The sequence below is a fragment of the Periophthalmus magnuspinnatus genome, chromosome 14 (genome assembly GCF_009829125.3).
Source record: "Periophthalmus magnuspinnatus isolate fPerMag1 chromosome 14, fPerMag1.2.pri, whole genome shotgun sequence".
NCBI classification, from domain to species: Eukaryota; Metazoa; Chordata; class Actinopteri; order Gobiiformes; family Gobiidae; genus Periophthalmus; species Periophthalmus magnuspinnatus.
In genome coordinates, this window is record NC_047139.1 from 6,994,732 (window position 1) to 7,283,089 (window position 288,358).

General features: G+C 39.6%; 2 protein-coding genes across 2 annotated transcripts; one reads left to right on the forward strand and one right to left on the reverse strand.

Annotated features, from left to right (window-relative positions):
* Window positions 1-22,309: 22,309 nt before the first annotated feature.
* Window positions 22,310-29,345, reverse strand: yipf5 (Yip1 domain family, member 5). The gene is made up of 6 exons (XM_033978848.2): window positions 29,269-29,345; window positions 28,232-28,370; window positions 26,660-26,832; window positions 25,841-25,986; window positions 24,869-25,050; window positions 22,310-23,989 (listed from the first exon to the last, which is right to left on the reverse strand). The coding sequence occupies exons 2-6, from the start codon at window positions 28,336-28,338 to the stop codon at window positions 23,827-23,829; spliced, it is 771 nt and encodes a 256-aa protein (XP_033834739.1). The 5' UTR covers window positions 28,339-28,370; window positions 29,269-29,345; the 3' UTR covers window positions 22,310-23,826.
* Window positions 29,346-65,160: 35,815 nt separating this feature from the next.
* On the forward strand, window positions 65,161-209,679 carry kctd16b (potassium channel tetramerization domain containing 16b). Its single transcript, XM_033978474.2, has 2 exons — window positions 65,161-65,974; window positions 209,234-209,679. Exons 1-2 carry the CDS (start codon window positions 65,161-65,163, stop codon window positions 209,677-209,679), a joined length of 1,260 nt encoding a protein of 419 aa, XP_033834365.1.
* The last annotated feature ends 78,679 nt before the right edge of the window (window positions 209,680-288,358 follow it).

The following is a 288,358-nucleotide window of genomic DNA, read 5'->3' on the forward strand; positions in this document are numbered from 1 at the left end:
CCCTGTGTAGACCTATGAGTTCCATCTACTGTTCCTCCTCCTGCTGCCCCGGGACTGTATGCCGGCGGGAGCGCTGCTTCTACCTCCTCGTCATCTGTTACCGGTTCACTAGCATAGCCTCTACTCTCTCCCACTACTGAAAACTCGTCACCCTCGTCCGGGGGCTTTGACGTTACTTTTACTGCCACTGACATGTTGTTCACCTCCAGCACCCAACCCCGTATAAAAACCCCTGTTATCTATAATGAAAATTTCGGTCGTCGCTCCTATCGCACCCGGTTCGCTAAACCGTGTACCTGTATAAGTGAATCCCCCTACTCCTCGGGGACCACGTTCCTGACCTATCAAACTGTTACCCTAACAAAAGTTCGGTCGTCGCACGTAGCGCCCCTTGTGGACGCGGCTCTCCTAACCGTGTGCCTATAATTAGTGAATCCCTCGCTCTTCGGGGACCACGTTCCTGACCTTTAAAAAGGGACTAGGTGGTGGCTGAACCACCACGATGGCGTACCCCCGTCAGTGGTTTGTGTGGGCTGCGACCCTTCTGACGCTAGTCCTACCCGCTCGTGTCCGTAGCAAGGCAAATATAAACCCCCTTGTTGTCCAGAGGTGAGTGGAGCTCGCCTATTTTCGCAGCTAAGCGACCTCACGCACTGGTGCCTGTAGAGTAGCAAATCAGAGGGTGGCCAGTCCTCCTCTTCACTACCCTCGAGTTTTAACGGTTAGCTAGGGTCAGTAAGGTGTCTCACCCGGATTTATATCTACGACCTAAGCAATTAACGTTAGCGATTAATTAATTACTCAGGTCCCTGTTCGGGCGCCATGTCGAATCACCGCAGTGGTAGAGCAACTTTAACAACTTTTACCTGAGGGAGAGACACCCCATGACCCATATTGATAACCCCTTTAAAACCCTTTTACCTCCCAAGGTTGGACCAGGACCAGCCCAGAAAAGTGTAAGAAAGTGTGAAAAACCCTACCTTACGAAGATCTGGTCTCCTGCGTGTAGAATTATAAACTACTAAACTTTTAGTCTAGCTAAAAGAAGAGGAGATCAAGTGTGGAGACAAAAATGAGGTGTAGTCAGTAAATGTCTTTTTTGTGTGTTTATTGCCAAGCGAACTTCAACTGAGGGTTCTAAGTCAGGTATGTTCAATGTGACCTGGAACAGTGAGAGATTTTGGCTACTGTCTCAATGGTAGACAGGCGGGTCCCACATCTAATCCAGACTTGTCAGGTATCGAACTACCTACACCCATTCAGCCGGTGGGTACAAATGAGGCACGATTCGATATGGTCCTGGATCTGGTGAGAGACTCTGGCAACTGTCTCAATGGTAGACAGGCGGGTCCCACCTAAACTCCTAGGCTTCCAAGAATCGAAAGGCTCTCACCCAAATCGGTGGCAAGCACTTGAGGTGACTAATTGGGTGCGAGACTGCCCAGTCTCCACGTCAAAAAGACCTCGGGGAAATGCGTCAATGAGTGTGAAACACAAAGTCTCCACGTCAAAGAGATCTCCGTTTGCTTGCAGAATGAGTACAGCTTATATACAGTTTACAAGGGGCTTTCCAAATCTCAAGAACCAATCAGTGTTTGACAGCAAGTGTGGCCTGCCCACTAGGTACTTCCCCTCTATTACAGATATGGTCTGTTCCTGTGCACTCAGTGAACCGGAAAGTTTCCAAATATGGTCACTTCCTGTGCACTCAGTGAACTGGAAAGTTTCCAAATATGGTCACTTCCTGTGCACCCAGCGAACTGTAGAGTTGCACCTGCGCAGCTGTGTCTTGAACTTGTCTTAAACTCACTGAACTTTTGAACTTTGTCTTAACTTCAATTTAGAGCAAATTTAAGCTTTTAATTCAATGTCAGTTATAGCCAGCCCAGTTCATACTGTCAAACATTGATCTTACAATTATTACCTTGTTATTACAAGCATAAGAAAACATTTTAATAAGTATAAAAGTATAAAAAGTATAAAAGTATAAAAGTAAAAATAAAACAAAAGGCACTTTGGTTATATTATAATGTACCATTCAATCATTTAGCATCAGATTGTTACTTAAATGCATCATAAAATCAAAACAAGCTATAAATGCAGTCCTAAAATATAACAAGCAACTAGCATAAACTAGCAACATTAGCACATCCATAAGGTCCTTTTAGCTAAAACATTCTTTTAACCAATTGAGCAACTTAGGCACCTTTAATAATCATAATATCATAAGCGTATCAAATAACAGAATAAAGCTAATCGAATACCCATTTAATAGATGAGTCTAAATTTAGCAAGTTGATATAGATAAGTCGGTAAATCAGTAAATCAATCATATTTACTTCATAACTTCAGCATAACATTTTAACTACCTTAAGCATTATTAAAGCAGTGTGACGTCACGTTCACGCACCCTCTGGCGACCCCTGCTGGGATCCTTCAACACATATATATAAGTCGCATTTGTGGGGAAATAAATTTTACAAAATCCAAGACCAAGAACAGATTTAGCGATAAAAACTCTTGTAAATTAATGAATAAAAGATGTGTTTAATGCCATAGTTTAAACAAAGCAGTTAAATCAATGGAGAGAAGCAGGTGGCGGACCTCCCAGTACAAAGACGTACATATAGTGCATGTTTATTTAAGCTGCATTGAACTTAAAGAGGAGGTATTACGCTAAATCACTTTTCTTTTTTTTTTTAGGTTTCTACCGTGTTATAATGCCGTTCCCATCAAAAACACGCCTTAAGTGGTTTTCGATATTATTTGTGCACGTTTCAGTAATTTAGCGATTACTCCGGGACCCTATTCGAACCCTCCTTACGACTATAACATTCTGTACGACGCTCCGCCCACAAGCCTACGTCACCCACGGCCCAACGCGACGATTTTCCCGTTAATATACCAAAAAACATGACACAAAACTGTACGCAACAACTTCAGCTTGATTGTGTTGTGCTAGCGCTCTGAAGGTGAGTGACTTAGCGTGGAGAGCAAAAGGGAAACGGGAAGAGGGGGGGCGTGTTAATACAACATTTCCAGCTAATTTTCCAAACAATAAGATAAAATCGTGATCTAAATAGCGTTATGTGAAGTAGAAGTTAAACACGACGTCTTTAATAATGTATCGGGTCGTATCTTGCGCGCTTAGCTAACCCAGGAGTTGCGCTAATTCCAATTTGTTAGCTCACCTCCGCAGCTCTGTGTACGCTGTGGTCCATTATGTGAGCCTTTACTAAACCGTGTCTTCTATACACCGCACTTAGCACCTGATAGCTTGACCCCAAAAGGTCGCAACACGGCAGGTATCCATGGCGACAGCTTTGCCTGCAGAAAAATAAGCCGGCCGCGGCGTAAAGGGACTAAATATGATGTGCATAAATAAACGCGTCTTTGCGAGGAAAGGCACACGGATTTACAAAACAGTTTTATAATAAAGCACTTTCTATTCAATTATTCATTCAATTCCCACATTACGAGGTCTATACTTTGAGCAGGTACTGATACTTTCGACTACTTTTTAAAGAACTAATTTCCATGTAAAGGCACAGTATGTAACTTTCCGGAGTTGGTACGTCACCTGCACGATTCCACAACAGACAACAGAAAGTCGGAACATTCTCCATAGAAATAGATACATTTTATGCCGTACTGTGGAATATTATAACCAAAGGAACAACTTCCATAGAAACAAGTAGAAGGAGGTCCTTTTTAGCACAAATACAAGTCAGGTTTGTGGAGATGCAAGCCCGCTCGCAGTAAGGACACGTGTTTTTCTTAGTTTTTCAGTTGAATATGACAAGAATAAGAACAACAATATAATAATAAACAGTCTAGAACCTTTTTTTTGAAGTAGAAACACTGACCGAAGAACTAGTAGCCGATGTGTGCGTCAAAAATGCTGTTTGGGGTGAACTTTCAAGTAAATTATAAGACGGTAAACATTTTCTGAATTCAAACAGGAAAAAACGCACAAATGTTTCCGTAACGTTCTAAAAAAAACGTTGAATTTGATTTTGATTTTGTTGAACTATTGTGTTGTCCATTTTGATCTAAACGTTGCACTGTGTAACTTTTCTGCCTGCTTGTCTACAGTACGGCAATTTATGTAACTTATCTGTCACCATGGCGACTAGTGTGACATCATCAGGCCGAGTTCAAGTCAGTTCTGTGGAGAGGGAAACCTGCTCACAGTAAGAATGCATGTTTTCAAGGTCCTATATTACACGAAATTGACTTTTGTGCGTTTTCAGCAACGTTAAAAGGTTGTTACCTCATTTTTATTATTATTTTTATTATTTATTTATTCGGTCATTACATTCAAATCATTATTATTCAACTTGTATAAGGTTGTACGTAACATTTCTATCATGACCGAAAGGGTTTTTTAGGCTAAAGTAAAAAAAAACAAAAAAAAACTTATAATGCCTCACCCATTTTAATAATAACACACAAGATTTTAAAGAAAAGCAGCATCAGTTCTACAACATATGACTCAAAATGTAAACAAACGAAAAACTACAAGCCACGACAGTTCACGTAAATCATTCATGAGTCCCGTAATTTTCAAAAAGTAATATTTTATACTGTACGTCTTTTTAAATGTTTCTATTGTGTAGGAGCTTTTTAATTTATCATCGAGGTTGTTCCACACACTAACGCCTCATTGAAAACGTACCTGGAGTTGTGTTTTGTTTCATTCGCTCAATCTCTTATTATTAGTCCGTCAAAATGCTCTGTTCCACCTTGTGATGTCATGAAGAGGTCGTTTTCAAGTTAACAGCTGCTTTTTACCTTTTGCTCAGTAGAGATTCATAAATCCAGGGCTGAAATCATTTAATTATTCTCATGAAGGTGTAGTTTTTGGAGCAGGGGTGTCAAACTCAAATTCACAGACGGTTAAAAAGTTAAAAACTAACAAACAAACTAAATATTCATTGAAAAATTTGCATGATTTTCAGAAGGCGTGGATTAAATTTGACAGGTAACAGACACTAATAAGCGTCAACAGAAGTGGTGGAGGCCGACGCTAACACATTTGCAAAGCATTCTGGGAGTCGTAGTATTAGAGGTGCATGCGCTATGTGTATTTGGTATGATCTCGCGGCCAAATATAATTATATCAAGGGCCAAATTCAGCTCGCGGGCCTGAGTTTGACATGTCTGCTTTGGAGTTTAAAAACACAGCACTTCCTGAATGAATTACCACGTGACATCACAAGGTGGAACGGAGTGTTTTCTGTGTGTGTGTGTGTGTGTGTGCGATTTGTGTGTTAAACATGTGTGAATGAAAGAAAACACAACTCCAGGTGTGTTTTTGATGAGGAAATATCGTAAAATGGGCGCTTTAAGGTAATTTTAGTGACATTTGTTTGTGCCTAGGCGAGATCATTTATGCCATACTGTGTAGAGTGTACCGTTAACTTGAAGTAATCCCTGAAGTTTACTTGAATAACCGTATTAAAATGAGTCCAATTGCACAGAGTTTGTTTTACTCGGGGTCTAATGTAGCAGAGTGCATTAAAAGCCAAGCACAATGAGAAGCAATTAGCGGCAATTACCAGTCGCCGTGGGATGTGCTCGAACAGAGAAGGCTGCAGTTCAAACGGAGAAAGGGAACAAAAGGTAAAATCATCTTTGTTTTTACGCTTCATTAATTTATATTCACAACAAACATGTTTTGATTGTGAAGTGGCCGAATGTATAAGCCACAAGCACATTTTTGTCGTCCGAAAACTGCATTTTTCACCAGGGTCGAGACAGAGGTAACGCAATTTTGTTACGTAAGTGAAAATACAGATACCGGAGCGAAAAATACTCACGCGAAAGTAAAAGTATCACATGAAAAAAAACCCAAAAAAACCAAAAAAACGATTTAAGTGAAAGTATTAAAGTACACGTTTAAAAATGTGCTTAAGGAGTAAAAAGTAAAAGTATTTCGCGCAGACTTTGAGACCTTAAGGCGTCAAACGTAGTGATTTTGATAAAGATTTGTGCTGAACTAAAATCGTTGTTTTGTCCAAGCTGTTTTTCTTTGTATATTTTTGTCACTCAAATCACGAACGTGTGAACAAAATACTTTTACTGTTCAGTCGAGTTCAAAAATGTATTGGAGTAGAAAGTACAGATACTGTGCTCAAATGTAGTGAAGTAAAAGCAAAACATATCCACTTTAAAATATATTATTACTTATACTTTGTTACGTTCCACCACTGCAGTTAACCAAGCGCAGTGGTTTTGGGTCAATATTTACGTCACATTTACGCCTCTTCTGCATAAATGGGACCAGTTTGTTAATAAAATGCATAAAAAAGTGATACTCCAAACACTATACCATCACCAGATACTTCTTCTTTCACCGTTTGTTTGTTTTTTACAGTGAGGAAGTGTATTTTTGGTTCGTTTCACGCACTTGTCTCTATGGGCAACTGAAGAACTGCAGTGTGTGTTGCCCAGGTAGAAACTTGTGAAAACGAAGATCTATATCGGTGGTTGAAGAGACAAAATACGTGTTGGAAAATGCGCTCAACCTCGTCAAACCTTTAGATTTTGGGATTGCGCTAAAATAATACGGGTGCAACTATTTTTTAAAGAACCAATTTCCACGTAAAAGGCACAGAATGGAGTTTCTGGAGTCCAAGGAAACCAAAAATCGGAATATTCTCCATAAAAATAGATACGTTTTAGGTCATACTGTGGAATATTATAACCAAAGGAACAACACTTCCATAGAAACAAGTAGAAGAAGGTCCTCTTTAGCCCAAATAAAAGCCAGGTTTGTGGAGACGCAAGCCCGCTCGCAGTAAGGACACATGTTTTTCTTTGTTTTTCAGCTGAATATAACAAGAATAAGAATAAAAAGTCTCGTCCAGCTCCTCACATGGGTTTTCATCTGTTTATTTTTTTGCTTAAATTTGTCCCGTATCCCGGTTCATTTGTGACAGCCATCCAAAAACAAGGCTTTGTTACCTGGCTCATTATCGCTCTAATGAGGAGCTTGTTTATCCAAAGGGCTCTATTAGCAGGGTCTATTAGCCTCACTTAGAGCGGGTGCATCTTAATCTGCCATTAGGATTCAGGGCCAGACAATGTTCCCGAGCCTACTCCTGGACATACATGCCGTTATGAAGGAAGTCTTTAACAGCTTTAACACACGAGGGTACTATATAGGCCTGCAGCGGGGGAGAGCCAGAACAGATAATAACAATCACGCAGCAGGGAAAACCAAGCGAGAGATGTAAACGTGTGTAAAGTCTAAACGGAGTAATACTCGGTTCTCAAACGGTGGTGCGGGTCCTTCTGGTGGTATGCACGCATTCCTCCATGTATTCCAGTTTTTGATTAATTTTAATGTGCTTTTTTCACCACTTTAGGTTAGCGTTTAGCTTTATAATTACTGCAGCATTAGCTCTAGCGCAGGGCTGTCAATGTCATTTTTATTGAAGGCCACATCAGCGAAATGGTCGTCATCGAGGGCCAGATGTGACTGAGGCAGTATAAATGTCATGTAAAATAAAAAGGTAACTACTTTATGACTTGTTAAATAACCGTTTCTGTATTACGTGTTCAAGTTGCAAATATTACGTGTCTGTGTAGCTGCGTATCTCCTGATAAACTGACATTTTTCTCTGCTCACAGACCTTCACACTGCGTCAAAAACACACACTCTGAAAAAGACACAATAGAGCTGGTTTCACTGACGCATGTTTTTTGGTTGTAGCTTTTGTGAACCTATTCTGCTGTGATTAAAGCCTTTCAATTCTTGGACAATTTGTTGTTTTTCTTGAAGGCTGACTTTTGAAATCCAAGCTCCGTGTTTGGTCTTTCACAACAGACCCTGCGTCATAACACAAAAAACATACAGGTTTTTCTCCTTGAAGCACAAACTTGTATTCCCCTTCACACCTTTCTTAAAACTGACCTCCATGTCAACAATTTTCCTCGTTCTGAACATTTTGGGATCATTATTTGCAAATATTTCTCAGTTCTACTTGTTGGGAAAAATCTCATTAGTTTACGGTCAATGCACACGTTAAAATGACAGTTATACCTTTTAATTTACCTTCTCGCGGGCCACATAAAACAACATGGCGGACCACATTTAGCCCCTGGGCCTTGAGTTAGACACACATGTTCTAGAGAATCTTAGCCAAGGAGAAAAGGTGTAACAATTCCTGCGTAACTGTATCCAATTTCTTTCATGTATTTGAGCTAAATAGCGCACTTGATTGTCCCATAATCAGGAAGTTAGCGTTAGCATGCTAGGTGCTGTTAGCTTAACCGTCATGGCGAAGCTCCCCACTGGTCTGGTCTGGCTGGGAAAAGTGATTGTAAACTCAAGGGGGGTAATTGGAACGTTCGGATTGCATAAGGTAAGTTCACAGGGTAGTAACTTTGGAATACTGCAAACTATTTAAAATGAAGTTGTTCTGTTTTTCACATTTTTTAACCAACCACCAACACAGAACCACAAACAAAGTAATGTGGTCTTCTCCATTTAGTGCAGTGAAGACTAAACGGCCTCTCCATAACGCAGACATTTAAGCCGCAAAAGGCGAAACACATTCACTCTTAAATAACTTTTGCCCCCGTTATCGCAATTCACTTTTATTCAAAACTACAACTCTTGTACCTCCGATCTGTGCCTCGGAGGTACAGCTAGAATGCATATACCGGTCAACTTGGCATTGGATTAAATTTAAGAACATTTATTCCAATGCATTTGCCTGCGATCCAGAACACACACCTCTTCAATACTTCGCAAATATGTGAGTGCGTATCAAAACAATCATGGCTACTCAAAGAAAAATGAAAAAAAAATATCAGAAGTGAAAAAAGTGTGGATTTCTGCAAAATTTGTCAATCTGAGGTGAGAGAAATGTACGTTTTACTCAAAATGATGGGTGACCAATGAGCTCGTGCCTTCGTTTCACATGAATCACTGAAATAAACAAATCTGACTGCACGACTATGTTTATTGCTTATAAACGGGGATATCAGTGTCGAGAAGCAGAACTAAAACAAACTACCCGTCCTTCACATATGCTCCAACTTCTCCCATCCTCTCTCACTTCCTCTCTTCATTTCACTCTCTTCACTCCATTGTATCATCTCACAGCTACACGTGCGTCCCATGTTTCATCCATAATTCACGGCGCGAGGTCAGGTCAGGCCGTCTCCGTGCTCCCCGTCTCCTGCCTGAGGTCTTCAGATCCTTCTCCGCCGTCATCGTCCGTCCAATTACTTCTGGTTCTTGGAGGTTTGAGAGACAAGCTGGGAGCGAAGTGTCCCAGAGCATGTGCTACTTTTAACTGCCACGCTGATGAAATAATGATGATTTTAGCCATACCTCACTGAGCACTGTATGCGCAGAGCTGAGGATGGAGGAAGAAACGGAAGAGACGAGGAATGAAGATGTGGAACGGCAAGTCCAGAATGATTTTTTTTTCTCCGTTTTAAACCAAGGGGCATCAGTCTGGTCAGCTCTTCCTCTGCTGCACCTCGAGCATGATTCTGCAAAACTCCACAACGCTTTTCCCTTTCTTTTCTTTCTCATTAGCAGCCATTTTTGTTTTAATATGGACACACCATACCCTTCTCTGATTGGTTAATCCACCTGTCAGTCACACCCATCTGAACTTGGGGAAGATTCATCAGTGACCAAACTCAAATCTTCGTAAAGTTTTGGAGAAGTTCGTGTTCTGGATACAAAACTATATGCATCAGTAGTATAAAGTCAACTGCAAAAAGTTAAAATTAAGTTCAAATCTAGGTATAATACTGAACAGGGTGCACAGTAATGCCAGATGCCCTTCCCGTTCCCTTCACCGCCGTCTTCGTATATTGTAACTGCAGTGTGGGAGAACAGCCTTGGATGGATGGGTTAGGAATGAACGAGCGACGCTTCAGACAAAGACGAACGTGAAACAGGTTTTATAAAGTAGGTCTGCATTGACACGTGTCCTGGAAATTATCCTGCTTCGATGCCGGTTTATTCCTGATTTGACTCTATTTCGGTTTTCTTCATAAACATATACACAGGTTAGAAGCAAAAAAGAAGTTGATGTAGTGTTTAGATCCACTTTAAAGTCGTCGAAAACGTTTGTATTCTTAGCCTAGTAGTGAAAGATGTGACGGGGGTTCGTGGGTAAAAACAGTTCTATGGTTGAAACGAAAAATAACTGATCCACACTGCAGTTTTTTATTATTTTAAAAACACCACAATGTGACAGGAAATATCATGAAAACAAATTATTTCAATACAAATCATTTATTTTCATCATCTTTTCTGTCACGTGTCTGGTCAGGTGACTCTCTGGGCTCGTATACTTGTAACGATTGGGAAGGGAGGGATCAAAGAGACAGGACTTGGCGAAAAGTTTAGCAATGTTTAGTAACAGTTTAACATTAAATGTGTAAACGAAGGTAGATTGATCAGGATGTTTGCCGTGGTCCAGGGGTAGAGCGTGAGCAGTGGGGTCTGAGATGAGGTGAGATGTGCCGGTCGTGGAGAGCTGGGTCGGAGACAGAGGAGCTGAGCGGGTCCAGGGGGAGGTGTGTAAAAAAAACTATCCATTGAGCCCATTTACTCCTGTTATATTACTGGTTTAGATCAGTTACTTCTTGTTGTCCCTTGTTGCACCACTAGAGCGGCGCGAGTGCACAACAAACTATTATTTTACACGGTCGCAAAATGTTCCGTGCATCCGCTCTGTCTCGGACTGACTTAATCTCTGAATTATAGTGTGCAACCCTTAGATGTAAGTATTCTGTGGTATTATGTTCAGAACTTCTACTTATAATTTGACCGTGTGTAGCTTTAGAGTTTTTGATTATAACTTTCACATTTATATACGCTCGCCTCGTGACTAGACGGGCCTCATATCGGTCATTTTGTTAACGTCTTTGTATTCACATTATGTAAACAACCACGCGGCCACTTGTGTAACCATTTTTATTTGTAATTAACGTATTCTTTATATTTATTTATTCTTTCTCTTGTAGATAACCACACACACACACATATATATATATACAAACCCACTCTTTCTCAAACATATACACCCACGGCCCAAGTAAGGACAATAAAGAAACGTCCTACCCATACCTGATTGTGGACTCCCTCCTTCTTCAGTCTCACCTGAACAAACGTCATCGCTGTCCTGACCCGACACCCTGCAGTGATTGCTCGCCAGCGTTCGAGCTACTGCATATTACAGTCCTCATTACAAGCGGAGTCTGACAAGGAGCAAAAAAAACATCCAACTTAGAATGAGTCACAAAGACCAAAAACATGAAACTGAGCCAAGCTGAGTTGTACCACTGTGGATCCGCGGACGATCTGGCGCTGAGTGTCAGGTCTGGGGGCCCCTTTGTCCTCCCCGGGTGCAGCTTGATTGCTGATTAGTTGCAGGTGTGCACAGGAGGAGCCTGAATCTCCGCCCAGCTCCAGGCTCAGGTACAGAAGGGAGGGGTTAAACGGTGCAGAAAGGACAGACTGGGATCATTACAATACAACAGGTGTGAAACTGAATCCTTCACGTCTGATGAAGAGCTGGACCCTGAAACGCCACATTGTTGCGCTGTTGAAATAATAAGCAGTAAAAGCAGTTCTGTGTCACGTCAAATATTGTCCATGTGTTTGTATATTTTACGCTGCAGCTTCACGTTTTGTACATTTCTAGTCGTTCTGATTCTTTTAGAGCTGTATCAATACCGGAGGTGTCGAAAATATCACTACTTAAAACGGATTCGCACATAGTTTCTCGATTAGACTCGGAAAAAGCGAAGAATTCTTTTTGTTCCACTGTAAATTGTGTACGGAAAAAGCCCGGCAGCCAAATCGCAGGCATCTATTCCCATTATTTACCCTGCGCTATCCTGTTTGGACATGTAGTGTCTGCTGATGAAAGCCTGAGCTGTGCACTGCACCTTCATCCGTGCATCTTTGCGTCTTCACCAGGAGATTTCAGACCTACCCGCTGTACGTACTCCCCGTCTGAGTAATGGAAAACGTACATAAGCACTGACCGGTGAGCACGGGGTAATTACCGACGGATCTCATATGTGCGGCAGTGTTTACAAAGTATAATGTAAAACGCCATAACCATTATATAGTGTGTGCGTTTGGTGTAGAGCTACTTGTGTTCTGGGAAAGGCTGGACACACATAATATGAGCATTTTTCAAGTTACAATTTCCTGTGTACGGCTCATAAACAGGCTTATGTAAACTGAATGGGCGGTGCATAAACACAAATGGATCCACAATGCGTTGGGGAAGGGTCAGAGGTCACGGTCTATACAGCGATGTAATGTCCAAAGGGAACGCATTTAATAAACATATATTTTTCTTCCGTTATGTAAGGAATCGGATTTGGACATTATTCTTTCTCATAGGAAAAGGGCACTGTGCAGACACTGATAACATCTGAGGATCAAACCCGCAACTTTCTTCATAATTTGAATCATTTAGTACTATATTAAAGTCCAAAAGGAATGTGGTCTGATGCATTTTGCACTGATTCGGTTACAGATGTTTTATTGCTAATAATAAATCAACCGGAAATGTTACGTAGTGGAGCGTTAAATTAGTTAATAAAAAGTTTTCACCCAAAAATTGAAAAGTTGGCAGTGTGGTCCCCGTTTCTGACTAAAATATATTGTGTAATTGTGTCTTTGGGCAAAACATATCCCCCATAGACAGTGGTGGAAGGTACCGAAGTACAAGTAGTAGTACTGTACTTAAGTAGCGTTTTTAGGTATCTGTACTTTACTTTAGTACATTTTACAGTGGATACTTTTTACTTTTACTTCACTACATTTAAAAACAGGTATTTGTACTTTCTACTCCACTACATTTTTGAACAGGACTGAAAAGTAAAAAGTACTTTTCAGATGATTTGAGGGGTTATTTTGACCATTTTTGTGGTAACATCCCGACTAAAGTTTTTGAGCTTGATCTTTGGCTTTGAGCAAACAAAAATAAATATAAAAATAAATAATAAATAAAAATAAAAATATATAAATAAAATAAATAAATACAAAATATAAAATAAATATAATAAAATAAATAAATAAATAAATAAACATTAAAAAAATACATTCATAAGAAAAAAATCATGACTGGATTTGTATTGCTACTGTTGAAAAAAAAAAAAAAAAGTCTTATTTTTAATCACTATGCCTACATTTAACACAAATTCCCAACACTTGTGTGAAATACTTTTACTTTTTACTCTTAAAGTACATTTTTAAACAGGTACTTAAATATTTTTACTTAAGCAGATTTCCTCATGTACTTCATTTACTTCTGCTTTTACTTGAGTAACTTTTTACCTCTGTATCTGTAACTAAACTGAGTACTTCATCCCCACTGCTGCCCATAGAGTCGTGCTGTGTGGGTCTGCGTGTGGCGATGTATGGATGTATGGGTATCTCCGCGGGGGCCATATAAATCCATAGATCATCATTATTATTTCATTTCCAGGGCGCGTAGCAGCGTCTCCTGAGCCGGTCCGTGTCCAAAGTGCTGTGCGTGTTTGTATTAGATCATTGAGTTCTGAATTAGGCGTCGGTGAAGTCCACAGTGAAACACACAATTAGCTTAATGAAGAGCATCCACATATCACACTCTGAGACGCCGGTGGAACAGTCGGCCGTGAATATTCATGTGCTTTGGCCTGGGCCGATGCATTTGTGCCTTTGTGAATACCAATCGTTACATTTGCTCCTCTGCCTGCACTCGCCTGCGCCGCCGTGCAGATAACAGCCTAATTAGCCTAATCTACAGCAGGTTTTTGGAGACGCTTCGGCCAGGGCCACATCTGTTAAACGTCCGCTTCACCTTTACCCAGAATATATTCACACTGTAATTAGGTTAGTCTCTGCTTACACAAGAGCTGCTGTTTACCATAATGGGGAATGAAATGTTGGGATGACATTTTTAGTGCTTATGTGATGTCATAACTTTGTAATGAATAAATGGAGGAGGTGAAATAAATAAATAAGTCAATAAAATCGTTACGGAAGAAATGCCATAGTCAGAGTGAGGTTTGTGTAATGCCTCAGTCGTCCAGGTATGATAAAAAAAAAAGGTCATACACTCTAATATTTGGTTGGACCGTCTTTAGCTTTGATTATGGCATTGTTTCGACGGAGATGTACAGCAGATTGTGGTCCTGAGCTGCTCTTGCGACAGTATTGGTACATTCTCAAGATTTATTTCCATCCAGTGTTGCGTTAATTTCTCACCAAGATGTTGCATTGATGATGGTCGAGTCTGACGCTGCTCAAAGCTTCTCCAGCTCATCCCAAAGATTCTCAATGGGGTTAAGGTCTGGACTCTGTGGTGGACAATCCATGTGTGAAAATGATGTCTCTGTCACAATTTGATCCTGTTGAATCCTGGCATTATCATCTTGGAATCTGTCCGTATCATCAGGGAAGAACAAATCCACTGATGTAATAACCTGGTCATTCAGTATATTCAGGTGTCAGCTGACCTCATTCTGCTGAACCTCGACCGGACCAACTGCAGCAACACCAACATATTTGCTTAGTTAAATCCAGGTGGAGACTTTTTTTTTTGGCCCAGCAGTGTCATATTTTGTTATATTTTGCATAACGGTTCAGGCCCTAATAGATGCTCGTTTTCCTTGTTTAGATTCAAACATTTAAATAGTAGATAAATGACGTCTCAGGCCCTCATTCCTGCTCAAAAACTGCCTCTTTAACTCCCCTCTCAACTCGTTTCTTTTCTTTGGCTAAGATCTGTACCTCATTATCTTCAAACAAGTGGTTCTGACATAGAGATGAACCGCAGATTGGCGTCCCGAGCTGCTCTTGCGACGATATTTTTACATTCTCACTGCAGTTTTCACTACACTGAATGGAGTAAACCACATTTCTTTGTAACCCAAGCACCTCGTACACATCATTTGACAGGCTTGGCTCCTGCAGACTCCAGCCACTGTATGAAAATAAGACAATACAAATATGTAAAGACAGTAATTCAGCTTGATTAGACACATAGAGCATTTGTGATATCATTTTTAAATGCTTTTTCAGTTGTTCGGGGTAATTGCAGCATGCTCGCTCCCAGACTTTGCCAAGACGTTGCCATTTTTGGTACGAACAAAACTTTCTGTATTCCTTTGTTCCGCGCGGCCCACTCACTAATAATAAGCTGTTCAAAAGCTTATGCAAAAGACGGCGAGCTTTGAAAAACATTTTAAGCTACGTGACAGCATTAATGGCCCGGAACCGAGGAGATACTTTGTTCTTTTCAAACTTTGCATAAATGTTTCAACTCATAACACAAAGTAAACGGCATCAACATCCGATTATAAACTTGAAAATCATTTATGATGCAGGTGACGATATCGCAAAGCTGGTACTGACTTCTGAGTTTAATCAAACTGGACACTCTGTTCCAACTTGTGATGTCATGAAGTGATACAGGAAGTGCTCCACTGTGTTTTTAAACTCCACACACCTTCACTAGAATCATTTGGATCATTTCAGCCCTGGAATTGCCAATTGCTACTGAAATAACGGTAAAATGTAGCTGTTAAACTTGAAAACTACCACTTCATAACCTCACAAAGTAAAACAGAGCATTTTGCGTTTTGTAGATATAAACAGATTAATAATAAAGAGTTACTCAAACATGTGCGAATGAAACAAAACGCAACTCCAGGTCTGTTTTTGAGCGTTATAACCAGGCTTAACGCTCACAAGAGTCACGTTTGCGTAATATAAGACTTTTAAAACAATATTTCCATCGTAAAGCGTTGACATCGCTCATATTTAGCGTGTGCGATGGTTTTAGCAGATGGTGGGACGGGCTTTAGCTCAAGCCTCCTCAGTGACAGATGGACATGAGATTATCTGCTATTAGATAACATAACAGAGGGGGGGCTGACTGCACACAAACAACAATTAGTTTGACCAATTCAAGATGAAGGTTAAAGCCTTTAACACGAGCCCTGTATTAATAAATGTCATACGTTTTATTTTATTTATTTGACAGTGGTATCATATCCTGCAATATCATGTGTAGTCCTGTAGTATTGTCTCTTTATTGGCAAAGTATATTGTAAAAAATCCATCTGTGCAGTTTGATAATCTACTAGTGTCAACTGAAATATTTTTATCATGGTTTTTATCAATTTCATCTTTTTGCGGACTCAAGTGCAGGAGTTCAAATATTTCGAGGTTTTGTTCACGAGTGAGGGAAGGATGGAGCGTGAGATTGACAGTTGGATCAGTGCGGCGTCTGCGGTGATGCGGTCGCTGTATCGGTCTGTCGTGGTGAAGAAGGAGCTGAGTCAAAAGGCAAAGCTCTCGATTTACCGGTCAATCTACTTTCCTACTCTCACCTATGGTCATGAGCTCTGGGTAATGACCGAAAGGACAAGATCGCAGATACAAGCGGACGACATGAGTTTCCTTCCTTAAAAATAGGCTGAGAAGCTCCGTCACACTGGAGGAGCTCAGAGTAGAGTCGCTGCTCCTACATGTCGAGAGGAGCAGCTGAGGCGGCTCGGACAGCTGCTCAGAATGCCTCTTTTACTCCTCTCTAGGAAGGTTTTCCGGGCATGTCCCACCGGGAAAGACCCAGGACACACTGGAGGGACTATGTCTCTTGGCCGGCCTGGTAACACTGGAGGAGCTGGAGGACATGTCTGGGGTGAGGGAGTCCCTGCTTAGAGTGCTGCCCCCACAACCCGGTTCCAGATAAGTGAAAGAAAATTGATGGATGGATGATGGTCAGTTTTGTGTAATATAGGACCTTTAACGCAATATTTTCCGTTATAATTTACATAGGTCTACTTTTTCATTGACTAAAACTATGATAGAAGTAGAAAGCATTTTGTCGATATTGATATTTCTGCCAAATAGTAAAAAAAATAACCACAAATGAATGAAAAGAACGAGTTTAAGTAAAAAAATAAATGAGATAAACATGTCTGTATAGATGTAGAGCCATATGTGAAGTAAAAGAAAAACCTGGCAACAGCTTTGGGTACATAAAAAATAAAAGCGGCAGTATCCTACAATCTAGACAGTAGCAAAGGTAAACACGTTATGAAATGAGTCCAGAGCTGGTGCCAAACGCCCGGCACGCACAGAGCAGCGCACGAGAAGGAACCTTAAAGTCTGTGATCACACACTAAAGGACGGAGAGGCGGTGCAGAGGCTCGTGCTCAGGGTAAACTTAAGGACACGAGCCAATGAGAGCAGCCAAAATAAACACGAGGATTTGTGACTCAACACCGCCACCTGGAGGCCGAGCGGGGGGAGTGCAGCGCGCGGTGACGTCACATGAAACAGCCCTGTAGGTTGTTGGAGTGAAATGTAGGGCAGATATTTGTCGTAAGCCTATATTGACTGCATTTGTTTCATAAGCGCATTCAAATATAGACTGCCAGGCTGTTACATAAGTCTACATGTTTACTGTGATATTAAAAAGAGCTGAAGGGTGCGGCTGTCTGTCTCTGCTTGCTATGATAAAAAATATATTAAAAAAAATAAATCAATAGATAAAAATAAATAAATAATAAAATAAACTAAAATAAAAATAGAATAAAGTAAAATTAAATAAAGTAAAATTAAATAAAGTAAAATAAAATAAAGTCAAATTAAATAAAGTCAAATTAAATAAAGTAAAATAAAATAAAGTCAAATAAAATAAAATCAAATAAAATAAAGTCAAATTAAATAAAGTCAAATTAAATAAAGTCAAATTAAATAAAGTAAAATAAAATAAAGTAAAATAAAATAAAGTAAAATTAAATAAAGTAAAATTAAATAAAATTCAATAAAATAAAATAAAGTAAAATAAAGTGAAATAAAATAAAAATGGATCAGGTTAAATGCCTTTTACTCTATAACTACGCAGCCTGTTGTGTAACTAGAGTGACCACCAGCTCATGTAAACAATGATCCACTTTAGTGTCAGTTGAATTTAGAAAGAAGTGACATTTACACAGAACTAAAGGATTTTCTCTCAGATGGATCCACCTTTTTTGAGTTGTGGGTTGTTTTACGTTGGGATTTATACCGTTCAAATCCCTCTGAACTGTAGATCACATGGTGTTATTGCAGTTTAATCTATTATATTATTATTTACCCCGCCACAAAATGTTAATTGCATTTCCAAAGCTATTTCAAAATGATCTTAAATTAAAAATACTTCATAAACTTTTTAAAAAACATTCAATTTGTCTCACATTGACTTACTTCCAAGTAGTTAGTGCTCGAACATAAAGTAAAAGTAGTTAAGTACTGCACTGAGTTGTCTGTACTTTATTTAAGTGATTTTTTTTACTTTTACTTCACTACATTTGAGAGAAGTATCTGTACTTTCTACTCCACTACATTTTTGAACAAGACTGAAAAGTAAAAGTACTTTTTTAATTATAGTTTAAGATCGGCTGAAAGGCAGAGAGGTTTATTTTTAACACAAAAAAATATACAAATAAAAACAGGTAGGGGGAAAAAAGTAATTAAATTGTTTCTGTTGCACAAAACTTTATCAAAATCACTACATTTGAAGCTTTATGCGATCTCAAACTGCATATATTTACTTGTTACTCTTTAAGTATACTTTTAAGCAGGCACTATACAGTTTTTCATGTGATACTTTTACTTTTACTTGAGTATTTTTCTGCTCCAGTGTCTGTACTTTTACTCAAGTAACAAAAATGAGTACTTCTTCCATCACTGCAGGCAACACAGTATTATTTCATTCGATTGTGCTAAATATTTCCATGTTGCCATAGCGATTTAAGTGAGAATTAATAAGATAAACACGTCAAAGTGATTCTGATTGAATTTGCTCGGAGGCAAGAGTCAACGTCAACATCTACTTTGTTTATGTCGGTCTCGTTAGCGGTTTGAAATGAGTACGCCGAGTTAATACTTTGTGCACATGACGTGGTGCGTGACACGACGATGTTTTATTCATAAGAGGAAATGTTTTATAACTTTAAAAATCCAAATAAGACTCCCATACTTGTTCTGCGGACCACCCTGTGAGACCAACCCGCTCTGGAGATGGAAGCTTGAAAAATGCTAATGCTGTTTCGATGTTTTGGTTTGTCAGATTAAAATAAAGCTTAATTTTCATGTTTGAATTATTCATTCCTCACGAGTGGTTCATGCTTCATTTGAAAAGGCCCTTTGTGTTCAGGGTTTGAATAAATTATTGAGAATAACATGTGGAAGAGAGAAAAAAAGACGTGATTACTACATTATAAAGTGTAGGATTTTGTAGTGATGCTTGAGGACCGCGGTTTGTGGAGTTTTTGTGGAGTTTTTGTAGAGTTTTTGTGGAGTTTTTGTAGAGTTTTTGTAGAGTTTTTGTAGAGTTTTTGTAGAGTTTTTGTAGAGTTTTTGTAGAGTTTTTGTAGCGTTTTTGTGGAGTTTTTAAGGAGTTTTTATGGAGTTTTTATGGAGTTTTTGTAGCGTTTTTGTAGCGTTTTTGTGGAGTTTTTGTAGCGTTTTTGTAGCGTTTTTGTGGAGTTTTTAAGGAGTTTTTATGGAGTTTTTGTAGCATTTTTGTAGCGTTTTTGTAGCGTTTTTGTAGAGTTTTTGTAGAGTTTTTGTGGAGTTTTTGTAGCGTTTTTGTGGAGTTTTTGTAGAGTTTTTGTGGAGTTTTTGTGGAGTTTTTGTGGAGTTTTTGTGGAGTTTTTGTAGAGTTTTTGTAGAGTTTTTGTAGCGTTTTTGTAGCGTTTTTGTAGCGTTTTTGTGGAGATTTTGTAGAGTTTTTGTAGCGTTTTTGTAGCGTTTTTGTAGCGTTTTTGTGGAGATTTTGTAGAGTTTTTGTAGCGTTTTTGTGGAGTTTTTGTAGCGTTTTTGTAGCGTTTTTGTAGCGTTTTTGTAGAGTTTTTGTAGCGTTTTTGTAGAGTTTTTCTAGCGTTTTTGTAGAGTTTTTGTGGAGTTTTTGTAGCGTTTTTGTAGCGTTTTTGTAGAGTTTTTGTAGAGTTTTTGTAGAGTTTTTGTGGAGTTTTTGTAGAGTTTTTGTAGAGTTTTTGTGGAGTTTTTGTAGCGTTTTTGTAGCGTTTTTGTAGCGTTTTTGTAGAGTTTTTGTAGACTTTTTGTCCACTGAGCTGAAGGTTGGTAGTTCGAATCTCGCTCTCAACGTAAACGTCACTGTAGAACGGACAGATGCACAGGTTGGTGGTGTGATTCCAGCTCCCACAGATGAATACGATATCATTGCGTGTAGGGATGTGCAAAAATATGGAAACATTGGCATATCATATTGTTTAATTTAATGATACAGTACTGATATCGTGGGCTGCTGTAGCGATATATTTTTTTGCATGTTTTACCAAATTATTCTGTCACAGCACTACAGTTGTGTGGCTTGTTTGGAAAGAAACTTGTTTATGCAGAACATTTGCCATTTGATTCACTGTTTTGATGATTAAAATAAGTATTTCATGTGTGATTTACCAAAAACGTTTAGTGTCAGAGTTGTTTTAGTCGATATGTTGCGATACTTTAAAGCAGGGGTGTCAAACTCAAACTCCCAATGGGCCAAAATTAAAAACAGACAAATTCATGGGCCAAACTTGATATTTATTGAAAAATTGACTGCACCTGATTAACCTTTTCACAACCCTAACTCAAGCTTGATATTACAAAGAGAAAAAATAAATTACGAATCAGTTTTATTAATTTCTTATTGAAATTGGTAAAATAAATTATGTTTTTTAGTAATTAATTTGGCCGAGGTGTCTAGTAGCTTGTTTGCTAATGAGTATCAACAGAAAAGGAGGGGCGTGTGCCGGTCTAAACTGCGTGCCAGCGTACTAGCAAAGCATTCTGGGATTTGTAGTATTAGTGGCGCATGAGCTATATATACAGCACATTTGATATGATCGCACGGACCAAATATAATTACACTGTGGGCCAGATTTGGCTCCTGGGCCTGAGTTTGACACATGTGCTTTAGAGTCGATAAACTGCTCGTGTCCCTGTTACACATAAATGTGGAGCTCATATAAACTGTGGATGATTAATACTGACCAATGAAACAGTTTGATGTGTTCTTCTGGTTTGTCACATGATCGACACAAAATGCACTTGGTTATGTTCATTCATCTTGCGTAAACGGAAGATAATTGCACCATTAATGTTTATTTTTGTGAAAATGGGTCATGAAAGCCTGTATTTTTCACTGAATCCTATTGAACAGATATGAAATACAGTGGTTCCTCATTTATCGCGGGGGTTACGTTCTAAAAATAACCCGTAATAGAAGAAATACGCGAAGTATTAGCTTTATATATATAAGTATTCTATATGTTTTTTGCTGTAAAACCCCTCACCACACACTTTATACACTTTTCTCACACAGGCGTTAACATTTTCTCACATTTCTCTCTTGTTTAAACTCTCTCAAAGTTCAAACCTTCGTATATAATATCCCTCTTCCTCGATCTTCACTTTAAATGTGTTGTTCACGTCCGTCTCTGCTCCAGTAGTATCCACAGAGGCGCATCTCCGTGCACAGAAACACTTTTGAGTCCAAAGCGTTTCTGAAATTTGTCAGTGCAGAACGTTTCATCGACATTGTGGGTTTTGTCGGGGGAAAAAAAACCTTGCAAACTGCGATATAGCAAGGGACCACTGTATATATGGTATCGTATTGTATCAAATTGAAAAAGTACTGTATTGTATCAGCAAAATCTTAATGATAGCAGCCTTAGTTGTGCCCTTGAGCAAGACACTTAAACCACCTTGCCCCCAGTGTCTGCATCTTCGCAGATCTGTCCTAAAACTGCCCCCTGCTCCATTAAGAAAAGTAAGAGTGAGAAGTAGAAAGCCATACTACGGGATATTCCAGGAAAAGCAATCTCCACGGAGTCAAGCAGGTGACAGACTCTCCACCAGAAAATTAAATAGTCCATTTTTAGTGTTTTTATACAACACAAAAAGCTGTTTATGCTACGAGCTTCCATCAGGTGCTAAGTGGCTAATGCCGACACCTGTAATTGTAAAAAAGGTGTTATTTGTGAGATGTTTGTCAAAATTACTACGATTATGAAGATTGATACAAAGTAATTACTATTTCAAGATCTCTGAAAGTGTTTGAGGTGTGGAGGACTGAAATGCTAAGTGGATTGATGTGGCATTTGCTGATTTTGTGGTGTGGTTGGATGCGTTTTTAATTAAAATGTTCCTCTCGGATTTGGCGTGGTTGAAAATGAGTATTTGTGTTTTATTTTGTTGGTCAGTGCTAAGTGCTGCTCGTCATAATAACCTCAAAAATAACAGTTCTATAAACTCTGGAATGGCAGAAGACGGAGCGGGTTCAACGTTAGCTTTAATGTTCACACCTTTGCATGAGACTGATGATAAATAAGGCTTATAAAAAGTGAGTCATGTCTAAATAAGAGCTACAAAAACGACTAAAACTCCAAATCTACTGTGAATCATGGCAACGGCTAAAAACAATATCGACCTTATTGTGCAAACTAATCTTTTTCAAACGTCTTAAAAAGGAAACTCAAAATAATCAATATAATAAACTAAAATAAACCTGATTTAACGGTCGACTATGTAACATTTGTGGTGGAGGGTTCACAGAAATGTTATTGTAAAGTAAAAAAAAACCCTGCTATTTAACTTTGCGGCGATAAACAGGTGACACTGACAGTTACAGGTCAGATCTGTGAAGAGGCGAGTCACAGAGAGAACGCACAGTTTTCAAGGTAATTATTAAACTCATATGTACTTAAATATCTGCGATAGGAAAGTTTAACGCCAAACTTTTAAACGTTTCAAAGCAACAGCATCTTTTACGGAGACAAACAGGTGGAAAAACCCTCACCAGAAAAGTTACACAGTGTGGATTTAATAGCTAGTAGTCGTGTTTTGTTCTAGGATTTAGAATATTCACCTGAAAATGTACTTTGTTTACGCTTTACTGTCTATCAGAATGTACGAACAGCGCAAAACTACAACTGACGCAACAAATCTGGAAAATTAAATGCAGTGAGTTTAAATTTCATACACCCAAATGTTGATAACCACAGACCACCACGATACAAAGTGTTACTGCACAAATATTTTTACCACTTTATGAAAATTAACAGCTCTTCCTTCAACTGTAAGCAAGAATTACATAAGCCAAAAAAAGAAATCTTACAGAATTTATTTTACATGTATTTAAAACTGCTGGAGGAGTGTTTTTTTGCGATGATATAAACCGTTATAGCTCTTATCTCGTCTAAAAAGCAGAATCATGACATATTTCCTGAAGTATCTTTGTTTGTTTGTGTGTTTTCCATTTTCATTTTACCTCCAGTGTTTCGGGACTTGAGGTTGAACGAGATGTAGACGTCTTAAAAAAAACATGGCGTTTCCCACTAGTTTAAATTATTGTCGCGAATACATTTTTTTAAAGTCCATTTTTGAAAACCTTTCTAACGGCTCCTCCTTTTCCCACTGTGCGATCTCATAGTTCCTCTTGCGCTTTCCTTCTCTTGTCATAGAACCGTCTTGGTCCGTTTTTCTACAAAATAAGTTCTTTAAAACCTGGTTGGTGGACAGTCTTCTCTCTATCGCAGTGTATGAAACGTGAAGAAAAGATGTAATTTGGATGCGCCCGTTTGCAGGTGTATGTAGGGAGAGGCGAAGGCTTGAACCCAAACAGAAAAAAAAATCCTCGGTGCCGTTTCTGGACTCTGCTCCCAGCTTTCCGTCTGTAATAGCTGTGTAATTATGCTATAGCTATGATAATTATACAGCAGCAAATTGCACAGAAATTACAGAAATCAGAGAAAGGTTATTTTGAATTTCATGACTCTTTAAAACACTGAGATGAGGGCGAAGACTCCGTACAAGAGAGCACAGGGGTAGGCCACTAATAGCTGCTGTCCATCCATAGCCAGAGCGGAGATGAAAATCTTTGAAGCCGAGAGACTGCACCAACCAATTATGCCAGCTGTTAAAATGACTCCCAGCATTCCCCTGGAGAAGAGGACAAAAATATGCAAGAAATCAACCCGAATACATTAATACTTGATGATGTCATATTCTCAGATGAGGCGCAACACGACGTTTTTCCTATTGGTAATGTGGTATTCTCATAATGATTAAATATTTAAAAGAAACACGTGCAAACCAGATCATTTTTATAAGTGATTGGACACAATAATGTTCGTTATTACCACAGAAAGCGGCATTTAATAATATTCATCTTAGTTACAGTTCTGTCAGGAGGAATGGGACAAAATTCCCGCTAATTATTGTGAGAAGCTTGTGGAAAATTATATCCAAAATGTTTGACCCAAGTCATACAGTACCACAGGCAATGGGACTAATACTAATGAAATACTAATACCTGTCTGATTTCAGGAAAGTAATGAAAAATTGTCCAAAAGAATCTATCTCTTATTATTCTGGCATTTAGCAAATAGAAATAATTTTGGTAATCCTAACAGACCTAAAACAGAAAAGTTTTTAGTCTGACTTCATGTAAAAAAAAAAAAAAAAAGGAAAAAAAGGAAAAAGGGGGAAAAAAAGCATATGTGTTTTTATATAGTGTATGTAACCTTCTGGTTTCAGCTGTATTGTGAGTACTAATAGTAAACACAAAAACACATGACTTTGGAGTGAAACAAAAGTGTATTGTAACAACAAATACTGCATAGTAAGCAGCACCATGTTCCTAGTATCCAGAATAACCCTGCAAACAACCCCAAAGCCACCACTACAAACACATGGTATTTCATTACTGCGTTTGGAGTGTTGTTTTTTTTTTGTAATTTCTGATCTTTATGTATTCATGTCTATGGATTATAAACGCTGGCTTATGTTAGAACAAAATTCCCACAAATTTGTACTTACTGTAGTGAAAAGAGGACTCCGAAGCTGGAGAGGAGGATCATGGGGAGGAGGCAGTACCCCAAAACACTGGCCACGCAGCCGAAGGACACTCCCGTCATGCTCATCAGGTTCAGCAGACAGTACATGCCCAGACAGCCGATCGCACTGATGCCGTACACGTACCCGAACTGGATCTTACCCGACTGGGACAAGACAGACGGGAGTTTAATCCAGGGCATTTAAAAGGTGCACAATGTAACTTTTCCAGTGGAGGGTCCTTTACTGTCTTGTCTCAATGGAAATTTGCCTGGAGTGTTCCACAGTATGACATTAAAACTATCCGTCTTGAATTTATTATTTCAATACAGGTTGTTTTTATTGCTCAAAAACACCTCCAAAACATGCATTCTTACTGAAAATGGGCTCACCTCTCGACTTACCTGGTCAGCCAGTCACAAAATGTTAAAAAGATGTCAGTCTGGAATCATATCCTGTGTCTGCAATTTCAGATAGATATGACTGACAGGTGAATGAACCAATCAGAGAGACACACGGTCCATTTGTGTCAAAACAAATATGGCAACCAACACATAAAAAAGCGGAAAACATAACAGAGGACAAAAAACACTGAGAATTTCTGCAGAATCAACAAGCAAAGCATTCAAATGTTATTTATGTCAGGTGAAAGAAGTAATATATCCTGTTCTGCGTGTTATGAGAAATTTCAAGAGAAGAGAGAGTCTTCCACATTTGAGAGACACATGATACAGATTAGCAGCTGCGATTAGACCATCACAAGTTAAGATGATGGTTTGTCCTGGACTGGCTAGACAGGAAACCTCTCCACAGATCTGACCTGTCTCCATGAAGACAGATACATTTAATGTCATACTGTGTTTCATAATGTATAACCCAATACCGTCACCATGAAAACGAGCAAGTAGTGGACCCTGGACCAGAGAAGTTAGCAGTAATAGTAGTACGTTATTTTACCAGGAGAAGAGTGGCTCCAAACGCCAAACAGAAAACCATGGGCCCGGCCAGGTCTGTCTCATTCATGATGCTGCCGTCTGCTGCCTTCAGCGGGTGTAACACTGTCAGCGTCTTCTGCCAGATGTGGTCAAAGTTTATGCCTAATTCTACAAAATAACAAAAGTATTTTATTGTGAGTTCTAGATACCCAGCCCTTTACATGCATCAGACTGATATTGGGGTTAAATTCTTTATGACTATCCCCATGCCAACAATCGATATTATAGGTATTCATCCAAAAAAACTTAAAAAAACGCCTTGCAACTTTTAGACAACAGCGATTTAAAACAAAAAAAAAAACAATCTACTCAATATAACACCAAATACACCAAAAGAACAATGCAGGTATTATAAAGTTTCAACTAGGGCTGCACTATTAAACATAATCAAGTTGAGATCGCAATTTTAATGGATGTATTAACAAATCGCAAGGGATGCAGTTTTTCCTAGTCCCATAATTTCCTTCACAAACAACAAAATACCTTGTCTTACTCTGCATAAAAACTGCCAACCCTGTAGTTTAGATCAGTACAAATATGTTCTGGATGGTGATTCTTGTATTTTGTCAGTTCATACTTTTTTTTGTTGGTAAATTCTTCTGGACGTGTTTAAAATATGAACTTTGAACAGAATCCTAATATTAAAACATCAATCATAAATCTAACTGTAATCACAATGCTTGTTAGAAAAATTGCAATTAGGCATTTTCCCCAAATTGTTCAGCCATAGTTTCAGTATCTCCTATCCCTAATTATTATTGTACAGCGTTTTTTCTGGTACCTTCTAGCAGTGGGGGTTCATCGTCGAAGGAGCTGTGGTACATGGACTGTGAGGCTGAGGGCGTGTAGGTTTGTGTGGGCTGAAAGATCTGTCCTGTGTACGGCTGCTGTGGCGGCACCATCCCCGGGTTGGAGTACGTCATGGGCTGGGAGTAGTCATACTGATTGTACTGTCTGCAAACACAACAAATACAACAGTAATGGATCATTATTCTCCTGGGAAAATCAAAGAAAGAGAAAAAATAATCTAAAAGCAAGGTGTAACAATGTAACAAATGGATTAATAAGAGCATACAAGACTACTCATTATTTTTGTATTTTCTGTATACATAATTGTGTGAAATAGAGGCGGCTGCCATTTTTAGTCACACCTTTGTTTAATAAACTTGCCCCAACAAGTTGTTGTTGTTGAGATATTCTGACAAACAAGACCTATTCCTAGCAGACCTATTGTGCAAAATGGACTTTTCAGAGTTTTTAACCATCTTATGTTGTTTCCCTTCACCATTTCCTCACCTGAAGTTGCATTTGGAGTGATTTGTGCATGTTTGAGCAATCGAGCCATATTGCAGATCAATTCCCTTTTTCACCAGCACCGGCATATGCCCACTGCTCTGTACTTGTAGCCATTTTGGCACAAATGGATAAAAAATATATATATACTTATAAAAAATTATAAGTATATAGCAAACACAAGCACAATAGGTCTTCTTTAATGATATTAATTTTGCTCTATGAAAAAGTGGGTTGGCCATCACTGTCTGTTAGAAGAGAACAGCACTGCATTAAGTTTATCTATAAGGGATTACTTCAAAAACTGCCAGAATACCTCACCTGCTTGTTAATTATTGATAGCGGAACATTTAACACCAGATCACATGATGCATAAGGCTAAGAACGAGCCACACCAGAACTGAGATGGGAAAGAGGCTTTTAGCTGTTTTGCTTCACAAAAATGGAATATGCTCCAAGGAAAAGCAAAACTGGACACGTTGGTGACACAATTGCAATTTAATAATCTAATAACAAACTTTTATACACACCTGCACTTGTTATTGATGTTTTTTATGGACTTATTTGTTTTGATTGTTTTTTCGGTTTGTGTTGTATTTTAAACAGGGCACCCATGAAAAAGAGAGCCCAAGTGCTCTCATTGGGTCCCCCTGTATAAATAAAGATAAATAAAATAAATTAAATACATTTCCTTTACTCAGTAAGTTCTAGGACTGAGCGAAATGACAAATTATGAACTCAAATTAAATTTGGTTTAATTTTGTCTCAATAAAAACTAATAAACATGTTTTTGGGTATTAATTTCTTGAACATAATAAATAACCAAAAGTCTTCCACCAAATTATGAACTCAGTTCCAAACCACATGCTTTTACTGACAGGACTGGCTGTAGAGCTCTAAATTAAAAAGACCCAAACTGAAGCCCACAATCTTGCTCTCAATTAAATTCATCCAGTTGCACAACTGTTTTGTCCAAAACAAGTTTATCTGTTTATTCATACCAGGCTGCTACAATAGTTACAAATGTTATTACATTTCCCAAACCTAATCCTTTTCTTACTTGCTGTAAGGGTCGTTGTTGCTGTATCCATAGCCCTGCTGGCTCTGGTCGTCCACGCTGTAGCTGGACTGGTAAAAGTCTGTGTTGAAATTGTCAAATCCTGACATCTCTCACCCCGATCTCTCACACCGTCAAAAACCTGGAAAATAAGCGACACATTTAGCCTTTGGACATAATGGTAATATTAAATATTAAAACACATGACACTGAGGATGTCAAAATGAACTGTTAATTGATCATTGTTAGTGTCTAAATCACAATAACTGTGCAAGCAAAAATAATAAGAGCACATTTTAAAAGAAAAAGCAAAGTTAACATGACATAAAGTTTAAAAAGCTGGTCACAGGTGGAGAGGTGACCTGGGATTACTGTTTTTGTTCGTTTGTGTAGTCAGTAGTTGTAAAAATCATAAAATAGTTAGAAGTGTTTCTTCGTAATGATAAAATTTAAAATTCACTGAAACTTCACTGAAGTGCTATCTGGCACAATACAAATACATCATACTATGCAAAAAAACTAACAACAAGTAGCAAGTTAGCTTGGTGCATGAGCTAAACTCATAAACGGATCATTATTGTAATATTCTTCAAACGACCTTTACTATAATTAAATTTTATTGCAGTTGAATCACTGAATCTTCACCCCTGGATAAATTTCTCTGCCTGAGGCTACTAATAATCTAAGAATAGCTGAAGCTAACAGAGGCTTAACAATCAGGACGGACGTCTGTTCAAAAGTGGATAATGTTAATTTCACTGAATGAGATTTAATCCAAAAGGTTAACACATAATGTCATAAATGCTAAATACTAATTACCTTCAAATATAAATCCTACCTACCTTATCCTACCTTAGCAGGGTGGCTAAAGTTTCCCGTTAAGTACACAGGGCTATTATGTGAAGCTAATGCTACTTAGAGACAAATAACACAGAGTTTAAGACGCATCGATCTGTCCCGTGTGAACAAACTGATGTATTTTCACTGACTTTGTTCGGTCATGTTTTTATCTTCATCATAAACACATCCTGAAGTCTTACCAGAGGCGTTTAATGCTCCAGCGCTGTGCCAGCTCGGTGCTACGTGTCAGGAGCGTCAGACAACTTCCGGTGAAAACAGGAAGTAATGGAAATGAGCAGTCTGCGACCTCTACAGGAGAAAGGAGAAACTGCAGCCTCTTTAATGCCACGTAGGTGCAAGTTTTGTTTTTTTTCCCCTTAAATTGTATTACATCTTATGATTAAATGTTATCTTTTTATTGTATGTATTTATGTATTTTTTAATTTTGATTTTAATCTAATGTTAGTCTAACTTTTAAACCCTAAAAGCTCTGTGGTGTTTTTAGGTCCAGGTCCATGTGTTGTCATTTCCATGTGTTGACCATACTCTTATGTATTTTTATTTATTTATTTACATTTTTATTTATTTGTTTTTATATTTATTTATATATATTTTTAACGTATGTATTTATTTATTTATTTTTTGCCATTCTTATTTAAAAATGAAAGAAAATAGCTACTAAAAAATAAAATACCAGCATATATTTGCATAAAAGAGACTAGGCTATTAGGCTACACAATCTAGAAGTTTTATCGCCATTATCAGTGAACAAAATTCACAAATTGTAGGCACTTGATTCAACGTTATGGTGCAACATAAAGCAAAGGATAATAATAGTAAATATTATAAACCATGATAAAAGTCCACGATCATCTCCACTGTCTTCTGGGCTTTGAGGCTCCAGGTCGTTGCCCCTGCACCAGGTCACCAGCCTGTATGAACCCGATAAGGGCGGTGTCATCTGCAAACCTGGCCGTATAACATAGGTCTATGCGCTGAAATTGCTGCTTTAGGGATAAATATGGTTATAATCACTGATAGGGTATTTAAGTGTTTTTACTGTTAAGGATATACATTACCTAGACTCTACCTTTGGTCTCCATGGAGATAGGTAAATTTAATACAGTGGAACAATAACACTTGACCATCTACCTTGTGCATTTTAACCTTACATCACGTCTGCAGAATTCAACCATGTTTTGTCTGGTTCAACTGTGGTAAAGTTGCTTAAATTTGAATGATCCTTTCGCCACCCATTTTCAATAGACCAAACATAGCACATTTTTCTGTTCTTAAACGTTCAATTAATCATATAGATCTTTAAACATTATATTTTTGTGGTAAAAGTGCAGAATAATCACATAGAAGTAACCTTTTCAACAGCCTTTAATTTGCTGGCCTTATTTACCCCTGCACTTTAAAACTATGAAATTGAAAATAGAACTATTAAGAAGGAATTGCTTCTCCTGGCACATAATAATAAAAGTTGAGAAAAACAAAATGTCATTACCAAATCGGTGGCTGCCTGACACGGATCATTTCTCCGCCTCATAAAACAAAATCAATTTAAAACACAACACAAATTCTGGCACAAACAGCCGTGACTAATCATGAAGCAAAACAACTGTTCCTCTCATCCTCCCGGAGACTTTTAATTCTTTTCAAACTTTGAGGACATGCTTTTCTTCCTAATCCACAAGGGGAAATTGAAAAGTGTCACACGGGCTCAGTGAAGGCCAATGCACTGTCACAGTTGGCTTAATGCATTTTTCCCCGAGTGACTGACTGTGGACAAGTTATAGAGTTGTTGATTTTGTGTTATTTTCAAGGCAATAGTAGCAACATGTGCTCCTTAACGGCAACTGGGCCTGAGGTCAACAGCTGTCAAACACTGAGGACGTATCATAGTGAGTTTATTACAAGTTCTTTTTGGTCATAGGATCTGGTAACCCATGAGAAGCTCATTCTGCTTTGTGACTGGATTAAGATAAACGGCCTGTACCTGATTTTGAAACATAAGTGAAGAATATGTTTCAGAATAAACGTAGTAAATCTTTTCACACTGATGTTGAACCAAGGCAAGGCAAGTTTATTTGTATAGTACACAAAGTCATTCAAAGTGCTTTACAGAATAAAAAAATACATTAAAATCACAATACAACAAATCAAAACGTAAATAATCTGCATAAAATTAACTTTAAAAGAGAAAAGTGCAGAATAAAACTCTTTCAGTCGTATGCACAGTTCAACAACCGTTTTGAGCCTGGATTTAAACATTGTCAAAGTAGAAACCTGTCTCACATCTTCAGAAAGACTGTTCTGTTTGATTTTTGCAATGTTTTTTAAATGGTAAAAAGGTCCAAATGTTATTGATTGGATGTGGCTGTTGAAGTTCAAGTCTGAGTCCATTATTACCTCTAGATTTCTAGCCTGATTTAAAGGTTTTAAAGAGAGAGACTGGAGGTGACTGCTGACACTTTCTCTATGTTTCTGTGGACCAAACACTATGACTTCAGTGTGTGGATGCAAAACAACTTTCTCCAGCTAAACTCAGACAAGACTGATCTGTTGGATGCAGTGAGTGAATCCACTGGTCCATATTCACCTGCTGCAGTGAGACATAGATCTGAGTGTCATCTGCAGAGTTGTGGTACGACACATTATTGCTGCGTATTAACATGTAGAGATTGAACAACAGGGGTCCTAGGATTGACCCCTGGGGCACCCCACAGGTCAGAGACACATTTTCCAATTTTAACCAAGTAATCCCTGTTTTTTTAGATAGGACAAACCAGTTTAGTGCAGTATCAAAGATGCCCACCCAGTCCTCTAGTCTCTGTAAGAGGATCCCCCACTGTCAAAAGCAGACAGAGAAACAAGCTTGTCTCTGACTGGCTAAATGTGTCTGTCCCTGGAAGGTTCCTATGGTTATGGGTCATAGCAAAAGAAAAATGAAATTCTGTCAACTGGACGAAAAGTTTCAGAGTGAAGACGTTTTGTGGCTAGTCCCAGTGGCTTCTTCAGTTCTGGTCAAATTGCTTTTGGACACTGCCTTATATCTGTCTGAAAGGAGGAGCTAAAATTTATAACTCTGTCCTTAGACCTAAATCAAAACAAGGAAAACAGGAAAATAGGCTTTTTGTGAGGTTGTGGTGGAAAAATGCACTGTTTCAGAGAAAATATGGAGCTACGATTTAAAGGTCTTATATATTACACAAAATTACTTCTTGAGGGTCATGTTATAATGCTGTTACCTCATCAAAAACATATCTGGAGTTATTTTGCTTCATTCACATATTTAATCCTGGTTTATTAGTGGTTAAATATGCAGGATTTTTGAGTTAAACATGTGTAAATGAAACAAAAACACAACTCCAGGTCTATTTGTGATGCGGAAACAACATTATATCATCAAAACATAGCGGAAAATGGGCACTTTAATGCACAAAAATGTAAAAATCCATCACTTTTAAAATGCAGCTCCGCTTTAATACATTCTAACAGAACCCAGACACCTCTCATTAAACAGGAGATGAGCTCAGGCATATTTCCACTAAACATTCTCGTGATTGCATTTATAGGTCATATGATCAAATTAGCGCTCACATTACAGGAGATGATCAGGCTTCTGGAGCTGGTAAATGTCCACACGGGGGAACGCCATGTCCAGTGGATCCGCTTCAAATCATTTTACCCTGCCTGCTTACACCTGGAGGAATTACAATAGAAATTTAAGAGTTAAGAATGATTTATGAAAGCAGAACTAAGTAACATTTTTGCCTTGTTAAACGTCTACGTAGAGTAAGTCCCTGCGATGGTTAAACGTGTATTTTTGGGGTGTTTGAAGTGTTGTCTCCACTCAAAAAATCAGCCTTACACAACTCAAAAACAGTTCTTTTATATCAGCAAGATTGTTTGATTTTTATGTGATCATATGGCATTATTTCAGTAAAAAAGAAGAGAGAAGAAAGAAAAAAATAAACACTTTTGAGTCTATTCCCTGCTGACAGTGTATTCTCATAAGGGACCTGCAGGGGGAGCTCTACCCCTGAAAGCTACTTATTTCTGCTTTAATTTAACTGCACAACAATGTCTGCACATGTAGCTCATTACACGGGTTTATCCTTGAATCTGACAGAAAAAAGGACAATACACAAAGAAGTTTAAATGTTTTATTGATTAAAGTGTTTCTGTATCAGCTAATTTTCTTATAATGGAATTGTTTGGAGTTTTAACTTACCCATGTTGTCTGCCATCTTAGGTGTTTCGGTTAAATGAGTCCCCAGGGAGCAGGAGCATCTTAAGAAGGTTCCGGGGCAGACAACTGTGTGCTAAAAAGGAGGGGTGTCCAAATATTTTAGCTTTTTGTGCATCTAATTGTGTTCATGGTTAAAACTGATAAATTTAATGTAGAGCTCTAAATTTAACAACATATTTGACTGAATAAATATTACACTGTTTTGTTAGAGCTAATTTTTAACAAGATTATGGGATGTGTGTAGATTTACTTGTGCTGCAGGGTGGGCTCAACCGATTAGGGAGGTGCTCTATAAAAGGAGAAAACCTCAGTCTGCTAAGGTGAGGCTGATTTATTTATGTATTTATTTATTATTATTATTATTATTATTATTATTATTATTATTTTTATTTTTTTTTTTTTTTTTTATTTTTTTTTTTTTTTTAAGTTTCCTATGGTTGTACTTCTTTTTGGTGTCAGAAAATAAAAATACAGGGTGCCCCTAAAGTCACTGACAGTTGAAAAAAAAATTTGTTTCTAAATATTTTTCTTTTATTTTTTCAATCTGAGTAAATACAGCACCAAGGAACGAACCCTCATTGTACAGTGGAACTTTGAGTCACATGGGTCAAATTCACAAACCCAGTGGTGTTTTACAGTCGACATTTTAATCCCAGAGATGCCCCGAGCGTAAACGCCATTAAAGGAAAAATAAGTGTTTTTCAAAGACAGGGGGCAGTGTGTGATCTCCACAGACCTGACTAGTCCCGATTTCTTCCTCAGACAATAAACGATTTCCAACGTAATATCGAGGATCAAATAAGACCCATAAGCCCGGAAATACTTTTAAATGTTGTGCAAAGTGTATTGGATCGGGCTGTTCAGGGCGAAAATGAAAATGGTGGACACTTAAAAAACATTATTCCTAACTCCTAGTTTAAGTAGTGATAAGTTCGAGTGGAAGTGAACAATTATAACCGTATATATTGCCAGAAATCTCGGAAGGTTCAGTTTATCTACTGCTAAAATTTGGTGAGTTTAACTTAAGAATTATAGGAGCTACTGAAGATTTAAAAGTGTCAGTGACTTTTGGGCCACTTTGTAAATGCACTTGGGTCTGTGCTCTGTTCCTCATTAAACCGATAAAGTTTCTATCCGGGCGATAACAATGACATGCAGTATATAAGTGTATAAGTGTATTTAAGTGCATTATGTGACTTGTCTGGTTGGGCCCTGCTGCCTCCTTGTCCCCGTGTAATTATAGTCCATAGGATGTTCCACAGTATGGCATTAAACACCTATTTTCCATGTTATGTTAGGCCTGTACTGGTCAGATCTGTGGATAAGAAAGAAAGGCGACTTACAGTAAGAACGCATTAAGTATTTTGAAGACAGTTTATTGCCAGATTTTGAAACATTTCGGTCAAAAAAATAAGTGGCGGACCGCACATTAGAAAGCTTATTTAGCGTCTTTAAATAAAAATATAAAAAGTACACATGCGCAGGTTTGTTTCGTAGGTCAGCGAAACATTCTCGTCAGTTAAACCATCATCAAAGCGACGCCGCCTTTTCAAACTCATCCATCTTTCACCAGGTTTCTTTTTATCTCCGCCGCAGATGAGATGATGTCCTGCCTCCCGCGGCTTGGCACGGTGGCCAGAGGGGGACCACCCATGGGCGCTGGAGCCGTCAGGGCAGATTTACAGCGGGCTAAAATAAGGCCCGCTGTTGTTAAGTGTAGCGCGGCCCGGTTTGCCCTTCAGCTTTTATCTTGGCGTCCCCTGATACCGGAGCTTCATTAGGCATTCTGATCAGGCCTCTTACACTGCGCTTCATATGTCAACACGGGACGCAAACAAGTCCACTCTCGCGCCGCGTTAAAGGCAATGACTGTCTTTATTTGAATTTACTCAACTGCGTCCTATTTACATTAGTGCGACACAAGTAGTACAAATAACCGCTTTTGATTTCTCACCAAACTCGAAGCAGAATTGTACATATTGTAACGCAAAATAACTAAAAAATATGTGTGTTTCTCTGGTGTTTTTCTTATGGGACGGTCCGTAACAACTTGTCTCCATAGAGATGATTTTGCTTTGTCTAGAATTACACAGTGGGGTATTAAAAGTACATTTCTTAGAGGCAAATTATAGGTCCGATCTGTGGAGAGGCAGCCCGATTCAGCACAGCAACATTGGTAAACAGTAACATTTTTATATAGTGTGTTTCCACCTTCGAGACACTTTACATTAAGGAACACACACACACAAGGTGGGTTAAGGGTCTTGCACAAGGACACAACAACAAAGTTATTGTCACCCCTCAGTTTTACATCAAAATGTTCTTATACTGGGGTAAAGATTAGCAGTCAAGTACAGGGCCTTTATCAACATAAAAAACATTACAATCCCATTAACACACACAAAAAATGTCTTATTGTTAACACCATAAGAGATAGAACTCATAGCATTTGTAAAATATGCTCAAATCAATAACATTTGCAGCTTTTTACCGTCTAAAAGTCAAAGGTGAACTGTCAAAACAAGACTTAGAGAGACTTATCCTGCATTTGTCTCCAGTAGATTAGACGACTGTAACGTCCTGATCACTGGCCTCTCCAAACGAGCCTCAAGACAGAACAGAACATCCAGAACACTGACTAGAACCAGGAAGTACTTCACACATGTGTCCTGTGGCTCAGGTCTCTGGCTCCTGTGGCTCAGAGACTTTAAAGCAGCTCAGTGTGAACAAGTCTCTCCATGGACCAGCACCAAAGAACATCTCCCACATGAGCCACAAGAACCATCTCACATGAGGAGGACTAAACCAGGACTAAACCGGGACTAAACCGGGACTAAACCGGGACTAAACCGGGACTAAACCGGGACTAAACCGGGACTAAACCAGGACTAAACCAGGACTAAACCAGGACCAAACCAGGACTAAACCAGGACTGAACCAGGGCTAAACCAGAACTGAACCAGGACTAAACCAGGACTAAACCAGGACTAAACCAGGACTGAACCAGGGCTAAACCAGAACTGAACCAGGACTGAACCAGGACTGAACCAGGACTAAACCAGGACTGAACCAGGACTAAACCAGAACTAAAGCAGGACTAAACCAGGACTGAACCGGGACTAAACCAGGTCTGAACTAGGGCTAAACCGGGACTAAACCGGGACTAAACCGGGACTAAACCGGGACTAAACCGGGACTAAACCGGGACTAAACCGGGACTAAACCGGGACTAAACCGGGACTAAACCGGGACAATGTTTAAATCCAGGCTCAGTTTATCTGTGCATGTGACTGAAAGGCTTTTATTCTGCACTTTTCTCTTCTTAAGTTAATTTTATGATGATGATTTATGGTTTGATTTGTTGTATTGTGATTTCAGTGTCTTTCTTATTCTGTAAAACACTTTGAATTACCTTGTGTACGAACTGTGCTGTTCAAATAAACTTTAAAGCCTTCACATTTTAGTCACCTTGCAGTCATTCGCTTGTTCTTGACGCTAGATTAACCGTTGTGCTCCACTTCACTTGACACATGGAACGAGCCCTTAAGCAGCTCTCATCACAGCAGTTTAGCACAACTGACTTATGTGTTATCGCTGCGGTGAAGAAAATCAATATTTGTTCCGACAGTTCTATAGAGATCTGTGGTTACATGATGTGTCTTCCTGTCAGAGCTGGCGATGAAGTTGATGATTAGGTCATATATGGGGTCGATATGTGATGATACTGAGCGCTGGTTTGTGGATTTCTGAATTAGCAGTTGCGTGTTTGGTTTTGTTCAGCTGCAGATATGGTCTATGGGATTCAATTCAATTCAATTCAGTTGTCTCGAAGGGCGTTCATGTTTTGGTTGATGGGGGAAACCGGAGTACCCGGAGGAAACCCATCCAGACACGGGGAGAAACATGCAAAACTCCACACAGAAAGGCCTGGGCGACCCGGGGATCGAACCAAACCTTGTTGCTGTGAGGCATGAGTGTTGCCACTCAGCCACCGAGATATACACACAAAAACAAACAGGAAAATCAGACAAAACAAGAAAAATCGGCCAGGCGAGGAGGAGGAAGAGAGCCAGGCGAGGAGGAGAGGGAGGCGGGTGGAGGAGGGCCAGGAGGGCCAGGCCGGGAGGAGGAGAGGGTCCAGCTGTCATCGGGGCATCTGAGTTACACTCCACAGGGGGAGTGGGACAGGGGACAACATGTGAATAGCATTGCTGATGAGAAAATAGGAGGAAGCAGAGGATAGTGCTCAGGTTGCCATACTTCCCCCAGCTAGTTATCTCCTACTGCAGCCTGTCTTATGCCGGGTTTTAATGTCACTCCCTAACTCCCTCACTAAGTAACCTGGTCATAAGCTATACCGAAGAGGAAGGTTTTACGCCTGGTCTTAAATACAGAGACTGTGGGGGCCTGTTTAACATCAGCAGGGACAGTCATTTCTCGACAGTAACCCGCAGTTGTATTTTGAATGGCTATTTTTTGTATTCTGCCTAAAATTCACAATATTTAGAGTAGGTAACGGCCCCGTTTCAAGAAGCAGGTTTAATCCAAACTCAGACTTTGTTGTGTGAACCTAACCTGGTCCAGAGCAGGTTTTTTTCCTCTAACCCTGAGTTTAACCAGAGTCTGAAGGAGAGCTCTGATTGGACAGTTCACTTCCTCATTCACAAATACAGAGAGTATAATGATGCATATTTAACTTTATTTATTTTATGTACTTAAGTAAATTTATTTTCCACATTTGTTTTCATTTTCTACTTTTAATAGGCTACAGCTTACTTCATTTTACAAAGTTCTGCTATGATCACTTTTTAAATGAGTAAAAGCTGAGGTTAAATCTGTCAAATATATCAAACAAATAGTTCAGTTAATTGAATTGTGACCTGACTTGTTGCCATACTTTAATACTTGTACTTACTGTCACGTTAAGAACAGTTGATGTTACTACACTCCAAATGCTCAAATATTTATCTAACCTTTAAGACAAGGCTCATTTATTTGTATAGCACAGTTCATACACAAAGTAATTCAAAGTGCTTTACAGAATAAGAGAAGAGAGAAGTGCTACATGTGCAAAATGATGCTGTGTAAAACGACTTTAAAGTTGTAAAATAGTACTTAATGAGCTACAAAAGTACAAGTGTAAAAGTATAATGTGTTTTAATGCATCATACTATATTTAATATCAAACTTGAATTTACCCTGTTCACAGTCACATGACTTCGTCTGGTTTACTGTTGCCATGGTGAATCCTCTCAAAGTGAACAGACTCTGAGTGGTACGACTCTGCTTCAAACCTATTTTCTGAAACACAAAACTCTGAGTCAGCCTTGGTTCAACCTGCTTTGTGAAACAGAGCCAATATTAGACTTTATTGATCCACAAGGGAAATGATTTGATATGAAACAATTTGTACGGACAAGGACAAAACAAAAAAGTACCTTTTTTACCACCAACATGTCCATCAATTTTCTTCCGCTTATCCGGGGTCGGGTCACAGGGGCTGCAGTCTAAGCAGGGACTCCCAGACTTCCCTCACCCCAGACACATCCTCCAGCTCCTCGAGTGGGACCCCAAGGTGTTCCCAGGCCAGCCGAGAGACAATGGTCCCTCCAGCGTGTCCTGGGTCCCTCCTCCCAGTGGGACATGTCCGGAACACCTCACTAAGGACCAACATGTGTTTTTGAGAAATTAAAACCCGTGCAATTGCATAAATCCACGGTAAATAAAATGAATTCCATATTGTGTTTAACATTCCATGTAAAAGCTCCAAGATATCCATGGAAAAGTTAGTTAATGGACCTTTAAACATTCAGCAAACAAAACAAGATTCTGTCCAATGCTCCGCCCACAATCCTACATCACCATGTGTAAATATACAAAATCATGAAACAAAACTGTACACAGCAACTAGATGTGATAATGCTCTGAAGGGGGAGTGACGTAGCGCTGAAATCCGCAAAACAGGTTAATAATGTTATGTTTTTTCTGTGAATATAGCATTTTCAAAACAATAAAATGTAACAGGTGATCTGAATACATTATTTTAATTAATTTATTTATGTATTTGGTTGGGGCAATGCATGTTAATGAACAGACATGATTCAACATGAACGTAAACGCACCAGATTATTGCTAAAGGTTCATTTCCATCCATTGTCCCAAGGGCTGGGGTCACAGAACGGTCAAAATAAAAATTGCACAGTTACCATAGTTGCACATTCCACTCATTGCACATTCCATACATTGCACATCCCACACATTGCACATTCTACACATTGCACATTCTACACATTGCACATTCCACATATTGCACATTCCACTCACTGCACATCCCACACATTGCACATTAAACATATTGCACATTACACTCATTGCACATTAAACATATTGCACGTTCCACTCACTGCACATCCCACACATTGCACATTAAACATATTGCACATTACACTCATTGCACATTAAACATATTGCACATTACACTCATTGCATAGTTCCCATTATTGCACCATACAAAATATTGCACATTCTATTCATTGCGCAGACCCCATTATTTACATTTTATACCCACCCCCTTCATACTTTCCCCAAACATGCAAAATATGTCTCTATAAACACGTCAAAATCACATTTCCACTATAGACGACTCATGTTTGGTTTTGACCATAACCAGTTTTTCATTCGAGCTTTAAATAAACTGTACGTGGGACATTCTCTCGGGGTTAGAGACTATTCCACAGGTTTCCCCCTTGGACAGATAATGTGTTAGCAGTTAATATCCTCTTTAACATAGCTGTATAAGTAGTTCATTTAACCCATACTTTCTGCTGTCAGCGTGCCCTTTCTCTCCGACGCCCTTCCAATTGAAACATTTGCTCTCATTGACCTTATTTGAGGAGCCGTTCTTGAGTAAAGCGACAAAGGTATTACTAACTCAAGTGTAAAATTGAATACTACATCCTTAAAGTGGAATCTCAGTTCAAAGGGCCTTGGGACGATTTGGCGAGATTTGGAGATTTGTCGCCCACTGAAACGTGTGAGGAGCAAGTGCACCTTAATCCTAGACTTAGCGAAGATAGAAGTGAGGAGTACTAAACCATCCGCCACCTCTGAACGGTCCCAAATGACTTTTTAAAAAGGGAGCCCAGCGCTTAGCAACCCCTCATGGGAGCGAGTCATCATACCAACAGCATCCCATCGGACTGAGAAAACTCCTCTGCTCTGAAACGCTGCCAAGGACGAGCCTGAAGAGTTCAAAACAATAACACAAGGTACAAGAGGATCAGATCTGCACATCGGGGTCAAAGACGTCAGAGCTGCCATGTTTTTATAACCGGAAGAGGGTTTGTTTTTTTTTTAAGTACAGTACCATAGAATGTATAAAGAAGTGGATTAAGTGAGTGTGACGTCACCCACAGCGTTCAGCTCCAGTCAAATGAAGCTCGAGTCGATGGAGCTGATGTCCATTTATATACATTCATCCCTCGTTTATCGCGGGGGTTACGTTCTAAAAATAACCTGCAAAGTAGTCAGCTTTATTTTTTTACAATTATTCTATATGTTTTTTGCTGTAAATCCCCTCACCACACACTTTATACACTTTTCTCACACAGGCGTTCACATTTTCTCACATTTCTCTCTCGTTTAAACTCTCTCAAAGTTCAAACCTTCGTAGGCGTCTTTGTCGGTGCGGAACGTTTCATCGACGTTGTGGGTTTTGTCGGGGAGAAAACAAATTGCAAATGTACAGCACTTCAGAGTCACACCGCGATCCAACGTTTATGTAAATTTGTCTGAACACATTCTGTACTGTACAGGAGACACGGCACGGAGGAGACTGATGGACAATGGTCTACAGTCCAACAGCCAATCAGGACGCAGGACACAGTGCACGTTCATACACTGGAAAAAAAAAGTTAAACAGCGAGGCCGCGAAATGAGGGACAACTGTATACAGTCTATGTAAAAGTACACACACGAAAATAAATAATGTCACCATATCCACCTAATTATCGAATCAATCTACTTTAAAAGATTTAGATTTTAAATTTCATACACTTGACTTGAAAACCTTATAAGGACATTGATAATTATTCTATTTACATCACACGTACTGCTATAAACAAATCATTTACCACCTAAAATGGTATAAAATACAAATAATGGCAGAACATGAGCACTAGATGAAGTACAAATACTGTATTAAGTATTAAAGGGAACATTCAATTGGAAAAAAAAAAGTCCAGTTTTCTGTTCAATCGACTTCTCGAGTATAATTCTACACTTGCAGCGCGTCAACTGGAAATGGACATTCTTTACAATAGGTTACCATGGTGACGATCTCTCTAGTCCCTTATTACGACGCTCCTGCACCCACGGGACGAAATTTGATAGTAACACTGTATTGGCAGGTGCGAAGAAGCAGCGTTAATGAATAGCTGGGACTTGTTTTGTCTTTAAATGAAGTCGTAGACAATGATTTATCTCAAAACGAATCAGATTGAACGTTGATGACTATTACCTGGAGATTATTCTTTATTTATTATGAAACGTGGTACCTATGTTTACTGATATCGACAGTTTAAATGATGTGAAATTGATGAAATAGCCTTGTGCGCTAACTAATGCAGCTATAGATGTAAAAAATACATTCAAACCTTAATGTAATAGCTGCAGAAATCCACTACTAGCGTCAGTCTGGGGCTTTGTAAATCCGGTAAAACGCCTTTCTACGCTTCATAATGTGTACATCCTGGTGCACAACAATAATCCACAATCTCTGAAAGTCCCATAGCTACTTAATTACGGCTGAGGTGGTTAGTTTCTATGGGAATTCTCCATCGTTATCCCTGTCAGCGTGGGGTTTGGATTGGGGTAAACTGGGATTGTGTGATGACGTCCGCAGCTCTTTAGTTCATTAACTGAGACGCTCTGTTTTCTGTTTCCCGTTAATCAACCGGAGCAAAAAGCCAAAACATCATGAAACGTATGTCTGTTTCACTTTGTTTTATTTCAGGTTGGTATAGTCCCCCAATTCCAGCTGAAAAGAAATCAATTTTTAAAGCCCGGTGAGTTTTGAAATCCCAAAAAAAGGTTTATTCTTTGTTACAGGAGATACAGACACGGCCGGGTCCAGACTCGCAGGTTTTTGGCGTCACGAGTCTCTTCTACTCCGTCCCCCCGAGCATCTGAGCTCTGAGTATTTACACCAGAATGACAAAGCTACATACATTTCAAAGCAGAGTGACTTTTGTTTCACACCCGTGAGATAATGAACTTTTACACTTAGACAGGCAGAACAACGAGTTTCCTGTGGGATGGAGACACAAGGTCGTCATAATAACAGATTGTTTTGATAAAAATGCTGAATGCTGTGGTGAATTTGTTAACAGATCAGTTCACGTTCGATGAATAAATAGATTAATGTCTGGTCTGGGTTTGACAGACTGACACGGATCAATCGAATACATTTAAAGACAAAAGATAAGACAACGTGAAGATACACTGTCTGACCAAAAAAAAAAAGGTCACACGCATGCATTCGCTGTGACATTGTTTCGATTTCACTTCTGCAACGTCACAACATTTATTTCCATCCAGTGTTGCTTTAATTTCTCACCCAGATGTCACATTGATGATGGTCGAGTCTGACGCTGCTCAAAGCTTCTCCAGCTCATCCCAAAGATTCTCAATGGGGTTAAGGTCTGGACTCTGTGGTGGACAATCCATGTGTGAAAATGATGTCTCTGTCTCTCTCTTTCTGCTTCTCCCTCTCTCTGCTTCTCTTTCTCTCTCTGCTGCCCTCTCTCTCCCTCTCTGCTTCTTATTCTCTCTCTCTGTCTCCCTCTCTCTCTCTTCCTCTCTCTGTGTGCATCTCTCTCTTTGTCTCTCTCCCTGCTTCTCCCTCTCTTTGCTTCTATTTCTCTCTCTCTGTCTCCCTCTCTTTCTTCCTCTCTTTGTGTGCATCTCTCTCTTTGTCTCTCTCTCGCTCTCTCTGCTTCTCCCTCTCTGCTTCTCTTTCTTGCTCTGCGTCCCTCTCTGCTTCTGTTTCTCTCTCTCCCTCCCTCTCCCTCTTTCTCTCTCTCTCTGAGCATCTCTCTCTCTCTGCCTCTGTTTCTCCCTCTCTCTCTGTTTCTCTCTGTCTTTCTCTGTTTCTCCCTCTCTCTGCTTTCTCTCTCTCCCTCACCCTCTCCATCTCTCTCCGTCTCTCTCTCTGTGCGTCTCCCTCTCTCTGCCTCTGTTTCTCCCTCTCTCTGCTTTCTCTGTCTCTTTCTCTCTTTCCCTGCCCCCTCTCTCTGCTTCTCTTTCTCTCTCCCCTCTCCCTCTCAGCCTCCCTTTCTCTCTCTTCTTCTCCCTCTCTCTCTCTGTCTCATGCTCCTGTCTCTCTCTTTCACACTTTGATCCCGTTGAATCCTGTCATTCTCATCTTTGAATCTGCCCGTGTCATCAGGGAAGAACAAATCCACTGATGTAATAACCTGGTCATTCAGTATATTCAGGTGTCAGCTGACCTCATTCTGCTGAACCTCGACCGGACCAACTGCAGCAACACCAACATATTTGCTTCGTTAAATCAAGGTGGCGACTTTTTTTTGGTCAGGCCGTGTACTTAAATTTCCATCACAGTCAGAACATTCTAAAACACATGTTGACACAGACACTGAGGAAGACGTGGATTAAGTGTCTTGCCCGAGGACACAACAACACCATTCATCTGTGAGAGCTGGAATCGCACCGCCAACCTGTGACCGATGACGTTTAACACTTCACCCACCGAGCTACCGTCTGAGTCGCTCAATATTGTGTAACGTGTAAAAAAAGTTTGATATGAAACAGCTACTAAATACAAAAAAGTGGAGTCATTGTCAAACTATCCTCCGAGATTAGACTCATTTATTTTTGGATTAACACCAAATTTAAAGAAAAGGAACATCGTTAATTCATCGTGAAGGGTTTTATTAACCAAGGACAATACAAAGAGCTGCTACTGTGTCATTGTGATAAAAAATAAAGATGATAAATGTGATGTAACACGTAGAGAAATACTGTCTAATGTGAAATTTCAGTGGCCAATCCTTCCCCTCGCAAATACTTTAAAACGGCTCGTGGCAGTTGATTCTTACATGGGTGAATCTTTCGTTTATTATTCATTTATAGTTTCTGCCATTGCGTTTGTTCGTTGTCATGGTTGCAGGCGCGTAAGGTCAAACAGACGTGAAATAAACAGTTGTGAAGTGAACAAACGCCTACAACAAAGTGCGTTTTGCGTGGCGGCTCCGTGCTCTGACACTGGTTCACCTTGCTGCTGGTGCTCAGGGTAAAGTTAATATGCAAAAATAAAGGGGAAGAGGTGACGCGTAGAGCAGAACTACAATGTCAAGCCTCATAAAGTGCAAGTTTAATGTTCGAACTGTAAGACTTTTATACGGCCTGGACTGCTACGGTCAAAAGTCGACACGAGGGTTTGGTAACGCTCTGTAATAACGACATCTCATTAACTTTAAAGCATCAACAAAGACTTTTTTATTTACGTAACTCAGGCCAGTAAAGACACAAAGGCTGTCGTAATAATAGATTCTTTTGATAAATGCTGCGGTTAATTTGTCATGTTCCATAAAAAATGAAATAAAATAAAAATAAATTAATTAATTAAAGTAAAATAAATTAAAAATAAAAATATTAAATAAATAAATACATAAATAAACCCAACACACAAACAAGGCAACTTTATTTGTACAGCACGATTAGTACACAAAGTAATTCAAAGTACTTTACAGAATAAGAAAGACGTTAAAATCAAAATACAACAAATCAAAACATAAATGATGCTCATAAAATTAACATTAAAAGAGAAGAGGCAGAATAAAACTCTTTCAGTCGTATGCACAGATAAACAGAACCGTTTTGAGCCTGGATTTAAACATTGTCAAAGTAGAGGTCTGTCTCACATCTTCAGGAAGACTGTTCCAAGTTTTAGCTGCAGAAAACTGAAACATTGATTCTCCATGTTTAGTCCTGACTCTGGACCAGCAGGAGCTCGGTCCCTGAAGTCCTCCTCATGTGAGATGGTTCATGTGGCTCATGTGGGAGATGTTCTTTGGTGCTGGTCCATGGAGAGACTTGTTCACACTGAGCTGCTTTAAAGTCTCTGAGCCACAGGAGCCAGAGACCTGAGCCACAGGACACATGTGTGAAGTACTTCCTGGTTCTAGTCAGTGCTCTGGATGTTCTGTTCTGTCTTGAGGCTCGTTTGGAGAGGCCAGTGATCAGGACGTGACAGTCGTCTAATCTACTGGAGACAAATGCACAGATAAGTCTCTCTACGTCTGTTTTTTTTTAAATTTTTCCATTGTGTTTTAGTTGGTAAAAAGCTGCAGATGTTATTGATTGGATGTGGCTCTTAAAGTTCAAGTCCATTATTACCCCTAGATTTCTATCCTGATTTGAAGGTTTTAGAGAGAGAAACTGGAGGCGACTGCTGACACTTTCTCTTTGTGTCCGTGGGCCAAAGACGATGACTTCAGTCTCTCATCTGAAACACGTGTGCATGTATTTATGTATTATGTATGTATTCTGCATTATGGACGCTGCCCCTTTTGCATTATTACATTTCTTGTCACACGCCGCTGTGACCATCTTTATTAAACCAAAAAAAAACTGTCGCATATGTATAAAGCTCTACCAGTGAGCCGTTCATATAGCGTTTCTTTCTGCTCGTCTGCTTGTGATGTAATCCATTATACACTTGTCACGCTGGTTTATGTCAATGGATATGGTTTGTCCTTCACTCATTTTGAAAGATTTTTTTTTTTTCTTTTGCTTTTTGCTTTGGCGCTGTCAGATCGTCCGCCCCCTTCTGTACTTCACTACGCCCACCAGCCGGCCCGGGCCAAACGCTACCGCTGCCACATGGAAACTGGCTGAATCAAAGACACTCTCTCTCTCTCTCTTTCGTTCTTTTTCTCTGTCTCTTTCTCTCTCTTTCACTACATGCAACGCTTCCTCCTTCAGAACATGAGAGAACAAGTGGGACTTATCTGAACCGTGTATTTTCATAAAGGCAAAAGGAAGACGCCGGGAGACACAGCTACACTGGGTTTCATGGAAGAAATGTGAATCATCGTGTGGAATAGTGCTACGGTCGGTTTACACAATAGAAACACGTTGATTTTATGCTTCTGGTCTGGTTTTAAATTGCAAATCGTATAGTTTACATTAAAGAAGACGTACTGAACTGATTCCCGCCTGCTGTTTGACGCTGGTGTGAAGTACGGGGCAGAACGATGCAAAAATGAGGGCTGTTGTCATGGAAATTAACATTATAAAACAAAATATTATAAGTTCTGATTGGGGAAAAGTCCTCAAAATGCCACATATAACAGGAAGCTGAAACTTATATATATGGAGAAGGTGAGAACGGAAACTTTCAGAGCAAACGCAGGACAATATTATAACGCAAATATTACATGAATGACCCAAAATAGAGCTTATAATTAGTTGGTTATTAATTAAAACGTGGGTAAAAGTTGTTAAAAGTTGATTTTGCATGTTTTCTACATTCGTCACATGGTACGTAAGACTAACTTGGGTATTTTTGTCTGTAACTTTAGTTGACACGGACTTTTGAAGCACTCGTTGTTTCCGAAGGCACAAATAAAATAAAATGTATTTTTTTCCCCTCAGCAGGTACATAATCCTCTGTACCCCTGTGTCTTGGTGTCACTGATAAAACAACATATCATTGTACACACACTGGCCTTTTCCAGCATGAATAATTAGTGAGTACAGTATATACAGCTGCTCCGAGCTCTTTAAATAGTCATGCATCATGGTTTGTACCTCTCTCGTGAATTGTTTCCATTGTTTTCATCTTCCTTATGGCCAATTTGTACAATTTTTAGAAATCCAAACCACTTTTTAAACCCACAGGGGATTTAATACTTTTGTGATAAATGGAGAAACTCATTAAAATCTTGATGAGTTTTGACATTATTATATTATTAGTCAAAAAACACAAATTTCATGTAACACCCAACCAACTGAATCACTGAAAAAATGTTAAATTAAAGCCATACATATAATGATAACAAACCGGACGCCTTCTTTCCACGAGGTTGATCCCGTTAGCGTTAGCAGCAGGTTTGATTGACAGCGTTGCTAAATGCCTGCTCCGTGCTAAACCAGCCTTGTGGGTGGGAACAGCGCGCCTCGCTCTGGATTGGCTCTTTGGTTGCTATGATACTCGCAGTCGGAATTCCAAATATGAAACTCGGCTCCATACTCACCGCTGTAACTGCTCTCGCCTCGATGAGCTTCGTTTGATTGGAGCAGAACACTGTGGGTGACATCACACTTCCTTCGTCCACTTCTTTTTACAGTCTATGCTCCCATCACCTCGAGGTCGCGTAAAAGACTCTAGAACCATTTTGTGCGGACCTTGTACAATATTGTTATGAGAATTTATTTTTCACTGAGCTGGTTGACTCTGCTTTGCCTGATTGCCATTCACTTTGAATGTGTGGTTTGGATGGCCCTAGAGCCAAAACTGTAATTAAAGACGCGAGCAACGGCCCTCGCCACTGTGCACAGGTCCCTCCCACGCACCCGCCACGGACTCACGACCGCCTCTTAATTGCAACCGCTCCTGAATCGTGACGCCTCTGTATGTGACGGCATTTCCATAGTGAAATGTGCCAATTGACTTATACTGTGTGGACCAGGGCATTGAACCTGCAACCATGAGCATAATACACAAGGTTCCATGGTGTATCTGACTGTGCTGAGTGGAGTGAGTCCTGACCAAGCCAAGCTCTAGATCTGTAGATGGATGAACACTGTCCTGCAGTAGCTCACTGCTCCTGACAGGGGGCCCCTGTGGCACTGGTTGAAGGATGGGTCAAATGCAGAGACTGAATTTCCCTCATGAGGGGTCAATAAAGCATACCTAACTTTACCTTAACCAGTCGTTTTGTGTTTCAGTCAGGTTTCCTCTGAGTCTACAGCTGCACAGGAAATTCTTGTTTCAGTCAAATTATTTAATGCATATTTTGGAGTAAATATGTCACTATTTTTAACATGCTCTTTTGGCACTATATTGGTGGTTGTCTAACATCCTGATGTTTCCAGCAGTCTCCCATCCAAATACATCAGAAATATCTGACATATTTAATTGCTGCAATATTTCATTGGAATTGAACTTTACAATTTTGCCTCATGGTTAAAATTATATAGATATGTCTTTGAGATGGGGTTTTAAATGTCTTCAAACTTATATGAAGGCATTTTTTTCCATATGAAACAGCTTTAGAACTTTCTGGATCCTGAATAAATCAAAATTCCAATTAACAGGAAAGTCAAAACATCATATTGACTTCATATCTGGCAAATCTTTCTTTTTTCTTTTATTAGTTTATTTGGCAGGGACAATGTGCAAAAACATTAAAGATGCTTTACACCAGATTATAGCTGAAGCTCGTTTCCATCTGTAGTCCCTAATATGTGATGTTTATGAAATATTGTAAAACAGTCCTAAATGAAAAAAATCCTCACTACAGGCAAGAAAAAAACAATAGTCTGGACATAAAGAGTTCTCAGTTTTATTTGAACTGTGGCAGTTCAACATTGTGATGTATGTGTGCCATTACGAGTGAGTGAGAAAGTAAATATAACTCAATTATAATAAGCTAAAAATAAACCTCTGAACTCCGCTGGGTTCACCCCGGAAAAATAAATAAATTAAACAAACTAAACTAAAGCATAAAGCACACAGGTTCACTCGCTGACAGAGGCAAGTGAGCTCCAGTTTAAACAGTGACATTTATTTTAAATTACAAGGCTTGAGTTAGGACTTCTGACTGTTTTACTTTCATCCACTATAAAAGCACCAATATAACTTCATCCACTTGAACACTTTGCTTCTTTATGTTCACAGGTTACAATTACTTTCCTGCCATTCAGTTTCAAGATGTACATTTTATATTTCAGTTTCACATCAGGGCAGAAAGGAACAAAAAGGTGAAGGCAAGTCAGATCCCAGAACTGCTTCAAATCTCTCAGCCAGGCTCATGAGCTCGGCCACAAGGATCACCACAGACGGGAGCAGGCCATTCCCCACAGTCGAGGGGCTACAGAGGGTTATGAGGGCTGCACAGCTCCACCTCTGGACCTGCATCATGGAGAACAGAGCAGACAACGCACCAAGAGGAAGTGAACAAGTCAGAGGAAGACCAAAGAACGCTGGGGAACCTTTATAGTTTTTGCTCCACTGTCACGTGCTGGTTGCTCCACAAAGTCAACCCTACTACATTCTACCCCCCTGAGAAGTTTATCAGCGTCCCAACGATTGAAAGTCTCATCCACCCTACACATTAAAGGTATTGGCTCTTGCTCCAAAACATCAAAAATACACCAGCATCCATGAGTAGATGCAGTATCTACCAACAGGACGGGGTAAAAGCTTAGAGACATTTAAAAATCAGCTATTACATCAGTCACACTTGGAACGAATGGTCCTGAAGGGTGAAGTTCAGGACAAGGTCTACAAACGGTTGTCCGCAATGTCAAGAACCCCTAACTGGATTAAATGAGGCGGTAATAACGGCTCTTCACTCTGACAACGTTGGTGTGTTTCTGTTAATGTTTATCGCGCGAGTCGCTGTGCATTGATGTCTATGACCCTAGAAAACTGTAAACATTAGGTCATGGGTATCAATGACCTTTAAGATCAGGGGCGAGTCAGTGAATTTTCTTCAAAGTTTCACTAATTCGTCTCACCTCGTTGTAAATTTTGTGCAGTCCTATAGGTGGCGCACTAACACTGATCGTTGTGTTTGATAAATCAGTCTAATCAGGGACATCCGGTGTTTTAAATTTCCACAACGTCGGACTGAGCATGTGCATGTAAGATTTTTTTTAAATGCGCCATGTCCTTCTTGTCACACACAGAATTTACTCACCGAATTTTGTACAAATCTGACAACGCTGGCTTTTGAGTCTATGGTAGGGGGCGCTATAGCGTTCCATTTAGATTTGATAGTCCATCACGTTCAAACCAGGATCAGGCTGTTGTGATTTGACTTCGAGCTCAATTGGCCAATGCTCCTGGTCATGGAAAAGTCACGGAAAAAACAGAAAATAAAGGTGTTTTTCGTTGGCGTGCTTCAACAAAAAAGGAGTATCCCCCCCAAAAAAATAGATGATTTTTGAATTGCCAAACCCTCTTGATATGACATGTTGAATCTGAGCTCATCAAACCTACGACTAGACACATTTTATAAACGAATAGACGAATTTTTAACCCAATATGAACGACTTCCTGTTTGCTTCAGTTCATTTTTAGGCTTGTCTCAGTGAGCGCTATCACTTTTCCTGACCCTATACCAAAATTTCCCAGCTTCTCTCCCATAACGATCCACGTCTAGGCGGCGCTGTTGAGTCAGTGAGCATCAGACATTCTCACGATGCCGATTTTAGAATTTTATTTTTGTCAAAACCCATTCATTTTTATACCCCAATGTGAGATTTTTCATCGATGTTTAGGGGATCAAAAATGCAATAATTTTGTCCAAAAAACACCCAAAAAACAATACCGTCGCCAATTACACTTTGTTACGGGCGAAGTTTTGTAACAGGCGAGGCCCAATTACTTAAAAATACTGCGTATCTAATTAATTCTGTCGCAGATGATTAACTAGACGTGCACGATAAAATCAGAAGAACCTCTTGAAAGAACTTTTTTTTATCCACACTCGACGCATACCCCTGAGTCTACCTGATTTCTACGTTGCCCTGTGCTTCCATTGTAGGGAGTATTATACCTCTGATGACGCAGGCCAAGATAACAAGGCCTGAACAGCACAGAAACGCAACTGCTCTATCAAGACCAAAACAAATCAGATCATTCCCGTGTTCACAAAGGCAGCTACGAGTTTGAATGTTGGCAGTGGGATGAGCTGAGACTATCAGCTCTGTCCCTGTGGTGTGCTGCAGGCCTGTTCTTATCCCGCTCCTTGCTGCTTCTGCGCCGCCAAACTCCCAAACGCTCAGTCCTCTCTCCGTTAAAGAGTCTATCCCCGCACACGGCTCCACTGTTGGTTAAGGGGAGGCGCAGGATCGGTGGCAGCGCTGCTTTGTAACACCGCAGAGAGAAAAGCACATTTCGGAGGTGCTGAAATAAGCAGGAATCATGATACAGTAATTTGGGTTCCCAGGCAAAACATATTACCGTGAGCGCCCGCAGGAGAGTGAAAATGCGATTGTGGGGGTGAGGACTTTCATAGCTTTATATTGCATCTATCTGGATATTATTTTCAATGCAAAAGACACCACAGGGTAAAATGAGTATAGTCCATATGTTTGTGTTCTCAGCAGCCTGTACAGTTTGTTTTATTTAGTCATGTTTTTGTCCTCCTTTGGGTTAGTTTCTATTTAAACTTGTTTAGGTATAATTTAGGCCTGTTATATACATTCAGGGTTTAGGTCTGTGATATTCAGGAAGCCAAATAGTTGGGCAAGGTGGAGGTGAAATGTTTTGTTAATGGACGTATCGCAGAAGCTGGGATCAAACTGCCAAACTTCATGAGAAAACAACTATGTCATGTTTCTCTGCAGCTGCCAGTTAAGCCACATTTTGATTTGTTTGTATTGTGATTGAACGTGTTTCTTAGTATAAAAAGCACTTTGTTCACGAGTGAGGGAAGGATGGAGCGTGAGATTGACAGGCGGATCGGTGCAGCGTCTGCGGTGATGCGGTCGCTGTATCGGTCCGTCGTGATAAAGAAGGAGCTGAGTCAAAAGGCAAAGCTCTCGATTCACCGCTCAATCTACGTTCCTGCCCTCACCTACGCTCATGAGCTCTGGGTAATGACCGAAAGGACAAGATCGCGGATACAAGCGGCTGAACTGGGCTTCCTCCGCAGAGATGAGGAGCTCGGTCACATGGGAGGAGCTCGGAGGAACTATATCTCTCGACTGGCCTGGAAACGCCTTGGGGTCCCACTGGAGGAGCTGGAGGATGTGTCTGGGGTGAGGGAAGTCTGGGAGTTCCCGGCTTGGACTGCTGCCCCCGCGACCCGGCCCCAGATAAGCGAAGAAAATGGATGGATGGATGAAAAGCAATTTTACAGAAGGCTTTTGTCTGTTATGATCCTAGTTCTTGAAACAGGTGACAGCTTAAATTTAAACTTGCAAAGAACCTCACAATGAAAAAAACTTGAATTTCATTACACATTCAAAAAGCTGCTGACGTTTTAACATTGATAATTTCATTTAGTGTAATAGTTGGATCACAGAAAGTTAACGAGCTTTACACCCCGCTCTCCGAAACTGCTTTTAATGCCTCAATCGCTGTCATCGTCAACTAAAAATATCTTGTTTTTGATACTAAATCTGGAGCGTGGGGACCTCATTCCCACAAGGGGGCGTCACACAGTTTATATCTGAAGATCAATATGAGGCAGACGACACGCTGCTAACGACTGGAGTCCATCACACGTCGCTATATTTGGCTAAATGCCTCTTTGGGACGACTTTGAAGACAGAGTTTATTAGTCGCCTGAAGCTGAGGGCGCTGTGAGTTCTCCGCAGACCTGCTGAGAACCATGATGGACAATACAACTCGCACAACTACCAAGCTCCAACTCTCTGGAGGTCATTTGACGTGTGGTTATCGTTCCCTCCATCGTGTCTCGAGCCAGAATCAAACATATTCGTGCGATCCGAAACAAAAAAGCTCATTGGCCACTCATCTTTTTGAACATAATGACATCTCTCTGTGTACTCACTCTTCGCTCAGTGATTCTGCAGAAATCTGTGATATTTTTTCTCTTTCTTTTTGCCTCAGAAGCAGCCATTTTGTTTTGATACAGATGGACCATGCACGTCCCTGATTGGCTAACCCACCTGTCAATCACGCCCATCTGAACTCAGGAAGATGCACCAGAGACGAGACACATTTGAAACTAAAAAGCTCGATCGACTGAAGAAATTAAAAGTTTACCATGCAACGTTTCTGGTTAAGGATCCGTCGATTGTTTGTCTTCGTGGAGATGTTTGCGCTTTGCCGAAAATGTTGTACAGTACGGCATTTAACATATGTATTTCCACGGAGCCAAAAAGCAGGTCTATGCGCCGATGAATTTGCACATTCTGCTTATTCCATGAAACAGAACGCAGGTTTTAGACGTGACATAATCGTTTTGGTTATGCGCCTATCCACTACGATCAAACACTCAATGGAAAACAGAACTGACGTGGTCGGCTTAACAAACACTGGGTCTTATGTAAACAACCAATATTAGCATAGCGCATTTTTCGCTATGAATTATGCAACACATTTAGCCAAACCTGGGGACATTTTCTGTACCAGTGGTTTGTGCGTCATGGCAGTTTCTCATTTCCCTTCCAATCTCACATATGTGCGATCTTAGCTCTTCAAAGACAATCAAGATCTAGTCTAAAAGTACATGAGTTTTAATCGTTGTCAATGGGAACGACTTCGATAAACGGATCAGAAATTAACAACAGAGTGATGTTTCTCCCTTGCGAAAAAGCTGTCGTAAGTTTGGAGATGTTTTTTAAGCCAAACCCAGTTTTCCACTTCGATTTAAGAAGATACTGGGACAACAATCCTCCCGTGTAACAGATCTTTCTCCAGGCTGATTCATAGCACATATGCTCCTTAAACCTTTTAACACCCACCTCTTTTTGGCATGTGCACAATAGTTTCACAAACCCAAATGTCATAAATTATTAAAAGAAGAACTTACAGCCCACATGCTTTTGTAATGAAACTGTTTAATTAGAATATCTCTTGTACGTAGCGATGGTTTTTCATGTTTTTTTAATCCTTTTGTGGCTTGTCACGATACCAAAATCTCAAAAACAAGCTCACGGGAAAGGCCTGATACACAATTCCAATTTTGATACGGCAAAAATACCTCAAAAATAATCAAATATGTAAGATTAGTTGGTGTACTAATATAAACTCAACACATTTTCTTTTAGCATCCACGTCAAATGAATTGTTTTTCTACTTTTATGTAAAATGAGTGCGGTGGTGTGTTAAATTTGCCTTTGGGAGATTGTTGCTGTTTTTTCCTTGTCCTCGAGATCAACCTGTCGATGCTCTGAAGATGGAAATGAGCCATTATGTGTAAACGTCCGTTCATATGTGCTGTTCCTTCACAAAGGACTAAAATAAGAAAAAAATATGTTTAAACTGCAGAAGGTTAATTTTTAGCCCAAAATTAGAGCTGTTTCTTCAATATTGTTGTTTTTTTTTTTTCTGATGCCTCATGTGAAAGCTCAGAACCTCCAGAATTCTCTCAGTGAGCTGCAAAGGCTGCACTAGCTCTGATTAAAGATTGTTTTTTAGGTAGAAGGTGATTAGGTTTTGTCCTGATCTGATAAAACGTGAAGAACACTGCAGCAAGAGTTTCTTCTACTGCAACTTCTACTGCTGCTTATCCAGAACCGGGTAGGAGAGGCAGCTTCCCTCACCCCAGACATGTCCTCCAGCTCCTCCAAGGTGTTCCCAGGCCAGCAGCTCTACCCTGAGCTCCTCACCCTATCTCTAAGGGAGCACCCAGCCACCCTGCAGAGGAAACACAGACCTTACCCAGACCTCATGACCATAGGTGAGGGTCAGAACGTAGATCGACCGGTAAATCAAGAGCTTCGCCTTTCGACTCATCCCCTTCTTTACCACAACAGCCCAAACTTCTACTTGGGTTTATTTTTGGGTTCTGCTTGGGTCTATTTTTAAGAGCTTCGTAAAAGTTTCATATTTCATCAGAATCTGTCTTGTCCCAGTGCAGACAAATTGCATAAGCAGCTCTTGAGGTTAAAATAAGTTTGCCGTGTACGATCTCCATCTAATTATGAAGCTTTTTATTGACCGACAGTCAAGAAATGCAATATTAGCGTTAGTGTGATGTGCAAAACTCCACTCTGGCTTCTGAAAGTCGTGAAAAACTCGCATAAACTCATGACGGTGATTAATATGGATGCTCGAAATGGATAAGGTGAGTGAGGAATAACGTTGAACCGCTGCAAATGGCTTAAAAAACACGAGTTCTATTCATTTTTAAGACAGTACAAATCAGGTACAGCTCTTTCTTGTCAGAGTTTGCATCTTCTCCTCGTGGCTGTGTCGGTTTTCTTTGATTAAAAAAGTAAATAAAGACGTTCTTCCTGTGTCGTATACGCACTGTCCTCGTCGTGGTTTAGCTCGGCTCGGCGCGCTCCCCACATGGGTCCAGTCTCTAATAAAAGTCTGGCTCCTTCTTCAGTCTAACCACACTGTACTGACGGCTCCCCGGTGGCTCCGCTGATGACTTCAATATAAAGAGCACAAAGCCATCAGCAATTTTCTGCTCAGACTTCCACCATCATTTCCCAAAGCTGTTCGCAAACCCTCCACATCCTCTTTCTCTCTCTCTCTCTGCCTCTTTCCTTGTCTCGTCCATCAATTCTGTCAGTTTTTAAAAAGTTTGGAACGAGTGGAAATTTGGAAAGATGACTGACAAGTTTTAAATGTTGAACATTATATACTGTACTACGCAGTTTTCAACAAGTTCCCTCAGTTACGAAGTGTTTGGCACGTTGTTAAAGCTCATTTTATATGTTCAGAATTGAATAAATACAGAAATGTGGAACAAAACCATTAGAAAAGAAGCTAAAGTGCACATTTTAAACTTCATAAACGTGACTGTGTTCGCAGATATGAGGTAAATGTTCAAATCAAACGTGGCTTTTAGCAATTTTAAATCTGATTTAGTCTTGATTACAAAAAACATTGCACATGGCCATTTGGTTTATGTTATAATTAGATTTTTTTTTAGCTCTCAAGACATTTATCCAATCAAAAAACAGCATGAACCTCTCTCATTTGGATCGCCAGTTTCAGAGTTGAAATCCAGTGATCTGAATGGTCACTGCCTAAACACCAGCACCTCCAGCCTGTCTGTATTGACCTTATTCCGACCCCCCGCCCACTTTTTGCAACCAACAAATCAACGCTGCGATCTCTGGGAGGCTTTAAAACAGCTTCGTAGTCCTTGTCAAGATCGGCAGCCCCATGCAAAAGAACACAACCCGCAGAGAAATGACCAGACCAGACCAGACCGTCCGGAATAAGGTGAGTATTGAGAATGAGGAAAACTTGTGTGTGTGTCCTTTTTCTGCAGGTTTAGGCACTGTTTACTTTGTAGTACCTGTGTAGCCTGTGTATGTCTGTGTAGTTCCTCAGTCGTCCAGGTCTGATCCATTGCAAAAGACGAAGTTTAAATCTGTCAACTGGACAAATCGTTGTAGGAGCGAAGACGTTTCTGCTCATCCTGGTCAGATCACTGCTGGACACCGCCTTGTACAGTATTTATCTGAAGGGAGGAGCTAACCACACTGAAACTATAAACAGCTATTGTCCCCAGTTTCATCTTAAACGACCGTATTCAACCTTTAACGACCCCGCAACTGTTCTTTTTGTTTTGGGTCTGAGGATGTCACGATCCCTGTCTGTCCCGCCTCGTTTGTTGTCCTTTCCCCCTCCCTCACGAGTCCCGAGTCTGGAGCTGGGCGGACATCTTAGCTCCTCCCGTGCGCACCTGGAAGCAATCACAATCAGCTGCACCTGCGGTCGATAAGAGGAGCCAGGACCCTCATGTTTTCCCCTGCTTTTTACATTACTAACCATATACTTTTTGCTCCTCACCAGATCCCGCTCCTTGGACCAGCTCAGCTCTCTCGTCTTCGACCCTGCTGTTCTCCCCCGTCTCTGACTCAGCTACTCACGCTTTTCCCTTGGACCACGGCTAACTCCTCGCTCCCTGCTCACCGTCTGATCTACCGTCATTTGCCTTTTTGCACTTTTGTAAATAAACACTGTTAAACTGTTCCCCGAGTTCTGTCTTTTTGGTCCCTCGTGCCTAACGTTACGACAGAGGATGGAGTTATAGACGGGGGAGAGTTGATGTTTAAGGCCCCCATTCCTGTTTATTAAGGAAGGATTGTCTTTCCAAACACAAATAGCTTCTTTAACTCCCCTCTTTAACCATAACTTTTTCTGATCAGAACTGAAGAAGCGGCTTGGATGATTTCTCCAGTTGATAGATTTAATTTCGTCTTTTGCCATGGGTACTACAACGCAAACAGTTCCTTTAAAGAGCTCAAAACCAACACAATCAAAGCCGTTTACCAGCTGATCTCCTCTTTCTGAGCAGTACTGATTCCTTTCCTGCGCGCACACTTTACTTGCAGATTTCCTATGTGAGGCCTGGCAGCACCAGACTGGCAGTAATGAGAGACGGAGGTGGGATATGTGCTGTTTATTTCCACCATCTGTGACTGGCCCCAGATCCTCTAATAGTTTCGTGATTCGCTCTCACACACACGACGAAGGCACTGCCACTTCATGCGAGTACGATCTCTTTAAACGTGAACTGGAAGCTCTGTTTTATGATTCTCGGAAAGGCGGTGAATTATTGATATTGTTCGGGTGTTGCAGTAAATATTTCATCTCTGGTGTTGTAATGTATGACATCATTTGGAGATGATAATGTGGGATTTGAATATGTTTTAGTTGATATTTGTATTTGTTTTTGTGGTTTTACAGTGACTGGCCTGTTCAGCACTTTGGTCAGCTTTAAAACTGCGGTATACAACTAAAGTTTTGACTTATTTTGAGTTTTACAAGTGGATTTATCTTGAGAATTTGGCTTTTCACTGAAGAGTTATTTTACAGGCGACAGTAGTTCAATCGGTAGAGTGTTCGTCCTCTGATCCAACGGTTTAAATCTCGCCCTCGGCACAAAAACGCCATCGGTAGAGCGGTCAAATCCACTGATCCACAGGTTGACGGTGTGATTCCAGCTCCCACAGATGAATAGTACTAGAGAAGTTGCCGATACGATACGGTACCTCGATACAGTGCACTTTCGATTTGATGCAAGACGATACAATATACTTCAAATCGATACGAATCAGTGAAAAATAAAGGCTTTCGGGACACTTAATGATCAACCCCATTATCACTAAAAATAAATATTAATTTTATATATTTTTTTAAATTTAGCTTTAATTTATTGAAGATAAATAAAGATACCAGTGCATTTTGTGTTGTGTATTTTACCGACTCATCAGACTCTTACACTGGTCAATATTACACAGTTTATACGAGCTCCACATTTACACGTTACACAGGGACACGTGCAGTTTAACGACTCTAAACGGTCACAACATATCGACTAAATCACAACTGTGGCACTGAAAGTCTTTGTTAAACCAAAGTTAGTATGAAATAAACCGATTTTAATCATCGAAACAGTGAATCAAATGTCAAATGTTCTGCATAAACATGTTTTTTTTCCTCTAAACGAGTCACACAAATGTAGCGCTGTGATAGAAAACTTTAGTAAAATATACAAAAAAAAATACTCTTGGTGATATATCGATACAGCAGCCCATGATATCAATACTGTATCGTTAAATTAGATGATACGATACATCAATATTTCGATATTTTTGCACACTACCGTTGCGTTCTTCGGCAAGACACTTCACCCACCTCAGCCCTCGTGTCTGCGTACACTGCCGTATGTATATGTGAGCGAGTTTGTGAGTATTTCCTTGATGTAAAGCGCGGCGAGTGCCTTGAAAGTAGAAAAGCGCTGTATAAAAATGCGACCTCGTACCATTTAGATGCAAATTAAGTCCAGATCTAGTCCTTATGAGGTGGACCCTTGCAGCAAATTACTCATATAGAAACCAGAATTAAAACGGTCCCTTCCCCCAAAAGATAATCAGTTTTTCAGAATTGTAAAAGGTGTTTGTTCAGGTCTACTTCAAAACGCGTGTGTAGACCTAAATGGCTTAACAAATACTAATATAAACATGTTAAAATACACATACAGTACACCTTTTTCATGCATACTGGTGAGCTGGAGGATGCTACGAGAATTGTCTCAGTCCAAACATTTAACTCTTTACAGGTGTTAAGTCTCTGTACGTCTCTATAAATAACCCCGAGCAGTGGAGAGTACTGCATGTGGAGAGTACTGCATGTGGAGAGTACTGCATGTGGAGAGTACTGCATGTGGAGAGTACTGCATGTATTTATGATGAAGCTGACAGCATGGCCTACTTTAAACATACTGGACACATACGTTTAATGTGTTAGCGTAGTTGTTCTTTTAAAAAGCCTGTACCTGCTTCTTTTTAACGTGTATTTGAGCAAAAATGTCTTGCCCAAGTACAAATATATTGCAGACTGTAGACCATTGTCCATCAGTCTCCTCCGTGCCGTGTCTCCTGTACAGTACAGAATGTGTTCAGACAAATTTACATAAACGTTGGATCGCGGTGTGACTCTGAAGTGCTGTACGTTTGCGATTTGTTTTCTCCCCGACAAAACCCACAATGTTGATGAAACGTTCTGCACCGACGAAGATTTGGACTTTGAGAGAGTTTAAACGAGAGAGAAATGTGAGAAAATGTTAATGCCTGTGTGAAAAAAGTGTATAAAGTGTGTGGTGAGGGGTTTTACAGCCAAAAACATATAGAAATGTAAAAAATAAAGCTGATACTTCACAGATTTCGCCTGTTTTTAGAACGTAACCCCCGCGATAAACGAGGGACCACTGTATAAGCAGCTGTTGAGGTCAAAATAAATCAGCTGTGTACTGTTTGTATCTAATTATAAAGCGTTTCATTGTCCGAGCATCAGGAAATGCGTGGTTAGAATGCTAGCTGTCGTTAGTATTACAGTGAAAGCAAAACTAAGCAAAACTAAGCTCTGGCTCTGGTGCTTAAAAACTCATCCCTGTGAATAAATGTGATGCGATGCTGGGACTGAATACGTTGAAACTCTGCAAAACGTTTAAAAAAAACTTGTTTTTTCACGTTTTTAACAGAGTAAAAATGAGGAAGGGCAGCGGTTTTAACGAGAGTACAGTAAAATGTTATACCGCTGTTAGCTCTAATATAAAATAAACCTTTAACACCACAGGACAGAGTCGATTCTAGAGGATCGACCAGTGGGTGAATCGATATTAGTGGTAAGAGCAGAGTCGTTACATGAGGAGGTTTTTCATTGATTTCTGTAAATCACTGTAGCAACATAAATCTGTGCACCGCCTTCAGAGCGTGTACGAATATCAGAGCCATTTCACATTTCACACAAGTTCTGTTTTCTGAAGATAACCAGCACTTGCAAGTTTGCGCATAATAATCCGCAATTGTAGAGTGAAAAGCAGGTTTGGACAAATAAAATTAAGTAAAACAAATAAACACGTGCCAAAATAAGGTTAAAGTAGCACCACAAACGCTCAGTGCAAAAAGGATTAAGTTTGTTTCTGTTATCTCATCAAAAACACACCTGGAGTTGTGTTTTGTTTCATTCACACATGTTTGAGTAACTCTTTATTATTAGTCTGTCTGCATCTCTGAACCTCAAAACGCTCTGTTCCACCTTGTGATGTCATGAAGTGGTAGTTTTCATGTTGACAGCTGCTATTTTACCTTTAGTTCTGTAAAGATTGTCGTTTCCAGAGCTGAAACGATCCAAATGATTCTAGAAATGAAGGTGCGTGGAGTTTAAAAACGCAGCGGAGCACTTCCTGTATCACCACTTGATGACATCACAAGGTGGAACGGAGTGTTTTCAGTTTGAGAGAAGAGCTCAGCCTGTGTTAAACATGTGTGAATGAAACAAAACACAACTCCGGCTATGTTTTTGATGAGGAAAGAACAAATAGAAAATAAATATGTATAAAATATATATGTATGTGTATGTAAATATACTTTTCTTTATCTTTTCCTTGCTGTATTTGTGTTACTATTGGTTGGTTTGTATGTATTTATTTTGTTGTTGTGAAAACCATGAAAATAAATAGTTAAAAAAAAATATATATATAGAAAATGGTGTAACATGAGAGCTTTAATTTCAATCAAAACAACATTACAATGCTAGTTCTGATTCAACGTAAAGCCACATGAGGTAACTTTTCTCCTTGTCTATGGAAATGTTACTGCACTGCCTGGAATTTAATGTGTTTTTCTCGCCAGAACATGCATTCTTACTGTAAACGTGGTCACCTCTCCGTAGATATGACCTGTAACATGACTAAGTGGCGCCACCTGTATGTTTTTATGTCATTTTTTTTGTTTTTTTTAACTTATGTTTATTAAAATTTTTCATTTCCATTTAACAACATCAACAAAGAACAAACAAGGCACATGGACATAATGATGATAAATTGGTATGAATCAAAAAAGGTGTATTAGTCGTTAAAATAATGATGATAATAGTAAAATATAAATAAAAAACAAAGAGGAAGAGAAGGCCAGACCAAAAAATAATTAAATATAAATAAATAAATAACACAAAATAGTTAAACAGCATCGTTTACCCGGCCTGATGTGTTGTTATTCACGAGAAAATTGTAGAATATCGTCCATATTTACCAAAACTTGTCACGTTTTTTTTTTCCAACGCCAGATAAAAAGTCTTTCCTTTCATCCTTTGAGAAGCAGAACAAGGAATTTCTGATTTCCACGATGTCGCTGTACCACGTTTGGCTTCCAGAAAACAAATATTCAGCCAAGATATGATACTTTTAGTCAAATCTACTGACTGCACATTTTAGGATTAAGATTAAAAGGGACATCGTTACCCACAATTCCACTAACGATGTTCAAAACTTTACCACAAAATGACAAGATGAGGGACAGTCCCACAAACGATGAAACGGGAATTTTGTCGGTTAAACTGGGATTAAATCAATTTAGTTTAGTTTATGTACCATCTACTTTTAATTTATATTGCAGCAGCTTTGAGTTAGTATTTATGAACTGCATTAGCTTTTAATTTAGCAAAATAACAACGATAAACCAGAAAGTTGCGAAACGGTGAATACAAAGTGAAATGACATCTCTCTATGAACATTTTTAAAGGGACAAGACACAACTTTTCTGGTTTCTTTTCGTATATCCAAGGGGTTTTTAATAAGAAAAGCACAGTTATAGCGTCGAATCTATACAATCCACACGCACGACTGCAATTACCCGAGAACAGCAGCGAGAGGAGCCCAAGTTTGAAAGTGAATTCATTTAACTTTCCCGTAAGGTAATTGGTCTGACAGCGTTCTGGGGTTATGGAGTTGTACAATGTAGGATTTCTTGGCTGGTTAAATGAACAGAAAGCCAAAGGCAGCAGATTGCAACAGAGGAAGAGACGCTTTATGACTTTCATCTATTTCTTTGCAATAAGCCAGGGCTCATTTCTGTACGACGAGACTTTTCATAATGCGACGGAAGCAGGTGGCACGTATATGAGACAAAACACAGCGCAGTGATCACGCATTTGCGATAAAACATCCTCGTTATGAAGAAATTGAATGGAAATACTTACATTATCAGTGGTTTTGTAATGATAATGTTCTGAACGTGGAGTGAAAATGTGTCTTTTGCACTTTTATAATCCAGACGTGAAAGAAACTCTGCCCACACCCACGGGTCGTCTTTCTATACATAGGTACAGTAGGTGGATTTGGCTTTGGCGTGGCATGAACAGCAGGGGGCAGTGTTGCAAATGTCACTGTAGGAGTCTATGGGAAATGTTATACAGTAGTTCTATGTCAATAAAAACTCTTTTTATAACTAAAATGTGAGTAGAAAAAATGTTGAAACTTGTTTTTAACAGAAATTAGTCACAAATTGTTAAGTATTTTACAGAATAATGTTAGTTTGTAGTATATGTTGTTGCTGGAAAGGTTTTAAAGTTGGTTATGTGATAGAAGGTTTGGTTTAAAAAAAAAAACTAAAAAAAAACTAAACTAAAAAATAAATAAATAAACAGATTTAAAAAAAATAAATAAATCAACAAAAAAAAAAACTAAACTAAAAAATAAATAAACTGACCTAATAAAAAAAACTAAATTAAAATATAAATAAATAAACATATTTAAAAATAAATAAACTGGCTTAAAATAAATAAATAAACTGATAAAAAAAACTAAACTAAAAAATAAATAAATAAAATAAACTGACTTAAAAAAAATAAACAAAAAATAAATAAATAAACTGACTTAAAAAAGAATAAATAATACAATAAAAAATAAAGAAACTGACTTAAAAAAAACAAAAACAAAAACCAACTAAAAAATAAAATGAAACTGACTTAAAAAACAAAAACAAAAAACGTATGAGTGATTTTTAAATGACTCTCTCTGATCTGAATCTCCACTACCTAAACTCCAGCGAGTGAGTAAATTCTTGAGGTTCTGAGCTTTCACATGAGGCCTGTCCATAAACTGAGGAAGAGAAAAACTTACATGTGTCTCTATCTGCAGGTTAAGGCTCTGGAAACTCAGGCTCAGTTGTGCTTGAGCAGACGCTGCACAGTTCCTTAACAGACCTGGAGTTGTGTTTTTTTTTTTCATTCACACATGTTTAACACAGGCTGAGCTCTTCTCTCAAACAGAAAACACACTGTTCCACCTTGTGATGTCATCATGTGGCAGTACAGGAAGTGTGTTTAAACCCCCACACCTTCACTAAAATCATTTGGATGATTTCAGTCTTAGAATTCCCTCTCTACTGATGTAAAGGTAAAATGCAGCTGTTAACATGAAAACTACCACTTCATGACATCACAAGGTGGAACAGAGCATTTTGAGCTTTGGAAATCTAGACATAATAATAAACCAGAGTTACTCAAACATGTGTGAATGAAACAAAACACAACTCTGGGTATGTTTTTGTGGCAGTAACAGCATGTGTAATATCAGACCTTTAAAATAATGAAGTTTAGGCTTATTATCTGCTTTATTGATTTTAACAGCACGGGGAACACATTATTTCCATATGATTTGTTTTATATTAGTCTAATATTATGCATTTAATAATAAGTATTAAATCTGGCATTGATCCAACCCATAGAAGTGAAATCTCGTGTACGTTTTGGTACGCTGTGTCAACTAGATTTGCAAAGAGACAGATGATTTCCCCTGATAACCCGAGGGTGTTGCACTTATGAAATGCATTTACACTATGGCTCGCCCTGACCTTTCCAAAGACGCGGCGCTACACAAGTCTTAAGATTCAACATTAGAACAATTAACTGTACAATCTCTGTCAAATTGACTCATTTTGAATGTGAGATGTGGTGCGTAAAACTGGAGAGGTTGGAGACACCACCCTGCTCCGTGGTGTAGAGGGGAGGGAGAGGAGGAGGAAGAGGAGGAAGGAGGGAGGAGGGAGGAGGGGGGGGCGGTGCGAGAGGAGGGAGAGAGGCTCAGCTTCAGCACCGCGGACAGCTCCCGGTGAAGCAGCAGCAGCAGCACGGAAACGCTGCGCTTACCCATAAACTCACGCTTTGGATTTTTACGCACGGACAGGACTATCATTTTACCACGTTTTTGTTTGCTTTTGGTGCGGGACTTTTAAGTTTTTGCTCTCCGGACTGCGCTGGAGAATAGATAATCACTGGACCACGCGCCAGAACAAGTTAGGGTTGTGTTTTACAGCTGAAATTCTTCTTTGGGTAACATCGTGAAAGCAGGAAAACTAGTTGTTTCACATGCGTGCTGCAGCCTCTCCACTGTAGACTGTAGTGTGAGCCTGTGCGATGCTCTGTGTGTTCCCCCGGGGGCAATGGGAGTCCTGCCGCCTCTGATGCAACCTCCACAACACTGACTACTCACTATTGCATGGAGGATAGAGCTTATGCCTGGGTTGGCGGGTTCTTGAGTGTTACAGAAGAGATAATGTTGCTGTATGCGCATATAACTTTTGAATGATATAAACATTGTGTAGACAGGACGCGCGGATTGTCAAATTGATCATGGCGAGTGTGAATTGCAGGGCTACCCCAAAAGAACTGGCCCAGAATAGTTTCCCAGATGTGGTGGAGCTAAACGTAGGGGGTCAGGTTTACTATACGCGCCACTCCACGCTCGTAGGGACCCCTAACTCGTTATTAGGCAAGTTATTCTCAACCAAAAAGGACGCCACGAATGATTTAGCCAGAGATCCAAAGGGACGCTATTTCATCGACAGAGATGGCTTCTTGTTCCGCTACGTGTTGGACTTTTTACGGGACAAACAGGTCGTGCTCCCGGATCACTTCCCAGAGAAAGGCCGGCTGAGGAAAGAGGCGGAGTATTTCCAGCTGCCCGACCTGGTGAAGCTGCTCTCTCCTGAAGATTTAAAGCAGAGTCCGGATGACTTCTTCCACAGCGACTACGAGGACTCCCAGGGCAGCGACCCGCGCCACTGCCCGCCCCCGTCTCTGGTGCCAGCGGATCGGAAGAGCGGATTCATCACGGTGGGGTACAGGGGCTCGTGCACGATGGGGCGCGAGAGCCAGAGCGACGCGAAGTTCAGACGCGTGCCGAGGATACTGGTGTGCGGACGGGTGGCGCTGGCGAAGGAAGTTTTTGGGGAGACCCTGAACGAGAGCAGAGATCCGGATAGGACCCCGGATCGATACACGTCCCGGTTTTACCTCAAGTTCAAGCATCTGGAGAGGGCCTTCGACATGCTGTCCGAGTGCGGATTCCAGATGGTGGCTTGCAACTCCTCAGTGACTGCGTCGTTCGTGAACCAGCACACTGAGGACAAGGTCTGGTCCAGCTACACGGAGTACGTCTTCTACCGTGAGTAAAGACATGTGTTTTCTTGTTTATTTACTTTTTGGAAACCGCCGTGCCAAAGTTTTACGCATGCGTAAAAGCGCGCCGTTTGTTGTCACCACTAGACGGCGCGCTTGGATTCAGTTTGGAAAGTGGCTCATCAATGTCATTCGTTTTGTTTAGTGACAAATATTTGACAGTTTTTTTGTTTGTTTGTTTGTTTGTTTTGCTTTTGGCACAAAGTAAATGAAGTAAAAATGGATACTTGTGCATTTACGCATCGCTTTGTTCAAGTTGCACCGTGACACTTTTCTAGTTGAGGGTCCTCCACCTTCTTATCTCCGCGGTGACGTCGTTGCCTTGCCTGGAATCTTTCACACTACAGCTTTAAACTTGTAAATCACCATCACCAGGCAAGTTATAGCTCAGGTTTGTGGAGAGGCGAACCAGCTCACAATAAAAATGAATGTCTCTCCAAGTAGTAACCGGAAGAAAATCTCCTTCACCGTAGTTCTCCTCGAGGTTTCTCTTTTTCCCACTGTTTTTTTTTTAGTTTTACCATGTCGAGAAGGAACGTCTAAGCACAGGGGGCGCTCTGCTCTGGGACAGTTCTCCATTTGCTTGTTTTGCTCGTTGATTAATTTGCTCATCTGTTTCTGTTTCATTGTTGATTTTCTAACTTTCTGTTGGTTAAATCAATTCTCATTTTTCAGCTGCTGTTGTGATTTTGGGCTTTACAAAAAAAAAATTAAACTGAATTGAAATCGAGTGGTAACATCTCCATGACGACAAGCAGGTGGCGCACCCTCAACCGGAGAACTTCACGCACCTTTAAATCCAAACATTACCAGCCTGTATCAGAAGGATTTTGATGTATGTTTGGTTTTAGATCCATAGTTTATCTCCGCTGTTTCCGGGGAAGTTTTATTATTATTATTATTAACGCACAGACTCAAGTCGAATTAATTACTGTACGAAATTTTGCTTGAGCCAAGTGGAACAAAACCAATTAATCATGGATATAATTGGGACTGAGACGCGATGCTGATTTGGAAACACTGGTACCTTGAGAGCAAACGCATACGCAACTCAGCATTTTATATATTACCGCATTCAGGGAGGTAAAAAAACAAATAAATCTCATTTCATTTTACCATTGTGAAGCGTCTGCAGAGAAATGGTTCTTGCGATGCTTGTCATTTTGGGTGGGATGTAGTTTTTTGGTTCTTTTCTCTTCAGTCTAACTTATCGGTTTGGTTTTTTGCCCTGTGTTAACATCCATCACGGTTTTGTGGCTTGATGCCGTTAAAACTCTTCGCCGGCGTACGGTTGAGAGAAAGCAGCAGTACCGTGCGAGATATCATGACACTTTTAAAGCCAAGTCGTAAAGTTTTATGAAGCAACAACCCGATCCATATACCGAGAGGTGACAGCCATTATGTGGGTCCCTGTAGATACCGCCAAATAAGCTATATAACCTCTTAAAACATTTTTGATTCTTTAACTCTTTGGGGTGTTCCATCAGCAAAGGAAATCATGCAGTTTTGATAAGAAATTGTGTTTGGTTTGATGGTCCAACAATCCAGAAGATGCAAAAATGAAATAAAGATGATACAAAAACTGAACTGCTTTGTCTGGAATGCACCATAGTAAGACTTTATACCATCTAAGGATCTCCACCATATATATAAATGGACATAGCTAACCTAGTAGCCACGTTCCAAACAGGAAATGAGTGTCAACTTCTGGCTCCAATTCACTTTCTATGGAAAAACTGTTGCCCCTTCTCTCCATAACTGCTGCTGCCAAACTCGTTATTTTGGTCTTAAAATGTTCGTATTAACCCGCTCTACATGATCCCGGTGTTTTTATTTCACTATTGTGTCTTTAAATCGAAGTATGAACATTAATAACAGACAAATTAGGAATCAGAATCAGACGACTTTTATTGCCATTGTTAGTGAACACAACTTCACAAACTAGGGACTTTCTTCGGTGATAAAGTCCAACATAAAACACTGGAAAAAAATATATAAATTAATAAAAAAAATAAAAAAAAATTAATAAATAAATAATAATAATAATAATATAAAAAGAAGAAATATAGCTTTTATAAAGACAAATAAGGGCATTCATAAAGTTAAAAAAATATAAGCTTATAAATAAAATTGACCCAACGTCGCTCCCGTGGATGACGTCACACTCACTTAGTCCACTTCTTTATACAGTCTCCACGCAGACGTCACCAGGCTACCAAGTTATAAGTCAGATCTGTGCAGAAGCGAGCTCATTCTGTGTAAAAATGCAAGTTTTTTCAAGGTATTACGCAATAGAAAAACATGTAATTGGATAAGTGGCTTAGATAAGTCCAGTGCTCTCCAACATCTCCATTCACCCTGCACCAGAAAAGCTACACAATGCATCTTTAAACATGTATTTCCAACAATCAACTTGCTTTATCAGTATTCATAAATGCCTGCAGACAATGTACTTGCTTAAATTTAGACCCATGGCTACTGTACTTGGATGTGAGAATGAGCGTGGGATTTTTGTGAAGGAAGCCAAAATATTACATAACCTCTTCTTACATAAAAACAAAGCAGAGATGCAGCTTAGGGGCTGGTGAGAATTGGCTGTGGAGAAAGCGCAAAAAGCACAGAAGGTTCAGTGTGTCAAGCCAGCGTTAGTAAAACTCACAGTGCCATGGAAAGATACAGGAGTAAAAGGATGTTTAAGGAAGAACTGACCTAAAAATCCTGTAACCCCATGCGCAGACTGGTTTTGGTTCTCGTTTGATTTCGGTTGAACTGCCAAAACGAGCGCAGTTTTCTGTGTTTGAAATGTATTTGCTTTAAGTCAGCGTGTTAATAAGACATTTTGTAATATCTGGATACTTCTTGCGCACTAGAATTCGACAGCACATTCAATTTCAGTTTTCCTTGTACTATTTTTTCTGCTTTTCTGGGATTGAGAGAGGAAGTTTGTCACGAAGGTTTTGTACTCAGTTGTCTACTCAAATAATATGTAGATTATATGTAGATCAAATATATAGATATCGTTATATGTTTAAGAAAACCTATTGCGCTGTGTCTGCTATATAGTTAGAATCTATTACTATCTATTTCTGATTTACACGTTTTAAATCGCAATATTCATCTAAAACGACACAACAAAAGAAGCAAGTTCGTTAACGTTCGCGTTCGAAAACTGCAACGCCAAATGAGAGCAGACGCCACTGTAAATCATCACAAACCATTAAGTTGTCGGCCTCTTCTATGGATAGCCACAGGTCATGTAACAGATAAATTAAAAAAAACAAGAAGAACCAAAATTGGACCCTCCTATAGATATATGCAGATCACACAGTGGATTATATAAAAAAAAAAACTGAACTAAATGACACAAAGCTGCAGAATCCTACGCATTTCGCCAATTAAGAAAACTAAATCGGAGAACAAATAAGTCCATCACAGTGGGAGTATGCCGGTGGCGGTGAAAACGGGCATTGATTGACACTACGGCGTTGAAAATAAGTGATTAAACTTTGCTAAAACCTGCACGAATCGGTCCAAAAACAACTTCCAGAGGGTAAATGAGAAGAGGAAACAGCTATAACATGGTTCAAAGCTCTAAAAAACAAAACGATTTCTGCTTTAAATAATGCACTTAGACGTAGTTTTGTAGTGTCTTGCTAAGTGGAGTGGAGCATTTATTCAATTGCAGGTACTTTTATGACTAATTAATGCATTTTTCCCGTGAGGAGGCTCATCTAAAAGGATCTGACATGTAACTTGACCTGGCAGTGCCTCTTGTCTCCGTGGAGAAATAGAGTTTATTTATTTGAGGTTAGCCCCTTGAGATAAACCATTGAACCATGGATTTTTCAAAGGAGTGCTACACGTTTAATACCATACTGCGGAACATTCCAGGCAAAGCAACAATATTTCCATAGACACAAGCACCAAACTGTTGTTACTCTCTAAATTTATGTTAATGTATTATTTAATCTGTGCTGGTGTTTTGGTCAGGACTCATTTGAAAAAGAGATTTGTAATTTCGTTGGGACATTCCTGGTTAAATAAAGGCTTAAAAATGTTACACAATACACATTTACTTTCATATTTTTCAAACTGGGCGCACTACCGTCTATATTTCGACTTTTATGTCCCATGTTTTTGCAACTGCGTGTTCATTTGACAGTGAATTCGACATTAAACATGCACGTTTTTCTTTTTTTTTTTTTTGTGATCAAATTTTTATTGTTTACATAATAACAACAAAAACACAATACCCCCCCCCAAAAAAAGTAATAATAATAATAATAACATAAAAATTAAAAATAATAATAATAATAACATAAAAATTAAAAATGATAATAATAATAATAATAATAACATAAAAATTAAAAAAGAATAATAATAATAACATAACAATTAAAATGATAATAATAATAATAATAACATAAAAAAAATAAAAATAATAATAACATAAAAATTAAAAATGATAATAATAATAATAACATTAAAAAAATAAAAAAAATAATAATAACATAAAAATTAAAAATGATAATAATAATAATAATAATAAAAACATGCACGTTTTTATTTCCTGTCCGACCATAACTAAACCTTTATTCCTCCTCACTATTTAATATTGAACCAGATGCCCCTCCTGAGGAATAACACCGGTCCTTTACATAAACACCGCTCACTGCACCTGTGTATAATGTATGGCAGGAGACCAGGCCTTTTGGTTCCACCGCTGTCCCCCGGTGTCTGCGCCCAGTCATCCAGATGTTTGGCAAATCCCTTCAGTTCTGGGGCAGCGGTCCAGCTACAGCTCTCGGGCCCGTGTTACACCAGCTGTAAAATGATTCCCGAGCTAAAAATATTCCCCCATTCCCCCAGCCAATATAGATCCATTCATCTTCATCTGCTTATTCCCATGGGAGAGTGTAACTAATGGAGTCTATGTCAGAAAACTATGGGCCTTAGGTCAGATACAGTGGCTGGTTAGTCAGGATGAATCGATATTATCCATGAACCGTGACTGTAGATATCACGGGATGAGGATAATTGTAGGAGTTTAGAGCAACATCTGAAGAAACTAAAGAAAGATGAATGTCAGATTTTACTTTGTGCTTTTAATATCTGATTTAACTGTAGTAGCCACTCCAAAACTATAAATTGAACTTTAAACGTAACATTCTTTTACTTGACGTCTCACAGCATGGCATTAGACTTATCTATCCCCAAGGAGACAACCATATATCAAGTTTTTAGCTTTGGAATTAATAGTTTTATAGTGCTGCTCAATCAAATGCAGGGCCGGCTCAGCGTATTAGCAGAATAAGCAGCTGCTAAGGGTCCCAAGGCCACCAGGGGGCCCCCAAGAGTCCATGCATTTGTATTGAAAATGATATAATATGTAAAGTTATACGAGAAACAGTGCTCGGTTGTGTTTACAGCGGCCTAAATATCCCTCTATAAAGATGACATTTGTTTGTTTTTTAATATATATCTGCTGCCTACATTTGTTTTATCTATGTTTTTACACCCCCGAGATGCGCTGAGGTACTTTTGAATGGTTGTTTTACAAGTTAGACTAAAACATTTCAGTGTTTTTGTCATATAAACAGAAAAACAATTGGTCAAAGTGATGAGAGCAGAGTGTGAATAAAATGACGCTTATATTTTATCATTAATAAACTGTATGCGTATATGGTATGTACATAACCAACATGATGGGATGAAAACAATAAGCCCGTGTAACAGAAATGAAACAGAGGAAATGTTTGTGTGGAAAGATACAGAGTGCTGTTGTTTAAAATTCTGGATTGAGTCATGTCTTAATGATGTCTTAAATAGGTGTCATGTGTTAAAGAAATGTATGTCATGTGTCATCAGTCCAAATAAAAGATCGCTGTGAAAAGAGGAAAGTCGGAGAAAGGCACTTAAGAAGTAAAGATGCAAAGCTCTTCATTTGTGCGCTTTCTTCCCTCTGATCAGAGCAGAGAAAAGTCTAATACTTGTCTTGAGTGTTTTTGGTAAACAGCGCGTTGAGAACGGGGTTTTCTTGACACAGAGTCATAATGTCATCAAATGCGAGTCACCAATCGCCGAGCCGAGGTACATCCACTGTGGAGGGGCCCAGAGACACATTCTGCTTTGGGCCCCCTGAAAGCTACGGCCGGCCCCGCTCAAATTGACTCCAAAATAACCAGTAACCAGTCGGCTCTAAGTGGAAAATCCGATCACTGACGACTGCACAGCTCAAACAGTATCCAGATAAGCCACTATCTTGGATCTCTTAGTAACCAACCCGACACACTGGACGCTGATTCATTTCGAAATGAGTTGCTAGCATTAGCGGCCTGCATGTAGCCGCTAACAGAACTGGATGGCTGTTGGCTGCAGTCACCACCACAAGTGTCTGTAACAAGCCAAATGGAGTGGAGCATGAACAAAAGCCTGCTGCTGCAATATGGGGCTGTGATGATGTGGGTTAGCCTCTCCAGACCCCTCTTTCCTCGCTGATAAACTACCGTCGCTGTGTGCCGGGCTTTGTGGAGCTGGTTTAGAGGGCATCCATTTAAAAGAGAGGGTGCAGAGAGACAGGTGTGCTGGTGTAATTGTAAAAAAAGCGGATTATAAACAAGGAAACAATGCGATTACGGGTCACCGCTGGGGCTGGAAATCACAGGGGCATTTGTGCTGTACTTTCATATTGATATACTGTATTCCAAAAGCGTTTGAGGAGATATTGATAGAGCAGGGCGTGATATTAATACTGTAAAACGAAATTATAACTATAAATCAGTGTTACGACATTTGTGACGAGCCTTTCCACTATTTTAGCTTCTTTATATAGCGATAAAAGCTGAAAATAGGTGTGTCTGAAGCGCTATCTAGAACATATTTACCAAATTTAAGACTGATTTTTTTGTTCTTAAAAATGTGAAAAACAGAACAACTTCATTTGAAATTGTTTCCGGTGGTCCAAAGTTATCACTACTAATTATTTACAACTTTCACAGGCCAAAGTGGAGTTTTGCTAACAACAGCTAGCATGCTAACTGCACACTTCCTGATCGTCTGTTCCAAAGAATACTGGGGAAATGTCTATACGCCCTCTGCTTTGTTCTCCAAGCCATTCTTTCGTTTTTCTTATCTCCTCTCTCCTAGCCCCTTTCTCCTCTATCCTATTTTCCACTTCCCTAGCTCCTCTTCTCTTTTCCTACATCTTGTCTCCTCTTTCCTAGCTCCTATCACCTCTCTCCCATACCCTTGCTCTTTCACTCTATCTCCTCCCTATCCTCTCTGTTCTTGTATTTTGTCTCCTCTAGTTGCTCTCTCCTAGCCCCTTCCTATCTCCTCTCTCCTAGTTCCTCCATCCATCCTTTTATATCCAACCTCCTAGCTCCTCCTTTCTAGTCTCTTCTTTCCTAGTTCCTGCTTCCCATCTCTTCTCTCGTAGTTCCACCATCCATTCTTCTCCATCCAACCTCCTCATTTCTCTTTTCTTCTTGCCTCCTCTCTCCTAGTTCCTAGTCTCTCCTCTCTCCTAGTTCCACCACGCATTCTTTTCTATCCAACCTTCTCGTTTATCCTTTCTTCTTACCTCCTAGTCCCTCTTCTCTCCCAGATCTTTTCTCCTCTCTCCTAGTTCCTCCATCCATCCTTTAATGTCCAACCTCTTAGCTCCTCCTTTCTTCTCTCCTCTCGCATCCTCTCTCCTAATTCCTCCATCTATCCTTTTATGTCCAGCCTCCTAGCTCCCCCTTTCTCATCTCTTCCTGTCTCCTCTCTCCTAGCTCCTCCATCCATTCTTCTCTATCCAACCTCCTCATTTCTCTTTTCTTCTTACCTCTTATCTCCTAGTTCCTAGTCTCTCCTCTCTGCTAGTTCCTACCTCCTCTCCCCTAATTCCTCCATCCAGTCTTTTCTATCCAACCAACCTCCTAACTCCTCCTTTCTTCTCTCCTCTTGCATCCTCTCTCCTAGTTCCTCCATCCATTCTTCTCTACGCAATCTCCTCATTTCTCTTTCCTTTCCATTTCCTCTCTCCTAGTTCCTCCATCCATTCTTCTCTACGCAATCTCCTCATTTCTCTTTCCTTTCCATTTCCTCTCTCCTGGTTCCTCCATCGATTCTTTTCTATCCAACCTCCTAGCCCCCCCTTTCTCATCTCTTCTTGCCTCCCCTCTCATAGTTCCTCCATCCATCCTTCTCCATCCGACCTCCTAACTCCTCATCTCCCCTTTCTCCTTGCCTCCTCTCCCCATTTAACTCCTCTCTTCTTGCATTTTGTCTCCTCTTTCCTATCCCCTTCTCGATCCATTCTTCTCCATCCAACCTCCTCATTTCTCTTTTCTTCTTGCCTCCTCTCTCCTAGTTCCTAGTCTCTCCTCTCTCCTAGTTCCACCACGCATTCTTTTCTATCCAACCTTCTCGTTTATCCTTTCTTCTTACCTCCTAGTCCCTCTTCTCCTCTCTCCTAGTTCCTCCATCCATCCTTTAATGTCCAACCTCTTAGGTCCTCCTTTCTTCTCTCCTCTCGCATCCTCTCTCCTAATTCCTCCATCTATCCTTTTATGTCCAACCTCCTAGCCCCCTCCTTTCTCATCTCTTCTTACCTCCCCTCTCATAGTTCCTCCATCCATCCTTCTCCATCCCACCTCCTAACTCTTCATCTCCCCTTTCTCCTTGCCTCCTCTCCTCATTTAACTCCTCTCTTCTTGCATTTTGTCTCCTCTGTCCTATCCGCTTCTCGATCCATTCTTCTCCATCCAACCTCCTCATTTTTTCCCTTTTCTTCTTGCCTCGTCTCTCCCAGCTCGTGCCTCCTCACTCTTCTCTCCACTCTTTCATGTCATCTCACTTTGCTTCAGTCAATCACTCGCCCGGTCTCGGTTGTCTCCTCCGCACATTCACTTGGCTGTGTGTCCCGGGGCTGTAGCAGCAGCAGCCACAGTTACACGCTTCACTACGCCGTCACGCCTCCTGTCGGCTCCTCGTTCATATCTGCTGTCTGTTCTCCAGTCTGTCCTCGTCGCTGTTTGTTTAGCTTCATCAAAATGGCCATCGTGCAGTAGATTAGTTTGTGTTGTCTGGACTAGAAAGTGCACGTTCTCTTTAGTATGTTTAGGAATTACACGGTTAAGTTAATGACTGAGTGAGTTATCTGCTGCATTTAATCCTTCCTAGTCAGTTTTTCTGCGTCTTTTTGCATGATCACGCTACTTTTTTTGTGAATAATTCGACTTAATGGTTTGGTTTCAGTATTATCGTTTATCGTCTATATTGACTTCAGTAATATATCGCGTTTCAAAGTTTGTTATCGTGCATTTTGAGATTCGTAATCATTTTGAGAGCTTTTGCCACGCCCACTTTTTAGTCGACTAATCCATCTGCAGGACGCGTCTTTAGCCGACCGAGAAGTTCTTTAGTCGACTTCAGCCCTAATGTTCTCAAACTAGAATCGAGTTTGTTTCATTTTTATTTATTTATTTCCGTAAATCGTTCTGTCTGTCCCAAAATTGCAACTTTTCTGACAAACACTGAGATTACGATTAGATTTGAGCATTGAAAAAAAGACTGAATTAGCCCTATGAATAGACTCACTAGAACAGACATGGGCAAACTACGGCCCCGGGGCCACACATGGCCCGTTAGGCTTACTAATCCGGCCCGACGAACATGACCAAATATTTAACTGAAGTTTAAGAAATGAATTATGAATTTAATGAATGCATTTGAAAAACAGTTTTTACAATGAGCCTTGCATATTCATGTCAAAAAGTTTGCCCATCTTTGAACTAGAAGAATCACATGTTTGTCCACTGATCCACAGGTTGACGGTGCAATTCTAGCTCTCACAGATGAATGTTGTTTTTGTGTCCTTGGGCAACACACTTAACACACCTCGCCCCTGATGTCTGCGTACCCTGGTGTATGAAAGCGCTGTACAAAACTGTGACCATTTCAGAACATGTTTGTCTAGATCTAAACTACAGGACAAGACTAAATAGATAGTTATTTGTGGAGGATATTATGTTTAAAAACTGAAACCTTTGCGATTTGCTAATTGTGTTTTATTAAACCTTGCAGCTCTAAGTTTGCAATATTGTACGTTGAGTAGAAATAGGTCGAACAGCAAATAAAAATCAGCCATGCTTGTACCGTAAGACAACGTTTTCCACACAAAACTGACAAATCTAAACAAAAATCAACCCCAATATGTAATAAAAAGTCAAGTTGCCTTCATATAAAAGAAACTGCTCAAGTCAATCACCAATGCACAGTAAATAAATGATAAATAAATACAATTAAAACTGCACTAATGTCACTAGTATTGCTGCTGCTACTACTTGCATTAATCCTACAAATCAAACACTATTACTACTACTACAAAAAAGTACAATCAGTTCACCCCATCAGCTAGAAACAAACAGAACAGCCTTAATATATATAATCTACTGCTGTCCCCTAAAGGCACAGAAATCCTCTTCATTCTCCATAGACAAGTTTCAGTCCTGGACCTATAGGACCGTGTTGTTTCTCCCCCGAAACTCAAACCTGCTCGATCTGTTTCAGAGCACTCAGCTTTTGATCGATCCCCGCGGTGCCTCCCCTCTTTATATTGAACCTGTCAATCTAGAACTGCGTCGTAATCATTTGCAGCTGCCCTCAAGTTTATACACTAAACCCCCGAAGCTCTGTGTCCGTGACTGTTTCATTCTGTATTCGCTTTAATGAAAATATTCTCAAATACAAATTATTGACTGGATTCGGCTGCTGTCCAGAACTGTCTGAAATAAAGAAGATAAAAGAGGCAACCGAGCCCTGGATCCTGACCTTAACGATACGAAATCACTCCAAGTACTATTTTAATATTGATCTTATTCTGCCCCGCCCACTTTTACCTCTAAATGCTACTAAACCGATTTTTATTGTGGTATAACTTTGAGTAAGGGAATCCCATTCATTTCCATGGAGAATTTGAGAAAAAAAACAAGATATACAGTGGTCCCTCGTTTATCACAGGGGTTATGTTCTAAAAATCACCCACAACAAGCAAAATCCACAATTATTTTTATATGTTTTTGGCTGTAAAACCCCTCACCACACACTTTATACACTTTTCTCACACAGGCGTTAACATTTTCTCTCTTGTTTAAACTCTCTCAAAGTTCAAAAAACCCTCGTAGGCGTCTTTGTCGGTGCAGAACGTTTCATCGACATCGTGGGTTTTGTCGGGGAGAAAACAAATTGCAAACGTACAGCACTTCAGAGTCACACTGAGATCCAACGTTTATGTAAATTTGTCTGAACACATTCTGTACTGTACAGGAGACACGGCACGGAGGAGACTGATGGACAATGGTCTACAGTCCAACAGCCAATCAGGACAAAGAACACGACGCACGTTCAGACGATGTAGAAAAGTGTGTGAAATTGCACACAAAAAAAATCCGTGAAACAGCGAGACCGCGAAAGGTGAACTGCGATTTAGCGAGGGACAACTGTAAAATAAGGTGATTTGAGTAAAATGTTTGAATGTTCATGTGACCAACCAGTCTCTATTTGCACCTATTTTGTGGGAGGCTTTAAAACAGCTTTATAGTCTGTACTAAAAAATGATTTGCTGATTGGCGTCCCATGCAAAAACAAATGACAATAGCAGCGCTCACAGCAACTTCCGAAATAAAGTAACTAGCGTAGTTTAGTTTCCGATACAGCTGCTCACCTTTGTAGTTGTCCTGCGGTCTGGAGTGGGATGTGTTCAGGAATCGACCCAAAACACAAATGCTCTGATAGTGTAATCCTGTCTATTACAGAGTATACGCTAATTGCTATTATGCTAATTACAGACAGAAGGTCCGGGCGATCTCTGAGCCAACGCGAGATCCCCCGAAAACAAAGGAATTTTATCACGTATTTATAGTATCTCTAGGTCGCCTCCTTCGTCAACCTGACTCCCATCCTATGTCCGAAGACTTCAACTGTTCCAGATGTTCTACTCTGAACCCAAACGACTTTATGTATTAAGATCTTAAAGGGGTTGCAAGGTGGACAGGCCAGATCCCGCACTAGTATACTTTATTTCCTGTACTCTCTGCATTTGACCCATCCTTCATTTCCGCTGGAGGCAGGGACGTGCGGTCAGGGGAGGCAGGGGAGGCAGAGCCTCACCTGTCATCATGACAAGTAAAAAAAATAAATAATTATAACATCAAATTTATATTAATATTTGTCCACTGATTTTTATGTACAACTCATTTCGAACATTTTTTATTGTCAAAATCGCCGAATTTCCCTATTACCTGTTTAAATACAGGGATGAAACGAGAGGTGCGGCAGCAACGAGTCAAGCCTCACCTCTGAATGCGCCATCCATTACAAACTGGGTTGATACATGCAATTGGCCCGTGCTGCTTGCCATATATCTGCATGTTTCCAATATAATGTTTGCAGATACGTTTATTTGACCTGATTTTCCACTCTGGCTAATGTCTTTATTAACCATTAAAGTTTAATGTTTGTTAGTGACATATTTGGTTTTGCTGATGGAAAATAAAACCGCGGTGAAAAGGCGCAGGGTGAGGCAGATAGTTCTCTGCCGCACTGAAGAGGGCGTACGTGAGCCAACGGGTACGTGTGCTGTTCTTCTACGCAGAGGCACCAGGCCCAGGCGAGTCAAGTGCGATCCGTTTTATATTTTGCTAGCTACGCCGGACTGCCAAAATGGAAGAGGATTATATATCGAAGCTTAAAATTTTCTCAAAACTGGACTTTCAGTCAAAAGTGGACGTGATTAACACGGGTAGACCAACACCGGAGCTAAAAGGTTTGCTTCAAACTTCGGGACAGAAGATAACGCGCTCTTTTCAAACGGAGTGGTACACCCGAAAAGAGTGGCTGTGTGGCTGTCCTTCGAAAAAACGTCTTTACTGCTTCCCCTGCCTTCTGTTCTCAACTTGTGACAATGTCTGGACTAACACGGGATATTGTGACATGAAAGATTTACCACGAAGCCTCAGCAAACATGAGAGATCGACCACTCACATCCAAAGCCAAATTGCTTTAAAAACTTTTGGAAACTCAAGGATCGATTTGGCTTTAAACGAACAGCGGAGGCTCAACGTTAGCATCCACAATGCCAAGGTAAAGGAAAACCGGCAGATTTTATGTTGAAATTCTCAATTCTCATTTGATCTCGGTTCAGGTTGGGGCTGATCAGTTTTTTTCCCACGAAATGCAGGTTGAAATAATGCTGCTTATTATGAATATTATTTCTGTGCATCGTGTCGAGGCGGGTTCGAAAAATAGAGGCAGCCGCACGGGGCGGGTAATATTTTGCCGTACATGCGGGGCCCCGCGGGTTGAAAATATCCTGACCCGAGCATCACTACAACACATGGAGGGTGTAGAGCAAATGCACGTTTTTTTTACCTTTACATATCTGTAATATGTACCGTGTGTGTGCGTGCGTGTTTTGTGAAGAATGCTGATGAGATATGACATACCCAGCAGCCAATTCAATAAGCGACCCTTTTTGGTTTATATATTTGTAAATCTGACACTAAAGGAGTCAGTGCCTCACCAACCATGAACCTCACCGCACGTCACTGGCTGGAGGGCACCTGTCAGGAGCTGCGATCTGCCTCCACACAGCACTTAAGGAGCCATCTTTAGATCTTCAGCTAAGGTTGGTCTGGACTATCTTCGCTGGCGGGTGGATATTACTTATTGTGCATGTTTTAGGTTGAAAGAGGAAGAAACCCACCAAGACGAAAGTGCGAAATGCAAACTCCACACATAAAGACACCAGTGACCTTCTTGCTGTGAGGCGCGAATTCCAGCCACTCACTTTAGACAAGAAATCATGACCACAAAATCTTTAGAATATTGAAAAGAAGCCAGAAGCTTTTGTGTTGTTCTTCGCGCGCAAGTTAAGGCGATGTTTGTCAGATGTTTCCTGAGCCCCATGCCCTTTAAAAGTACAAAAACATATGCGTCTTCTGTATTTTTATTGGCGTTCAGTTCATAGCAAAACCAACCACAGACTTGTTTTGGTTTTTTTTAGCGCTCTGTTCGGTCCCGCTGTTGCCGAATCCAGCCATACTTTTCCAAAAGCACATGATTACAATGAGCTATTTTTATCTGCCAACGTGAAGTGGTGTGTGAAGCAGCGAGCCATTAGCTGGTTATTCACAGATGACTTACCGCTAACATAGCAAATGTGTTTTGGCAGGTAGGAGGGATGGGGTTATGCTAATGCTAACGACATGTGTTTTTATGCATGACCCATATTGGACTTCCCGGGGCATTTGGACACCCGTCGAGCTGCGAGCCGACCGCACCTGCACTCCCCCCCCTCCTCCCCCCAGTCGAACCAGTGCGATACGTGGGCCCGGCTAACGACATCTCCGCGCCAGATAGCCGTGATCCGGGACATTAGCGAGATTAGCGGGGACGCCCTACGCGCTCGAGGCCTGTAGGAAGTGATTAGCCTCTGAGCGGACAGGTTGTGACAGCGCCGGGGAGGGACAGCTGCTGCCCCCGGTCCAAAATCCACAGGGAGACCAAACGGAGAATCAGGCTAATTTGCAGTAAACAATATTGAAGCTTTGCAAAAATTGATAAAAACGAGCTAGCGTACGTCTTCTGAGGGATTGATCGTAGTGATGGTGAAGAGCGGGGAGATGAAGAGGATGAGGAGGAGGCTGTTTCTGGAATACAGGATAAAGGAGGAAGGGAGCGCGTTTGAGCGACTGAAGGTGATTGGCTGTAGATTGGTCGTGGAGATGCAGTGAGCCGTGATTGACAGAGGGAAACAGGCAGAAAACATTAGCGAACATCGGTACGAGTAACGCTCCGGTTGAACTAATTAGGATTTTAATAAACATTTATAGACACCAAATTTTAAAAAGTAGCATTTTTAATTTACTTCTACACAGGAATTAAACTGCAACCTCCATGAAAAACACGATTCACGATACGCTGTAGTATATTTAGACATGAGTGTCTTGCTAAATGGTGGCTAAAGTGGTGGCAATGTGGGCGAAGTGTCCTGCCCAGCGACACAACAACCCGTCATGGTTACACTAACAATGACAACAGTAATCATTTCTGCCTCACAAGCTGTTCATACTGGGGAAAAAAACACAACAACATTTGCCGTCACGGTTACGCTAACAAAAACTAGCATGTTAATAGTGGACTTCCTGATTCTTGGAGGTTAAAATGTTTCCCAGTCGACTTATTTCTACCTCACAAGCTGCTTATACACTAAATCTGTACTTGGGTAAAAAGACAACAATCTTTGCTGTCACGGTTATTCTAACAACAATTAGCATGTTAATAGCACACTTCCTGATCCACGAAGGGCAAAATGTTTCCCAGTGGGCTAATTTCTACCTAACAAGCTGCTTATACACTAAATCTGTACTTAGTTAAAAATATAACAACAACATTTGCCGTCACGGTTACGCTAACAACAACTAGCATGTTAATAGTGCACTTCCTGGTTCTTGGAGGATTCAAAGTTTCACAGTGGACTCATTTCTACCTCACAAGCTGTTTATACACTATATCTGTACAGGGGTAAAAAGACAACAACAATAATATTTGCTGTCACAGTTATGCTAACAACAACTAACATGTTAATAGCGCACTTCCTGATCCTCGAAGGGCAAAATGTTTCACAGTTGGCAAATTTCCACCTCACAACCTGTTTATACATTATATCTATACTGGGGTAAAAACACAACAATATTTGCTGTCAGGGTTATGCTAACAATAACTAGCATGTGAATAGCGCACTTCCTGCTTCTCAGAGGATAAAACATTTCACAGTCAGCTAATTTCTACCTCACAAGCTGCTTATATAATATATCTGTACTGGGGTAAAAAGACAACAACAACAACAATATTTGCCGTCATGGTTATGCTAACAACAACTAGCATGTTAATAGTGCACTTCCTGATCCTCGAAGGGTAAAAGGTTTCATAGTGGGCTCATTTCTACCTCACAATATATCTGTACTGGGGTAAAAAAAAAACATTTTTCTCAACTACACCGACAAAAACCGGGGCAGCCACTTTAACTAAAACAAAAATGACAGTTCAGGCGTAGAGTAAAAGCAGCTCGTCTTTGCGCCGCTTTTCTTACAGCTGATGAATCACAATTTCTGTTTTGACAAAGGAAGTTGAAGGAATCGCCAGACTGAGAGTGAATAGGTTCTGCATGAAACGACTGCATCCCTGAGTGCTTCGCTAGCCACCGCGCTAACCATGGCTCAAAACGCTCCGTATCCATTTTTCAAAACAGAATTACCCACAGTGTCTGGCGTTTATAAGAGCGACTATGAACTGGAGCTATCAATCTTACAGCGAGAAGCTTCCAACGCACTGAAACCTGTTTGTCTGCGTGTAAGTGCTACTCAAGAGGACGTTTTCTATAGGTAAAGTATACATTTCCATAAAGGTAAAGAGGAGGAGGATTAAACACAGGTCACGTAGGTTGTATGGAGATAGACTTCCTCTGTCGTCTGGCCTCCCCTTGACCCCCCTTTCCTTTTCGCTGTAATCTTAGAACGGCTACGTAGCATAGATTCCCATAATCCTCACAGCCCTGGGAGGATACGGAGAGCGAAGAGGAATCACAGCGAACAGACTCGATAACAAGCTCCTCCCACAGCTGTCAGTCAACGCAGAGCTAAGGTGGACTATGCCGGGTAGTTTAATTAAGATGATGGCGATAATCGGTAACGGACGAAAGGAAAAACGATTATTCCGTGAGGTCTCGCAGGCGATTTCCTTTACGCCGGATAGTCTTTATGAATTTAGTATTAATATAGTCACCACTTGGATTTAACTAAGCAAATATGTTGGTGTTGCTGCAGTTGGTCCGGTCGAGGATCAGCAGAATGAGGTCAGCTGACACCTGAATATACTGAATGACCAGGTTATTCCTTCAGTGGATTTTTTCTTCCATGACCCCTCACCACACACTTTATACACTTTTCTCACACAGGCGTTAACATTTTCTCACATTTCTCTCTCGTTTAAACTCTCTCAAAGTTCAAAAAACCTTCATAGACGTCTTTGTCGGTGCAGAACGTTTCATCGACATCGTGGGTTTTGTCGGGGAGAAAACAAATTGCAAACGTACAGCACTTCAGAGTCACACTGCGATCCAACGTTTATGTAAATTTGTCTGAACACATTCTGTACTGGACAGGAGACACGGCACGGAGGAGACTGATGGACAAAGGTCTACAGTCCAACAGCCAATCAGGACGCAGAAGACAATGCACGTTCATACGATGTAAAAAAAAACAAACATGCAAAATTGCGCAAAAAATTGGAGTGGATTCTTACAATATTTGAGTTGCACGTTAGCGAAAGTAGCTCAATTGGTGCAGCGTTTGTCCATTGATCCAACTGTTGGTAGTTCGAATCCCACTTTCGACCTAAAACGTCATTGGGCGAGCGGGTAGGACTGTTCATCCACAGGTAATCAGGGCAGTTTTGAGTGATGTCACCAAGTACTCGCAATGGCTACGGATACAGATTTCCCTAGTTTGCCCTCCCAATAGTCAAAGCAGGACAAGGAACATGAGATTAGTGTTTAGTTTCAGTTTAAAATCACCTATATGCAAAAAAATAAAAAATAAAAAATGCAAGAAATGGGTCATGTGATCAAGAAAACCATCCATTCGTTGACACCTCGTTCTCTCTCTCTTTCGCTCTCACTCTGCCTATAGTTTACATGTTGCGGTTTTCCTGCTGGAGTAAGTGCTCCGTGGTGGAGAGCAGACCGTAATGATGCAGCCGAGAGCCTCTTCAGCCCAAACTCAGGGCTCAGCTGCAGTGCATCAGTGCATCAGTGCATCAGTGCTTTAATGGGCCCGCAGAGGACACACTGTTAAAGGATATGCAGATCTGCTCACACCACTGTAAACCTAATGGACACGATCACACTGTGGGAGTTTAGGAGACTGTGGGAAATGTTATAGGAAGCCGACATAGATTCTACTCATAAAGGTGCACTATGGAACTTTTCTGCTTGTATCCATAGAGACACCATGTTAAAGGATATGCAGATCTGCTCACTCTGTTGTGGCTTAATGGAGTAAATCACACTACAGGAATTTAAAAGAATATGGGAAATGTTATAGGAAGCCAACATAGATGCTACTTGTAAAGGTGCACCATGGAACTTTTCTGCCTGTATCCATAGCGACGCCATGTTAAAGTATATGCAGATCTGTTCACTCTATTGTGGCCTAATGGAGTCAATCACACTGCAGGAATTTAAAAGAATATGGGAAATGTTATAGGAAGCCGACATAGATTCTACTTGTAAAGGTGCACCATGGAACTTTTCTGCCTGTATCCATAGCAACGACATGTCAAAGGATATTCAGATCTTTTAGGTCTAGGTCTTTTAGGTTTACCACGGTGACCTAAAAGAGTCAATCACATTGCAGGATTTTAAAAGAATATGGGAAATGTTATAGGAAGCCAACATAGATGCTACTTGTAAAGGTGCACTATGGAACTTTTCTGCTTGTATCCATGGAGACGCCATGTTAAAGTATATGCAGATCTGCTCAAACCACTGCAGACCTACAAAAGAGTGAATCGCACTGTAGGATTTTAAAAGAATATTGGAAATGTTATAGAAAGCCAACATAGATTCTACTTGTAAAGGTGCATTATGGAACTTTTCTGCTTGTATCCATAGAGACGACATGTTAAAGGATATGCAGATCTTTTAGGTCTACCACTGTGACCTAAAAGACTCAATCACACTGCATTATTTTAGAAGAATATGGGAAATGTTATAGAAAGCCAACATAGATGCTACTTGTAAAGGTGCATTATGAAACATTTCTGCTTGTATCCATAGAGACGACATGTTAAAGGATATCATAGCACATCTGTTCACTCTGTTGTGGCTTAATGGAGTCAATCACACTGCAGGAATTTAAAAGAATATGGGAAATGTCATAGAAAGCTGACATAGATTCTACTTGTAAAGGTGCACCATGGAACTTTTCTGCCTGTATCCATAGCAACGACATGTTAAAGGATATTCAGATCTTTTAGGTCTAGGTCTTTTAGGTCTACTACTGTGACCTAAAAGACTCAATCACACTACAGGAGTTTAGAAGAATATGGGAAATGTTATAGGAAGCCAACATAGATTGTACTTGTAAAGGTGCACTATGGAACTTTTCTGCTTGTATCCATAGAGACGACATGTTAAAGGATATCGTGGCACATCTGTTCACTCTGTTGTGGCTTAATGGAGTCAATCACACTGCAGGAATTTAGAAGATTATGGGAAATGTTATAAGAAGCCAAACTTGTAAAGGGGCACTGTTTGTTTCTGTGGCTGTTACTGCTTTGTCTGGAATGTTCCACAGTATCACATTAAAATCATCTCTCTTGCATTTACTCCAGTACATTTTTTTCACTGCTGAAGAACATGGACAGTCCACAGTATGGATATTAGCTGTGTGGTCAGGATGCTACGCTTAAAGCTACAGCTACAAGTAGAGCACATGTCAGATTGAATTTATCTATCGCCATGGAGACAATTATGACCATCACGGAAGGAAATAGGTCAGATAAAGGTCGGGAAGAAAGCGTTTTTTGTTTTTTTTAAAGCTATTTTTATCAACAAAACATACCGCTAATTGAATAAACGCAATCTAGTGGTGGTTTTCAGTGCTTTAATACCAAACTTTAATAAGACTTTTGTAGGTTTTTAACTGAACACTAATGCGTCTTTTATGTTATGGTATTTATTTGACGATGGATGTTCTTAAATTGCTGATAATCTTTGGCAGAACTTCACAAAGTGCACGTCGTCCCGAGTGACGCCTTCAAGCCTCTTCAGTGTTAGTCATGTGTTTGGTAGAACATAGAGTACACGTGTCATCTCCTCTTTAGGCTCTAAATATATCCCCTCGTACCACGTAAAGCAGGGTGTAAAATAAACCTAACTCCTTTTTTTTACTTTTTAATTAACTGTTTCTGTATTTATTACTTATTAAACTTACAAATATTGCTTATTCATTTGCATAGATGTAAAATATACCAGTGTAACGGTGTATCTCTTGCTAAAATAACATGTTAAGACCGTCATACCTTTTCATTTATTCTGTCGAGGGTCAAATTTGACCCCGTGGGCTTTGAGTTTGACACATGTGATGTAAAGGGATGAAAGATCGGGAGGAAGCACGAACACTCGAGAATGCAAATATATTTCAAAATGGCCGCGCATATGGAAAGTATAACCCAGCTTTTCTACCTTAGCGAGAGAGTTTTGGATTTGATCGTTGGGTTTGTTGTTTGAACGGATCTAAAAATGTTATTATCCAACTTTAGTCCTGCAAATACAAGTGTGTACATTTAGTTTCCGTCCACCTCACAGCTCATTGTAAAAGCCGCACTACTTCCTGTAACGTATGAAGTGAAACATTTCTCCTCTTGACCTTGACTTTATCATTTGAAGGTTCGTTTCTAAACCAAACACAAAATGGAGTTGCGGTAATAACGGTGTTTCTTTTCAGGGGTAAATGACCACGATGACCCTGGCTCCTGTGATGAGTACAGTGAACGTGGCGTATTCCCAAATTGCCCGTGCGCTCGGTAATTGTTTAATGTTTTTTTAAAAGCCAGCGTGTGTAGCCCCAGCAGCTATCTTTAAAAGGAAACCATTTTAATTAAAAACAGGTTTTACTATAATTTTTATTGCTTTAATCATCGTCACAAATCGCACACGCTGCAAAATTGGAGGTGAATTTTTTTTTTTTAGCAGCGAACCTGAACTAAACATTAGGCTTGAACTTTTAAAACTTTTCCTGCTGAGTCGATGTAGAAAAGTGGCGCTAATGGAGAAAGTTGTTTTTGCTTTCCAAAAAGTAATCCTGCCATTTCAAGCAACTTTTTTGCTAGTTCCCTGCATTTTTTTCTCTTTCTTTTAAACTAATACTTGCTATAATGGCAGTATTTTTAAAGCGTACTATTCACTACTTTAAATGTGAAGTATTTAAATATTAAGTGCTGATAATTGCGTTCATTCTTTAACCCTGCAGTATTTGACAGAAGTAGAAATAACCCTCTCACCCTATAATCTTCAGAACAGTATATTTCTTTTTCTTTGTTCTTTAAGTGTCCCTAAAGTTATCTGACTCATATTTTTAAACTTTATTTCAGAGTTATAGGAAAGTAATGCTCCACTTTCAAATTTTAGCAAAGTTCTAGAAAGACACACTTGTCTCTGCACAAATTTATCCACAGAAAAGTGTGTGTGTTTGTGAATAAAATGGGCCTAACTGACTGTGTGACTTCAATGGTTCTATGATACACAAAGATAGACAACTGTTTTATGGAGAGACAACAGTGAGCATCAAGGACCACACACACACACATATATACACACACACACGCACAGATACACACACACACTCAGAGACACACATAGACACACATACGCGCATACACACAGACACATGCATAGACACAGACACACACACATACACGCACACATACACATACATACAGACACACACGCATACACACAGACAGACACACGCAAACACAAATAGACACAGACACACGCATACACACACATATGCACACACACACATGGACACATACATACACACATGCACACAGACACACACATACATACACATGCGCATACACACAGACACACACACCCCCACCCCTACACATGCACACACACAGACACACATTCATGCACACACCCACACAGACACACCCCCACACACACACCCACACATTCATGCACACACACACACACATGCACACACACATAGACACACACACATGCACACCCCTACATGCACACACACATATACACACACTCTCTTCCAAATGAGTTACCAGCTACAGCTCAGACTTGAATTTAGAAAAGAAACTCCATTAATGATTTTCTTGACGATGGGCACCATTTTGAGTACTTTTCACCATTCCAACTATTTTACATTTGAATTATCAATCACCACGGCAACTCTGACACCCGTGGGCACTTTATTGACATCTTTTACGAGCTGCACAAGGACATTCAGAGTGTGTATCCGGGCTACGGAGCGTGCAATGTCATTTTTACATAAATAAGCTCGGAATTAGCGAAATGGGGCAAAGACAATTATATCCATCCATCACCTCCAGAGCTCATTTAGTCCATTACAGCCGTGGACAGCATTTAGGGGAGGGGCTTACACTTTTAAGGCGGAGCTTTGAGCGGCGTGCACAGGCCTGAGGAGGGGTCTGGGTTATACTGAGATAATGTAGTTGTCTCATAATCTAATGATATGTCTTCAGCGCAGTGAAAATCCCATTTATCTTGATTAGCACGGAGGAGTGTGTGGGGGTGTGTGTGTGTGTGTGTGTGTGTGAGGGCGTGTGTGTGTGTGTGTGTGTGTGTGTGTGAGGGCGTGTGTGTGTCGAGCTGCCACCGTGTGTGAGAGGTTGAATAAAGGACGGAGAGATTTTGTAGATTCAATTTCAGGAGTGTTATCTGCACTTTAGACTTACACAACTCTATTTTCCACGGCGTGTTTCCTGTGCCAGTGTCTGTTGTGCGTCTTTAGGTCTTTGTGTGTGAATGTCAGCTGTTATTGATCAGGGGTGGGCTGATATTTTGGAGAGAATGTGATATCTGGACTTTGTCGTACTGATTTTATCCTATGTTAAAATAAACATAAATAATTGTAAGGCCCACAAATGTATGGTATGAAATGGCAAAGTTCAAACAGTAACTTTTAACTTTTTAACAACAATAATAATAATAATAATAATAATAATAATAATAATAATAATAATAATAATAATAATAATAATAATAATAAATGTATTTATCTGGGGTATAAAATAATGCTCCATAAACATATACATATAGATAAATAAATAGTTAGATAGACGGACAGACAGACAGATAGATAGATAGATGGATAGAAATTTATGAAGGTACAATTGTTCCAAAAAGTTTGAACGTGTAAATGTTGATTTGTACACTGGCAATTAATTATTATATTTTTTTTTTATACTTACAAATATCGTTTTACACTTACAACTTTCTAATTTTACATGTACAAATCTGAAAATTACACTCTCACAAGTTTTGAGACATTCGTTGCACCGAGTTGCGTCTCAAAAAGATTTGTGAGTGCAGCGACTGATGACAGCAGGGGGCGGGGCTAGAGGGGGCCGGGGTTGCCGTGGCAACGGCTAAACTGGTTGATGTACAGTAAAGACTCAGCTAACCCGAATTCAGACATCGACATTTACATGTTCAAACTTTTTGGAACAATTGTACCTTGATAGAAATGTGTTTGTTTGATGTCATGACACTTTAAATTACTATTTTAGTCATTTTTTTTCAAATTTCTCTTCTATTTACACATTTTTTTCTTTAGTTTGTTCAAAAAAACTAATGTGTTGCACTGAGGACAAACTGGGAGTGACACACAGGCACACACAGACTGGAACTGTGCCAAATATCCCCACTGAACCGATATATCGACCATCCCTGTTATTAATAGTACGTATATTTCTATGCCACCTTCATTTAATTTCTTTAGTTGAGGCTTGTATCTTCCAGGTTTCTCCTCGTCCCTGGTTGTCGTTCTTCTCCCATGGTTTCTCCTTATGGGACCGTTGCCTGAGGTATCCTGTGCTCATTTAGCCGACCCCAGCAAAACATGAGCTCCCCAGCCTGATGTTTAGCGCCGTGCCCCTGTGGATCTGCTCCTGTCTGTATCCTGTGGTTGTCATTTTCAATCTTCACTTATCCCAGTAAACGCCATGATTCCCATCGTCACGTTTCAAAGTGTTTAACTCGAACCACATTAAACATTCTGACATTAGAAGTGCTGTTCCCACATTTTAAAATGAAATAACATTTGTTTTACGTCAGTACAGAATAAATATATTGAAAATGCATCTAATTATACAGCACTTTTATCAAACTAGAACCAGGAAGTAATGCTGGTGCGCTGTTAGCATGCTAGTTATTGTTAGCAACGGGGTGCTCCGGCCTCTGAAAGTTGTGAAGTGCATTTACAAACTCATTGCAGTGAATAATATGGGCACTACACTGGTCTTCACAAAATTATTAGAAATTATAGATTAGATTAAATTATTGAACTATTTTCCGGACTATGCGTCGCTCTGGAGTATAAGTCGCACCAGCCACAAAATGGATAATAATGAAAAAAAACATATATAAGTCGCTCTGGAGTATAAGTCGCATTTTTGGGGGAAATTTATTTTACAAAATCTGAGACCAAGAACAGACATTTTATCTTTAAATTCAAGTTACCGTAAATTTCGGATTATAAGCCGCTACTTTTTTTCCACGCTTTGAACCCTGCGGCTTTTACAGCAGTGCGGCTTATATATGGAATTTTACTGGATAACGGCCCCTGGGGGGCGCTCTCTAGCTGTAAACGTAAAAGTGAGACAGACGTGGGGAAAGATTCTGCTCTGAAGAATTCACTAGTTTTGATTTTGAACGATCATTTTGCGCATCATGAAATGGATATGATGCAGTTTTTAAGATAAAGAAACAGAAAGGAAACAGAGCAGGGGTCGGCCTTTAACACGCAAAGAGCCATTTGGACCCACTTTCCACATAAAATAAAACACTGGGAGCCGCAAATACTTTTTGACATCTAAAATGAAGATAACACTGTATAATAACAATAATGTAACAGAATAATGTAGGTTTTACTTTCACGGACAAGCCTTCTACACGTGGCAGATAAATATGGCAAAAACAACTTAAGTGCATTAAAAAAATACAACTCACCAAACCGCTGCATCATGCATCGCGCTGATTATGTGATTATGTCTACTCTACTCCGCAGTTTCTTTAAAAAAACAACAACAAAAAAACTCGTAGCGTATCGTTTAATCCCAGGTGCTTATTCTCCATGTGCCAAAGCAGTTTTGAAGGTTTCATTGCCTTATTTGCTTTTCCCGTATGTTACGCAGAGCGGACTCTGTGCGTATGTCACCTGTAGCGACAAACCCAGATTTTAAGTAGGCATTGTCTGTTAAATTTATCTTTCTTTTTCTTGGAGGTCGTAGTCTCTTCTTCTGGCTCCTCAGTTGTCCTTTTCCCCTTTGTTAAAAAGATCTCCAAAGACTTTTGTTTTGGCTCATTTTCACTCGCTTGTGGCTCTACTTTAATGCGTCGTGTCTGATGTGTTAAACGTGATACGTCACCGCGGAGACAAGAGCAGATAATATACTTGCTACTACATCAAATAGATTTCTGTGGCGATTTCCAGCAGGATTTTCATGATACATCTACGGACGAGCTTATTAGTGTGTCATTAGGGACGGGCCAAAGTTGCTCCTGACCCCTGTGCACACAACGTCTCAAAATCAGGGCTCTTTACGCAGGACTGAGCTGTGTCTGTGTTAGTTCCCAAGCCACGCAGAGCCGCAGTATGAGGCGGAAAGAGGCGCATGCGGCTCCGGAGCCGCGAGTTGCCGACCCCTGAAATAGAGCCACTGCACGTAAGCTCGACATCAATGAATCCAACTTGGTCAATGTAAAAAGACGACAAAAGTTTTCAGAGGAAATAAAAGCAGATTTTCCGTGTTGGTGCAGCTTTATTTTCTAAACCTGCAGATGTGTTCATCCCGTGTTGTTGTCGTGTTGGTGCCAATTTTCAGGCACAGTTTAAAAAAAAAGCGTGTCGGTGCACCGTCTTTCTGTGTAAATATCTCATGTTACAATATGAAAACCTGCGGCTTTTATTCAGGTGCGGCTTATATATGTACAAAATTGATTTTCTCTTCAAATTTAGCTGGTGCGGCTTATATCAAGGTGCGCTCTGTAGTCCGAAATTTACGGTATAATAATAATAAAATAAAGAACAACAGGCTGAATATCAGTACATCACACTAACGTAACACATTTATATTTATTCAGCGACATGAAGCACAGACAGAACTGAACACGTGTCTGGTTTGTTAACGTAAGATATTAACAGTTAATCAGAAAAAATAAAGAATAAAAAAAATCAAGCAACGAGTTTACTCTGGATCTCACTACAAATTAATAAATCCACTGAATTCTTCATTGTCGGTGTCACTTCTGAACAACTCCACCAACTCCAGAAGATTTTTTAGGGGGCGTTTTTGTCTTTCTCTGATGTTTTTTTTAAATTACCGTAATGTTGAAATGTTAAATTTTCAGTGGTACAGGAGTAGTAGACACAGGTACACGAGCCTAGAATGCCCTCACACAGTTGTTGGTTTGACAATAACAAAGATGTGAAATGATATATTTTAATAATTTCATATATATCTGAGTATAAGTCGCACCCCCAGACAAACTATGAAAAAAAATTGGGTTTATAGTCCAGAAAATATGGTAAATTTGATCCGAAAAAAAAAAAAGCTTTAAAATTACCTAGTTATGTTTTTTATGTTTTTAAGACAGATAAAAAAAATAGCAAAAAAAACCCCAAAAATAAAAAAAAATAAAAAAAACAAAAAAAAAAAAAAAAAAAAAAACAACAAAAAAACAAAACAAAACAAAAAAAACAAAACAAAAAAAAACAGGAAGGTCTATTGCACCTTTATCCATCACATTTTTTTCAAATAATCCTATCAATCCATGCAAGACTGTAACATATAATTGTGAACTTTAACAAACCAATGAATTGAACTATTCCCCAGAACAAAACCAGGACGTCATGAGATTCAATCCAGGGCTAAACCAGGATCATATGAACACAAATGAAGACAAATTATAATCTAGAATCTCATTTAGAGCTAATCTAGATCTGACCTGTAGCAGCGCTCGTCCCACATCCTGCAACACACGATGGCTCTGTAAGCAAAGCAGTAAAAAAGAATCGTTTTTGGCTTTTGTAGCTAGCTATAAAATATAAATGCTTGGACTGCACCGACCACACATTTCAGCGTCTGGGGCAGTAACACAAACCTCCACAGGTCAGTTAAAAGGGATGAATGGGTCCAGGAACAATTTGTACGTTTGGGAGGGCATCTTGTTAGCAGTGTTTTGGTTCTCCAAGGACGTGCCATAGCGTTTGATTGTGAATGGGGGAAAAAAAGGCAATTTCAAGTGTTTTAGAAAGCTATTAGCAACACAAGTCATTCATTTAACTGTAAAAATGACTTTGTCTATAAGTGTGGAAGACGTTGTGGAGATTAGCTTTAGCCTTGTAATCCATCAGAATCCTGTACATGCACTGCCTAAAACTCATTTTTACTGTTTTTGATTATTATCTGTAATTGAGAAGGAAGTGATCGCAGACCAGGTAGAGCAAACACATTTTCACCGAGGGCCACATCAGTAAAATGGTGGCCCTCAAAAGACCAGATGTAAAATAAATACTACTTTTTTAACCTTTTTATTCATTGTTTCTGTATTTATTACTTATTCAAGTTACAAATATTGCACATGCATTTGCCTAGATGTAAAAATATGTCTGTGTAACTGTGTATCTCCTGCTAAAATGACATTTTAAGACCATCATACCTTTTAATTTAGCCTGTCGAGGGCCACATAAAATGATGTGGAGGGCTGCATTTGGCCCGCGGGCCTTGAGTTTGACATATGTGAAGTAGAAAGTTAAAAGTTTTATACGATATCAGAAGAGGTAGTACAGACTGCAGGCACATGCATTACATTACTGTACTTATACTCAGAGAAAAGTACTATCTATAGAAGGCTGGTCCTATAAAGATTTAAACTAATTTTACTTTCTGCCTGTACAAGATCATAAATGGGTCGACCGTTAACTGTTGCCAGAAGGTAGAATACGTCACTGAAAAGACTGCTTGCATTCACTGAAAAGATGGATTGCAAAACCTCTTGCCACAGAAGTAACAGTTGTCAGAGAGGACATCTTAAAATAAGTATGTGTAGTGTTCTTACTGAGAAACAAGTTCACCTCAATATTTGACACACACAGTATTCAACAAGAGATTTAAAAGTAGAGAAATAAAACAAAAATCATGCTTTCACTATCCGATTGCAGGGGTGGTTCCAGTGGGGGCTCCAGTGGGGGCTCCAGTGGGGGCTCCAGTGAGGGCTCCAGGGGCGGTTCCAGTGAGGGCTCCAGTGGGGGCTCCAGGGGCGGTTCCAGTGGGGGCTCGAGGGGGCACTAGTCTCCCCTAGAATGTGCCCCCAGAGCCCCCCCAAAGATTTTTGCAACACTTATTACATGCAATACACCCAGTTTTGACTAAAATTTCAAAATGAGACAACAATAAAATATCAGAAAATAATTCCAAAAAGTACTACAGGGGCTGGACACATTTAAACTTATTTAAAACAGTGAAACCAACATAATGGGGGTGAGGGGTGCGCTCTATTGTTAAAAGATTCTATATTAACATGTTAAGCGAGCACATTAGCCCCTCCCCCCTTAGCTTCTCCACCCAAAAAAGTCTGACGCCGCCCCTGCAACTGTATTCACATTGTCATATGAATAATTAAATGATAAAACAAATGCACGTCAGGCCAAGTTGTTTAATGCATTTCTATTTTAAAACAGATTGAGTTCATTTTAAAGTTTGCAGTGATCCAAAGTTATTCCTCATTTACTTTATGCATCTTGAGCTTCGTAATGTTATCCTACTATTCACCATGATGAGTTTTTAAGTGCGTTTCCCAACTTCCGGAGACCAGAGCGGAGTTGTGCCGTCGTGATAATACAACCGCAACAACCACTATCATGCCAAGCGAGCACCTCCTGATTCTCGGACAGTAAAGACCTTCATAATTAGATGCAGATGGCACACGGCGGCTTGTTCAGGTGTCGGCCCGAGTTTCTGTCAAATCATTCAGTGTAAGAAGTCCCATAGTATTTCATTCACGTATACTGTATTTGAATGGGTGCCCTTGTCCTGCCCTGCGCTCCCAAAGGTGCTGCAGTTCAGATGGGACGTAATCCTGCAGTGAATCCTTAAGCTCTGCGATCGGAGAGACGTGACCCGACTCTGCCCACCAGGAGAACCACTACTGATCTTTGGTATTGAGTATTTGGGCTCCGCTTTTGGTCACGCCGGAATATCCACTAAGCAATTCACGGTCCAGATTAACCTCCTGAGACCTGGTGTCCTCGTCTGGGGACAACACCTTTTGGGTTGTTTAGGCCACAGTGCAAATTTTTAGAAGAACAGCAACAAGAACATTTTGAACAATTTTGAATATTTCTAGGAGTTTAGAATATTTATTTTTATTTTTTATTTATTTTTATTTGATTTGATTTTTTTTAATTATTATTATTTATTTGATTCGATTTTTTTGTTTTTTAATTACATTTTTTATTTTATTTTATTTTATTTTATTTTAATTTATTTATTTTATTTTATTCATTTTTATTAGATTTTATATTTTTGTGTTTTTATTTGTTTTATTATTTTTCATTTTATTTTTTTTTATTATATTTAAATTAATTTATCTTATTGTATTTATTTATTTTTATTTGATTTTATATTTTTGTATTTTTATTTGTTTTATTATTATTATTATTATTATTATTATTTATTTTTTTTCATTGTTATTGTCATTTTGCTTTTTACAATATATGTGTTCAACCACTTAATAGTTTTTGCAAATGTCCTGCAAGAGCTCGGGTCTCAGGAGGTTAAGACTGCCCCCTATTGATGGAATAAACACGGTGAAAATATATAATTGATTCAATACATGACATATAAACTTAAAGGTAAATCGCAGCTTCTTTTGGTTTTATTTTGGGTAGTTGGGGTGAATATCTTGTTGTTAATCACATGTTTGTCACAGAATCTACATATAAAAGCCACAAATAAAAAGAATATAAACAAAACATTCAGTATCGCAAAAAAACAAACCAAAAAAACAGGAAGTAGGGTAACGGTTGCGTGCCGTTAGCGTAGCATGACCAGATTTGGTGAGTATCGTACTGGTCAAAAATAGCACAGCTGAGACGTTTCTTGTACAAAACTGGTACAAATCAATGGTTTTGGATAAATCTGTTGGGACAGTGGACACAGGGCTCAAAACTGGGACTGTCCCGGGTAAATAGGGACGTCTGGACGCGCTACGTTAGCATGCTAGGTGTTGTTAGCAGTTGCAAATGTTGCGAAACTCATCGTGGTCAGTAATTAAGACGCCGAGGATGTGTTAAGAATAAGTTTGGACAGCTGCAAATTGTTTAAAACGAACTAAATGTGTTTTTCATGTTTTAAAACTGTAAAAAATCGGCGCCACTGATCTGAAGGTTGCCGGTTCAAATCCCACTCTTGACATAAACACCATTGCTAGAGATGTTGGATCCACTGACCCACAGGTTTGGTTTGTTCCTTGATATAAACCGCTCTGAGTGCCTTAAAGGTGGGAAAACGCTACATAAAACTGTGACCATTTAACTTTTTACCATTTAAACCACTCAGACAATTTTTTACTAAGACCAGACGAGGAATAATTACTCTAGACTCCCCGTTCAGTTCAGTTTATTACCCAAATCCTATTAAGTCATCGCACTGTTAAAGAGGTACAGTACACAGTCTGATATTCAACACGCTCTAGACTCTAGTTTCTATGTAAAGTCTTCCCTAACTTGTTTAGTCCATTGACACATAATTTACCCACCCGTTTCTGTTTACGCTGCAGAAACTAGTCGCACTTCTCTCTCTGTGTCCATTTTGTATTATTGCGCCGCACTGAAACAACTAATCTATTTCTTACCTGCGTTTTATGTGTGGCATCAAACCCTGAATGGCTCTGGGGCGACGATCTAGGAACACTACGATCTAAACTCATTCCTCTATAGACGCACGACCTCGGGCCTGAAACGAAAGTGTGAAACCTACACGTATATAAGCCACATGCGGATCTGCTTTAAAAGTGTAAGCTAAAGTTGCAATATGTAACTTTTTCACCTGCTTGTTGTCTCCATGGAGATGTAAATGCTTAGGCAGTGAAATGAAGTTGCATTCAGGTGCGGGCGTTTTAGCTAAAAAGAAAAACATGCGATCTTACTCGTCTTGCGTGCTGCCGCTTCAAAGATCTGACTTGTAACGTGTGCTGGCGGTGAGATAGACAAGTGTAATGCCATACTGTGGAATATTTTACACAAAAGTCATAACATCGCAATAGAAATAAGTATTAAAAGGCAGTGTCCAGAACTGAAGAAGCGGCTTGGATGAGCAGCCAAAACGACTTCACTCCTACACAAAGAAAAGAAACAAAAGGCAACAATAGTAGGGTCATTAAAGGTTGGGTAGGGCCATTAAGGCTGAAACTGGAGGCAATAGCTTCAGTGTGGTTAGCTCCTCCCTTCAGATAAATAAAAAGAAGTGTTCACCAGTAATCTGACCAGAACTGAAGAAGCGAAACGTCTTCACTCCTGCACAAACAAAAGAAAAGAGAACAATAGTAGGGCCATTAAAGGTTGCATAGGGTCATTAAGGCTGAAACTGCGGGCAATAGCTGTTTTCAGTTCCAGTGTGGTTAGCTCCTCCATTTAGATAGATATAAGACAGTATCCATGAGTAATCCGACTAGAAATGAAGAAGCGACTTGGATGAGCAGCAAAACGTCTTCACTCCTACAACGATTTGTCCGTTTGACAGATTTAAACTTCGGCTTTTGCTGTGGATCAGATCTGGACGACTGAGGGATTAAACAGACAGAAACAAGTCACTAGCCACTCCTCTGAAGATAGTGACGTAAAGATGTTAGCCAAAGAAAAGAAAAATGAGAGTTAAAGAGGCAATTTTTGTTAGAACAGACCATCCGTCTTTCAACAGAAACATCATTTATCTTCTGTTTATAACTCCATCCTCAGACCGAAATCAAAACAAAGAAAAGAACAGGGCTAGCCAGGACGCTAACAGATGTGAGCGCAACCATTAAGAGCTCGAACGGTTATGCAAAATATGACTCAGGCACAGTTCACACTTAAGCGCAATAAACCTAGCTAACAAGTCTTCACTCCTACACAAACAAGGGAAACAAAAGAGAACAATAATAGGGCCATTAAAGGTTGAATAGGGTCGTTAAGGCTGAAACTGGAGACAATAGATGTTTACAGTTTTATTGTAGTTAGCTCCTCCCTTCAGATAGATATAAGGCAGTGTCCACTAGGGATGGGACGCTAAACAATAATATCGTTTATCGTGGCACTTTTTATATAATCGTGATAATCGCCAACAAAGATAATCGCCAGAATGTGCGGAAAAAAAATTTTTCCTCTGGATCTCTGTTGATTTCGCTCACAAAAGTAGTTTAAATATGGAACTTATTCATAATATTCAAATTGTAATTCATATCCAGCACATTTTTAAACTGTTAGCAACAATAATTAGCGTGATATAATCGTTAATCGCAATTATTTTGGCACCAAATTTTAATATCGTCCCATGTCTAGTGTCCAGCAGTAATCTGACAGACTAAAGAACTAAAGCAGAACTAAAGGATGAGCAGCGAAAAGTGGAAAAAACTTTTGTCCAGTTGAAAGAATTGAATTTTTCCTTCGCTAAACAAGCAGCTGGTGTCGTCTCTGTCACAAAAGTTGCATAGTGCAGCTTTGATATGCAAATTATAGTTCACCAGAGGCCAGGTTTTTGTTTTTTTGTTTTTTAGGGGAAATGAAATCGCTCCAGTTTTGCCGTCATAAAAAATTTGCAGAAAGACAAAGATAAAAAAAAGGTGTTTTGTGCAGATTTCCATACAGGTGGCGTCGTTTGCTCTTTAGGGGACATTATATGGAATTGCAATCGCTTCAGTTTGGCCTTTAGTCATTTACATTTTGATTTAAATCCATTTCCTGGAAACGTTTGGGCCTCACGCTCAGATGAGACACAGATAACAAAAATGGAGTCCGGTCCCAACTCTAATGAAGGTAAAGAAATTAGAAACATGTCCAGCGGTGCCTGTCTCGTGGTTACGGTAATGTTAATGCACGACCATGCATTATTGATGAAGAGAGGACAGAGAGAGAGAGAAAAGGATGAAAGAGATGAGGAGAAAGAGGGAGAGAGGGCGGAGGAGAGGGGATTCGTCACATTGTGGGGTAAATCTTTTATTATTGGATAAAGACGCGGGTTTAAGTTAAAAATGGAGTGTTTCAGGTTAAGGTTTGGGTTTAGGGTAAAAGAAAAAGGGATAGAGATAGAGAGAGATAGAGAGAAAGTGATGGAGAAGGAAGAGGGGGGGTAAATGAGGGAGAGAGAGAGACAGAGGAAAAAAGACAGGGATGAGTTTGTGACAAAGAGAGAGAGAAGAGAGAGAAAGGGGAGGGATTGAAAGTAAGAGACAGAAAGATGGAAGTGACGGATAGATAGAGAGGGAAGAATGGGAGAGCGAAGGGGGATGTGTCAAAGAGAGATGGAAGAGAAAGAGAGAAAGAGGGAGAGATGGAAGAGAGAAGATGGGTGAGAGAGAGGAGAAGATCGTGAGAGGGATATAGAGAAATAGATAGAGAAGGAAGAGGGGGAGGGTGCGTGAAAGAGAGAGGAGAGAAAGAAAGAAAAGAGTGCGTGGTAGAGAGAGAGAGAGAAGGGGGATGGGTCAAGAGAGATGGAAGAGAGAGAGAAAGAGAGACGGAAGAAAGAGGATGGGGTGAGAGAGAAGGGATGATAGTGAGGGAGAGAAATAGATAGAGAAGCAAGAGGGGGAGGGTGCGTGAAGGAGAGAGAAAGAAAGAGAGAAAGAAAGAGATGAGTGTGTCGGAGAGAGAGCGAAAGGGGAGACTGAAAGTAAGAGACAGAAAGAAATGGAAGAGCAACAGATAGAGAGGGAAGACTGAGAAAGACGGGGGATGTGTCAAAGAGAAGGAAAGAGGGAGAGATGGAAGAGGGAGAGATGGAAGAGAGAGGGGAAGACAGAGTGCGACAAAAAGTGATTGAGGATTAAGGAAGAGGGGGAGGGTGCGTGACGGAGAGAGAGAGAAAGAAAGGAAGAAAGAGATGAGTGTGCAGCAGAGAAAGAGATGGAAGAGTGACAGAGATAGATAGAGAGGGAAAAGTGGGCGAGAGAAGAGGGATGTGTCAAAGAGAGAAAAAAGAGACAGAGAAAGAGGGAGCGATAGAAGAGAGAGGGGAAGATAGAGTGGGACAAAAAGTAATGGAGGATTAAGGAAGAGGGGGAGGGTGTGTGAAGGAGAGAGAGAAAGAAAGAAAGAAAGAAAGAGATGAGTCTGTGGCAGAGAAAGAGATGGAAGAGTGACAAATAGACAGAGAGGGAAGAGTGGGAGAGAGAGAAGGGGGATGTGTCAAAGAGAGAAGAGAGAGATGGAGAAAGAGCGAGAGAGAAAGAGGGAGAGATAGAAGAGAGAGGGGAAGATAGAGTGGGACAAAAAGTGATGGAGGATTAAGGAAGAGGGGGAGGGTGTGTGAAGGAAAGAGAGAAAGAAAGAAAGAAAGAGATGAGTCTGTGGCAGAGAAAGAGATGGAAGAGTGACAAATAGAGAGGGAAGAGTGGGAGAGAGAGAAGGGGGATGTGTCAAAGAGAGAAGAGAGAGATGAGTGTGACAAATAGAGGGATATATAGAGAGAGAGACAAAGAGAGAGAGAGAGGGGGAGCGGTGCGGGAGGAGTGGAGGATGATGATGTCTCTGGTTGCAGATAAAAGACGGTGACTGTGTGGGTCAGACTTGTTCTGCTGCAGTTACATAATCGTGAACGGACGTCTACGCTCAAATACAAACAGATCACACTTAAAAGATGGAAAAACTCAAATCGATTCCACCCGAACTGCAGACATGTTCCTCCTTTTTTCCCTTAAATCGTCTTGCGTTAGCGGCGCAGGTGTGTTAGCGGCGCAGCTCTTAATTAGCCGCGGTAATCAAAGCCAAAGAGCTCTTAATTACGGCCAAAAAACTATATTTAATGTTCGGTGCTGTCTGCTTGTTTTCATTATTTTGTCATTTCAGGCAATCAAAGGTAATATCCAGCAGACGCCGCATTAACATTCACCTCGCCGACAGCTGCTTTGTGTATAGATTTGATGAATGTTTTTTATGCCAGATGCCCCGACAGTGTCATGACAGCGCGCGGTTAATTGATTTCATCTGTGGAATACATTTGGGCTCGGAATTTTTTAGCAATATTACACTTCTCGAATAGTTTTTGTGGTTTAAATCTGTGTCAGCGGCGTAAATTAGCTTCAATATTATCGTTTATCGTCCATATCACTCACTTCGGCGATATATCGGACTTCAAAATTTGGTGTCGTGACAGGTCTAGACGCCGCTTTTGTGCGAAATTTGAAACCATCTGAAAAACTATGCCGTCTGAGGACATCTTGAAATAGAAATAACTGTTCATTGCTTTGCGTTGAAAGTTCCACAGTATGGCATTAAGCTTATCTCCATGGAAAAGCGGGTAGCGCCATCAGGTCAGAATACAGGTCGAATTTTCGGACAGGTGACCTTACGCGTGTGCAAATAATGTTTTTCAAGGTATCTATGAGCAACAAAACACATATAATTGAAAACATGTGAAATAGATGAGTTTAATGCCATACTGTGGAACTTGCAAGCAAATTTTATGTCAATTTTATGTTTCGATTTGTTGTATCTGTAAAGCATTTTGAATTACTTTTTGTACGAATTGTGCTATAGATGGAGATATAGAAAAGTTACGTACCATATTTTCCGTCCTTGTCCAGGGTGCGACTTATACTCAGATGCGACTTAAATGTGAAATTATTAAAATACATAATTTCACATCTTCGTTTTTGTCACACTGACGACCACATGAGGGCGCTCTAGACGTGTACCAGTATCTACTACATAGCGCAGCGCTTCATCTTCCTCTGGAGTTGGCGAAGTTGTTTAGAAGCGACACCGAGGATGAAGAATTCAATAGATTTAGTGATTTGGAGTGAGATCCAGAGTAAACTTGTTAGCTTGTTTTTTTATGCTAATATCTTACGTTAACAAACCAGACACGTGTTCAGTTCTGTCTGTGCTTCATGTCGCTGAATAAATATAAATGTGTTACGTTAGCGTGATGTACTGATATTCAGCCTGTTGTTCCACATTTTATTATTATAATTTGCCTTTAAAGATAAAATGTCTGTTCTTGGTCTCGGATTTAGTAAATTAAATTTTCCCCCAAAATGCGACTTATACTCCAGTGCGACTTATACTCCAGTGCGACTTATATGTGTTTTTTCTTCATTATTATGCATTTTTTAGCTGACACGACTTATACTCCAGAGTGACTTATATTTTGGCTGGTGCGACTTATATTCCAGAGCGAATTACATGTTTTTTCTTCATTATTATGGATTTTTTAGCTGACACGACTTATACTTCAGAGTGACTTATATATGCTTTTTTCTTCATTATTATGCACTTTTTGGCCGATACAACTTATACTCCAGTGCGACTTGTACTCCAGTGAGACTTATACTCCAGAGCGACTTATACTCCAGTGCGACTTATACTCCAGAGCGATTTATACTCCAGTGCGACTTATACTCCAGTGCGACTTATACTCCAGTGCGACTTATACTCCAGAGCGATTTATACTCCAGTGCGACTTATACTCCAGAGCGATTTACACTCCAGTGCGACTTGTACTCCAGTGCGACTTATACTCCAGAGCGACTTATACTCCAGTGCGACTTGTACTCCAGTGCGACTTATACTCCAGAGCGACTTATACTCCAGAGCGACTTATACTCCAGAACGACTTATATATGTTTTTTTCTTCATTATTATGCACTTTTTGGCCGATACAACTTATACTCCAGTGCGATTTATAGTCCAGTGCGACTTAACCAAACCAAACCCAAAGGAGTTTTCATTTTTATCAATTTTCTTTCATTTCTTCATTCCTATAAACTTAACATTCCAACTTTGACCTTGCCTCCGCACCTCGTCTTAACCTTGAATCGCTCCTATCTCCCCGTACACCAGGCGTCTTGAGCGTTATTAATTACCAGGGCATGTGTTCTGAAGGATTGGGATCAGAGTTGGAGATAGAGTGCGATATTTCCACTCAGCGGGCTGTGTGCAGCGCGCCCGTGGATCATCAGATTAGACAGGCCGCTGACAGGGGAGAGATAGGCCCGACGCAGCCCCGGGATCCTGGGGCACTATCTCAATGGCACTTTGATGGTAAGATACATACACTACTGTTTCTATACCTGGAGATGAATATTATGTGGTGTACAGTACTGGAAGGCTCAGATACAGTATGAGAGGGGTGAAATGCAGTACTACAGGGTGGAATGCAGAGCTAGAGCTGAAGTACAGTACTAGAGAGAGGAAATGCAGTACTAGAGAGAGGAAATGCAGTACTAGAGAGCTGAAGTACAGTACTAGAGAGCTGAAATGCAGTACTAGAGAGCTGAAGTACAGTACTAGAGAGCTGAAATGCAGTACTAGAGAGAGGAAATACAGTACTAGAGAGCTGAAGTACAGTACTAGAGAGAGGAAATGCAGTACTAGAGAGCTGAAATACAGTATGAGAGGGGTGAAATGCAGTACTAGAGGGATGGAATGCAGTAATAGAGAGTTGAAATACAGTATGAGAGGGGTGAAATGCAGTACCTGAGGGATGGAATGCAGTATTAGAGAGAGGAAATGCAGTAATAGAGAGCTGAAATACAGTATGAGAGGGGTGAAATGCAGTACTAGAGGGGTAAAATGCAGAACTAGAGCTGAAATACAGTATGAGAGGGGTAAAATGCAGTACTAGAGAGAGGAAATGTAGTACAAGAGGGTGAAATGCAGTACGAGAGAGAGGAAATGCAGTACAAGAGGGTGAAATGCAGTACTTGAGAGCTGAAATACAGTACTAGAGAGCTGAAATATAGTATGAGGTGGATGAAATCCAATATCAGGGGGGAGAAATGCAGTACTATAGGGGTGGAATGCAGAACTGGAGAGCTAAAATGCAGTACTGGACAGCTGAAATACAGTATGAGAGGGGTGTAATGCAATATTAGAGGGGAGAAATGCAGTACTTGAGAGGTGGAATATAGTATGAGAGGGCTGAAATGCAGTACTAGAGGGCTGACATACAGTACTAGCCAGCCGAAATGCAGTACTAGAGCTGAAATGAGTACTAGAGAGCTGAAATACAGTACTACAGGCTTTATGCAGTTAGACAGAATGTTTTGTTGTTTGTGGTGGAAATTGTGGCGTCCATTCAAATAGAGATTATGATTTGATTTAGATTAATCTTGCAGCCCTACTGTGCTACACTAGTAAAATACTACAAAAGCATATACTAGTACTTTACTACTAATGTACTATACTACTACAGCACTATACTACTACAGTACTGTACAACAAAAGCATAAAACATAAATACAATCTTAATCACTGTACATGTCTGTGTACTGCTGTGTTGTTTATACTCCATACACTCTATAATGTGTAGTATTTATAGATTTTAGTTTCCTGTTTGAAGAAGACAAGGAAGTTTCATTTAAAGGAATAAACTAGTTTGTTTTGAATTGTTCATTTTATTCCATCACACTTTATACTTTATTTTTTTCAGTTTTTAATGACAATGCAACACAAACAAACAAAAGTGCACGTTTTTATGTTCCTATTGTAACCGATGGGTTAAATGGGTTAATCTTATGTAAATAAATAATTAATCATTATCGTGTTTAGTTGAATTGTATGAATCTATTTATGGATTATAGCGTCCTGTTTAAAAGAGACATTTTTAGGACCTTTCAATATTTTATTTTGTATTGTTAATTGCTATAGCAACAGTGGTAATTATTCATCCCTGTGCAGCCCATGGATAGAGGAACTGTTCTATATAGTTGCACTTTGTAATATGTAATACATTGGAGGTTTACCACTCGCTTGTCTCCATGTTATTGCTTTGCCTGGAATGTTCCACAGTGTGACATTAAACATATCTGTATTTATCATCGTCGAGCATCTTTCCCTTACAGTTGTTACCTGAGTAAACACACGTACAGTGAGTGGAGCCTCCTCTCTGCAGATCTGACCTGTAATCCAGCCTGGTATATCCACCTTCTTGTCTCCATGGAGATGACAACCTTGATTTAATACTGTGGAACATATAAGCAAAGCAATAACACCCTCCACCACAAAAAGTCACCCAGTGTTTTCTAATTATGAGTTTCTGAAATTCCTTTATACTCCTGAACTTTATAGCGCTCGTATCCCCAGTGCACAACAACCAGAACAATTCTTGTTACAGAAATATCCATTTGAAGTTGTGCCTGAAAATATCCCAAAAAAATCTGAGAAAAAGTGAGAGAGGAGTGACCTTGAGCTTTGAGTCAGATTTTCCCCTGAGTCTGACGCAATAGGCTCCTTTGAAGTGCTGATTGTTCTGGCCCAAAACACAGCGCTGTCCTGTGTGCATTATGGGACCACCGCTGATGACCGCAGGAAGTGTCTCGTCCCCAGTGGATTAACGGCTTTTGTTGCTTTTGGTTTATTCATACAATGCATCACAATGACTAGCGCCGTTAACATTGAGCGATTTTACTTAACAGGAAGATCACTCAAAGTTAATCGTTTATTGTATTACTGTACATTTTTGGACTATAAGCCGCGACGTTTTTCCCCACGCTTTGAACCCCGAGGCCTATACAATGGTGCGCCTAATTTATAGATATTTACTAGCTAGTGGCCACCGGGGGGCACTCTCTAGCAATAAACGCAAAAGTGAGACAGATTATGCGCTGAAGAATACACTACTTTTTATTTTGAACTGTCATGCGCGAAGCCTCATCGTGCAAAACACATGAAGAAATAAGTTTAGCATCAAAGAAGGAAATAGAGCCACTGCACGTAAGTTTAGCATCAAAGAAGGAAATAGAGCCACTGCACGCAAGTTTAGCATCAAAGAAGGAAATAGAGCCACTGCATGTAAGCTTGGCCTTAAAGAAGGAAATAGAGCCACTGCACGTAAGTTTAGCATCAAAGAAGGAAATAGAGCCACTACACATAAGTTTAGCATCAAAGAAGGAAATAGAGCCACTGCACGTAAGTTTAGCATCAAAGAAGGAAATAGAGCCACTGCACGTAAGTTTAGCATCAAAGAAGGAAATAGAGCCACTGCACGTAAGTTTTAGCATTAATGTACGGATGGTGTGATGTTGGAGACAGCAACAGAAAGAACTTAGTCAATGTATAAAGACGATAAAAGCTTTAAGAGGAAATAAAAGCAGATGGCCCGTGTTGGTGCTGTTTTTTTTCTAAACCTGCACGCATGTTCATCCCGTGTTGATGTCGTGTTGGTGCAGTTTGAAAAAAAGTGTCTCAATTTAAAACACAAAAAAACCTCCATGTACCGTCTTTCTGTGTAAATATCTCATGTTACAACATATTTGTAACATGCGGCTTATATTCAAGTGCGGCTTATATATGTACACAATGTATTTTCTTTTAAAATTTGGCTGGTGCGGCTTATATTCAGGTGCGCTCAATAATCCAAATGTATGTATTATTATATGACAAATAGAATATACAAATACATATGCTAATGCACAAATTAATAAAGATGTTTTGTTTTTCTTTTTAAATTTCCATTATCTTTTACTTAAGGTTTTCGGGTGAAGGGTACAACACATTCTAGTCTTCATGTAGATGCTATTTTAATGTCCCAAAGTATGAGATATTACTTATTTATCTCCATGGAGACAACCAGCCCAAGTATTTTTTTAGTTATAGCCTATAATTTAAAAGATACGAGATGTTTAAGGCCATATTATGAGACAGGCAGGTGGTAGACCCTCCATCTCAAAAACTACTTTATAACCATAAAATAAACATAAAATAACATTATAGATTTTATTCCACCAAATACTATTCTAACAGAATAATCTAAAAACAATAAACACCTGGATGTATGAGGAGCAATGTGATTGGTCGATCAGGTGTCCACACGTCAAACTCCGCCCCTGCAGCCGGGTGTTTGTAATCACCTGTCTGTAATTAGGCCAATACAGTGTGATGTAATGTCACTTAGTACTTGAAATTGCAGCGACCACTGGAGACAAACACACACTCACACTCAAGCTGCACATGTACCTAGTTTGCACTTAACTTTGGACTATGCTATTAAAACAACCTGGGAATAATTTAGTAGCAAAAAAAAAGTTGATTTAGTGTTTAGTTCCACTTTAACTCTCAAGAAAAAACACTGATGTGACCTTATCAAAAGTAAACAAACCAGGTGCCCTTTACCAACATCTGCTGAAGGAGGTCACACCAGGGAGCCCATAAATCTACCATCAAAACAGCTGTGTGTATGACAGGAGAGTGACAAAGGAGGCAACATGGAAGCTCTACAGCAACTAGAAGGAAGGGCATCTGGACCAAACTCAAATCAACAGAGGTGGGTCGAGTAGGCAAGGGAAGTTTATTTGCGTAGTACGATTGGCACACAGTCATTCAAAGAGCTTTACAGAATAAGAAAGACATTAAAATCATAATAGAAACAAATCAAAACGTAAATAATCATCATAAAATGGACGTAACAAGAGAAAAGTGCAAAATAAAAACATTTAGTCATACACACAGCTAAACAGAACCGTTTTGAGCCTGGATTTAAACATTGTCAAACATCAATCTTTGAACAAGAGGGGTCCCAGGATTGACCCTTGGGGCACCCCACAGGTCAGGGACATGTTTTCTAGATAGGATTTGAACCAGTTTAGTGCCGTACGTTTTGACAGTAAACCCTTGATTTTTGCAATGTTTTTTAGATGGTAAAAAGCTGCAAATGTAATTGATTTGAGCATCAACAATAGTAATCGATAGAGTTACTTCCAAAAATATTACACAATTAGAGAAACTGAAGTGCAAGCGACCCAAGAACTAACTCAAGTAATCAGTTAAAAAGTAGAATAGTTGAATAAGAGTAATTTAGCTTAACTCAAAATAAGATAACATTCAATTGTGGCTATTAAAACTTACAATGGATTTTCTCTCTTGCAAGAAAACAACATCTTTCCTATTGGTTGTTGATGTAACTCTATTAAAAAGTAAACGGCAAAGTGCATTATAACAGAGCACTAAATCTATTATTCATCCCGCTGCGTTACAACTTGACCTGGTTCGGCCTGTGGTTTTTAAATCATCAATCAGCCAATGAAATTCAATGTAAGGAACGAAACTACGCCTTAGGGACAAAACATAAGAAAATACAACATCTTTTTATTCAAATAGTCGACTTTTATAGACACGGGATATGCTAATGATTAAAGAGGCAATTACAGATTGGGTGACCCGCTGGTGAAGGCTAACGGTGACGCCGTGCACTCTGGGAGAACTGGTTCAAAATCTTTGGGCTTCACTTGAACTTGATTTCCATAAAACAGCAATGAAACAGTGCTCTTGCCGTCGGGGACACTGTTTAGCATGAATTAGCATGATGAAATAACCGCTGTCTGCTATTTTGGGTTTTAGCAGTCATTAAATGTCACCCAGCAACCCTAAATAGATAAATGACCACAATGCATGATGGGTACCCACTGTGCAGTTGTGAGGAAAATGCATAATGACAAGCTAATCTCTTTAGTACAGATACTTCTTACTCAGCTTACAATATGTATATTTATTCATGGGTTGAGTACATGCAGTGATATGTAATGTGATGTCAGGAGGCGCGGGAAGCAGTAGTAGTACTAGTAATAGTATTTGAAAGAAAATTAATATGACAATTAGCAGTACAAGTAACAGAAGTAGCATGGAGTCTGCTTGTATTGGTAGAAATGGTATGTTCACTTTATTTCATCCATCCATCCATTTTCTTCCACTTATCCGGGGCCGGGTCGCGGGGCCACCAGTTTAAGCAGGGACTCCCAGACTTCCCTCACCCCAGACACTTCCTCTAGCTCCTCCGGTGGGACCCAAAGGCGTTCCCAGGCCAGCAGAAAGACACTTTTTATTTCATTTAATTTTATTTATACAGGGAGAGCCCAAAGTGTGAGAGTGCTCAGACGTTTTTCATGGGCGCTCTGGTCAAATATAGAAGAAATATTCGCAAAAAAACAAACAAAACAAATACAGGTACAAGTACATATGTCCAAAAAATTCTAAACAGGAACAGATGTGAGTATAAATGTTTAGCACCAGATTATTAAAATGCATTCGTGGCACCAAACTATTCATTTTGCTTGTCCTTGTTACATATTCAATTTTTGTGAAGCAAAACCCAGTAAAAGCCCTTTTTCCCATTTCAGTTCTGGTGTGGTCAGTCCTTAGGGTTACACCGTCATGAGATCGTGTATTAAATGTTTCAGTATCAATGATTAACAAGTGAGATATTCAGACTGTGCCACGTAGTCCCTTATAAATACATTTTATACAGTGTTGTTCTCTTCTAACAGATAGCAACTCTGAATTAGCTTTACTAAAAATAATTTATCTATGCTGATGTGTAAATTTTACGTGGGTTTAAATGTCTTTCTATTCAGGAAAGCTTATAATTGTTGTTGTCTTTATATATTTTTACAACTGAACTATATTTCAATCCTATACTTCACTGTTTAATGTAGTCAAAGTATTATTATGCCTATTATTATAGTATGAGGCTATGGCAGGGGTGTCCAAACTACGGCCCGGGGGCTAAACGCGGCCCTCAGACCAGTTTTTATTGGCCCACACGCCTCCTGCTGAACCGGCCCAATCGATCATAATCAGTACTTTTAACAGCAAATTAAACTATTTCTACCGCTATATGCGGGGGTTGAGACATAGACTGTATATATACATGGACATTGCTAACCTGCTAGCCGCCAGACTGACAGGAAGCGTGTATCCGGCTCCATCGACTCTGGCTTCAATTCACTTTCTATTGAAAAACTGTCGCCCCTCTCTCTGTAACTGCTGCTGTCAGACTCGTCATTTTGGTCTTAAAATGTTCAGATTAACCTGCGCTACATGATCCTGTTGTTTTTATTTCACTTTTGTATCTATAAATCAAGGCATGAACATTAATAACAGACAAATTAGCACCACAACATTCTATTGGCCAATGATAATAAACACAGATGGGGGCAGCTAAAATAAATGTTGTTAGAATGCATTATTTGTTGTAATACAAGACGTTCATGATGGAAAAAATAGAAATCATGAGGTTAAACATTGGTGAATTTACTTTATATAAACAGTATTTCATGACAAAGTGCTGTAATGTTAGGAATAGAATCTGAAAAACACCATTAAGCCATTGTACATCACGCTATAAATCAGGAAGTGGATAACACAAAACACAAAACACACATTTTAATTGCCGCTAAGACCTGAGTGGCACTGCCCGGCTACATTCTTATGGTATTAATTAATTAGAGTCCGTTAACATAAACAAAAGAACAAAGCATATGCCCAGTAACACCAGTAGACTCCTGACCCCGTAAAACAACGACGCAAACCCTGTGTTAAACTCTTGGAACGCTCCTGTTTAAATGAATGAAGATAGAGAGGGTCTGTTGTCCTCTCTAATCGTCCAACCTTGACTTATCCAGGAAATTAATCTCAATCCAGCATCTTGAGAGTGTGCTCTTTAAAGCTGTACACTTTGTATGCACACGGTGACCTCAGGGACAAATGGGTTCAGTCCACATATGTGCTCTGCTTAAGGGTGAGTGTAATGTTCATGCATGGGTCAATAATTTTGTGCGATTTTTTTTAATTAAAGGTCGTAGTATATTACGCAAAATTTACTCTTTTGAGCTTTAAGCCATGTTATAAAGCTGTTGCCTTCTCAAAAACAGACCCGGAGTTGTGTTTTGTTTCATTCACACATGTTTGAGTAGGTCTTTATTATTAGTCTGTCTACATTTCCAAAGCTACAAATGCTCCGTTCCACCTTGTGATGTCATGAAGTGGTAGTTTTCAAGTTAACTGCACCTTTTTTTTTTAACCTTTAGTTCAGTAGAGATCGGCAATTCCAGAAGCTGAAATGATCCAAATTATTCCAGAAATTAAAAACACAGTGAAGCACGTCCTGTATCACCACATGATGACATCACAAGGTGGAACAGGGTTTTTTCAGTTTCAGAGAAGAACTAAATATGCAGGGTTTGTGTGATAAACATGTGTAAATGAAACAAAACACAACTCCAGGTCTGTTCTTGATGAGAAAACAACACTATAGCATAGATTAGAAAACAGGATAATATAGGCCCTTTGAGAAGTGATAAGCCTAAGACGATCAAGTTTGTTTGTGTTTTCTCTTGGAACGTTTGCAATTATTCCTGACTATATCTTTACTGATTTGTCCGCGGGCAGGCTAATTGTTATGCGATGTAAACGTAACTTGTCCACTAGGGATGGGACGAGACACAATCTCCGCAGGACAAGAAACGATACAAGATTTTGTATGTAAGAGTGAGACAAGACACGATTTTGAACATAATTCCTAATACATAAATTGTGCAGTTTTGTTTCCAGTTTTTCATTTACTTTATTTCATATTTTTGTTGCTACTCTACTCCTACTTTTTGGGAACTGCAAGAAATGTAACTCACCAGCACTGAACCCCCAGTCCAAATGGAAACAGATACGGAAACAAATCTCATCTTGCGAGATCTTGTGGCACGAGATTTTGTCCAATCCCGATCGTCCATAGTTCATAAAAGACAAAGTTTCAAACATTAATCTGAATATTATGTTGAAAAAAGTTGCTTCCTGCTTTCAAATTGAAGCAGGTTGATTTCTGAAATGGACTGTCTTTTGAAAATACAGCAAATTTTAATCCTTCAGAGCAAGATCTTGACCATAAACTGTATCTATAAAATGGACATAACAAACCCACAAGCCGCCGTGTTCCAAATAGAAAGTGATTACTGACGCACTTCTGGCTCCTCTTTCTGCAACTGCTACTGTCAGGCTTGTCATTTTGGTCTTAAAATGTTCGTATTAACCCGCTCTACATGATCCTGGTATTTTTATTCCACTTTTGTGTCCCTAAATCAAGATATGAACATTAATAACAAACAAATCAGGCGCCTTTTCCCCCCGCTGGCGTTAGCAACAGGTTTGATTGACAGCGTTGCTAAGGGCCCGCTCCCTGCTAAACCAGCGGTGCGGACGAGAAGAGGAGTTACCTTCAACAGCCTCGCACCAGATTGGCTCTTTGGTTGCTACGATACTCGTGGTCAGAGTTCTAAATATGGAAATCAGCTCCAAATTCGCCGCTATACCTGCTCGCCTCGATGAGCTTCACTCGCTGTGGGTGACGTCACAGTCCGTTAGTCCACTTCTTTAGACAAGATCAGGGGTCAAGATGGGTCCACAGTTGCACATAAATTGGCCTGTGTGTGAAAACCTTGTGGAGACGTTGACCAAATACTTATTTTCCACCATAATTTGCAAATAAATTCTTAAAAAAAATCAGATTTCTTGTGATTTCTCTGATAGTTGAAGTGATCCTATGATGAAAATTACAGGCCTCTCTCGTTTTTTAAGTGTGAGAACTTGCACAATTGGTGACTGACCGAATACGTTTTTGTCCCACTGTACATGGACTAATACAAAACTCTCTGGAATAGAAAAAAGAAAGTAATCCCGACTATTAACATCCAGGCAAATCTCTCGCTTTAAAGGGGCATGTCTTTCTCTTGTCAAGGTGATTGGCCCTCAGCACATTTTAATTGACAGGATGCAGATCATTCAGAAGCACATGCCGGGACACTGTGCGCTCGCAGGCATAAACTCAAAGTAGACTTCATCATGACACGTTAAAATCCAAGGCCAAACCCGGGCCGGGCTCAGGTGCACGACCACCCCAAAGGACAAACACTTCACTTTGTTCCCTGCGCTGTGAATGACATTATAATGAGCTATGGTGCGCTCGGCCGTGCCACCCATAAAGTCTGAAGTGACCAAAGGGGTGCGAGGCGTCCAAATGAGCCGCGGTGCAGTGTATCATTTACTGGAGGGAGTGGAAAATAATAGTGCGCAAAGATTAGTGCGGAGACAAGCAGATTTACACCAGGGGGATATGTTTTTATAAGATTTTTAAGACCCTTAATTAAAGATCAGCCAGTTTTTTGACTATACTCTTATACGGCATAGCTTTAAAGGGGCATGTTTACTATTTTAAAGGTAGTTTTGTTTTGTTTTTTCCTTTTTCTCCTGGAGATGTTCCACGGCATAACATTTAGTAATCTCCATGTTGACAACCAGATTAATCAGCACAAATAAAAACTTTAAAAAGCCCTATGTAAGTTTTTAAACAGAGGGTCAAAAACTTTCTTTTTCTTCATGGAGATGTTCTTGTTTTTCCTGGAATGTTCCACACACAATGGCATTACAATCTTCATGAAAACAATAAAATGATGCCACCAAACGCAGTACTTTGAGCAATAAAAACACCTGCAATTGAGTAAATATAATTCAAAATCAGGTCCAGACAATAGTGTGGAACATACCAGGCGAAAAATGAGTTTCATTAGACAAACAAGTGACAGAGGCTCCACCAGAAAACATATGTAGTGCAACTTTAATCAAGAAAAGAACTTCGGAAAGGTACGGTTAAAACAAAACAAAGAAACATCTTGATTACGGCACTTGCAGAGATGAGAGTTTAAACAAGTGTGAAACCGTAAACAGATTAATCAAAACTCTTATATATCTGCAAATACAACTATAAATCTGTCTGTGTGGGAACTAATCGTGGTAGAAAGCCCAACAATGGTTCAATTCAATTTATTTTTGTAAAGCCCAAAATCACAACAGCGGTCGCCTCTTAGGGCTGAACATGAGGATTAATTTAACCAACAGAAAGTTAGAAAATCAACAATGAAACAGAAACAGACGAGCAAATTAATCAACAGAAAACAAGCAAATGGAGAAGTGGAAAAACGCAAAAAAAAAACCCGTAGGAATACCTCTATCCTCTATTCCCATTCTGTTTTATAGCTACCTTATAAGATTAACCCTTTTGGCGAGAAAATAAATAAATAAACAAATAAAACAACAGCAATGGTGCTCTTACGCCGATGGATCTCAAGTTGTACAGTGGTCGTTAAAAAAATAACCCGCAACAGGCAAAATCCACAATTATTCTATATGTTTTTTGCTGTAAAACCCCCTCACCACACACTTTATACACTTTTCTCACACAGGCGTTAACATTTTCTCACATTTCTCTCTTGTTTAAACTCTCTCAAAGTTCAAAAAACCTTCGTAGGCGTCTTTGTCGGTGCAGAACGTTTCATCGACATTGTGGGTTTTGTCGGGGAGAAAACAAATTGCAAACATACAGCACTTCAGAGTCACACTGCGATACAACGTTTATGTAAATTTGGTAAAAAACATTGCACAAAAAGAAATCCGCGAAACAGCGAGTCCGCGAAAGGTGAACCGCGATACAACGAGGGACAACTGTATCTAAAGAGCTTTTTGTAACAACGTTTTGAAGCTGCATTATTAAACTTCATTGAAAACTTCCATCGCGCAGGTTTCCATCGGGATTCCACGTCTGTTGTTTTTCTCTCATGTAAAATATTCACCTCCCTCACTGAAACATTTAGACCCAACCTCCCTCGTTCGAATTCTTCAAAGTCTATAGCTTTGAGACGAAACATTAAGATTTCCAATGCCTCCGCGCCCTCTGAACCTCAATTATTTAGTCACACACAAATCAGTTTTTCCATATAATTATATTGTGCATTGGATCACATTTATCTTGCTGAATAGACTTTTATTGCCAGGATTTGTGCCGTTCTCCCGCCCACACACCATTAGGCAAGTTTGCTTTTTCGCTTCAAATGCTTCATCCGCTGTAGCATTTTTTATTTTTTTCCCCCTCCTTCTAAGTCTTGCACACATCAAAGTTGTCAGGTTCCACACACAAAGACGAGCAAAGGGAGAAAGTACACAACGCAGGGCCTTATCAGTCGGATGTATTTCTTGTTCTTTCTTTTTTCGTCCTGTTTTTCTTGGAGGACGGTACGACGCCTCCTCATTCAACATTACTCCAACACACATGTGCGCTCGGCTCGGATATGCTCTGTAGAAAAGCAGCTACGAAGTGTTAAAATCCTGAAAATACGTGAAAAACAGAAGTAGATGTTCGATGGTTTGCAGCGAATCAAACGTTTACGCAATCCGAGCATCGTCACTATTCACCAAGATGAGTTTATAAGTGCACAACTTTCTGCCATCACGGGAAAGCTATCACCAGCTAGCTTGCTAATGCACATTTCCTCATTATCGGACAAAAAACTGCTTTACAACTAAACGCAAAGAGAACGCAGCGGACTTTTTTTGACCTCGTGTACGACTTAAATCTCTACTGTGGCAAAGTTTGCTCAAATACGTGGAAAAAAAATCAGGTACACGACGTTAAATAATGAGCTATTTGGTAATACTGTAGTTGGATTTGATAAATGTATCTTGGCATGTGGTTTCGTATTGTTTGGATAATAACCCACGAAGTTATGCTTACGTAAGGGGAATGTACGAAGTGAACTATGGACTATTCTAAGTATCGTATTGTACCTGAGAGTTTTTTTTTCTGTTACAGCTTATATAAAGTAAAGTCGTTTTGTATTCAAGGGTGAAAAGTTGACTCTAATACTTACGAAACATCTACATGATCTGTAAAAATAATTGGTACGGGAACCTAGGAATCTACAGCTACGGCGCACGTAATTTAAATCAACACATTTGCCCGTCGCGTCTTTGATTCCCCGACTCACAAACCCCAATTTTACACCATCTTTAACAGTCTATTATCAAACATGTAGCTCTCTCTGGTTCATTGTTTCTCCGGCGTCTTCCTCCTCATTATCAGATCCATCTTCATCATCCTCAACACAGCGTTAAGATATTTCTGAAAGGAAAAGGTTACATCCTCGTACAAATGCGGTAAATACAGAAACGGGTGAGACATTTCTGTAGTCGCATCTGTCCTGGGGTAGACTGATGCAAGGGAGGCTGTCAATCTCACATTGTCTTTGCTTAGACGAGGAGGGAAAAGTGTCTTGCTCAAGGGCAGAGTGGATAACAGTAATGCACGGGTCAAAAAGGACATTAAAAGGTGAACTAAACATGATCTATTACAGGTTTTATTGCTCAAAAAGCTTAGAAACATGCATTTTACTGTGAGTGGGGTCAAATCTCCACAGATCTGACCTGTATTCTGGCCTGGTGGTGCAAAGTGCTGCTTGTGTCTATGAAAATAAATTAAATGTTATAGAGTGGATTAAGCCAGACGTGTCAAACTCAAATTTACAGTGGGCCAAAATTAAAAACTACGACAAATTCAGGGGCCAAACTCGATATTTATTGAACAATTTACTGCACCTGATGTGTACTTTACTTTAACCTTTTTATATGAAGTTTAGTTACGCTGAAACGCAACAACTCAAGCTTGATATTATAAACATATGAGAAATTAAATAAAAGACACCTCAGTAGTATTTATTTCATATTTAAATAAATAAAATGTATTATTATTATTATTATTATTATTATTATTATGAATGTATTTTTATTTATTTATTTATTTATTTATTTTAAGTAATTTTTATATATATATATATATTTTTTTTAACAAGCCAACAACAAAAAAATAAAATAAAATAATAATAATAATAATTTCATCGCCAGAAAATTTGACCGGACTATCAACTAGCAGTCGAAAAAGTGCATAGACAAAACATTATATTCAAGCTCAATTTGCTACATTTAGATTTACTCTCCACTGCGCACCAGCATACCTGCAAAGCATTCTGGGATTTGTAGTATTAGTGGTGCATGTGCTATATACCAGCAGGCCAACACTAACGCACATTTGATACGATGTCACGGGCCAAATATAATTGAACCATGGGCTAGATTTTGCCTCTGGGCCTGAGTTTGACACATGTGGTTTACGCAGTGCAAAACAATACACTTCACCCATTCAAACTACCAACATTTAAGAGCCTGATCTGAGCTGATAATTACTGATTCTGCACTGATAAGAAACCAATTATTTTTATTCAGTATCAATACAACATAAAGCAGCTACCACATAATAAGATTGCATTATCGAATCGCATTTTCAATTTGCTTTGTGTTTTAATCGCTGCTTCTTGCTTCAAATACATGTTGCTATTGATTTTCCACTGCGCAGTTAAATAATTAAACCTTATCTCTCCTTTACTGCAATTACACATAAATTAGCAGATACCATCTTCTTCCCGGCTGCTGCGTTATCTTTTTCGACGTATAGACACATCGATACCCGTTTGACCCAGTTCCCGCGGTCCCTCTGTAGCGACGCCTTGTTGAAACTCTCCCAAACATTCCTCAGGTTTAAACGACAGCGGGGTTAAGTCCAGTAGTAGCCGAGACTTCCTCCTTCTTGTCCTCCTCCTCTTCCTCCTCTCTCTGTGCCAAAGATTTTTTCCCCTTCTCATTCAATAGCGATCTGATTACGCCTCTAAATTGCTTTTCCGTTGAAGCTGTTAGCGCCTTAGCAGTTCAGCCCACTCTCGTCCCGACTCGCTATCTTCTCCGCTATTCCTGCCTTCATCGCGGCGTCGCTATCTTCATAATTGCTGATTATCATGCGCATACAGCGAGGCACACGCATGGTCATTTGTTTCAACGCTATCCGATTGTGTGTTTTGTAAAAGCCGATTGGCAAGCGATGTAAATTAACGTTTTGCTTTCAGAGACGCAAAAAATAACCTTATAATTTTGGAATTATTGGGGTTTTATTGATCTTTTCCTGTGTTTCGTATCATCTGCATGTTTATTTTTGTTGGATTTTATGCACTTGGGTCAGGTTAAGTTGTTTTAAATCTGATAAATAACTTTACTGACGCATTTGACCAACCAAAAAATGGGTAAAACGTTTCTCAAATAGCGTCCTGTGAAGTTGTTAGTAACCACGCCGAACACTCGCTAACAAAGAAAACTGTCTCCAGCAATTATATTTCTCAGTGCTATGGAAACACGAGCGGCCAAGTTTCGGTAAAATTGGATTTAATAACATTGGGAAGGAGACAAGAGACGGCAGTACAAGACTTAATTCATGAAATCAATCAGAATTAGATTGCCATTGTCGGTAAACGAAATTCGCAAACGAGCAGCTTGTTTTAGTGCCATGGTGCAACATAAAACAGTACAATAAAAAAGTAAAATATAAACTATGATGAAGTTTTATGCATAAAAACGTGACTTACTATAAATACTGGATGTAGATAGAATAGAGAACGGGCAGAACGGCACATTCATTCGTTATAGTTGAAGTAAGTTGTTTAAAATGGCTGGTGTTCTTTCTCATGGTTGGCCGATATATTAGACCGATATTTGGACTTTTTAGAGTATCAGGTATCAGCCTTAAATCTCCAGCATGGGCCGATATTTTGTTTTGGTCGATTTGTGGCCTAGAACATACGCACAAAGCTTTATTTTAACACTTTAAGACGAAGAGACAACTGCAATAAATGTCAAACACTGCTCTTAAATTACATAATATGAAGGAAATACTCAAAATTGGGCTTATATATCGGGCCAAAAAATATCGGTAGAGCTTATCGGCCATTGGTTGCTCTGTATTCTAAACAATCGGCCATGAAAAAAACATTGGTCGGTTTCTAACGCTTTTAATTGAATGTTGTGCAGTCACTGGTTCGAGTCTTCGTCCTTTTTACTAAAAATTACCGTTGTATCTCTTTATGTTGGACTGATTATGTCAAAATTGCTGTTATTTTTCACATCTATAAGTCTTACGGTACTTAAAACACCATGTTCTTCGCAGCTGACGCGATTTAAATGTGATTGGCTGAGCAGAGAAACCAACTGTCCCGCCTTGTGATGTCATGAAGTGGTAGTTTTAAAGTTAACGCCTACTTTTTACCTTTTGTTTAGTAGAGATTGGCAATTTCAGGGTTGAAATGATCCAAATGATTCTCGTGAAGATGTACAGAGATTAAAAAGACAGTTGAGCACTTCCTGTATTACCACATGGTGACATCACAAGGTGGAACAGAGCCTAAATATGCGGGTTTGTGCGTGAATGAAACAAAACACAACTCCAGGTCGATCAGAAAATCCTAGGCTTCAGTCATTGCGCTGTATCAAGTTCAAATTGTACTTTTTATTACACGTTAATTGACATCAACAATCGGACGTGTCGCCGTAGTAACAACCATAAGAACGAGTAAATCGACAAAACCTGTTTGACCTTACATGTCGTATGAAGAGTAGGCTTTATAGAATGATATATTTGACTCGAAAGTAATACCTTTTCACGTTATAGCTCGGGCCGTCCCGCATTACCATAGCGTGCGGCGCAATCTCACGAAGGTAAAAGCTGTATATATGGAAAAGCGCTGAGAAAAATACTATATAAGAGGAAGGTATTGTCTAGCTCTCCTCTGCTCCTCCACTCCATTCTCGTCCGGTCCACGTGTGCGTAAGTCTTTTATCCGCTGTTCTCGGGGCGGGAGCACTCTTCCACGCTCATTCCATTAGCCCATTAGACGCTGCAGCGAGATGTACATTATTTGGGTCTCGGGGGACGGCCTATCACTTTCACTTTCCAGTCGAAGAGAGGGAGCGAGAGAGAGAGAATGAAAGAGAGAGAAGTAAAAAGAATGGCATGTTCTGATGGCTAAAGGGCCTGGCCATGGCTTGTTAGGTGTGTCTCAAGCTCCAACGATTAGCAATTACAGCGTCTGGCTAAAAACTTCTGTGGTACAAAGAGGAGGCAGCACTGTCGGCCAATCAGGGAGGACAATGGGCAGAAGCTGGACTAGATCCTGTATGGATTTCTGTCAAAAGAACAGTTTTGGTTGTCATGATGCGAAAAATACTAATACCAGATTTAGGATTAGTATTTGGGTGTTGATTTTTGACTATTGAAATATGACTCCATAGAATCAGACTCATATTCACATCATTGTAGCGCTGATATGTCACTTTTTACAAGAACAAATTGTAGGTAATTATCTAAATAACTGCAGCCTTTGTGACTCAGTTTGTTTTCACACATGTGCGTGGCTCTGTGGAGCAGCCCCACTGCTCTAGATTTAGTTCTGTTTACTTTACTTTTGGGTCGACCTTGTTCACAGACGCTGCGCATCATTCACCCCAAACACCATGAGCCACACGAGAGTCCATCAGCTGATCAAAGAACTTTTCTATGACGAGGCGCTTTTATAAGAATGTAATAGTTAGTTGGTGTTAGTCACTTCTGTGCCACATCTGCCCTGGGACAGACTGAAGCAAGGAAGGATGCCAATCTGTGTCAACAACAGCCATGAATCAAGTATCACATTTTCATTTAGACAATGAGGTGAAAGTGTTCTGCCCAAGAACAATAATGAACTGATGAAACACTATATATATATATATATATATATATATATATATATATATATATATATATATATATATATATATATATATATATATATATATATATATATATATATATACTCCAAACAGAAAGATCAAAGGCTCATGAGAAGAGCTGCACCTCTGAAGAACTTTGATGTGACTGCAGTCGGCCATGTTTAATCTCAAAGAAAACATGAATAAAACACTGTGGAGAGATACTGACTTTTCTGCTACTGAAAGTGGAAGGAGAGAGGAAAAAGTTAGTTTTGTATAAAAAACGATATATATAAAATTAAAACTTGAGATTTTCTGTATTATTTTACCAGCTGTAAAAATGTGTTACAGGAGAGCAGAGCAGAGCAGAGAAGAGCACACAGACATTTCCTACATCTAAGAGGATCATTAGTTTTGCATAAGAGACGCCTTTACCGTGGGTTCAGACCACAGCATCAAAAACGCGTAAGACGCCTCTAGTTGGACTTGTTTCCATTTCAGGGCAAACACCTGAAACTTATTAACGCTCTCCGAATTTCGCGTAAAATTCAGATTGTTCAACTCTGCCGTCCGATGCCTCTGGCTCAAACACGTTACGTAAACACTTGATGCACTCGCATAGACTTTACATTTAAACCCGACGCCTCTGACAGTGTTCTGAATGCAGAGCTAGGGTCAAAATGACACTGCTGTGTGCTGTCTGCATCTAATTTTAAAGCATTTGTATCATCCGTGAACCAGGAAGTGCACTGTTAACATGCTAGTTGGTGTTAGCATTACTACAACGACTTATGAGTAGTTGATATTTGAGCAGACATATTTACATAATATATTCTAGCCAATTCTTGATGGATAACAAAAATATTTATATTGATTTTATGTATTAGTTTGAATGGGGACAAAGTACATTTACATTTATGTAAATGCAGCAGAGCTGTGCACAGTAGTCCCCAGGCAAAGTGTAAAATGCCAGCGCAAAAGACAAAATTTACATTATCTACAAAAAGGTTAGTAAAAAGGTATAAAAGTTAAGAGGCCACATAAAAGCAGATTACTGGGTAAAACGTATAACAGCAATCTACAAACGCACAAAGACAAAGACAACAACATAAACCAACAACACTGACACCGGACAATAGACCACACAGAAAAACTGAGAAACAGACGGCTCAGATTTGAATTTGTCTGTGCAGTTACAAGACCATAAAATCCCCATTGCTCGTCTAATGTGTGGCATTATATTAAATTGATTGTGACCTTAAGGGAGACATATTAGACTCAGCTGGAGAAGATGGAGATGTTCAAACCGAAGACCAATATGATGAGGGACATTTTCAACTAAAAGGTCAGGATCAAAGGTCAGATTCTAAGACATTCTGCCGGCAAATAGTGTATTGGCGTTAATAATCATAATCTATGATGGTCCGTGTACGTTTAACCATTATTAAATGATTAGTGGGCTGGGCCTTATGGCAAGATATACATATGTGTCTGTGTGTTGTAGAGTTTCATCACAGTTTGGGATTCAATTGTATTTTAAATCTAAAAACATAACTCTTGTGAACATATCGACACTAATACAAATCAAATCAAATGACTTCCTCCAGTGTCTGAACTCTGCTCCAAACCGTATGTTCTGACGACTGGCTGTACTTCTTATTCCAGTGTTTTATTTGTTTTCACACCTGACAGTTTCGACTCCTCACTCGTCTTCCTCAGAGTGGTCACATGACTTCTTCAGGACAGTATCCCAGGTGCGTGAGAGTAAAAAAGCCCCCTCGTCCTGCTTTACAGTCCCGTGTGCACGTTTCCACATTTCAGTTACCTCCTTAATCCAGCAACGATGTTTCTTTCCTTCTGTCCCAATGATTTTTACTCCGTTCTCTCTTTTACAATGGTCAGAAGTGGCTGATTTGAGTGTCTCGTGTTCTGCTTCGTCTTGTTGCTCGAGTTCATGCCTTCGCAGTTTCTTTCTCACCTGTGAAAATAAGCCAAGCCGACACGTCACAGCAACATCACGTGATCGCTCTGAGGAAGACTGCGAGTGAATAGTTGGTCAGGTATGAAAACAAACTAAATGTTGGTCTGAAAAACATAATCGGAAGACCAACTAGTGAATTTAAAAGCCTCAAGCAATCAGACAATTCAGTTAGTTTTTAATTAACTACCCAACTGTTCAATAACTTTATGCCATTTTAACCAGTACCAAGTCTGGATAAATCACGTACGACCCATTACGAAGGCGTTTGTCGTTATAAATTACGTCTGCGTGTGCCAGGAAATGGGTGATCTGCCGTACCTTCGAAACTTACTTAAAACCACGATGCTCTACGTAATAATATACACGATTTACCCCAGAGCCAAACCAATGTCACTAAATCTAACCCAGAAATCCTAAGTTAAAATACACCCTTTTGAATATTTAATCATTATTGACAGATTCAGCTGCGTTTGGGAAGAAATGTGGCCAAACCTTTGCAGCTCTGTTATAACTCAATGGACTCAAGGCCAAGATTGTAAAACTAAGAACCACTTTTCCTGGCTTGTATTTATCTGGCTTATGTCCAGTTTAGATCATGGTCCATCACTGTTCGGGGGCCCCAGCTGGTTGTCTCCTCCTGCCAACCATAAATCAACTTCTCCACATCCCTTTTCACTATCTCAGAAGGCCATCCACAAAATTTAGGTTTGAAGACATGATCAATCTTCTTTTTCTCGTGCTTTTCTAGTGGTTGGGAGGCAATGTTTAAAGCGTAATATTTCCAACTGCTATGATGGAGTGTCGACCATTTATATATATATCTATCTTATGCGGACGCTTGTAGACATTTTTGACATAAACTAGGGCAAAAAAACAAACAAAATCAAATCTAAATCGCAGTTTGATTGGACACAATTAGCAAATTCAAAGCCTGAAACTTCCGAAAGACGGTTATTTCCTGTCTGTGTCATCCCTCAGTCGTCCAATTCTGATCCATAGCCATAAATTTTGTCTTTTGCTACTGTAATTTCTTCCACAAATGCAATAAAAAACTGCTAACCCTGTTTTTTTAGATCTGTACAAACCTGTTCTGAAATGGATAAAATAACTGATGTGATGTATTTTTTTTAGTATTTACCTTTTTTATTAATCTTTTGACACGGTAAAAACATTTAGCATCAGAAATTGTGAAACGAAACGAATGAAACGAAATGAGTCAAGTTCAGAACAGACTTTTTCCGAATTTACAGTGCAATACGAATCCGTGCAATAAGGACACGTGCAATAGGACCCAGTACAAACACAAAAGTACGTGCAATATAAGTAAATAGGGCTGTAAATATTAGCAGTCCAGCTCTGTGACGCGCTTTCGGGACAAAATCGATGTATACACGTTGCACTGGTTTGGTTCCAACGTTAAGTACGGTTTCGCTCGCCGACTTGACGCATTGTGACAGCTGTCTACTCTTGGCTACTGAGCGGCTCCTTACGCACTGGATAAACACTGTCGCATGTGACTCTTCGAGAAAATAAGTGTCCACCGACCGAAAAAGGTTAGTAAAAAGGTATAAAAGTAGATTAGTGGGTAAAACGTATATATAACTCCGTGCTCTTTTACAATATCGTGTAGACGTGAAGGAAATTATCGGAGGTTATGTAACTTGTCTGACATCAGTATTACTAACAAATCTAATTCCCAGGCATCAAATTGATCCAAATCTAACTCAAATAAGCCTAGTATCCCTAAAGAGTTGGGTCTATCTGATATGCAAAACTTGCATATCAGATAGACGAGAAAGGAACTGGGAATTATACATACGACGTCTAAATTAGATTACAATAAAGTCTGGGCAGATCAAACAGACACAGATAAAATAATTGATAAGGAAATCAGTATTGAAAATGATAAAGTTTTTCGTTGTGACGGGTCTAAAGGAGGTTCTGTGGCCATTTATGTCAAAAATTCTCCTAAATGTTTTGAATATCTGTCTGTGTCTTAGTTATGGAAATGATTGACCAAAAAAACGGTAATTTCTGGTATTTATCGTGCCCCTTCAGCGTGTAAAAATGCTCTTAACGATCTGTACATGATGCTTTCTAAACTGGAACATTGTGAGGTCCTAATATTGGGCGATGTAAATATTAACTGGCTGGAGAAAGAGTCAGAAACTTTGGAAGATCTGTGCAATGAGCTAAATCTCACACAACTGATTTATATTCCAACATGACGTGACGCGAGGAATTTAAAGAAACGCACACCCATTGATATAATCTTAACAAACAAACCCCATAATTATAAGGAAAATGGTGTTTTCCCATTGGATAATAGCGACTGATTGTGTGTATTTGAAGTACAAAAGTGAAAAAGTGAGAAAATCATATAAACATTTCAGCTGCCTTCATCTTTGACCTGTATTACAGCGATATCGGGCTAACACCAGGATTCCCCGACCCTGATATGGCTTTAAACTTTTCTATCAATACGTTTAATGAAATTATAGACTGAGAAGCGCCTAAAAGAAAAAATAATAGTAAAACAGAATAAAAAACCGTAACAATCTTTGGTTCAACTCAGAAAATGCAAGTTTAATTAGAGAAAGAAATGCTGCCTGCAAACACAACTAGGTCAGATTAGAATTCGGCATTTTGCAAAAAGAAATAAATGTTTATCAGCAGTTAGAAAGGCAAAAACATCTTACGTCATGTCTGCGCTGACGGAGAGTTCTGGAGGACAGTAACATCCCTCTCAGGATCTAGTATTTATACATTACCAACCGATATGTGATGCTTTTAATAGGTATTTCATCTCGGTTTGTGATGTTTTGGATAATAATGGCGATGCTGCTGATCTTGATTATGTTGAATCTGATCCTCTGGTAGATAAAAGTCAGATTCTCGCTTTAACTCGCTTTTAAGACTGAGTACATTATAGACCATTACAGCTCGACTAGATTTTTTTTTTATTTTTTTAGCCATAAAAATCATGTTAAAGGAGGTATCAACATGTACTTTTGCCATTTTTCACACAACTTTTACAAATCCATCCTTATTTTTCCATTGATGCATCAAATAAGCGTGTAGTACCACTTTAAGTAGAAGAAAAATATAAAAACGAATGTACTTTTGAGTCACTTTTATGCAAGAAAACAATGAAAAAAATATCTGTCCAGCTCAGAAACACTTTAAATTACATATATGAACAATAATCAACATTTATACAAGAGATTATGCAGATTGTACTTAGGGTTAGGTTTTTACAGCATTTCCTATAAAAAAATGTCAGATGAGATGTTGATTTTGCCAGATTTTTTGGAAGGTCTACTAAAGAATATCTGTTCTGTAACTTATGAGTTTGTAATCTTTAGTAAAATAAGTAACATATTTAAAGAGCCTCATGCCTCTGCTTTGGGATGAATTTGAATTTACATGAAGCACAATTGGTTGCGGAGTTACGGTAATGAAAAGTCTGCAACTGCGAGTCTATCGGCGGCGATAGCATCCGTCGCTATAGAGTTAAGACCCTTTGGTGATGAATTAAAAACCCTGTTCACTCTGAAAAAGTAGGTTGACCATCGCTATCTGTCAGAAGAAAACAGCACTGTATAAATGTATTCATAAGAGACTACTTGACAGACAGCCAGAATATCTCTTCGCTTGTTGAACTTTTGATACAAGACTTCATGATTGTCTGAGTCTAAAACTTGCCGCACTAGGGCTGAAATGAGAAAAAAACCACTATACATTTCAAGGACATGCAAAACTGGATACACTGGCTCCACTAATGCACTTTAATAATCCGGTGATAAACATTTATAATCACACCTGCTCCTGTTTTTAATGTTTTGTTCGTATTGCTTGTGAATTTTAATAGGGCACTCATGAAAAAGAGAGTCTGGCGCTCTCCTTGGGCTTTCCCTGTATAAATTAAGATAAATTAAATGTGTTTGACTTAATTAACATAATACTGTGGTCTCTTGTTCCTGTTCATGTTTTGTGCATCTGTCAGTGCAAATATTATGTGTATTTGTGTAACATCTGGGGAGGATCAAAGACACAGACTCGGGGTAAAAGTTTGACAGTTTATTACTAACAAAAAAATGTGAATGCTGGTTGACGGAGCAGGTAGTAGAGAGCTGGAGTTGAAGGTTGACGTCTTCAAACTGGTCGTAGAAAGCTATGTCGAAGGCTGAGGTGTTCGTACCGGTCGTGGAGAGCTGGGTCGGAGGCTGAGGTGCAGGCTCGATTTCTCATGGGCTGCTGATGTGTAGAGGGTGGTGTTAGAGTCTCCGCCCAACTCCAGGCACAGAAGGAAGGGGGAAAGACAGCACAGAAACACAGGGAGAGACTTGGATCTTGACAATATACACTGCATAAATCTTGTGACGTTGCGAAATCAAAACTAATCAAAGCTAAAGGCGGAACAACAAAATATTAGAGTGCGTGACCTTTTTTTTTTGGTGGCGACTGTTCTGGAGATGGAGATTTGCCCAAAGCTATGAGCTGAAATAGTTACGTGTTGTCTAAGTGTTCATTAATAAGCACTGATCCCCTCTTTCTTAAATAAATAAATACAGTAGTTCATCCATAATTCTTTCGTTGTATTATTATTTTTGCCCTAGTTCAGCATTGCACCATTTTTCCTTATTCTCTTTATTAGGCTCATGTCCAGTTCGGATCGTGCTCCATCAGTTTGAGATCCTCTGCTGGTTCCCTCTTCCTGTCAGCCATATATCTTTGTCTCTCCACCACCTCTTTCTATCAGTACACCATCCTCTACATTTTTGGCCCATAACCAAACTCTCTTTTGTAGCCCCGGAGCGTTTTCCACGGCCGTATACGCTCCGAAATGATGGATTTGTTTTGATTCCCACCTTGTGACCTCCCTCGGTTTGCACGCTGGTATAGTGACATTTAGACCAGGGACCCCCACCGCCCCCTCCCCTCGTCTGAGCTAGGACTTTATATGACCTTTGAACTCACAATCACTCTCAGGATATTTACTCTGCTGATACGACAAATACAGTATCCGTCCACGCAGGCAAATGAAAAGGTTTCGGAGAGAGCAGCGCAATCCTATAGGGAAATTTGGGGAAACTGTGGGATTTTATAATGTACAGTGTGAACGTTAAGAGACTAAATAATGACTAAATTTGCATAAATGTGTTAAGGTTTTGTATATATATGTGCTATGTAGGACTGACAAATACTTTTTCACTTTTTATCCAGTACAATTCTCAAATTTGCAATGAAAATGTGAATGTTTTTACTGGTTTAACAGATTTTTAAAATGAATTATGAACGTCATGTTTTTGAATTATGAAGTGACTGAAGAATTTAGCAGCAGCAAATTATGCAGGTTTCAGCGAGGTGCCATTTTGAGCTCACCATTTAAAAGACAGACTATTTTGTTAGGAATTGTTAATCGCAAAATGCTGTTTTTTCTGTACTTTGACAATGATGGATAGTTTTTTTCTTATTTTTTTGACGATGTTGACATTACCTGTCAAATTCAAGAATAATATCTGTCTCTGCACGATCAGATTTGTTTCTTCCAGTGACACGTGAAACAAAGGAGCTCATTGGCCGTCAATCATTCTGAACAAAATGAAATTTCTCTCACCTCAGATTAACAGTTTAACAGTTCACTTGATTGATTCTGTGGAAATCTGCAATGTTTTTAATTCCGTTGTGATATTTTTTTCCTTTTTTTCCCCCTTGTAAGTAGCCATATTTGTTTTAATATGGAAGGACCACGTGTGTCCCTGATTGGATAATCCGCCTGTTAGTCCCACCAAAATGGGGACATTGATCAGTGACTCACATCTTTGTAAAGTATTGAAAACTGTGCATTCTGGATCCCAGGAGGTACGTTAACCATAAAGGGCAGAAATATACACTGCCTGGCCAATAAAAAAGGTCACCACCAAAAAAGAAAAGGTCACACACTCTAATATTTGGTTGTTCCGCCTTTTGCTTTTGATTACGACACACATTTACTGTGGCATTGTTTCGATTTCACTTCTGCAATGTCACAACATTTATTTCCATCCAGTGTTGCATAAATTTTCCACCAAGATGTTGCATTGATGCTGGTCGAGTCTGACGCTGCTCAAAGCTTCTCCAGCTCATCCCAAAGATTCTCAATGGGGTTAAGGTCTGGACTCTGTGGTGGACGATCAATCGACCGGACCAACTGCAGGAGACTCATATCAATTTGCTTAGTTAAATCCAGGTGGCAGTGCATATCTCCAAAACAACAACTGCGATTATCCATTATCATTATTTTTTGATACACCTTTCACCTTTGACCCAGAAGTCATTTGGGGGAGGTAACGCCAAAATTTGGATATATATTTGAGTTTAATTTGCTCTTTCCTAGTGTTGAAAATGTAAGGCGTGAGAGTGTGGGCAGAAGTACATCTGCCGTGGAGGGCTTTATTATTTGTTAAACATATTGCTGAGACGCTGACAGCTGCTCTTTTATAAATGACTCCGGGCCTGCACCAGATGGTTTAACTTTAATGTACAGTGCAGTCTTGAAGTACACAAGAATCCTGAGGGTCTGATGACAATAGCAGTTACTTTATTTGTGCAAATCAAATTCAGTTTATTGACCTATACTCTAAAAGGTGTATTATTCAGGCAAGGAGTAATCAGAAATGCAACAGTTTTAACTATTTCTCAGTTTCAGATTCGTCATATTCTCCAAAAATTTTACTTTTAATGAAATACCCAATTATTAAAACATCTAGGTTTTGACTTATATTCAGTTATTCTTGTGGTTAAGTTGTACTATGTAACTTCTCAGGTAGGAATTGCTTTGCCTGGAGAGTTTACCGCAGTATGGCATTAAATTCTCTTGCATTTATTCACATACAGTCGCCACAGACCTTACCTGTAACTTAAGACTTACGTCACGTTCTTGTTTCCATGGAGATAAGAACAATCTAGTGCCCATTAAAACAAATAGGTGGGAGTCTCCGTACCACAAAAGTTGGCTGATATCATTGTTAAACCGTCACAACTTTGAACATTTCATGATGCAGACACCAGATGGATAGCGTCCCGGTGCCAAATGTTTCAAGTTTCTGAAGTCGTGGTCGTTGACGCATCAAATCCGGGATAAGTTTGAGCCTTATGTCGCTATACGAGACGAAATGTGACAGAAATCCTTTGCAAACTCACTCTTGTCTTCAACACCAGCATATAGTCTGGTTCTACACCGTGTTACATGTTTTTTTTTTTAGATCACTGTGAAAATGGGACACTCTCTGACAAACGTGTTCAGGTGTCATTTTCAGGCATGTTCAAAAGTGTGTGTTAAGGTAGGACGTATAGTCTGCTACAAGTCTTGTCTTAACACCAGCACAGCCTTGTTCTAACGTCAGGCAATGCAAATGGGTTTATGTTGTGTTTTGCCCCTTACATCAAGAAAAATTTGGCTCTTTACAAACGCTTGGACCCTAAAAACCAGCCCACCGTGGAACCACCTGGTCCGTGGGTTCAATACTAGTGTCAAATATTGAACGTACATTGGCTTCTATTAAAGAACATTCAGCACTTGGAAGACAGAAAAGGGAAAGAACTAAAAATCAAACAAAATTTAAATAAAAGATTTGATAGATGGCTCTGGTCAAGGGTCTGTCACCTGCTTGTAACTGTGGAGATGTTAATACTTTGCCAGAAAAAAGTTCCATTAAAACTTACATGTATTTTTATTGCTAAAAAATGTCTGATCAGTTTGGGCCTGCTTGTCTTTATGCACATAGATGCGTTTAATGCTACAGTGTGGAATATTCCTGGGACGACAGTAGCTCAGTTGGTAGAGAGCTTGCCCACTGCTCCAGAGATTGGTGGTTGGAATCCAGCTCTCTTGACATAAACGTCATTGGTAAAGCGGAAAGATCCACGGATCCACAGGTTGGCGGTGTGATTCTAGCTCCCACAGATGAATGCTGTCGTTGTGTCCTTGGGCAAGACACTTAACCCACCTTGCCACCAGTTTCTGCGTACTTTGAATGCTTCTGAAGGTGGAAAAAAACTATGTAAAAATGTGAACAATTACCAAAATTGCTAACATCTCCATGGAGATAAGCTGTTGGTTCATCCTCTACCAGAAAGTTACATAGTCCATTGAACGCCTCATCTCTGTCACTCTTCCCAATCTATAACTTTGGCCCTTTCGATCACTGCCAAACACTGACACACCACATAGGCGACGGGGCGATGTGCCTTGCCCAAGAACACAGCTTTGAACAGCGTACACTGGTGAAATCTGGGAATTAAACCGCTGACTTTGGTGGGTGAACACTGTAACCACCGCGTCTCACAAATATGAACACTTTAAAGCAGGGATGCCCAAACTTTTTTTTACCGAGGGCCATATTTTGAAAAATGTTCCACACGGAGGGCCATAGTGGTCAATACAATGGATAATTCAGATTTAACATAGTTTTGACTTCATACTTTAAATAAGGCTTGAAATATGAACATTTGGTCTGTTTGACAATGCAATGTGATGTTAAATAATTTATATTGGTAGCATTACTCAAATTTGCCATAAAACGTACTGATTATGATCAATTGGGTCAGTTCACCTGAAGGTTTGAGGGCCAATAAAAATTGTTCTGAGGGCCGCATTTGGCCCCCGGGCTGTAGTTTGAACACCCCTGCTTTAAAGCATGATTTTTTTGTTTTTGTTTTATTACTTTACTCTTGAATACTGTGTCTTAAACACTGAGGTGAACTTGCTTCACAGTAAGAATGCGACACATACTTATTTTAAGATGTTTACACTGGAACCTGCTACTTCTGTTACATGATACGAGTATTCATCTTTCAGTTGGCAAGAGGTGTTGTAATACATCTTGTCAGTGACTGCAAGCATCTTTTCAGTGGCGGTATATCCATTTATGACCTTATACAGACAGTATGCAAATAGGACCAGCCTTCTATAGATAGTACCTTTCTTGTAGTATAAGTACTGGAGGCTCTTTTGTAACGTAACTCACACTGATGCTGTCTGTAATCTTCATTCATCTCTTGACATAAAACTTACTTCACAATTACAGAGTTTGTTGTAGATTTGATACAGTCACTATTATAGTACTTGTAGAAAAGATGGTAGAAAGATATTACAGTTTTTGTGCTCAAACATTGTACTGATCTGAGCTGTAGTGTAGAGACATAGAGAAAGTGTCAGCAGTCACCTCCAGTCTCTCTCTAAAATACTAAGGAATAGACTCGATAGTCAATACCGATTCCCATAACACAATGACAATAAAAGACTCTTTAACTATTCTTTATTTAGACAATTAAATGCAATTTTTATCTGTGTAATCTGTGTAATTTATGTATAAAATTAAGAATAAACAATTACCATTTCATATCCAAGATCTGTTTAAAAATCGAGCTTGTGCTTATAATCTTAGAGGACATGATGTATTTAAAAAAACAAGTGTCAGAACAAATGTAAAACAGCACTGCATTTCAACTGTTGGAGTAAATGTTTGGAACAGGTTAGATGACAACCTGCAGAACCTTGAGCCGTTTTAAAAGTTTGTACAAAAAGAAAATCATAAACTCATATGCTGAATGCTGAATTGCTTACTTGTTCTTTTTGTTTTGTTTTTGTTCATATTGTATATACTGTTGAATATAGCAGCTCTTTACATTTAGTACAAAAGGTGTAGGCGTCATAAGCTTAGGCTTCTGCCTATTCCTTTTTCAGACTTTGTGGACTTTGATTTGCTTTTGTGGACTTAAGACAGAAATGTCTGAAACAAATAAAGATGATGATGATGATGATGATGATCCCTCAGTGGTCCAGGTAGGCTCCATCGTGGTCCATGGTCGTATACTATGTGCCTTATATTTGTTCTGATACAGCTCAAGATCATTCTAAAACTATTCCGGAAAGCTTCATTTCTGTCTTGTGAATGTGATTTTTTAATGTCGATACTAGCTCAGATGAGTATGTAGTTTCGATAATGCTTTTAGTATCATTAACGTCTGATTTTTTATACTTCTGACACCCCGTACACACTAACGAGAACGCAGAAACCGCAGTTTTCTCCCGGTTTTACATATTGCTGTTTTGCACAAAATGGAATCCCAGGTTGTGTCGCGCTTTTAAATGCAAAACTCCGAGATCTATCCGACTGTCTGCTCTTGTGCTAGAAATGTCAAACGCTTTCCATTCTGTCTGTTTGCCAATTCACAAAAGCCTTACTCCGTCCTCCTCCTCCTCCCTCGCCCGCTGCCCGTGCATTTTGACACGCTCTGAACTTGTTTAGGCATTTGATAACAGGGCTTGTCATTTTGAACCGTGGTCAAAGGGAGTCTGGGTGCAAGCTAGAGGGGGCTTTTGACAGCAGATAAGGTGAGGAGGTGCCTGTACGAATGCTAATGTACAACGAAGAAGTCGCCGGCTCCTTGTAGCGGCATATGGGACGCGCGGCGCAGTCGGATGGGTCACAAGTACAACTTAACCTTTTAACGTGAACTCGCTGATATCTGAAGTATGTTTTAAATTACACAAAATTATCCGTAGGGTTAAAGCGAGGGCAAGATACTGTATGTGTCCCCAATGTGCTAATTCCAGTTAATCATGAAATAGTCCTGGTTGGACACATGGAGGTTAATGAGATGTTAATTAAATGGATAATTGTAAAAGACTGGATGATGCTGCGATGCTGTGTAGGTTCGCAAACTCACAAGTGAAGTCTCAGAAAGGTCCGTTGAAATGAATGCGATTGCCTTAACAAAGAAAGTGCGGTTTAGAAGTGTTTAGATGCGAAAGTGGGCGCGGTTAATAATGGGAAACGCCAACCTACGAACTGTTATACCATGAAAATATGTTGTTTTCAGGTGATACTCTTATGTTCAAGTTTGGTTCGTTCTGATGATGTAAAGTTGCTGTTGTATGAATCATATTGTTCAGCACCGTTATACACTTCACACCTCTGGATGAGTTCCCAAACAGGTGGATTATAACGACGCTTTACGGGTGCGACTGAGGAGGCCGCGATGGACGAGTGCGACCGAGATGTTTGTCACTGCACGACTGAACACTTTGGCGTACGAAGAACGTCAATGTACAGTTTTATTTGCAGAAAATGAAATAGTTATGTCACTCACAAACATAAGATTCAGCACAATCCGCTTCAGTCCCTTTCTGTTTTTAACAATGGACTGAGTCTGGAATAAAGACAAATTGAATATGGCATTTTCAAAACAATAAAAGGTAACATGGTGATCTTAATATGTAAAGTGCTAGCAATTAAAACCCCGTAGAAGATGTAAAATACCCCGTTTAATTACACTGAAACTAGCATGCAACCTGACATTTTGCTAATCAATTTGTATAAGACATTTAAAAACAACTTCAGCAGGCGCCAGTTTAATTTAAAAAGTTAACAAAAAACAAATGAACAGATAATACAATAAAAAGAACAGTAAAACATATGCGTAGTTAGTATTAAATGCCAGGGAGAAGAGGTCGGTTTTCGGTCTAGTTTTAAGTCTGATGTCGTCTTGTCTCTTAGTTTTTATCAGCAGAGCCTCACATACAACGAATTATAGATGCGACCTTAAGCACAACGCCTTAACTGCAAGAAGCTGGACTTTATGACAGAGCTAATGTGCTTGTCCAGTTTGAACACAGAGTCCACAATCTCTCCAAGATTCCTCTCTGCAGGACGACAATAAGAGGACAGAGGGACAGAGGGACAGAGGACCAGTCACACTGTCAGGCCCAAGCAGCGGGTGAGCTTGGCCAAACGTTATAATCTCAGTTTTACTTTGATTTAAATTCAGGACGTTTGTGCTCGGCCAAGTCCGCACATCCCTGAGACAGTCCTGCGGAGCTTGGACTGTGGTCTGGCGGTCATTGGCGGTCACTGGGAGATATATTTGAATGTCATCTAGACTACAAACAATATAAAACTAACATTCTGTCTCATATAACAGTTTAGCGAAGAGATGAGCGATACAAACGGGCTAATTCTGACTGTTTACTCATGTTTATTGATGTATTTTAATGAAGTTACACTATTAAACTAATCAGATCTAGCAAAATAGCGATAATATTTCTACTTTCTTTGTGAAAAACCTCCTCTAGACAAGTTGTATTCTGCTGTTCCAAATCCCCCCAGACTCCTAGACAAGGATTCCCCTATAGACTAACAAGAGTCCCAACTGCTGACAGGGGAAAAGTCTTTACAATAAATGGATCCTGGAGGTTCGTATATCGCACCAGTGAGCAACTTCTCGTAGCGACGGGCGAGCTTTGACTCCAGAGCTTTGAACTTTGCAGAATATGACCATAATTACACCAACACCTATTTTATTTTTAGCACAATTAACAAGTAGTGATTTAGCAAATGGAGAATGTTGTGTCTTCTTTCCCTAAGAACTAAAATAAAGTTCATTACAAAGGCCGATTGTTGTAAATGTTGTAATTACAGAATGCTGATAGCTCAATGAATTATCCAGTGTTCTGTCTTTTTGTTCCTGATGACGAGAGGAGAGGAGGAGGTCAAGTGTTTCTAGAAATACCATAGTTCAGTCGGCTGCGATGATGAGACACGATCAATATAAACCTAAGGGGCACAGATAGGGAAAACTCTGATGGAACGCAATAAATCATTTTGCGACATTGTTTTGGGGACTCGTACCGTACGTTTGAGTAAGTTTAAGCTTAAATCTGTGTTGTAATTAAGTATTTATTTTGTAAATCGTTGACTTTTACACTATTGTGATGAACAGACGTGTGTTGAAAGTGTCGAATATTCCGCAAAACTGACTCTTGTGAGCTTTAAGTCGTGTTATAAAGCTGTTAAACCTCATCAAAAACATACCTCAAGTTGTGTTTTGTTTCATTCACACATGTTTGAGTAATCCTGCATTATTACTTTGTCTACATTTCCAAAGCGCAAAACGGTCTATTCCACCTTGTGATGTCATAAAGTGGTAGTTTTCAAGATAACAGCTATGTTTTATCTTAAATTCAGTAGAGATCGACAATTCCGGGGCTGAAATGATCCAAAAGATTCAAGTGAAGGTGTACGCAGTTTAAAAACACAGCGGAGCACTTCCTGTATCGCCACATGATGACATCACAAGGTGGAACACAGTGTTTCCAGGTCTGTTTTTGATGAGGAAACAACATTATAAAATAGATTTTTTTTTAAACAGCGTAATATGTGCCGTTTAAACACAAGCAGAGCGTAAACTGAGGAGGACACACCTTTCATATTAAACGCGCACTACGTAACATTTCTGGTGAAGGGTCCAGCTTGTTTCCATGGAGATGTTATTCCTCCTTATGGCACTACATACTTACTACCTCTTACAGAAAGGTCGATAGTGCTGCGCTGAATACATTTTCCTTGCCTTGCCAACACAAAGATGAAAGATTACAGCAACATTTTCAGAGCACAGAAGCTTTTTAAGTTAGAAACACAAACTCAAATACCACAAGTCGTATATCGGTTCTAGTACTGGTATCGGTCACTATTAGTCCATTTGTTTGTCGATATTGCTTCTCCATTCTGTGCGTAGTCATGCTTCAGATTCATCTTTTTGAAGTAAAAATGGGAATAGACGACAAACATGTAATAAACTGTTTCATAAACCGTTTTGTTATCATTTTAACAAACGCGAAAAAGTTCCTTTGTGAGATTTGCTTCAACTTAAAGCGCCATATTACGTTATTTTATGATCTATTTTACACTGTTTCCTCAACTAAAACAGACCTAGAGTTGTGTTTTGTTTCATTCACACATGTTTAACACACAAATCCTGCACATTTAGGCTGATTTCTTCTCTCAAACAGAACTGAAAACACTCTGTTCCACCTTGTGATGTCATCATGTGGTGATACAGGAAGTGCTCCACTGTGTTTTTAAACTCCGCACGCCTTCATTTCTAGAAACATTTGGATCATTTCAGCTCTGGAATTGCCAATCACCACTGAACTAAAGGTAAAAAAGGAGCGGTTAAACTTGAAAAATACCAACACTTCATGACATCACAAGGTGGAACAGAGCATTTTGAGGTTTGGAGATGCAGACAGGCGAATAATGCAGGGTTACGTGAACATGTGTGAATGACAAAACACAACTCCGGGTCTGTTTTTGAGGAGGTAACAACATTATAACATGACTTAAAGCTCACAAGAGTCAGTTTTGCGTAACATTGGACCTTTTAGCTACATTTGTGAGTCTATCGATACCAGCAGATAGTTATAGTTAAATATATATCAGTATCGGTATATTACGATCATACTCCCCTTGCCCACATCCTCTTCTCCCCCTGTGCTTCCTGTTGTCCCTCCTTCAGGCACTATCACATTGAGGTCAAGGAGGATCCTATAGCTGCAGAGGAGGCTTTTCTGTCGCCCTGTCCCGGTGTGCAAGGCCAGAGAGTAAAGCACGAGTATGAGTAATGGGACACCGCTTCACAATGTCAGCCAATGTTCAGTCTTAAGTGTATGTAACTTCTAGTAAGGTTTTGTTTAAGTAACTTTTTGCATGGATATTTGCAGTAACTGTAGAACTATACAGCATCCGTGGGTGTGAATAAGCGATTGGTTACGGAAAATAGAAGTGTGGTTCATGAATTGTCATAACAAAGTACTGTATTTTCCGGACTATACTGTAAATCACACTTTTTAGTTTTTTTAGTTTGGCCGGGGGTGCGACTTATATGTGAAATATAGGTTTTTTCTTTGCTATTATGCATTTTTTGGCTGGTGCGACTTATACTCCAGTGCGACTTATACTCCAAAAAATATGGTAAAAGCAATTATCAGGAAACATGGTTGGGATTTTGTTGGTTAAAATACTATATGGAATTTAAATTGAAGTTTTATCCCTCGCTATGACAGTTACCGCGCCTCCTGTTACTATGGTATTGCGTCGTAAAGTAAAGTTTTAAAGCTTTTCCACTTTTTTTTTTTGTTTGTTATACCACTTATTTTGAAGTATAAGTACACAGTCACAGTTACGCTGAAGTAAATTAACTACATGCTATTTATTGTTTAGACCAGGCATGCCCAAACTGCGGCCTAGGGGCTAAATGCGGCCCTCAGAGCAATTTTTCCGGGCCCTCAAGCTTCCTAAACAGTACTTTAAACAATACTTTTTACTGTACATTTCAGACAATCTACTTTAACAAGCCCGTATCAAATATTTAATGTGTCCCACTAAGGATGTAAGCATGAATAAAGGTCTAGTGGTTCAGTCTAACTTGGAATAATAACGCAGATTTGAAGTATTCGCTGTATCGGCGACCAGTCTATGGCCCTCAATCGGCCCTCGGCTTTGTCTGTGTTTTTATATGTGGCTATTAATGAGAAAAGTTTAGACATACAGCCAACTTTTAACCAATTTGATTACTTTTTGATCACTTTACAGTATTTTTTGGCCTTTTGAGAGCATCGCATTGACCCATTTGCTAATATAATTCACCTTTTTTCATCATTTTGTCTGTTTAGATATTAAAATCAACCCAATCAGTGCTTCCTGGCCCAATTTAAGTTTACAACATCATTCTGCAATCCAAAAAGTCTTTAAAAAACATGAATACTGTAGTTATTTCACATTTTACTGATGAACTCCCTTGGTTTTCCGCAGCTAAAATAAACCTCTTTACCACCAGAAAACACCGTAATAAGCACAAATAGTATTCGCTGTTTGAAAATCAATCCAAAGTAGCTTGTTCCATTCTTTAACTGCTCTCATCATTGATCTGGGCCCTGGCTACTTTCTGGCAGATTACAGATGCAGCGAGCCCGCACACATCGCACTAACGCCGCTCTCAACAACACTGGAATAATTTATCGCCTTGTTTTAAATGAGTCGTCCGCAAAGTCGTTTATCAAACATAATAAGGCTGTTTTGAGGAGTATCATGTACAGGCCAGATCTGATTTGTCCAATGTTGAAGACGAAGTGTTGATGACTTGAATGCAAATGAATTAAGTCACCAAAATGAGCCCATAAATCACAATATGGTTTTTGATTATGTTTTGATGAGGCTGGTTTATATTCCGCGGCAGATGGTATAAGTCGGCGGGGCATATTTATAGAGGGATTTTTGTTTAATGGTGCACATGCTCGGAAATGAATGTTTTCTACTCGTTTTTATAGAGCCCCCATTCACTATTGGCGTTATTAAAGGAAATTAGACAGACTTGATTGTGTTCTATATTGTTTTACATTGCATCGTATCGTCAAAGCGCTTTCCTAGCTGGACCGTAATGGCGATAAAGCCTTTCAGGTTAGAAAACAAAACTCACAATTTGACGAACCGATTGAAAACTCTTGAGCTGTGAGAGATGATATACTAACATTTATATCAGTCGGTTTTTCAACACAAAGCCACAAAATGATCGAGTCGTTGTCTTAGGCGTTTTCTGAACAGAGCCTTGTGATTTGAGTCGTTTTAAACAGAATTTAAGCCAGATTTTCTATGACACATGTGACACCAAAGGCCGTTTTTTAACCCTATAGCGTCGTTTGCTTTTGCCGCCGATAGACTCGTGGTTGCGGACTTTCCATTACCAGAACTTTGCAACCATTTGTGCGATCGTGTGAATTCAAACAGCGTCTCAAAGCAGAGGCATGGGGCTCTTTAAGGACTGAGCACATTTTTTAGCCATAAAATCACGTTAAAGGAAGTATCAGGATGTACTTTTGCCTTTTTTCACACAACTACCTCTATTTTAGCTAGTGTAAGAATGTTTGTTTCTGGTGTAAGTGTCAAAGAGGACAAAGAGACTGAAACATAACGTCAGAAGGGTTTGGTTTAATGAGTTCCACACAGGTGAAGTGAATAATGAAGGATAGAAGAGAGTCCTGAGATGTGCATGTTTGACAGCTTTTATAGGGTCTCCAATGCGTGTGTGTGAGGCGGGTCTTCTTCTGATCAGTATAGTGTTACATATTAAGAAACTTTATGCAAAGTTGAACAAGGTGAGTGTTTTATGACCCTCTCAAAGTGTCAAAGTGGGGGTCACACATTCCTTAGTGAGAGGGGCTACAGATAAGGAGTGGCTTTAATCACAAGACCACAAACATTGGTGTTATCTTCTTGTCCACACATCCTCTGGTCTCCATAGCGTCCTGAGGATCCCCCATGTAGTCCATATCCACAGTTCGACACATGTTATTTACCTTAGCATGAGTAAATCAAGATACCAGTTTGAAGTAGTGCTGCATTGGTAGAAAATACCTTAAAATATCCACCCTTATTTTTTCCTTCGACGCATCAAATAACAGATTGGGAGATTCCCGACGGCACCTGCGCTCTGATTGGTCGTCTTCGAGGGACAACATAAGCACATTTACCTTAATGACAGTAACATATTTAAAGAGCCCCATGCCTCTGCTTTGAGACGCCGTTTGAATTTACATGAGGCACAATCGGTCGCGGAGTTACGGTAATGAAAAGTCCACAACCGCGAGTCTATCGGCGACAATAGCATCCGACGATATAGATTTAAAGAAGGGAACAGTAGCTCCGTTGGAAGTGTTTGTCCACTGATCTGAAGTCTGAAGGTTGGCGGTTCAAGTCCCACTCTTGACATAAACAGCATTGGTAGAGCAGTCAGGTGGCAGTTCCTTACCAGTTCCCAAAGATGAATGCGGTTGTTGTGTCCTTGGGCAAGAAACTTAACCCTTTCCAGTGTCTGCGTACACTGTTGTATGAATGTGTGCATGAATGTGTGAGTGGTTCCTTGATGTAAAGCTCTTTGAATGCCTTGAAAGTGGAAAAGCGCTGTATAAAAATGTGACCGTGACCATTTACCACATAATAGCAAATGTGGACATTTCAATAAAACGGCACAAGTCACGCTCTTGACATGGAACGACAGATTATTCACGAATATCTCATGATTCGATCGACTGAGGAGGTTGAGATTGGTACCAGAAGTTAATGGTGTCACACAGCTCTGATTCATGGAAAAAAATAATTAAAAACACAAGAAATAACTTAAAGGTGTAGTGCATAACATTTCTAGTGGAGGTCTGTGTAAACCCTCAGTCGTCCAGGTCTGATCCACAGCAAAAGACGAAGTTTAAATCTGTCAACTGGACAAATCGTTCGGTAGAGTGGAGGGTCCGCTACCTACCTGTCTCCGTGGAAAAGTTATTGATTTATCTAGAATGTTCCACAGTATAGAAACATTAAATCCATCTATCATAAGCAAAACAAGCAGGTTACAGCACAACGTTACATTACAATTCAGTTCTGTGGAGACTTCAGTTCAATTTATTTTTGTAAAGCCCAAAATCACAACAGCAGTCGCCTCTTAGGGTTGAACATTAGAATTGATTTAACCAACAGAAAGTTAGAAAATCAACAATGAAACAGAAACAGACGAGAAAAATAATCAACAGAAAACGAGCAAATGGAGAATTGTCCCAGAACATCCCCTCGTCCTTAGATCCTTCTTCTCAGCATTTGCAGACAGAGAGTTCAGGAATTCTTGTGTTTTTGAGCAATGGAAACACCTAGATGGATATGTTTAATGTCATACCATGGAACATTCCAGGCTGAGCAATCAGATCTCCATGAAGACAAGCTGGTAGCGAATGTTCCACCAGAAAAGTTGCTCCTTCACCTTTCAGACATAATTTTAGAAAGGTGTTGAATTGACGTATTTCTCTGAGAAAAATACGCAAATAACAAAATCGATGTTACACCAACAGTTTCTTCTGGTCTTTTCACTTCTCTAATTATACAAAAAAGTGAAGCTACAGTTTCTCCAAGTTGGAAAATACAAGTTATAGTTGACAAAGGTCAGACAACTAATACAATGCAGATGAGTTTAGGAGCAGTTCAAAGCAACGCTGCATAACTTTCTGGAGGTGGCACGTCGCTGGCATGATTCCACAAAAACAGAGTTAAAACCGTACTTCTCCATGGAAACAGACGTCTTATGCATACTGCGGGACATTACAGCCTAAGGTCACTAAAGCCAGAATGAAGCGTCTCTGTTAAATAAGCGCATTAAGACGTATACGAGTCCTGTTTGACCTCCCTCCATTTGCCTGTCGCTGTCATTAACCATCTCTTTCTCGCTCCCTCTCTTCTAATTTCTTTCCTCTCGTCTCTCATCCCTCTCTCTCCTGGCAGCGTGCGTCGGCAGAAAGGAACCAATATCATTTGCATTCTTAATGAGTGCTCTTTACAAAGCCACGGCGCTGTGACTGCACTCTGCTGCTATAACAATAAACAACACAGACTATGAGTCCTCTCTGCACTTCCCTAATCACCCAACATAAGGTCAATGCCAACATGCGTTTTCCATCAACTAAAAACACGATCTTTTCTGCAATGTTTCATCCTGTAAAATGAATGTCAAACAAACTTTAGCCTGTGTACTCATGAAGCTAGTTAGGAAGATTTCAAGTGCCGTTTCATCTAAGGCTGGTGATGTCTTGTGACGATCTATTATTTTAGGGAAATAATCGACTTTTCAGAGGTTTTAACCATGTTTTAGTTGTTTCCCTTCACATTTACCCTCTAGAAATTGTTTTTGGAGTAACTTGTGCACGTGAATCTTATTTTCAAGCTTATTTTCAAGACGCCACATCGCCGACCAATCCCCGTTTTCACCGCCACTGGCACACACCCACTGCTCTGTACTTGTTTCGTTCTGCAATTTTATTTTCTTCATGGTGGTACGCGTAGGATTTGGCAGCAGTGCGTAGTTATTTTGGCACAAATGGAAAAAAATAAAAATCTGGAACATGTATCTGTAGGAGCTAGCGTGATCTGGAGCTATCTGTAGAGGCTAGCGTGATCTGTATCTGTCCGTAGGAGCTAGCGTGATCTGCAGCTATCCGTAGGCTAGCGTGATCTGGAGTTGTCCATAGGAGCTAGCGTGATCTGCAGCTATAATAAGACGTACTTCCTAATTATCGGGTAGGAGCTAGCGTGATCTGCAGCTTTCTGTAGGAGCTAGCGTGAACTGCAGCTATCTGTAGGAGCTAGCGTAATCTGCAGCTGTCTGTAGAAGCTAGCGTGATCTGCAGCTATCTGTAGAGGCTAGCGTGAGTTGGAGTTGTCCATAGGAGCTAGCGTGATCTGCAGCTATAATAAGACATACTTCCTAATTATCGGGTAGAAGCTAGCGTGATCTGCAGCTTTCTGTAGGAGCTAACGTGATTTGCAGCTATAATAAGGCGTACTTCCTGATTATCGGTCAATAAAACGCTTTTCAATTCAGTGCAGGCAGCACACAGCGGACATATTTTGACCACATGAGCTGCTCATACAGTAGCGACAGCAGCTCAGTTGGTGGAGTGCCTGTCCACTGATCTGAAGGTCGGTGGTTCAAATCCCGCTCTCGACATAAACGTCATCGATACAGTGGTCAGATTCAGTGACCTGCAGGTTGGCGGTGTCATTCTAGCTCCCGTAGATGAATGTTTAACCCACTTTCCCCCCAATGTCTGTGTACTCTGGTGTATGAATGTGTGAGTAGTTCCTTGATGTAAAGTGCTTTGAGTATTTGGACACATTTTGGTCAAATACATGTAAAAAAAAATCGGTTACTGTCCCTCTAAGAACCAGCTGTAACCATATTACAACTTTAATAGCTAGTTTTGTACAGCCATTACTATTTATGGTCCACCACTGTCCTTTTTTAAGGACATTATTGAGATACTGAACATTTGTTTTCACCCCTGCGCTTTGCCCAGAGATCACCATTTTGCCCTTGCCAATCTGTGTCAATTGTTTACAAAATCCCATCCACAACTCATTATATCGCTTGTCTGCCGTTTAAAAGTAGTTAGGGCCAGGAAAACACTGCAAATTAGGGCTGCAAAAATGTGCTCCAAACGTTCATGATGTCCTTCGGGAGAAAGTTTAAAATTTACTAAAGAAAACCAAGTGACTCATGGGGAACAAACAGTGCAGTGTAGTAAACATCATTCTAACATTTGAGTTTTGTGGAGCCAACAAGCAGCTAATCTTCACGGGATTAAGTGTTAAGATCTGCATCGTCTACAGTTCTCGCGTTTTTTAGGCTAGACTCAGCTGTGTCCAGAAAAACCTGAATGCCCTACATTTACAATTCAAGTATTCAAATGTGGCTTTGTGTAAGAAAGTTTAACCTTCAACTCATTTAAATCACTTTTTGAGCTATGCATTTGAATCGGATTATATGAGAATTAACACTACGGGAAAAAGTCATTCTTCATTTTACGTTTTCATCCATGTGCAAGGGTATATTTACGATGTTGTACTGGCATTTTACGAAGTATTTTTATGAATACAGCAATTGGAGGTTGAACACTTGGATAATTGTATTAATTAACATGCAGTACTTCCGTTTTTTGTGTACAACTTTAGGATTCTGTTGTACTTTTACAATAACGGACGCTGGACTTTCTGCAGCTAGTTTTACAACAGCAACGCATTTTTTACAGTTTTAAAGTAACTTTTCCGATGGACGGGAGGGTCAGCCACTAAAAACGATGTAATTACTTCGATATAAATGCCAAAAATGTTCCACAGTTTGATATTTAACTCATCTAACATGCATTTACTTCATTAGAGACGTTTTATTGCTAAGAAATACCTTGAATAACACGCATTCTGACTGCGCGTGGGGTCGCCTCTCCGCAGATCTGACCTATAACTTGTCCTTTTGGTGTCGCCTACTTGTCTCAGATGTGCAGATAGATACGCTTAATGCTGTATTGTGAAATATTTATAAAGCAAGGGTGTTATATCAATAAGTAAAGCCGCATTTCCCTTCCACGCAAGTCAAATTATCTCGGAAATAAATAAGTTAAACGTGTAAAAATATAACGTATCCAGGGAAAAACAGAAAAAGTCTTTATGATCCAGTAAAGGAGTCGAGTTCGTCCGCACAAGAGCCGCTCTGACCTTGCCGTGTTGTAATTAATCACCCGGATGTGTCGTGTGGCGTTGGACCTATTTTAGAGACACGCCACTTTATACACTGTTGTCTTTTGGACTTTAAGACTTGGAGAAGCGTTCTGTGACAGTTGGGACCGAAGGGAATTGTTCTGACTATAATTTATCTATTTCCACCACTATGAATAATTTAAGGCGTCAGGCTATTTTAGTGGGGTTTTGTGGGGCCTGGCAGTGGAGCTAGCAGCGTGCGGGCCAACTGAATCTGAGTACAGGACTAAGGATCGTAATGGCTACAATTATGCACTCATTTGGCTGCCAGTCTCTTTTCTATCTGCCTATTTGAGATTATCTGCTCTATGGCTGCTCAACCCCAGACAAAACTCAACCAGCACCTCCATGTTTCTTAATTAGCGAGGTGGGGAACTTTAGTGTGACGCCAGCACTTTTCTGGAAGGATTCAGTTAGAACAATGAGATGAATGTTTGTGACTTATTTGTTGAATTTTTATGCAGTGTCCTAATGAAGAAAGTATTAAATCGCCAAAGAATTATATTAGAATTTAGTTTAAATGAGCTAATTCAAGTAATACAGTTGTCCATCGCTATAGCGCAGTTCACCTTTTGCGGATTTTTTGTGTGCAATTTTTCATGCTTTTTTACATCGTATGAACGTGCATCGTGTTCTTTGTCCTGATTGGCTGTTGGACTGTAGACCATTGTCCATCAGTCTCCTCCGTGCCGTGTCTCCTGTACAGTACAGAATGTGTTCAGACAAATTTACATAAACGTTGGATCGCAGTGTGACTCTGAAGTGCTGTATGTTTGCAACTTTTCTCCCTGACAAAACCTGCAATGTCGATGAAGCGTTCTGCACCGACAAAGACGCCTACGAAGGTTTTTTGAAATTTGAGAGAGTTTAAACGAGAGAGAAATGTGAGAAAATGTTAATGCCTGTGTGAGAAAAGTGTATAAAGTGTGTGGTGAGGGGTTTTACAGACAAAAACATAAAGAATAACTGTAAAAAATAAACCTGATACTTCGTGGATTTCGCTTATTGCGGATTATTTTTAGAACGTAACCCCTGCGATGAACAAGGGACCACTGTATACAAATTCCATATTTTTTGTTTTTTGCTGAATTTGCCCCTAAATATAAAATCACACGTCAATATTATGTAAATGGTCAGATTTTACATAGCGCTTTTCCACTTTCAAGGCAGTTTACATCAAAGAACCACTCACCCATACTCACATATTCATACACCAGTGTACGCAGACACTGGGGGCAAGGTGGGTTAAGTGTCTTGCCCAAGGACACAACAACAGCATTCATCTGTGGGAGCTGGAATCACACTGCCAACCTGTGGGTCAGTGGATAAAGACTCTACCAATTGAGCTACTGTCGCCCAATGTAATGGCTGTTCCCCTTGAAAAAAGAGATGATGCGTTTGAAGGGGCTTTAAATAAATACATAAATAAATAAAACACATGTGAGTAAGTATAAAGTTAGCTGTTTTGTCCCTGAAGGGAATTTTGTCCTCCGCATTTGACCCATTTTTTATTGCACCTGGGAAAACCTCTCCAGATCTTGAGTCAAGCTTGATCAGGACTACCTTAGCTTGAAGATTTTGAGCCTATTTTGAGTCAGTGGAGGGAAAAACAGGAGGAAAACCCACTCAGACTTATCAATATTTAGTTTTGAATTGCTAATCACTACAACAACACATGGATAAAAAGAACAATCACTGCGTAAGAACAAGAGTGACAGGTCTGACAGTCCGACATGGCACGTGCGACATACAGTACGGGAGACTACTTTTATAATGCCTGTTACCGTCTTATTCTTACCTGACAGGAGGTGAGATATGGGACTCAGACTGATCTCAATCCCATTCCTCCAATCTGTCGCCGTGGTGACAAAAAGACACTAATCAGATAGTGTCAGGCCACTGCTGTCGCACCATTTGACATGCTGCTCAGCGCGGACAGATAGGTTTCAATGCAAAAAAAGCAGTACTTGAACTCGGTTATATTGGGGCCGACCTGAGGGGCTGGACTTTGACAGTGGTTCATGGGAGAGTGGCTACGCTTCAACAGCTCTCAAAGTTAACTTTCACTATAAATAAAATACAGTGCCTTGCCCCGGTCCAGCAAAGCAGAAACTTGACATGGAGTATGACAAGGGCGTTGCAGAAGTTATCTTTGATTTACAGTTTTTTATTTTTTTATTTTCTATTTTACTTTATTATCGGTAAGGCTAAAACAATGATAAGGTCTGTAAATGGCCAAAAACCCTAAATTTAGCATACAAAATGACAATTATAACTGTTCCTATATGAGCTACTTTCCCTTGAGCGATTGCGGCTGTCACTGCTGAGAAATATCTAGTTTGGCTTGTATCAATTTGAAAGGCAGCGTCCAGCTCAATGAATGTTTTTCACATTCAGAAATGGTCGGCCAGGTTAACTGCATACAGTAGACTTCATTCAAGGTGATGAACAAACCCGCTCTTATATGGAGTTTTATACAAATTCTGAGTCTTGCTAATGAAAAAACATGCATTCAGCAGGTTCACTACTCCGCAGATCTGACCTGTAATATATATGACTTGATGTTACCTGCTTGTCTCCATGGAAACAGATATCTTTAATGCGATATTACTGGCTCAACAATAAAACTTGATAGCTTTTATATAAAGTTCTATACAAATTACGAATGTTGATAATGTATTTTAACACTTGTCCCAGTTGATAAAAATACTCCGTCTAATCCTTTTTTTAAGATCAAAGTAGAGTTGCTGTCAGTCTCTTCCATTGTTGTGGAAAACTGCCTCCGTAATCAGCCTCGGGTCGGACTTATAGACCCTTGACTGCCCTGCGCTAGTCCCCGTTTAGTCACGGTGTAACGCAGGTTTGTGAACACTGCCTATTTTAAAGCTTGAAAAATATTTGAAGATGTCGAACTTTGTTTCTCAAAAACTTTTTAATTCTCTGTCAAGTTGTCTCAGACTTTTTATTGATTTTAAAACAAATCCCACAATCCCAGAATCTGTACTATTTCATAAAAGCATGTTTTTATTCCCATTTTGTGTTTGTTGCACTGAAAAACTTGCCTTTTTTACTTTGAGCGGGCTTGCATCTCCACAAACCTGTCTCTTATTCAGGCTAGGTTAAGGCTTCGTTCTGCTTGTTTTGATGGAAATGCTCCTTTCGCTATAATCTTCTACAGTATGGCATAAAACGTATCTATCGTCATGGTTTTAACTTTCTATTTTCACGGAATTATGCAGGTGACATGCGGTGCCACGTCTAGAAAGTTACCTTTAAATCAATTATGTGACCCACCTCTGCGCCCGTCGCTTTAATACTTGCTGTAATATTGTCATTCTAATCTGCTTCATACTCAGCCTGAACCATTTGCCTATAACCTTTTTATATTGCATTAGGTTCTTCCCGGGAGAATAAGGTTAGCGTCGAAACTAGCGAGCCCGTGTCACGTTGTTGCCCTGTACACACACATACACATGCTTATTCCTCTCTCTTCTGTAGGCATCACGGGTCAGCCATCTTGACATGATTTATGGAGCTTCCTCTGAATAAATAATCCATTCCAGTCGTGGGCTTTGGGCAATTAGAGATACAGAGGACTGGACCGGAGTGATGTAGTGAGGACTGTGGAGGAGAAGGCAAACGAGATGGGATGGGAAGATGGAGTGTAGGAGGAATGAAGGAGAAAATAAGGTGAGAAGATCTAGGTGTAATAGAGTCAACAAAGAGATGTGTCTGTCAGTGCGTTTGTCAAGTGTAGTCTCCAGAATCAACCTTCAGAATGTGCTGTGTTATAAGGCGGATTTTCAGTTTCGTTGGTTTGTCAACAATAATCGAATAATTACGGATTTATATAGTTCTTTTTCGAGACGATTTACATTACAAGGGACTGTGACGTCACCCATAGTGTTCAGCTCCAGTCAAATGAAGCTTGTTGAGGCTAGAGCAGTTATCACGTCAAATTTGAAGTCGAGTTTCATATCTGGAAAGTCAACCGTGAGTATCAAGGCAAGCAGCAGCGTTCTGTATGTACCGTGTTACCACTCGTTTGGAAAGGCCAGTGAGCATTCCATTACAGTAGTCTAACCTACTGGAGACAAATGCATGGATAAGTCTCTCCAAGTCTGGTTTAAACAGTATACTTTTTATTTCTGCATTGATTTTTAGATGGTAAAAAGCTGCACATGTTATTGATTGGATGTGGCTGTAAAAGTTCAACTCTGAGTCCATTATTACCTGTAGATTTCAAGCCCGATTTAAAGGTTTTAGAGAGAGAGACTGGAGGTGACTGCTGACACTTTCTCTATGTTTCTGTGGGCCAAACACTATGATTTCAGACTTGTCTGAGTTTAGCTGGAGAAAGTTGTTTTGCATCCACACACTGATCTGTTGGACGCAGTGACAGAGTGAATCCACTGGTCCATATTCACCTGTTAGTGAGACATAGATCTGAGTGTCATCTGCAGAGCTGTGGTACGACACATTATTGCTGAGTATTAACTGGTCTAACATGTAGAGATTGAACAACAGGGGTCCTAGGATTGACCCTTGGGGCACCCCACCGCTCAGGGTCATTTTATCTGAGACATAGTTCCCAATTTCAAAGTATTTTCTGTCTTCTAGATAGGACTTGGACCGATTTAATGAATTACCAGAGATGCCCACCTAGGCTTCTTGTTTCTATAAGAGGATCCCATGATTGACAGGGTCAAAAGCAGCACTCAGATCTAACAAGATCAAGACTTTGCCTGCATCAGTATTCATATGGATGGCATTAGTCACCTTGATAAGAGCAGAGTCAGTGCTGTAGTGGGGTCTAAAACCAGACTGGAAAACGTCAAAGGAGGTTTGATGGAGAAAGTTAAGAAGCTGTTGGGACAGAACTTTTTCAACATAATGATCCGTGGGTTTCATAAATTATAACTATAGCAAGCAAAAGCACAATATGTCTTCTTTAATACTCCTAGGCTGAAAAAAGTCTTGCTGAATTTGCTATACCGTCAGTATGAGGAAAAATAAGAAACTGAAACTGCTGCATGGGACCAGCACGAAATATACTCTTCTTCATGTGGCCTAGGATACTATTCTACGCAGATAATACCACTTAAAAACTATTGATTATAAATAAGTTTGCTTTACACTTTCCACCAGAGCTCATAAACCCTACAAATCTATACAATCCTGCAACGTATATATTTAGTCTATTGATTCTGGCATTGATATTGTACTTATCTAGGAGTCCCGCTTGCCTTTGGGAGACTGCAATGTTCCATCAATAATGCATATTAGGTGGGTGTTTACAAAGCAATGATGCAAATGAGACCCAGCTAACACCTGGCTTGGTTCAAAGGTACACAGATGGAGGTGATACCGCAGCTAAGGCCGCGAAAGAAGAGTGGAGGGTTAGATCAAGGCCGGGACATTTATTGTTGCTCGGAGCCTAATGAAAAGGAAGCCACGTGGAGGGAAAAATGAAAGAGCCTATGTTGTGTGAAGTGTGCACTTTAGATATGCGTTTGACTCCTGATTAGCATTTCAAATAGATAGGGCGTATAAAGGCTGCGAGCGGGGCCAATGTGTTATGGTTGCTAGCACAATAAGAGGCTCAAAGGGCAACGTTATATAGGACAAATGCTAAAGAGTTGTGTACGGTTCAGTGTTTGCAGTTCAAACGTATCTCCCCACACCTCATGGTAGCGTATTAGATTGGACAAACTAGCGCTATTTGATGCACATTATACTGCAAGTCAGTTCATTGAAGGTTGCATTGAATTCAGCGGTTTGCCTTGTTATTGTAGACAGATGCAATTATACTGTTTGCCAAAAGAAAAAAATAGCGTGTTACATCTATTCCAGGAAACGTGAACAAGGATTACAAATGGATTACGGGTGTTAGCTGCCCCGCTATTCAGCCTATTGCCTGGAAAATCGCAAAAAATTAAGTAGTAAATAAGACCAGATATGCCAGTAACCAGTATTGTCGATGAGCTCTGATTTTGAGCGAAGACCGCGAGAAAAAATAATAAAATATAACGCCAGGACATGTAAAAATAATATGGCCCTGCTCTAAACCATATAGGAAGTCGGCCATATTGGATCAAACCTGGGAATGACAAAAGTGCACACCGTCGTACTTAGGACATCTCCTCGCACAGTTTTCATCGCAAACACTTAAAATTTGGCCAGAAGACACTAAACCCTTGTGCTATTAAAGATTATCAATTACATTTGGAATATGACTTTGGATGTGGTCACGGAGAAATCTCAAAAGACAAAAATTACGCTTTGTCGGTCTGTGACATTGCGAGCAAACACATTTCTTTAAAAATGCATTTTACTTATTTTTCTTAACCTTGATTCTTTTTAGATCAGATTCTTATTTATTAACATTTGAGACAGACAGAATAAATCAACCATCTTAACTGCCTTGCTTACTAAATCAACAATTGTGTGTTTTTGAGCTAGTTAAAAAAAATACATTGAATCAATATCTTAACTGGAGAAAACGTTTATGAATTGAGATCATTTTTGTAAATCCACCAATGCACCAACCAGCTCCAGACAAGAATGACATAAGCTGTACCGCTCCATAAGCTTTAGGACGCGCGCCGACCAGGGAAATCTAGTTTGACAGATCTGACAGTTATTAATTCTCATTTGCCAATAACCATTAGCCCTCCCAGTCATCTCACGGCTGCTATAGAATATCATATTTGTGGTTTGGCGCAGCGAGTGTCCCGTGTATATAGCACTACCTCAAGTGTTTATGTGAAAAAGATAGTCCCTGCCTCATCAGCGTTTACGCAGACCTCATTGCACAGAAATTACACAGTGAGCCATTTCTCAGCGTCTCATTTGGGATGACAGCGGCATAAAGTATCCAAGTAATCAACATTTTATGGAAGTTTTTTGGAGTGCTTAAAGGTGCGCTATGGAACTTCTCTGGTGGAGGGTCCGCTACCTCCTTGTCCCTTTGTTTTTCCACATTCAACTTTATGCATGTTTTTCCAAGGTATTTTTGAACAATGAAACATGATTGTGAGTCTTTTTAATTGACAGGAATTGCACCTTGAATAATTACACCCCTTTGTAATACAATAATAAACCAATAATCTCGATCGAGACAGATAGAGGGATAATTCCACCATCGAAAACTGATCTATCCCCAGTTACACAGTGAAGAAAACCTATTGCGTCTGCTTTATAGCTATAATCAATGACACCCGTGGATCTTTATGTTATAATTTGCATCTTTTAAGTCGCAATATTCATCTAAAATGACTTAATAAAATAAATAAATCCGCTGACTTCCACGTTAGAAAACCACGGTGCCCAGTGAGAGCCGATGTCGCCGTAAACATCATCACAACTAAGAGCTGCGTAGCTGTCGGCTTTTTCTATGAATAGCTGCAGATCGCACTAGCGAATGGCGGATTTTTAAAAAGATTTGTACCAAAATGACTACGCAACGCTGCCAAATCCTACGCGTATTCTCGGTTAAGAAAATACAACTGACAAACGAAGTAAGTGAGTGTATGCCGTGGTGGTAAAAAACAAAACAAAAACGGGGGCGCCTTGAAAGTAAGCGATTAAAAGATTGCTTAAACGTGCACGAATCGCTCCAAAAATAACTTCGAGTGGGTAAATGACGAGGGGAAAAAGCCACAACATAGTCCAAGGCTCTGGAAAGTTGATTTTGCAGGATAAGTCTGCTTGAAATCACGGATAGTGTTGAGTACTGTGATGTCATGCGAACTGAGCCTATTAGCAGCAATTCTGGGACGTTATATTACCTTTTAATGTACACTCTTAAAGGGTTTTGGTTATCTTCTGATCTCCCATTGATGAAAAAGCTCCTCAATATCTTACGTTTTACTTTCGTTCAGTTACTGCTTCCAAACGGATTATTACAAACCGGTATTTCATAACCATCTGGCCTCTGAAGCTTCGATTGCATCACTAAGTCATTTAGTCCAATCAGTTCATTTCAAAGCTATTTATTTTTTATCTTGTATCTTTTTACGGTGCTCGATGTAAAACTAAGATGTGTTCTGTTATAAATGAAGCTACCAGTACTGGAGAAATTGTTATTCGGGGAGAGGAGCTTCACAAATTCTCATGTTTATTTAAGCGTACCATGGGTTAAAGCAGCAAAAACATTTAGTGGAAAAGGACTGTCTGTGCTTGTTTTTTAAATGGGTTTACTCAATTTTGTTCTTCATTTATTGAACAGAAAGACTTTTGAATAAAGATTTTGACCTTACAGAGCAAATAGTTCCTGGTAAACCAATGGGAGGTCGCATTTTGATTTCATAATATTTTTGTTTGAACAGGATTAAGTGCACCTTAAAAAAAAAAGAAAACTGAAGGTCAAACAGGATGAGAGGCGTGGGTCAGTCATTACCAGTCTGTAAACACGCACATAGCTTGGATTTGCATGATTTCTGATGACTTTACATTCACGTACATTGCATAAAAGCTACACTACTGGACTTTTTTTGGTGCGGGGGGCAGCTACCATGGAGATATTTTAGCTTTGCCTGGAATTTTCCACAGTATTTCCATTTTGTCTTAATCATTTACAGGTTTTTATTGCTCAAAAATACCTTGAACGCCACACGCTATCACTGCCTCTCCACTAATTTGACCTGTAACGTGGCTCGGTGAAGTCGCTTACTTGTCTCCATGGAGATAGTTGGGGTTATTGGCGAACTGTGGAACATTCTGAGCAAAGTATTGACATCTTCATGAAGACAGGTAGGAGGCGGACACACCAGAAAACCTGCATAGTGAACCTTTGCATCTTTACAGTCAATAGTTTCCTAATTTTAACCTAAACCCTCACCTGAACCTAAACAAAAGTACATGCTAATATTTCCTGAATTTTATGGCTAAAAAAGAAAAAAAAAAAAGCCTAGGCGAGAATGGTTCATGTCGAATTTGCAAAGATATAAAAAAATATGTCTGTGTAACTGCGTAAGTCCTGATAAACTGACATTTTAACATGACATACATTTAAATTTACCTTGTCGCGGGCCACATAAAACGACATGGCGGGCCGCATATGGTCCCCGGGCCTTGAGTTTGACACATGTGCTTTAGGGTTAAGTAAAAGTATTTAAGTACCTGTTTAAAAATGTACTTAAACAGTAAATTTCTTGCTGATTTTGAGATCTAATGAAGCTTAAGATGTAGGTCTCAAGCAATAATGAAAAAATACTTGTACTTTTCAGTCCAGTTCAAAAATGTAGTAAAGTAGAAAGTACAGATACCTAAAATGTATACTTAACTACAGTACTTTACTTTGTTACATTCCACCACTGACTTATTGACACCCATATATTAACTTTAAACCATGTAGATCTAATAATAAAAGATTTAGGTCATTGTAAGTCCAAATAATGTGAGTGTGTGCACAGGTTTTAGTTTAACTGCTACGATAAATAACCACACACCCACACACACACACACAAAATACACCTAATACAACTCACTTTTGTGTAGAATTTCACCAAAACAGCATCCTATTGGTACGTTTTGTTGTGTCCTCTTGAGTGCACCTGTGGCTTTGATATTCATGACACCTTTATGTTCTATTTCAGGGCCATTGTGCTCGTCTTATTGGCCTGGTCTGACCCTCACCCTGTTCACGCTCCTCCGACCAAATCTTTTTTTAATCAATTTGACATGAATGGTCTCAAAAAAAAAAAAAAAAAAAAAAAAAAAAAAAATCCATAAAATAAAATACAAAAAAAATTAAATAAAAAATATAGAGATAAATAAATAATTAATTAAATAAATAAATAAACAGAAAAAAAACATAAAAACAAAAAATGCCTTTCTAGATAGATAAAATTAATTAAAATAAAATAATAAATACAAATGTAAGGGATAAAAATAGCCATAGAACGCAGATCATAACTTAAATCATACAGGGGCCTGGTTAATACTTGGATGGGAGACCAGTAGGAATAAGCAATACCTGATATCAAAGTGGAGCAGCAGTGACTCTAGTGCATACTGTGCTTGTGTCCTCGGGCAAGACACGTCACCCAGCTGACCTAGTATGAATGTGGTGTGTGCGTGAGTGTTGGTCGTAGCCAGAGAGGCTGATGGCACAGATTTGCAGCCTCGATTCTGTCAGTCTACCTCAGGGCAGCTGTGGCTATAGTAGATTATCACAAACTGAATAATGCAAATAAGCAATTCATATTATGATTTCATACGTCAACTAATTATTTTATTAGGGTGACAGTAGCCTTGAAGGTAAATGCGATGATTTACCATTTATTACTACATGTGTTTAATATATTTATTTACACATTTTCAACTTACAAAAATAAAAAAACAAAAACAAAGCGAGGGACCTGTCCACAAAAACAGCACCCATGTCCGTTGTCAATCACAAAAACATCAAAAGATAATTTCACACAAAAAAAACTTGACCATCAGACACATGAGCCAGAAAACTACAAAACTAGATATTAGCATTTTAAGGATTTACACAGGACAACAGCAGCAGCAGCAGAGTATTTAGTATTTGTTAGTTAAAGAATTGGAACTGAATCATGAGTTTAAGCTGCATTGTTTAATAAAAAAAAAGTTTCCTGGAACTTTTCTGTATAAAAAGTTGATTTTAAATGAACTCTCATGCAGCTGTATTCTTATGAGTGCAGTTTGGGTCAAATTATAGAGATATTTCATAGTTTTAGAGCTTTTGCCGCGCTCCCTTTTTAGTCCAAAGAGTGTCATCTGTTCTTCCATTCATTTTTTTCAATAGATTATTTTTCCAAGACCATAGTTTAGTCTGTTTTCACACCTGACAGTTTCATAGGGACAGGACAAGGTGGCAATTGAAGTACTGAAACATGCCCTTGGGACTTTAAACCGGGACGAGGGGGCCTTTTTACTCTCATGCACCTGGGATACTGTCTTAAAGAAGTCGAACTGCAGATGGCGCTGTCGTCCTGCCTCTACCAGTAAGACGGCATCACGAGACCACTCTGAGGAACCAATCAAAGTCTTTCGTGAACTGAGATTTCGTTTTAGTCGACTATAACACGAGTCTAGAAGAGTTAGGGCATCCGGGATAAGTGTTGCTGACAGGAGCGGATTTTAAAGTTTTAGATTTACAGCTCCAACCTTCAGCTTTAGTTCAGCCCCTGTTGATGTTTTGAGTCCGGTTCATGACGCGTCCTGTGCTCCTAATGTCCGGAGACAAGTCGACTGGACGTGAGTCATTATCCAGTCCACTACAGCCCGAGAGCGTGTTATTACTGAATGTAACTAGTGCCCGTCTGCTGTTCATTTGTACATTTAAATTGATGCAAAACAGTTTAACGCTTTGTGTAGGCTCAAAATGAAAACATGATTGGCTCGGCTCTATCCAGCTGTTGGAGAAATGCTGATGTTTACGAGGACAATGCCGTCTTTGTCATTATGGGGGTGGGCTGGGGGTAGGTCAACAGTAATAGACCTTTGAACAGCCACTGGTGAAAAGGATGGCGTTTGACTTCATATTAATATTGCATTAATGTTGTCTGTGTTTTCATTTGCCTCAAGGTTGTTTTGCCTGATTATTAAATGAGGGAAATTGGACTGCAGTGTAAATGTACCTATTTAAACACTTTTTATATTTATAGTTAAGTTTCAGTCCAACAAAACAGACACAAAATGACGTTATTCACCCTCATTTTTAACACTTTTGGTTAGTGTTGTCTGTCTTGGTGTATTTCTGAGTAATGCCTTTAATGAGTTGTGACAAGTATACTTTACTTTTCCCATTATTTTGAGAGAAAAGCACAGATATCTTGTCCACAAATGCACAGAGCACCTACCGTCTGTCTGTTTTTTTGACAAACTAGGTCAGTCGGCGTTGGCACTTTGCCTTTAGCGTCCAGTCAAACCTCAGTGCTGCTCTGTCATTGGTCCGCCAACCAGCGGGCGGTCTCTGTCACACCAGCGGGACCGTGCCGAGATGGATTGTTCTGTGTTTGTGAACTCATAAATATTGCAAAAATCCATATAGCTGTGCAAGTTTAGACTGGACACACTATTTGGGAAACTGAGCCGCTGGCCACAATGAAAGAAACTTGAAAAAAAAAGAGTCTGAGTTTCATCAGATGTTATGTCAACAAAATATATTTATTCAATTATGTCGCTGCTTTGAAAACAAATTGCAAAGGGGGTGTTATTACAACTAAATACACGATTAGAAGCAATAACCCCTTTTCACATATTTGCTTCATCTCACACATCCATGTTTAAACAGACTTAAACAGCAGCTTTAGTTATTCTCAAAATTGGGAAACAATTCCATTTAAACACACTAAAAACAGTGGCTCTGTGCTTCAGCTCGAACACATCCAGATGGACAATCAGAGCAACAAGCAAACACCAACTCAGCCAAGAAGCGAGAACGACGCGCAGACTTCACGCTTTCACACAGAAACCAGCTCCACCAAGAGTGTGTTTGATTTGTGGCTTGTTGACTTGACAACCATCTCCTTGACGTGTCCTTCACGCTAACTATGGTGGTCTGATCTGAATGATTATAGTAACAGTGTGCGTGCTGGGGACAAGGAGAAGAGCAGGGTCAGGACGAGAAAGGAAAAGAATGAAGGAAAAATGGGAAAGATGCAGCCTTTGAAGAAACAGTAGTGAGTGTAGTGGCTTGTTTAATTATTGCAATATACATTTTTGTCTTAAAGAACTATCGATCACGGGTTACTTTACGCCAAGTTGCAAGTGTAACCTTCTTTCTGTAGGGTTCACCTCCTAGAACACCCTGCAATGTTCCACAGTATGACATTAAACAGCTTTTTAGACGTTTCTATTGCTCAAAAATACTTGGAAAATATGGACTTTTTCTACTTTCCACAGATCTGACCTGTAATTTTATGTAACTTTAATACATTCCAGGCAAAGCAAGATAATCACCACAGAGAAAAGCCAAAAAAAAGCCCAACAAAAAACAACCATATTTGAGTGACATTTATTCACCAGCATGTAAACGTTGAGCACTTTTTCATCCTGCTATGAATCATGTTTTAAAATTATGACTATTACTGCTATTACAAAGAAATGACAGGAGAAGTAAATGGGCCAAATGTGTTATTTCTGACAGTTTTACACAAACCAAGCTGATTCCAACCATAAAAGCCTCAATCTGCTGGAGTCATGTGCAGAGGGGAAGATTAGGAGCCAATATCAGAGTGTCCATCACTGTCTGCTCTGTGTCCTCTGTCTGATTACCTATTCACCACACACACACATCCAGACACTTACACCAGGCAGCTCCAGATAATGTAGGGATAAACACCTCTAATACTGTGTGAAAGCCAAATCTGTATTCTGAAAACGCGCTGGGGGGATAGTGAAGAACACATTTGGACAATATGCATAGGCTGACGGTAATATCATCTGTATAATGTGCAAATAAGTGATGGAGTGTTGATATTATGGTCCGGGTGTGTTCTAGGGATGGGACTTTTGGCTCTTTTATGGGATTTGAATCTTTTGGATCGGTTCAAAAGACGGCCCCTTTTTATGTTTATTAATAGAAACTGATGTGTGAGCTAATTTTAACAGGACCAAGGCTCAGATGTGTTTAAAATGGTTCAAACTCAGAGTAAGAGTGAGTTTTCCCTTTAAAATGATGCGTAATTGAAATAAAACGTTGCACTACAATATGTTTTTTGTGCACAAATCTAACTCGTGTCGCCTGCTTTGCTTCTGTGCTGATTCTTGTGTCGCATCAGTGTTAATCTTTATAAAATCGCATAACAATTTTCACATTAAGTAACTGCTCAAAAGAGTTGGCTCATTCACGAAAATCACAAATTCCAATTTAATACAATTTTGATTTTCTTTTTGAATTTTCCATTTCAATCTGTTCCAATTTTTGCAATTTTTGTGTTGTGTTTGTAATATCTCAGTTTGGTTTGAATTGGTTGGGATCTCAGTCTCTTTCATCTTTTTCCTTCCTGGGCAGGTAATGCAAATCTTTGGTATCCTATGGTGCAGTGTTTTGCTAAACCCTTAATTGGTTGGAAATGGCTGAAAAACAAACGAAACACACACACACACACACACACACACACACGGATTGCAGTTAAGTAGTACTGGCTCATCTCCAGTTTGTAGTAACATTTAACTGCAGAGCAAAAGAAAAATTCAAATCTGTCAACTGGATAAAAAGTTGTAGGAGTGAAGACGTTTCGCTTTGTCATCCAAGTCGTTTCTTCTTCAGTTCTGGTCAGATTACTGCTGGACACTGACTTATATCTGTCTGATTTGAGGAGCTAACGACACTGAAAAGACGCTAAAGAAGTTATTTTTGTTAGGAAAGACAATCCTTCCTTGAGCAGAAATGAGGGCCTGAGTCACAATCTCTCACCGATGTACAACTCTATCCTCAGACCCAAAACAAACAGGAACAAAGAGAACAATATGCGGCCATTAAGGTTGAATAGGGCCGTTAGTTGTTTACAGTTTCAGTGTAGTTAAAACATTTTTATTCAGACAGATATATGACAGTGTCCAGCAGTAATCTGACCAGAACTGTTCTCGGATGAGCAGCAAAACGTCTTCACGGCTACGACGATGTGTCCAGTTGACAGATTTAATTTTGCCTTTTGCTAACTACACTGAAAAACACATTGTTTGCAGTTTCTGTTTGTTAGCTACGTTTCACTAAACTGTGTCTGAGTCATATTAGTTATATATAGTTCAGGCCCCTAATGTGCGTCACTCCCATTAGCATACTATTCACTGTTGTTTTCCTTGTTCAGATTGAGGTCTGAGGATGGAGTTATAAATAGGAGATGAACAGGGCCGGCTCTCGCTTTCAGGGGGCCCTAAGCAGAATGTGTGTCTGGGCCCCTGTGCAGTGGATGTACCTGGGCTCAGTGACTGGTGACTCCCATTTGACGACATTATGACTCTGCTCTCATCACTTTGACCAATTGTGTTTGTATTTACATGACAAAAAGACTGAAATGTTTTAATCTAACTTGTAAAACAGCCGTTCAAAAGTACCTCAGCGCATCTCAGGGGGGTAAACACAGATAAAACTAATGTAGACAGCAGATATTTTACTACTATATATAAAAAACAAACATAATCTTTATAGAGGGATATTTAGTCTGCTGTAAACACTCAAGCACTAACTTTACATATTATATTATTTTCAATGTAAATGGATGGGCTCTTGGGGGCCCCCTGGTGGCCTTGGGACCCTAAGCAGCGGCTCAGTCTGCTTATAGGCTGGACCGGCCCTGGAGATAAATGATGTCTCCATTCCTGTTCCTGTTAACTCCTCTCTCAAACCATTTCTTTACTTTGGGTAAGATTTGCGCTTCTTCAAATAGTCGTGTTAGTTTCAGTGTACTTGGCTCCTCCCTTCAGATAGATATAAGGCGATGTCCAGCCGTAATCTGACCAGCAAAACATCTTCACTCGAAAAAAACGTTTTGCCCAGTTGACAGGATTGAATTTTTCTTTTGCTATATGGATCATACCTGGCCGACTGAGGGATTACACAGACACATTTAACTGCAGAATATAATGATTTCTAAAGTAATGCACAGAGAGTGAACGCGCAGTCTGGGAATCAAACACAGGACCCTCGTGCTGTGAGGCGAAATCACTCACCGACGTACAGCAAACTGTGTCGATCCAAGCTGCATTGTGTTTAATATCACCTCTCTAAAACAGCTAATAACCCACTGTGCGTATGATCCATGGACATAAGTTGAGCGGTGCAGTGGGAGCGCTCGGATCGGCACTAAAGCTAAAACTCCGCTGCGCTTAACCTCGCCGCGCTCGGGGTAATGGGCAGGTATATCCGCTTAGCCTGTAATATCACACTCTGCCTCTAGATGTGATTATCTGCTTGCACCGTGTGACTTTGGATAAAAAAAGAAGGAAAAAAAACTCTACATTTCGTAAGCCAAGACAACCCAAGGGTGCTTCAAGGCCGGTGGTAGTATGTGTTTTAATTGGAGAGGGAGTTTTAGGAAAGTGCATAGTTCCAGGCTAGATAAGAAGTAAAATGTTCTAATTAAAAGACGGCTAAATAATGTTATATTTTTAGCTTACCAATGAGGCTTTTGAACAGTTAAAACGTGCAAACTTCTTAAACGCTAGCAGCCAAATATAGCCTGTAATGGTTTTGCCCAACGTAGCGCAGTTTTGACTTTTTGCCGCTGACTATTTTCCTTTTTCGCCGTGTGTGGGGAGAATCTGTAATAAATCGCCTTTTCATGCCAGGATGACTGACGTTTTTGCAAATCCAAATATAAAAGAAGAAGATTTGTTTTTCTGTTACTTAGAGATTGCAGACTTGGAGTGTCCAGCTTCATTCATTTGATTTATTCCAACGTAGTGTTTTTTTTTTGGGGAAAGTAAAACCAACTCATACTGCCGCCAAACGCTACCCCAATATTACAGCGTATGCGATTGGTCAACTGAGATGAACCACGAGGCCACTGGTTCAAGTTCTGGATACGTGAAGATACGTGCAGCAGGACGGGCATGTGGCGTAAATGACGTAAATATCATTGGTTGAGCGGTCAGATCCACTGGCTCACAGGTTGGTGGTGTGATTCCAGCTCCCACAAACGAAAACTGTTGTTGTAATGTCCTTGGGCAAGACACTTACCCTCAGTGTCTGTCTGCTGCATGAACGTGTGTGTGAATGGGTGAGTGGTTTGTTGATGTAAAGATGTTTGAGTGTCTTAAAAATGGAAAAGCGCAAGATAGAAATGCGATCGTTTACCATTTACCCCGAGGTTATCAGAGGAGCTATTCTGAATACTTTGAGAAGCCACAGTGAAAGTGAAAACAACCTTTCGCAATCTCGCTGTTTCGTGGATTTTTTAGTGTAATTCTGCATGATTTTCTTCACAATGTTTGAGCGTGCATTGTGTTCTGCGTCCTGATTGGCTGTTGGACTGTAGACCATTGTCCATCAGTCTCCTCTGTGCCGTGTCTCCTGTCCAGTACAGAATGTGTTCAGACAAATTTACATAAACGTTCGATCGCGGTGTGACACTGAAGTGCTGTACGTTTGCAATTTGTTTTCTCCCCGACGAAACCCACGATGTCGATGAAACGTTCTGCACCGACAAAGGCGCCTACGAAGGTTTTTTGAACTTTGAGAGAGTTTAAACGAGAGAGAAATGTGAGGAAATGTTAACGCCTGTGTGAGAAAAGTGTATAAAGTGTGTGGTGAGGGGTTTTACAGCCAAAAACATATAGAATAATTGTAAAAAATAAAGCTGATATTTCACGGATTTAGCCTATTGCGGGTTATTTTCGGAACGTAACCCCCGCGATAAACGAGGGACCACTGTATTGAGATTAAGGTACTGTATCCTGTACATTTGACCCATCCTGCAGCTTGACAGGAGCAGTGGGTCAGTGCAGTGTCTGGAGACCCGTCTGTAGATCTTGAGCCAGATTTAACCATGATTACCTGTCACACATGTTTTAGGTTGATGAGGGACACAGAGTACGGATGTCAAGATTACCCGTGATTATTTAGGTCACAATCACCAGTGTTAAAAAGTAAGAATTATACGAGTTTTAGAAGATACAGCTCCCAGATGGAAATTTGTTTTCACAGATGTTCAGCAAAAATAAGTCATAACAATTCAAGTGCTTTTTTATCTGGGTTTAACTGGTTTATTTCACACTTAAACTTAAAGCTGAAGTACCTAACTTTTGTAATTTAAACAGACTCTACATACTAGTCTAGTGACGTGACTTTCGTGAACGAGTCGGCTCTTTTGAACGGTTCCTTAACGTGAACAGTTGGATCCGGATCTGGATTTTTTAAAAGAGCTGAATCTTTTTCTGTCTAGTTTGTCTGGATTTTTACACTGATTTACACTGAACCAACACAAGAATCAACAAAGAAGCAAAGCAAGTGAGACATCTGTCCAAAAAAAACATATTTGACATCATAATAACAGTTACTAATAAAACTATTATTATTGTTTTATTTCTATTATGCATAATTTGAAAGGGTAAACACACTCCCACTCTCAGCTTGAACCAGTTTAAACACATTTACGCCTTGATCGTTTCTCTCTGTGATTAGTTTGTTGTTAAAATTAGTTCTCACATTAGCTGTTTTACTATTTGTTTATCTGACAGAAACCAGTCTTTTGAACAGCTTTTTGAAATGAATGGATTGAAAAAGATTCGGATCCCATAGAAGAGCCAAAAGTCCCATCACTGATACTGTTTTCATCTAATAATACAACATTTTATCTGTCGCAAACTCGTGAGATCAAGCCACGTGAGTCACTATACGACGCTTTGGGATCAGATCTGATTGGTTGCTCAACGGTGGAACATCATGCTTCACTTTTCTGCGTGAAAAACTGTTCTAAAGCTGTGCCAGTGGACAAAAATCTAGACATTTGAATACTACCAATGTTTGAAAGAGTTTATGAGCGCTAGGAACAAGCTGTTATATTTACATAATGCTTCCTCTTATCACAGTTTGAAAATCAGGTAACTTTAGGATTTCGCAGATGTTTTGTTTTGCTGCCAGTAATTCTGAATAATTGTGAATGTTTCTTCTGACAATAATTACAACACTAAACTTTTATATTGAGACATCCCTACACCAGAGAACCCCAAAGAAACCCACATGGACAGATCCAAAAAGAGCAAAAAGATAAGAGAAAACATGACGTTGTTGTAGTGTTATCATGATGCTAAAAGTCCAAGACCAGTTCAATACTGATTCTGATGCCACATTGTAATTTAAAACACTCTTTCTTTCTTAAGGAACTGTCCAAAAATATCCCCCTATTGGACAAAAATATTTCATATTTGGTCACATGTTTGTCAATTACAGTTTGATCCTGATCCTGTTTGGTGTGTCCTCAGTAACTGCAAATCTTCAGAATGAACAAAAATCATTTGTCAAATTTGTAGCATTATTGGCTAGAAGACTTATCTTATTGAATTGGAAACAAAAGAAAAAACAAGAACTCCAATTTACATTAATCTTTTCTTAAATAGTGACTCCCAGACTTCCCTCACCCACACAAACGAAAATGTATTTGAACTTAAAGGGAAAGTGGACATTTTTCATTTGACATGGGTGTTTCCCCTCCCCGAACCGCCACCTTAACGTGGTGGAGGGGTTTGAGCACCCGAATGATCCTTCGAGCTATGTTGTCGGGGGCTTCATGCTCCTGGTAGGGTCACCCATGGCAAACAGGTCCTGGGGTCTGACTAAGAGCGGTTCAGAAGCCCCCATGAAGACAAACAACAAGGCCAGCTACGACACGATACATATTAGGAGTTTGATAATTTAAGAAAATAAAATAAAAATGTGTTTAGTTTCTCCCTGCTCTATCTTCTGTTTATTTTCTGATGTTACATTATGGAGGCGAACATCCATCATCTATAATTTTGTTGTTTACTTGTACTTGATGGACCATGGCAGAGCTGGATGAAGTTCTGCCCATACGCCGCCACAATCACCGGTTGTCTTCATTTCGCAGCACTGCCAGGGGCACGTAATCTGGAACCCTCTCTGCAGGTTTCAAATACGGTTTTAAACCTAATGTAATTTTCCCCATGGGATTTCTGTCATTTCCTGCTTTATATGTGAAAAACCCAACACTTGAAAATGGTCCATGGAGTACTGTTTATCAGCACCGACTTCATTCAAATGGGCCGTGTAGAAAGCAACATTGCAGAGGGGCAGGAAAAACGTTTACGACCTGGGCACTGAGTCCGTACAGTTCTCAAAATGAATGCCGCTAAAATGCCGTATTATGATGCTGATGTTATGGTGATGGTGCTACTCATTTGCTAAGCCAACCAAAAGAAATGGGTTATAAAGGAAAAGATGATGCTATTCGACGTCTAAGTAGCTTTGGTTCTACATTGTGGTGTTTCCAGATGGGTTTTTATTGCACATTACGCCAATTTCTCTCATAATTTGGGCAGCAGTGGCTCGATTGGTGTGTTTGTCCACTGATTCAAAGGCTGGCGGTCGGGATTGCGTTCTTGACACATGGTTGAGCGGTCGGATCCGTTGACTCAAAGGTTAGCGGTGTGATTCCGGCTCCCACAGACGGCGTTTTTCCATCGAGGCGCTCTGCATAAAACTGCAATCACCATTTTACCAACGTGACCAATTTCTCGTAGGATTCAGGAAAAATCCACACACACACAGTTTCCAATTTCAATTTTAGTTAGAGCTAAGACAAAGTTTGGTTTCAGGCAGTGCTGAAAACTACCCAACCTGAAATTGAAAAGATCTGGAAGGAAAACTTTGAAACACATGCTCATTATGGGATTGAAAATTCAAACTAGCCGGTGAGCTTTTGCATGATTTGGATAAAACTGAGAGACTGATTTGTCACTACAGAGCCACCGTACACGCATCGTACTAAGTCTGCAAGATGTGTCGATACTGAAGCGTACTATTGAAACATAGCACATCTCATCGTAGTGCATGGTGTTCTAATTTTGTTTCAGAAGTCTTCAAAATAATTCAATCTAAACACAGCCTCGCTCTCACCAAAAAACAAAAAGGTCACACACTCTAATATTTAGTTGTTCCATCTTTAGCTTTGATCACGTCACATTTGCTGTGTCATTGTTTCGATTTCGCTTCTGCAACGTCACAACATTTATTTCCATCCAGTGTTGCATTAATTTTCCACCAAGATGTCACATTGATGATGGTCGAGTCTGACGCTGCTCAAAGCTTCTCCAGCTCATCCCAAAGATTCTCAATGGGGTTAAGGTCTGGACTCTGTGGTGGACAATCCATGTGTGAAAATGATGTCTCTGTCTCTCTCTTTCTGCTTCTCCCTCTTTCTGCTTCTATTTCTCTCTCTGTGCATCTCTTTCCGTCCCTCTCTTTCTGTTTCTCCCTCTCTCTGCCTCCCTCTTTCCCTCTCTGCTTCTATTTCTCTCTCTCTCCCTGTCTCTCTCTCTCCATGCATCTTTCTCTCCCTGTCTCTCTCTTTCTGCTTCTCCCTCTCTCTGCTTCTCTTTCTTGCTCTGCCTCCCGCTTTCCCAATCTGCTTCTATTTCTCTCTCTCTCCCTCCCTCTACCTCGTTCTCTCTCTCTCTGTGCATCTCTCTCTCTGCCTCTTTCTCCCTCTCAGCCTCCCTTTCTCTCTTCCCTCTCTCTCTCTGTCTCATGCTCCTGTCTCTCTCTTTCACAATTTGATCCTGTTGAATCCTGACATTGTCATCTTGGAATCTGTCCGTGTCATCAGGGAAGAACAAATCCACTGATGTAATAACCTGGTCATTCAGTATATTCAGGTGTCAGCTGACCTCATTCTGCTGAACCTCGACCGGACCAACTGCAGCAACACCAACATATTTCCTTAGTTAAATCCAGGTGGAGACTTTTCTTTTGTCCGTGCAGTGTATGATACTTGCTGTCAGAATTCTAAATATGGAACTCGGCTCCAAATTCGCCCCAAATTAATTTGACTGGAGCTGAACGCTATGGGTGACGTCACAGTCCACTTCTTTATACAGTCTATGGTTTTCACCCATCCCCTGTCTCCACCCAACTGCACCGACTTATGATTAGTCTAAAAACATTCGCACTCCAGACCAAACATGTAAGGTAAAAAAGATGTGCTGCTAAGCTGATTTAGACTATTATCATTTTACAGTGAACAAAATGTAAATAAAAAAATAAAAAATAAATTAAATAAAAATATAATATATAACAAATATATAAAATAAAAAATAAATAAAAAAATCTAATTAAAAATAAATACAATAAAAAAAAATAAAAATAAATAAATAAATAAAAAACAAAATAAAATAAAATAAATAAAATACAAAATTAAATAAAAAATAAATAAAATACAAAATTCAATCCAAATCCAATCCAATCCATGGGTTTCAAAAGGAATTTAAACAAACATTTCAGTAGTTTTGCTGGAGTGAATGGCAAACCAAAAAAGATCTTACCAACATTGCAGTGTAAATCCTGTTCTATAAATTACTACACAACTTTACCTTGAAGTTATATCTTAATCTCTAATGCGTTTCGTTTGGTTCCATCTTCACTGACATCTGCTACGTTTGCACTGTCCAATTTACTGTTTCCTCCCAAATAGCCGCGCGTACACAGCCCCGTGTACTTTCTCTGTCTTTTCCAATTTTCTAATTATTTCTCGTGCTCCATGTCCCCCTCATTCACGTCTTTCATCAAAGTCCATTAACAGGCTGTTCATCACCGGGCCTCACTAAGTCCTATAGTGACACACTGAATGAATAATGCATCATTTCACAGCGATGGGGCCAGTGGCGCTAAATTAGTGGCATTGATTGAGAACTGGCCTGCCCATTGATTACAGTTAAGCCGACCGAGCGAGGAGTGAAGCATTTCCCGAACGTTGCTTACTGTTTCGAGCATGAATTATGGGTAAAAGGCTTAAAAAGGAAAAGTAGGGCGGTAATAAAGACAAATTATCGAAGCGGCTGCGTAGTGGAAGTTGCGTTACCTCGGATACCCCGGATTTAGCAGCGAGGGGTAACTAAAATGGATTTAGACAAGTCGAAGAGATACGCAGCGGGACACATCGTTTAGCATTATACCCCTTATCGATCTCGCCTGTCGTAGCGTAGGTAATGCTAGCGCCCCGCACCAATTAAAGATGCAGTGAAAGGAAAGTAAAGTGACATTTTGGGTAAAGGACAAAAAAAAATACTCGATCTCAATTTGGAACGGCGTATGGGTGACAGAACCTGAGAGCGGGTTGTGGTGAGTCAGAAGTGTTAAAGATGAGAGCTGGCGTCCGCTGCCAGAACTTTAGATGTGCAGGTGAACAAAGTCGGGGATACTGCAGCGGGAATGTGGAAAGTGACCGACGAAGGGTCACATACGACTGGACGACTGGACGTTCACTGGGAGAGTTAGATTTTATTATCATGGCATAGTTAAAGTGAGTGTCTGCCCCTATGTGACTGAATGGATAAAGAAATGAATAAATAAATAAATAAATAAATGGAAATGGCTAAATAAATAAATGGAAATATAAATAAATAAATAAATATATGGAAATGGATAAATAAATGAATAAATAAATAAATAAATGGAAATGGATAAATAAATGGAAAAATAAATAAATAAATGGAAATAGCTAAATAAATGGAAATATAAATAAATGGAAATGGATAAATAAATAAATATAAATAAAAATAAATAAATGGAAATGGATAAATATAAATATAAATAAATAAATAAATAAATAAATGGAAATGGATAAATAAATGGAAAATTAAATAAATAAATGGAAATGGATAAATAAATGGAAAAATAAATAAATGGAAATTGATAAATAAATAGAAATATAAATAAATAAATGGAAATTGATAAATAAATAATAAATGGAAATGTATGTGGATTGTTACAAGATTTTTTTTTTACTTTTTTAAAATGGGAAAATACGATAATTTAGAAGAGGAAGAGGGGAAAGGAAGGGGGAAGGGGGGAGGAGGACAGGAAGAGGATAGCAGAAGTGAGGAGAGGAGGAGGAGGAGTGGAGAGCAGAAGGGAGGAGAGGAGATGATTAGGGCTTTGATTAATACAATATTCTTAGTTAACACAGTATTCTTAGTTAATTGAGTAGCTACAGTTGATTATTTGCTTTAATCACAAATGCGTTAATTTATTTCCATTATGAGACGAACGAGAGCTCTTTTTCACAGCGCCACAGAACATATGCACACTGATATCCAGATAATTAGAATAAAATCACAACAGAGCCGCAGAACGCACACTACACGACCAAACAAAGCCGATTCTCTGTGATAAAAACGCGCCCGGCGAATACACAAACGTTATCCTCGTGTGCGCTGGAGTTACCTCAGCCTCTTTACGCCTGAGCCCGAGTACAGCTGTCAGGTGCGGCAACAAAAGCCTGAACTCAAGGAGAGATGCAAAGGATCATGGACCACCTCCGACGGCATCTGCGCTTATTACAACACAATTACAGAGTGTTGTGGAACAGTGGCGTTCACCTGGGGAGAGAAGGATTGGAGGATTTCAGTGTGTGTACGTGAGAAAAAGAAGTCAAACTGGCAGCTATTAGAGCAGCTTGAACCGAAATAAGTTGTTTATTCAAATGTAGACACCTGGGTGAAGGATTCAGCTGCCTGTTTGTTGTCAGAAGGAGTTATTTATAGAAAGTATTAAAGTTTGATTTTCATAGCCTGCGTGAGAAAAGAGAAAAGTTTCCAGAAAAGTTTCACGGCGCACCTCAAATGTTATGCAATCCCATTATTAATCCATCATAACAGAGACTACATTGGTAAAGATATATTTTCTGGAGTTGTCTTCGTACTGACAGTCCTTGCGCAAAGGTTCACCCAAAGTGGTTTTCGGAGAGGCCAGTGGCAAAGATTCAAAGGCAATTTTTCAAACTGCTTCAGGGACATTGTGGCCACATAAGCTTAGTACCACCAAGAGTGAGCTGTGGATGAAAAACGCCCCGACTGCTAACACTTAAACGTGAATTATGAACTATGTAACCTCAAATGTTCAACGATATTGCATAAAAATTATCCATCTCCATTGGGACAAGCAGGAGACACCACCAGGCCTTATAGATCAGAGCAGGGGAGAGGTGGCCTTGCTCAAAGTAAGAAGGTTTTTTTTCAGCGTGTGTGTGTGTTTTTTAATGGAATTTTTTATGCTTTTTTAAACAGAGTATGATCGTGCGTCGTGTTCTTTGTCCTGATTGGCTGTTGGACTGTAGACCATTGTCCATCAGTCTCCTCCGTGCCGTGTCTCCTGTACAGTACAGAATGTGTTCAGACAAATTTACATAAACGTTGGATCGCAGTGTGACTCTGAAGTGCTGTACGTTTGCAATTTGTTTTATCCCCAACAAAACCCACAATGTCGATGAAACGTTCTGCACCGACAAAGACGCCTACGAAGGTTTGAACTTTGAGAGAGTTTAAACCAGAGAGAAATGTGAGAAAATGTTAAAGCCTGTGTGAGAAAAGTGTATAAAGTGTGTGGTGAGGGGTTTTACAGCAAAAAACATAGAATAATTGTAAAAAATAAAGTGAAATGTAACCCCCGCAATAAACAAGGGACGACTGTATAAAAAAAAATAAAAAAAAATGTGTTATTTAACTTTTTCTTTGCTACATAATTCCATATATCTCGCTTCATGTATTTAAAGTCTCCTGTATGTGTATAAAACGTAGAAAGAAGTAAACAAAGAAAAAAAACATTGAACGAGAGAATGTGTCCAAACTTTTGACTGATCGTGCAAATAAATCAAATATATAAACACAAGTTGATCCTGTTTTGAATCATCTACATCAGAACGTTTAAACTTCACATTGTCAAGTTCACATGAGCATCACTTTCCACCCTCATCGTCTTTTCTTGTGGACTGGCTGCGTCAACCAAAAGTGAACACTATCTCTGGAGACTCACACGCAACGCAGTAACATCGTAAAAAATAAAGCCTATTGTGGGTTATTTGTCGAACGTGACCCCCGCGATAAACGAAGGGCCACTGTACAGTGCTTTTCCACCTTCAAGACACACAAAATGGTCTCCCACACATTCATACACCAGTGTACGCAGACACTAGGGACACTATGGGTTAAGCGTCTTGCCCAAGGACACAACGACGGCATTCATCTGTGGAAGCTGGACTCGCACCGCCAACCTGTGGGTCAATAGATCTGCACCGCTCAACCGATGATGTTTATGTCGAGAGCGGGATTCGAACCGGCAATCTTCAGAACGGTGGACAAACGCAAACCAACTGAACTACTGTCGTTTTAACCATCTCAAAATGGCTGAATAAAAGCAAGATAAATACGTTTAAAGCCATACTATGAAACATTCCAGCTTAAGGGATGGTCCTTGGCATCCATTTACGTCGTTAATCACGTGTTACTGGTAGAAATACAACATCAAATGCTTTGTTTAATGAACCTAACGCAAAAGGGCACAAGGTAAGAGACTTTAAAGCCCCTTACATTATATTACCCTTGACATTATGAAGCAGTAGCTCGTATTCGTTTGACGTGTTTGGATTAAGTTTTGACAAAGCGAGTGAACTAACACCGGCGTAGTCCCCCGTTTCTTGCTTACACTTTCCATTTCAGAACAACACGCCCTGCATTTTTAGCACATAATTAAACCCAAGCAGAGATGGCAACTTATCACACTTTGCTGAGGCTATACGCTTTCTTATTTTAGAAGGTGTTTCATATGTAGGTCTGTCGCGATTAGAGCTACATCGAGTTATCGTTCAGTACATGACGGGTGGAGCAATACTTTTTTGGGGTCAATATCGTGTGGACAAAATGTTGGTTATTCTTCTGTTATATGGTGAGATTTGAGCTGTACGAGGTCAAATTATGAACTTCTATGTCTTATTATAAATGCAAAAGAACTAAAGTGTTGTGTTCTGCCGTTTATATCAGTGTTTTAGAAATATATTGTACATTCAGAATAGTTTTTGTGGTATATTTGGTATCGTGACAGGCCGATCCGTATGAGTATGTGTGAAAAAGTGGGCTATTGTTCCATTAAACTCACATTCGTTTGATTTAATTTCACACATTTGTTTTGTTTAGTCTTTGGTTTTAGTTATAGTCCGCCCTTAAGTTAAATATCACACATACAAACTTACTTTAAAGATATTTTATTTGGTTAAACCGATTCATTTCAGTTATATAATTCAGTTAAATACATCCACACATGTTACCTGAATCTCCACATGGGCCAGACAAAGAGGGGGCGTGCCCAATGTCGGCCATTTTTAAAGCTGTGGGGTCACTGGGTCGTGGGTCGGACCATGTGGAGGGAAAACTGGTTTAAGTTCCTTTTTGTTTCAGTGTCTTTGTGTATTTTGGTTTCAGTTTTCAATGATTACAGTTTGTTAAAGGGCTGTCGTAAATGAAGAAGTTCGGTTAATATACTGCTCAAGTGGAATGAGTCGTACTTAACCTGGGGGGGTGAGGGTCCTTCCTGCTGGGGCGAGTATAAGGCCGTGTCTCAATTCGACAGTTGCACACTTCGTCGGCTGCATTTGAAGGGCACTTATGTAACTTCCGGCGCGACAAAGCCTGTCCCATTTCATGCTCCTCACGAATGCGTCTGACAAATGTGCCCTGCGTTTCCTGCGTTTCCACAAAGACCAGCCGTGAACGAAGCATGCATCCGTGCAGACTTTGCGCACATCTCTATCCCATCATGCACTGTGCGTGACTTCTGTGACCCTTCATCAAGGCCTTAGAACGGTACTTCGAAGTGTGCAACCGCTGAACTGGGACACGGCGTAAAAGTGGTCAGGTTTAGTCCATCGGGAGGACTTCGGTGTAGTTGTGTGTACGTGGTTGTATTGCAAGTGTATTTAAGATTTCTATTTTCTCTTTGGTTGTATGAAAAGTTTGTTTTCTTGAGTTATTTTGCATTTCAAAGATCATTTTTAAAAATAAATTCCACGTGGTAAACTGGTTAACGACCCATTTTTTACGTAAAACTGCCTCTGACTTTGACCACATCAGGTTCACCACATTATGCTTCGTCTTTTGAGTTTTTGGCCCATTTTTTACAAGAATATCCTACTTTCCCAGCGACACTGATAAACCGCTTCCCTGTCTAAGTAAAAATCCAAAATGCATAGTGATGTGGGCGTGCGATATATAGGCCATATGGAGCGTGCCAGTGGGCTAGAGGAGAGTTAAATACATCTCCAAGACTTCGCACTCAACAGCTGCATGGAAGCACCAGTGGCTTAATGACGCAAAATGAATTGGCTCTGAAGTCACAATGAGCAGAAGCTGTTGGTGATAATGAGTGAGGCGTTTGAACTGGAATGCATAAAGAAAGACTGGATGTGCTCAAAACACATGAGGTTAATTAGACAAACTGAGAGAACGAGATTGTGGCACTGTAAATATTGAGATAATTGAGACTTAGCAGTTTCCAAAGCAATGGCTTTTTTTTTTTTTTTTTTCGAAAGGAACAGTCAAAGTTCTTTATACATTTGAGACGTGTTCACACTTGAGTTGAGCTTGGTCTTGATGTTGACCTGGTTCAGTCCTGTTCAAGTGCTGGGTTAGTACTGGTCTCATCCAGGTTTAGTCCAAGTTTAGTCCCAGTTTAGCCTTAGTTTAGTCCCAGTTAAGACCCAGTTTAGCTCTAGGTTAGTCCAAGTTTATTCTCAGTTCAGCTCTAGCTTAGTCCCAGTTTAGTCCCCATTTAGCTCTAGTTTAGTCCCAGTTTAGTTCTAGTTTAGTCTCAGTTTAGCTCTAGTTTAGTCTCAGTTTAGTCCAAGTTTATTCCCAGTTCAGCTCTAGTTTAGTCCCAGTTTAGCCTTAGTTTAGTCCCAGTTTAGTTCTAGTTTAGTCTCAGTTTAGCTCTAGTTTAGTCCCAGTTTTTTCCCAGTTTAGCCCCAGTTCAGCTCTAGTTTAGTCCCAGTTTAGTTCTAGTTTAGTCTCAGTTTAGTGAGTGTACACCACATTTTCATCCAAGCAATCTAGTGCGTTCTAAAGCAAACGATATCATTATTCTTGATCCAACACCTTATTTGGTAAAGCATTCGCCCACTGACTCAAAGGTTGATGGTTCAATCCCTTCTACCACCAATGGTACTTAACTCTGCCTTGTGATATTTGTGGTCTTGTGTATGAATACGGGGCCAATATTACACAATTTTCTGATATAACGAAACAAAACAACTCCAGATATGTTTTTGATGAAGTATAGCATGAGTTAATGTTACCAGCAGTCAATTTTGAGTAATACAGAACTTTTAAAGGTTAGTAGTTCACCCAAGGGACAAACAAGCTAAAGGATCAATATCTATAAGGACAGAGACAGATCCTCCAGAAATGTCCCATTAAAGTCTGGCATTAAATGTGTGTATCATGCATTTTATTTCAATTACGTGGATATGAGATGCCATACTTTGAAATAATTCAGGCAAAAGTAACAACATCTCCAGGTGTCAGACCCTCCAGCCGAAATGTTACTTAGTTTTTGTTTGATCTCATGTTTTCAGTTGGCTTTTAGCAGTAAAAAACAGTAATGGACACGTAGAAAATATGTCCCATTGCTCTGAATCTAGTAGATGGGACTAGGTTTTTAAAGACAGCCTGGATGTCAAGGAGTCCTGGCCCCATATTCCTGTCAGGAACACTTCTTAAAATAGCAAGTAATCCATCGTAGCGGCACTATTATGTTACTAAAATTCAACTTGACAATACAACGTCCATTCAGAGATCTGGCATCGTCACATTTCAGATCCAAACAGATGAGAACGGCGTATGCGTGTGCTGGTGTGTTGGTTAGAACGGCGGCTGGTCTGGTGACTCTTTGCTCCGCTTCACATCCTGCTGGTTTATAGTGAAGCTTCTGGGAAACTAGCCAAATTTTGTGGTTCACTAAATATGCTCCAACTATGTTTCCCAGTTCTTACATCACAGGCTGTTCTGACATTGGGGCTGCTGTTTTTAGCAACCAAACCTTTTCTGTCATTGGCGTTACTTGAAGGCCATTACAGAACAGATATTATGCAAAAATCACTGTTTTTTTTTTAGCTCTTAGTCAGGTTATAATGTCGTTTTCTCGTTAAAAAACATACTTGGGATTGTGTTTTTGCTTCATTCATGCATGTTTCATTAATCAATTCATCCAAAAATTCATCTCTGAGCACTCAAAAACGATCTGTTCGAATTTGCCAGTTTTGTTGCGTCATAGGTAAAGATCTGTATTTTCCAGCACAGTTTTTTTTAAAGCCGTTAGCCATCACCGGACTCGTTCTATGGCCAAATTGCGTTCAGAACTAACACATGGGACTATTAGCATGGTTTTCACGTGGGATAAGTACCACATTTGCTTATTTTCTAAAATGAAATACTTGAAATACTCATCCCAAGGCGTCCAAAAGCATGTTTAAAAGGGATTAAGAGCCACAACAATGCACAAGTCTATTGCTTACACTAGTTCACGGATGGCTCAATATTTCTACTGTTTTACGGAACAACACATATATGTATTTGTACAATATAAGCGATTAATAAAAAAGACAATATTACTTTTTGACTCATAGTTCATGTTTTATCTTGTCTTGTCACATATAGGAAACCCTCGGCTGTGACCCTAATTATTGTTCATAAAAGAAAAAAGAGCATTACCACAGGGAATAACCCATGCACGACTGTAAATGGGGCTGATGAATATTTGATTGAACATCATAAACATTTTAACCACTAAACTACACACATGTGCTTTAAAAGTGTCCGCTCCACAGAGGAAAAACCACAGTATGTTACGCACTCTGAAGATTAAAAAAAACCAAACCCATACTACGTTAAGCTGCTTTATTTTTCCCCATTAACGCACACATTTCTAAATCCATTGCAATACTTTTCCTAAAGCAAATGTAAAAAATAAAAAGAGCGATACTGCAAAAAGAAGTTGACCTGACGCAGGACTTTATTGGCGCTCTGTAGATAAATACTTCCAAATGTGGACATACCATTTAGTATTTTGACACGCTTTAATGCGGACGACAGCTGTGTAAATGCTAGGAAAACTCGGATATCTGCTGTTCCTTGTATACGTTTAAATACAACCAAGATATTCGACTGCCAGTTTTCTAACATTGTTCTCTTAAAGGGCCCGTATTACTCTATTTTCTGATCTTTTATAATGTTTCCTCATCACAAACAGACCTGGAGTTGTGTTTTATTTCATTCACACATGTTTAACGCTCAAATCATGCACATTTAGGAGTTTTTCTCTCACACAAAAACACTCCGTTCCACCTTGTGATGTCATGAGGCGATACAGGAAGTGCTCAACCATGTTTGTAAACTCCATGCACCTTCACTAGAATCATTTGGATGATTTCTGCTCGGGAATTGACAAAATCTCCTGCAGTAAAGGTAAAACGCAGCTGTTAATGTGAAAACTATCGCTTCATGACATCACAAGGTGGAACAGAGCGTTTTGAGCTTCGGAGACGTGGACACACTGATAATAAAGTGTGACTCAAACATGTGAGAATGAAACAAAACACAACTCCAGGTCTGTTTTTGAAGAGGTAACAACATTATAACATCGCTTAACGGTTGCAACAGTCAATTTTGAGTAATATAGGAACCTCAAGGATTATTATCTTTAAGGACAGAGACAGACACGATCCAGGAATGTCCCACAGTCTGGCATTAAATGTATGTATTATGCATTTCAGTCACGTGGAGATAGATGCCATACTTTGAAAGGAATGAAAAAAGCAGGATTTTAAAAAGAAGTTGACCAGATGCAGGACTTTTTTGGTGCTTTATACCTGTTCCATCTAATTGTCGACATGGAGACTGGTTTACTTTGTTGGAATGTTCCGTAGTATGTAATTAAACATAACGTATCTTGCATTTATTTACTTCCCTCTGGACAAGATCTGACCTGTAACTTGATGTGGTCTCCATGGAGATGCAAGTTTAATGCCATAGTGGGCTGAAACTGCCACTGTAAAGAAAAGTTACATTGTCAAATTAAAAAAAAAATATGGAAAAGTAACTCAAATGAAAAAAATTAAATAAATATCAAATTAATTTTTGCTTTGCTTGTTCCTAAATGAACAGCTGTGCCATTTCTGCAGCCAAAATAATTGTCTGTAAAATCAAAAGAAATTCAAAACAAGCTGGCAACAAACAAAACTGCATCCAATTTTTCATGCAAAACAGTCAGGGCTTTTTACAAATTGGCAAAAAACAAAAACAACTTCTAAATCTAAACAAAAGAGCTGTTTAAAGCGGTGAAAAGATGTTATGTTTAAGCACGACAGTTTTCCTTTGGGACAGTGCGCTCCATCCCGGGCTCATCCCTGTCCCTCACTGGCTCTTCATGTGTGTGTCCTGCTGGGAAAACACTGCGGGTGAACTGGGACAACCACGAGCCGACGTTTACAGAACAGCAGAGTCAGGCACTTAACGCAGAGAGAGCGACTGCGAAAATGTTTCAAGGTTGCACGGTGATGTGTTTTTGTAGAGTGCAAAGAGAATAACCTGTTAAGTAATGTTTCTTCCACTGGAACTGGAGGAGTCAGGCAAGACAGAAATGTAAAACAAGACAACCAATACACCAGATAAATAAATAAATAATAATAATTAAAAATAATAATAATAATAAAATAAAATAAAAAATATAAATACAATTAAATAAAAATAAATAAATAAATAAAAATAATAAAATCAAATTAAAAAAGTGACTATTTCAGTGTTGTGTAAACCTTAAAAAAAAAGATGCCTGAAACTTTCATAGTTGTCAAATTTTAAGCCATACTATGCAAATCTTTTGACAAAATAATAGACTAAAATAAAATCATCCTTTTTCATTTTTCATTGTTCATTATTTTAGTGCAATAAAAAACAGAAAAGACATGTGTCCTTACTCTGAATGAGCTTGTATCTCCACAAACCCAATCTGTTATTTGGACTATTTGGTCTCCTCCTGCTTGGAAATACACAACACACACCACACACACACTAAGAACACATACACACACAGAGCACATACACAGAACTAACACACACCCACATACACACACACACACAACACACACACAAAGAGCATACATAACTAAAAAGAACTAACACACACAACAGAAACAGAACACACACAGACAACAGAAACAGAACACACACATAACACACACAGAACTAACATACACACACACACAACAGAAACAGAACACAGAGAACACAGAGAACTAACACACACAGAGGACACAAACAGAAAACACACAGAACTAAAGCACAGAAAACAGAGACCACACACACACGCACACACACACACCCACCCACACAGAAAACACACAGAAAACACACAGAGAGAACACACACACAGAACACGCACACAACACACAAAACACACACACAGAACACACAGAACACACACACGCAGAGCACACACAAAACACACACAGACACAGAACATGAAAATATTTGTCTGTAACACTCCATATTGTGACATAGATGTTCATGGAGAATGTACCAAAGTATGGCTTTATTCTTCTATTTCCACTGAATCCCACAGTTGTCATTCCAACTCTATAAAGTTACAAACCCCCGGCCCCGCCCCTGTCCCGGCCCCGCCCCTGTTTACATCATATCACTTTAAGTTTGGAGCAAAACTCTTTGGGCACTTTGACCATTCTAGGGGAGACTTCATAATGTCACATAATATCACAATACAAATGAAGCTTTATCAACTTCAACAACAACAACAACAGGCTGATTACTGGCAAAATGACCTCCTCTAGGGGGCGCCACACGTGCGTTTGAGGATTAACACTGCGCTGGAGCCGTATCGATCAAACTGTATCTATTTGTTTACCTTTTTAAGCCTTCAACATCTTCACTGAATCTCACAGCGCTCACCTCTCACACAAGCGTTCACTTCGATCACCGGAGAGATCTAAAGATTGGACGCATCGATAGCTGTTCGAGTTGTTTTTTCTTTTTTTTTTTTGTTTAAGTGGCCATTTGAGGTTTGCTGTGGATGGATCAAGCCAAAGCCACTCTCCTGTATTACTCTCAACGCTCACCCGATTGTCACAGCTCTGTGTACTTGAGACAGGGCAACGTGCGCTGGTCGAGCACTGGAGTGGAGTCTGTACAGTCTATAAAAATAACAGCGAGTCTCAAACGTTTGTCAGTTTACAACGAACGAGAGACGCACAGGTTTAGATTAAGACTTTATCGCAAAAGTAAATTAACAAAGTAAAAGTGAACAATAGCTACCTGACCATCCACTCCTTCCTCTTGACCCATTTTTGCCGTACATGCGACTAAACCGTGCTTTTTTTTGGATGCCGCTTCCAATTAAGGACAATCCCATCAATTTCAACTGAGAATTTTTGAAGTTTTGCAGCTAAAATATGATATAAAGTAGCTGCATTTGTATAAAAAGTTCAGTGTCCATGTGCACTAAAAAGTCAACACTGCGCTGATTCTTTGGGACGCTTTTCCACCGGGAGGAGATGCGGGACACGCTGGAAGGACGATGTCTTTCGGCCGGCCTGGGAACGCCTTGGGGTCCCACTGGAACAGCTGGAGGACGTGTCTGGGGTGAGGGAAGTCTGTGAGTCCTTGCTTAGACTGCTGGCAACGGATAAGCGGAAGAAAATGGTTGGACGGGGCTTTAATCGCTGTAAAACTTATTTGCAGCCTCACGCAAAATAATAAAACGCAAATGACGATGGCGGCGTCCAAGGGAACTCCTAAAATAAGGCGAATATTCCGTTTGGATGGAATAAAGGTTTGGAACTGGACCATATATGGCATCAACAATCTTCCTATTTTGGGACGGTCCAACCACAGCCAGCTAATTTGTTTCACATGTCGTATAAGTTAGAACAGAATAATATGGTTTAGTTCTTTGCTGGTTGTTTCTGCAGAAGTTCGCACCGTTTTTCAGTCGTTCTTTGTATTCGTTAGTCGCCATGTTTGTTTTGACATGAACACACCAGACGTTTCTCTGGTTAATCCGTCTGTCAATCAAACCCATTGGAGATCAGGACGATAGGATACAGTTTCAGACCGACACTTTCAGTCTTGTCGAAGCGTGTGGTTTTGGCTGCCAGGAAAGACGAATGAAGGCTTTTTCCGCACTCTTTGTTGTTGTACATTTGATTTCTTCACTTTTTTTCACTTTTAAAGACACATGCTCAAATAAACGGGAGGTCTCAAGTCATTCGCGGTTGTGATGTCCTTAGTTCACTTAGACTTTACTACCTTCTGATTGAGAAAGTCAAGTTTAAGTTTAGTTTTTTAAGGGAACATCCTGATAAAAAGACACATTTAGGTTAACATTTGTGGATTAAAGATTCAATTGAAATGACCTTATTACCTTTGCTTCCAAATTTGTCGCCATAAACATAATTTTCAGGCTCTTTGCACAACAGCGACTGCAAACCTCACTGTTAGCGTCACTACTTCCTGTCCAGTTTTTTCTGCATGAGGTTTTTGCTGGGTAACACTAAAGTGAATAAATATTTAAAGATCAGGCAGTGGACAGGGAGCTGACAACATGTTAAACACGACGTAAATAAAATGAATAATTCAGCAGAGGACACTTCTGTGTTTAGAAAGAGGGAGGGATATGTGCATTTATGTGTACCTGTATGTGTAGATGCATGTACTTGTATGTATATGGGTGTATGTGTGTATATGTACATCTATGTGTGTGTATGTTTATATTTTATTATTATATTTTTTTTTCTCTTTCGTTTCTATATTTGTATTATTATTAATATATACAAAACTCACTGACACTTTTAAATCTTCAATAGCTCCTATAATTCTTAAGTTAAACTCACCAAATTTTAGCAGTAGATAAACTGAAGATTTTTGGCAATTTATACAGTTATAATGGTTCACTTAGACTTGAACTTATCACTACTTAAACTAGAGGAAGTAAAAATGACCAAATTTTTTTAAATAATGTTTTTTAAGTGTCCACCATTTTTCATTTTCTCCCTGAACAGCCCGATCCAACACACTTTACATAACATTTGAAAGCATTTCCGGGCTTATGTCTATTATTTGATCCTCAATACTATGTTTTAAGTTGTTCATTATCTGAGGTTTATTCACAAACATCTTTTCTTTAAGATCGCCCCACAGGAAGAAATCGGGACTAGTCAGGTCTGTGGAGATCACATACTGCCCCCTGTCTTTGAAAAACACTTATTATTCCTTTAATGGCGTTTACGCTCGGGGCATCTCTGGGATTAAAATGTCGAGTGTAAAACACCACTGGGTTTGTGAATTTGACCCATGTGACTCAAAGTATAACTGAACAATGAGGGTTCGTTCCTCGGTGCTGTATTTGCTCAGATTAATGTCGGAAGAGTCGTTCTAAATGCTCTGGAAAAATTAAAGAACAGAGCTAAGTTATTTTATATATATATGTATGTATGAATTTATTCTTTATTGTGAAAACCATGAAAATAAACAGTTAAAAAAAGAAAGAAAGAAAAAAAGAGATGTTTGTGTCTCAATGCTAATGCTAATTTTAATTTTGAGGCATAATAAATATTAAAACAACACCAGAAACTGAAGTATTCTACATACACATAAAAAATAATAATAATTGGGTACTCTTTATTTTTTAATAATTAGAATTTTAATAGGTTGTTTATTTTGTTTTTCCGATTTTAACAAAAGTGACTGTTAGCTTTAAGACACAGTGAGCTAGCTAGCACGCTTCCACGCACAGAGCCTATTATTTCGCGACGTAAAATATGACAATAATTAGCTCTTTCTGGCTACACCCAAAGACGAGGATCAGTATCAGCGTTGCAAAAATTAAACACCATCAAAGACAAAATATACATTGGCCACATCGGCTTTGTCTTGGATGACTCATTATTTGAGTGAATAATGCAAATAACAGCTTGCGGCTTTCTAATGCGTCTTCAATTATATTTGTACAAACAGCTCAGTGGTGTAATCGCACAGACAACATCGAGACTTCCACTTGCATCGCGTAGCACCAGCGCTTCATTAGGGTAGAATGTAGTATTAATAAAACAACTCAGAACATTTCAAACGCTGCTTTGTATGAGCCTCCCGAGAAGACAATAAACGAAAGGCAATTACTTTAGCATCAGCACTTTTAGGAACGCCATGTCCAGTGAATGTGTAATCAAGTTTTCCAGGGAGAATACAGTTGCAGGTTAGCACGTCCCACTGTAAGTCGAAGTGATATGATTGTTAATTTAAACCTTGAGTCTGTTTTTCATCCAGTTTTTTGGGAGAATCTAGTTACAGGTTTCCAAAGAAATCATCTGGAATACAAGGTTTTAAAGTTTCATCCAAGAGGCTTTCTCAATTTTGAAGAAAACATTGGTCTGGAAACTAGATTTATACTGCAACGAGGAGAGAGTTCAGAACTGAAAATACACCTATAACGTTATTTACTGCAAAACTACACGAGGGGCATCGGGTCAGTTATTACTTGTGGTTATTGTTCTTTGCTGGAGCTGGTCACAGAGTCGCAGAGTCGTCGTCAACGCGACTCGTTACAGGTGACTACTTTTTAAAAATCGTTGAAGTTCTATGGAGCTCGGGATGGTCAGGTCTGTGGAGAAGCTCTGGTTTCAAAGGTATTGTTAAAACACCCCTAATAAACTGAATCTACGACAGCTTTAATGTCAGGTTTAATGCAACATTCCAAGCAAAGCAACACCGTCTCCGTAAAGACGAGCAGACGGTGCAGTTTCCACTATAAATGTTACATAAGGCACATTTAGTATTCAGTTTGCCGATTTATTTTTGCCGTCCTGATGTCTGTTGCTGACTTCAGATATATGATGCAAGATGTATGGAATTATGGCAAAGAAAGAAAGTTAAATAACAAGTTTTTATTTAAATAACAAGCTCAAAGTAGCCATCCTTTGCTTGACAACGCTAAATCTTGGTCTTCTCCTAATGAGGATTATGATGGAGTTACCTTAAAACGGTTTTTACTTCAAATATGTGTCTTGTTACGGTTAAGAAATGCCAAAGCAAAGATCAAAATAAAGGGTGGTTGCTTTCAAAGATCTAAAATGTAAGACTAGTTTTGCGTTATTTTGAGTTAATTTGAAAAAGTGTGTTCAAATGTTTGACCTGTCGTGTAAGTACAGTTGTCTCTCGCCATATCGCGATTCACCTTTCATGGCCTCGCTGTTTCACAGATTTTTTAGCGTATGATCGTGCATTGTGTTCTTTGTCCTGATTGGATGTTGGACTGTAGACCATTGTCCATCAGTCTCCTCCGTGCCGTGTCTCCTGTACAGTACAGAATGTGTTCAGACAAATTTACATAAACGTTGGATCGCAGTGTGACTCTGAAGTGCTGTACGTTTGCAATTTGTTTTCTCCCCGACAAAACCCACAATGTCGAGGAAACGTTCTGCACCGACAAAGACGCCTACGAAGGTTTGAACTTTGAGAGAGTTTAAACGAGAGAGAAATGTGAGAAAATGTTAATGCCTGTGTGAGAAAAGTGTATAAAGTGTGTGGTGAGGGGTTTTACAGCAAAAAACATATAGAATAATTGTAAAAAATAAAGCTGATACTTCGCGGATTTCGTCTATTACGGGTTATTTTTAGAACGTAAACCCCGCGATAAACGAGAGATCACTGGACCTGCATAACTGACCCCACAGCAGATCTAGGTTAAGTAGTAAACAAAGACAGTAGTTTTAGCATGAGTTTTGCAGTATTATGTGAGTTTCTGTCTCCACGTAACTACAAACAAATGAATGCGACTGCTCTGACTGGACTGAAAAAAAAAAAAAAAAAAACACAACTTCACCTTTACGATCTAAACCCAATCTTTCTTCCAATCGTCTAACAAGAACAACATCGACAAACCACAGACCTATGGTGGTATGTTGTTGAAATACGTGGGCCAACAAGCATCGGCGAAGTCATGAATCTTTTATAAGTCCAGGTCAACTCATGTATGGCCTAAGCATTGCATCACACAGAGGCCATACAGGACGCCGGTCTGCACGGTTAAGTGTTTGTGAAAGCTGACAACTACTATTACCAACCGGCTGTAAAAATTGTCCCTTACCGATGTTCGGTCGGAGCAACGGCGAAGGGAACTGCAGTCTCGCCCAAGTCCTCGGAGAAAACGTGTAAAAGAAACACAGGCCATAGGAACAATCGTGAGGAGGAGAAATAGTCTTACAAGATACTCCATTATGTTGGCAGGGAGAGGGTAAGGAGGTCAGATGACAGATTGAGGAGACAAAAGAGGAGAGTGATTGCAAAAGTGTAGAGGAAGTGGGCGAGAAAGAGTTGCCAAAGGGAAAATTAGATGTACAGTACTGTGGGAATGTGGGGTTTAGGAGGAGCGTTGGAAAAACAAATACGAGCGACTGCCAATTCAAAGGTTGGTGTTTGATTCCAGCTTCAACCAGCGCAGGATGTTGTTGTTGTTGTTGGGCCAAACGCTTCATCCAGATACATAAACAGTAGGTGAGTAAGTAAAACCACTGAATGTTAACTGACTCAGAATTGTATTTTGATTGATTAACTGAATAAATTGTCCTGATATTGTCCTAACATTTTCACCTACTCGCTTATCTCCCCTCCACTGCTCTGTTTTAATTTGCTGTTCTAACAGATAACGCTTTTATGTTTCAAAAATGCTATAATTGTCAAAGCAAAAGACGAAATTTTAATATGTCAACTGGACAAATCGTTGTAGGAGTGAAGACGTTTGGCTGCTCATCCAAGTCGCTTCTTCAGTTCATATATTTAGCAAAAGCAACACATTAAAATGCATCTGGTTTGTGAAGTTGTAGTGTATTGTTGTCATTTGTTCATGTTTTTGTATATTTATGGGAAATTGGTGTAGATAGACAATGTATACAGTGGTCCCTTGTTTATCGCGGGGGTCATGTTCTAAAAATAACCCGCAAAAGGCAAAATTCACGAAGTATCAGCTTTATTTTTTACACTTATTCTATATGTTTTTGCTGTAAAACCCCTCACCACACACTTTATACACTTTTCTCACACAGACGTTAACATTTTCTCACATTTCTCTCTCGTTTAAACTCTCTCAAAGTTCAAACCTTCGTCGGCGTCTTTGTCGGTGCAAAACGCTTCATCGACATTGTGGGTTTTGTCGGGGAGAAAACAAATTGCAAACATACAGCACTTCAGAGTCACACTGCGATCCGACGTTTATGTAAATTTGTCTGAACACATTCTGTACTGTACAGGAGACACGGCACGGAGGAGACTGATGGACAATGGTCTACAGTCCAACAGCCAATCAGGACAAAGAACACGATGCACGTTCAGACGATGTGAAAAGCATGAAAATTGTACTAAAACTGTATACGTATTGCCAAACATAAGGAGGGTGCAAATAGGGCCCAGGAACATGCAGGGATGACATATAAAACCACTTCAGGCATGTTTTTTGATGAAGGAACAACATTATAATGCAACATACACCTCCAAAAAGTCGATTTTGTGTAATGCTGCAGGTCATTCATGTAGGGATCAAATGTCACCTCATAGCCGCTCATATTTTAAGCATTAAAGAATGTACTCATCATTATCTGCGTGTATAAGTGTATAGACTTCGTAAAACTCACCGGAAGTGTTCGTTCAAATACACAACAATATCTTACCTGGCTAAGTTTAATGATGCAATTACCATATCATGAAAAGTTCATTGGACCATTCGATCTCTACAGTATAACCTTGGGCCCTGTGCTGCAGCAGGTATGTAATGAGGGGAACAGCGGTGAGGGAGCGTTGGAGATAGTGTCCGGGAGCGCTCTGCCGGGTGGAGATAATGGACACCGTATTGTTTGTCGATTACTGCGTGTTTGTTTGTGCTGACACGGGCTGCACATCATCTATCATCTGACGCTTGGTTTCAGGTAGCCGGAGCAGGAGACATCAGCATTTTGGTCTCGTATAATGACTCTGTAAATAGCTCTGGAAAATGGTGACGTGGCATGTTTTGCAGCTGGTGATTTTTCGTTAATTAGTTGAATTACAGTTCGCAGTGACCAAATTAGATGAACAAAAAGTTGGTTTGTGTAAAACTGGGTCAAAGTTTAGCTTTAAGGGAGCTTAACAATTTTCACATCATTTATTCGCTCGACTGCTTGGTGGAGGAATGCCCTGCCCTGGGATAGTCTGGTGGAAGCAGGACCATCAATCTGCACCACCGCCCCCTCCAGCACCACATGCACTGGCATGGTGGACTAGCAACATTGTACGTAGCCATTATTCAAATTTTCCATTAAATTAATTTTTGCAGAGCCTAAAATCCACTCACTTGGCTCTATGAAATGTCCGATAACCAACAGAAACGTACAAAATCTAAGAGAAACAGTCACTGATCAATAACAGAAAGAAAGATGTCAAAGATTTGTATTTGTTGCATCTGCCGTTTTTATTTTCACTCTAATCGACCACCACATGACGGATTATACCATCATATTTCTGCTGGTTCAGGACATTGATCTAAACCAGAGGTGGGTAGAGTTGTCTTTACGTCAAAATAATATAACTCAAGCAAAAGTGCAAAGTAATGGTCCAAGAAATTACCCAAGTTAGAGTAAAAAAATGTATTTGGAAAAAGTACTGCTCAAATAAGAGGAACTGTCTGAACGTCTGAGTGTAATTGGAAGGACAAAACATGAAATAATGCATAAAAGCTGGTATTTTCAAATAATAGACACAAAAATTAGAACAAAAACTAAATCATATCTAAAGGTGCGGTGCAAGAAACGCAAATGTTCAACTGATTTCTTAAAGTTGGAGACTTACAGTGGGAAGAGTCGCCAAAATTTTTACTTTTAGATGTAAAAATATGCTCCTTGGAAAGTACAATTTCTTTAAAAAGTTACTCAAGTAAATGTAACTGAGTAAATATAACTGCCCTCCTCTGGTCTAAACAATAAATATAATGAACAACAAGCAGATGTTAACATAGACATGCACAGACAGGACAGACATTTGTAATTGTTCTATATATTCTTCCACCATCTCTTTTCTTTTGATTCAACAAAGCGGAAACGATGGTCGACTTAAGTGGGACAGACACAGACAAACAAACAGGACTCTTTAAAGTTCCCTGATTGATATTAAGTGAGTGTTTCATTTCGATGCTTGGAGGATCAGGATGAGCGCTCGTGGCCCGGCGTGGAGAGCTGTGGTTTAAACGGAGCTTTCCATTGCATCCTGATGAATGGTTAAGCGAGCTCTTTGTGTCTGACCACGATTTGTTTGTAGTATGTGAAGTATTCTTAATGAAACCATGGCGATGGATAGAACTTGAAATGAAAAGTTCCAGAGCGGCTGAAGAGGAAGAGGCTTGATTAGTAATCAGCAGGACTGGAGAGGAAGAACTCAGCGCTAGTCCCTCATGCTGCAATTAAGCTAAGAGCGTGTAAGCGAAGAGTACAGAGAGTTTATTAGGTGGCTGTAAATTAAAGAAAAGACACACTGTTTATAATAGATAGTGGAATTAGAACAGGAATTCAAGATAAATCTGGTTCACAGTCCATGAGACATTTTTGGTAAAGTTATGTTACTTTCTGTGTAAGACTTTCTGTACTTTGTGCTTCATTCCTTGGACAAAAACCAATGAGACCCATGAGAACTGTTAAAAAGCACGAAGAAAATTAGGGATTTAAGCCTGGGGACCTTGTCATTGTGTGGCCAGATCAACCATACCATCTTGTCCCAAATTAACTAAAGGAGGTCCTTAAAAACCAGAGACTGTACTGTATATATATAAATGGACATAGCTAACCTGCTAGCTGCCGTGTGCCAAATAGAGAGTGAGTATGGGCGCACTTCCAGCTCCATCAACTCTGGCCCCAATTAACTTTACATTAGAAAGCAAAAGACGAAGTTAAAATCTGTCAACTGGACAAATCGTTGTAGAAGTGAAGACGTTTTGCTGCTCATCCAAGACGCTTCTTCAGTTCTGGTCAGATTACTGCTGGTGGACACTGCCTTATATTTATCTGACCAGAACTGAAGAAGCGTCTTGGATGAGCAGCAAAACGTCTTCACTCCTACAATGATTTGTCCAGTTGACAGATTTGAACTTCATCTTTTGTTATGGATCAGACCTGGACGACTGAGGGATTACACAGAAAATAAATCCTGTCAGGTTCGTCATTTTGTTCTTAAAATGTTCGTATTAACTCGCTCTACATGATCCTGGCATTTTTATTTCGCTATTGTGTCCGCAACTCAAGATATGAACATTAATAACACAGACTTCTTTCCCTGAGGTCACTCCTGCTAGCGTTAGCAACAGGTTTGATTGACAGCGTTCCTAACCACTCGCAAGAAGAGGCATTACCTTCAACAACCTCGCTCCGGATTGGCTCTTTTGTTGCTATGATACTCGTGGTCGGAATTCCAAACGTGGGAAGTTCGCTGCTACAACTGCTAGCCTCGATGCGCTACAAAACGTAAATGTACTCTATGTAACTTTCCTGACGGAGGGCCTGCTACCTGCTTTACCTGGAATGTTCCACAGCATGACATTAACTTAAGAGAGACGTTAACTTAACTTTAGCGAGACTGTTCAATTTGAAGTTGTCAATTAAAACACCTGCAATTTAATAAACGCAAGACAGACAAGCAGCAGCATCTCCACGGACACAATCGGTGCACCATCCATCCTTCAACTTCGAAAATATTAATAGAACAGTGAATTTAAACCCAGCATATGGACAGCAGAGACATGAGGGAGCGACGACGCGCTTTAAATAGCATCTCTGTCACCATATTGTGTTACACCTGCTATTTGGATGAGCAGATTCACAACTTCATACAGTAAACACAAGAGGACACGCGAGATACCGACCGCATTTCACGGCACTTTGTAAGAAACTAATTATGTTGCGTCGAGAGGAAGACAGGCAGAAAAATATTCCTTGGGTGCGTTTGTTTTGTGTTATCTGCTGTGCCAACCTTGCAAATCGCTCAAACCGGCCATGTGCGGAAGAAACACGGCCCTTTGCATCCTTAATGTGTTGGATTTCTACTTGATGTCCTACGTCTTTGTTCCAGAGGCCGAGCGGGGACAGTTTGATCAATACGTGACTGACCGAACCGCTAAAACTCTGACAGGTGAGATCTAACGCAAAGGCCTCCAGCTTCAAACTCTCCGCCCTGCAACATCAATCACGCCCCTGTGTCCTTGGGCAAGGCACTAAATACTTGCCACACTTAATTGCTGATACCTTGTTGAATCTTAAATTTTGCCATGTTCGTAGTGAAAAAAACTTGTAGTAACACGTTTTGGATCCGTGTTTGCAGATTGGCTGATACAAACGGTGCGAATTTTCTTTTCTAATCCTAATCCAAGGTTGTACTTCACATATATAATGGACTTTTTTCGCTATAATAACCATAATCCTTCTTTTTTTCTTCACACTCTGCTAGCTGTTCTGACAGATACATTGTCAGATTGGACGATTTGAATTTTATAACTGTTTCTGCCTTGTCTTTTTGTACATCGCATGATTGCTCGTCTCGCTTTAGTACAAACTCTGGCTACGGTTTGGAGCTTTTATGCATACACTGCGCGGACAAAATGGCTGTAGTGGTATAGTACAACTGGTGATTGTAGTTGTAGTAGTAGCAGTGATGGTAATAGTATTTGTAATGTGACCACTGGAGTGTCCACCATGTTGTCGCAGGAGTTTGAGGACGAAGTAACGTTTTAAAGTCTTATCTTGGTCTTGTTAGTCTCCGCTCTTTACATGACAGAGCGTTTTATACTGTGAAAGGATTAAGCCTATAAAGTCAATGGTCTGTGTAATAAACAGTGATGCATGTAGCATTTCAAAGTTCACTATATCAACATTAAGGCTTACACCAAATGTCCTATGGATTATATTTTATCTTCCACGCATTACACATAATTAATGCAGGGCAGTTATAGTGCTGGCTAATGCAGACAGAATGTACAGAGGGTCTGCTTAACAGCCCAGTACAAGATAAATAGGGATTTCCACACTAAATCATACAAAGCCATTGGACTATGGCGCACTCAAATGAAAAGCACAGGCCTGTACATTTACATAATTGGGGCACTTTGAGCGGATATTAATCTTCCGCACACAAAATGCTGAAATGCCGTTGCTGAATTGCAATTAAAGTCCCCATTGATCAGACTTAAGTCTCTTTATTTGTGCGGTCGTTCTTTTTCACTGGCCTTCGTCTCAAAGAGTCTCTTCACTTTGTGCGAGACAAAGAAGAGCCAATAACCAGCGTGAAACCTTTATGTAATTCTCCATAATGGTGGCAAAAGAGGCGCAGTTTCTTATGCAAATGTAATGGGTAACATTTGGTACAGTTATGACTTTTAAAGCATACCATCTGGAAGTTTATTTGTTTTGCTTTTTTCACACTGAATTAAAAATGGCAGTGAAGTTGAGTTAGTCTTCATACTTACTGGACCTGAGTATTTATTTATTTTTTGTTTAGAAATGTGCCGAAGTGGGGCAAAAACTGTGAAGAAACTAACAAGTTACCAGTGATTTGACCAGAAATGAAGAAGCCACTTGCATGAGCAGCAAAATGTCTTCAATCAGAAACTTTTTAACCAGTCGACAGAATTGAATTTTTCTTTTACTACGGACCTGGATGACTGAGGGATCACACAGACAAACTATAAAAGATACTGATTTCAGCTCAGTGTTAAAGCTTCAGCTGCGTACATTTATATAGTTTTAAGATGAATCCTTAAGAATTCTTTCAGGCTGGTTTTTTTTTTCTAGCCCATGCTTCTCTGAAAACATATCTAGACGATTGTTTCATTTGCACATTTGATTAATGCCGTATTTTAAACGCCCGGATAGAATATTAACTCACCAGTGCATCCAGGGAAACGTCCCTCAGTATCTCAAAGACCTCGTCACCATACAGCCCACAACTAGACCAAATTACGCTCTATGGGGGAGCGAGCCTTCTCTGCAGCTGCCGCCCGCCTCGGGAACGTCGTACTCGAGGAACTACGGGCCCCACAAACTGCTTCAAAAAACATCTAAAGATAGCTCGAAAGATCTAAAGAAAGCCTACAGCTGATTATATTTTATTACCTGCCTTTTATATGTATATTGTCTCAGATGTTTTTAATATTTTACTCTTTCTGTAGCACTTTGAAATTATTTTTTGAATGTAAAGTAGGTTATAAATAAAATTATTATTAATATTATTATTATCGTTATCATTATTATTATTTTATTTATTTTTTATTTTATTATTATCATTGTTATTATTATTAGCATTATTATTATTATCATTTTATTTATTTTTTTATTAATTATTAATTATTATATTCTATTATTTTATTTACCGCCTCAGCATTCACTGGGCCTTCACTTATTGTAATTCATGGATTTGTTAAATTGTATTGCAGCATTTTTTTTTTTTTGGAATCGTTAATCACTACGGCAACAGTGCACACGTCCCATTAAAACCTAAAACCCACAGCAGCATTAGTTAGCTTCAAGAAGTCGTTACCGCCCCTAGTTGTACCAGGCGTAACGGACCAAACGCAGCTTTACTGTAGCGTATTGATTTCAAAAGCTTCTTATTACTGTTTTCCTAAGGTCTATATCCACAACGTTAAGAGGAGGGGACGGAAATCGATACCGAGACAACACACACGCACACGCAGCACCAGCAGATGAAACGGCGCGCTAGATCATAACGCATCGGACGCATCGGAGATCTGATGTGAGCGGACGGGACCGCGGGCTGACGGATAGAACGGGCTTGTTTGTTTTGTAGCGACAACATCAGTCATATACAGCGCCGAGCCGCCCCGCCCCCCGCAGCAGCGCTCTCCGGCTCCGTGACGGAAATCAATCATAGACCAATTGTCCATATACACTTCCCCCCACGTGGCACGCCATCAATACAGGCATTAAGAGGAAGTGCGGGCGTGCAGGGGACCAGAGGTGAGCGAGGCAGACGGGATAAAAGACGATAAGACAGGGAAATGAATTAGGGGCGAGTAAACAAAGAGATGTTGACTTTGAACTCGGGGGAGGAAGGGAGGGCTGGGCTACAGAGAGGTTAAGGTAAAGGTTTGTTATCGTAGCCGCCGTGGGGAAGTTTTGTCCCCAGCGTTTGACCCGTCCATCGGTGCGTCTGGAGGGTGAGCGGCGGACGAGCCATCTCCGTCTCCGGATCTTGTGCGGTAGTTTGATGGTGAGGATGTCTGCGTAGACTCTTTGTCATACAGGAAAGAACTTTTTAAAGAGTGAATATTTGTCAGCGCTCACTCTGACAGGGTTTTATACGTCACTGTCTTAAATGTCTCTCTGAAGGGAGGAGCTGACTGCACTGAAACTACCGCAACCTTTGTTTACAGTAAGGATTGACTGTTATTAGTTGAATCTAAGGTGTGAACTGATGTGTTTTTCGATAGGTGGTGACCCTCAGGTGCTCTTTTTTCATGGGCGTCCTGCTTAAAATACAATACACACAGAAAAACAAACAAAACAAATATGTATATAAGTTATCACCACTGTAATATCCTAAGTAAATATAAAATGTTCAGTTATAGCAGTTTAATTTTGTGCTCAAATCTAAGAAATGTATTCAAAATTATTAATAATGCAGCTCCACCTACATCAAAAAAATGTATTAAACTTTCTTCCGGACAAATTGCACAGTTACAAACAGATCCTTGGCCTTTGCTCCGTCGCCTTTTCATTTCAAACCATCAGACAGACAGAGAATCAGCTCCAGACAGGCTGAAATTTGAATCATTTTACTAGAAATTTGAAAAAGTACATCTTAGATAATCAAATGTGTCTAGTTCACTTGTAACGTCCTGTCTCACTGTAAAAACCTGCACAAAATTGTTTTTTTTTAATTGGTTTTGACTGTAATAAACGTACTGTATTGGACATGGGGACATTTATTGTATTTTTCTGCTAATGTCAATGATAAACGGTTTGTCTTATAACGTAATCATAAGTAGCATTAGCTAAATCTGGTACAAATCATCTCTTCTTTTGTAAGATTAATGAATTTGTGCATAGTCCCTGACAAATAAAGAAGACAGAAAGGAAAAGTTCATATAAAACATTAAAAACAGGTGCAGGTGTGAGTATAAAAGTTTGTTACCAGATTATGTCACAGACGTCTCCAGTTTTGCGTTTCCTTGAAGTGTATTCCGTTTTTCCCTGAGCAGATGTCAAATTCAGCCTAAAAATACACAGTAAAATATAATTTGTTCTCACAGGAACCTCACACAGACCCGGGGAGAACATGCAAACTCCACAGAGAAGATCCAACGAGCCAGAGAATCAAACCTGGGACCGTCTTATGTGTCTAAGCAGAGACGCACAAAAGGTTTCAAGTTTCAAGTTGGAGTAGCTAATCACAAACGGGTAGAGAGGTTGTCGGTTAGATTGCCACTACCAGCAGTGTATACCATGTACATTTGAGCAAGACACTTCACCAAACGAGCGCATTCAGACTGTACAGAAGTGAACAGCCACATTCTTGTCAGTTTGCCCCAATGATGGATGAAATACCGTATTTTCCGAACTATAAGTCACACTCTTTTTTCTTTCCATCGTTTGTCCGGGGGTGTGGCTTATACTCAGATGTGACTTACACGTGGAATATAAGTCACATCTGAGTATATAATTTCACATCGTTGTTACGGTTACACTGATAACTGCGTTTTTTCCTTCATTATTATGCTTTTTTTTTTACTTATAGTCCGGAAAATCAGGTACTCAATGTTGTTACTTAAGTTAAAGTACAGATACAGAGGTAAAAAGTTACTCAAGTAAAACCAAAAGTATCACATGACAAATCTTCTTTTTCTACTTACTTACCGTTTAAAAATGTACTTTAAGAGTAAAACGTAAAAGTATCGTTAAAGTGTTAAATGTAGTGATACTGATTAAAAAGTGATACGTACTTTGGTCAACAGCAGCAAAACGAATCAATTTCTTATTTTTCCTCATGAATTTTGTGTATTTACTTTTGTTTTGCTCAAAGCCAAAGCTTGAACTCGAAAACTTAAACCACAAACATGTTAAAAATAAGCCCTCAAATCCTACGAAGAGTACTTTCTACTTTTCAGTCTTGCTCAAAAATGTAGTGAAGTAGAAAGTACAGATACTGCTCTCAAATGTAGTGAAGTAAAAGTAAAAAGCATCAACTGTTAAACTAACTTAAGTAAACTTCAGATACCTAAAAACTCGACTTAAGTGCAGTACTTTACTACTTCTACTTACCTTCCATGAGCTATGTGTACGGTAGTTGCTCACCGCCTCCCGTAATTAACTTATGGAAAACAGTTTGAGAAGCTTATAGGCATTAGAGTTACTTCAACTCAAATATAATATGCACTTTAATTATGTGGAATCAGTCTCCAAGGAAAGCCTCTAACGGCATTACGCACAATGATTGAGTTAAATTCTTGTTTTGGAACGAGGTGTTATTCCGACCGAACGGAACAATGTGGTGTGTGTGTGTGTGTGTGTGTGTGTGTGCCGTGTGCAAAGCCTGAGCATTACTTGATGGGCCTTTCTCATTGATAAGAGAAGTAAATAGTGTTTTGACCTAAGTGGCTTTAGAATGAATAATAACAGAGGAGAAAATACAATGTTATCTCAAACGCCCGCTCCGAACCGTAGGCACTTTCTAATCACGCAGACAGAATGCGCGTAAAGCCGAAGTGGCCCGAGCGAGTCTCATGAGATCCAGGGACTGTGCGGAGGGCTGCTGTAGCAATTAGTCCAACTTTATTTTAGTGTAAGCGTATATACTCACAGAAAGTTTTAAATAGATCGTCAAAACTACTGCGGTGTGGTGCAGTATCCACGTATTCTCTCTCCGATTCAATTCTTGATTCCTTGTTTGTTTCTAGGATGTTTCTTCAGATTATGGGCCTAAACATTTGCAGTTAAGACCTTTATTGAAGGTTTTATAAGGTGAATAATTGGAACTTGAAAAGAAATTAAACCATACGTTACCTCAATACAGTATTCATGGACCCGCCTGCCGTATGGGGACTAAAAACAGGTCCCTACGATGTAAATCCTTTAATCTTGAAACAGATTTAAAGTTAAAAAAGGAGTAAAAATGCTTCAAAGTGAGAGTTTAGGTTAAGACCAGGTACATAGACGAGTTAATGTAAGGACCAGTCTTCAGGGAACGAATATAATATACAGTATACAGTATAATAGATGGGAATGTAATGTAATCTCCCCAGGAAACATGGAAACCCAACGTGTGTGTGTGGATGTATTTCCCTTGTCGTTGTACCAAAACATTGTGTGGTACAGTTTCATTTGATGCAGGGATAAATTAGGACCATCTAGTCTCAGGAATAAAAGAATAAAGCGACAGTAATATGAAGTGTGGTATTTGCTCATTGTTAAAACAGATTTATTGTGCTCGTGTCTGCTCTATAGTTATAATCTATGGCACATGTGGATCATTATGTTAGAATTTGCAGCTTTTAAATCGCAATATTCATCTAAAATTACTTGAATTCCACGTTAGCAAACTGTGGTGCCCAGTGGGAGCTGACGTCGCCGTAAACATTATCACAACAAAGAGTCGGCCGCTCCGATATATACATGCGAATCACACCAGCGAGCAGCAGATTTTTCTTTCACTTATACCAAAATAACTACGCAGCGCTGCCAAATCCTGCACGTATCACAGATTAAGGAACTAAAATTGGAGAATGAAGTACTTCGAGAGCTAAATGGGATGATCGGCAATATGGCGTCTTGAAAATAAGCGATTAAAAACTGCGAAAACATGCACAAACCACTCCGAATACAACTTCAGGTGAGGAAATGGTGAAGGGAGACAACTCTAACATGACTAAAAGCTCTCGAACTCAAATTATCTGGGAGCCGCAGGAGGAAGAGGAAGAGGAAGAGTCTGGGTGAAGCTGGGCCACATCAGGTATTCCACAAAAAAAGCTTTGTTAAAATCTTCTCAAACGTCATCGCTGTTTTCGACACTCATGAGGAAATACGCCAATTCTTGTGGGTTTTATGGATATACATCAGGGGTGCTCAGACTTTTTCAGTATGTGAGCTACTTTTAAAATGATCGTGTCTGAAAGATCTACCACCTAATACAAAAATGTTAAACATATATTTATTTGTAAATGTATTATGAATTCTTACATGTACAGTGCATTTTGATGGACCTGCACAACGTCATGAGATAAAATTGCACAACACAATTGAACTTTTTACATGTTCATAATTACTTGAATGATGATTACTGCTCTGACACTGAATAGAATCAGTGAGGGATGCACCCTTCGGGCAGAAGCTTCTGACATCAGGCCAGGAGTAAAATAGCATTTTTCATTTGAAAGCGATAACAGAGTTAATCATGTTGATTACGGTTTTGTCTTTTTTTATAGCCATAAGAAACACATTAAACGAAGTATCAGAATTTACTGCATTTTTTCACACAACTACTTCTATTTTACACATCCATCCATATTTTTTTCTTTTACGCATCAAATAAATGACTGGGAAAATCCCCGCAGCCCCGCGCTCTCATTCGTCACCTTCAGGACAACAGAGGCAGATTACCGTAATGATGGTAAAATATTTAGATAAGTTTTGCCTCCGCTTTGAGACGCCGTTTGAATTTACATGAGGGCATGACTGGGCGCGGAGTTACGCTGCTGGAAAGTCCGCAACCGCGCTCTATCTGCGACGATAGGATCCGACGCTAAAGGGTTAAACTAACTCGCACTTGTTTATGCAGCGCCCATGATGTGACCTAGAGTCAGGTGTAATCTGACTGTTGTCCTGTATATTAGTCATGTGACTGAATGGATGACGGGACGTGATCTACCCAAAATGCCTTTGCGATCGACTGGTAGATTGCGATCGACTGGTAGATTGCGATCGACGTAATGAACACCCCTGATATACATCGTTATTTGTTGAATCATTTGTGTTGGGAGTACACAGCGCGGAAATGCCACACTAACATTACGCTTTCATATTGTCCTGTGGGCCACAAAATATCATCTCGCGGGCCGTAATTGACCCCCGAGCCGTGAGTTTGAGACTCCTGCTTTAGCCCCCTGGAATATTATATGTAACCGACCACTGAAACACATCGTTTTAGTAGCATTTTATTGATTTACATGTATATGATGGACCACATTCACCCTAGCAACTGTAACCGTATCTATATGTACTAATATTTCCACAAATACAAATGTACAGCTACAGTCAGGTGGTCGTCTCTGCTCAAATCAATACGTAAGAACCACTGACCATATATTCCTTCCTACACACATGACAGTGCGCTCCCATAATCACATGTGACAGACAATAAAGCCCAGCTCACCAGACTGGAAAAGCTACAGAATGAGATCGCATGAATCACACAGAGTCACATACTGTATACAAGCGGTGCCGGCCCGGGGTTTGTGCGGTGAGTGATGCTGACCAGAGGTGCTTTGGGCAGCCGTGACAGCTCCTTTGACACAGAGGAAAACCCCACCTGACACCAGCCCTCCGGATCCTGCCCCTCCAGCATCCGCATAAAATATCCAAGGCCAAAGTCGCTGAGAACTGAGAACTAGCCTGCGGGCAGCTAACACCACATAAAGCCCATACAGTAACATAGAGAAGAGAGAAGAGAGGAAACACGGAGCATAACCCAGCCTTCACTTATGTTTTGTCATCTTATATAGGTTATGCTCTATATGTGCCCATGAGCAAGACAGCAGCCGCGAGGGAAGCATGAACTCTTAACACGTGGGTATAAATAGATAATGCAACAAAGGCTACCATGCATGCAAACTACTTCAGTAAAGAGTTAAGGTTAGGACATGGTGTTAGTTTTAATAAAGGGCCCATGTTACGCTTCATTCACACATGTTTAACACGCAAATCCTGCATATTTAGGCTGTGTTCTTCCCTCAAACTGAATTTTTTGGATGATTTCAGCCCTGGAATCGTCAATCTCTACTGAACTAAAAGTAAAAGGTGGCGTTTAACTTGAAAACTATCGTTACATGACATCACAAGGTGCAACAGAGTATTTTGAGCTTTGGAGATGTGGACAGACTAATAAAAGGGTTACTCAAACATGTGTGAATGAAATAAACTCCGAGTATGTTTTTTGAGGAGATAACTACATTATAACATGGCGATTTTGTGTAATATAACTAAGTACTGCACATGTAAGTGGTTGGAGAGAATACTGTGGATCTATATCTGTATGTGTTCTTTTTATAAAACCATAACTATAAAAAATCATCTTGTGTTTTCTAAGGTAAGGTGTACGTTTTTGTCCTGAAATACCAAATTGGTTCCTTGTGTTTGTCCCATCCCTCAGTGCTGCTGGAGCCAGCTGTCAGGAGCCTTGAAAAAACAGTGCAGCGGCCAGGGACCATCTCCAGATCGAGAGCGAGGTTTTGTTGGTTCTACCTGGGGGAGTTGAGTTTTGAACATGTTATATATTACGTTATGTATTCATAGGTTTCAGTCACATGGCTTTTTTCTTATGGACTCCAACCAACCTATTTTTATTTTTTTATTTCATCACTGAAAACCCATGGAGAACTATAGTTGAAAGTATGGATTTTTGTTTTATTTCTGTACTCTTAAACCTTGTGTTGAATATTGTGCCTCAAACATTGAAGTGAACGTGTTCCTCAGTAAAAATGTGACATACTTATTTTAAGATGTCCTCTCTGCCACCTGTTACTTCTGTGGCAAGAGGTTTTGCAATCCATCTTTTCACACTCAAAAGATGGATTGCAAAGCATTCTGTTCAGTGACGTACTCTACCTTCTGGCAACAGTTAACACATTTATGACCTTGTACAGGCAGTATTTAAAATTAGTTTAAGTCCTCATAGGACTCTATAGATAGAACCTTTCTCAGGGTATAAGTACAGGAGGCTCCTTTGTAATGTAACGCATGTGCCTGCTGTCTGTACTTCTACTTCTCATATCAGATAAAACTCTTTTAACTCTTTACTTGGTCTCCAATCACTTCCTTCATAATTGTAATTGTCATTTGCAGGATTCACATTTATGTGGCAAGGTGAGGGTTAACTTTTTTTTGGCTGTAATATTAAAATAAAATGAAATTGTCAAACATCAACAATGTTGGACAATTTGTAAATCCTAATTTTATTACAGTGCATGATTATTTGTCCGCTGAGTGGAACACTGGACGGAGTTTTAACATTTTTCAATTAACAAAAATTGGCAATTTACAATGTTAACGACTGATGGTGAAATAAAGGGTCTGTTCTAAACTGTATATTTTCACAAAATAACTATGTTCAGTTCTGTTCTTCAGCACATTATTTCTCTCGTCTCATACTGTGAAAAGCATTGGTCCATTCAGACACAATAAGGACGAGCCATGATGCAACTGGTCTTTAAAAAAGGCAGCGTGCTGAGCTGGACGCTGGCACATCCATCTAAAAATCGCTTAACATAATTATATAAACACAACAAACAGAAAATAAGACGACGAAACCTACGAGAACTAAACACAGACCGATCACAGGCTGAGCTGCAATTACACGGCAGCTCCAGGACAGACACGAGGAACGAACCAAAAGGACGATCAGGGAAACGCTCTCCTGTTCCCACACATTTACATTAAGGCCAGTTGGATATTAGTTTAACGTGATAATTGTTTCGTACCTGTTAACACATGGAGGCTTTTATAGTAAAGTGTCTGCCGCCCCCAGTTGGCAGACAAACTGAACTACCCAGTTCTGTCACATCTATTATTATCAAAGACTAACTTGACCTGCATTCATCAAACAAACTGGCTTTTCTAAGTTGCCTACAGTGAAAACATGTGTGCAGGGCCAGTCCAGCCTATAAGCAGAATAAGCAGCTGTTTAGGGCCCCGAGGTCACCAGGGGGCCCCCACGAGTTCATACATGTATTTATCAATTTTTTTTGGACACAGGGCTTGTGTGTTTGCAGCAGCCTAAATATCCGTCTAAAACAATTACATTTGTTTTGTATCTATAGTAGCAAAATATCTGCTGCTGCTACATTTGTTTTTGAGTCGGGCAGAGGTGAGGGGAGCTATGTGTTTACACCGGTGCAAGGACCCGACATAAAGTAAATTTAAGCCCACTGTCGCCACTGGAACACATTAAAATCCACCAGAAACTTGTCTAGAATTTCAAAAATCTTACCCCCCCCCCCCCACTTATATGTTTGTGTTCTGTTCTTATATGTTTGTGTTGTTCTTATATGTTTGTGTTCTGTTCTTATATGTTCGTGTTCTGTTCTTATACGTTTGCGTTCTGTTCTTATACGTTTGTGTGTTGTTCTTATACGTTTGTGTGTTGTTCTTATATGTTTGTGTTCTGTTCTTATATGTTTGTGTTCTGTTCTTATATGTTTGTGTTCTGTTCTTATATGTTCGTGTTCTGTTCTTATACGTTTGCGTTCTGTTCTTATACGTTTGTGTGTTGTTCTTATACGTTTGTGTGTTGTTCTTATATGTTTGTGTTCTGTTCTTATATGTTTGTGTTCTGTTCTTATATGTTTGTGTTCTGTTCTTATATGTTTGCGTTCTGTTCTTATATGTTTGCGTTCTGTTCTTATACGTTTGTGTTCTGTTCTTATATGTTTGTGTTGTTCTTATATGTTTGTGTTGTTCTGTTCTTATATGTTTGTGTTGTTCTTATACGTTTGTGTGTTGTTCTTATATGTTCGTGTTCTGTTCTTATACGTTTGTGTTCTGTTCTTATATGTTTGTGTTGTTCTTATATGTTTGTGTTGTTCTTATATGTTTGTGTTCTGTTCTTATATGTTTGTGTTCTGTTCTTATATGTTTGTGTTGTTCTTATATGTTTGTGTTGTTCTTATATGTTTGTGTTGTTCTTATATGTTTGTGTTGTTCTTATATGTTTGTGTTGTTCTTATATGTTTGTGTTGTTCTTGTGTCTGTGGTAGTTGTGACGTTCTGGATGTTTTCAGTCTGATGTTGGTCAGATAAACATAAAAACAATTAGTCAAAGTGATGAGAGCAGAGTCAGAATGTGCCAAATGTGAATCACCAACAACTGATCCAAGAGACATCCACTGTCGGGGCCCCCAGAGACAAATTCAGCTTAGGGCCCCCTGAAAGCTAGACCCGGCCCTGTATATGTGACTGTACGTATCCGCATTGCATTCACATTTACACCACTTTGAGCTCCTGCTAACATCGACTCTCTTCCCGTATGAATCGCACACATGTTTATAACACATCGATTGAACGGACCTCGTTTGCTTTCTCCTCGCATTTCACATTACGAAACCATAGCCTTTTAAATGAGCTGCCTTAAACCGTCCACAATTACCTCACTGAACGCTAAAAACTTGCTACAAAGCAGTTTGATGATTAAACGGTTTGCTCCTGGCTGAGGACAACGCATCCTAATTTCTATTTGAACCTCTTTATTTTGCAAGTCATTCAGCGGCTTACAGACTCAGCTTATTCATATCCCCTTTATTTTAATAGACACATAGAGCAGGACTAGACTGTTAATTATCTTGCGATCTCTAATAAATGGAGATAGGAATGCTTGGTTTGCAGATAATTGCTTCATCCATCTCCAAAACGCATATCAGAGAGTTATAGTAAAGGCTTGATTTGACTAATAGCTTTTGTTTATCGTGAGGTTATATGTACAAGGTTGCACCACAGGACGCAACCCACGTTCATAGCGATTTTTTCTCATTTGTGGCTGTAGTAAGAGTATATTATGGTAATACGCTTGCTCAATTTGTGCCTCCGTATCATAACAAATTCAAAAAATGTGGGATTTTAATACACATCGATGCAGAGAGCTGAATCTGCCATCTCAACAGCTGTCAAAACTGATTTATACCAGCGATGTCTAAGCCACGGGAGCCCAGATTTTAAAATGAGACAAAGTGGGTACAAGCGCAGGACTCCTTCATTGCATCATATCACGCTTAGAAATGGAGATAACGGGATTAAATTAAAGCTGATCAGTTAGCGCAACAAGACACAGCCATCACGGTGTTTACGATGTAGTTCGTTCGCACTTTGAAGGAACTGTACGTCGCCTCTGCTCTTGCGGTTTAAAGAGCTCATATTACGCCATTTTCTGATCTATGTTGTAATAATGCTGGTTCCTCATCACAAATATAGCTAGAGTTAGTTTTGTTTCATGTTTCGTTCACACTTTTAACGCACAAACCCTGCATATTTAGGCGGAGTTCTTCTCTCAAACAGAAAACACTCTGTTCCACCTTGTGATGTCATCTGGTGATACAGGAAGTGCTCCACTGTGTTTGTGTTTTGAGTCTCACTAGAATCATTTGGATCATTTCAGCCCTGGAATTGCCAATCGCTATTGACCAAAAGGTAAAAAAAAAGTAGCTGTTCACTTGGAAACTACCACTTCATGACATCACAAGGTGGAACAGAGCATTTTGCGCTTTGGAGATGTACAGACTAATAACGCAGGGTTACTCAAACAAGTGGGAATGAAGCAAAACACAACTCTAGGTATGTTTTTGACGATGTAACGGCGTTATAACAGGACTAAAAGTTCATGAGTATTACAGTGGTCTCTCGTTTATCGCGGGGGTCACGTGCTAAAAATAATCCGTAATAGGCGAAATCCGCGAAGTATCAGCTTTATTTTTTACAATTATTCTATATGTTTTTTGCTGTAAAACCCCTCACCACACACTTAATACACTTTTCTCACACAGGCATTAACATTTTCTCGCATTTCTCTCTCGTTTAAACTCTCTCAAAGTTCAAACCTCCGTAGGCGTCTTTGTCGGTGCAGAACGTTTCATCGACATTGTGGGTTTTGTCGGGGAGAAAACAAATTGCAAACGTACAGCACTTCAGAGTCACACTGCGATCCAACGTTTATGTAAATTTGTCTGAACACATTCTGTACTGGACAGGAGACACGGCACGGAGGAGACTGATGGACAATGGTCTACAGTCCAACAGCCAATCAGGACAAAGAACACAACGCACGATCAGACGATGTAAAAAAAACATGTAAAATTTGACAAAAAGACCGCGAAAGCTACAATTAAAACTGAAGTTGAGTTGCCAGTGCCATAAACGGTTCATAAAGGACACATACTTTTCTCATTCTCAGTATATGAGCTGCATTTACTGTAGCAGCTGAGGCACTGATTAATGATTAGCTCCAGATGCTGAGTTTAGGTAGTGAGGATTTAGATCTGAGAGTCTTTTTAGTTTGGATGGACTGGATTTCAGTATTGAAATTGGCAACCAAATTATAACATAAACAACCTGGCCATCACACCCAATGTTAAAAAGAAATCTAAGTTTATAATTGTTATTAGTAAAAGCTACATTTGACTGAAGGCCAGAAACTAAGCTACAGCCGCTGCAGTTTTGGCGATGCTCTTTGACCCAGTTGTCAAGAAATCGATCAAATCATTTAATCAAATATCAACAAACCCAACGTGACCAAAGTATGTTCCAATATAATCTTAACTGTGAGGAAAAATGAAAAAATAAAACAAAAAACTGCTGAAATTGACATGTTGACCTGCAATAAAAATATCTTGTCTCGTGTTTAACTTTTCCATTTTCAATATAAAAATGTTAAATATTAAAATAATCATCCACATTTACAAAAGAAATAAGTCAATACAAAGGTCAACGTTTCATTTTTGGAGCGTTTTACTGCAGATTCTGATTTCATATTCCCTGATGGGTGTAGGCCCACGCAGAATCCTTCAGTTCTTCACTAAATTGGCTTTTAATGTAGCTCTCGGCCCCTTTGAGAATAAGCCAAGCTGCTCTGGGTTTGACTGACAGAAAAATGGATGCCCTCTCGACAAGACATCAAAGAACCGAGGGCTATTTATAATGGACTTCTTTGTGATGAGATTGTGCGAATCAGAAGCAGAAAATTGCCAATAGGTTGAGTTCACGTGACATCGCAAGATTCTCGAAACATTGAGTTGGAGTTGGTCAGAATTCTTATAGTTTGGTGTTAAAATGTCAGATTGTACATTTGTTGACCTGGTTAATGGATAATATCTGTGTAATTACTGGATGTATCTACACAAAACAAAACAAAAAACACTGGCACAAAGCCTCGTTTGTCGGAATAAATGAACAAAAGTGAATGGATTTTTCACAATAGTGTTAAGAAAAAACAAATACATGACTTATTAGTTGATTATGGCAGGTTTGTGGAGCAAATTGCAAAAAAAATTAAAAATAAATAAAATAAATAATAAAATAATAAAGTAAAAAAATAAATAAATAAAATAAAATGCACAAACAAATGAATAAAATAAAAATAAATAAATGAATAAAATATAAAAATACACAAATAAATAAAATAAAAATAAATAAATAAATGAATAAAATATAATAAAAATAAATAAATGAATAAAATATAAATAAATAAATAAATAAATAAATAAATAAATTAAATAAAATAAAATAAAGGCAAAAATAAAATAATAGTAACGTTCAACATTTGTAGATCAAAAATTTGGATATTTCTAGACATTTCTACAGTAAATCTTCCATACACATCTGAAATTCTAGCCCAATCAAGTTCTACAGTATAAACGCAACCTCAAACACTTCTTACTTCTTCTTCACATAGAAAAATAGCTTGTATAATCGACCATAGCGTTTCTTTCATTTCATTCATGTTTTTTTCCCATTTCAGACGTCTACAGTTTCATTTTTGACTAGCCTTGACAGAGAAAATAGTTTGAGTGCAAACATGGCTGGCTGTGCTGTGATGCATCGACAGTGCATACTAATGTGTCCTCTGGGAAATGCCAAATGCTAATTGTTTGTGGGGCTACAGCTAGCACACTGCTGCTTCCATTTCACCATCTGACTGTACCGCTTTGAAGCCATCCAAAGCGCTGATCACAGTCCAACTATGCGAATATTACAGTTAGAAATTCGTTAGCAGAGAAAGACTTTGTGGATTTCTTGTCCCTGGGATTAAGATCTGAACAGTGAAGATACTGTATAATTATCAAAAGTGTAATCAAATTGTCAAAGATCGTGGCTCGGTGTAAACGCCATGGCAGGATTTTTTGGAGGTTTCAACATCCAAATGTGTTCAATTATTTAGACAGGCGGTTTTGCTAACTGTAAATTGAACAATTCTCCGGAGTAAAGCCATTTTTCAAACACCAATTACAGCCGCGCATCTCATCAGTCACGATGACAATGGTTTACTCAGTGACATTAATTAACGGCCTCTTGGAAGATGACGCGTGAGCTGATAAGTTACTATTGGCAGTACTGTCTGTGTAGTTTTATAGTATCCGTATTGTAATATCTGCGCTCCGTGTGTGACTGTACTGGTGGAACGTGTGGCTCTGAGTGGATTAATGCGCTTAATGCCTTCTACATCGCTGACATATTGGCTTAGGCCTTTGCTACTATAAACCTTTGGAGTATACACAAGCTTAACGCCGTTGGGATTTGATTGCGACAGTAAAAGACAAATATAAACAAACATAATCTTACATGTGTTTAAACTGTACATTTTAGAATCACACTGTGTAACTCTTTAAATAAAACATAAACTGCAATAAAAAACATCTAAAACTGCTTTATTTTAGTGAAAAACATTGAAAACCGTGCCTTCTTACTGTGAGCGCGTTTGCATCTAAACAAAACTGGTTCTTATTTGGCCTGGAGGACGGTCTCCTTCTGCTCGTCTCCATGGAAATGTTGTTCCTTTGGCTGTAATATTACACAGCATGAAATCACGCCGAGGACGCGCCACCGCTTTAACTTTCAGTGTGAGGTGAAGAACGCAAACCCAGGGCAAGTTTAGCTGCTTTGGGGCAGACTGACTAAAAAGTGGCTGCCATATTTGTGGGTAACACTGTAATAGCTTTGCCTTAATAGAGCATGAAAAAATACTTAATCCACAATAAACAAAATGAATAAGTGAAAGGTTTTTATAAAGATGTTTACTCTGTTTTAATGTTAATTTTATGATGATTATTTGTGATTATTTATGCTTTGATTTGTGTGATTTTAACGTCTTTCTTATTCCGTGCACGAATTGAGCTACACAAATAATACTAATAATACTTGCCTTGCCTCAACAAATACTCAATAGACTTAAAAAATACTTAATTAACACCCCGACCCCTTAATTAAGTCATTACTAAGCCTGAATCACACTTAATAAACTACTTGTTCATCATTAAATAAGAGTTTATTCATGCTTTATTAAGAAAAATCGCTATTATCAACTGTAAACCTTTTTAAGTAAACACATTTGCAACATCCAGATCAGTCGTTTCACCTTTCGACCCCAGAAGCGAATAGAATGTTATTAATTAAGAGGATTAGACCTACATACGGTACAGCATGTAGGTCCCTGTTCTGTGCGTGTGCGGCCGTGTGTTAGCGTACAAACCGGCACGGCTCAAGTTGTGTTTGTGTAGTCTAGTCTAATTAAAGAGTTGCGTCCTACTGGCGTCGGGGTGAGCCAGTGTTGTGCTCCACTTGTGTCACTGGCTTTGATAGGTGATGTTTATTTCATTACCGCACTGTGCAAGTCTCACCGCTGCTGCTGCTGCTGCTTCTGCTGCTTTAACCCAAGCAGTGGGTGGAAACTGTCAAAGCATATAACACGCATTACTCAAATGAGCTCGGGAAAGGAAAGGTAATAATCATTTATAACTCGGCCAATGTAGTATGAATTGGTTTAGTGAGGGTTCATTTTTCCTCAATGGTTGCAATTTCTCCCTTCACAAAAACTGTCCACGGGCCGCAGACGGCACTTAAATAATTGACAAGGTTAACATGAAATATAAATGCTAGCTTCCTGCTCTTGAGAGGTGCGCTGGTCTTCTGACACTAGCCGTACAGTATTCTCTTTATGCTGAGCTACACTGATTGGTATCTGGAAATGTGGTCAGCTGTCTCATTATCGCATGTACCGCCGGTCGACCGTGTTATTGACGGAAACAGAGACATTTTACCAATCGCTCTGCTGGTAAAAGTCAGGTCTATGTAGCGGTTGTTGCAGAAGCAGGTTATCTAAAAAGGAGGTCAGCTCAATTGGAAGTGGCTTGACCGGATGGTGGTACTTCAATTATAAGGACAACAAAGCGTTTGAGACAAGTGGAGGTTGGGAACTTTTAAACTTACTCGTACGAGGTTGGAAAACAAGGTCTAATCTGCTTTGTGAGAAACAATTGTAACCTTTTGCTAAGTCAACGTTGGAAATTGGCCAGTGTTAGTGTTAGAATTAATGATATTCAACTTTGGATTTGGTTTGCAGTACCTCATTTGTGTAATTTTTCATTTTGCCTTTCTACGTAGTGACTTCACGTTCTGAAATAGGATTTTATTATAACGGGGATGTACTTTAAGGCAGGAGTGTCCAAACTTTTTGCACAGAGGGCCAGATTTGGTGAGAGAGCTGACCATTCGCCCTGATAATTCTTTGAACCATTAATATTAAATGCAAACAAACTATTTAATTATTTTTTACTTTTTATTGCAAATGGCTTTCACCTTTCAAAAACAAAATTAATGATATACAGATTATAAATATGAAAACGTAAACATTTAAACTGTGGTTTTGATAATCACAATAAACACAAAGTTATTTTTATTCCAGAGGCTGCGGGCCAGGGAAAATTCGTACACAGGCCGGACTTTGGGTATGCCTGCTTTAAGGGCTTTCAAGACACTGGGTAACAAGAAAATAAAAAATGTGTCTTGTGCAATGACTCAGTGGCAAATAATGACGGAGAAGTGGTAATCGCACCAGCAAACTAAAATGATGAAATAGACTAACGCTATTGAGCTACTTGGGCTTATAATTACATTTAAGATTAAACTGAAATGAATGTTGTTGGATACAAAAGGGGGCAGGACTTCGGAAGATCTGTTATTATAAGTTTATTTGTCCCAGAGGAGAAATTTAAGTATATTGAGCCATAAATGCAATAACTCAAACAACAGGAGGTCAAGTAAGATCAGCAGATTGTGCAGTGTGAGGAGAGTAAGTGACATCAGGACAAAAGTGCCTGTGTCCGTCATCTGTGTCTTTTCAGTCACTATGTTTGACTGAGGAGTGATAATAATTTACTTATTTCTGCAACACAAACTTGGTCAAACTTCAGATTCTGTACACGACTAAGCGATGCAGTCATTATCGTCATACTCGGCAATGTTTCTGCCGTCAGAGACTTCCTAACAGCAGTTTTCTATTTAAAGTTTGTATATAAGCTTCTCTAGACGGTACAATCCAGGCTGTTTAAGCCCCGGTTCCCCTTAGCACTGCACTGGATCCATGCCAGTCTGTCCCTGATGTCATGTCACTCGGCGTTGCTGTTTGGCATGAGTTATCTTTTAGCCTTTGTGAGCCTCTCAGTGCCTCCTCTTTCACCCTCTCCAAGCTGCCATGCTAATTTCTTACCTCCTTTGTGCTACTGTCTCATTCTCTCTCTTTGAATGCACCCGACGACTAAGCCACGAGCCGGGGTGTATAAATATAGCTCTAACGCCGGGGTTGGAGTAATGAATAACAAATATTCAAATTGTGGAATTCTAATATTTGAGAACTCTATAGTAGGACTTCGGATTTACTTGTAAGTTGTGACAGGTGTATAGCTGAAATCTTTATACTTGATTTTACTCTGTGTTAAAAACTACTACTGCTGGTCAGTTGTCAGTTAAATGGTTTATATAACAGATGACATTGCTGGTTTCTGGTTGGGCGCCAAATTGGAGACATCTGATGCATATGTTAGATTTCCTTTGTCAGCAGCAAGAAGCGGTGTGTAAAGCATCATGGGGGTTTCATACACATATTGGACACATGTATTATTGTACAAGAGCCTCATTTTAACATATTTGGTTTGGTATTTAATGCCTAAACTCAAACTTTACATTTTTGATGGGACTCTTTTGACTTTACAATGACTATACAGTTGGCCCTCGCGATAACGTGGTTCACCTTTCGTGGTCCCGCTGTTTCGTGGATTCTTTTTACAGCGTTTCAAAGTGCGTTGTGTTCTTTGTCCTGATTGGCTGTTGGACTGTAGACCATTGTCCATCAGTCTCCTCCGTGCCGTGTCTCCTGTACAGTCCAGAATGTGTTCAGACAAATTTACATAAATGTTGGATCGCAGTGTGACTCTGAAGTGCTGTACGTTTGCAATTTGTTTTCTCCCTGACAAAACCCACAATGTCGATGAAACGTTCTGCACCGACAAAGACGCCTACGAAGGTTTGAACTTTGAGAGAGTTTAAACGAGAGAGAAATGTGAGAAAATGTTAATGCCTGTGTGAGAAAAGTGTATATGTGCGGATTTCGCCTGTTGTGGGTTATTCTTAGAACGTAACCCCCGCGATAAATGAAGGAACACTGCACATACATACTGACATATTGTAAAGAAGTGGAATAAGTCAGTGCGACATCGTCCATAGCGTTTGGCTCCAGTCAAATGAAGCTCATCGAGGCTAGCGGTTATAGGAGCGAATTTGGAGCTGCGTTCCATATTTGTAATTCCAACCGCAAGTATCATAGCAACCAAAGAGCCAATCCAGAGCGTAGCTGTTGAATGTAACGGCCCTTCCCGCCTGCACCACTAGTTTAGCAGAGAACAGGCACTTAGCAACGCTGTCAATCAAACCTGTTGCTAATGCTAGTGGGAGTGACCTTGCGAAAAGAAGGTCTCTGATTTGTCTAATTATTAATGTTCATATATTTATTGACGGACAAAATAGCGAAGTATAAACACCAGGATCATGTCGAGTTGATGGAGCCGGAAGCACGCTCATAATCACGTCATCTAGCACGTTAGCTATGTCCGTTTATATATATATACAGTCTATGGTGTGTATGTGTGTGTGTGTGTGTGTGTGTGTGTGTTGACTGTTGCTAAGAAGTGATTATATAAGAAACCAAATGCTGAAGCAAGTCTCCAAAAAAAACAACTCCACTTCTTCAAAACTATTTATGGAAGTTGCTGGCAAATTTAGGAAGTTGTGACTCAAAGTTTTTTTTTAGAGGATGTGTTTGCGCATTTATAGTCCGAAACCACACACAAACATTATATTAAATGTGCACTACTAACTTTTCTGCTAGTTTTCTTGGCGATATTATTGGGTTTTCCAGAATGTTCGAAAAGTATGTTATTAGACGGATCAATCTCCATGGAGACAAACAGGTTAGAATATATGTTTTTCAAGGTATTTGTGAGCGATTAATACATCTGTAATGAAACAAAGGCAAGACAAATCACCTCCTTGTTTGGGTTATTGTGGATCTGGGTTAACTTGTTCTTTCCACAGGTTTGGTTGTGTTTCTTTTGCGCTATCTGGCAGCCCTGATTTATTTTACTTACACGAAACATCTGAGTCCTTTTTAAACCACTCCTTTACTCAAACTCTTTTCTCTTCTCTTTTCTATCCCAGGTGGGCCGTCCCGCTGGTCCTCCCCTCCGTGCGACTGCTGCTGCAAGAACCACAAGGGCGACGGGGAGGGCGAGAGCGGCACCTCCATCAACGACCTCTCCACCTCCAGCTCCGAAAGCAACTCCGAGGTCGGCTCCCCGCAGGAAACCGTCATCTGCGGGCCCGTCGCACGCCCCCAGCAGCACCCCCACGCCAACGTCCAAACCCTGGATAGACCGCTCAAAAAGGGTCCCGTGGCTATGCTCCAGAAGTCCGAACCGCGGAGAAAGAGCGATTTAATCCGAGAGTCCGGGAGTTCCAAGAAACGACCGGCGAAAGAGAAGCTAACCGTGGAGGAGGAGCTGGAGAGGTGCATCCAGGATTTTCGGAAAATTAAGATTCCCGAAAGGTTCCCGGAGAGGAAGTACAATTGGCAAGCAGATCTGCTGAGAAAGTACCGCCTTTGAGCATTATGGTGGCAGTGTGCAAGTTTACAATATTAACACACTTTTAATTTAAAACAATGAATTTCCAAGACTTTGAAAAGCAGCAAAGACACTAGCGAAATCGTGACTCTTCGAAAGTGGTTTAAAACGTCACTTCTGAACAAAAACCTTGACGAGAATAATGGACCTTGTTGACCTTGTGCGTATGTAGTTTAGGATGTTACAAACTGTGTGTTGTTGTGCACTGCTGAATGCTTCACACTTCATCACCAACGGCAACCGCGACATGCAGTAGAAACGCAAAGAATCATCTAACATGGAACCTTGCTTACGCGTTTGGTTAACATAATTCATGGTTTTTCGAAGGGACATTGGTGTTGCATTCAAGATCCCATTTAAGTATAATTTTTTAGTATTTTTACCGAAATCTTTTAAAATTTAGAGTTTTAAATGGTCAAAGTCATCGAAATTAATACTATTATCATTGCAAACATGGATATCGTCGTCTTTGGCAGTTTCTTACCAACTTCTGGGTTATTACGAAGTTTTGGTGCTGATAAATAATAACTCTAAAATGAAAATATCTGATCTATGGATGACCTTACTTAAATCTGCTGATGAGGCCTTGACCGCAACACTATTTGTCCCCAAAACCCAACGTCAACTTTTATGTTATAATGAGAAATGTTCGCAAAAGAGACATTGCTGATTTATCATGAATGGGTGTGAGTGTGCGCAGGTGGCCCCCCAGAGGTCACTGATGAATCTACATCAGGATCCATTAATAATTGAAGCTGTCCTGACTGAGCTCTGGCTATAAATACCCTCCTCCCCCTGCAGCGAGGGCAGTGCAGCAGCTGATTACTTCACTAGGCCACAGGGAGGAGCTCTAAGGCACACGAGACACTACAAGGTTATCATGAACACAATCCATTTACATTATTAAAAGGTGCGCTATGTAACATTTCTGGTGGAGGGTCAGTCACTTTCTCGTCTCGAAATTGATCTGTCTGGAAAGTTTGACACTACGGCACATGATTTATCTTGGATTTATTGAGTTAAGAGCTGTTTTATTGCTCATACATACCTTAAAAACGTCCATTCTTCCTGTGAATGGGTATTGCCTCTCCACAGATCTGACGTTTAACTTGATTGACCTGTTTTTTTTTTCCATTTGAGATACATTTACCTGCAAAACTGTCATATAGGGCACCTTTAAGCTCACTTTTACACCAAAACTTTTCATAAATTGATAAACATGTCCTTAAATTATTCGTTATTATTTCTGACGTCAAAATGTTGAGGTTTTTTTCCAAGTAAGAGTTTCCGAATAATCGACTGTACAGATTTCAACTGTGGCATTTAAAACCACTGCACAAATATCACGTTTTAATTATTACTGCCTGTTTTGAAACTCTTTATCACATCCTTGTAAAGTGTTTCTCTTTGGGCTGCAGCGATCAATCAGGGTTAATTGAGCCGAATCAAACCGAGACTTTCGATACAAACAATCGATATGGAAAATGATTGCTAGCTGCAGCCGTGGTTTTCTAGTTGACACGTTAATCACTTACAGTTTGTACATTGTAATTCCTGCAGTAATTTCAGCCGATTTCAGTATCGCTTGTCATAAATCTGGAGAGCGAAGGACAGGACTGCTGAGCACGTATAGACACTGAGTGATGCCCGTTGGCCCCACAGTTGACATGTTAATCAATAGTCTCTGATAATTGCATGTCGTAATGGAGGCGATGGATGCCTCTCTTGTTTACTGTAATAAATGTCCCCACTGAGTCGCTGACAAAGACGGACCTGTAATGGCTGTAATGATTATTAGATATGGTTTGAGTTTATTTACAGTCTATGTACACGCATGAGCCATCGGTGGACTAAAGTACTATTGACATTACTCGGCCCCGCCCACTTTTACCATAAATCTGACTAAACGGTGCTTTGTTTGTGGTGGCTCTTCTGGTTAAGGTGGAATCCCATGCATTTCAATGGAGAATTTTGCCGTTAAAATATGATATAAAGTACGTTAATTTGTGTAAAATGGTCTATGTTCATGTGACCAACAAGTCAACACTGCACCGATTCTATGGAGGAGTTAAAACGGCTCTTTCGTCCCTACAGAACTTATAATATTTGTTGTCAAGATCGCCAGCCCCATGCAAAATAATACAACCCGAATGACGATGGCGGCGCCCACGGCAACTTGTGGGATAAAGTGAAATGTTGGCATTGGGTGTCATTAAAGAGGGGGTATTATGCACAATCGATCAACCTTTTTGAGCGTTCCACCACGTTACAATGCCATTCGCTCGTCAAAAACATGCCTGAGTTCGTACAAGGTAATCAAAGTGCTATACAGATTAAAAAAAGACAAATCGAAACATAAATAATTACAAATAATCATCATAAGATTAACATTAAAGGAGAATAAAAACCTTTCAGTCCAACGCACAGCTAAAAAGAACAGTTTTTACTAGTCATTCTTGCATGTTTGAGTAATCTAGCGATCTCTCGGGAACTATTCGAACTCTCCTTATCGTCAGCAGTACGATTCTATCCAAGATTCGACCCACAAGCTTACATCACCCATGCCCACACCCTTTCACAGCCCCTGCACCCTTTGATTCGATGTGCAGTAGTTTTGTTAGTGAAATACACACCAGTGCTCTGAAGGGGGAGTGGCTCGGGTGAGAAGCAAAGGGAGAAGAGACTCAGAGCTTCAAAAACTTGTTAATACGTTGTTTTCAGCGAATATAGCAGTTTCAAAACAATAAAACGTGCAGTTAATAGCCCATAGAAGTGTAATACTCCCTCTTTAATGAATCGAAATGCACAAACTGAACTATACTTACTGTGGTCTATGGGTTTGTTATGGTCCAAAATAATGTCATTTGCATTAATTTAAGCTCAAATGTGTCACAATTAAGCTCACAGAGATTATAATATGTATAAAAAAAGGTTGCTAACATTTCTTTCTTTATTTATTTATTTGAAAAGATGCAGAAATCAAACATTATGAATCAACCACATAACATAGTCCATCACAGTTCTCTATATTGAAGATACTGAAGCTGACATTATGGAAATATATCAAAAAAGATAATAATATATACATAGAGAATATTTATTTAAAAATATATCGTGACAAAGTGTTTAGAAAATCCCAGAACTTTTATGAATATTACAATACCACATAGAAATTTGACTTTAAATGTATTTCTGTTTCCAAATAATCAAACTAACGCACATTACCTTACAAGATGACAATACAAACAAATATATTTATTATATTTAGTTTACATATGTTACAGTAGTGATCACTGAAAGAAAGATTTGTCCAGGAAGTAAAATTTGAACGCTTAGGCCTGTTGATGTTTGGATATTTTACAAAAGCACAAAAGACGCACAATACGATATAAAAACTACCCATGGTTTAATAAAACAAATGAACTATGCTTTGCTATATGTATTTATTTTTGTATAGAGAGTAGAAATTCCTTTAATGATTATATATAATTATGTGAATCGATTTAATCATGAGACGCACATAAGGATTGTTTCCGCTTTTCCGTATTCGTGGCACGTATTCTTCAATTAATACCTTGCCTTTTGTCAATACACTGCTGTGACTTATTTTTCTACCCATTCAAACTATCACATTTGCATTTGAAAGTCGTCTATCTCTCGAGCTCAAGGTGAGAAATGCTCATCCACTTGACATTGTATGTAAATAAATGCCATAAATCACAGCTAGCCAAGATGTGTATTATAATATCATATGTACATAGGAAGCTAATGGGTGGGGCGGGGCTGCTTTCTGCTACTACGGCTCTTCATACTTCACAACATGGCGGTTTGTTTTGTCGTTACAGTGCACAGGGCCGAACGAAGCAAAGGAATGCTAATTTACATCAATGACATTTTTAATCATAGCATAAAAAAGGGACAGTTTGCAGTTAGCCAAGTAAACAATCAGCCCTTTTTGGATAGCGTCAGGGAGACATTTCCAAACACCCAAAATTCTAGTTTGTTTTTCCATTTCATTTTCATGGAAGACACTAAGCATAAAGTCCAATTTGATTTTATCTTGGTGTGAGAAACAAACAATGGAAGGTTTATGGGAGTGACAGAAAGTGATTTCAAGCCATTTAACCAAGTATTAAAGGTGCATTGTGGAGATTTGCCCAACTTCAACCACAATTCAGGCTAAGTAACTATTTAATACATACCCTAGCCCTATCTTCTAACTGTAACCCCTTAGTTCAAAGTTGCTTGGATGAATCGTAGGCTGTATATTTAAATGGACATAGTTAACACGCTAGCCCCAGCTCCATCAACTCTGGCTCCAATTCACGTTCTATTGAAAAGCCGTCACCGCTCACATCGTAACTGCTGCTGTCAGGCTCGTCACTTTGGTCTTAAATGTTCATATTAACCCACGCTACATGATCCTGGTATTTTTATTCCACTATTGCGTCCACAAATCAAGATATGAGCATTAATCACAAATGGCAAATCAAGGGCTTTCTTTCCCTGAAGTCGCTCCAGTTAGCGTTAGCAACAGGTTTGATTGACAGAGTTGCTAAGCGCCTGCTCTCTGCTAAACCCTTCAACAGCCTCGCACTGGATTGGCTCTTTGGTTGCTATGATACTCGTGGTCAGAACTCTGCTCCAAATTCGCCGCTATAACTGCTCTAGCCTCGTTGAGCTTTTTTTTGACTGGCGCCGAACGATACGAGTGACGTTAAACTCACTTAGTCCAGTTTTTTATACAGTCTATAGCCTGAATCATTCTTATTAAACAGTTTGTTCAAAAGCTAATTAATAAAGCTAATTTAGTTATTATAAAGTGCTATCAATTATGTTTATAGGGAAATATATGTATCGCGTAATTGTTATCCTCATTATATTTTCACCGTCAAAGGGCTACCCGTGTTATACGTAATACAAACAGTAATGCTCCCATTAGCGGAGGATTTATGGACGCACAATGCACCTTTAAACATCGCAATCAACCTTTCTTTCACAGGTCCCAAACTCCTAATATTGTCAACCTTTCTTTTTCATATGTATCCCAAATTTCTGCTTGGCTGCTTCAATTGTATGTCCCTAGTTTTTACTCAAAACTTGGTAAAAGATTTGTGTGAAACTTGCCTAGGAAAACGTGCATGAGAGGAAGGTGGAAACCAAGTCACCAGGAGGCCTTTTAGACTAGAACACAGCTGTTTTGCACAATGTATAAAGTCCAACAAAGAGTCACAAAGTATTTAAGTCAGGAATCAAGATGTATTCTCATCTCACATGCACAATCCATTCATGTGTTGAATATGAGAGGGATGTTCAACTTACACACTCTTAGCACATGAAAATACATTACGTTTGGGGCCTGGTGTGGGAAAAAAATAGACTATGTAAAGCTTATTCACTGGAACGAGTGGCTGCCGTTTTGTTTTTGCTCAAAATGTATGCACAATACGAATGATTGTGATCCAATGTACGTGTACGAGTTGTTTTCTAAAACTATTGTAATGCTGTCCAACTGAGAACTGCAGGCTTTCTGTATTTCTTTTGCCTTTTGAACAAGCCTGCAAAACACAACAGAAGCACCGTGTCGTGTCGGTCTTCTTCTCCACGGCGAAAATCTCAAATATCAAGGGTATGTATTGATGTATGTTGTTCTGACACTGAGAAAAAATATATGAAAAAATGGTGAGCATGTTGGTATTCAAAAACGTACAGATCTAACCTAGTCTGTTCTTGTGAAAAAGAATATCGTCCAAAAACTATGTAACAGAAAACATGGATAAAAAGCACAAATGTGTTGATATGTGTTTTGTTTCCTCACTGGTGTATGACAATGAAAACTTTAACAATGTGACTCACACCGGATATACAGTGACTCTCACAACACAAGCCGCCAAGTACGCAATGTTTATACGTAAGAACTGGTACGTAAACTGGCGTAGTAGGTTGGGTTCACGTGCAAATGCTGTAAAATTTAGTTGGAGGGCAGTTCGGACTTGTATTTGGAGTTTAACATTGGACGACGACACAGTTTTACCTAATAAAAGCACCCAGTAACATGAAAACCAAACCAAAAACGGTCTGAAAGTACTACATCTTCCCAGCAGAAATTGTGAAGTAACTGTTTCAAATTTGCTCTAGAACTTGGCGTTACTCAATCACAACGGCGTGTTTGTTGTCGCTGTTTGTGAACCCTAATGAATAATCGATAATTGCTAATCTAACTAATGGATTTCCAGTTGTGTATTTCTTTCAAAAGCATGAGTTGAGACATGAGTTAAAGACGACATTTTGCGATGGCAACTGTTCCAATTTCGTATCATTCTGAAACCCATCGATTATTGGGTTGGATATTTCATGGCAAAGTACAATGTAATCAATAGGAAACTACCTCTGCCTCTTGCCCCCTCTTCTGGGAGTATGACGTCATTACAATCTAGTATCTGAAAACCACTAAAAGGCCATTTCCCTCCATCTAAACACAGACATCACTGTGAATGCAACTTATAGAGATTATGCATTGACATCAGCGGCACTATAGCTTACAATATGTGTTTTTTTTTTGCTTTGTATTACCTCATTTTTGTCCATGGAGCTTTTTCGTTTCACCCACAACAATAATTTCCTCAACGCACTGACTCAGAAGCATGTTACGTAAGGAGAGTTCACTTCAGCTGTCAGATCCCAAAGTCTGTATCAGTGATAAATGTGCATGTAGTCTGCAGTGTCCCCGTTGTTTAGCTAACTGTTTATGGGCTTCTCCACTAGACTGTTGACGTCATTTTCTTGCATTAGAAGCACAGACTGTATATATAAATGAACATAGTTAACCTGCTAGCCACCGTGTTCCGCGCATCGACTCCGATTCACTTTACGTTAGAATTCTGTCGCCTCTCTCTCTGTAACTGCTGCAGAGAGCCTCGTCGTTTTAGTCTAAAAATGTCCGTATTAACCCGCTCTACACGATCCTGGCATTTTTATTTCACTATTTGCAACGTTGTTAAGCCCCCGGCCCTTGTTAAACCAGCGATGCGGCCGTGACGGAGCGTTACCTTCAACAGCTTCTCTCCAGATTGGCCCTTTCCTTGCTGTGATACTCGCAGTCGGACTTCCAAATACCCCAAATTCACCCCCGATGACGCTGTGGCTGACGTCGCACTCACTTCGTCCATTTCTTTATACAGTCTATGATGAGAAGTCAGGTACAAACTACATATTTCGCAGAGTTGTAGACTTTTATATTTGTTATTCAACTGTAGCAGCTCTTTCACATTTCAGATGTTTTGAGCTTTTACAGAAGAAAATGACATATACTTTTGCCACCCACTAATTAAACTCCAAAGCCTGTGATGTCACCTGCATAACCTCTATTTAAATAAAATGATTCTGTACCAGTCCAAGGGTCATTGTGAGAGCCACGGTTTGTTCCAGGTGTGAAGTCGTGTTTCTAAGTTTGCCTTTTAGAGACCGTTGGAAGCATCTGAAGTCTTTACATACAGATCATGTAGTCCTTTTGGAAATGTATAAGTACAGCCAATAAACAACAACTTCTCTAAAATGATTTTGTGCTGTGATTCTTGGTCCAAAACGTGCTCCTTTTGCTTGAGTAGGCTGGTGTAAGGCAAATTCAGGGTTACAATCGGATGTAAACCTCATTTAAAGATAGCAAAGTACTGATTTTAAGCAAGAAGAAGGAATGGTCTGAAAGAAGAATGAAAGAAGAGACACAGCGTGGGTTAGCGTATAGCCTACCTCCTCTATAGTCTGCACAGACCTTGTTTAACAGAATTTAAGCCCATCGAATGCTAATTAGGCACTTGGCAACATAATTACCTTGTCTACATTTCTCTGGATAGCCATTTTAACATTTTTGTCAGTGTTTTTTCCACCAGTTTAGATGACAAGTGTCTCAAGCTTCCCCTAAAACTTCACCATGATTCCTGTCATTACGCACATCAAGAATAAAAGCCTTTGCTAGCTTGGTGTTTGTTTCTTGTCAGGATATCAGGTTTGTGTCTGCGTAATCCTTCAGTCGTCCAGGTATCAAATCTGTCAATGGGACAAAACTTTGTAGAAGTGAAGATGTTTCGGTTCGCTTCTTCAGTTCTGGTCAGATGGCTTTATATCTGTTCGTTGGCTACGTCATTGGCTAGGTCAGTAGCTCATTAGACTTAGCCAACAAATAGAAACTGTAAACAATAGGTGTGTTAGTTTCAGTGTAGCTAGCTCCTCCCTTCAGACAGATGTAAGGCAGTGTCCACTAGTAATCAGACTGAAAAAGTGGCTTGGATGAGCAGCAAAACGTCTTCACTCCAGCATCTTTTTGTCCAGTCGACACACCAGAATTTGTCTTTTACTAGATATCAAGTTTACGTTGGTGAAACAAGTGAAATGGCAGAGGGGAAGATATCTTACTTAATGGAAATCTGCCATCTTTAACTGGAAAGTAGTTTTAACATTAAGAATTCAGGATACAGAATCGAACAGCTCGCGAAACAACAAATATATACAACAATATCACAACAATAACTTTGAAGTACTGCATAAACTTGTAGGTGAAAGCAGATGTGCCATAACTGATCTCACGCTAGTACCGCGCTGACAGGGCCGGAGTATGAAAGGTCGGACAGCTGCAAATGATCAAAGACGGCAAACAGAAGTCCAGGCTCGGGGTAAATAACAGAGGAGGATACAGACAGGAGAGGGCAGAGTAAACACTCACAGAGCAGTGTAATAAGACAGTGTAGGAGATTCTAATAAAGACAGATGGGATAAGTGCTATGCTTTTGTTTCACTCAAAATGATATGACTTACACCAAAACCAATGTCTGCGGCTGGATAGAGTTTTCTATTTTCTGTGAACAGTCTTTTAAAGGTGCGATACAGCTTTTTTTTGCAGGTGGAGGGCATGCTACCTGGTTATACCTCTGCCTCAAATGTGCGCAGTATGGCATTAAACATATCTATTCCCCATTTATTCAATTGATTCCTACCTGTTCAGTGCCTTACTGTGGAAAGTTCTGGGCAAAGCAGGTGGATCGTCCATCTGAAAATGTACATAGAGCACCTTAAAATCGTGTTTTAGTCTTCTCTGTCATCACAACTGAGTCACATTTGGTGTGTTATTAATTCTAGTACTGTAGAACCTGTACATTTGTGTTGTACTCACGTCTTCAGGTCTTAGGATGCACTCTACATGTGACTCTTTGATCCATGCCGTGCTCAGGAATGACTGCAGTGTTCTGTAGCCATGTTTTGGGGCACCTCCTCCCACCGTGTCAAAGTCTGTGCCTGGACATGAATCCTTTATACTCATACTGGACAAATATACTGTGAGGGCACCCTGTTCACTATTTTCTACACTGCTCGGCTACTTAAAATTTACTCCAACTCTATTTTCTCTAAATTTACTATGTCTTTGTATAGTCCTGGTAGTTCTTGCAAATCCATTTATTACATAAGCTAAAAGAAAACCACTCCAGTAAACTATGAACTGAACTATATTTTAATACTGTAGATTATTTTTCCAGACCAAGGCCAGGTCTGGTGCTGTCCTCACACCAGTAGAGGCAGGACGACAGCACCATCTGCAGTTCTTCAGGACCGTATCCGAGGTGCGTGAGAGTAAAAAACGCCCCCTCAGCTGACCGGACACGTCACAGCAACATGTCACCGTTAAATTCTATGAAGAATAGCTAGTATGGCTGGGTTTCAGATGAGATCCCAACATTCTATAGGCCAATAATATTCAATACAGACGACTCTAGGCCTTAAGTTTCGTTGTTTGTATTTGTCCATTATGTTACGTGTATGTGTCCCTGAATTGGTCTACTTCCCCATGAAATCATGGCTATGGGAGCCCTTACCTATGATTGGACGATGGTTTCCCAGCCTGGCCAATCCTGGGACCCACCTGGGCACCTCCCCCCATTTAAGAAGATTCGGGACACCTGGTTTGGGGCTGCTGGCCTGCTTGTGGCCAGTGTGCCATATTCGTGTGTCTCTTTATCATGTCACTACAGTGGTAGTACCTCTGTCTCTTGAGACACTTGGCTGTGAGTACTGACTCTGTGTTTATTTGTCAAAATGTTGTTATGTTACTGTGAAATTTGTGTTTTAGTTAACTTTACCTGTTGTATTTGTTTAAACCTTGCAAGTTGCCATCTGTTTCAATATTTTTAGACCCCTTCTGTTTAAATTTACCCTTAACATCCATGTTCATTAAAATACCTCTGAAATTACCATTTTCCACCTTGGTTTCTTTTGTTACTTCCCTGTCCCCACATGAGCTGGGTCGTAACAGGGGTCTTAGTCACTAATCGTGTAATCAATGTAATCAATAGGAAAAGCTGTTTCTTGCCCCACATCTGAGAGTATGACACCATCCCAATCTTGAATCTGAAAGCCATCAATTAAAAATAAATGCTATTTACATTTGAAGTAGCATTTTAAACTATTTTAGCTTTCACGACTATTTTCTACATACATATTTAGATAACTTTGGCATGCCGTACTTAAAAGTATGACACTCTGCTACCTCTGTGACACACATTCAACTAAAGCGAAGAATAATTGTGTGTTTATGAATCCAGATCTAATAATACGACTTTATATATAACCTTCCAAACGCCGTTTCATCCGCTGACAAAACTTGAGCACAATTAAACCATCGAGCCATATGGAGACAAATCTGCTATTTCTGTCCTCCTCCCTGCCTTCTCCCCTGACAATACGGCTAATTATACTGATTTCAAAGTCACTATCACAAACTGAAACTGGAGATGGGAGCGAAGGATGTGCGTTTCATGTAGCCGCTTTATGGTTTGCCAATAGGAAGAAGAGGAGGAGAGCTCGCATGTGGTAGCCCAAAAATAGCAGCAGGGATACGGGAGAAGTTATCTTGTGTAGATGGGGGACAGGGGTGTGAGTGTGTGTGTGCCTCTCTGAGATGGTCCGAGCTTGAGATGTGATAAAAGATGACACAAGAGGAGGTGAGGAGGAGAGGGCAGAGGATGTACCGGGGATAGAGTTGCTGAAAAATAAGGAAGTACTGATAAGCAGCATATTCTAACAAAAAAAAAACAACTTAATATGAGCATTTACAATATAACTACACTTATTGCACACTCTTTGTAATTATTTAAAGGGACAGATTATGTAAAATGTACTTCTTGAACCATGTTATAATGGCGTTTCCTCATTATTAGTTTACCCAATGTAGTATTTCAATTGATTCATGCATGTTTGAGTAATCTTACATTGTCCTGTGTTTGTGTTTGAGGCTTGAGCGCTGAGAAAATGTGGGTTTTCACCTTCCCCATATCCCCGCCCACATCTATGTACTTAGTTGTTGTTACAGACTGTTTCTAGAGTAGATGGGAAGTAACATGACCCTGGTTGCAAAAAGGTAAACAACAAGTGGCTCTTTTAATTATAAAGTAAATGAGAGTGTTGCAATCGTCGTAAATTTAGAACTACACAGCAAACTAAAATGACAAAAGAAGGCTCAACGAGTTCAAAACTGGTGCAAAGTAAAACACAAAAGATCAAAACAAAACAGTCTCAAAACTAATTCAAAGTACTACAGGTTTCTCGATTTTACGGGGTTTAAAGGTCAACAGTTTCACAGGTGTAGGTCACAGATGGCGTGCGGTTCACAGTCAGAATTCAGCAGCACCGAGTGGCAGGGGGCGGGTCCTTTTAAGGCGTGGCAGCCGCAGGTAGAACCCCAGGAGTGGCCAGACTCTGGGACGTCGCATCGATGACACCTGCGAGTGATTGATGTGACTCAGAGTCTTACATGTAGGGTTAAAAACGTCAGGTAGACATTTTTAGTAAACCATATAAAAGTCTAAATACCATGAAAAAGGCTTTTGTTAAGGTTTCCCACTCATCTGTCTGATACAGCTCTGTTAATATATGTGCACCTTTAAATATGCATCAGTTAAAGGTGCACTATGTAACTTTTCAACGGGGGTCGGTCAACTATTCCTCGAAAAATCTATTGCATTACAGCTGTTTTTATTTCTCAAACAAACCGTAAAAAACAGGTATAGGCCCGGTGTAAGCAGAATAATCTCTCCACAGTTCATCGCCGTACAACAAAGCAATAACATCTCTATGGATACAAGCAGGTGCTAGAAATGTTACATAGTGCTCCTTTATTTCTACAGAACTTCATACTCATTTACATTAAGCTCTGATATCCAGTGAAGGACAGAAAACATTTAAGAGGAGGCAGATTGGATGAGACGTGGGGGAATACTAGAGATGGATTGAAGTTGACAGGAGAAGACAACAAAAAGAGACACAAGCTTCAAGTCGGAATTAGTCTGTGAGAAAGAGCAGTTAGTGTGGTGGAGCATACATGCCACTGGAGACACTCGCTCTGCCAACGCTCTGAAACTTAAAGGTAAATTATGTAAGTTTTCTGGTGTGGATTCTGCCACCTGCATCGTGTCTATGGAGATGTTATTTCTTTACCTGGAATTATGTGCCACATTATCTTGCATTTATTCAATTATAGCCGTTTTAGTGCAAAAATATACAGAAAAACATGCATTAAAAACATGCAAAACATGCATTAGAGTAAATGGGCTCACTTTTCTACAGATCTGACTTGTAGCACCAGAAACTTGTCTATGTTGAGAAAGAGACACATATGTAGGCCAGTCACGATAACAAATTTTGAAGTATGATTTATTGCAGAGAAAATATTAAAAAAGCAGGATTTCCCCCCATAAAAAAGATTCTATATGTGCAGTATTTTTAATGAACATGAGCTGCAATAAATATATGAAACACTTAATGAGTCATAGAAGTTATCTATTCAATTCTCTACAGCTCAAATGTTCAGAAAAGTACAAAATGTAACAAAAAGTTCCCGATTAGTACAAAGAAACAATGCTCATACTAAATACTGACCCCGAAAATGATTGTTCCAACCTTCATACATATAAGTCAATATAGTATTTATCGTGACAGTCCTAGTATTATGCAAAATGAATGTCCAACGCTTTGCCCACAAGCCGACGTTACCCATGCTCCCCCTTGTCCATAAATATACAAAACAATACACTACAACTTCACAAACCTGATGCTATGTGCAGTAGTTTTATTAGCAAATGTAATGTAATGTTATAGCGCTGTGAAGGAGGAGTGAATTTACGCGAAGAGAAAAATGAGAAGGGACTCAGAACATCAAAAACAAAGGTGAAATGTATTATATTGTTTTCCTCTAATATCACATTAATAGAAGTGAAATAGCCCGTCTTTAACGTGGAACTCTGGAACATTCATTTTGACTTTTCGGAGTCAGTTAAATCTCTTTTTTGGCCCATTTTACACATACACATCACTTGATACGCATTAAATGCAATAGGTGTTCAAGTTTATACAGATTGGAGTTGGAAATTATGGATAAAATGATGATTATGGTCAAACTAATCACTTGCCTAATAATTGTGTAAAGGGACTAATAAATAAATGTACAAACAGTTTGCATTTGCTGTCAGCGTTAGAGATAAATGTGTTTTTTGGTGAGTGCACATGACTAAAGCCTCACTATCAGATTCTCAGCCCGTTTCACTACAGTTTCAGCTTTTCCTCGCGCCGCCAGCCATTGAGGATTCAACAATAGGGCGAGGCGAGGTCCACAAAAGACTCCACCATTCCACTTGTCCCACAGACGTGCCGCCATTGTGCCGAGGAGGTAAACAAGCTACAATAAGAGCGGGGGCCTTTGTGTGGAGCGCGCCCGGCCAAATGTAAACCCGTAAATCAAAGGTGTTGTTACGTGGACAATAAAAGTAATGGAAATACGAGCGGTTTAATTGTGTGTAAATGGCTACATTGTTTAGGGCCGTTGTAAGGGCAGGGTGGAGTTGGAAGGACTCTCAACAGACCAAGAGATCGATATATTTGGCTTGTTCTGGTTACATTGTATGCGTTTATCTATTCAAAGTGACTAAATATAAAGGGTCCTGCTTAATTAAATCACTTAAAATTGGTTATATGAATAAAAGAGAACTGCAAATGAAAGAAGAGGTATTATACTTCTATGGGGTATGAATTGCTAACACATAATATATTTAGATCACCATGTAATCTTTTATTGTTGTTAGAAAATGCTATATTCACTTCAGAGGATTCCGAGGATCGCTTAAACCAAGTTCTGTCGTTCCATCTTGTCTATAAAAATGGTGTGTGCACGATGAGGAAGGGGCAATAGTCGCTTCTGTCCGTGCGGAATGAATAAAGACAACAGTGTAGTGTAGCTTTAGGCTTCGATAAACCTGTAAACCACATTACGAGTCTCAGGCATTATTATTATTATTATTATTATGTTACATGTTAACCCTATAGCGTCGGATGATATTGTCTCCGATAGACTCGCGGTTGCAGAGTTTCCATTACAGTAACTCCGCAAACGATTGTGCTTCATGTAAATTCAAACGGCGTCTCAAAGCAGAGGCATGTGGCTCTTTAAATGTGTTACTGTCATTACGATGCCGCCAGGATTCTCCCAGTCGGTTATTCGATGTGTCAAAGGAAAAATAAGGATGGACGTGTAAAATAGAGGTCGTTGTGTGAAAAAAAAGGCAAAAGTACATGCTGATACTTCCTTTAACATGATTTTTATGGCAAAAAAAATGTTTAAAAAAGTCTAGGCGAGCTACACTGGTCTATAATCAGTCAGTGCTCAGTCCATAAAGGGTTAAATGGATCTCCTCTCCCTTTGCTCTCTGCGTTAAGTCACTACCCCTTCAGTGCGCTATCACATTACAATCACCATGCATTCCCTTGATCAAACTACTACCCAGTACACTACACAACTGCTCAATACAGTTGTACTCGACTGTTTTGTATCGTACTTTTGGATATTTATGAAAAATGGCCGTGCGGGAACATGGGTTACATAATCTAACTGCAACGAGGGTTTAAATAGTGACAGACAAATCACTAAACTACTCAAACATGCATGGATCATATGTAAAACCTCACCAGGCATTTTCAACCTCAACCTTTGCAATAAATTTCAAATATAAAAGTATTTAGCAGCATCACTTCAAAAGGCATTGTTTTATTATTTTAAGTCTGTATATATAGCTCTAGGAAGGGCATCTGACTCATGACCTTAATCACTGCTCATTGTAAGATAATTCTGCAGCGTCACACGTTATTTCAAAATTCACACTTCAGGAGAACTCATTCACAATATCCTATTAAAGGAACAATATGTCATCGGTTAAAAGCCATATTTTGAAAGCTGCAATTATCCGTTAATTGCATCATTCCAATTATATATTCAGCTCTGTAACTGAAGGAGCATTAAAGGGTGCGTTATGTAAGAGCCATTACAATTAAAACAAGGCACCTTTGTTCTATTGTAAAATGGGTTTCTTTCTTCACTGTCTTGTGGAGAGGACATTTGCTTTCGCTAATGTCACATGAGAGCAAGATAGTGGCATCATTTATCAGTGTTAGAGTGTTAGAGGCGCACACTGCAGGGTCAAGGCCTTAGTCCATTAACAGCTGAAGTTTAGAGAGCTACAATGAGCAAATAACAGACTCTGGGCACATTCAGATGCTTTCAGGTCAGTGTTCAGTTCATGCAGCCACTTATCGGCTTGTATCTGCAATTCAAATGTGTCTGTCCATTAGTATTTTATAGTACTTTTAAATATGTTTTACTATAATACTCTTAGTGCTCCTCTATCACGATGACAATGAGGAGAGCAATGAAAACATTACGTTATAAGTTCTTCACCTCCAGAAAAACTTTGGGCCATTCTGCCATTCACTGTGCAAACTCAGTAAAGACAACCAGAGAGACAAAAAAGCATCTGTGTAAATAGAAGGAAGCGTCTGCATGAGGTTCATGGGCAGAAATGGCCCCATGTGGAAAATTCACTGACCCAACTTTATTTGTTTGCGTTTTCGCCGTGTGAATTTGAGGCAGCAAAAATATAAATGAAGTTCTTAAACTGACACTCTGACATCATGACAGGCAAGAGGGATGTAAATGTGTCTAAAGTGTAGGTTGGAGAAACAGGTTTAGACTTTTTGTGCTGGACGGACTGCTGCTTTTTGTACCACTGTTCAATAGATTTCTGCATCAGCTGCACCATCAGCTCCAACATGTGATCTGTCACTTCTCCCTCAGGAGTCATCGTGGTTGCCTTTGTGTCTTTGTACAGTATGTGCTCCTAGCGTTGAAAACCCCATTTAAGCTCATTACCACACCTGGTGCACACCGCGGCTAAACCTCCATATACTCCACACTGTCACACATTTATACAAACAGGATCATGTCTGGAGAAGAGCCGTGTGGCATGGTATGTTTGAAAATTGCTAAATATCTTTAAATTTGATGAACCAAAACTGATGAAAAAGACTGGAATGACAATAAGCAAATGACTTGGACTGAATATGAACCCGAGTTGCCTAAATACTTGGAAAGCACTGTCTCAGGGCCCCACCAGACCAATTACCACGGAACACTGGCATCACAGGTAGTAGCTCAAACTCCATATGCAACTAGCCATCAACTACCATTTTCTTTTAGCGTTACATATCTGTTGCATCGTAAAATAATAAAACAAATACAGTTGACATGTTAGTTTCCATAGTATTGTTTGCAAACCCTGTCGGCAATTAAAGCCGCTAAATGTCACCATCTGCCACGAAACAAACAAAAAAATGTAATTAATAGAATAGATTTTCACGCGCACGACCCGATTTTATCCTGATACGGAAATCTAAAAATACTTCTCCATATCAAGTCTCAAGTTCGACAACAAACCTGTCTATTTATACCCATGGGTTGATCCGGGCTATATTTAGCTGTGCGGACTGATTGAGATTTGGCGGCGCTCGCTAACAGACGGAGCAGAGGAGCCAGGCTGCAGATGAAGACTCCATCATGGGAGAGCAGAGCGTCACTGAGCTGTAGCATGAGAGGGTTTGGACAAAGCCTCAAATCCCCAAATTGTTTTCACACTTCACCCTCATTGGCTCATTATAAACTCAGCATGAGGTCACTGTATTGAAAGAGGGAACTATGGGCACTGGGGCTGTCAAAACAAAAAGAAAAAGCAAGACGCACGTCGATATTAAACCTTGAAGTGAAACTAAATGGAAGGTTTTGGTTCTGAAAAACATATAAATTGGATATCTGACCTGTTCTGAAAAGTTTTAGAATTATTTTGAAACTGTATCAGAGCTATGTTGGTGTTGAAAGTTACAATCGATCATGGTCTAAATAAATGGATATCACTGTGGTCTCAAAATCAGTATCACATATCACACCATTTCTTCTTTGGCATGAAAAATGAGTTTTGAATTTAAGTACATTTGATAAGGAAACTGTTTAAAAAGTAGTAGGCTATCTTAGGATAAATCTAAACTGTATTCCCAGTGTATTTATTATAGATTTATTCAGTTCAACCCGTCCTGCATGAGGGTCATTGGGCAGGAGTGGTGGGCGACCATGGGACAGTGTCTGGGAGTCTTCTTACTGTCAGAGAAACTGTACTGTTCTGCCAAGGACAGTCAGTTCTGGTCTACACAAAGGTTATAATACTCCCTGCAACAGAAGCATAGCCAGGTTTGGACAATACTTTCACACTGTGTTGACACCAACCTCTATGTGTCACTGTGACTCCACCAATTTGTCGATAAATCCTCGTCCGTACAAGGCACATCAAGGACTTAATCTATTTCGGACGTCTTCTACCTCGACATATTTTATCTAAGGCGCATCAATGGATTCAATTTCGTACGACGTCTTCTACCTGGAATCGCAAAATTCAGTCGAATATTTGGTAAGCTCAGTCTTAAACCTCGTGGCTTTTACGATCCCAACCAGCTCACAACAGCAGCTAAATCCCAGAACTGAGGCCACCCCAGGACACAGCAGGGAGTAGTAGCTCTATTGGTCACAATGTTAAAGTGTAAGTTTAGATTCGAAATTCAAAGGGGTTTTCCCGCACAGCTTCAGATCCTGTTTGTGACGCCAAAATTGTTGTGGAATTTCTACGAGGAAATAATTAAAGAATAAAATGAATTGAAAAGTTGTTTTTAATCAAAGAGTCTGGTTTATTGAAGCAATTGTGCACAAGTGTAAAGAGCTACCTGTCCCTGAAAGAGCGTTGTGTCGCCCTAAGCTGTGTCAGAGTCAGTACATACAGCATATTTATACCATACAGAGAACAACTGCATGAACCCAAACCCATGAACCAGTTTAAACCACTTGAAGTTGCACAAGGCCAACAAACACTTCTTGTGACAAACGTCCTGAATCTCGGAGTCGAAGGGATAAAATATAGTTGAGCCATTAAGATACAGTGGCTTTAGAGTTGAGAAATTGGAGTCAGTGGGTCATGGTGACCCATCTTTTACAACAGCCTGTTTGACAAAGTACAAATAGAGTAAAACTCTATAAATAATGATTTTCATAACAGTGCTCAAGTCTCCATGTCTACTGAAGGTAAATAAACTGCTCCTGTGTTATACAGTTTCTAACATTTCTTTACACTCTTGGGTTTTCTTCCATTTATTATACTAACTTAACTTTTTTGTGCACAGAAATCTTTTTTGACTTCTGAAATTTAACTTTTTTTTTTTTTTTTTACAAGACACTTATTTGTCTTTAAAATGAACCTAGTAGTCACAGTATAGTTGTAACAGTTTGTTTTTTTATATACAATTTATATGAATATTACAATTTTTGTTCTTTTTCTACTTTATTTGCACCTCTTCCACCTCTTTTCTAGAACAAACCTACAGTCTAGTGGCAGACACTTAATTATAGCATCACAATTAAAAGGTCTTAGGGGAATAAATGATCTAATCCTGTATTAACAGCACTCGATCCCATTGTCGACGCTGTGTTATGTTTGCACGATGTTACTGAGCCCGGTTTGCCTGGAGCTGTTTGAGTCAGACCCAGCTGGATTAATAGGACATTCATTATTACAACTTTAGTAATTAGGTGAATGTGGCCTGAGCAGAGAAATGCTCATAATTATACAGAAGTATGTAATGTAGAACAAAATCTGATAATACTGGGAGTAAAGGTACAAAGTTAACATTGTCTTTAGAGTTGAGGTTCTCACCGCACAGAAAGAAGGTCCTGGGTTTACAATAAGAAAACAAATATTGCTGAAATGTGATCTCTCATTCTTAGTTAAAGCCTCAGTAAGATAGACCAAGAGTTACATATCAATAAATCCCTCTGTAATATCGTAAATGTAAAGCTACAGCAAATGCCTGAAGAATGTGGTACCAGGATCTACTTTAACTGCAGATGTAAAATTATCTATTTATTTGAGAAACATTTAATTACAGAAAGAAATACAGTGGTCACGTTCTAAAAATAACCCGCAACAGGCGAAATCCGCGAAGTATCAGCTTTATTTTTTACAATTATTCTCTATGTTTTTGTCTGTAAAACCCCTCACCACACACTTTATACACTTTTCTCACACAGGCGTTAACATTTTCTCACATTTCTCTCTCGTTTAAACTCTCTCAAAGTTCAAACCTTCGTAGGTGTCTTTGTCGGTGCAGAACGTTTCATCGACATTGTGGGTTTTGTCAGGGAGAAAACAAATTGCAAACGTACAGCACTTCAGAGTCACACTGCGATCCAACGTTTATGTAAATTTGTCTGAACACATTCTGTACTGTACAGGAGACACGGCACGGAGGAGAAAATGGTCTACAGTCCCTTAGCCAATCAGGACAAAGAACACAATGCACTCATACGCTGTAGAAAAAAGAAAAAAAAAAGCAGTAGTGCAAGCAGCCTTTCTTTCTGTACTGGATTATGGGGATGAGGTGTACATACAGACTACTGCCTCTGCTTTGAAACAGTTGGATCCACTATTTCACGCTGCCTTTCGTTTTATTACAGGTGATGGATCTGAAACCCATCACTGTTTCTCTATAGAAAAGTGGTCTGACCATCAGTGTCTACTAGAGAGAGTATGGAATGTATTTATAAAGGACTACTGTACTTCAAAAACTGTCAGAATACTTCACCTTCTTGTTAATTACTCACACCAGAACATTTAATCATATGACTGCATAAGGTTAAGGACTAACTGCACCAAAACTGAGACCGGAAACAGCCTTTTAGCTAATTTGCTTCACAAAAATAGAATACACTCCAAGGAAAAACAAAACTGGATACTCAGGTGACACAATTGTAATTTAATAATCTGGTAACGAACTTTTATACTCACCCCTGCACATGTTTTTAATGGTTTATATGGACTTGTGTACTTGTTTGTTTTGTTGGTTTTTCAGCTTGTGTTGTATTTTAAACAGGGAGCCTATGGAATAGAGAGGCCATGTGCTGTCAAGTATCTGATTTATAATTTGAAGTTAATGTAATTTAAAGCACTAAACATTAAATAATGCACACAATCTGGTATTTTCAAAGGACAGGCACAACAATGAGAAAAAACGATCTAAACTAAACTGTATTATATTTGGTGCACGAAGCAAATGTTCAAAAAAATAATATAATATGGTCAAAGTAAAGATTTGCCACTTGTAGACTTATGGTGGGAAGGGTTACCACAACTTTTACTCAAGAAAGAGAAAATATTACTCAAGTAGAAGTAAAAATATGCTGCTAGAAAAGTACAATTGGTTTAAAAAGTTGCTCAAGTAAATGTAAAACCTTAAATCTATGAATGACAGTTGATTCGGTGAAAGAAGAACACAAGGTAAAAGCTGATAGCAGAGCAAACTAACCCAAAACCTGAAAATTTAAGAAAAAATGAAACATTTTGCATGTCTTCTCTTAATACAAATCTCCAAAGCTGTGCGTAAAAATATCCAACAAAACTACTTACTCCAAAGCCCCTCTGTATGCAGGTCAATTTGAGATAACATTGAAGTACTTTCCACTTTTTCCTTTAAGCCTTTTCAAACATCTCTCCCTTCTCTTGACACAGCTGAAAAAAGAGCAAAAAAAAAGTGAAGGAAAGTTACATTCGAGTAGATTTTCGGCATATAGGCAGAGTGACAGCGACATCAAACTGAGGCGGAGGCAGTGATTACAAAGTGTGTGTCTGAAAGCAGCTCCACAAAGAAGCTGCGGGTGTGTGTGTGAATAGTGAGAATGGCTCCTTATGGGGAAACTGTCAACGTGCTGCCAACGTGCTACACCCCCTGCACCTGCCAATAAGGCGGCTCCAACCTCAGCCAAGGATCCAAGGTGTGAAAAGGCTTTAATATAATAATACTGTGCAATTAAACGTGAATATGGGCATTTGGGGATTGTTCATGTATGTAAAAGAATGGAAATAGTAGAAGAACAATGCAGTGAGGTTCATCTCGTCTTTCGAAAATTTATATTAATAGATAATTTTCCCAGACCAAGTTTTGGTTTGTTTTCATACCTTAAAAGTTTCAACTGTTCACTAGCAAACACTGGGACAGAGGAAGCATCGTCGCTGAATTAAGGAAGCAGTTGAAATAGGGAAACATGCCCATGGACTGTAAACCGGGACAAGGGGGCCTTTTTACTCTCACACATCTGGGATACTGTCCTTAAGAAGCTGAAAACAACGCCAAAACCTGTTTAAATCAACTGACCTGACATGTCACGGCAACATCACGTGGCCACGCTGAGGAAGAGTGCAAGTGAGCCGTCCAAACTGTCAGATATGAAACCAAACTAAACCTTGGTCTGGAAAAAAGAATCTATTAAAAAAGCAGAAAAACAGTTCCTAGCGGTATCTGTATAATCCCTCAGTCGTCCAGGTCTGATCCATAGCAACTTCGTCTTTTGCTAAAGTTCCTAGCAGGCTTAAATGATCATTATGTAGTCTTTCCGTAGTGTCTGGAACCTTTTGGTCTCCATGGAAGTGTCATTGCTTTGCCAGGTATGTGTAAATCTTATAGTCTGTCAAGATCTCACGCTGCGTTTTCTGGGCTGTCTCCCGCTTTCCTTCTGTGCCTGGAGCTGGGAGGAGACTCTGGCACCACCCACGACACACCTGCAGCCAATCAGAATCAAACCTCCACTTCTGGAGTACAAAGCGACCAAGGATCGTACGCACGCTGCCAGATCGTCAGTGTATCCTCTGTGGTACAATTTCTGCTTGGCTCAGTCTGTTTTTTGTGGTTATGGTCATAGTACTCAGTTGTTGTTCCTCGTTTTTCGCCAGATCCCGTTTCTTGGACCCACCTTGCACCTCCGCCTCCGACCCAGCTTCCAACTACCTTCTCCTCCAACCAGCATTCACATCCTCCTCTTTTTAATAATCTGTTAAACCTTACTCCGAGGCTGTATCTTTGATCTCCCAGACGTTACAACATAGTCATAATACACTTTTAATGTCACAATGGTTTAGTGTTAACGCCATAAGAAAAAAAAGGTACACATTTTGGTATAGTTAATAAATAAATAATCACAAATGCATGAAAAAAATAGTACAGCAATGTTAAATCAACAAATATAGAGACTCATTTACCGATTAAAATAATAAAAGGACGCTTTGTTACCCATCTTTCTTTTAAGCGGTGTTTGAATGGAGATCACATTTGACCCATCCATCAACCAAAGTGTTACTGGGGGCCACCTGTCAGAAGAGGTGATCTGCTTCAGTGGGGCACCCAGGGACCCACCTCCAAATCTTAAGTTTATCTCAATCATTACTACCTCGATTGCCAATTTCACCTATGCTACTTGGCGAAAATTGCAATCAAATAGACGCCATATCATCAAAGGTTTGTCTGCTTCCTGTAACAAGTGACATTTTTGAAGACTTTTCACCATTCAAAAGATATTATACACTAAACCTTTTCTCAGAAGTGTTATTGTCTAACACCAGCTTAGATGTACACCCTCGTGAAGTCTGACTTGTGGCAGTGGGGAAGTCCAGGGCCAGTGCAGAGGTGCTGGAGGTGAGCGCTGTTGATATTTAGAGACCCTCAGAGTCCCAGAGCAACAGAACCAGGTCAGGACTACAGGCTGAAGAGTGAGGCACTGCTTTTAAAGGATGTCACTTGTAATACTGCAGTGTATAAGATAGGGATGTGTGATATATCTGCTCCAATATTAGGAACGGTGATGTCGAACTGTTTTCTCTGCAGTCAATATTAGTTCGATATTAAAAATCTGTCGATATTTGGGCACCAAAATGTTTTTTCTGTGCTGTTTCAGTCTCTCCGTGGCCATGTGTCATCCCCAGATTTGTATTTTTGAACAAACCAATGAGTAAAAATTGAAATAAAAGAGTTTAAATAAAGTAATAATTTGTACTTTTGACTACCTCTTAGGGTTAAATGTGCAGGACTTGCAATTAATTTTAAAATCGTAATATTGGTATCGGTAAATCAGATGACGGGTATCAAATCAGCTAAAAAATAAATAAATAAATAAAAAATCGAATCATTCCTACAAGCCAAGTTCATGTTTACTTAGTCTGAGTTAGAGGGAAAAGTAGGATTTGGAAATAACTTGGAAATAAATATAGAAAAGGGAGGTATGCAAAAGAGTATAGCATGAACTAGAATGTCACAGAAGTTTGACGTCTGCATTTTTGGAAGACGAAATTCTCCACGGCATTCAAACTGAAATAAACAAGTAAGAAATGAATGATGCATTGCTGAATAGCTTTGGTGACATTTAACACATTGTTATATTGGCATTTCAGCGCAAAGAGGAAAACAATATGAGAATACAGCCCAGCTAAAATTCACAGTAATTCCCAACAGATGTCTGGCAATGTAGTTTTTCCAATCTCACACAGCGGTTGTTTTATTTGCGAATAATATATAGAGATTTTATTTTACTGATTGGTCTTTGCTTAAGTTGATGTGAATTTCTTTGGGAGTCAAGTTTGTTTCATGCACATGTTTGTGTACAAATGCACTGTGTAACGTCCTGCTCACTGGCCTCTCCAAACGAGCCTTAACACAGCTGCTGTACATCCAGAACACTGCTGCTCGGGCCTTGACTAGAACCAGGAAGTATTTCACACGTGTCCTGTGCTCAAGTCTCTGGTTCCTGTCAGCTCAGAGAATAAACTTTAAAACAGCTCTGCTTGTGAACAAGTCTCTCCATGGACCAGCACCAAAGAACATTTCCCACATGAGCCACATGAACCATCTCACACTCTGAGGACTTCAGGGACCGGCCTCCTGCTGGTCCAGAGTCAGGACTAAACATGGAGAATCAGAGTTTCAGTTTTGTGCAGCTAAAACCTGGAAAATTCTTCCTGAAGATGTGAGACAGGCCTCTACTTTGACAATGTTTAAATCCAGACTCAAAACGGTTCAGTTTATCTGTGCATATGACTGAAAGGTTTTTATTCTGCGTTCTTCTCTTTTAAAGTAAGTCTTATGACAATCATTTATGTTTTGATTTGTTTGTATTGTGATTTTAATGTCTTTCTTATTCTGTAAAGCACTTTGAATTACTTTGTGTACAAATTGCGATTCACAAATAAACTTGCCTTGCTACATGCTTCTCTTCAGGGAGATGTTACGACTTTAACGGGAATGTTTCACAGAATGGCCTTAATCCAATCGACTTGTCACCAGCTTGTCTCCATGGAGATAGATAAATTGGACATCATCATATTCTGGGCAAAGCAGTAACATCTCCATGGTGACAAACAGAAGAAAGATACCACCAGAAAAGTTACACAGTGCAACTTTATATAGCTACTTGGACTTGTGAGTAATGTCATTCATTTGTCTATAGTATCTGTAGTTATGGTGGTGAAATAATAAAAATAAAAATAAATAAATAAAAAATAAATAAATAAAACTAATTAAAAAAATACAAAATAAATAATAAATAATAAAAAAATACTAAAATTTAATAAATCAATAATAAACACAATAATAATAATAATAAATAAATACATATTTTCTATTCCCCAAATGTTCCAAACGGTCTTAGTCCCTACTCCTTTGCACAGAGTCACAGTCTGAGTACAGCAGTGGACAGCAGGGCTCGCTTTTAAAGATAACAACTTTTGCCGTGGTAAACTTTGATCTCAACACTTGAAAATGAGCGTCTTTTCCAATAAGCTAAAAATAACCCAAACAACAAATATGTGGTCTATCGATGTAAAATAAACACTAACATGAAGATTGAAGCGTAGAAAGCTTTTATGGGCTTGGAACCATTCCTAATGTCCACAAAATGCCTTGATTTCAGTGTGATTACCAGCATAAACAGGCTCACTACCAGCAGTATCTCTGAGCACGCTGCCACTCGGGACAGAGGCTGGTGCTCCCGTATCAGGACGTGAACTCATGATAGAGCATATGCAGCCAGGAGAAGCTGAATGAGAGCAACCCACTTATGCGTTACATCAGGACTGTGTGCGCGCAGGTCTGACACTGACCAGCCCAAAAAGCGCCTCAGCCCAGGGGGAAAACTTACGGTGCTCCAGATGGCCAGACTAGCCCGGTCAGACTCATTACGGTCAAATTGCATGCATGGCTCTATTAGCATGGCACTCACAGGGGAGGACTTCAATTGTTTACTGAAAACAGAGGTGTAGTTAAGAAAGTACATGCTCCAAATGCAGACGTTATTTTAAGTTAGAAAAGGTTCAGTATTTCAGTAAAGGTTCAGTACTTTCCAGGTCACCAATGGCAGAGAATTAAAGCCACATATGTGTTCTTTAAAATGTATAACTCAACATGAAATAAGTGAGATGCAGAGACTGGGAAAAGTCAATCTCAAGATAGGTTATAAGGTTGTTCGGGTTGGTTAAGTCTAGCGTGATCGAAGCAGAATGAATACATGTGTTATGTACTGCCTTTGATGTGCAAGACCTCAGATTTCTTGCAGTTTCTCGGCAGGGTTCATCCAGATTATTAAAATATGGACAACCTTTGCATCATCCAATATAACTGTGTATTGAATGAAATGTTGAAATGTCATCAGGTGTTAACAGCTAATGAACATCTCCTTCCATCAGATCAAAAAACACTCACACTCTCAAACCACTGAACTCAATCACATGTAAACGATTATTTTAAGTCTGAATCTACATTTAACGCAGTTTCTACATAACTTTTTATTATTATTACTTTTTAAATGGGACACAAACAATGTAACAATGTAAAGTGCGTTTTGTAACTGTTCTGGTATTGTCTGCTACGTTCTTGTTGCCATAGAAATGTTATTGCTTTGTGGAATGTACCGCAGCGTGACATTGAACTTTTATTTCAATATGGGCGTTCGCACTTATCAAAAATAACTTGAAAAATAGTGATTCGTGAACGAGTCGGCTCTTTGGAACGGTTCCTTAACGTGAACGGCTGGATCTGGATCTCAATTTTAAAAGAGCCGAATGTTTTTCTTTGTAATTTGTCTGTGTTTTTTATATTAATGAACACTGAACCAACACGAAAAACAGCACAGAAGCAGAACAAGCAACACGAGTGAGAGATTTGTGCACAAAAATGACATATTTGGGATTATAATACCGGTTTTATTATTATTGTTGTTGTCGGATTTCCATAATTCCAAAGGGTAAACACACTCCCACTTCCAGGTTTACAGATCTTAGCCTTGGTTATTTGTTTTTGTGATTAGTTTGTAGATAAAATAAGCTCTTACATTGGCTTCTGTCATATAAATAAACAATATAAGAGCCAGTATAAGAGTCTTTTGAACGGCTCTTTGAAGAGAATGGATCTAAAAGATTCAGATCCCAGAAAGGAGCCAAAAGTTCCATCGCTATTGAAAAACATACATTCTTACTGTGAGCGGAGTTGCCTCTTCACAGATCTGACCTTTAATTTGACATGGTCACACTACCGGCTCCATGGTTTAATATCAGACTATGAAATATTATAAGCCCAAGTAATAACGAACCCATGGAAACAAGCGAGAAAAGTTGCATAGTGCCCCTTTATGACCAGCCTGTTTTTTTTTGGTTTTTTTTGTCTTTCTTTTTTTAAGTGGTCATGCTAAAGATTTATTGTGGATCCGAAGCTCGCCATCTTGATTAGATCTCCTCGGTGTGTGCAGCAGCCCGCGTGTCACAGCTCTGACTCCATTTCAAACCATCACATTGGAAGTGCCTATCTTTCTGCCTCAGCAAATCTACTTTTTTCTGCCACTATTGTGAAGGGCTAATGCACCATGCCACCCATAGAATAGCCCCCTCGCTCACACGTGTCTATAAATAGCCTTTGTGCTTAATCTATTTGAGATTTCTGAGGTTATTTCAGACGGATCTTTCTATCGGCTGATTTACGTCAAGCGCAGTGAAAGGAAGCAGACGGTTCTTCATTCAAGCTTAGGCAAAGACGCGATGAAGCCCTGGCATCTGTCACAATTTAGTCTGAACTTTGTGTGAAAAAGGGAGTAAAAAAAGTCGGTTCTATTTAGAGTGCAAATCTCAAGTATATGACGTTTTGATTATTGCAGGATTGTTCAAGCCTTTGGGTTGGGTCCGTGCACATTAGACTTAAGCACTTTACAAGAAGCGCACCTGGGTGATCTCTGAGCGCAGTACATACATGTCAGTAAAGTCTGGAGTACTTTGGGATTTTGCATATGCATATTTTGAGGTAGGGGGGACGGAGCTGTATCAGTGCGGTGAATATCTACTCAAAACTAATGGAGAAATAAGTGGAGTTCTTGCCACTCAATGAGAATAAACACACTGATATTTTCACCATCGAGCACCTTGAATACTAAAGGTAAATTGAAATAAAAACGCTTGGTGGAGTCAGACTGTATAAAGAAGTCGACTAAGTGATTGTGATGTCACCCGCTGCCTTCAAAATTTGGAAATACGACCGCTAGTATCATAGCAACCAAAGAGCCAATCCAGAGTGAGGCTGTTGAAGGTAACCCCGCACTGCTGGTTTAAAAGGGAGCAGGCACTTAGCAACACTGTCAATCAAACCTGTTGCTAATGCTAGCATGAGCGACCTAGAGGAAAGGTGTATGATTTGTCTGTTAATAATGTTCAGATCTTGATTTACAAACACAATAGTGATATACACTGCCTGACCAAAAAAAAAGTCGCCACCTGGATTTAACTAAGCAAATATGTTGTGGTTGCTACAGTTGGTCCGGTCGAGGTTCAGCAACAGTCTGTGCTCAAAGAATGAGGTCAGCTGACACCTGAATATACTGAATGACCAGGTTATTCCATCAATGGATTTTTTCTTCCCTGATGGCACAGGCATATTCCAGGATGAAATCGAAACAATGCCATTACAAATGCGTGCTGTAATCAAAGTTAAAGGGGGAAAAACGAAATACTAGAGTGTGTGACCTTTTTTTTTTTTTGTGGCAACTTTTTTTGGGGTGGAGTGAACGGATCTTTACACATGGCGCTCTCCATTGGCACGAGAAGTGGCTACACACAGAGCTGCTTCTGCACTCAGCACCAGGGCCCGGGAAGTATCACCTCTGGGTGGGAAAAGGCGGCGTGAATGTGTACAAAAAAAATCTACCGCTCCAAATCTAAGCAGCCTTGAAGTCTGTCTGAACATGCATGTTTGTAAAGGCCTATTTTGAAGTAAATGTTCTAGTGGTGGATGCGGAGTTTGCGCATTTCTCCTCATCCACTGTAGCGTTCAAGAGCAATAGAAACAGCCATAATGAAATAAATGCAAGATAGATATGTTTAATGCCATATGGCCAAAGCAAAAACATCTCCATGGAAACAAGCAGGTGGCAAAATTGCGAAATCCTCCACCAAAAAAGTTACATGATGCACTTTTAAAGCGATGTTTACATTTGAAACATGCTATTTGGACTTTTACGAGGCAATAAAGTAAAACAGATCCGGCTCCTTCCCCGCAGAACACATATTTTGCTCCCCGTATTTCTCCGCACGTGTCGAGAAAAACTGGGACATATTTTTGCTTTGTTGTACAGAAAAGGGAACCACAAAAGATGAAGTGCAGAGTGTATGGCATTTGGCAGTGGCTGACAAACACATTATTGGTTTTTACACAGCAGCAAGCAATCTGGTAGAAAGAGCTGTCACCCTCCCAACGACCAGACAAGATCGCTCTATAAATATCAATAAAACAGAGAAAGTGCTATGTCCCAGGGGAGGCGGTGGAGAGGTGCGTGAATTAGAACTGTCACCAATAAGTTTTGAGGAGAAAAAAGGGGGGGGGGGGGGGGGGGGGGGGGGGGGGGGGGGGGGGGTTGCAGGATTGTATACGATGTGGTGTTTCATTGATTCTTGAGTAAAGCAAATTTCACCTGGAGGTAGATAACATCAGATAATCTTGTTTTAGGCTCCTCGCGGTGGTAAAGGGAACAGCGCGATAAGCGTCCATCACAGGCTCATACAGAGAGGGGTAAGTATAACTGGAAGGAAGTGGTGCCATCTGCTGCAAGTCAGAATTGCAAATCACATCGTTCCTCAGTCAGTCGTTACCTTTCCTTTATAAAACGTCTGTAATCCCTCAATCATCTTCAGCTAAAGAGCGTATAATTCTGTCCCCTATAGTTGTAAAGATACTCCTTAATGTAAACAGCCAGGGTGTTAGTCTCAATGTAGTTAGCTTCTCCTCCTTTTCAAAGAGACATAAGGCAGTGGCTTACAAAACCCCGCCGGAGCTGAAGAAGATAGCTAGCAAAACGTATTCAGTATTCACAAAACTTTTGCCCAGTTGACAGAATTCAACAGCACTGAAGAGTTCCCTGACCAGCCAAGAATATACGCTTCTCCAATACTTAAATAAGACTAGACACTCTGTTATCTCAGAGTTTGTGAAGGGTGAAGCTGCAGCCGATCAGGAGAGGAGCTCTGCTGGCTTCAACTGCACTACTCCATAATAATCTTAACCAACTTTAGTTTATTGGTTTATTGGCGCCGGATGTGAGTGGAGCAGGAATCTGGAACCAAAGCTCTACTACAGCTGAGTGCTTGCTGAGTTCAGATGAGCAAGACTGACAGATGGATTAGCCAACCAGGGACTTGCATACATGAAAAGGACGATCAACCTTCAGTTCTGTGGGCATCTTTACCAACTGAACAATGAACACAACATAAGCTATCCAGATATTTGCCATTTTAATAGTCAGCTTTTGTCTTGGGTCCGCGAATTCATTTTTGTCCTGCAGCCTGTGGTGAATCATGACTCCTAATTAATAGTGGAGCTGGAACTAATGTGTAAAATTTCAGCGACTCTCAAAACCTTAGTACTTGAACTGTTGGGTCTAATCAATTAGCCCAGTCATCTCCTTGGGGCCTGGAATGAAGACATATTTAGAGACACCTGGTGGGACAGATGTGGGGTGATGGTGGCTAAATGGAGGAGTTGGTTCCCATCTGAACACTTAACCTCAGAGAGAGAAGAGCAGACAGAGAGGCAGGGGTCAGGACTCAGTCAGCTGCTGCAGGAGGCCGCGATGAATGTAGATATGAAGACAGGATAGAGACCGTTTATCTGTTACTGTGGTAGACATACTGAAAAGGCTGATTTATGATTTGAAAAATAATTATGACATAAAATATATGATTGTGATTGATCAATATATATTTTTTTACATTTGCCCAGTCAAAGTAATATGGGTAATTAATGCTACTGTCTGTAAGTTTATGAGATTTTTCTACCTAATCCCCCCTCCCCTCACTTGGCCTTTGTTCGTGCTCACCCTGTGGTCTCCGGTCTTTTTCTGTCCAGTTAAAGCTGGCACACTGTCAGACAGTAGTCACATAGATAGCATCTAAGAGGTGTGAGAGTACAACAGGGCCAGTTTTACGTGCAGATGTTAGCAAGAGGACTTATCTACGTTTGTATTATGTTGGTGTATTTTTGTGTGCGGGAGTCTGTGTTTGTATCTGTAAATAAAGCAAACTTGGTATTGAATAATCCAAAATATTACATTACCCTCCAGAAAAGTGATACACCCTGGTCCCTCGCGGCTCACCTTTCACGGCTTGGCTGTTTTGCGGATTTTTTTGTGCAATTTCACATGCTTTTTTTTTTACATCGTCTGAACATGCGTTGTGTTCTTTGTCCTGATTGGCTGTTGGACTGTAGACCATTGTCCATCAGTCTCCTCCGTGCCGTGTCTCCTGTACAGTACAGAATGTGTTCAGACAAACTTACATAAACGTTGGATCGCAGTGTGACTCTGAAGTGCTGTACGTTTGCAATTTGTTTTCTCCCCGACAAAACCCACAATGTCGATGAAACGTTCTGCACCGACAAAGGCGCCTGCGTCCGCACCTAGAAGACCGAAGAAGATGCTAACATGGACATGCTGAGGGAAGGTAGAAGTTACGCGGTTGTAGGGCACCATTACCGAATAAATAAATCTTCAGTTCGTCACATAAAGAAGGAGGAAAATAACATAAGGACGACAGCAGCAATAAGTTTTAACAAGGAGCAAAAAAGGGTGTAACTGCAAGAAGAAGGATGGAGTCTGCTTTAGTTTTGTGGATCAGTGACTGCAGGAAAAAGAACATTATGCTGGATACCAACACCATCTGTGCAAAAGCTAAAATGCTTCTTGAAACCTTTGCTGACAGAGATGACATTCATGACAGCGAGGAGCAGGATGATGCGGAGCACAGGCCCGTACGAGTACTTTTCATGCAGTACCAAGCACGATAAACAGGGGACCACTGTAGCGCACTTTTAAACACTGATATGAACAGCTCTTTCACCTGCTTTGTTTTGACATTGTAAATAAACTACAGTGTGCCTTCAGACAGTTTTATAATTTAACCTACATTCGCAATTCAGCCCGTCGCCATTAGTAAATGTGTTATGAGTGCAGCCTTAGAGATTTTAAAAACAGCACACACAGATACTTGATGACACAACCTCTTAATGTCTCACCACTGACTTTACTCTTTTCATTTTGCCTCCAGAGTATAATTTATCTAGCATATAAAATAGCAGAGTCCAGCATGCAGCCCTGATCTTTGCACTGTAGCTGACAACTATCACAACTTTACTCTTCTAAACCATTTTGTATTTTTCACCACTGGGGATTATAACATCTTGACCTGCACCTCATTTGCGTCGCACTGACAAAGCTCTAATACAGAGACCTTACTGACCTCCATCTCTGTGTGATCCTTTGAAACGCATTTGAAAAAGAAAAAGAGCGAACTACTTAATATGAAAAATACCCAGGGCTTTTGTTTCGAACGGGTAAATCAGGAGGGAGTAGCGTTCCTCTTTATAGACATGTTTTTCATGGCTGCATTTGTCCTGCAGTGGTCTATCGCGCAGGCTGGCAGTCCAATCTTTCTCCTGTTCCCTACGGCTGAGGACTGTAAATGCGGCTTGTATTGGAGGTCTCCGAGTCTGACCCCTGCTGCTTAAAATATGGAGGAATCGCATTTACGACAAAGTGGGCCGTAATGGAGTCCAAGGCATTATGTGTGCTGTAAATTGCGACCTACAGAAATAAGACGAGAATGTCAGGAGGTTTCATTTTGATTCAAACCGTCGTCATTTTACTTGCATCAGTGATTTTTACATGTTTACACACTGGTCTTATACCTGAGTGAATGAACGGGGTTGTACTTTGTGATAATTTGCAGATTTGTCAATATGAATAGAATCTGGGGATGAATACAAGACACATGGCACAATGTATAGACTGTTCACACTTGTCTTGGTTTGTTCCAAGTTTGGTCCTGTTTTGGGCCCAGTTTGAGTATTTAGCTTGGTACTGTTCTAGTTCGGGTTTAGTCCAGGTCTAAGTATTGGTTAAATTCTGGGATTACTTTGAGTTTTTATTAATTGGTGATTGTGTGAAGTGTAAACACATCCATAGTAGTTCGGCCTCCTGCTTGTGTGCAAATAGTTGTTGTTCCTAAAAAAATAAAAAGATAAACGTGCTCTTACCACTTTATACACCGCCTCACCAAAAATAAGTTGCCACCCCCAATAAATAGGTCACACACTCTAATATTTGGTTGTTCCGCCTTTAGCTTTGATTCGTTGTGGCATTGTTTCGATTTCACTTCTGCAACGTCACAAGATTTATTTCCATCCAGTGTTGCATTAATTTTCCACCAAGATCTTACATTGATGATGGTCGAGTCTGACGCTGCTCAAAGCTTCTCCAGCTCATCCCAAAGATTCTCAATGGGGTTAAGGTCTGGACTCTGTGGTGGACAATCCATGTGTGAAAATGATGTCTCTGTCTCTCTCTGTCTCATGCTCCTGGATCCACTCTTTCACAATTTGAGCCCGATGAATTCCTGGCATTGTCATCTTGGAATATGCCCGTGTCATCAGGGAAGAACAAATCCATTGATGCAATAACCTGGTCATTCAGTATATTCAGGTGTCAGCTGACCTCATTCTGCTGAACCTCGACCGGACCAACTGCAGCAACACCAACATATTTGCTTCGTTAAATCCAGGTGGCGACTTTTTTTTTTCGTCAGGCGGTGTATGATCTAACTATGGGCCACTTTGAGATTCCAATAGATTCGAGGGACACAAATTAGTGGATGTGTTTGGACCGCCCCAGGTTAGCGCAGCTGCTTGACATCCTTTAGATTTCCAGACCAGCTTTCACAACGTCTCTGATGTAAATGTATGACTAAAATGATCACTAAGCGGCTCTATATTTGTTCATCATTCTTCACTATTTTGAGCCATATTCTCCCAATGACTCTGTGAAACCAAACTAAGCTAAATCTTGGCAGCAAACACTAAAACAAGACCAGAGATGTTTACTCAATACCACATATAGTTCACACCTTGTTTAATATACATCCAGTCTCTGCGTCTGTCCCACTCCCCCACCTCTTTCTCTTATCTGCACCATGTGTTGTGTAGCAGCAACATCCAAGTTCTGTTTCTGGCAGTAAGGTGTGTAATTATCTATTTTAGCTTGCCCCAGAACCGCGAGCGAAGACAGCACCAGCGCAAGCCATCTGGACGTGTAAGATCTCCGGTCTCTTCTGGCTGTGAAACAACTAACACGCAGCTAGCATCTCAACTCCCTCCCACCATAGACAAGCAAACCTGCCGTGTCCTTGTTAAACAGACTGAGGCGTTTGTCATGGGCTCTTGATTGTTAAAATGGCAGTGTGGCGTTCGTTTTTATTGCAGCTGTCAATCAAGTAGTCAATGTGCTTTGTGTTACACCTTCCTGGCCTGTGGATGAGCGTTCGAGCGTCGCTTTAATTTGAGGATGAAAGTGGAATTTGGTTGGGAATATTCGCGGTTCTCCAGGCGGCTGTGGTCTCTGAAGTGTGATGGGGAATTTGAATGATGGAAAAAAAAAAAAAAAAAAAGGGACGTGGCATGTGTGAAGTCCCCGCTGTAACTGTAACTTGTCACTCAAACTGATGAGGCCTGATAAACCCCATAGTTTAAAATTGAGCTGGGGGACAGGTCAGAAATCGTTGATGGACTTTGCTGTTTAAGTGTCAGATTTGTTGTCCTGATTTATGGTTAATATATTTGTAATTACGAGCCTTTCCGCATAAAACTAAAACTAGGACAAAGTTCAACATCTCTGTCAGCAGATATTTTTCACAGCAGCTTCAGAAAATGGTGCCATTATTCAACCTCAAAGACATGATTGCTGTCAGTTGAAGGGACTAAGATAAATATGGTAAGTTTGTGGCGCCAGTCTCTAAGAAATAATGATAAGGTTCAACTTTGTGGAACTTAAGTTTGCATATTTCCTTTAAAAACAGTAAAATGCCCCTTAGAGTTATATGTCCATGCCCTCCATCTGAAATTACAGCATCATCAAATTTTAGAAGGTGAACGCAACAAAACTGGACAAGGTTCAGTCCATGTCTTTCACCTTGTATTTGGTTCTCTCTTTCGCCAGCAACCAATGGCATTTAAAGTTTGAAGGGCTTTAGTTACAGGAGAAAGTTGCCGGGCAAATCCAGAATGAGATCTCTGTATTTTTTATTTGGTCGTAAGCCAGAACCAAACATGATCACGCAATCTGATTTGTAGTTTTTTTGTGTTTTTTTTTTCAGTGGCTCATGTGAAACAATCAGAAATCTACATTTTTTTCAGTCCCCTGTGATATTTTTTAAGCAGCCATATCTATTTTGATATGGATGGACCCTGATTGGCTACCGAAGAAGTGTGTATTCTGGATCTCAGGCAAATGAGAAAGAGTAACACACAGCATAATGTATTTCTTGAGGTGAAGATGTTTCTGGGGCAAAGAGAAATTCCATTTACACATGACCTCAGTGAAATAATGAATATGTAGCTTTTTCTCGGTGCAGGGCTCTGTCAACTTTCCAGGGCGGCTCTAATAAGTTTGATAGTTGCCAACACCTTTTGCCACCTGTCATAATATAATCACAGACATTTTGTTTGGTGTAGAGGGCTCAATTCCTTCTTACCGATGTTGTATCTTTGAGCACAATTCTCTTCGTCTCACGAGAGTAAAGACATATGACTTAAAACATGCACAGAGATAAATGGGACAACGCAGCATTTACAATCAACATGGTTACCTGTAATTAGCATTGATTACATAGCATTAGCTTAAGCCTCAGTGTGACCCATGTGACCTCAGAAGAAAACTCAATCAGCCGCTCCGTTACATCTGAAAATGCACTGAGGAATGGGTTGAATCAACTCTGTATAAGAAAAATCTATGAATTTAACCCGTTTCCCCTTCTGTACTCATATATTCATCTCAAATTAAATAGTTACTTTGGAGTTTGCTGCATCTAAACACTGCGTAAAAGCTCAATCTAAAGTGGCGGGAGTCAGAGTGTTGGATATAGTTCTGTACCATTACAACACAGTCATACCGCCTTGAAAATGTCCAATTCTGACTTATGTTCAAGCTAAGCAGGGTTGGGCCAAGTTTGTACTTCGATGGGAGACTGCTAAGAATACAGGGTAGTGGGGCGTCAGTGGCAATTAATACTTCTGTTGTATCCTTAAGCAAGACTCATCACCTATCTGGCCTAGTATTTTTACACCAAAGCAGTAACAGCGAAGCATACGAGCAGAAACTGGTCACACAATGTACAGCAACGATGTCATTCATGCATCCAACGGCCGTGTTTATGCTACACGTCGCTCAAATTAGGTTGGTTTGTTGGTTCTAATTTTTCAGCATCAACAGAGCATGTCCAGGCTTTTTATCAGGGAAAAGACAAGGGGAAAAATGCAGTGTGATGTCAAAATAAACTTCAGATGCCCTTTCAAAATAAGTGATCTAAAACCACTACAGTCGCGTAAACAACGTGCGTCGCATACAGGACTCATGATGCACTAGGAAAAGTTTAGAGTTGTGGGGTAAATAATACTTTACAACGTCAAACATCAATTTTACAAGGACAATTTATGAAGGAAAAGGTGCGTGGCGTGCAGACACTGAAATTTAGATGGTAAAAATCGCAGCCATGGCTTTTTATTATGCTGCAAAACATTGTCCCTCTTGCCAACTTTTGTATAATTGACAAGCATAATTCATGTAATCAGCAATGGATATGTAAACAATATAAAACACTTTGGTATTTAGAGGGGAGAATACACAGAGGCTGGAGCAGCAGGAGGAGCTCTGATGCCTCTCGTGTACAAAGTCGCCACCTGGATTTAACTAAGTAAATATGTTGGTGTTGCTGCAGTTGGTCCGGTCGAGGTTCAGCAGAATGAGGTCAGCTGACACCTGAATATACTGAATGACCAGGTTATTACATCAATGGATTTTTTCTTCCCTGATGGCACGGGCATATTCAAAGATGAGAATGCCAGGATTCATCAGGCTCAAATTGTGAAAGAGAGAGACAGGAGCATAAGACAGAGAGAGGGACAGAGACATCATTTTCACACATGGATTGTCCACCACAGAGTCCAGACCTTAACCCCATTGAGAATCTTTGGGATGAGCTGAAGAAGCTTTGTGCAGCGTCAGACTCGACCATCATCAATGCAACATCTTGGTGGAAAATTAATGCAACACTGGATGGAAATAAATCTTGTGACGTTGCAGAAGCGAAATCGAAACAATGCCACAGCGAATGTGCGACGTGATCAAAGCTAAAGGCGGAACAACCAAATATTAGAGTGTGTGACCTTTTTTTTTTTGGCAGTTTTAGTCAATCCAGGGCAGCTGTGGCTACAATTGTTCCTTACCAAGTGTGGGGTGAATGAATAATGCTCTGTACGCATCACTTACTTTTGTTTTTTAAGTCTAATTAATAACAACAAAAAGGCTTAGAGGAAAACAACGTCCAAAGCTTTACCAATCCTATTAGTATGACTTTGACATTACAACATTATTTGCACAAAACTACTTATGAAACTGAGGGATGAAAACTTATGTAAAAAAATGTGCCTAAAATACAGAGCACCTTTCCCATATTCGCAGTCATTTAAAAAACCTCCCCGCTAGTGTTTAAAATGCTGACTCACACCTCCAAACTGAACTCTCAGCCATCTATTAAAATGCCGTCCAGGTGAGACCACACTTTTACGTCCAGTGTTTCTGCCCCTCCATTTTTCTGCATGCTCTGTACTCCTTCTTGACCTTTACATTCTCTCTTACTTGACTTTCTGCACCAAAAGCATGGCATCTTAATGAATTTGCGGCCACCATAGCTGCACCGGTATCGATCCCCATCTCTGCACCTCATGATGGATTATGGATCGCATGGATTTTAGCCCAAGGTACGGCCCAGACATGACAAGCTATTCTGTTAGCACAAAGAAATCCATACCTACATTCAATTAGCCACTCCGCTAGCTCCCGATCTGTCCTGCACTGTTCATCCATCAACCTGATAACACCTGTGAGTCTCTCATTCTTGGAGTTATCCTTTGTATTGTGTTCCACTATACACTTCAATCATCTCATCACACCATGTTATTTCACATTTTAGTCTATGCCTTTTCAGCTTCCACTATTGGTACTTGCTTTAGTCTCGTCTCGGTTTGCTTCCTTCTGCATGAGGGGATCTATCACTGTAATCTGGTGTGAAGCAAATGGACCAGGCCTATTTAATGTGAGAAAGAAAAGTGCATTTCTGTGCAGTTAGGCTATATTTTAATGTAGCTTTAGTGCATTACTGGGTAGCATTAAATGTGTGTAATCTTATTTTATTTATTGTTTATTGAGTTACATCTAGTTCTGAATAAGAACTGATGCATTTTTGGATTGTGGAGTTGCCACTGTTATATATAAAATATGACTTAAAGCTACCATCTGTTGATTTGATTTTCTTTTACCAGTACAAGGCAGAGAAACCTGAGCCTGAACAAACCTGTGCCTTTGTTCAGGCTCACCTGAGGTGTTTCTGTATCCATGTACTTTTGCAGACTTCAAAGTCTGCTTTTCGGCAAGTCCACTGGAAATCCCCAGATGAGAACTTGCTCTGCCCTGTGTATTTTCCACAGAGAGCAGATAGATACAGCACACACAGAAGTCAATGCAGCTGATTATCTAATGGTTTTACTTGTGACAATGCTCCTGAATGCAGCAGGTTTACGTTTTAGCAGATGTAGAATTCAACGTTTGCTTTCATTTTCTCTCAGTTAATTAATGGACAATATCCAATTATGAAAATATGAGAACAAATGCAACAGGCTTTCAGCAGACCAGAAACAGAAACAAACATTTGTGTCCCAAATAGCCTGAAGCTGAATATTTTCATTTATTTATTTGAATGAATATTAAATGTTCTATTAATTATTTAAACATTATTCATACTTATATAATGATAACAGTTAATCCAGGTATACATTTGTATGATCAGAGAAGCTGCAACTGTATTTATTGTACAGTATATTTTCTATCATTCTGTTATAAGGCTCCAGTCAGCGTACTGTGTTCTGTATATAGTATACAGAACACAGTACTGCATACTTTAGTATACAGTACTATGTTCTGTATACAGTATACAGAACAAAGTACTGTATACTAAAGTATGCAGTACTGTGTTCTGTATATAGTATACAGAACACAGTACTGTATACTAAAGTATGCAGTACTGTGTTCTGTATATAGTATACAGAACAAAGTACTGTATACTAAAGTATGCAGTACTGTGTTCTGTATACTGTACTTAGAATACCACATTCCTTTGATTTTAAAAGGTGACTGTATTTTTGATAAATATATGCAGTTACGTCCTTATGCTGCACCAAGGAGAATGTAATTTATATTAGGTATATTCTTTTATATAGCTATTTGTAAAATAAAGCCATTAGAAGAATTGAGCCGCTATGATGAAGAGGAAGAAGGCTGATGTGTTATAATAATAGTTAGGATATATGTTGGCTAAGGGTAATGTTTGGATTTATTTGTTGTTGTTCTTGTTTGGTAAATTTACTACAGTTTTTATTATAGTGACCCACATGAGCTTTGTTTCATGTGATCAAGGTCACATGTCAAAAAAGCTGAGAACTGTGTGTGTGAACTCTTCAAGTCCATTCTGCACCCACAACTCTGTACCTGGGAGTACTCGAGTACTGAGTCTGCATACTGAGAAATGTCCCTGTGCTCTCTGATGAGAAAGCAGGCACACTATCAGACAGCAGTAACGTAAATGACATCTAGTGGTGATATGTGAGAATACAACAGGGTTTGGTCGGTCAATCTGATCACGGGTGGTAGCTTTAAAGGGACAATATTAAATGTTTTCATGTAATTAAGCAAAAACAGGCTTTGCCTCAGTACCAATATATTATAAAAGCAGCTCTTAGGGTCAAAATACAACTTCTGAGTGCTATGTGCATCTAATTACAAAGCTAAGCTAAACCAGGAAGTAAAGCTGCTGCACTGATAGCATGCTAGTTGTTGTTAGCATTACTGTGATAGCTAAACTCTGCCTGGGCTTCTCAAAGCACTTGGAAACTCTTCTGTGAACAATTAAAATACTAGAAATGCGTAAGGAAAGTGAGGAATACGTTTGGACCACACCAAACTGTTTAAAATTAACTTATGTTTTTTTCACATTTTTATGACAGTAAAAATCATGTATGGACCCTTTAAATCAACAGCCAATCCATCAAAAATATGATTGCTATTATTGACTGGGTAACACAATGTAAGTTCTGTTCAAAACTTCCACTTGCAAATAGACATCCAGTGTTGGTAAGGCTAATGGCAGTGCTGGGCCACCCTATAATCATGTGTCATTATAATCAGGGTTGGAACCCCGCACTCAAGAGCTGCCCTTCATCAACAGTCCATGCACATTTATGAATCGTATTTATTTTATGGTACTGTTCCCTCAGCTCCTCCCTTTACTGCTCTGTATTTTCAATGAATTTAGAGAGTCCACCATCTCTGTCTGGACCGGCCCACTGGACGTTACATGGGAACATAGTAAACCCCAGAACTCCTTTTCATGAAAATCGAAAGCACAAATTAAACAAAGTGCTTGTCTGTTAAAGGTGCTATATTATACAAAACTGACTCTTGTGAGCCTTAAGCCAAGTTATAAAGTTGTTGCCTCCTCAAAAACATACCTGGAGTTGTGTTTTGTTTCATTCAGACATGCTTGAGTAATCCTTTATTGTTAGACTGTCTACATCTCCAAAGCGCAAAATGCTCTGTTCCACCTTGTGATGTCATGCAGTGGTAGTGTTCAAGTTAACACCAACCAAACACTTATAAAAAGACTGCAAATTGTACAGGCTCATAACAGCAATAACCACAAGTACAATAAAGGGCAAGGGTACACTTCAAAATCATATCACTCAAGAAGTACAAAGCAGTGGTCCAAGTTAAGAGCTGCATAAGAGAAACAGCCTGGACATAACATCAGATTTATAATCATCAGATCATTTGGACTGAACATTAAATAAGAGGATTTTAGGATCACATTATTTTTATGGTTATTGTCAGACTTTAGATGCTGTGATTTCACATAAATGCACATATTAATGAGTAGGATGCACAGATATGATACTAGTATCAGGTGCCAGTACTCGTACTCGTCAATGGGCTGCCGATACCAAGAGCTGATACCACTGTAGCTGACTCTCAGCCAATGTTCCCTCTAATTTTTCACGAGTCTGAGCAAACACACAAACTCCCTGAGCGTCTCATGGACCAGTGTGAGCGACATCAGACCTGTGCACTGTGGTCATCAGACGTGCACTGTGGTCATCAGGTGCACTGTGGTCATCAGACGCACTGTGGTCATCAGGTGCACTGTGGTCATCAGACGCACTGTGGTCATCAGGTGCACTGTGGTCATGCTGCATCACATCCATCCAAGTTAAATGGTTTATTAAAAGAATCAAATTACCGCATTTACATTTCTGTTATAAGACTTTTAATTAAGTGCTTTAGCCACTTATACAATGAAAATGAGTATGTTAATATGTAGTATGTTAATGCTATTGGAAGTATAAATATTTAATTTTAACTATGGAAAAACATGAGCTTCAACCAAACCAAGACAACTGTAAACTCCAATGTTGAAAACACTTAACATTTTTATGATAAAGCTCTGACTTGTATTATGAGTATAAGTCGTTGTGTGAAGCTTCTGCTGTGACTGAGTGAGATTGTCCTACTGTGTCTGGGACACAGTCTGGTAACTCTTTTACAGTAAATGACACGATCATTTGATTTTTACAACTCATAAACTAGTGACAGTCAATGACCAATACACACTGAGAAGAATCTGTATCTGCACAGCTGCTCTATTACTGTACATTTATATATCATATCAAAACACAATATAAAATGTGTATTTGTATATAAAATATATTCAAAACAACTGGTATGGGTCAAAATAAATATATTTACAAACCACACACTGCAAACAGTGAACAAACACACACTGGGAACTAAAAATACACTGTACATGTGACAGTGTGACAGTCATTCTGTGACAGAGGCTCGGACCAACTTCTAATGCTAATGATTACGCATGATATATTTGACCCACAGTTACGGCAATAGCAGAATAAACCACGCTTACCGATCAGGAACAGCATCCAGTCCATCAGCACATCAGGTCCTCTGCTCCTGAGTCCACCATGAGATCTTCACTCAGTTCCACGAACCGCTCCGGGTCCAGATGCCTCTACTTTAACTTGTACAAACATCCACAGTGTCCTCGGTCGCGTATTTTCTTTGTTTTGTCCGTTTCGTCATGTTTAAAATGCAAAACTGCTACAAAACAGTGCGTAACAGTGCGCCCGAGGGCGGGCCGTCGGGACGTTAAGGGGTTAAACACTTAGCATCATCAGCGAGTTTTCAGTCCACATCGGCCACATCGGCTAAAACTCTGGTAGCGGCGCATGAGGACATGAGGACATAAGGACATGAGGACATAAGGACATGAGGACATAAGGACATGAGGACGCCTGTCAATGACGTGGATAAGCTGTTCAAACACGTATGAATCACATAATTGTCTGGAGCAGCTCGTCCCCGGTCACACTCACTGACTCACATTGAAAAATAGCGCAGAATGAATTGTTGTGTGTTTATTTTATTTTCAACTCCGGTTTGATTTTTTTGTGCGCAGTACAGATTTTCTGTGCGTGGAGATCGTGTCAACAGTGCGCAATTTAGAGGGAACAGTGTTCTCAGCTCATGTCTCCACAGAGCCGCTCTGGACATAAAACTGCACATTAAACACTGATGTGACACGTGACACATCAAATATACGAATATTTAGGACTCTAAAGGATTATATATTTCACAGAGGAGATCAGCGCAGTGCTGGTGTTTAAGAAAAGCGATATATATATTGTAACTTACTGTAATTGACTAATACTTTAGTGACTGAACAGATCAGGTTGAGAGCTTAGCTTTAAAAAGAGGTACAGCATCAACATACTGTGAAAGTGTGGCTGTGGTAAAAGTAACAGAACAGTCGCTGTTATGCTAACAGTGGGGCGTTAGCAGTTAGCACGTTAGCCGTTAGCAGTTAGCATGTTAGCCGTCAGCATGTTAGCTGTTAGCGCGGAGCGCAGTCTGCAAAGAGGAAGTGTAAATATTAAAGCCAGATGCTTATCTGAATAAATGACCACAAAAGGGCGAACCACAACCACAAACAGCCAGTGTAATAAACAGACTCACCTGCTGTCCTCCGTGTGCTCGTGTCCTCCGTGTCCTCTGTCCCTCTGAGGTGTGTCTTGTCTGACACAGAATGATCCACGTCCAGCTTCACTGTTTTATCCTGCAGGTCCAAGTGGGACATATTTCGAGTCTTTTCTCTGTAAAGTTCTTCTTTCCCCAAAACGATCTTCCTCTGGACTCTTCATACATTGTCCCAAACTTTATGCTAACTGAACTTCACTAACTTAGTCTTTTACTTTGTAAAACACTCATTCTAATGTCCCTCTGTTGCCTCTGCGCACCCAGAGTTCACCTCCAGGGGAGGGGTCCTTCACACCGGTCTAAACATGTGGCTGTCCACACTACTGCCCGACTCAAAAACAAATTTAGGCAGCACATATCTAGTTACTGGAAATAAAACATATATAATTGTTTAGCAGTGATATTTAGACTAGTCTAAACATCTGAGCACCGTTTAGTTTTCAGAAAAAAACTTTCCTATCATTATTTTCAATATAAATGTATGGGCTCTTGGGGGCCCTCTGGTGGCCTCAGGGCCCTAAGCAGCTGCTTAGTCTCTGTATAGGCGGGCCAGCCTTGGACCAAACACTAATACCCCTTAGCTTTGCGGTATTGCATACTGATTTGGCATTTATCCCCTATATCAACCTTAACTGCGCAATAGGCTTATCCAAAGACATATTTACCAACATTCTGGTTTAAGATTTGGAACTGTCCCTGTGGCGCTGCACCACAGTCACCTACTGGTCCTCCAGCTTGAAACCTATAGGAGGAAAACCCTTCAGGAGACAAAAGCATTTTATAATCCATTTGCTTGTCTAGCTAGCGTGTTATCACCATTTAATTAGATTCTGACAGCAATTACAAGTTGATTAGTTGCCAGGATAGTTGTCTCTCATTTATTGCTGTATTGTTTTTACTGTGCACTTTCATCATGCTAATTACAGTAATAAATTAACATCCAAATGACATCAACTTTAGACATGTGTGACACCAGCATTTTCACTGTTGCGATATTTGAAGGTTGTTGCCATTGACAGTATATATAAATGGACATAGCTAACTTGCTAGCCGCCACGTTCCAAACAGGAAGTGATCATGGGCGCACTACCAGCTCCATCGACTCCAATTCACTTTACACTGGAAAACTTTCACCCCTCTCTCTGTAACTGCTGCTGTCAGACTCGTCATTTTGGTCTTAAATGTTCGTATTAACCTGCTCTACATGATCCTGGTGTTTTTATTTCGCTATTGTGTCCTTAACTCAAGATATGAACATTAGTAAGCGACAAATTAGTTGCCTTCTTTCCGCGAGGTTGCTCCTGTTAGCGTTAGCAACAGGTTTGATTGACAGCGTTGCTAAGCGTTACCTTCAATAGTTTCGCTCCAGATTAGCTCTTTGGTTGCTATGATACTCGTGGTCAGAATTCCAAAGTCCACTTCCTTACGCAGTCTATGGTTGTTGCAGAAGGATATTTAACAGAAACAACATTTCCTCTTTAAAAAAAAGCTATATCTATGTCAACAAATGAACCAAATTTTACACATGGCTCTATCCTTTTGTCCCAAGACATATGTGATGTAAATAGAAGCAATTGTGGTAATTTTTACACATGGGATACATAAATGAATGGGAAATTAATTTAAATTAAAGTTTCTTAATAAATAAACTTTTATAGAAAGTACTTAATAAATTATAAACAGTGATTTAACTTATAATAATAAACGTTTATTAAGAATGGTTTAGGCTCAGTAACTAAACCCAAGAGCGAGTCTGGAGTGAAGCCCCTTTTTGCCTACACCGCAGCGCTTAGCAACACCGTCAATCAAACTTGTTGCTAACGCTAGCAGCATCGACCTCGGGGAAAGACGCTGCCTAATTTGTTGGTTATTAGTGTTCATATCTTGATTTATAGACACAATGGCAAAATAAAAATACCAGGATCATGTAGAGCAGGTTAATAGAAACAGAAACTTCCTGATTGGAGCGCGGCGGCTAGCAGGTTAGCTATGTCCATTTATATATACAGTCCTAACCATAATTCTTTAATTAAGTAGTTACTAAGCTTGGGTCATGCTTTATTAAGGCTTTTATTATAAAGTGGCACCAATAGTTTTTTTTTCTTTTTTTCATCTATTCACCTGCAGGGTTTTGCTGTAATTATATTCATGTAAGAGTGAAAATTGGAGACAGTAGTTCACCACATGGAGTTAGCACGGCTTTGAACCAAGTCAAATTTGAGTTTCTAGTGCTTTGTGTAATCCTCCATTATTCCTGGTGGTTTGGGCTGTTATTAGTCTTTTAGATGGAAATGGTTTGGTGACAGTCCGATGACACCCCATTTTCTCCGGGTCAGATAAGTCCCTGTAATTATGTAAATGGAGCCGGCGCGTGGCTGCAGTAGCGGGCTGGTCAGAGGTGGGATATCCCGGGGTCAAAGGTTACACTGGGGTTCAAGGTGCTGTCAATGTTAGTGTTTTGCATGCATGTCACTGTAAGCACCATTTCAACTATACTCAGCCCTACTCTACTCCACACCTGTCTGTGTACATTACACCAGAGCCACGTGTACTGCCCACAACAAACTGATATCTATGGATACCACGAGCCAATCACAGGCCTGTATTCTGATCAGTAGTATCTAGCTTGGTAAGATAGATGTGGAGCTGGGTCATAATGGTTTGTCTATATCTGCTAAGCCTCTTTTAGGGGTTATAGATTTTAGTATGTTGAAGATCATGGATGATTCACACACAGTTCACATGGGGACTAGTCCATTTTACTTCAAAATTAGACGTGAAATCTGCCATGTCAAGTTATATTTTGAAAGTAGAAAAGTATTACTGGAATGCCTTTGAGATGTACACTCAAGTTTCAACTTTCAATTTTGTAGAGTCCTGTAATCAATACTCATCTATATTCATAATTTCATCGAAAATATAATTTTTTTTGCAAGAGTTAGGCTATATATCTAAAATGCACTCAAGCAAAATTGCCTTTGCTGGGAAATAATTTGAACTTTAAATTGAAAATAGCCCGAGCACAAATGTGCCCTATTGTAATTTTACAATTTTGAGGAAAATTGCAAAAATCATGCAGTAAATAATAATATGTAGACAGTTAAGCGGTATTGAAAATTAGAGTTCAGTGAGCTCTAATTTTGAGTGAAGATCCTGAAAAAAAACAGTAGCGCCCCCTCAAAAATCAGTATCAGTTTACACTGCACCACATTGCCTTGCCCAGAAAAAATGTCATCGAAGACAAATGAAACTCAGCATAAAAAATAGGTCACGTCAGGACATGTACAAAATTGTATTATGGCCCCGCCCTAAATCCTACAGGAAGTCGGCCATATTGGATCAAACTCAGGATTGACAAAATCACTTGTCATAAGCTTTTGACATCTCCACCAACAGTTTTTATCAAAAACATTTCAAATTTGGCCAAAAGACACAAAACCTATGTGCAATAAAAGGTTATCAATTACATTTTAAATAAAATGGTGGTCGTGGTCATGGTGACCATTTCAACAAAATGACAATTTTGGGAAAAAAATTTAAAAATCTATTTTTCATAAACTTCTATATTTAAAAATAGATCGACAGCACAGTTGTAATAGGGCAGAAAATTTTTGTTTGTCATAGACTAATGAAATTTGGTACACGCACCTTTTATGTGATCTTGAGCAAAAACGTCGATGGGGACCACACCCTAACACTGATGTGGCAGCCATTTTGAATCTAATTATACAGATCTGACCAACATCAGTGAGCCATCCCAACCAGACGAGGTCCAAACGATGACACAGTTCACCAGCAGCAAAAAGTCAAAGAAAAAGAGCAGAAAAGAACAACTGAAAGAAGCTGCAGTCCGTGACAGAAATGACAACAAAGCCTGAAGTGAACGAAGAACAGAAAGAAGACACAGAAACCTCAGCTGAACCCTTGTCAAAACTCAAATGTAAAGAAAAGAAAAACAAACTGATCGAACCAAAACCAGGGAAGAAAAAGAAAAGACAACAAGATTTTACATTTGAGGCCGTTGACAAAGACTCAGACGACGAGGCCTATGCAGACGCCAAGAAGAAGGGGAAGAAAAACCAAAGGCGTTAAACTCTCCGCACACGAGAACACAGAGAGGACCACCTGAGACCCAAAGACCTCCGTTAGTGTCATTGTTTAAAATGCAAATAAAAATATGAGCATCAGATTATGTCCACTTTGAGTTATTCAAGTATTTTATCAAATCTATTACTATATCATGTTTTGAATGTGCCTTGATTGTGTATTGATTGATTTAGTTTGATTTTGTGTTTGGGCTGATGCAATATGACAAATAAAACATAAAATTATGCACAAACTCTTACAAGTTAAAAGTATGGTGATAAAATTTGGCAACTACTAAAAGTACAATCTCAAAGAAAGTTTTGTGTAATTGAAATTCATAGCTCCAGTGCTGCTTTTTCCATCTCTGTTGCCAAATTTGTGTACTGAAAGCCTCTGATCCATTTACTAAACCACTGTGTGCTACCCGGTTTCTTACCTGTTATTATTCCAGCTCTGATATTTTGTCCCGTCATTCCAAAACTTGTTCAAACTCGGACAACAGCCGTGTGAAATAATACATCAGATTTAGTGACAGCCCTGTCTGTGCTATGAAGCCTCAGTGACAGGACCAGTGCAGAAATGGAGTGGCAGCTACTACTTTAGCTCTAAAACTACAGCGTTGGTGTCAGTTTGAACAGGGGTCAACACAACTATTTCAAAGTCTGAACAATATACCGGATATTTGTCTAATGTGACACTAAACTGCAGCAGACAAACTGTCATCCAAGACTTTTCGCTTTTCCAATTCAGCTCAAATCAAGTACGTGAGGCTGGTGCTAGTAAAGTTCTTGGTGGTAATGCTTTTAGATGAGATTTGGCTTAGTCATAGCAGTGACAGAAAGAGAGGGACTACTTTTTCGAGTGAAATTGTAATGATATTTGTGACCTGATCTGCTGAGAACTTTTTTAACTTATTTTGAGATTTTTTTTTGTAAATCCACACAGTAACAAATGTCCATACTGAAGCACTCAGAGCAAATACACATGACCCATGGTTTTGTGTAAATTTTATTCAGCCTATTACGTGTTTCTCATTCTATCCTCTCCTGAGCGTCAATGTGCAGCAAAATACATGTCTAGTTTCTTTAGTGCCCCTAGTGACACTGAGGGGTACTGCCAAACTCAGCAGTGTGCGTCAATCCCAAAAACAAATATTGCTGTAATGGTGATTTTGTGTCTTTCTAAATGTGTATAAAGGTTGATACTGTAGCAAAGTGTTATGCCAAATAGACTTTTTCAATTTAGTGATCTCTTGGCAGTATGAGCCTATCCAAAAGTCAACCCACAAGTGCCATGATCCCTGTCAGTGCTGCCCTTTTTTTTGTACTTTCTCGCTCTCTTTTGTGCTTGAACCTGGAGCTGAGGTAGAGATTTTGGCTCCTCCCGTGCACACCTGGAGTTAATCTACAATCAGCTGCACCTGGGGAGGATAAGAGGAGCCAGGACCTTACACTCAGCGGCAGATCGTCCGCGTATCTCTGTGGTACTCCCTGCTTGGCTCGGTTCATGTTTTTGCACTTTTTGACTTGGATACTTTTGCTCTTCACCAGATCCCGCTCCCTGGACCCGCTGAGCTCTCCCGCCTCCGACTCTGCTCTTCTTTTGAGGTACGGTCCGTCCCATCTCAGACTCTGCTACTCTCGCTCTACCCCTGGACCACGGCAAACACCCCCGCTCTTGACTCACCGATTGATCTACGACAATAAGACTACGTCACCCATGCTCCACGACATGAATTTCCCATAAATATACAAAACCATGATACAAAACAGTACACTACAACTTCACAAACCTGATGCTATGTAGTTTAATTCTCAAAAAGCATGCTGATTTTGTTGTTATAGCGCTCTGAAGGGAGTGTGACTTAGCATGTCAAAAACAAAACTGAAACTTATCAAACATGTTTATACATTTTTGTCAAATATAGCGTTTTCAAAACACTAAAAGATAACATGATCTCAGTATGTAATGGGTTTGCAATGAATACTGCACAGAAGTGTCATATCCATCTTTAAGTCTAGTATTTTTCTGTAGTTTTTCTTTTTGAGTTCAAGAAATGTGAATGTACTTTTGAATTTAGATGTTTCACTTAACGTCTGGCAGAGAAGATTACGACCACAATGTAATCATTTTCCCAAGACCCATGAGTGTTATCAGAGGTGAACAGAAATTAATTTGTTCCACGAAACAGCTTCACAATGAATGGTTTCCTGACGGCACAAGACATGTCGTGTGTGAGGTGAAATGTTGCCTCTGATGAGTGAGGGATGTACAATGTACTGTATCATTTACATGCACACACACATTTTCTTTTTATATATTTATAACGCTTTTCCACCTTTAAGGCACTCAAAACGCTGTACATCATTCACCATTTACACGCATATTCATACACCAGTTTATGCAGACACTGGCGGTGAGGTGGGTTAAGTGTCTTGCGCAAGGACACGACAATAGCATTGAACTGTGAGAGCTGGAATCGCACTGCTAACCTGTGGGTCAGTGTATCTAATCACTTAATCAATCACGTTTATGTCGGAAGCAGGATTCCAACCGCCAACCTTTGAATATTCAATAAACTGAGCTACTGTCGCTGCATTTTTTTTTCTTGCAAATCTGACTATTATTTGTGGAATAGTTTTTAATGTTGCTCTTTATTATTTTATCATTTATTTATGCCAGAAAATACTGTAAAATGATCATATTTGCACAAAAAATAGTCTTTATTATCTTCAACGATGCGCTAACTTCTCTTATAAATGATCCGTCATCTGATTGTCTCATATCCTGTATAAAGAAGTGGATTAAGTGAGTGTGGCGTCACCCGTAGCGTTCAGCTCCAGTCCAATGACGCTCTGAAGGTAACGCCTCTTCCTTAGGAGCAACGCTGTCAATCAAACCTGTTGCTAACGCTAACGGGAGTGACCTCGGGGAAACAAGCCACCTGATTCATCTGTTATTAATGTTCATATCTGGATTTACAGACACAATAGTGAACATTTTAAGACCAAAATGACGAGTCTGACAGCGGCAGTTACAGAGAGAGGGACGACAATTTTTCAATGTAAAGTGAATTGAAGCCAGAGTCAATTAAGCGGGAAGTGCGCCTATGATCACTTCCTATTTGGATCGTGGCAGCAAGCAGGTTAGCTATGTCCATTTATATATACAGTCTGTGCTTTGTCCCCATGAAGATGTTTCGACTTTCCCTAGAATGTTCCACAGTACAACATTATCACATATATCTCCATCAGGATATCCTGGTGTTTTATTGTTCTTTCCCTACACATCATATATTAGTTTTTTTGGGTTTTTTGTTTGTTTTATGTGAAGCGCTTTGGGCAGATGAAGTTGTATTTAAACGTGCTATATACTTTGAACTGAAATGTACAGAGAAACACCACCAGGCTCAAGTTACAGGTCAGATCTGTGGAGCACACACAATAAATATGCATGTTTTTCTATGTTATTTTCAAGCAAAACAGAAACAAAAGTTATTGAATAAACGTAAGATAGATACATTTAATACCATACTGTGCATCTAGGCAAAACAATGGCGTTTTCAAGAAGATTAGCAGGTGGTGAACTGAATCTTCTGCCAGAATAAAAGTTACACAGTGCACCTTTAATTATAAAACTAAAATAACAGTGCGATAGAGCTCAAGTTATCAGATAAAGAAAATGCTCTATATACGCTTGGAAAATTGCATGTAGACTAATCCTTTTATGTCATTTCCCGATAACTTTGTAGACTCGTGTCGATAACATCACTACTCTACATCACAGTAGAAGTAATCTTTCACTCAGATGCGACGTGCAGTTGTTTCAGTGCAGGCGATGGACATTTCAGAATGAACAGACACGGAATGATCCATTTTTACATTTTATGGCATTATTACCTGAACTAGCAGAACAAATACAATATTTAATAGTGTCCGTTTCATTTTCCAGCGGCTGATAAGATGTCTCCTGATATTAGAGTCTACATAATGTAATGGTTCCAGGCAGGGCTGTATTTGGTTTCCCTTGTAATGGAAATGCCAAATGAAACGCTGTTAAAAATGTACCACAAAAGAACATGCATTGTCAGTGTGGTTTTACAGTAGCACTATCTTATTCAGAGGACAGAAGGCATCCAAAACATTCAATCCATAAAGAATATATGAGGTAAGTACAGATACTTCTCCAGATCTGGGCCAGAGTCGTGGTCTGGACTCACTACTGTAGCTGGAGGATAAGTGTGAGCTCCGCCCATTTGAAGCCATAGACTTTTCAACAACATCACTGATGGCTCTACATTTGTCCCTCACTATATCGCGGTTTACCTTTCGCGGTCTCGTTGTTTGCGTTTGAACATACATCGTGTTCTGCGTCCTGATTGGCTGTTGGACTGTAGACCATTGTCCATCAGTCTCCTCCGTGCCGTGTCTCCTGTACAGTACAGAATGTGTTCAGGCAAATTTACATAAACGTCGGATCGCAGTGTGACTCTGAAGTGCTGTACGTTTGCAATTTGTTTTCTCCCCGACAAAACCCACAATGTCGATGAAACGTTCTGCACCGACAAAGACGCCTACGAAGGTTTGAACTTTGAGAGAGTTTAAACGAGAGAGAAATGTGAGAAAATGTTAATGCCTGTGTGAGAAAAGTGTATAAAGTGTGTGGTGAGGAGTTTTACAGCCAAAAACATAGAGAATAATTGTAAAAAATAAAGCTGATACTTCGCAGATTTCGCCTATCGCGGGTTATTTTTAGAACGTGACCCCTGCGATAAACGAGGGACCACTGTATACCCAATTTTTTCAAATGTACTTGGGCAAAATGTTCTTGTACAACCAGCTCACCCTATTCGAAAGCATGTTATTGTCAGATAATCAGGGAGTGTGTGTTAGCATGTTAGTTGTTGATAGCTTTATCGTCGTGGAAAAAGTCCAGTCTGGTCTCGGAGAGTTGTGAAAAGCACTTATAAACTCATCACCGTGAATAATCAGGAAGCTCGGAATGTATAAGGTGTGTGAGGAATAACTTTGGACCACTGAGTAAAAAATAATAATAATAATTAAATACTGCAGAATTTTGAAATAACTTTTAAGCATTTCCAGATTATTAATTTATTAAATTTTTTATCTATTTATGTGTTGTGTTGTGTTGTTTAGTTACCACACCTTATTAGTCTCGGGCAACTTTTCCAACTTTTAATATTAATATGTTTTGTGGATGAAAGTCTATGGGGAAAATGAACGGAGAATTTACTTCAGGAGGTCACTGTCGAGCTCCATAACCTCACACAATCTGGGAATAAAACTTGTGCAGTGTTTTTTTGGGACTTTTCCAAACCCATAAACAGCTCTGTATTTACATTTTTACACAACATGATCAGGGTTGTGAATATTATTATCCCAAAAAAGATCTTCCTAATAGGCAAATGATCTGTTTTTGGCAGTGGGCAAGTCTTTGAAGCAATGGTCTGTAAAAGCTCTCATCCGATGATTGAAACGTTATAGCAGGAGCAGTGAGGTTGTAAAAAGGCATCTGTTCTGTTAAACTACATCCCACTAAGAGAAGAGCCTAGAAGTTCAGGCAGATGTTTCCATTTGTTTTAGGCCCAGATGCATTTTATATCACTGAAAGGGAAATTAAACACAAGGCAGGAGAAATGAACTACCGCACATTGTTTTGGGTTTTTTTCTCCTCAATTCTGGATTTGACCATTGTGAGCTACATATTAGAGCATTTTCACCAAGGGCCGCATCAGCAAAATGGCCGCCGCCAAAGGACCAGATGTAAAATAAACCTAACTACTTTTTATAAATTGTTAATTAACTATTTCTGTATTCATTACTTACTCAAGTTACAAATATTACGTAAGCATTTGCAAAGATGTAAAAATATGTCTGTGTAACTGTGTGTCTCCTGATAAACTGACATTTTAAGACCATCATACCTTTTAATTTACCCTGTCGAGGGCCATTTAAAATGATGTAGAGGGCCATATTTTGCCCATGGGCCTTGAGTTTGACACATGTGTATTAGAGCAATGGACTGAAGTTTTGTCAAATGCTCCACAAAATATTCTTTTCTGAAGTTCTTTTCTATTATGTTGAGTCTGCAGCTATCACACAGTGGAGCTAACAGCAGCATTATTTTAGACCTATAATAATAATAATAATAATAATAATAATAATAATAATAATAATAATAATAATGATAAAGTCACATTTTATATAGCGCTTTTCCACCTTCAAGGCTCTCAAAGCACTTTACATCAAGGAACCACTCAGCCATTCACACACATTCATGGAAAAGTGTACGCAGACACTGGGGGTGAGGTGGGGTAAGTGTCTTGCCCATGGACACAGCAACAGCATTCATCTGTGGGAGCTGGAATTGCACCGCCAACCTTCTGTGGATCTGTGGATCTGACTCCTGTACCAATGATATTTTATGTTGAGAGCGGGATTCGGACGCCAAACTTCGGATCAGTGGACAAAGCTCTACCAACTGAGCCACTGTCGCCCCATAATGATGTAGTAATAATAATAATAATAATAATAATAATAATGCTAATAATACCAATAATAACAATGTTAATAATGCTAATGCTAATAATAATGCAAATGTTAATAATAATGCAAATGCTAATCATAATGCTAATAATGAGAATAATGCTAATAATGCTAATAATGAGAATAATGCTAATAATGCTAATAAGAATAAGAAGAATAAGATTTTTTTTTATTATTATTATTTTTTTTTTATAGCTACTATTGGTGAAACAACAAAGGAAACTGCTATGGCACAATTTCAAGCAGAATCATAATAACGATAATAAAAAATACAATTCAAAAGGCATATATAAAATTAGTTATTTTTGTTTTGTGCTGTTAGCCAACATTTAGCAGATCGCATGCTTTTACACAGTGGGCATTTACGAGGACAGCTGCAGCATGAAATGGGGTAGAAGGAGGGAAGAGACATTCGTTAAACTGTCGTGGGTGGGAAGTGAATCTGCGACACTGAGGTGGAAATAATCAGAAGACTTTTTTTATTGCCATCGTCACTGAACACAGCTCACGAACTAGGAACTCTCTTTGGTGATAAAGTGCAACATAAAAACACTGAATAAGTACAAATAAGGGCATGCGTAAAGTTAGAAAAGATATGCTTAAGAGTAAAATAAATGAAAATACTTAGATATCACATATATAAAACAACTTAAACCACAGCACCATCAGGAAGCACTGAGACCTGCAGCTGACTTGCACATTTATACACAACAATATGTTTCAGCGTGTTCTGAATCAGTCTCCAACTTAAGCCTCACCTTTCAGAGTTTGACAACACAAATCAAATTTCACATTCAGTTGTGCCGTGGGTGAGAGGACACTGCGTACCTTTCAATGTCAACAACGAAGTTAGACATTTGATTTTAAAAAATGTTCTAAAAGCAAAGAAAATGGAAGCAGACGTTTCTGTGCCGTGGTGCAAGGTTAAACATGTTTGTTCGAGTGCGATACACACCCCTGAATGAAACGGCATAATGTAGATTCTCCCACTTCTTTGTGCAAAAACACTAAAAAAAAAAAAATCTATAGTTATCAGCACCGTTACGCAACATATTTCTCAACAGCTTTTAGCGGTGAATCTTGACGTCTCCAAACATCTGCAAAGTTCATTTCAATGTCAATTTATTTTACATCGCATTTTCAGAGAGGAACAAGAAGTCTACAGTTGCCGCAGCGGTGCATAATTGTAATAATTGAGTTTGACGAAAGGCTTTATGGCAGGATTACCACAGAGCTGTGTCGTATTTACTCGGAGTGAGCAGAGCCATGAAATGAAAGTCAAAATGAGCACCACAGAATCAGCTGCTATTTCATTACAGCCATTCTTCTGTAATGGGTTGGATTCAGGACATTCGAGATTTGATGCCATAGTTTCAGAACGAGAGCAGAACCCAAAACACTTTATTTATCCCCAAAGGAGCAGTTTAAAAGGCACCCAGAGCAGCTGTGCATGCATCAAATAAAAATAAAGTGACATTAGACTTGGCAAGAACATGGACACTGCTGATCATAAAAAGGTGGGTGGGAGTGTGGGCGATTTCCTGGTTTTGAAAGAAAGTTACAAAACCAAACTAACAAATAAGTCAAACCGTATCATTTTGAAAAGATTGGGATCACAAACGCACCATTAGAGGATTGAGTCTTGACATCTCAGGCGGTTTGATTCGATTAGATTCTGTTTTCGATGTGACAGTCGCTCAGTTTGTGTTGAGTGTTTGTCCATCGAGCGGAAGTTTGGCGATTTGAATTCGATCAATTGGTTGAACAGTCAGATCCAGTGAGTCCAGCTGATGAATGCTGTGGTTGTGTCCTTGGGCAAGACACTTAACCCACTTTGTCTCCAGTGTCTAGGTTCATTGGTGTGTGAATGTGTGTGTCTTGAAGGTGGAAAAGCGCTATAAAAAATGTGTCAGTTCACGATTCAAAAAGCTTTTTTTCTTTTTGTTTAAATGGCTTATGGGACTTTTTTTTTATTTTTTATGAGTGACAAGATGAAAAGACAATCACAGAGATATAGCAAAAGAAAAATACTATACAGAAGACTAAAAATAACCCGGAATAGGCGAAATCTATCTCTGTTAACCCTCAGTCGTCCAGGTCTGAACCACAGCAAAAGACGAAGTTAAAATCTGTCAACTGGACAAATTGTTGTAGGAGTGAAGACGTTTCGCTTCTCGTCCAAGTCGCTTCTTCAGTTCTGAAATCCGTGAAGTATCAGCTTTATTTTTTACAATTATTCTATATGTTTTTGGCTGTAAAACCCCTCACCACACACTTTATACACTTTTCTCACACAGGCATTAACATTTTCTCACATTTCTCTCTCGTTTAAACTCTCTCAAAGTTCAAACCTTCGTAGGCGTCTTTGTCGTTGCAGAACGTTTCATCGACGTTGTGTGTTTTGTGGGGGGGAAAACAAATTGCAAACGTACAGCACTTCAGAGTCACACTGCGATCCAACGTTTATGTAAATTTGTCTGAACACATTCTGTACTGTACAGGAGACACGGCACGGAGGAGACTGATGGACAATGGTCTACAGTCCAACAGCCAATCAGGACAAAGAACACGATGCACGTTCAGACTCTGTAAAAAAGCATGAAAAATTGAACTAAAATATCCCATAAAACAGCGAGACTGCAAAAGGTGAACCGCGATATAGCGAGGAACAACTGTATTGGAAAGTGGAGAAAAATGTTCATTTTTTCTTTTGCGATGGATCATACCTGAACACAATTTCTACAGTCTAAAATTTGAGTTGTAAATTGTCTCACGTTTAAACTATGAGCTGTTCAGAATGGTATAACATCATATGAAACCAGCCTAATGTTTTTTTTTTTGTGCGACATTGTTCCTGGAAATCTATATGGCAAAGTTACCTCTCCTCACCTCTTCAACCTCCATCATCTTTCCACAGTTTAAGTCCCTCAACACCATCGTAAACTTTGATCAAACGCCCACTCGGTGTCTTTGACAGCTTGCGTACAGAGTGAATTACCATCCGTTTGCCCAAGTGCTCGTTTCTCTAACTTATGGCCCAGATATGGAGCCCAGAAGGCAGCTGAATGGAGATAGATGTGGTGGTAATGGTCTATCAGGTTGCGCCTCACATTAAGGACTGCTTAAAGGGGAATACATCTACTTTACACGGCCAATCGGGAGGTCACGCCAAGGCAAAACGAAGATATGTTGAGGTCGGAGAAGTCTCTTACTTACTTAGTCCACCTGAAACTTTTGATAGTAAAACCGCACTTAAAATCTACCTCAGTCACCCGTATTAAGTAGTTGGTAAAGTGTTTGTTCTTTATGGAAAACTGGCGATTCTGAGTCCCGCTATCGACGTAAACATCATCCGTTGAGCGGGCAGATCTGCTGACCCACAGGTTGGCGATGCGATTCTACAGTAGCTGTCACAGATGAATGCTGTTCTTGTATCCTTGGGCAAGACACTTAACCCACCTCGTGTGAAATAAAAGCCATCCCCTGAGAATGCCTGGAGTTTGCATTTACACACGTCGGTAATGATCATCGATAACTCCTTGCCCTTGACGTAACTCTCCTCATTTGTTTTTAAATTTTGAGAGAAGATAGTCCATCAATTGAGAAAAGAGGTGCTAAACTTTTTTTATCGAGGGCCACATCTCAAAACATATTCGAAGCGGAGAGCCACAGACCAGTGATCAATACAGTGCGGTACTTTTAAAACAGCTTTGTGTATTAATAAAACTTAAAATACTTTCATTTTACGTCTGTATCACACTGTAACATGATGTTTGAGGTCATAGTGGTAGAAATAGTTTAATTTGCTGTTAAAAGTACTGATTATGATCAATTAGTTCGGTTCAGCAGAAACCTGAGGGCCAATAAAAGCTGGTCTGAGGGCCGCATTTGGACCCCGGGCCATAGTTTGGACACCCCTGATTTAGAACAATATTTTTAGAGATACAGACAAACTTATCGTAACTGACAACTATGGTGCGTTTTAAGATTAAATATTACCAGCACATTTCGCCCTGATTGAGAAATTTGGAGTTCGTTTGGACCTTTGTTCATTTGTGAGAAGATATTGAACTTTAAGCCATTTTTGTTCCAGGCGAGATGCATTTTGACAGATAAATTCAAACAGACAGCTTATAATGTTGGACGCAACCTATTAAAACCATTGCCTCTCAACTAATCACCAAATTACCAAGACATTTTTTGAATCTATTCTTCTATCACCCCTTCATTTTCATCATTTTAAAGTTTCAGTTACCTTCTGCAACCCTCTTCTGGTCGTCTTCATCTCATGCAGCAGCAGAACTGTCATCCGCCTCAACCTTTCCATCATATTTGGTCATTGTGTCATTTTTTTACAGCACTTTTCCACCTTCAAGACACTCAACGCGCTTTAAATCTGTGGAGAAACACTCTTTTCCTCTTTAACACTAACGTCTAGACCAGGAGTGCCCGCATTTTTTTCCACCGAGGCCCATATCTTGAAAAATATTTGATGTAGAGGGCCACAGACCAGTGTCAATACAGTGGATAATTCAGATTGAAATATTAATATTAGGTCTGTATGACAAAGCAATGTGATGTTATTTAGGTTATAGTGGTAGGATTACTCCAATTTTCCATAAAAGTACTGATTATGATCATTTGGGCCAGTCAAGGGCCAATAAAAGTTAGTTTGAGGGCCGCATTTTGCCCCCGGGCCGTAGTTTGGACACCCCTGGTCTAGACTATAGAGGGTATATTCACACAAACACAATTTCTAGTGCTTCCTGATGCTTTTTCTCTGACACAGCCACAGAAAAATGAAGTCAAATATGTTTCCATCATTTATCTTACTGTGGATGCTTTGATTAAACAGCAAATCACTCGCCTCTTTGTTCGTTTATTAGCACAACTCGGTTTAATTCAAATTCATTCACTTCATTTGGTCAGCAGAATGGTTTGCACGCACTAACAGACCAGGTTTAGTCACAACAAACTCACACATGACCGATAACTGGACATTTACGACATTTTCGGAACAAAACCACCTCAGAAAAACCTCAACTCTTCCCATTTAATCAGATGTTAATTACAAAAAACGAGAAAAAAAAAGCCCAAAAGCTGCAATCAAAAATCATTTCACATTGTTTATCAGTCTGGCAATTTTCCCCATGATGATTCTGACAGTTAAATGAGTAATTATTTAATTTGAATCATACTGGAATATTTGAATAATGTGGTTTACAAATTAATTAAAATGAATTCATGAATACAAACATGTATTTAGATGATTAAAGCTTGATTACTTTCATTAACGCATCATTGTGTGCAACTTTTTTTGGAATATTAAACTTTAATAATTATAAAAAAATGAACTGCGGACTAATCACTACTGTAACTCGATGATGTTGTTCTAAAAAATGAATAAAAAATATATATAATCCAGATATCTGAGTTGTCCAGGTAATAATAGTTTCAGCTTTGTCCCATCCATTTTCTTCTAGGGACAGTTCACGGGGGCAGCAGCTTAAACAGGGACTCCCAGACTTCCCACACCCCAGACACTTCCTCCAGCGCCTCCAGTGGGGATCTCAAGGCGTTCCCAGGCCAGCCAAGTCACATAGTCCCTCCAGCGTGTCCTGAGTCCTCCTCCTCCTCCCGGTGGGACGTGCTTTCAGCTTCGTGTCTCACATATTATCCAGAAGCATTAGCCACATCAGCGTAACCCAAAACGTTTCACCACCAACAATATTTAGATCCTGAGAGAGATATTAATCATGCAAAATAAATCCCTCTCTGTTTATTGCATTGTTACACCTGCAGGGTTTGAATGTCAACCTTTATTCAACGTTGCATTATTGTCTCGGTTTAGGTCTGCTTGTTGACAGAAAACATCACTTTTAATTTTATTGTCTAATTATTTTGTTTATTTATTTATTTTAATTAGGTGCATATTAACAGCATCGATGTAAATATGCCGGAATTAGCACAATAGCGAGTTTACGTCCGTTGTCCTAAGGCAGGTCAGAAACAGAACATTTAAAGAAACACACAGACGAGACAAAAGTGAACATAGACATGACAACAACTGAACCACAATAGACCATTCTCTGAGTTTAAGACGCCCCAAGAAGAAGATAATCTACCTGTGTGAGCATGTTTGAGTGTTCTTGAAGGTTGAAAAGGACCCACAGTTCCTGACATGGGCAGGTAATGTGCTCCATGACTGTGATCCTCTGGTAAACGTCACCGTTTTGGCCAAATTTGGTCCTGCGTCTCTGTGTGTTACAGTCTCCTCTGGTCAATGCTCTCGTGTTCACTCAGTCAAGAGTTTTTTTTACTTATAAAATCCATTAATGGTGGAGGAGCAAGTCCATTTAAAACTTTAAAATAAGGCAAGCATCCATATAAACATGATAACTTTCAAGATCCAAAATATTATACTTACTTAAGATATTAAAATACTGATACTGTAGAGCACATGTGTCAAACTCAAGGCCCCCGGGTCAAATGTGGCCCTCCACATCATTTTATGTGGCCCTCGACAGGGTAAATTAAAAGGTTTGGTGGTCTTTAAATGTCATTTTATCAGGAGATGTGCAGTTCCACAGCCATATTTTTTACATCCAGGCAAATGGATATGCAGTATTTGAAACTTGAAAAAGTAATAAGTACAGAAAGAGTTAATTAACAAGTTTAAAAAGTACTTAGATTTTACAACTGGCCCTTTTTGTCCAGTGTTTTCAATGTTTCTTTGAAGAGGGACTTTAGGAGCTTCAGGACGGCCTCTGGTGTATGAGACCATGTGGTATAGCAGTAAAATATGTGACTAAATATCATGGCATATACGCCTTTGCTGATTCTGTCGTCAGATAAGGTCTTTTATCTGTGTAATCCCTCAGTCGTCTTGGTCTTCAGCTTTTATTACTGACTAATTATAGCCCACATTTTGCTACAGGTTTAATCAGTGTGTACAACTAAAAGAAACTAACACACTAATCCATGGGAACTAAAACTGTGACTAAAAGAGTTATTTAGTGTTTGGTCAACAAAAAAAATTTAGAAAGTAGAGACGGGATCAAACTCCTCAATGAAACGTACATTAAGTCTTTACAGGAGGGTCAAAGTCAAAGGTCCATTGAATATAATTTAATGCTTTACAAAACAAAGAATGACTGATTAATCAACCTAATGCCTTTTTCTTTTTAAACAGTAAAAACCATTGCAATAGTTTTAAGATAAATTAGTTAAATGCCGCACTGAAGTTACATATTGGACCTTTTAGCTAAAAATTATATATAGGAAATAAAAGCCACCCCCTGAGAATTCCTGGAGTTTGCATTTACACACGTCAGTAATAATCATGGATAACTCCTTGCCCTCGACTTATCTCTCCTCATCGGTCAGCAATGAAATTTTGAAATAAATATCCCAAATAGACAGTCCATCAATTTAGAACAATATTTTTTATAGATTGGGTCAGACAAACTTATCGTAACTGACAACTGCGGCGTCTTTTGAGATTGAATTTTACCAGCACATTTTGACAGACAAATTCAAACAGTTTGATTGAAAAAGTACTTCAAACTAAAAGTACTTCACTACATTTGAGAGCAAGTATCTGTACTTTCTACTCTACCACTACATTTTTGAACTAGACTGAAAAGTAAAGTTGTTTTTTTTGTTTTGTTTTTTTTAATTGTTTGAGACCTGCTGAAAAGGATGAGAGGTTTATTTTTTAACATGTTCTTAGTCTGAGCAAAAAATAAAAAAATAAATAAAAATAAATAAATGAATAAAAAATAAATAAGTAAAAAATGTATTTAAAAAAATTACATCAAATATAAATAGATAAAAAATACATAAATAACTAAATACATAAAAATAAATCAATAAATACAGCTAGAAAAAAAAAATATATATTTTTGGATTGTTTCTGTTACAAAATTCAGCATTAATCTTTATCCAATCTTATTAAACCTGACAATCTTTGCAAAATACTTTTACGTTTTGCTATTTAAGTACATTTTTAAAAGCGTACTTTAATAGTTTTATTTAAGTAGATTTTTTCATGTGACACTTTTACTTTTGAGGGGTTTTTTTTGTTTTGTTTTTTTACTCCAGTATCTGTACTTTTACTTAAACAACAACATCGACTACATCCTCCACCGCTGAAGTCTGCGCACGTCCCTGCAGAGAGCTCTTTTCTGCAGAGACCTTCACTGTTTTGCCTCAGAGATATTCTCATAACACCTGGTTTTACACAAAGAGCTGCACACCACTCACACCGCACAGTCGCTTACCTCAAAGCACCTACGACTACCAAAGAGCAACAAACATCTCGAGATCTCTAACCCGCTGCGCACATCTCTGCTACTTTTGTAAATATAGTAATCTTCTCTCACTGACTGTTAACCTGTGCATTTAGCGGAGGGCACGGCGTGGGCTGAACCTCTCACATCCAACTCGCAGGCGTTTAGTCGGTTTCTCTTCATGTACTCCCGTTAGAGAGTTTTATTGATTATGCCGCAGGTGAACAAGGGATGAACAGATTGATAGAAGGAGTTGAATGAAGAAAATATCGCATTGTCCTTGGGCACGGCTAGAGTAGAGAATTAAAAGCGCACGTAAGGATTGGGTTGCGGTGCTTGTTATGTGGTTGTTAATATGATCCAATTAACAAGGTTTGCATTGGCTCGATATTGATTTACAAGGCCTCAGAGCTCGCTAATTAGAGTGGCTCATTAGCAAGAATGTTGAATAGGTTATATTACGCACGTGCTGCAAAGAATCGTAGCCGTGCATTACCAATAAACCGACTAAATATAATAGGACTGGACAATATGGGTCTGTTTTGTCCTTGTATTGATCAGTTACAATGTCAGATTTTTTATTTACGTCTTAAAAATGTGAAAAACAACTGCAGAAGTCCAAATACTGCTCACGTACCTAATGCATTCAGAGTGTCCTGTTAATTTACTGCAAGGTTTTAAGCACTTTTCACAACTTTTAGAGGCCACAGTGGAGTTTTGCAGTCACGTTAGAAGTTTACATACTTTTTATTGGCATTTGGTAGCTTTTGGTGCCTTTAAACTGTATGACTTTGGGTTAAACGTTTTGGAGATCCTTCCACGAGCTTCTCACAATAGAATTTTGTCTCATTCCTCCTGACAGAACTGGTATAACTGTGTCAAGTCTTCCTCATATATTTCTTTTGACTTCGACTATGATAGCAAAAGACGAAGTTTAAATCTGTCGACTGGGCAAAAAGTTGTAGGAGTGAAGACGTTTCCCTGATCATCCAAACCTCTTCTTCAGTTTTGGTCAGATTACTGGTGGACACTGCCTTATATCTGCCTGTAAACAGCTTTTGTCTCCAGTTTCAGCCTTAACGACCCTATTCCACCTTTAATGGCCCTCCTATTGTTCTCTTTTGTTTCTTTTTGTTTGACCATGATGTTACACAAAAGAGAAGTTTTCACAAATTGTTAGAAGATATAGTAATCTTGTTGTATGTAAACTTCTGACTTTGGGGAAAGTAATGAACTCGGCAAAAAAATAAAAAAAAATAAAAATCCTTCTCTCATTATTCTGGCATTTAGCAAATAGAAATCATTTTGGTAATCCTAATTTACCTTAAACAAAAAGAGTTTCGTCTGATTTATGTGTCTTTTTATATAGTGTATGTAAATTTTTGGTTTCAACTGTATCTGTACTAGGACAAAATACATTTGACTTAATTAACTCAATTTGATGACATGAAGTGAATGAAACAGATCTTAATAAGTGCAATTTAAAATAAAAAATATTTCCAAAATGTATTGCTCCAAAGTCTGAACAGTTTACAATTAGATAAATGAAATATTGTGTTTAGATCACATGTATCAAACTCAAGGCCTGTGGGCCAAATGTGGGCCGCCACGTCATTTTATGTGGCCCGTGACAAACTAAATTAAAAGGTATGACTGTCTTAAAATATCACACAGCTATTATTTCATGTCTATGCAAATCCATATGCAATATTTGTAACTTGAATAAGTAATACATATAGAAACGGTTAATTAACAAGATTAAAACGTAATTGCATTTATTTTACATTACATTTGGGAACATTTTCTAACAGTTACATCTGGTCCTTTGACAGCAACTATTTTGTTGATGTGACCCTCTGTGAAAATGAGTTTGACACACCCCTGGTTCAGACAGTTCTTCTCTCAGTGAGGAAGGTATCTGGGACTTGTTATTGTGAATTCAGTGGAAAAAAAACAGACATAGAGAGCAGTGACAAACACCTGTGAGGTTTAATTACGTCATGTCCGATCAGACTCTCCACATACTCTTGTTTTTGTTGGTACCTTTATAAATTTGAGATAACAGGTTCATATGGCAGCGCTGAGACGACTGTATTTTCTTGGATTTAGTTACAGCCTGAGCATTGTGTGTAAACCTGTTAGTTGTATGATAGTTCTGTGGCTGCTTTTTTCCCCCCCAAATATTGCAATATATTAAAAAGTAGGATCAGTGTGCACAACTTCAGGAACATGATGAACTGATGAACATTAACAAGAATCAAAATCCCACAGAACATGTTTGTAGAGCCTAAACTATTGTGTAAAAAGACAGAATATTTAGTTACATATATACTTATACATACAGCCAATATTGCGTGACCATTTCGTATTTCTGGAACCAAAGAAAATCAGATGGAAATTAATTTAACTACAACTACAGAAGGTCCACTGTCACTGTACTAAGCAGAACAGTTCCTGCGGAGGGCTGTACAGATTCAACTTTAGACTCTGGGCTATATCCAGAACTCGAATTTCAATTATTTTTAATTTTAGAAGGCAGATTACAAGACATCTTAGAAAACTGCCCTCATCCCATCACCACTTTGCAGTCAGCTGTTGCACATTATTAGCGGTGAACCATTAGCATTCCCCTTAGCCTTAATAACTTCACACCGTTGCAGCGCAGAGGAGGTGCGAGCTCTCGGTTAAATGTGCTAGAGAGCAGGTGTTAGCATGTTAGCATTTAGCCGCTACACCATCTGTATCACACCTCCTCGTGCATGCACCGGGAGCCTCAGCTGGGCTCCCTCAGGCCGGGGGCTACTTTTTCCTGGAACGCGTCTTAAGCCGGGGGCCTCCGTAATGGACCTGGGGAGCTCCACCGTGTCACAGCGCGCACATGTTAAAATGAAGTGGTCACACCTTCTGCGTGTTAATTGGGTTTTTGACTTCAGCTGACCCGAATCCTCAAAGATAAACGAGAGAAAAGGTGACGTGGAAGAGATGAATAAATGTTCTTCGTGTAATCTTGGCTCACATTGTTATTTAAATGTGTTTTAATGTTCTGTTTTCTTATTATCGCTGTTAAATTATTTGCATGTGTGAATGTATTAGTCAAAAAGCGCATACAAATGTACTAAGAGAAGCAAGGAAGCAAGATTTAAAGATCCACTACGTAACTTTTTCGCTTGTTTCCATGGAGATGCTATGCTTGGAATGTCCCACAGCATGGCATTAAACATATCCATCCCGCATTTGTTCGGTTGCAGGTTTTATTGCTCGCAAATCAAAGCATTCTGAAAAAAAATATGCATTCTTAGTTTGAATGGAGTCGCCTCTACGCAGATCTGACATGTAACTTGGCTCGGTGCGAAGTTTTGTCCTTGGCGGGTCAAAGTTAACGCGCAGAAGTGGGTCAAATGCAAAGAAATGTGTGATGAAATTGACTTAAAAATGAGGAAATAGACAGGATTGACCTCTTGTTTTCGATACAAAATTGAATCGGTTCCACTAGACTCTGTGGGGGTCAAACTAAATTTCAGAGAGGGCCACATCTGCAAAATAGTTCGCCTCAAATTTGCAAAGATATAAAAAATATGTCTGTAAATGCGTAACTCCTGATAAACCGACATTTTAAGACAGTCATACGTTTAAATTTACCTCATCACGGGCCGCATAAAATGACATGGCGGGCCGCATTTCGCCCCCCGGGCCTTGAGTTTGACACGTGCACTAGAAACAGACAAGTTTAATGCCCTACTATGGAGCAATCATCGACTACATCCCCATGGCAACCAGCTGGTATCCGACCCTCCACCAGAAACGTTACATAGCGCGTGTTTAAATGTGTGGCTCATGATGTAACGGCTGAAACAAAGTCCAGACAAACACCTCTACAGTTTAAAACGTTCACCGTCTCGCGGATACCCAAGGGTCAAATGCATTTATGTTATAACGAGACAACGATTAAAGACCATACATTCTGCAGACATAAGGGGGTTAGTTGCTCAAAATGGGTCAATCACATTTCTTGTTAGCGTGGGACGGGGTTCAGGGCGAAAAACAGCAAACGTTCCCACACTGTTAATTAAAGCTTGGTTCTATTTTTATAATAATAACATCTGAGTCTTTCTACGCCTCCGCTGAGTGAGGGAGAAAGAGTTGTCAAGATTCTGTAGCAACAAGAATAGTGCGTGTGAACTAAATGAGAGTAATTTCTAAAGCATAATAAACCAATTAGCAACGGAAAAAAATCACACTTATGATGTGTATACACAGCAAAGAAATAATAAGCCGAGAACTCCAAGTGGATATAATTCTATTGAGTAAAAGAGGACGGAGAAACGGCACTTTAAATGAGTTATAATTTATTTGATGTTATTCTTAGCGGTGGATTATCTGCGTGTTGAGTTTGCAATGAATCCTCTTAGAGTCGTGTTGATTTTGTAGAGCTCCAGACATTCAGTGATCCATGTGAGTGACACGGAGTCGGGTCATGGGCGACGTGGAGCTGGCGTTTGGCGATGTCCTTCTGTGCCGTGCTCACGTATTGATCCGTGCGCCCACTTATCTTAGCTGCGTTGATGCTTGACATGAGCGTCCGTGTTCTGGAGAGAGGCGGGGTGTTGGCCGATAGTTGGGTGGGACTGTACCTTTGAGGGATTCTTCTGGACGCCCTTCGGTTTGCCATTGAGCAGCTGGTTCGTTTGTGCTGCAGTGAGGTTCTTTATGCAGTGGATCATGTCAGGGCCTGGTGCAGTTTTTCACACTGGTGATGTCGACCGGAGTCTGTTCCGCTGTGGGCTTCTGTCTGTTCTGTGGTGCCTCCTTCTTCCATACGTCCTTCCCGTCCCGTTCACTCTGTAGTCTTTGTGGGTCTGCTCTGGTGTGATTAACCCGACTCTCACATGGACAAATCTTGGAGCTTTTGTTTTGCAGTTTCCGGAGCTCCAGGTTTGGGCATCTGGCTGTTCTTCTTTATGGTTTTTGAGTTGGCAAAAAGACGGGGCGCTGCTTTGAATTTTGAAATTTTGTGAATATTTAAAGCCTTGAAATACAATCTACAGTTTTGACTTTTTGTATGAATAGAGTTTTGAATTTTTCACTGTGTTTACATCTAAACGGTTCAAAAATGTCAAAAATAAATGTGTTTAGTATACAGTATACTTTCTCCTCTCACTCTTTCTACTTCTCTCTCTCTTTCACCTCTCTCTCTTCTCTCTCTTTCTGCTTGTCATTCCTCTCTTCCTCCTTCTCTCTCTCACCTTCTCTCTCACTCTTTCTCCTCTGTCTTTCTGCTTCTCGCCCTCTCTCTCTCTTCCTCCTCTCTCACCTTCTTTCTCTCTCCCTCTTTCTCCTTATCTCTCTCCTATTCTCTCTCTTTCTCCATCTTTCTGCTTCTCACTCTCTCTCTTCCTCCTTCTCTCTCTCACCTCCTCTCTCTCACTCTTTCTCCTTCTCTCTCACGCTCCTTCACCTCTCTCTCACTTTCTCTTTCTCCCTCGCTCTCTCTTTCTCTTCTCTCTCTCTCGTTCACCTTCTCTCCTCTTTCTTTCTGCTTTTCGCCCCCTCTCTCTCTTCCTCCTCTCTCACCTTCTTCCTCTCTCCCTCTTTCTCTTTCTCCCTCTTTCTGCTTCTAACTCTCTCTCTCTTCCTCCTTCTCTCTCTTTCTCCTCTCTCTCTCACGCTCCTTCTCCTCTCTCTCGCTTTCTCTTTCTCCCTCGCTCTTTCTCCTCTCTCTCGTTCACCTTCTCTCCTCTTTCTTTCTGCTTCTCGCCCTCTCTCTCTTCCTCCTCTCTCACCTTCTTCCTCTCTCTCACCTTCTTTCTCTCTCCCTCTTTCTCTCTTTCTCCTTATCTCTCTCTCATTCTCTCTCTTTCTCCCTATTTCTGCTTCTCACTCTCTCTCTCTTCCTCCTTCTCTCTCTCTCTTTCTCCTTCTCTCTCACGCTCCTTCTCCTCTCTCTTGCTTTCTTTTTCTCCCACGCTCTCTCTCTCTCTCTCGTTCACCTTCTCTCTTTCTTTCTGCTTCTCAGCCTCTCTCCCTCTTCCTCCTTCTCTCTCTCACCATGTCTCCCTTTCGCTCTCCCTTTCTCCTTCTCCGTCTTTCTCTTTCTCCTCTCTCTCATTCACCCTCTCTCTCTCTCTCTTCCTCCTTCTCTCTCTCTCTCTTTCACCTTGTCTCCCTTTCTCTCTCCCTTTCTCCTACTCCTTCTTTCTCTCTTTCTCTCCACATGTCAATATTCCATAACATTACAGACATTACACTTCACACATCTCCACAACATTTCCAGTATAATAAGTGTTTCAGTGTCTCACCTGTCGTCCACGTGCACGGACCTCATGTCTCACCTGTCGTCCACGTGCGCAGGCCTCACGTCTCACCTGTCGTCCACGTGCGCAGGCCTCACGTCTCACCTGTCGTCCACGTGCGCAGGCCTCACGTCTCTCACCTGTCGTCCACGTGCGCAGGCCTCACGTCTCTCACCTGTCGTCCACGTGCACAGGCCTCATGTCTCACCTGTCGTCCACGTGCACAAGCCTCACGTCTCACCTGTCGTCCACGTGCGCAGGCCTCACGTCTCACCTGTCGTCCACGTGCACAGGCCTCATGTCTCACCTGTCGTCCACGTGCGCAGGCCTCACGTCTCACCTGTCGTCCACGTGCGCAGGCCTCACGTCTCACCTGTCGTCCACGTGCGCAGGCCTCACGTCTCTCACCTGTCGTCCACGTGCGCAGGCCTCACGTCTCACCTGTCGTCCACGTGCGCAGGCCTCACGTCTCACCTGTCGTCCACGTGCGCAGGCCTCACGTCTCACCCGTCGTCCACGTGCGCAGGCCTCACGTCTCACCTGTGGTCCACGTGCGCAGGCCTCACGTCTCACCTGTGGTCCACGTGCGCAGGCCTCACGTCTCACCTGTCGTCCACGTGCGCAGGCCTCACGTCTCTCACCTGTCGTCCACGTGCGCAGGCCTCACGTCTCTCACCTGTCGTCCACGTGCGCAGGCCTCACGTCTCACCTGTCGTCCACGTGCGCAGGCCTCACGTCTCACCTGTCGTCCACGTGCACAGGCCTCACGTCTCACCTGTCGTTCACGTGCACAGGCCTCACGTCTCACCTGTCGTCCACGTGCACAGGCCTCACGTCTCACCTGTCGTTCACGTGCACAGGCCTCACGTCTCACCTGTCGTCCACGTGCACAGGCCTCACGTCTCACCTGTCGTCCACGTGCACAGGCCTCACGTCTCACCTGTCGTCCACGTGCACAGGCCTCACGTCTCACCTGTCGTCCACGTGCACAGGCCTCATACTCACTTAAACAGACGTGTGCAGTTTTCATGAGGATTCAAAAATACTTTCACATTACAAGGTTGGAGCCGTATTGAAAAGCCTAGAAGACTTTGGGGAGCTCTGGTAATCCGCACCATCGACTAACAGCCTGTCAGGTTTTATTTCTCACATGGTTCAGATACAAGAAACATAATACTTTATCTTTTGTATCAGTTTAATGCACTTTATAGCAGGAGATACCTCTTATCTGACTTCCCCTTTTGCAGGAAATGGAACCTAAGTGGGACAAAATAGAGTAACTGTTAATGTGATTTTAAAGAGTGTGTTTCAATCTTTACCAAACTTTCTGTTGTGTTTTAGAGAGATTTTGGTGACATGTTTATTCTTTTTTACACTAGTGAGTATACATTTTTGTTTATGTTGCAGATGTATTACTATAAGAATACACTTTTTCATTCTGGTTCAACACTAGCAAAACTAATTTCATTGACTCAAAATGATGGTAAAATGTTTTTTTTTTTTTCATTTTTTCTACGTCCCCTCTCCTCTTGTGGATGATGTTATAGAGTGGACCCATACTGGACTCTTGTTCTCATTAAAGTTTAAGGCTCCTGTATGAGCTCTGTCCGCTGCAGGGTGGAGCAGCAGGGGCAGACGGCCGGTGGACAGGGCTGTCCTTGACTGTGTCTGCTGCATCAGAACCACTGGGGACTGCAGTACACTTCACATTCACTGTATATCATTTGTACTCTCTGACTTTATATTACTTTAAACATATTTCTATTATTATTGTTCATGCACCATATTCCCAAAGCAAGTTCTTAGTTTGTGAATTTTGACAATAGCAATAAAGTATTTTCTGATTCTGATATTGATAATCCTTGAAAAACAAAACTTACTGCAGACTGTACCACCAGCGTGTCACCATGGAGACAGGTATGTTTCATGCTTTAATGTGCAATACCATCTCTACCATCTCCAAGACGACAAGCAGGTGAACAACCCTCCTCTAGAAATGTTACATAGTGCACCTTTAAATTTTGGTAGCAACAGATCACATTTGTAACTTATGTTTACACTGTGTCCATGTGTCCCAATTGTTTTATATATATATATATATATATATATATATATATATATATATATATATATATATATATATATATATATATATATATATATATATATATATATATATATATATATATATATATATTTGCACTTATATCTGTATACTGCTGTTCTTTATGTAGTGCATGTCCAGAAACGACAAAAATGAGATCTATTTTTACAAGTGCAGCTCACATGTGTCAAACAGTCCCCACTGTATCCGCTGAAGTAATCTGTATGCAACAGTGTCCTCTGTGGGAGAATTAAAACAGCTAAATTCCATTTAGGAAGCACACAGGCAAAGGTGGAAACGATATTGGGTTTGTTGCAATACAATATATTAAATATGATTGGATTACCTTGGCTGAACCTGAACGGTTCAGAAACTCAATGCAAAGTGGTTTAAAAGTGTCAAATGGTAATGTCTTATATATCTTAAACAATATAAGTGTATACAGTGTCTCAGCACAGATGTATATGTTTGGAGGGTGTATAGTTGTATAATCATTATAGTTGTCTGCCAGGCTTCACACGACAACAGTTTTTAAATGCACCTTCCAGGGAAAAGACCAATAACTGAAGATTGTCTATTGTGTGTTGCAGATTACTGTGGGTCAGTCACAAATGCAGTTGTAGATAAACTGCTAATGCTGCCTCAGGATCCTGAAATGAGCAAAAAGAAGTTCACATTTCACCAAAGAAAATGTACTGACATAGAGCATATGCTGCAAAAATTATCCAACTTTAAGTCGTTTTCTAATTTTAAAATGAAACACCATCTGTGCTACTGTACCCAAAGCCAGCAGTCATGCAGCTGAGTGAAAAGCTCCATATGTGCATGTTGTGCAGGTGCAAAACCCAAACTGTTGTGAGATGAGAGTCTCCACTGTCACTTCACTGTCACTCTGATTTATTCTAAGTCTTCTTAGAAAAGTTGAACAAACACACTCAGGTCGGGTAAACCTATAGTATGAATGACCCTGAGCTGAACTGGGTTTCTTATTACCAATTCTACCTGAACAGAGTTATACTTTGAAAAAGGACACATTTGAGTGTGATGCTCCAGCCTTCAGTGTGTTTACTGATGCTGTTCTGTCGGCCTCAGCATCCAAACAGCCTCACATGGGTTAGCTCTCCTCAGTCAGCATCTTCAGAATCTGCTCCTTATGCACACTCCTGCTGACCATATCCAAAGATTCTTCATTAAAAATGACTATTGCAGGCAAGCACTTGTCCCACTGACACTGGAACTTTCTCAAGACACTTTTAATAACTACTGAAACCTTTTTCCATCCAGTATTTATGGGAAACGTGTTATTGATTTGTATTGCAGCAGACATGGGGTTAATTTTTCCAATAAACTATTAAAATACAGTTCCTCAACTCGAGCATTGGGCTACAGCTGGGTAATAAGAAGAAAATGTGCTTATATTTGAGGGCAGGCTCGCTAATGGCTACATAACAATAACTGAAAAACATCCCAAATGAAGTGAAGTAGTTGTACAGAAAAGCACACAATTGATAGGAAAAAATAAACCGAACAAACTATTTTCTTTTCGGAAAAATACAATCTGCTGCACTTGCATGAAATACATACAAAATAGGCACTGCACATATTGGATCACTTATTCAGATTTATTTTATTTTTTTTCAATCTGCCACAATTTGTAAAACTGTCAATTTTCTCGGCTTTGTAGTGCTCTTGATACGCTGCTGGGTATATATATTCTACCCACATTATATACGTTTTACACATACCTTCTGTCATTATTTTATTTCCTTCTTTGGCTCATTATTTGAAAAGAAATCTTCACAATTACAGACACACAAAAGCATTACGTTTTACAGAACACCAACTGAATGCGGGCTGCACAAACCGCGTTCATCGTATCCAATCTCTGAAGTCAAAGTCATGAAAAAACAGGCGCGAGTTCATCTCTGGCTAACTGTATGATCCATTACCGCCTTTGTGACAGTCCCATTCATTATAATTCTTTTTAAATGCGCTAATTACATGATCGCTTCTACTTCACTGGGGTCCCTCGCTGCCAATTCACAATCATGTCTTTTTCATTTATTCTCCATTCTCTGGTGTCACATGATTGTTTTATCTGTTTAGTGAGGGATTTAGGCCTGATCTGTGTGTGATGGACTATATGAGTGGACATAATGTATTTAACATTTAGCAGAAGAATTGATTCAGTATAGCATACATTGGGGCAAAAAAGTATTTATTCAGCCACCGATTGTGCAAGTTAAAAAGATGAGAGTGGCTTGTAATTTTCATCATAGTTTCACTTCAACTATGAGACAAAATGGGGGGAAAGAGTCCAGGAAATCACAGTGTAGGATTTTGAATTATTCATTGGTAACTCCCTCGATAAAATAAGTATTTGGTCGCCTACAAAAAAGCAAGATTTCTGGCTCTCACAGACCTGTAACTTCTTCTTTAAGGGGCTCCTCTGTCCTCCGCTCATTCCTTGTATTAATGGCGCCTGTTTGAACTTGTTATCAGTATAAAAGACACTTGTCCACAACCTCAAACAGTCAGACTCCAAACTCCACTATGGCCAAGACCAAAGAGCCGTCAAACAACACCAGAAACTAAATTGTAGATCTGCACCAGGCCCCGAAGACTCAATCTGTAATAGGTGAGCAGCTCGGTGTGAAGAAATCAACTGTGGGAGCAATTATTAGAACATGGAAGACATACAAGACACTGATAATTTCCCTTGATCTGTGGCTCCACGCAAGATCTCAGCCCGTGGGGTGAAAATGATCACAAGAACGGTGAGCAAAAACCACGGAACCACACGGGGGGGACCTAGTGAATGACCTGCAGAGAGCTGGGACCATCAATAACACACTACGCCGCCAGGGACTCAAATCCTGCAGTGCCAGACGTGTCCCCCTGCTTAAGCCAGGGCATGTCCAGGCCCATCTGAAGTTTGCTAGAGAACATTTGGATGATCCAGAAGAGGACTGGGAGAATGTCATATGGTCAGATAAAATCAAAATAGAACCTTTTGGTAAAAACTCAACTTGTCGTGTTTGGAGGAAAAAGAATGCTGAGTTGCATCCAAAGATCACCAGACCTACTGTGAAGCATGGGGGTGGAAACATCATGCTTTGGGGCTGTTTTTCTGTAAAGGAACCAGGATGACTGATGTGTGTAAAGGAAAGAATGAGTGGCGCCATGTATCATGAGATTTTGAGTGAAAACCTCCTTCCATCAGCAAAGGGCATTGAAAATGAAACGTGGCTCGGTCTTTCAGCATGAAAATGATCCCAAACACACCGCCCGGGCAATGAAGGAGTGGCTTTGTAAGAATCATTTCGAGGTCCTGGAGTGACCTAGCCAGTGTCCAGATCTCAACCCCATAGAAAATCTTTGGAGGGAGTTGAAAGTCCTTGTTGCCCCAAAACATCACTGCTCTGTAGGAGATGTGCAGGAGGAATGGGCCAAACTACCAGCAAAACCTGTGAAAACCTTCTGGAGACTTAAAGAAAATGTTTGACCTCTGACATTGCAAATAATATATAACAAAGTATTGAGATGAACTTTTATTATTGACCAAATACTTATTTTCCACCATAATTTGTAAATATTAATTTTCTTTAAAAATCAGACAATGTGATATTCTGGATTTTTTTTTTTTCTCATTCTGTCTCTCATTGTTGAAGTGAACCTATGATGAAAATTACAGGCCTCTCTCATATTTTTAAGTGTGAGAACTTGCACAATTGGTGGCTGACTAATTACCTTTTTGCCCCACTGTATATACAGGTTAAATGCCATTTGACTGTTTTCCAGTGCATAAAGTAAAAACCTTGTGTGTGATAAAACATGTCTGTACCCACAGGTAGATCTGGGTGGTAGAGAGGTGAGAGTGATTGTAAAATTATTGACTTAATGAATACAAAGCTGATTCTCAGATTATTAGCTACATGACCTCACTTAAACGGCTCGTAACTGATTTTGAACCATGAGTCAAGGACATGTTTTGTTTAAATGCTTAGCCCCGCCCACTTAGCCCTTCGTGCCGCTGTGATCTCACACCATGACACAAAACCAAGCTGTTTCCTTATAGTTCTCAAATCTCTGCCTACTTTTTTTTCCCTTGCTATTCTTGAAAACGCACCATAACATTTGATCATGTGTCTGTGATGGTGTCAAGCTGATGTTTTCCCATGATTCATTGCAACCGTGTGCTTCATTGGACAAAAAGGTGACCCTGTATTATTTATTACCCAAGAATATACAATGTAAAATTAATAGATTATACTTTAGAGATTTATGTGCATTTATCTTCTTTAGCTTCTTTAATTGACGACCCAAGCAACCACCTCGCTCCGGATTGGCTCTTTGGTTGCTACGATACTCCCGGTCGGAATTCCTAATATCGAACTTGGCTCTAATTTCACCCCCGCTAGCCAGGATAAGCTTCATTTGACTGGAGCCGAACGCTACGGGTAACGTCACACTCCCTTAGTCCACTTCTTTATACAGTCTGTGCTTCCATATTAGAAAACTGCGGTGCCTAATGGGAGCTGACGTTGCCGTAAACCTCATCACAACAAAGAGCCGGCACATCCGATGGAGTTTTTTGTTTAATTTGTACCAAAATGACTGCGCGACACTGCTAAATCCTGCGTGTATCATCGATTAAGAAAATAAAATTGGAGAAAACGGGGATTAATTAGCAATACTGCGTCTTGTAAATGTGTAAAGGAGACAGAATAGGTCAATTTCTTTCTTATTTTTTCGTAATATTGCTCATACAAGCCAATTTAAGGGCACCACAAGATGTAAAGGTAGCTATATAAATCACTTTTGTTTTACCGTTCCACTGTTGTATCTACTCCACTGTTAATCCAAACAACCCAACCGGGAAGCGCTTGATAATTTCACTCAATTCATCACACAACAGACCAGGTTTTTTCCCCTCCCAGAAGACGCAACCCTATTCTCTGCCTGCTCCTCATCTCTATATTTTCCTATTTCCACACCTCCGTATTCCCAATTGAAATGTCCCTACAGGCCTGTAAACGAAGCAGGAAATATGTATGAGTTTAAACTTGATCACTAATAAACATCCTCAAAATGGCACGTGACTGCGAACCCATGACAATAGAAAGAACGAGAGAGAAGCGTGATGGAGAGCGATAAAGGAAGGAGGGAAAAAAACCCGAGAATGAAATCAGTGAAGAGGAGAATTTCCATTAAATAATCATCAGGAAGAAAATAAGGCAATTTAGTGCTAGGACTGAAAATTTGCATTCACCTGCGCTACACAAAGAGCAGAGCAATGGAGCAGAAATAATCGTCATGTGGATACAGAGGTGTAAGTACAGGGGAAGAGAATACACTTCATAACTGTATAATTTATGATGTAAAAAAGGGAAAGTGACCTATATTAGAGACACTCGGGTAATAGGAACGGCGTGATGAGTTCATCTTTACAGGAAAAACATGTCTTTTTACCGTGAGTGCGACCGCCTCTCCGCAGATCTGACATGATACTTGGTCTAGTTTTGTCCGCTGCTTGTCTGTGGAGATACATAACTTTATAATGCCATATTGCGGAAGATTTTAAGCAGAGCAATAACATGGAGATGAGCAGGTGGTGGGCCTTCGAGAACCTGCTTGTTTCCATGGAGATAGATAAGTAAAAAGCCATACTGTGGAAGATTTTAAGCAGAGCAATAACATGGAAACAAGCAGGTGGTGGGCCTTCGAGAACCTGCTTGTCCCCATGGAGATAGACAAGTAAAATGCCGTACTGTGGAAGATTTTAAGCAGAGCAATAACATGGAGACAAGCAGGTGGTGGACCCTCAAGAACCTGCTTGTTTCCATGGAGATACACAAGTTAAATGCCGTACTGTGGAAGATTTTAAGCAGAGCAATAACATGGAGACAAGCAGGTGGTGGACCCTCAAGAACCTGCTTGTTTCCATGGAGATAGATAAGTAAAAAGCCATATTGTGGAAGATTTTAAGCAGAGCAATAACATGGAGATGAGCAGGTGATGGACCCTCTAGAACCTGCTTGTCTCCATGGAGATAGACAAGTAAAATGCCGTACTGTGGAAGATTTTAAGCAGAGCAAAAACATGGAGACGAGCAGGTGAGGGACCTTCGAGAACCTGCTTGTTTCCGTGGAAGATTCTAGGCAGAGTAAGAACATGGAGACAAGCAGGTGGTGGGCCTTCGAGAACCTGCTTGTTTCCATGGAGATAGATAAGTAAAAAGCCATATTGTGGAAGATTCTAGGTGGAGTAAAAACACGGAGATGAGCAGGTGATGGACCCTCTAGAACCTGCTTGTCTCCATGGAGATAGACAAGTAAAATGCCATACTGTGGAAGATTTTAAGCAGAGCAAAAACATGGAGACGAGCAGATGGTAACCTTCGAGAACCTGCTTGTTTCCATGGAGATACACAAGTTAAATGCCGTACTGTGGAAGATTCTAGGCGGAGTAATAACATGCAGACAAGCACGTAGTGGACCCTCCAGCAGAAAAGTAGCATAGTGAACTTTTAAACAAGAACAGTGTTTCTGGGATTATAATGTTCACTGATCACACAATAAAATGTTAAATAGAGATACTGGAACATACAGAAAAATGAAGCGTCAGTCAAGTTTGAGCTGAACTGTGACATAAGACCTCTAACCCAGATGCTTGGAGGGGTTCTCGGTTAACGTGGGCATTCATGGTGCAATCATTTATAAGAGAGGGACAGTTCATAGTGCACTCTTAAATACCTTGAACAGACGTATAAATTTTAAGTAAAAATATGACAGAAAATATATGGCACAATTTTCCACTGCGCTTCCTAGCTAATGCAGGGAATAAAGAAAGAAAATTAAAAAAACAAGAACAATTGGTGTAATAAAACGCAAGTCCCATGTCCTGTGGTTGTCCCAGTAACAGCAGATGGGTCAAACGCAGAGAAATGATTTAATATGTATTTACTCAATCAAATCTGTCCACTAATTCAGACTAAGAGATGTTAAACTAGACACTGAAATAGCCAGATAATTATTAATACTGAAACTAGAAGCCAACTAAAGCTAAATAAGATAGTAGCTCAGTTGATGTTGGTTCACTGTAGACCATTGTCCATCAGTCTCCTCCATGCCGTGTCTCCTGTACAGTACAGAATGTGTTCAGACAAATTAACATAAACGTTGGATCGCAGTGTGACTCTGAAGTGCTGTATGTTTGCAATTTGTTTTCTCCCCGACCAAACCCACAATGTCGATGAAACGTTCTGCACCGACAAAGACGCCTACGAAGGTTTGAACTTTGAGAGAGTTTAAACGAGAGAGAAATGTGAGAAAATGTTAACGCCTGTGTGAGAAAAGTGTATAAAGTGTGTGGTGAGGGGTTTTACAGCCAAAAACTTATAGAATAACTGTAAAAAATAAAGCTGATACTTCACATATTTTGCCTATTGTGGGTTATTTTTAGAAAGTAACCCCCGCGATAAACGAGAGAACACTGTACTGGTGTATAAATGTGTGTGGTTTCTTGATATAAAGTGCTTTGAAGGTGAAAAAGTGCTATATAATATGTGACCATTACTATTTAAACATGATTACTGCCAAAAACATAGGACAAAATCAGACCTTTCCTGACTCTAGTCTTATATTAGATCACAACAACATATTATTTTGCGCAAAAGATTATATTTACTGTTTTCTTTTTGCGATTATTGCAGTACCAAGGTCGTTATCATCCCATTTCCTAGATAGGTAAAAAGTTTGAATTATTATTATTGTGAGATTTGTGACAACGCCAAACCCGGGGCGGCCATTTGACCTTTCGCTATTTTACAGCGCTGATACCAAACTTTACACGTTCCACAAAAACAAAAGTTACTAATGCACTTTTTGAATAAATATGACTTAGCAGTTTTAATGAGGAGCACAGCCGCCTCACAGCTGGGGTCCCATCCACTGTATACAGCCTGCTCCGTCTGATCCGCTAAAGCTAATTAAGTGACTCTTCTTTTACTGCACTCTGCCTCTGCTGAGACAGTTCACGAGGGGCTGAAAACTCACTGAGAACAGACAGTACCCAGAAACTTTTGTGCCCTCGCCAACTTCGCTGACAATAACGAGATTCAGGAACGTTTGACAGGCACGAGGAGCAGGTTGGTATTTAAATCAACATGAAAAAGGCGCACTCTGTAACATTTCTGATGGGTGTGCTGCTTGCTAGTCTCCATGGTGATTTTGTTTCCGAAGAATGGCATAGAGGGGACGTTAAATCGACTCATTGTTTTTCCCTTATTATTGGATTATTCAAAATTTGATTCA

Bases quoted from the DNA above. Each gene is read 5' to 3' on its own strand.
- yipf5 (XM_033978848.2), bottom strand. From the start codon at position 28,338: ATGTCAGGATTTGACAATTTCAACACAGACTTTTACCAGTCCAGCTAC. The intron at 25,987-26,659 runs GTACCAGAAAAA...GTTATTTTGTAG, and splicing joins TGAACCCCCACTGCTAGAAG to AATTAGGCATAAACTTTGAC. The intron at 23,990-24,868 runs GTAAGTACAAAT...CCTCTTCTCCAG, and splicing joins GGAGTCCTCTTTTCACTACA to GGGAATGCTGGGAGTCATTT.
- kctd16b (XM_033978474.2), top strand. From the start codon at position 65,161: ATGGCGAGTGTGAATTGCAGGGCTACCCCAAAAGAACTGGCCCAGAAT. The intron at 65,975-209,233 runs GTGAGTAAAGAC...TTTCTATCCCAG, and splicing joins CACGGAGTACGTCTTCTACC to GTGGGCCGTCCCGCTGGTCC.